Source organism: Euleptes europaea, chromosome 21 (assembly GCF_029931775.1).
Source record: "Euleptes europaea isolate rEulEur1 chromosome 21, rEulEur1.hap1, whole genome shotgun sequence".
Lineage (NCBI taxonomy): Eukaryota > Metazoa > Chordata > Lepidosauria > Squamata > Sphaerodactylidae > Euleptes > Euleptes europaea.
Window position 1 is genome coordinate 1,561,939 of NC_079332.1, and position 277,398 is coordinate 1,839,336.

Consider the following 277,398-nt stretch of genomic DNA (forward strand, 5'->3'; position numbering starts at 1 on the left):
AATAAATCTTACTTCACAAACCAGTGTGTGTAATACACTTTGCTGAGCACAGCCCTTCCGGTGTGTAGTTTCTGCGAGGGGAAAGCAGAGACACCAAGGATTTTCTACCTGTCTTGGACAAGAGGCAGATCTTTTCCTACTCTTCCATTTACGAACTTTAGTGTTTCTTTGAGCCATGTGCTTGTGGCTGGGAGTTTGAGGAATAGGGTTTTTTGCTCTCTCTCACTCTTTTCTTTTTTCTCACTATTACAAGGAATCTTTTCGAGCGGTATGCAAACGTTGGTGTTTCATAAGCCATATCTTCCAGGCCCTTGAGTTTCCTTGAGGCTTTTCGGATAGCAATCTCCTCTGTTAACCCAAAGATGCTTGCTCCTCCTTTGAGAAATCACAGCAGCCCTTTCATGGGGAGGTTTTGAGCGTCTCGACTCTCAAGGAGGATAATGACGTGGTAGCCTTCCAACCAAGGGGGCTCTCGCTTGCTTGCTGCGCTCTCTTTTCTCTCCTTCTCCCCCCCCCCCAGCACTTCGTGCTTTCATCTGTAGTGGGGGAGCTGTGCCTTATGGAGAACTTCTTTGCCATCTCTGTTGTGGTCTGGGCCCCCTTTGCAGCTGAGCCGATTCTTAAGTTTGGGGCCTCTGCTGTCTGTGCCCAGCGTTCTCTGCATACAGCCTTCACCGGGCACTGTCCCAAATATCTATGGGGCCTCAGCGGTAGGCACCCCCTTTTGCTTCTCCCTTCTCTTCTTGTTCTCAATTGGGAGATGCAAGGGGCAGTTTGAAGGAGGGGGTGGGCAAACCTGGGCTGGGGTTGGCTTGTGTTGTGGCATTGAGGGCTCGGCTTTGGATGGCATGTTCTTCATACCATCTTGTGGGGGTCGCTGGTGCTGTCAAATCTTTTAACAACCTTCTTGAGAGCGTGAAATTGCAGTGAGCATTGGAGCAGAATGCCGGGTGCTCTTTTCAAGGCAAAACTCTAGACCGCTGCCACAGCTCTGGGGGTGCTTTGTCTTGCCGAAGGGGTGATTTTGCACAGGAGGCGGGCCTTGCTTTGTTCTGAACTTTTCTCTCGGGGGTTCCTTCTGGGCTCACCCAGTCCAGCTGAGCAAGTGGGTATCCATGACACCCCGGTCCTCAGCCTGTTTACGCAGAAGGCGACACTTGTCCATCGTTGACGGAAGGTCCAAAGGGAGGCGTATGGGGACAGGAAGAACGTGCAGTGCTAGAGGCCCATGGGGCGCGTTCACTGAGCTTGAAGGAGTGGCTGAAGGCCGTGGCGTTCTGAGCCTGGTCTTGGTTGGCCTTCATGGGGATGTGAGCCGGGGGTGCCAGCCACACCCGGCTGGCTAATCCAGGGGAGAGGCCCTGGGCTTGGACACTGGTCTTTCTGTTCCTTGTCAGGCTGAGCCTGGGATGGTCTTTCCACCGGGCTGTGTTGTGTCAGTCACCCCAAATCCTTGCAATGGCTTTAACGTCTGTGCAGCCCGGTGTGCTGCTGCTTCTGCCATGGTTTGGTCTGAGTATTTGAGTAGGAGAAGTAAATCAGATGGTCTTGCCCAGTGATTGACGTTAGCATCGACGGGATAGCTGGTGACCGCTTTTCTCCTTTGGCAGTTCTTCCACCCAGGCTCTTTTCGAGGAAAGTTTCTCCTGTGCTCTGCTTTCTGGAGCGGAAAAAAGCTCCCTCTTTCTTCAGTATCCTGGAAAAGGGCAGGGGGAGCAGACCCCATTCAAATAATGTGGATCTAAACACTGGGAGTGTTGGAGGGGGGGATATGTGCTTCTCTTTCCCCCCCCCCCTCCCCGGCAGACTCTGTTCTCCCATTTACCAGTGCTTGTGCGAACAGAATGTTGACCCCCTCCAGGCAATGAAGTGAATCCTGAAGGCCTGTGCTCATGTTTCTGAGTCCTTCGTTGCAGTGGCTGTTTCTGGAGCAGACCTTCCTAGGGACGCAGGTTCCTCTCCAGGAAGCAGAGCCGAGGCATCTGGGTTGGCCGTGCACACTTTGGCTCCCTGCTGTCCTCTAGCAGCAGCCCGTGAGCAATGCGTGAGCGTAGCGGAGGCCGTTTTGCCCACCCTCCTCTCTGGATGCAGCCGCACCAGCTCCGCAGGTGAGGGAGCAAGATAAGTTCTGAGCACTGCCGCGTGAACAGGTCCAAAGAGGTGCTCGTAGCTGCCACTGCCTGGAGCTGCTGTGGGGGCTGGAAGGCCGCCTGTTTGAGGCAGGGGCTTGCCTGCCGTGGGGTGCAGATTCAGGAGTGGCGAGAGTGGTGTCGGCTTCCCTTTGGCGGAGGGGCTCAGGGCTGCCTGTGTTTGTGCTTGGGGGGCCCCCAGCATCTAGGACTGGGGGCAGGATTTCTAGGGGCCCACGGCTCTTTTTCCACTTTGGAACCAGTGGCACCTTTTGCGTCCCTGGTCTTCATCGAGGCACAACAATGCTTCACAAGTTCCACAGCACTGCCCCCTAATTTCTAAGAGTCCAGGGGTTTTTCAGCTTGCCAAATAGAAAGATCTGTGGCAACATCTCAACTAGAGAGAAATGTAGTGGGCCTTAAGGTGAGCCAGCCCTTGAACAAGCAAAGTAAAAGGACAAATGAGTGCCTTTGAGCTTGTGTAGGGTGCAATTCCTGTTGCCTAGCAAGTGTTCACACAGCTGGACCAGGGGCTTGTAGGGCAAGAGGTCAAGGTGGGGAAGGGACGGCGTCTTTCATCCTGGCCTAAAGCAACTTTTGCAGCGTGTCTCAAGGCCAACTGGGAACGAGGGGTGGATTAGCAATGATTTTTTTTCTTGGCGGCTGAGAACAGTCTTCAAAGTTGTTCCTGCCCCAGTTTTCGGGGTGCTTGGTTCTGAGGAACTGGGGCCCCGGTGCTCTTGGTAAGACCCGCAGGGTGTCACAGAAGCCGGGTTTCCGCCTGCAGAGCCACGCTCCGGTTGCCTGTGGCTGGGTGGATCTTGGACACCGGGGCCCCTGGGGGCCATTCCACTCAGTCTGTGGAGCAGAGTCTCCCAGACTGGCGGCGGCTCTTTGGGGGTGATCTGCGGGGGCCATGAGTGGCCTCTGGGGCTATAAACTCTCCCCACTGACTGGAAGGGAGTTGTCTTTCGGTGTAAGGCCGGGACCACAGAAGGAGGTTCTGTGGGCACAGGGCAACTTCTAGGCTCTGAAGCCTCTCACACATCTGCATCTTTTTTATCTTTTCCCCCTATCTCGGTCTGGCCAATCTTGTATCCTGATGGCAGGACCCTCAATCTCTGTAGCGTTCCAGGTGCTAATATCCGCTGGCCTTGTGGATCCTACGGACTGCAGGGATCCCAGCAGAATTAGCCCTTTAGGCTAACTTTCCCCGCCTGGCCGGCTGCTCAGACAACACCGTTTTGCCTCTGTTCATTCCTAACGGAAATAGATCTTCGTGATCCTCTCTCTAGCCTGTATGCATCCTATTTAAATATTATGTGCAGTATTTTTTCCCCTAAAGAGGAAATACATATTGGGGGGGGGGGGCTGATCCCTAGACTGAGGAGATGGTTTGAGGGTGCCGAGCGGATGGGAAATGTACGGCCAAGCAGCCAGGTTGTGTGCACCTGTGTGTTTCATACCCCAACCTGCCTGTTGAACGCCAGCCTCGGAGGCTGCTGGTGGAAGCAAAGGCCACCCCCTCAGCTTTTACCTGCAGCCGCCAAGGCGGATGTTTGCTTTTTAAAACAAACCCAAACTTGCCAGAGGAGGAATGCCCAGCTGTGCACCCTGCTGCTGAGTGGATCCTGGCCCCCTTCCGGGTGAAAGCATCTTGGTGCCTGGCATGAGGGAAACTGCCCTGAAGCCAGTGCCCAGGAGCTGGGGTGGCGTGCCCGGCTCCAACCTGCTGGTTGGAGCAGCCCTTTTCCTTCCTGGTGTACGCGGGCCAAGGGTCTAGGGTTCCTTTCGCAATAACCTCTCTTCCTCAAAGGTGCCATATTTCACTCGGGTTTCCTGATTCTCAGGCTCGGGCCCTACCCCCACCCTGTGTACACCTTCTGGGGTGTCACAACTTCACCTGGTCAGGCTGCCCCCCCCCCTTTATTCCACCCATCCCCAATATTGGAGGCCCAAGCTGCCTGGTTTCTCAAGCGATAGCTGAGCTCAGCTGTGGCCGCCTGGCCTCTTCCCTTCACCACCAGTTTGCCGAGGAAGCGGCTTGTCCGGTAGTGAGGTACTGGCAGCTCCTGGAAGCAGCCATGGCGGCGGGGGGGGGGGGGGAGCTGGCTGGTGGCTTCCCCCCCCCCCCCAGTAAGACTTAGGTTGCTGGGATTTTGGCATTCAATCTTTCCCTTCTGGCCAGTCCCAGGGCCTGTTCCCAAGGATGCTGTTTTTGACCTAGGTCTGTTGCTGTCCTCTGGGCAACATGGCTCTCTTGAGTGGCTGGGTGTGTGTGTGCCAGGGGGTGTCTCTGCAATGCTTCTGGTATTAATGCTACTTCCTCTGCAGGACAACAGTTCTTACACCGCCTGTGAAAGCCGTGGGGGGGCTAGTGGGGGGGGGGAGAGATGCCAGGGGAAAACCATCTAATCTTGGACTTGTACTGCTGGGGTGTTTTTAAGTGTAACCTTGTCCGGTTATTTTCCTCCTTGTTCTGTTCTGTAAGATCAATCAGTCTTGTCAATTAAACTTTGATAATGAAGTGCTTTACATGTTGAGTGGTGGTCTGTTTCTGCTTCCTGGGTGGGGTGGACTTAGCGACTTGTTTTGATAGTTTGTTTCAAAGAGTTGGAGGGGATGCACGGGGCGGGGGACCCTGTGTCATTTCCCCTACTCCCACCAGAATCTGCCAGACCCCTGAACATGACTGTTGGGACCCCAGAAGTGTCCCCCAGGTGCTTAGAGCATGGAGATGCTTTGGACTTCCCCCGCAGGGTGGTCCGGGCGTGCCTGCCTGCCTCGACCGAAGCTACCCGGAGAGCGCCCGGCATCTGGCAGCAGCTCAGGGGCTCCCTGGTCCCTTCCGATGACGCACTTTGTGCCCCCCAATTCCCTGCTCTGTCTGAAATGGATTCAAAGGGGATGCCCCCCCCCAAAGCTGGGTATGTGGTGAAGAAAGCAGGGGGGCTTTACCTGGTGCCACGAAATTGCTGGCCACACAGAGAGGGAGCAGGCAGAGGGTGGCGTGCTCCCCTCTCTCCTGGGGAGTCAGAAGAGGAGCTCTCCCTTGGGAAAACCAGCCCCCTCCCAGGGCCGTTCTAGGGCTGTCCCTTTGGAGTACGGAAGTGGGGGGGGAGTGGAGGGGTTTCCTTGTGCTACGCAACCAGCTGGGGCAAGTGCTGAAATGGGGTTCGGGTTGCCAGGTCCCTCTTCGCCACCGGCGGGAGGTTTTTAGGGCAGAGCCTGAGGGCGGGGTTTGGGGAGGGGAGGGACCTCGATGCCATGGAGTCCAGTTGCCAAAGAGGCCATTTCCTCCTGGTGAACTGATCTCTTATCGGCTGGAGATCAGTTGTAATAGCAGGAGATCGCCAGCAACTACCTGGAGGTTGGCAGCCCTATCTGGGGTACATGAGTGCCCACCCTTCAGGGCTGGGGGCATCCCTGTGCTCTGGAGGGGGCAGATCCCATGGGTGCCTGGGCAGGGAAGCAGGGGGGGGGAGGCAGGCTGGGGTTTCAGGCCTGGCCTCCGAACTGGTCCGACTGGTTCCTGTGCCTGCAGAAAGGCATGCCAGTGGGTGAGTCCTGGGGCTGGAGGTCCAGTAACTGAGCAGCAGCCTCCTCCAAGCTGCTGTTTGGACTCTTGGGCGGGGCGGGTAGCTTGAATGCCTGGGAGTTGCAGGCGGGCGAGGTCCGGATGAGCTCTGGCCTGCTTTGCAGGGGCCGCGGGGGTCTGGGCCAGTCGCCCACCTCGCAGGGCTGTTGTGAGGTTCAGTTGCGGGAGCGCCAGCCCCCCGGGCCAGCCTGAACTCCTGCCGGCAGAGGTCTCGGGAAGCCCGACGGCCAGGCGGGGCCCTGGGGAGGGGCGGGCCCGCCCCACTGGCCAGCAGGCCCTGGGGCGGGGCGGCCCGGGGCCAGATCCGGCTGCGAGCGGCGCCATGCGGGGCTCCGGAGGGGTCCAGCGGCCCTGACGGGCATGGAGGGGCGCAAGGCCACCCATGGGCGGGCTCGACGGGCCCCGACGGGGGGTCCCCCAGGCGCTGCTGCCGGCGCTGCTGCTACACCTGGCGCAGGTGAGGCGGGAGGGGACCCGGGCACGGCCGAGCCCTGCTCGCAGCCGCCGGGAAGCGCGCCTCGCCCGCCGACAGACCGACGGGGCGGGCGGGACACGTCCCGCTCGCCGCCCCCGGCCGATCCTGCGCCCTGGGGCCCCGCAGCGCTGGAGCTGGGGGCCGCCCTGGGGCCGGCGTGCCAAGGAAGCCCCCCTCCCCACCCCCGGCTCTGTTTGCGCAGGGCGGGACAGGTGAGCTGGCACCCGGATGCGCCAGTCCCGCGGGCGGCATCCTGCCAAGGGCACCTGCCGCTTCTCTGCGTGGATCGGACTGCACCTGCCCAGGCCCCCGCCTCTCTGTGCCCCCCCACACCCCGTTTCTGAAGCCGGGGGTGGGAGCGGTGCCCTGCCAATGCCCAGCCTGCCCCATAGCACCTGGGGAACAGCCTCTCCCCCCTTTGCCCTGGCCTTGCCTGCCAAGGTGGGGCGGAGGGGCAGGGAGAGCGGGGTTTCCCTTCCCCCCTTGCAGGGGGCCGGCTGGTTCCCCCCCCCTCCAGCCTCAGCCTTGCCTCTTCTCGCCCCCCCCCCGGCCCCCGTGTAGTGTCTCTCTGGCTGTAGAGGCTCTGCCCCGGAAGGGCTGCTTTTCGTCTCCACCCTGGACGGCAACCTCCACGCCGTGAGTAAGAGGACCGGGGCCGTCAAGTGGACGCTGGAGGATGGTGAGCTCCCTGCAGGGGTGGGGGCGGGGGGTGGGGGTGGCAGGGCCCCCCCTCCTCCTCCTCGAGCAACCAAAGCCCCCAGGGCTGCCTCTCGCCCGTCCCGTCCCCCAGTACCCGGAGGGCACCTCCTTTTGGGGGATTGGCTTGATCTGTGCTATAAGCCTGGCTGGTGTCAGACTTCAGTACTTCGTTCCGGGGCTCGACTGGATGCCCTCGCTGACAGCTGGTGACCGACAGCGCTGGGCAAGAGCTCTCCCGATTTTGCCCTTGGACATTGTGGCGGCGGTGTCTCTTCCTCACCTGACCTGGGCCTCCCCCTTCTCTCCTTTAGCGCCAACCCTGCAGGTGCCAGTGGACATGGCTGAGTGAGTGCCTCCTCTGGGGTTTGGCCCAGTGGTTAGGGGGGAGGGGCCGGATCCGTGCCAGGGGGGGGGGGCGCAGGATTCCTGGGGTGGTCCCGGCTGCTTTCTGACCCCTCCTGCAGGGCAGAGGTGGTTGTGTCGCCATGGGCCTCCAAGATGCCGGCGTGGCACGTGGCATGGGTCCCTGGTTCTTCCTTCTTCCAGAGGGAAGCTTCCCAGCACGGGGGTCTTTGGAGAGGGGCAGGGGTGAACAGGAAGAGAAGGAGAAGATGCCAGAGTTGCAGCTGGGAGGGACCCCTCAGCCCTGGCCATGTTCGGAGGCAGGAGAGCCCTGCTGCCTAGGGTTGTCAGATTTTGGGGGTGGAGCCTGAAGTGGGTGGGGCTTGGGGAGGGGAGGGATTTCAATGCCATAGAGTCCAATTGCCAAAGCAGCCATTTTCTCCAGAGTAACTGATCTCTATTGGCTGGAGATCAGCTGTAATAGCAGGAGATCTCCAGCTAGTACCTGGAGGTTAGATAAGAAAGCAGCACGTGGCTCAATACTCAATTCAAAACAAAACCAAGGGTTAATTTATTCAAAATAAAATCATTCAAAAATCAACCAACAAACCAAACCAAAAGGCTATAACATGTAACGAAAAGATAAAATTTCAAAGCAGCCCAAAGGCTTAGGAACATATAATCACGAAGAAAGCAACCAAAATCCTTTTGGCTACATTGAAGTATATAGCCCTTTGTGTGTTCAAAGGTGCTGCCTTAAGCCCTGCGAGGCTGCTGTTTTAAGCCCTGCAAGGCGAATTGTGTGATGTCAACACTCTTACCTTTTACTTTGGTTTGTTGGTTGATTTTTGAATGATTTTATTTTGAATAAATTAACCCTTGGTTTTGTTTTGAATTGAGTATTGAGCCACGTGCTGCTTTCTTATCTAGCTTTCACTATTTTCAGCATAGGTTCTTTCATTCCCTAGTACCTGGAGGTTGGCAACCCTACCGCCGCCACAGTGGCAGAGGGCAGAGAACGAGCGTGGAAGGGAGCCTTCCCGCCTCAGGGCAATTGTGGGGGGCCTAGCTCCGAGCCTCTTTGGCGGCTTCTCCATTTCTCTTCTGGCTGTCGTGTGGGACACACCCCAAGAGCACCACTCTGTCTGCTTCTCCCCTTCCCAGGCCAGCCTTTCTTCCGGACCCCAACGACGGCAGCCTGTACATCCTGGGGGGCAAAAACAAAGAGGGCCTGATGGTGAGTGGTAGATGGAGGGCAGCCCCCTTTCCCCTGGGACCCCTGGCAGGAACCCTGGCTCTGTTGGCTGGCTGGCTTCCTCCATCAGGGGGAGGGCAGGTTTCCAGATCCCTCCCCCATGGGAAAATTTGCCTCTTTGTGGGGCCCCCAATGGGATGCAGCTTGGGGCAGGGGTCTGACAGTGGGAGATTGTCCTGGGGAGAGGCTCACTTGGGGGTCAGCACTTTGAAGCATAGAATCATAGAGTCGAAGGGACCACCAGGGTCATCTAGTCCAACCCCTCACAATGCAGTCAGGGTTCTCTACTGCAGCACTGCAGAACCACCATGAAAGACCTTTCCTTGCCAGGAGCAGATAATTGGGGGGGGGAGGGGAGGGCTTTACTTAGGCCCTCGAGCCCTCCCCTCCCCAGAAGCAGGAAGTTTGCAAGCCCTGGCGGATCGCTGCCTTCTCTTGCTGTTGCAGAAACTGCCATTCACCATCCCGCAGCTGGTGCAGTCTTCCCCCTGCCGGAGCTCTGACGGAGTTCTCTACACAGGTAAGACCTGGGGAGGGGGTCAGCAGCTGGGGAGGGGGGGCGCCTCCGGTGCCAGTTGTCGGAAGGCCCAGAGAGTCTGCCAAACCAGGGTTCTTGTGGCTCCCAGGATGCCTGTTTTCGGCATCTTGGAAGTCAGAGGAAGGGACCCTTTCCCTCTGGGTTTCAGAACGGCAGAAGACCCCAGCCTAGCAGAATTCCAATGAAATCCCAGGTTTTCTTGCTGTTTTTGCATGCATTATTTCTTTTTCTTCTTTTTTTCAATAAAAGGTAGTGACTCTTTGAAGGTTTTCTGCTGGGTTTGCTGGCAAGAGTTCGAAGAACAGAACTCACAGCTAATTTAAGTCATTTGTACTGTCAAAATTGAGGGCTGCAAAGGACTTTTGTTTGATAGATCTTGGAGGTATCTGGAGCTAAACAGTTTCAAAGATTAGCTCTTAGACAAGGAATGAGTCTAGATTCTCTAATTGGATACGGGAGCATATTATCTTGTGATCCCCCACCCCTCTCCCTGTAATGAGTTTGCAGAGGAAAGAGCCTGCAGAGTGGCCCCCTTGGATGGGGGAAGGGACCCCTCTCCCTTTTATGTGTGTGTGTGTGGGGGGAGTTGGGAGGGTGCTCTGGAACACACTGTGAGGGGAGGGGCTGCGGCTCAGTGACAGAGCACCTGCTTGGCATGCAGAAGGTCCCAGGTTCAATCCCCAGCATCTCCAGTTAAAGGGACTAGGCAGGTAGGTAATGTGAAAGATCTCTGCCTGAGACCCCGGAGAGCCACTGCCAGTCTGAGTAGACAATACTGACTTTGATGGACCCAGGAGGGTCTGATCCAGTATAAGGCAGCTTCATGTGTTCATGTGAGACCCTCTGTTTTCCCAGGCAAGAAGGAGGACACATGGTTCGTGGTGGACCCGGCATCGGGCCAGAAGCAGACCACCCTCTCCACAGAGGCCTGGGACGGGCTATGCCCCTCGGCCCCTTTGCTCTTCATTGGACGCACCCGTAAGACCCCCTGTCCCCTCCCCTTGGGCTCGCCCAGCTCCAAGCCTGGCTATGAGCAGGGCCTTCTCCTCCTCAGCCCCAAGGTCTGCCGACAGGATGCCTGATTTGGTCTCAGTGCTAAGTTCTGTGATCTGAATCCCATAGAAAACTCAGGCATGTGACTGTAGCTGTGGGGGGGGGTCGCTTGTGCACGCTCATGCATGCTTATTTTGGCATTAATAACAAGGAGCCTTTCTGGTTTCTGCCCTTCCACCCACAACGATGGCATGTCAAACCCAATCCATGACAGTGCCCACCCCTTTCTTTGGCCACTGCAACCCCCCCCCCCAAAGACACCCACGCTTCCTGTCCACAGAGTACATCATCACCATGTACGACACCAAGACCCGCGAACTGCGGTGGAATGGCACTTACCTGGACTACTCTGCTCCGCTTCATGATCCAAACGATGAATATGGTGAGTTGCGGGTGAGTCTGGGCAGCAGAGGCCACCCCATCCCAGTAGGGAGATTTATTCACCCTCCTTCCTAGGAAAGCTGCGTGCAAAGGCCCCGGGTTTGTCGGGAATTCGATTGCTGGAGGAGTGTCTGAGGGTAACTCAGGTCCCGCCTCCCCCCATGTTGAAAATCTACAAGGGAGAGGAGGCTTCACTTTTTAAATTAAAGCCAAGAGTGCCACGCTAGACACATGAACACACACGAAGCTGTCTTCTGCTGAATCAGACCCTCGGTCCATCAAAGTCAGTATAGTCTACTCAGACCGGCAGCGGCTCTCCAGGGTCTCAGGCAAGGAGTCTTTCATGTCATCTATCTGCCTAGTCCCTTTAACTGGAGATGCCAGGGATTGAACCTGGGACCTTCTGCATGCCAAGCAGAGGCTCTGCCACTGAGCCACAGCCCCCTCCCCACTAAGAAATATGAAAATTTCTTGCCAAGCATTCTGTGGTTCCTATGAGTGCTCTGGTGACCGTGTTCAGCATCAGTGGCTAACCCTCCAGGCAGCCAGACCTCCGGTCTCTGCTGACCCATGCCACCGATTCCCGGCATGGGAGAGCCGGTGGAGCAGCCATGCCGTGTTCTGAGGGGATGGAAGGTGAGAGCTGGGCTCGTGGCCTTGGGCTGGCTTGGGTTTAGGACAGTGTTCTCGGCCTGGCCGCCCAGCCGAGCTCTCGCCTGCCTACCTGCCTGTCTTCCCAGGAATGGCTCATTTTGCTTCGAGCGGAGAGGGGCTGCTGGTGACCCTGGCCCAGGCCAGCGGGGAGCTGCTGTGGATGCAGGACTATGGGTCTCCAGTGGTGGGGGTCTACACCTGGCGCCAGGACAGCTTGCGGCGCCTGCCCCACCTCAACGTCGGCACAGAGAGCCTGCGCTACCTGGCCTTGCGCTCCCAGGGCCTCCACCTCCTCAACTGGAACTCTCGCTCTGCCAAGGAATTTGCCGCCAAGACACAGCTGCTGTGGGTATCGGTGTGGGGTGGGTCAGGCTGCCAGCCTTGGGTTCAGGGGGCTTGGATGAGGGGGGAGAGATCCAGCTCGGTCTTTCACGGCAGCTACTTAAAGGCAAGTGGAATTGGGGTGGGGGAGAGCAGTGGGGACCTGGAGGAGGATGGGGGTCCCTTTCCACAACTGTCCCTGAATGACAGGTGTAGCCAAGCGGGTAATTCTTTCCAGTGTGAGAGCCAGTGTGGTGTAGTGGTTAAGAGCGATGGTTTGGAGCAGTGGAGTCTGATCTGGAGAACCGGGTGGGTTTCCCCACTCCTCCACACGAAGCCAGATGGGTGACCTTGTGCTAGTCACAGTTCTCTTAGAGCTCTCTCAGCCCCACCTACCTCACAGGGTGTCTGTTGTGGGGAGGGGAAGGTGATTGTAAGCTGGGTTGAGTCTCCCTTAAGTGGTAGAGAAAGTCAGCATATAAAAACCAACTCTTCTTCTTCTCCTTCTCCTCCAAGGTAAGCAGTTCCTGCCTGGAATTGGTATCAAGGGCACCTCCCCCCTTGACACCTGCTCCTCTTTGGAGCTTGCTGGGAATCCAGTGGCAGTGAGTTCTAGAGGCTTTTACTCCACGCCAGGCAGAAGGCCCTGGTTTTGCAGGAAGCTCTCCAGTTGTATTGAGATGTTTCTGGTTAGCGCTGCTGCCCTCTCTGACCCCCTCCACCTTTGCCCTTCCCCAGGCCAACGCTCTACGTGGGCAAAGATGCCACATGCCTCTACGCCTTGACGTCCCTGGTGCACGAGGGAGTGGCGCTGGTGGTGAGAGCCTCCTCTCTTTCTGCCTTTGGGGGCCCTAGGGGGAGACGTGGTGGAGCCTGAGGGAGCCTACTGAGCTGCCTCTGCCTCCCACAGCCTCGGGGGGTGACCCTGGCGCGGGTCAGCGGCCCCACTACTGCAGAGGTCACGCTCCAAAAGTCCGGCGAGTGTGAAATCACGCCCAGCACAGACGTCAGGTACCCGCAGGGCAGCGTCACCCTTCCTCCCAGCCGGTGGCTGCTCATAGGTGAGTGTCCTGCCGTTCCTTTCTTCACCAGGGGAGCAATGGTTGCTCTGAGTGCCGCCCTGCAAAAGAGGGCAGGGACTCGTTCTGAGTTGTGCCAGAGGACCTCAGGGGAGATCTTGGCTGGGCTTGTGGAGAAATGTCCTAGCGGTTCAACTCTGGAGCTGGCGACCCACTCGGCGCAGGGGTCCGTGCCATGCGATGGAGGCAAAATGGTTGATCTTTCCCCACAGGGCACCACGAGCTGCCCCCCGTGGTCCACACGACCATGCTCAGGGCCTTTCCCGAGACCCTGAGGAGGACCCCCGAGGCCTTGATGACCCCCACGTCCCCTCCCAGGACACTCTTCGATGAAGTATGTGGCAGGACGGTCCTGAGATAACAGGGACGGTGTATCTCTAAGCTCTGAGTGTCTTCCCTCCTCCTCCCCCCTCCCCAAAGAGCCCCAGCCCACCATGGGTAGGGTTGCCAACCTCCAGGTACTAGCTGGAGTTCTCCTGCTATTACAACTGATCTTCAGCCAACAAAGATCAGTTCACCTGGAGAAAACGGCCGCTTTGCCAATTGGACTCTATGGCATTGATGTCCCTCCCCAAACCCCACCCTCCTCAGGTTCTGACCCCCAAACCTCCCGCCAGTGGCGAAGAGGGACCCGGCAACCCTGACTGTGGGGATGAGGAAGGGCTTTGGGGGCCGAGCTCGGGAGCTGCAGCCCCACTCCCACCCCACCCCCTTCCCGCCTGCTTCTGTGCTCCAGCTTCTGACAGAAGGCGGCCCTGAGGATGGAGCTGATGAGGGGCGATATTCAGCGGAGCCCCCCCTGGAGCCAATGGAGTCTGACCCAGCGTTTGGCCCCTGGGAACTCGTGGCGCCCGGAGTCGTGGCTGTGTTTTTTGGCGGGGGGGTCCTTTTCCTCATGCTCTGGGTAAGCGAGCTTTGCTCCATCCCCCCTCCCATGAATCTTTTGCCCCTGCTCTGCCACCCCAGAGCATAGCTTTCCAAGCAGAGAGGCGCCGTGGCTCAGTGGTAGAGCATCTGCTTGGCATGCAGAAGGTCCCAGGTTCAATCCCCGGCATCTCCAGTTAAAGGGACTAGGCAGGTAGGTGATGTGAAAGACCCTGAGGCCCTGGAGAGCCACTGCCCATCTGAGTAGACAATATTGGCTTTGATGGACCCAGGGTCTGATGCAGTAGAAGGCAGCTTCATGTGTTCATGTGTGTTCAAGGGGAGGGGGGGGACTTGCCTTTCTAAGGTCCGGGAACTTGCTTTACTCTGAGAGCAAAGATGGAGGGAATGTGGGATGTAACCCCCCCCCCGTATGCTCGTGCCCCTCCCCCAGCAAATGCAGCGGCAGAACCGAGATCAGCAGCGGCACCTGGAACGGCGGCTGGAGGAGCTCTTGCAGCACCCAGGGGCCCTGGGGGGTCTGCCTCCCAGGCGCACCCCAGTGGAGCAACTCCCGGCGGCCCCCAGCACTGTGCCAGATATAGCCCCAAGGGGGTCCCTGCAGCAGCAGGAGCTCAGCAGTGGCCTCCCTTCCGCCGAGGGGAAGTCCGACTGCAGCGCCACCCCAGGTGGGTGCAGACCTGTGGGGGAGGGTCCCTTTGGCCTGGCGGCGAGGGGGTATAGGGAATGGAGGGGCCAGCTCAGGTGTGGTTCTGCTCCCCCTCCCTGCAGCGGCAGCAGCAGCGACTAACTCTGAAATCCTCATTGTGGGGAAGATCTCCTTCAACCCCAAGGACGTGGTGGGCCGTGGGGCGGGGGGCACCTGTGTCTTCAGGTAAGACGTGGTCCCGAACATACAGCTCTGAGGTTTGTGCTGGAGGGTTTGGTTTGGGGAGGGGGGTGCAGGTCAAGTCCACGCTCCTGCTGTCGGGGTGGGCCGGAGGGATTTGTGGAGGCGCCCCCGTCCCACCTTGGGCAAAGCGCAGAAGGCCAGGAGCTCAGCAGTGTTGCTGGCAGAGAGTTGTGGGGGGTGGAGGGGAGGTCATGCCCTCCGGGAACCAGTTGCAGGTCCTGCTTGGGCCATCCGCACTCACCGGGGGGGGGGGGCTTCCCTTTGCCAGGGGCCACTTCGACGGGCGCAGGGTGGCGGTGAAGCGCCTCTTGCCGGAGAGCACCCACCTGGTGGACCGGGAGGTCCAGCTGCTCCGCGAATCGGACGAGCACCCCAACGTTGTGCGCTACTTCTGCACGGAGAAGGACCGGCAGTTCCACTACCTGGCCCTGGAGCTGTGTGCTGGGACGCTGCAGGAAGTGAGGCCATGCTCCCTTCGCAGGACCCCCCCCCCGCCCATAGCTCTTTGGGGCAGGCCTTGGGATAGGGTAGTCCCGCTGTGCCGAACCTCTTTGACGTCCGGCCTGGGCAGCGGGATGGGAGAATGGGGAGGGCCGTGACTCCGTGGCAGAGCCTTTGCTTGGCATGCAGAAGGCCCCAGGTTCAATCCCGAGTAGCATCTCCAGTTACAGGAACCAGACATTATAAATCAATTACATGTGCTTCTTAGATTTTAAAATTCCAGCTGTAGCAGTTCCCTTCCCAGAATTAGCCTGGCACTGGTGGGAAGGGAAGGCTTCCCACTTTTGGCTTCCATCAGGTGATTCCCTGTCTTTCTGCTCCCCACCCCACCCCAGTATGTGGAGAGCCCCACCCTCGGCAGCCGGGTCCTGGACCCTGTCTCGTTGCTACAACAAACTATGTCTGGTTTGGCGCATTTGCATTCCCTTGGCATAGGTAAGGGCAAGCCCCACACCTCAGGGAGGGTGGTGGTAGTTTCTCAGAAGGTATTCACTCCCCCTGCCCATGCACAATTAACACTGTGCACTGTGTTGGGGGGGGATCTTGCAGCCCACCGCGACTTGAAGCCCTGCAACATCCTGATCTCGGCCCCCGACTGCCACGGGAAAATCCGCGCCGTCATCTCTGACTTTGGCCTCTGCAAGAAGCTGGAGGCCGGCCGTGAGAGCTTCAGCCTGCGCTCGGGCATCCCGGGCACCGAGGGCTGGATTGCTCCCGAGGTGCTGCGAGAGGCCCCACAGGGGAACCCGGTGAGTGGGGCGCAAGCAGCCTTGTGGGGCACGAGATGCTGAGTCCTGGCCTGCCTTGACTCCCTCCTCCTCCTGGTCTCTTGCAGACATGCGCCGTGGACATCTTCTCAGCCGGCTGCGTCTTTTACTACGTCGTATCTGGAGGGCGGCATCCCTTCGGAGACCGTTTGCATCGCCAGGCCAATATCCTGGCTGGGGCCTACCGGCTGGAGCACCTGCAGCCGGAGACGCACGGTGAGGAAAAGGGGGGAAGGACATGGCCGTGGCTGCGCTCCCAGCTTCAGGGGCCTGAGAGGAATTTGCAGCCAGGCCCCTGCTGGCGAGCGAGAGAGAGGCTGAGCTGTGAGCCAGGAGGGATGTGGGACCTGGCCACAGGTAAACCACGGTTCTCAACCGTTGCCACTACCCCCCCCCCAATCTGCAGTGTGGAGACCATCTGTGTCGCCTACACTGCAGGCATATGGACACAATGAATGTGAAGCGCTCAAGGGGTCTGAGAAAGCGGCATCCCTGAACCTGTTCTTTGCATTGGCTGTCCCCACCCCAGACAACGTTGTTGGCCGGGAGTTGATAGAAGCCATGATCAGCAGCGACCCCCGCGGGCGCCCCTCTGCTGCCTGGGTCCTGGCAAGCCCCTTCTTCTGGAGCCGAGAGAAGCAGCTGCAGTTTTTCCAGGTGAGCTCGTGGGAGAGAAGAAGAGTTGGTTTTTGTGTGCCAACTTTCTCTCCCACTTAAGAAAGAATCAAACCGGCTTACAATCACCTTCCCTTCCCCTCCCCACAACAGACACCCTGTGAGGTAGGTGGGGCTGAGAGGGTGTGACTTGCCCAAGGTCACCCAGCTGGCTTCGTGTGTAGGAGCAGGGAAACAAATCCAGTTCACCACATTAGCCTTCCCTGCTCATGTGGAGGAGTGGGGAATCGAACCCGGTTCTCCAGATCAGACTCCACCGCTGCAAACCACCGCTCTTAACCACTACAAGGGAGCTTTGCACTTTGGAAAGTGAGCTTCTGCTGCGTAGCCCCCCACCACCACTCACAAGCCGGGCCAGAACACAAATGGGCACTGTTGTGCCTGAGTTGAGTGCGAATCCCTCTCTTCTCCATCCAGGACGTCAGTGACAGGCTAGAAAAGGAGCCGGTGGGCGGGCCCCTTCTCAGCGTGCTGGAGGCCGGAGGAGAGGTGGTCGTGAGGGGCAACTGGCGGGCCCAGATCTCCATCCCATTGCAGACAGGTGAGGGCACGCAGAGGGCCTTGGCGCTGTGCATTGGACTGGCAGCACCCCTGGCGACTCGCACCACACAACAGCTGGGGGCTACACTGTGGCAGGGAGCCAGCCAAATTAGACAGATGTGGCGAAAACAGACAGGAGTCTCATGTCTCCTTGCGGGCAGAACAGATTCCCAGCGAGTTTATTCTTCACCACGATGATGTCTTTTTACCGAGGGATGGCAGCTGCCCCATCAACCTGTTGCTTTTCTCCCCAGACCTCAGGAAGTTCCGGGCGTACAAAGGCCAGTCGGTGCGGGACCTCTTGAGGGCCATGAGGAATAAGGTAGCCCCCGACCCGGACTCCGGAGGTTGTGCCATGATAATCTCCCCTGCCCCTGTCTGCACTGTTTCAAGCAAACGTCCAGGGCTTGTGGGCGCCGAGACGTTAGAAATGGAGTTGCTTGGCCTGTGCAGTCTTGCAAATGTACCTGTGCAGGTGCCGGGCTGGTGTGTCAGTAGGGGGTATTGTTCCGTGTCCCTCTTCTAGCCCTGACAGTCTAGCTGGCCCTGGTTCTCCACCCTCCCCTGTGCCAATCAGGTTTCTGAAACCTGGATGTATAAAGAGCAGGCCAAACCCTGCACAACACCCCTGCCTTGGCGGCCTCCTTCTGAGCGGCAGGTGTGGATTTCTCTCGCGCACCCCCACGCCCCCCTGTGCCCCGCCTTCTTCTTCCTCGCTGTGGTGGTTCAGGGACCGATGCATGGAGAGCAGCTCTCTCTCTTTCCCTCCCCAGAAGCATCATTACCGCGAGCTGCCCGCGGAGGTCCAGGAGACCCTCGGCGCCGTCCCTCACGAGTTTGTACAGTACTTTACATCCCGCTTCCCCCGCCTCCTCCTGCACACCCACCAGGCCATGCGGGCCTGTGCCGGCGAGAGGCTGCTGCGGCCGTATTACCACCCTGAACCGTGAATTGACCGAGGCCACGGGGTCTGCAAGAGGCCGGCACCCTGAAGGACCGCTGTCTGAAGGGGGGGGGCAGAGCTGGCTGCCGATTTGCCCCCCCCCCCCCCCGCCCCACTGCTGTGGGCAGCATGTGGGTGTTTGTGCACCCAGGCTATGCCGGTATCCAAAACGCCCGTCTGAGGAAACGGATGGGCCCGAGGCTGTGATTCTCTGTGGGGCGTGTTTCCCTCGCCAAGAGAGGTGGCTGTAGCACTTCTGGTCTGTTTCCCCTTTTTGAAGAGCAAAATCCTGGTGTTCCTTGGGGCCCCTCGCTGACGGCAGGAGACCCAAGACCCAGAAACACCGCTGAGCGGAACCCGTGGCTGTAGGTTGGGGGAGCAGCGATCTTTTGTAACTCAATTTTGTAAATAAAAAAACCCAAACACAACGCTTCCATTGTGGCTGTGATCCAGGAGGAAGAGGAAAGCTGTCTTTGAACTTCCCCTCCTTTGCGGTGGCAGGAGACATCCGTCCCCCCCCCCTCCATGCCTGTGTCTCGTCTTAGGTGCGCCTCCCCGTGAGAAGGGGTGGGAGGCAGGCCCCCCTCTTCTCTGGGGAAAAGAGGCAGGACTTTGAGCCACAAGAAGGGTACACTGGCAGGGGTCGAGATGTGGTGCCCCCACCCCACCCCCAGGCCTCCATTTCTATACAAGAGTAAAGCATCTTTCCCAAGGCTTCTGCCGTGGGAGGCCGCTGTAGCCCCGGCCTCTTTTCCCTGTAGCAACATGAGGAAGAACGGGGAAGCGTGCATGTGCTAAGTGCTGCCACGCCACTTCTGACTTACAGCAACCGTTTGCATTCATGTCCCCTCCACCCCCCAGAATGGTCCTCTCATTAACAGGTCATCCAGCAAAATTCTGCCTGAAGAATGAGGTGTTTCTTCGCGACTCGGCCTGTTGCCGGCCTCAACTTTCCTGACTGTTAGACCCCTGGCTTTCCTTTGAGGTGAAGGGCAGGGTAAAAACACTGCAATCGGATAAGCTAATGGGATGGGATGAGCGGCTTCCTCGGGGACCACATGTCTTGAGATGCTCACCGACCTCCCCCCAAAAAAAAGATTGGTCTGAAGTCAAACGGAAGTTTCAAATCAGCATCACGACAAACAGCAAAGCAGCGTGCAAAATAACTTTATTCAATTTCGGTGTTTAAAATAGAAGCGGGGTGGGGGAGAGACTGTTTTCGGTGCCGGCCGGCCTTTAGGCAGAGGGCTCGGAGCCCAGCAGTCTGTCCACCATGGCTCTGGCAAAGCGCAGGGAGCTGGACAGCTCCTTGATTTCTTTTGCACTGTTTTGTTTCCTTGCACCAAAGTATTCCTGTAAATACATCCACGTTTTTGTTACATTGTGCAACAAATAAATCGGCACGATGATTTTTTACAGTATAGATGATATTCATCATGTGCACAAATGCAGTATAGTTTATGTAGGAAAACGTATGGAATTAATGCACACACGTCTACAAAGCTAAGAGTGAAAAATGGAACCCAATTCCGGGAGAGATATCCGAAGAAACAAAATGGGGAACACACATACATCCCTAATGAGACATATGAGTGTGTGTGTGTATCCTACACATGCACATCTCATGTCTCTAGACCTCATCCCAGCTCTTATGACAGTCCTCTGGGACTTGCCATGTCCATGCTGGCCAGGTGAAGTACTCATGGTACATAAGGGGAGGTGGCCAGATGAGGTCAGGGATTAAGCCCTTTCTCTGGGTCAGATTGTAATTGTTCCTTTGGGCTTGCTTTAGGTCTTTTAGGTGAAACCAAGGCTGTTGCCAGGGTGGGCCCCCTCCCACATACACAGAGCTGGGATTTGCCCCACTGAAGAATTCCCTTGCCCCCAAATCCCTTAAGAACATAAGGACATAAGAAAAGCCACACTGGATCAGACCAAGGCCCATGAAGTCCAGCAGTCTGTTCACACAGTGGCCAACCAGGTGCCTCAAAACCAAGACGACTGCAGCAGCACCATCCTGCCTGTGTTCCACAACACCTAATATAATAGGCATGTGTGCTTCGGCGCTTCAAAGCCCACTGCTTAAACAGTAGGCATTTTTAGGGCTTGTAGAACTTCGAAGTCACCACGGGATGGCGCTAAAGGGCCGGGGAAATCGATTTCACACGAGTGGAGAATGAGCCCTGATCCGGAGAATGTCCGCCGCATCCTCCCCAGGTTGCCTTAGGCGAGGCAAGCTCTCGGATCGAGTCCACCATCTCTGTTCTCCTTGGTCAAAATTAACCAGGGGATCTCTTGACACAGTGCTTTGGCTCTTCTGAAGGGCCAGATCATTGTTGAGAGAGAAATGGAGACGATCTCTTGCACGGCTTCTGACAACTTTGGTGATCGTTCTAAACAGAAACTTCCCAAAAGCATTCTTTAAAAATAAAATAAAAGTCCCAGCACATTTATAGTTGGGAACGTCATTTAAAATATATTGTAATAGAAACAGCAAAACTGAACCTATTTTGCAAAGAGCTAGGCTGAGATTCTACTCGCACACACCACCCCATAATTTAATTTCAACCATCGGATGTAATCTCTATGTATGATACCCCCTTACTGTTCAAACTCTGAAGAGAACAACCGAAAGGAACCCTGCCTGTATAACTTGGCATTGGCTCATGTGTGCGCTCATTTCCCACACCCCCTCTCTTTGCTTGGGATGTGCAAAACAAAGGCGCGTGGAGCTGTGGGAGGTGAAATTGTGTGTCACATGTATTTCCTGACCTGGATGCTCCAGGCCAGCCTGATCTTATCAGATCTTGGAAGCCAAGCAGGGTCAGCCTGGGTCAGTATTTGGATGGGAGACCACCACAGAATTGAGGGCTGCTACGCAGAGGCAGGCAATGGCAAACCACCACTGAATGTCTCTTGCCTTGAAAAATTCCCAGTCTCCCTATAAATCAGCTGCAACTGGGGTGGGGGGTTGTAAGTGTCATCTGGTTCTCCCGGCATTGTTTTCTCATTTCAGCCATCCAATTTTTGCATTGCTCATGATGCGTCACATCTGAATGCTGTTTATATCGCATTGCTTTCTAATGTTGCAATCCAGTCTTGCTGTGTCATGTTGTTGTATGATTTATCCTGTTTCCGCCACAAGGCTTTTAACATTTTTGCCACCTGCATTGAGTTGTCTCGGGGAAAGAGATGGACGGTGAACGAAACACATTAGATAAAATAATTTAATCACTGCTTGGCCTCTATGTCTGCGGAACGTGTGTCAGACCCTCCCTTGAAAAGCACTTTGTGTAGTTCTGGGAGGGGCTGTGGCTCAGTGGTAGAGCATCTGCTTGGCATGCAGAAGGCCCCAGGTTCAGTCCCCAGCATCTCCAGTTAAAGGAACCAGACAAGTAGGTGACGTGAAAGACCTCTGTGCCTGAGACCCTGGAGAGCCTCTTGCTGGTCTGAGTAGAGAATACTGACTTTGATGAACCAGGGGTCTCATTCAGTATGAGGCAGCTTCATGTGTTCATGTGTGGCACTCCATTCACATACGCCAGCAAAGAGGATTGTCGGCTGCCTGTAGCAGAGAGCAAGCCACTCTGGTTTATGCGCCTGCTTTGGAGTCGTAGGACCAAACAACATGGGATGTTGAGAATTTGTGATGGACAGGACAATCCTAGGCGGTTATTCTGGACTAAGCCCATCGAAGTGGATGGGTTTTTACTAGAATAAGGGTACATAGGATCCCACGGTGGCTCTCGTGACGTGTGCTCAGTGCAGTAAGAAGCAGCTAGAACATAAGAAGAACATAAGAAAAGCCCTGCTGGATCAGATCCAGGCCCATCAAGTCCAGCAGTCTGTTCACACAGTGGCCAACCAGGTGCCTCTAGGAAGCCTGATTTGGATCAGGGGTCTGGCATCAAGCAGAAGTAGCTGAACTCCCCACCCCAATTTCATAGCAAATTCTACTCCATCTACTTTTGGTCCTCTCCAATGGCTGCTTTTTGAAGGAGGAGGAGGAGGAAGAGGGCTTTCTCTACCACTTAAGGGAGACTCAAACCGGCTTACAAGCACCTTCCCTTCCCCTCCCCACAACACACACTCTGTGAGGTAGGTGGGGCTGAGAGAGCTGTGACTAGCCCAAGGTCACCCAGCTGGCTTCAGGTGGAGGAGTGGGGAAACAAATCCAGTTCACCAGATCAGACTCCACCGCTCCAAACCACCACTCTTAACCACTACACCACGCTGCTTTTTAAAACACATGTCCGATCTGATCAGGTATTCTCAACGTTTATTTGAGCCCTTTTCTGGGAACGTCTCTCTGCCTAAAGTGTGTGTCTCTCTGTGTGTATTGTAATGGTATCAAGAGCCATACTTAGCAGCCAATGTTCCCCCTATGCGGAATATAAATCACTTGAAACAGGAAAATAAGGAGCCGCAGGCAGACGAGAGAGGGAGAACCCAGATCTCCCCCCCTCTCTCTACAGCATCATGTTAATTTGTGTCCAGCATAACTTTAATAGTGCAAAAGTTTCTCATCCAAATACATTCACTTTTAGATCCAGGATCTCTCACGCACGGCATCGCTCTCATCTCCAAAAAAAGATTTTCCCTATGGCCCCCAATGTGCAAGTGAGCTGGGCGGGTGGGGGGGAGAGATAGGAAGAACAGCCAGAGACCTCTGGGCATGTGCAGAAGGCTTCCCGGCTGCATTCAGAGTTTGGGCAGGATCATAGGCTGGGTGCAAGAATGGAGGCGGGCTGGATCTGGGCAGGCTGCAGGGAGGAACTGAAAGGGGAGTCTGGAGGGCAAAGCCCAAAGAAGGAATTGCGGGGCGGGGGGCAGCAGGGGGGGTAGCGACCAGCCTCCAAGTGGGGCCTGCAGTTGTGTGGGAATCCCAAATGGTCTCCAGTCTGTGGAGATCAGTTCCCCTGGAGTGCGGGCTGTGGGCCATTATATACCCCACCGAGCTCTCTCCCCAAACTCTCCAGGCAGTGCCTCCAATTCTCCAGGGGTTTCCCAAACCGGAGTTGGCAACCTTAGCAGGGCGGGGAAGGTACAGCAGAGGAGCCGCCGGGGCAAATGGCGGGCCCTCTGAGTGGCACCCTCTTGAGTGGCACCCACTTCCTAAGAGCTGAGTTTGAGAGGCCAGGGCACAGCAGCCGAGCGGCGGGCAAAGCAAAGTGGAGGGCGACTCCTCGCAGGCCTTCAGATTGGGATGTACGGATCCGTCGAGGCAAGGGGATTTCATATATGCACACCCCTCTGGGCAGGAGACGCCACTTCCCTCCGAGCCGACCTCCAGCGGCCAAAGAGCTCTATAGCCTCTTGTAGCGGTAGATGTGGTACCGGCAGCAGGGGCAGTAGTGGTCCACGTCCTTGCAGCATTTGGAGGCAAAGGGGATCAGGCAGCACCCCAGGCAGCAGCTGGAAGAGAGGTGGGGTGGGTGGGAGGAGACGGTGTTAAGATCTCAGACTAATTCACATGGTAGAGAACAAAGGAAATGGTCTTAAACCGAGGGCGCTTTCGCACAGGCTGAATAATGCACTTTCAATCCATTTCCAATGCACGAAAGAGGCCATTTATGCATGGGAGGTTTTGCCTTGGATTTGCTGCCTTCTTGATGCACATTTTCCCCATCTGAATTCTCAAAACTCTGCATGGGGGTTTATTGTTGAGTTTTGAGGATTTGGATCCAACCCAGGAAGGCACAGGTATTATTTTTAACAGCTCTTACCCAACCATGCACATGCAAGTGCAGAGTGCGTATGTCAGAGATCCCACGCGGAAGACGACCTCCGTGGTAATGATCTGGCGGCAGCAGGGGCAGATGGTCGAGGCGGGTGAGCTCGAGAAGATCCCAGCGACAACGACTGGCGGCTGGCTAGCCCCTGAGCAGCAGCCTGATGGTAAGAGGGGCAAATGGTTTTTGTTCTTCTTGCAGACGGTTAGACCTCACCTCGGGTGCTGTGTTCAGTTTTGGGCACCGCAGTTTTAAAAGGATGTAGACAAGCTGGCATGTGTCCAGAGGAGGGCAACAAAGATGGTGAGGGGTCTGGAGACCAAGTCCTATAGGGAAAGGTTGAAGGAGCTGGGTATGTTTAGACTGAGAGGGGATATGATAACCATCTTCAAGGACTTGAAGGGCTGTCATATGGAGGAGGGGGCCGGGTCGTTTTCTGTTGCCCCAGGAGGTTGGACCAGAACCAATGGGTTGAAATTAAATCAAAAGAGTTTCCGTCTATACATTAGAAAGAATTTTCTAACAGTTACAGCGGTTCCTCAGTGGAACAGGCTTCCTCGGGAGGTGGCGGGCTCTCCTTCCCTGGAGGTTTTGAAGCAGAGACTAGATGGCCATCTGTCAGCAATGCTGATTCTATGACCTCAGGCGATTATGAGAGGGAGGGCATCTTGGCCATCTTCTGGGCATGGAGTAGGGGGTCACTGGGTGTGTGTGTGGGGGGGGAGGTAGTTGTGAATGTCCTGCATTGTGCAGGGGGCTGGACTAGATGACCCTGGTGGTCTCTTCCAATTCTATGATTCTATGAGTCCCATTTAACATTCCATTACAGATCTGCCCCACTATTTCAGCACAGCAGGGTTTATCATTCAAATCATCTGCCTGTTAAAGGGTCTTCAACTGATCATCTGCCTTTTCATGAATTAAAAGCATCAGTTAAAAAAAAAACTGTCATGAAAGTTAAGAGATGTGCTTCGTTTTAGATGCCAAGCCTGAAGGAGGCATGAGGACTAATAGAAGTTTCTATTTGCCATTGGAAGGAAAGGTAGTTAAATTTAAGCCTGGCGTACAGAGCAGGTGAGCTGGGAGGTGGTGGGTCTCAGCCCCACGTCACACTCTGTCAGCCTACCCTACCTCACAGGGTTGCTGTGAGGATAAGACAGAGGAAAGGAGAATGATGTAAGCTGCTTTGGGCTCCCATCGGGGAGAAAGGCGGCATATAAACAAACTAAATAAATAAAGACATAATTTCCCCCATCCAAGAGAAAGGTTTCTGGCACCTACCTGATTGTCCTTTGTCACAATGGACCTCTTCCAATGAATAGGGTGGGGGAGACGGACATTCGTCATCAATAATTTCCATGGTGTAGGAATAGTTGTCTAGAGCGGGAGAGAAGGAAGGCAGGCAAAATGGGCACTTTGCACAGAGACGGCTCAGCTAAGAACGGAAATGACCCCCATGTTGATCTGCTTTTGGGTCCTTCTGAAAGGAAATGGGGGCCAGGCTGGCTGCCACCCCCCAAACCTTGCTTGCGAATAACTTGCAGGTCGGGTTGATCCATCGGTGGAGGAAGGCTGGGCAGAAAGGTGGCCAGAAGCCCGGGACCAAGCAACACGTTCAGCTGCATCTCAGTGCGCGGCTGGTGCAGGCGTGCACATGGCAAGGATGCTTTCTTTCTCTTCCCGCGCTTAGAATCTGGAATCCTTCTCCTAGCATCTTATTTCTCTATGTGCAGGGGGGATGGTTTAAGAAACCACCCAACCTCTGCTCACAAACAACCCCCCTCCACCCTCCCACATCAGAAGGAGGATTCCAGAGCAGTCTTCCTTCCGACACGCTTTCTATGGGGGTATTTTTAATTTGAGGTTTGGTTTCCCCCCCTCAGCGCAGCGAAATATGCGTCCAGTCCAGGAAGACCTACGCCCCAAAGATTCTGATGCAACTTGGATGCATCTTAAAATCTGGCATTCGGGCAATTGTGATTCTGGCCGACTACGTACCTGAGGTTTCGTAATGTTCTGGTGCGCAAGGATCTACTGCAAATGGATCCGAGCTATATGACGGCGCGTACGGATCCGAGCTATATGACTTTGGCGCGTACAGATCCGAGCTATATGACTTTGGCGCGTATGGATCTGAGCTGTAGGATTTTGCAGTGTATGGATCCGAGCTGTATGATTTTGGGGCGTGCGGATCGGGGGTGTATGATTTTGGTGCATCTGGGGGAGCATAGGATTTTGAGGGCTGCGGTTCTGGAACATACTGCTTTGAGGCCTGCGGCGCTGCGGTGTATGATTTCTTGGCCTGTGGTGCCGGGTACAATTCTGGTGTGTATGATGATGAATATCCTGGAGCGTAGGGGGCTGGAGGACGTTTCAGGTCGGCCATTGGAAAGGAGACATTCTCCTTCTTCTGCTCCATCCTTTTGGTTTGTCTGTGAAAGATACAACAGAGTGAAGATGAGGCTTTTGAGCCAACCTTTGGCCAGACTAGGGGGAGAGACCTGAGGCTTTACAGCGGGGTGGGGGTGGGGGTTGGGGTTCGGCTTGATTCTCTCATTCTGCGAATGTCTGCCTGACATTTCGCACTCTCTTCCATCGAAACAAGGGCCTAAAATGCTTTCCTGGGAAAACTCTATTAGCCAGGCAAAGTCACAAAAGAGTTCCTTCATCCACCAATTCCCAAGGGGAAGAGATAGCGAACATCCTGGCTACTGTATTTTGGACCAGCTGGAGTTTTTGAGCCCTTTTCAAAGTCAGACTTGTATTCAAAGCCATGTGGTACAATCATAGAGTTGGAAGGAACCACCAGGGTCATCTAGTCCAACCCCCTGCACAATGCAGGAAATTCACAACTACCTCCCCCACACACACCCAGTGACCCCTACTCCATGCCCAGAAGATGGCCAAGGTGCCCTCACTCTCATGAACAACCTAAGGTCATAGAATCAGCATGGCTGACAGATAGCCATTAGCCTCTGCTTAAAAACCTCCAAGGAAGGAGAGCTCACCACCTCCAAAGGAAGCCTGTTCCACTGAGGAACCACTCTAACTGTTAGAAAATTCTTCCTAATGTCTAGATGGAAACTCTTTTGATTTAATTTCAACCCGTTGGTTCTGGTCCGACCTTCTGGGGCAACAGAAAACGACCCGGCCCCCTCCTCCATATGACAGCCCTTCAAGTCCTTGAAGATGGTTATCATATCCCCTCTCAGTCCTCTCCTCTCCAGGCTAAACATACCCAGCTCCTTCAACCTTTCCTTGTAGGATTTGGTCTCCAGACTCCTCACCGTCTTTGTTGCCCTCCTCTGGACACATACCAGCTTGTCTACCTCTTTCCTAAATTGCAGTGCCCAGAACTGAACACAGTACTCTTGGTGAGGTCTGCTTGGTGAGAGCAGAGTAAAGAGATACCATCACTTCCTCCTTATCTAGGAGAGAATCGCAGCTGGGGTAATGGCCAGCTGAAGTTCTCCTGCAGCATCAACACAGGCCCAATTTTCCCAGCCAAGGTCCTCCCTCCCTCAGGGCAGCCGAGGCAGTTTGGGTTTCAAAACAAGGGTGGAAACCAGATGGAAATGGGAGCTTACAGGACGGTTATCAAGGATAAGACGGCAAAGAGGAGAACATTATTTGCTGGAGGTAAAAATACAAGGAAATAGTTTAAGAGATAAAGTGGAGCCTCTGCCGAGCCAAACTCCCTTGAGCACCGCCTCGCGTTGGATCGTGTCCCTCTGTTCCTTGAACAGCTGACCTTTCATTCAGCACAGGGAACCTTCCTCAGTACTAACCAGGCCAACCCTGCTTAAGCTTCTGAGATAGAGCAAGGTTGGACGAGCCTGAGCCATCCAGGTCAGGGCAGACAAACAGAGGTAGTTTGCCATTGCTTGCCTCGACGTAGCGTCTCCTGACTTCCTTGGTGGTCTCCCGTCCAAGTCCTAACCAGGGCTGCCGGTCTAAGTAGACAATACTGACTTTGCTGGACCGAGGGTCTGATTCAGTAGAAGGCAGCTTCATGTGTGTTCATGTGAGCATGCAGCGACCGGCTGTGTTTCCCCATGGCTGTTGTCAACACCTTCTGGCTGTGGTGGTTCGGTGCAACAGGAAAAGGACAAGATGATTCTGAAGGGGCCAAGCGCTGGAGAGGATCCAAAGCCCTTCAGCGTGCTAGGGGAAGGCAGGGCGACTGTGCGGAAGAGTGGGAATTCCCCGGGTTTTCATCTTGCCATGCTGTGACCTCAGTGCAGCTTGACTCGATTCGAGGCGGACTTGCTGAATTGCAGCAAGAAGGAAGGTGTCAAGCTTCACCCCCGCCTGCTTGTAAAAACGATAAGAATTTTCCCCTAATTATTTATATTAATTGACCGTGTAATCATGCATGACAACACCTCTTCTGATTTCCATTCTGGCGTGGAGATCCCTTCGCACCTGCTGATTTGTATCGTTCCTCTGGCCTTATCTGTAATCTAACACTTTGGGTTGGAGGAAGGGGAGGGTGAATCAAAAGCATCATGTCTAATTTAGTAACCTCCACCACCACCCTGTCTATTTTTCTCCATTCCAGTCCCAATATAAACACTGTAGGATTTGTTAGGCGGTGTGAAGAGGTAATTCCGTAATTATTACCTTTAAACTGAAATTAACCGTTGCCGATTTCTCTTAACATGTTGTTGAATTCATAGGTATTAAGAATAATATTGCATTGTAAAGTTTGGAGTCCCTATTTTTCTGAGCTTGGGCGGGTGGGAAAGCTGGACATCTCTGAAATGAAAGAGTGACCAAGAACATCCACAAGTTGTCATTCAAAAACGTTGCTTGGTTTCTGACATAGACGCAGCTCCCTTTTAGCTCCAAATGTCAGACAAGCTGCTTTTGTGGGAAGGTGTTCAAAGCTCATCATTGGCACCTTGGTACTTTAGCAAGCAGCAGTGGTATTTATGTGAGACAATTGTCAAATAATTTGTTTCCAGACATCGGCCTTTTTTACAATGGGACGGATTTAAGCCAAGCAGGTGTTTGTTTCCTACAGGTGAGCTAATCAAGGGTAGGGTTGCCAAGTCCCTCTTCGCCACCAGCGGGAGGTTTTTGGGGTGGAGTCTGATGAGGGCAGGGTTTGGGGAGGGGAGAGACTTCAATGCCATAGAGTCCAATGGCCAAAGGGGCCATTTTCTCCAGGTGAACTGATCTCTGTTGGCTGGAGATCAGTTGTAATAGCAGGAGATCTCCAGCTAGTACCTGGAGGATGGCAACCCTAGTCATGGGTCATATCCAGATTAATGCAAGTGGGAATCAGAACGTTGATTCCTTGCGGCCCTGTCCGTAGCAGACAGCGTTGGCCATGTAATGCCAGTGAGCCTACATGCTTACTTAGGGATGGAGGCAAGAGGAAACAGAAGCGGTTACAGAGACCGAGTTAGCAATCTGCACAGATGCCAGAAATATAACACCTGCTATTTTTGAGCACCCCCTCCAATATGTCACAGAGGAGAACCAGGAAACTACACAATACAAAAATCCTTCCTTTTTTGTGGCCAGGATTGCTCCCCAGCTATGCCCTCGCTTCCTCAATTACAACACATAGGGGAGAGGAGAGATCTCAGTGGGGTACAATCAATGCCCTAGAGTCCACCCTCCAAAGCAGCCATTTTCTCCCAGGGAATTGATCACTATTGCTTGGAGATTAGTTGTAATAGCAGGAGATCTCCAGGCCCCATCTGTGTGTGTGTGTGTGGGGGGGGGGGTTGGCAATCCAACTCTCCAACAGACAATTCCCCTTTCATATAGACCTTCTCAACTCTCTTCTTCTACACCATGCTCAAGCATCATCCAGACTCTTATTAAAAAGTTGTTTTTAATTTAAGGTGACTTTACAAAGTCATGTTTTTTGCCTATTTAGGAAGTCCCCTGAGTATGAAGCCAGCTGGGTGACCTTGGGGCAGTCACAGGTCTCTCAGAACTCTCTCAGCCCCACCTCCCTCCCAAGGTGCCTGTTGTGGGGAGAGGAAGGGAAGGTGAGTGTAAGCCAGTTTGATTCTCCTTAAAAGGTAGAGAAAGTCAGCATATAAAAACCAACCTTTCTTCTGTGTAGAAGACCTGACCATGTCTGTGGGTGGTTCGGGGGCCAGATGCTTTACTATTGGATATAGGTGGTTATTTGTGGGTCCCCGATTGTGTGCCCGGTTGGCGTTGCTAACCCTCATGACAACCCTGGGATTTCTGTCGGCCAAATTCTCCCCATCAATGCAATTCTACAGTTGTCATAATCCAAAAAATACACACACACCCAAACAGAACGTAAGTCCCAGATTGTTATCCCATGGGCAGTCTTTGTTCTTTTTTTAATGCCTACTCTTTGAGGCATTTTAATAAGGTGCTGTTATCATATTTATGACTAGGCATATGGTACAGGAGAGGGTGTGTTTGCCTGACCCTGAAGCTTAACTTCCCCCAAAGGGATTATTCAAGAGGAGGTACCCCATTTCTGCTCTGTTGACACCCGTTTGTCAAGATACCCTGCTTTTTCTTCATAGAAAGGTTGCCTCTAGGGAAGCCGGATGAGGGTTTCCTAGAATTATTTTCTGCCTCGGCTTTCTATGAAATAAATAGTCCTCTGAGGAGGAGGGGGGTATAAAAGTGGTCTGCGGTTGGTGGGCCAGAGGTTCCCTGCCAAGCGTTGGGGCAGCCACCATTCCCCTGTGCTGAGAAGATGCAAGAGGGATCCGTGATGACCAAGGATTGGGCCAACTCTTTCTATGAGGGAAAACCATTGGTTCAAGATCTGAGAGCTCTTGGTGTAGCGGTTAAGAGTGGTGGTTTGGAGTGGTGGACTCTGATCCAGAGAACTGGGTTTGATTCCCTACTCCTCCACATGAGCGGCGGAGGCTAATCCGGTGAACTGGATTTGTTTCCCCGCTTCTACACATGAAGCCACCTGGGTGACCTTGGGCTAGTCACAGCTCTCTTAGAGCGCTTTCAGCCCCACCTACCTCACGGGGTGTCTGTTGTGGGGAGGGGAAGGGAAGGGGATTGTAAGCCAGTTTGATTCTTCCTTAAGTGGTAGAGAAAGTCAGCAGATAAAAACCAACTCTTCTTCTTCTAAAAGTCCTGTGTGTGAACCTACCAGTGGGTAGGACCTAACCCTGGTCTCCTTTCCTCTCTCTCCCAGGAACACACACAGGTTATCTGGCTGTGGCCCACCACTCGAATTATGTCTTCTCCCAGACAGGCTTTGGTTCAGGAAGCCCAAGAAAACGATGAAAGGAACGGGCAAGAACAAGGTAAGGAGGTACGCGAGGGGACAGGAATGAGCTCCTCTTGACTATATGTTCCATTTTTGTGAAACACAGCAGAACCCACCTCCCCAAACCTCACTCGAGGATCCCAGGAAAGGATTATTCCACATGTCTGACCATTCTGGCTCGGCCAAGCAAGAGTTTTAATTGCTGATAGAAGCAGGGATCACCCAGCAAGTTTCCGTGGCAGAGGGGGGGATTCGAACCTGAGTTTCCCAGATCCTAGCCCATCACCTTAACCACTATACCACGCTGGCTCTCTGATGACATGGAGGCAGGCAATGACAAACCACCTCTGATTATCTGAGCTGTTCCTCAGTGGAACAGGCTTCCTCAGGAGGTGGTAAGCTCTCCTTCCCTGGAGGTTTTTAAGCAGAGGTTAGATGGCCATCTGTCAGCAATGCTGATTCCGTGACCTTAGGTAGATGATGAGAGGGAGGGCATCTTGGCCATTTCTGGTCACTGGAGGTGTGTGTGTGTGTGGGGGGAGGTAGTTGTGAATTTCCTGCATTGTGCTGGGGGTTGGACTAGATGACCCTAGTGGTCCCTTCCAACTCTATGATTCTGTGATTCTTGCTTTGAAAACCCTATGGCGGGGGTGTCAAACGTAAGGCCCGGGGCCCAAATCTGGCCCCTTGAGAGCACTTATCCAGCCTGCGAGGCAGCCACACACACCCCACCACTGCCGAGGTGTCACTGATCAAAGACTGTTAAATAAAAGAACATACTGGAAGAATGTTATTATTTTAATCATGCTTGTATTTTAAGTTAAAAAAATCATTAAGTGGCTTTGCCTGTGTCTTCTATAAAGTCCGTATACCTGGGCATTAAAAGTTATGGTGCACCTGGCCAGCCCAATCAAATGACATTTATATCACATCCGGCCCTCGTAACAAATTCAACACCCCAGCCGTAGGGTTTTCAAGATAAGAGAGGGTCGGAGGGGGTTTTGCCATTGCCTGCCTCCGCATTATGCCCCTGGTATTCCTTGGAGGTCTCCCAACTATTTGCCAGGGTCGAGGCTGAAAGTGTGCGAAAGGGTCACCCAACAAGTTTCCGTGGCAGAGGGGGGATTTGAACCTGGGTTTCCCAGATCCTAGTCCGACACCTTAACCACTACACCATGATGGCTCTCTAACGACATGGACGTAGGGATTGGCAAACCACCTCTGACCATCTCTTGCCTTGAAAACCCGACGGTGTCACCTAAGTCAGCTGTGACTTGACAGCACAAAAAAAATTATAGAAACAGATTCAAATGTTTAACATTTCAAGGGACCAGGAGACAGAAGTCTTCAACTCACTCCAACGAGAGGCATGAATACTGGCACCTCCACAAACTGCAGTTTGCTCTGTTCCCAGAAACTAGGGTTGCCAGGTCCTTCTTTGCCACCGGCGGGAGGTTTTTGGGTCAGAGCCTGAGGAAGGCGGGGTTTGGGGAGGGACTTCAATGCCATAGAGTCCAATTGCCAAAGCGGCCATTTTCTCCAGGTGAACTGATCGCTATCAGCTAGAGATCAGTTGTAATAGCAGGAGATCTCCAGCTAGTACCTGGAGGCTGGCAACCATACCAGAAACTGGGATGCTGAACCAGGTGAAGATTCTCAGTGTCTGAGTAGGAACCGAACCCTGGTTTGTGGATGCCTCCTATCTGTTTGGCCTCTTACAAATACTTTGTTCAGAGTTTTCAAAGGTCACCCCCCCCTAAAAAAAGTTTATATATATTTAAAAGTTTTCATCTCTTATCACTTCAGGAAACAAAATGTGGTCCATTATAACTGTTCCAAAGGAACCTTATCCCAAGAGAGAGTTTTCTGTTTCCCCCCATCTTTGCCTATTGAAATTTGGCTTCTCTTTGTGGAAGGCTTCTTTTCGAAGGCGAGAATTAGGATCCTGATACCCAAATAGCACAAATGGTGTGGGTTCAGAGGTGTAGTGCTGGATCCCACAGACTCATGACGCTAATAGGAGGCTCTTTCCATGGCAGGAGCACTGTTCTTAGGAGAATGATTCTGCGGATCCAGCCTACAAAATACTCACTTATTTTCTTGATATGAGCCCCAATATCTTTGCATTTGTGACGGATAGCATGAACCCACTTTGACAGGTATTCCCTCCCCGAAATCTGTAGATCCGGTGCTCTGATTTCTGGGTTGTAGAGAAAAATATTTGGAGCTGACTTCCCCAGATAAAACAGTGCCGGGGGGCTTATAGCAATAAAAAATGAGACAGAGTAAAAGGAAAAGGAATAGCATCGAAATGGCCGGGGAAATGCCACAGCTGTCTCAGCTGAACCAAGGGGGGAAAACAGATTTTGCACATCTACAGCACCACAGATTGCTGACATACTAATAAAATCAGGATTGTTGGCAATGTTATGTATTCATTCCTTCCTATAATTAAGCTGAACGCTATCAAAATGTTCACTGAATGTCATCATTCCAATGCCTCTCTTTCAACGTTACGTATTTTCAACTTCTGCTGTCGAATTCAGGTCCTTAAGGGGTTTGCCAAATGAAGCAGGACTCCAGCGGCACCTAAAATACAAGCCCAACCCTTTGTGAGCCAGTGCTCACTTCATCGCATGCATTGGAGTGAGCTCTGATTTGGGGACACGTAGGTAGGAATAAAGCTTTGCTGCTCTTCAAGGTGCCGTTGAACTCCTGCTTGTGATTCCGCCGACAATCCCCCCCATCCATCTTTGCTATCTCCTTCCCTTCTAGCTCACCGATCTCTTCCACATGCAGCTCTACCTGTCAGCCAAAAGGTAAAGGGAATCCGTACCACTGTCTGATGAGCTAGCAGTTCTCCCCTCAAACTCCAGATATCTTCATCCACAGCTCGATGGCTCGGTTGTGTCGGGAGAGAGAAGAGGGCATATTATTGTCCCAGGGATTTGTCCACGCAGAGCGCAGGATCTGAGGAACGGCTGGCCCCGGCGAGGATAACAGGAAGGGAATGGTGATGTCAAGTAGGTAGCATTTAGTTCACTCCTCCAGGTACGTCGGGTTCTCCAGCTTCCTCCAACCACGCGGCGCGGTACAAAGCATCCTTCCAGGAATGCAGGGAAACTGGTTGGCCGAGAGGGCCCAGGACATGGCTAATTCTTTCCCGACTGACTGGGCAGTTTTGCGATGTACATGGAAGTTAATTGAGGACGATCCAGGTGTAGCAAAGGAATGTGGCCCTCTCCATGTGGAAGGGCAGTTGTTGACTGATGGAGGCAGAGGGCTAGTGGATTTTGAGCAAGGGCACTTGTTGACTGATGGCGAGCCAACGTGGTGTGGAGAGCCAGCGTGGTGTAGTGGATAAGAGCAGTGGTTTGGAGTGGTGGTCTGATCTGGAGAACCGGGTTTGATTCCCCACTCCTCCACATGAGTGGTGGAGGCCAATCTGGGGGACTGGATTTGTTTCCCTGCTCCTACACAGGAAGCCAGCTGGGTGACCTTGGCCTAGTCACAGCTCTCTCAGCCCCACCTACCTCACAGGGTGTCTGTTGTGGGGAGGGGAAGGGAAGGTGATTGTAAGCCAGTTTGATTCTCCCTTAAGTGGCAGAGAAAGTCGGCATATAAAAACCAACTCTTCTTCTTCTTCTTTCTCCTGCCCATCTCGGAACGGGGAGCCGCACACGTGGGGCTCCCAGGAAGTTCGGGTGCTGGTCTGGCCATTGTGTCGTGCTCCTCCCACCCACATGTGCAGCCAACAAGGGGAAATCCCCAGTCTTGGAGAGGGGGGCTGGTCCGTCCATTCTGTGCATTCATAACCCGCCCTTTCCTCCCCAAGAGTTCAGAGCAGCACCAATGCTTCTTTTTTAACATTTTATCCTTCCAACAACCCTGTGAGGTAGGTAAGACTGAAAGAAAGTGATTGGGCCAAGCTTTGCAACCCAGCAGAGATCTGTGCAAGTGATCCAGGCATTAAGTGCAAGAAAGAGGGTAGTTCTTTGAGGGAGAACAGGAGCAGAGGTGTGTTGGGGGAGGAGAGCAGAGAGGGAACCAAGCCCTGGAGGACTTTAAAGGCAGAGGGGGAAATTTGTGTTTATCTAGCAGTTGACATCTTGTAGGTCATCTTGCAGGTCATCAATCCATAGGGTCATCATAAGTGGGAAGCAATTTGACATAAGTGGGAAGCGATTTGATGCATGCCTATTCTCTCCAGGATAAGAAAAGCATGCCTATTATATTAGGTGCTGTGGAAGACAGGCTGGATGCTGCTGCTGCAGTCGTCTTGTTTGTGGGCTTCCTAGAGGCACCTGGTTGGCCACTGTGTGAACAGACTGCTGGACTTGATGGGCCTTGGTCTTGTCCAGCAGGGCTTTTCTTATGACAGCACATCACACACACACGAAGTAACCACGGGGAGAGAGTCCTGAGATGGATTGCTGGTGGCTGCAGGTCCTGCCCTGTCATTTTCCTAGCCACCCTGGAGGATACACAGCCCATTTAGGTTCCCCCCCCACATGTTCCCTCCTACCACCACGGAGAGTCCCGGTGACTCAGTTCACATCAGAGGCGCGAGAAAGGATATTGCGAAGCACACCCTGCTCAGACAAATGTCTCCGGACAGGTTTGGTGAGGCTCTCTGGTAGAATAGCTCTGTCCTTGGTGGAAGTGATTCCCTTTCTCCCAGTTGGCCCAATGAAGGTGCCCCATGACATGAGAAGGTTACTTCTCACCTGAGGATCACCTGCCTGTCCAGTCATTGGATCCTGGGAGAGGTCGTTTCTGTTAGCAAAGCTTGAGTGTGTGTGTTGGAACTGCAGGATTGCCTTGCTGCTTAGGAATGACGTCTGACACGCAGCCGGTGGCTTCCAAAAGAAAAAAAAGCAATCCTTATTTATAAGTAATGACATACTAGTTGGGGAAGACTAGAGACGGCCTCCTAAACTACCTGCCAATTCTAGGATGGATAGAGAGAAAGGGAGGGGTGCATCTTGTGTGGTGTAGTGGTTAAGAGCAGTGGTTAGGAGCGGTGGAGTCTGATCTGGAGAACCGGGTTTGATTCCCCACTCCTCCACATGAGCGGCCGAGGCTAATCTAGTGAACTGGGTTTGTTTCCCCCACTCCTCCACATGAAGCCAGCTGGGTGACCTTGGCCTAGTCACAGCTCTCTCAGCCCCACCGACCTCACAGGGTGTCTGTTGTGGGGAGGGGAAGGGAAGGTGATTGCACGCTGGTTTGATTCTGCCTTAAGTGGTAGAGAAAGTTGGCATATAAAAACCAATTCTTCTTCTTCGAGTTAGAGAAGAGGGCGGAGGGGAGGGTCAGCCGGAAGTAAGTTTCCCTGAGAATAGCAGTCAAAGGTCAAAGAGAGAGGAGCAGGGTGGATCCAAGCCAAAGGGTGGGGAGAGTCCTGACCCTTCTGTCTTTTGAGCTCTGTGGCCCCTCCAAAGCCTGAGACTACCAGAGGAAAGTTGTGTCGATCTGCCGTAGAACAGTTGGATTCCAATCTAATAGCCCCTTAGAGATCCACAACATTTTTGGGGTATAAGCTTTCGAGAGCCAATGCTCCCTTCGTCAGGTATCTGACCAAGAGCAAGAGCCAGGGCCTTCTCCACTCTGGCTCCTGCTCTTCAGGATTATCTGCCTGAAGAGATGCGGAAAGCTCAGTCACTGTTCAGCCTCCATGGAGGACGTTGGCCTTGGGGACATGAGCAATGTGTGAACTGGCCCACGGCCTCAGCTCCAAGTCAAGGGAAGCAGGACACAATAACCTTATTGTGTGTTTCACCCAACGTGACTCACCATTCCAGAGCTGCAAGCTCCTTATGAATGTATTAAGGGAAACCGAGCTGTACCAATTGTCTCCGTCGTGGTGTGTTGTGTTGACGTTTGACATGGGCTTGAGGACTTCGAATGGCAGTGGGGCTCTTCAGCCCAGGCGCTGCCCCCAACCCCCCCGAAATCACCCTTGTACAAACCTGCATTTCCTTGCCTTTTGTTGTAGTTCATGTTTGTGCTCTGTGGCAGGTGATAATGCTTTGTCACCTCTTAGTGACTGAAGGCAGGGCTGGGGCTTAGGGCTAGAAGAGCTCTTGTGTGAGGTGCCAAAGGTCCTGGGTTCAATCCACGGCATCTTCATTTAAAAGTTCTCAAGTGCTGGGAAAGGCCTTTCCCTGCCTGAGAGTCTGGAGTGCCATTTGCATGCACGCACATCTGGGTCTTTTTATTTAACAGGGAACTTTCAGTGGATGGGCACGTGTCTTGCCAACCAAAAATGGTCCCCATTTCAGTCCAGGGCATCTCCAGGTCTCAGGTACATGGTTCTGGGGAAGACCTCTCTTCTACCTATGTTCCTGGAGAGCCACAGAGCTTGATGTACCAGTGGCGCGACTTATTTTTGTGTATCTTGGGTCTCCTCGGGCCCCAGTCAAAGATTCCCTCTGCCCCACGGGCTGTGCCTTCCAACTCAATTGCAGCGCCACCCCCAAAGTTGTTATTAATGTGATAAAATCTTTTGGATTTCCACTTCTTTGGTGTTGGTTTTCAAGACGGCGCGGCGGCGTTGATCCTTTGGGCTCTTGTAGATGGTTTCTAGGTTGAATTAAGGGGTGATGTTTCTCCAGGTGGTCTGGTACATGTTGTACCAGCTGTTGTTATGATGGTAATCCTACACTGTTTTTATGGGTAGCTGCGAGGCGAGACAATTAAAAACATCTTTTTGAGAAACCTTTCATGTTCATAAGCGAGACTAAGAGATATCGAGAAATGAAGCAAGAATCCCGGTCTGTTTTGGGAACGACAGGCTTCCTTGGTTTGGCCCCATGGATCCAAACAGCGTTCAAGGGTTGTGTTCAAGATTGATGATTGACGCACAATCATGAACACATGAAGCGGCCTTCTACTGAATCAGACCCCTCGGTCCATCAAAGTCAGTCTTGTCTACTCAGACCAGCAGCAGCTCTCCAGGGTCTCAGGCAGGGGTCTTTCACATCACCTACTTATCTACTACTTATCTACTTCCCTTTAACTGGAGATGGCTTGGATTGAACCTGGGACCTTCTGCATGCCAAGCAGATGCTCTACCATTGAGCCACAGCCTCTCTCCTTAGTCTGACATCATCTGGTCTCCGGCTGTCAGGCGCTTTGCAGGATCCCAGGTGGAGAGGGGTCTCCCCCAACACCTGCTAGCTGTGAACGTTTTCAAAAGCTGAGACCCGTGAATGCCACGCTGGTCCCCTACTGCAGAGCCCTGTTGTGGGGGCACCTTCCTAGTGCTCAGAAAATCCCAGGTTCAGACCCCGACATCTCCAAGGTTTTTTAAACTGTTGAGCTATTGCACTCAGGACTTGTCCCTCTGGTTTTGCATCATCTGGAGGTGCCACCAGGCATTTCTTCACCCGTGTAGCCTGATGATTAATTGACAACCATCTTGTTTCACTATACTTTTTTGGGTAAGCGCTTGCGTGAGAAGCATGCAAAGATCCTTTGGAATGAGTGCAGCTCTCTTTGCCGTGCCGAATGGGACACTTTGGCGTAACAGTAGCACCCTGGGTTGCCCAACCAAACCGCAGAGTGGCTCAACTTGAAGTTTCATTGGCATTGCTCGAGAAGTATGGGCCACGCGCAGTCAACACAAAACCAGCCCTCAAGAATTCGAGATAATACAGCCTTATTGGTCCAGAGAGGGTTGTTTGCTGCAATGAGCGGGGGGGCGGGGGGGACGGACGGGACAAAAATCCAAATCGTTCTCCAGTTAGAAACAGGAGGTTGAAGGAGCTGGGTATGTTTAGCCTGGAGAGGAGAAGAGTGAGAGGGGATACGATAACCATCTTCAAGTACTTGAAGGACTGTCATATAGAGGAGGGTGCCCAGTTGTTTTCTGTTGCCCCAGAAGGTCGGACCAAAACCAACGGGTTGAAATTAAATCAAAAGAGTTTCCGGCTAAACATTAGGAAGAACTTTCTAACAGTTTAGAGCGGTGGAACAGGCTTCCTCAGGAGGTGGTGAGCTCTCCTTCCCTGGAGGTCTTTAAGCAGAGGCTTGATGGCCATCCGTCAGCAATGCTGGTTCTGTGACCTTGGGCAGATCATGAGAGGGAGGGCACCTTGGCCATCTTCTGAGCATGGAGGAGGGGTCACTGGGGGTGTGGGGGGAGGTAGTTGTGAATTTCCTGCATTGTGCAGGGGGTTGGACTAGATGACCCTGGTGGTTCCTTCCAACTCTGATTCTAAGTGCTACACAGAAGTTATGTCGTCCCTGCCCAGAGCTGGGGAGGAGAACATTTCCCCCCTGGCTTGGTCCCTATCACACTTGTTTTCTTCTTTCAGGGGCTTTTTTAAAAAAAATTGGGAAGCATTGAGAGCCCTACAGCCCCGTATGCAGTACAAAAGCTTGTGAGATGCAGCCCCCGCCCCGATTAAGCATGCTTTGCCATTCTATGTTTTAAAAATGCTAGGAGAACAAGGAAAGAGTGTTGGCTAGGGTTGCCAACCTCCAGGAAGGGGCTGGAGCTCTCCTAGAATAACAACTGACCTGCAGGCTACAGAGAACAGTTCCCCTGGAGGAAACAGCTGTTTTGGAGGGTGGGCTATATACCCTTCTGAGGCCTCCCCTCCCCAAACCCAGCCTTTCCAAGCAACACCCCCAAATCTCCAGGAATTTCCCAACCCATTGTTGGCAGCCCTAGTACTCAGCTCCTGAGGGGAGTCTCAAAGGACAGGCAGAGGTTTCTCAGGTCTAGTGAGGGACTAAAATGGGAAGGTCAGGAGGCTGGGCTTCTGTATTTCATTAAAGGCACCCTTCTCTTCTCCCCCCACCCCAACTCCTTGAGCAGTGGTTTGCAGCTTCCAAGAGTAAAAACCCCCGTAAGCCTGCAGCGAAACTGAAGGAATGCCGAGTTCCCTGGATGGTGGAGGAGGCTTAAGTATTTAGGGCAGTTTAAATATTTGGAGAGCCCAGTGAGAAGCAAGCGCTTGTGAGCGGATTTAAAGGTGCTTACATCCTTAAGTCCGCCTTGTGTTTAGTGGCAGTGGCTTGGAAAGCAAGTCTGTAATAGACTTCAGGTGAGCTGGCCTCTTGCCAAGGGAAGCGGCACGGGCTTTCATCCAAAACGGATAAAAGGAAGTATTTCATCACATAACGCATAGTTAAATTGTGGAACTCCCTGCCCCAGGATGTGGTGATGGCTGCCAACTTGGAAGGCTTGAAGAGGGGAGTGGACATGTTCATGGAGGAAAGGGGTATTCATGGCTACTAGTAAAAATGGATACTAGTATGCATACCTATTATACCTAAAATGCATACCTATTATCTGCAGGATCAGAGGAGCAGGCCTATTGTATTAAATGCTGTGGAATACAGGCAGGATGGTGCTGCTGCAGGCGTCTTGCTTGTGGGCTTCCTGGAGGCCCCTGGTTGGCCCCTGTGTGAACAGACTGCTGGACTTGATGGGCCTGGGTCTGATCCAGCAAGGCTTTTCTTATGTTCTTATGTTGTGACGAACATTTGCACACATCTAGCTGATGGGACTGTTGTAAACTGTTGCCTGTTGACCAACACAGAGTTGTTGTTTGTGAGGAGAGATCAGCCCTAATGGTGTGCGAAAGAACCAGTTGGAAGCCCTGATGACGAAGCTTTCCATGCGCCGTAGGATGAGTCAGCCCTAGAGAACAGCGCCGCAGAAGAAGGGACGCATTCTCTGGAGAATACGCGTGTGGCAAGTTCAGAATGGCACATCGTCCTGACATACATAAGTGCCGTCATAAGTGACTTGTGGCAACCTCAGCAAGGGGCTTGGAGGTGAGCAGAGGTGGTTAGCCGTTGCCTTCCCTGGTGGTCTTCCATCCAAGTACCGATCTTGCTTAGCTTCTGAGATATGACAAGATCAGGCTATACCGGGGGTCCCCAACAGCAAGGCGGGATAAAAATGGAACTGGAGAGTACATGGACACATGATTGCTGTTTGTGTTACAACATTCGAGGGCACCCCCAGCTCTTCCTCGCCAGGTGGAGCTCCTGTATTCAAAGAGGGGCCAGGAATATGTGTGATTTGCTCTCTAAGCGGAAGCAACCTCTAAAGCCCCGTGAGCACGCCCAAAGGTGCCTATTAAACGCACGGTTCCAAATTACAGAGCCACCAACTTTGGGGAGAGAAGGGCGTGAGAGGGGATCCGTGGGGTGAAGCGGTACCCCATATGGGGAGATGCACTGAGTTCCCCCCCCCCTGCTGTCCAGTAGACTGTGTGTTCGGCTGTGGGGCAGAGTGAGTTGTGGGGGGGGGGCTTTTTCAAACACTTTATATCCCTTAATTATTGCAAAGGGATGTGAGATGGCCAGGAATTTCCTTCCTTGTGTTTGTGTGTGTGTGTGTATGTGGGGGGGGGGGAGGCTTGGTAGTCAAAAGCCCAGTCAAATTGTAGTGTGAACAGCCCAGAAGCAAAGCTCTTTAATTCATATTGTAAACACCTTACAGCAACGTACGAAAGAGGTTTGTTTGTTTTTTCAGAGGGGATATGTAAAGCACAATATACATTCATCCGGAAAGAAAAAATCTGGCAGCTTTCCCAAGATAGGTGACCGACCGAGCCGATTGAAGCAATAAATTATCTTGTTTATTTTGCCTCATTTATATCCAGCTGTTCTCCACAAAGCAGTTTGCTTGGTTCTGCTCTCCTCCATTTTATCCTCACAACAACCCTGTGAGGTAGATTAGGCTAAGTGTGTATGAATGGCCCAAGGTCAACCAGCAAGCTTTGGCAGCAGAGCGGGGATTCAAACTTGGAATCACAGATCCTCTAAGCACTCCACCAGTCTGGTTCTCAAGTTTGTAGCGACCCATGGGTAAGCACACAGCACATGCTCAGAAAACACCTTCCGATTCCAGAGCTAAAACATTGCTGCCACCTAGAGGTTTGGCGAATTATAGCACTTTAATTCTTCCTTTTCAGACAGCCAGAGTGGTGTAGTGGTTAAGAGTGGTGGATTCATACCTGGAGAACCGGGCTTGATTCCCAGCTCCTCCACATGAGTGGCGGAGGCTAATCTGGAGAACTAGGTTTGCTTCCCCACTCCTCCACGTGAAGCCAGCTGGGTGACCTGGGGCTAGTCACAGCTTTCAGCCCCACCTACCTCACAGGGGATCTGTTGTGGGGAGGGGAAGGTGATTGTAAGCTGGTTTGAGCCTTCCTTTAGTGGTAGAGAAAGTCAGCATATAAAAACCAATTTTTCTTCTTCCTCCTCTTTTTCTTCTTCCTCCTCTTTTTCTTCTTCCTCTTCTTGGTGCGGGCAGAGGTCTGGTCGGTGCAGTCTGTGTGGGAAGACTACCTGGGGGGGGACCCCTTCCACCTGATGCAAAAGCAGGAAGCTAGTGGGAAAATCCATGTATTCAGTGATCAGGCCCACGTTGTTAGGGTTGGGGACGCCGTCAGCAAAATTTGTGTGTGCTCAGTAGTGGAAACAACAGGAGGGAAAGGACCAGACATCCCCCGTTCATCCGAATGCAAGCTGAGCAGTTTGCAAATCCCTTCAGGGAAGGCTTCCTCCTCCCAGCTCTCCCGCACAGCCCCGGGGTTCTTTGTGCGGCTTTCCTGGAGGCATGAGGAAGGGGGTTTGTAAATATGGGATGTTCTGTGGCCAATTTGACAAGCCTCAACATTGACCCTGCATAAATGGCCCTAGTGAATTTAAACGGCTCTCAAGGCAAGAGCCCAGAGTGGAGCGGAGAAGAGATAAAACCCCAGGTTTTAATCTCATCTCTGCTGTGTGCTTACTTGGTGGCTTGAGGTCAGGTACCCTTGGGCCAAAAACCACATAACCCAGATGATGTGATCCTCCACCCAAAATAGCATTGGTTGGAAGTTCTCCCGGCGGCGCACTGTTTTCCCCCAGACCTGTTTGAAAGGCCTTGGGGACGGGGTCGTTCTCGAGGCTTGAGAAACCCAGTGACCCTGCAAGGAATTGGCTGTTCTGATAAAGCGCCTCACCCAGGCATTTGGAAGGGCAGTCTGGCGATCCCTTCTAGAAACCCTGGGGAGGTATTTGAATCCTGAGGATAGGTGACGTGAAAGACTCCTTGCCTGAGACCCTGGAGAGCTGCTGCTGGTCTGAAAAGACAATACTGACTTGGATGGACCCTCAAGGGTCTGGTTCAGTAGAAGGCAGCTTCATGTGTTCATCGTGGCAACTCACAAAGAATCCTCGCAAGGCATTCGCGGAGCAGTGATTTACCAGGGATGGGAGAAGGAGTTAATAGAAACTCTTGGAGGGGTGTGGTGATTTGTGTGTGAAATCCCTGTAATCCTCCCGTCTTCCTAGGAGCTCAGATTAGCCTCAGGTGACTTGGTGGGGTAGGCCAGACCAGGAGGGCTGACCTAGATGCGGGAAGTAATCCGGGTGGGGGTTTTGTGGGGGGCGCCAGACGGTTGCGCCCAGGTGGGCTCAGTGCTTCGTCTTGGGCAATTTTGCAATTAATATTGGTGGTGTGCAGGGGCGGCGTGAGCGCAGAGAGACCTCTTGGCATCCTTAGGCACCTGGGCAGTGGTGGCAAAATGTCCCGGTCCAGAGATGGTGAGCTGTCCAAAGCTGCCGAGCCAGCGAGCAGCGTGACTTCGGTTCTGGATCTCCAATGTCGTCCCCCTTCACAAACAGATTTTTAAATTTATTTTATTTGATTCGATTTATATCCTGCCCTTTCCTGACTTCAGTCAGGCTCAGGGCCGTGAACAACCAGCAATGAACAATCAAGTCAAAAATACATGCTATAAAAATCTAAAAAGCATTGTACCTTCTAAAATCAGAGTTGGGGCCTTAACAATCATACCAAGCATTGACGCGAAGAGCCAAAGAAGAAGGGGTGGAGAAACAAGGAAGGGTGGAGAAAAAGGACAAAACTGAAAAATGAAAGTAAAAGTAAAAAAGAAATGGAAAGGTATGGTCGGGTTGAAGTGCTGGGCTCACTTTACCTTAGGCAGGTGATGAGAGGGAGGGCATCTTGGCCGCCGTCTGGGCATGGGGAAGGGTTCACTGGGAGTGTGTGTGGAGGAGGTAGTTGTGAATTTCTTGCATTGTGCAGGGGGGATGGACTAGATGACCCTGGTGGTCCCTTCCAATTCTATGATTCTATGATCCAGTCCAGAAATCTGGAACGGTGGAAATTAGGATTATCAGGTCCCTCTTCGCTACCGGCGGGAGGTTTTTGGGGCGGAGCCTGAGGAGGGTGGGGTTCAGAGAAGGACTTCAATGGCATAGAGTCCAATTGCCAAAGTGGCCATTTTCTCCAGGTGAACTGGTCCCTTAACGGCTACACTTTGAAGAGTATCCTACGTGGAACTGAATACTGTATGTGATATATAATTGATTATTTCATAACTGAAAATGGAACTTTAAATGGGGCTGAAGAAAAGAATCTGAAACCGCCGTCCCCCATCTTTTCCCCAAGAAAAAAGGCATCTTTTGGGGAATATTGTACCATTCATGGACTTGTTGAAGATCAATTAAGAGATATATACCCAGAAGATTTCAACACCTATTTGAATTGCATAGAGACTGCATCAAACGTACACGTGTATATATTGTATATATTCTCTAAGATTTGTGTTTATGTATCCCACTGTGTTCTGTGGATGTGATATGTTTAAACACCGATAAGCATTTTGATACTTTTGTACTTGGAGACTCCTGGGCAATTTTCCCTAACCTAGGGTACTAGCCCGGAGGTGCCTTCTTTTTGGATTAGTACCTGGAGGTTGGCAGCCCTAGTGGAAACCCTAGATGTGGAGCGAGGCACATTGCACATGCTCAGGGACACTCATATATATTTTTTGAAAGCAAAGAGTAGGCTGTGCAAGTTTAAATGCGGATGGTTCCAAGTCTTCATCCAAGGGTGTGTTGTTTTTGTACTGGTATCTTTGTTTTATAGTTAAGCCTCTTTTTTTGGGGTGGGGTGGGGAATTCAGATGGAAACCTTTTAAAAACCTTTGAAGCTGGCTCCCCCCCCTCCCCAACACACACACCCCTCCGCTTCCTCCCCCCTCCGGCCCTTCTCTGGGGGGTGGGGCTCTCCTGGCAGCCCTGCCCGTGGTAGGTGGGGCGAGCTCAGATTCTCCCCGCTGCTACTCGGAGGAGACCTTCTGCAGGCGAGCGCGGAGATCCCCAACCGAAGTCACCCCCCCAGGTAAGCTGCACTGGATTCTTTGCTGCCCAGTTTGGGGCTCCAGTTTAATAAGAGTGTGTGTGGGGGGGAATGGGTCGCTTTCCCACGCATTTACTCGGGATGGTGTCCTATGTGGCTGCGTAGGGAGCTTTACTCCCGAGTAAGCTGCGGGCAGGCTTCCCAGCAGCCGGGAGGGAGCGGTGCAATTTGACAGGGGCGCAGAGCAAAGTTTGCAAAAGAAGTTTTTTTTTGTCCCGCGGAAGCGGGGGGGGGAAGATAAAAAAAAGTTTGCAAACAGGCAAAAGAGGGGAGAGGAGGTATTTCACAAAGGAAAAATAAAGCCGGGGGGGGAGATAAAAGGGAGCTTGGAAGGAGAAAAAGACCGCGCCCCTAGTTTCTTGGGGGCTGGCAGGGGGCTTTTGGCGAGGGGGGTGCAAACAAAGGAAGGGGGGATCTAGATGGCTGTTGCGCTTTGTGTGCAGAGGGGGGGACTTTGCAATTGAGAAGTATTGTTGCAAATCGAAAACATTTATTTTTTTAAAGGGGGGGGGTTAAGAAAGGGCGAGGCCCTTTGGAACTGGGGCGGGGGGAGATCCGGAGCCCCGCTGGGTTGAATCAGGGCTTTGCCAGTTTGCTAAGATTGCAGAGGATGGTTGGTGCTTGGAGTGATGGGGGAAGATCTTTGCATCAGGCTGGCAAGACCCTTCTCTTTGCAACCAGACAGGTTTTTTGTCCCTGTGGTCTTTTTGGGGAGTGGAGGGGGGGATGCTGAACGGCCAGGGAGAAAGCCCCACATCTTGGCCCCAAAAGCAGCCCCACCAGCATCCGGGCTGGGCTGGGCACCAAATTTGTCAGGCTGGCGGGAAGGGGAGGGCCAGCCTGCCATTTCCTCTGAGACACACGCCAGAGAGTGACAGCGCAGCGCCTCCCTCCTCCCCCACACCATGTTCTCTGAGAGGCAGACATCCAACAGGTTGAGCTGCCCCCAGTACCGAAGAGGTGTCAGCAGGGCTGTTCCTGTCTTAGCCACGCAGCAGCCCTGCGGGGTAGGTCAGGTGCAGAGAGAGCAACTGGTTGTTTGCTGGATGTTGTAACTTCGCTGGAGGTTTGACCCCCGGGACGTCTGGGTCAGCAATTTACCCCGTATCTCCTCCTTCATCGTCCTAGGTTTCCATTGAGGAACAATATCTATATAGCTAATTTCCAAGTCATTTGTATACCCCCCCCCCCCCAATTTGGCTGTTATCTAGGGCTCTGCTGAAAGTATTTGGGTTATTCTGGTAGTCTTTTTTTAGGCTTTGGATGATACTTACAGTTGTATTAGGTTGTTGGCTGTGGTCTAGGGAGCCACTGGGGAGGGCAGGAGACACAAATATCTATCCTATTTATCCTATCTGTCCTTCCAATCTATCCAATCTATCCATCCATCCATCCATCCATCCATCCATCCATCTATCTAGTGTGGTAGCTTGCCGGTCACACACCTTGGCCAGTCTCACGATCTCTGCCTAACCTACCTCACAGGGTCGTTGTCTCCTTGAACAGAACAAAAAATATTGTTTCCTGCTCTGGGTTTTTAAGAATGGAAAATATATATATATTAAAAAAACATTCTCCTAACAATGGCTTCTTGTGATTCACCTTCAATTGATCAAGTCAGGTGTCATGAGATATTTGTTCGTGACATTTGAAGACGCAGAAGCTGCCAGTGTCAAACGCCCACCCTAACCAAGGTAGGCTTTGTCATTATTGGGAGGGGGATCATATCTTCTCTCTCCCCACACGCAGGTATCCAGATTTCAACTCTATCACGTTTTTACTTTTCTGGTCTAATGCTTAAAGTGTTAGAATAGGCCCATGGAGACCCAATCTCAGATCCCTGCTCACCTGTGAAATTCGATCGGTAACCTAGGTCCAGTCACCCATTATCAGCCCAGATTACCCCACAGGGTTGTTGTGAGGATAAAATCATAGAATCATAGAGTTGGAAGGGACCACCAGGGTCATCTAGTCCACCCCCCTGCACAATGCAGGAAATTCACAACTACCTCCCCCTCACACACACCCAGCGACCCCCTACTCCATGCCCAGAAGATGGCCAAGTTGCTCTCCCTCTCATGAACTGCCAAAGGTCATAGAATCAGCATTGCTGACAGATGGCCATCTAGCCTCTGCTTAAAAACCTGCAGGGAAGGAGCACAGGTCTGTTGACGGACGGCCCGCACTGCCAAGGTGTGTGAACAGGCCTGCATTTCATGGAGAAGTTTTCTATATATAGTTTTCAATATAGACAGGGTTTTTCACTCGGTTGCTGTCTCAAGAAATGAAGAAGGGTCCGTGCGTGTGTGAAAGGGGCTGAAATGGAGGTTTTGCAAACATCCATGTTTTTCCTGTATCTGGGGATTAGCCTTTGTGCCAGAACAAAGCCTCAGAGGGTGAGATCTTATCCAGCACTTCCATAGAATTCCCTTTAGATTTTGTGGAGTGAAGGCTTTTAAACCTCCTTGGGTGTGATCGTGGTAATACTACATTTTGAAATCATCACCCCAGATGGGCCTCAGCCGCCAACTCATTTTCGCGGCCTGTGCAATCATCTCTGGAAAAAGAGAAACAAAAACACCACCCTACCTTACAGGGGTGTTGTGTAAAGATTATTTATTTACTGCCTTGATGTACATACTGCTGTAGGGCTTTGCAGGAATCTGATTTCAGCAAATGGACCATTTCTGTGCGGGGCATCTTGTGCGGCGTTCGTCGGCTAACGCTGGTTGCCCGATCAGATGCTTCGTAGGGAGATTGCTTCACTTATAATATTGGGTTATGTGGCGCCACTACCAGACTTGCGAGTTTTTTCTGTTGCCTCCCATAAATCTGGGAAAGCGGCCCTTGATGGTTGCTGGCAGCACTGGGTGATCCAAACAAGGAAGTCGCCCGGGTATTTGAGCAGGGACCTGCAAAGTGACATTCCTTTTCTGGTCCCCAAAGGGAAATTAAGGATGCGGTTCTAGTCTGAGTTGCGGCATCCTTGCGTTTTCTGTCTCATAATGCATAGGATTGCTGACTTGCATTATGATTCCTTGCCCTAGATGATGAGAGGGAGGGCACCTCGGCCATCTTCTGGGCATGGAGTAGTGGGTCACTGGGGGTGTGGGGGGGGAGGTAGTTGTGAATTTCCTGCATTGTGCACTGGGGATGGACTAGATGACCCTAGAGGTCCCTATGAAAGCCCCCACGGGCCCTGGGCTGCCTGTATCCCTCTCCCTAATCCTAAATATCCATTGTTTGCCCCCATCCTTTAGCCTGCTCTGTGTTCTGGCTGCTGTTTCTCCAGTGTGGCAATCGGCTGCTGTGCCAGGGAGCCTCTCACCGCCCGGCCCTCGAACAATCTCTTCCTGTAACAGGCTTGGGATGGCGGAAAGAAAGCAATGCTTTTATTTCTGGCTTGGGTGGTGGGGGGGTCGGGCCAGGGACTGCAACAACAGCTTTTGTCGGCTGCTTGTGCCGAGTTTCACGTGAGCAGGGCAGAGGGCGAGGCATTGGGATAAGCTGGGAGTCATGTGAGTCAGCGCCATGCGCGGGCAGGTTGCCAAAGCGGCCTTGGTGCGTAAACAGCTCTGCGGGTGGTGGTGGGGAGAAGCATGTTAAGGAGGTGGAAAAGCAAATGTGTGTGCGTGTCTTTGCCGTGAGCTTTGCAGAAGATAACACTGCATCAATCTGATGGGTGGGAACACGTGCCGCGTTCTGCAAACAGTTGCCGCTTGTTCTGCGCACTGTTTTTTAGTCTGCGTGAGCCATGAGAACAGGTTGCCAGACGCCAGTTGGAAGTCATATCTTTTCCTACAGCATTATCTCTAGTTTTGACAAATGCTGGTTTGGACTGGGAAACCCTTCCAAATGTTTGAATGTGCACGGACAGTTTTTTTTTTTTTTTTTTGCACAATGCCAGCAGGGCATCCCTGAAGCCAGACGCCTTTCAGTTTGCGTGCGAGCATCTCCTGAGCAGGAAAAGTGACATCTTCACACAATGCGTAGTGAAACTGTGGAACTCCCTGCCCCAGGATGGGGTGATGGCTGCCAACTGGGAAGGCTTTAAGAGGAGAGTGGACATGTTCATGGAGGAGAGGGCTATCCATGGCTACTAGTTACAATGGATACTAGTCATGATGCATACCTATTCTTTCCAGGATCAAAGGAGCATGCCTATTACATTAGGTGCTGTGGAACATGGGCAGGATAAATGCTGCTGCAGTCGTCTTGTTTGGGGGCTTCCTAGAGGCACCTGGTTGGCCACTGTGTGAACAGACTGCTGGACCTGATGGGCCTTGGTCTGATCCAGCAGGGCTTTTCTTATGTTCTTATGTTCACCTGTCGTCTGTATGTATTGATGCAAATTAAACAATCTGTGTAATTTTTCAATCTTAATTTGTGGTTTTTTGTTTAGCAGCTGTACTTGAAGAAGATCCACACTCATCTGTCTAGACCTTTGGAACTGAAGGGCGGTTTTAATTTCAGGGATTGCCTCGGTAAGTACTCTGCTTAAAGAAGAATAAGAATTGGCTTTGATGTATGCCGAGTTTCTCTACCACTTAAGGAAGAATCAAACCGGCTTACAATCCCCTTCCCTCCCCTTCCCACAACAGACACCCTGTGAGATAGGTGAGGCTGAGAGAGTGTGACTAGCCCAGGGTCACCCAGCTGGCTTCATGTGGAGGAGTGGGGAATCAAACCCAGTTCACCAGATTAGCTTCTGCCACTGATGTGGAGGACTGGGTAAACCAAGCCGGTTCACCAGATCAGAGTCCACCGCTCCAAACCACCACTCTTAACCACTACACCAGGTCCTCTCTACTACTAGCAATGTTTTTCTTAGCAACTAGCGGCCTGTTAAGAAAGGGACTAGTGACTATCTTTTTTTTTTTTTTGCAAGAAGCGGGAGAATCCCTATTGTGAAGGAGAAATTTATCTTCCTTGTCAGGGTTCTGGTGGCAGAGTAGCCCATTCTTTCTTAAGGGAGGTTGGCAAGCTCTCTCTTAATTTTTCAGCCCTCACATGATCCGCCAAAGCGTGGTGTAGTGGTTAAGAGCAGTGGTTTGGAGCGGTGGAGTCTGATCTGGAGAACTGGGTTCGATTCCCCACTCCTACACACCAAGTCAGCTGGGTGACCTTGGGCTAGTCACAGCTCTCTTAGAGCTCTCTCAACCCCACCCCCACAGGGTGTCTGTTGCCGGGAGAGGAAGGGAAGGTGATTGTAAGCCGGTTTGAGTCTCCCTTAAATGGTAGAGAAAGTTGGCATATAAAAAACCAACTCTTCTTCTCTCTTCTCTTCAAAGCTTGGAGGGGAAGGGGATGATTCAACCGTCATCCTTCTAAAGAGCCTGCTTAAATTTTGCACTCTACTTACTACTGCAAGGAGGGGGAAATTGCTTTGCTGACAGGTGGCAGGTCATTATTTGTCGAGAGGCTGTGGAGAAATCTGCTGCCTAATTCATGAGCTGCTCGGTGTGGGAGTTGGTCGGGAGGGGTTGTTTTTGTGTCTTACTTTGAGATCTCCTTGAATTGGGCTGCGTACTTCTGGAGGCATCTTCCATAACAACGTTAGAGAGTTGCTAATATGTTTAATGTGGGTTGACCGTTTGTACACAGGAGGGGTGCTGACGGTCATGGCCATGGATGTCAAAAAACTACGAAAATCAATGAACCCATCAGCCAAAGCCGCTCGTGACAAATTGGTGAAAGCCCTTTTTAACCAGGGAGGGCATCTTCTGATGGGCTAATCTGACTTGACAGGGAAGCATCCCTGGCAAAGATAATAATATTCCTTGCGCACAGATTTTAAATTCCTGCGAGTTTGGAAGCTGTGGCTAACAATGACAGTGGCTGGCATCCTACGTCGATGACTGTGGAGGAATGGACACCATTTTAGTGTGATGTAGTGGTTAAGAGCAGTGGTTTGGAGCAGTGGACTCTAATCTGGAGAACTGGGTTTGATTCCTCACTCCTTCTCATGAACGGCGGAGGCTAATGTGATGAACTGGTTTCCCCTCTCCTCCACATGAAGCCAGCTGGGTGACCTTGGGCCAGTCACAGTTCTCTCAGCCACACCTACCTCACAGGGTTTCTGTTGTAAGGGGAGGCGATTGTAAGCTGGTTTGAGTCTCCCTTAAGTGGTAGAGAAAGTCTGCATATAAAAACCCACACGTCTTTCAACAGAAGCGTAATTTTATGATCAGTAAAAACCTTTCCCCTTGTAAATTGGTTTGTTGGGATGCTTCAAGTGTGGCAGAAGGAAGTGGGACTGGTGGAGGCTGGAGAAGAGGAGATTGAGGGGAGAGAGGAGCACCCTCCTGAAGCTCCTTGAAGGGCTGTCTTTCAGGAGGAGGGGAAAGATTATTTTCTTGCTGCTCTGGGGCACAAGGCTAGCTCTCATGGGCTAACGTCCCAGGAGGGGAGATTTTGGTTGAACATTTGGAGAAACTAACAGCAAGAGGAGTTTTGAGAATAGAGCCAAACTGAGGAAGTGGTGGGCTGTCCCCACACGAGAGGCGATCTTCATGCAGAGGCCGGACAGCTGTCCTTTGGGGATGCTCTAGCTTTGGATAGCCTTGAGCAGGTAGGTAGGTAGACAGACAGAGGTTGAGCAGGGGTTGGTCTAGATGGCTTCTAAGGAGCTCCTTCAGACTTAAGGATTCTACTTTTATTAAAGTTCCCTGGTCTTCTCTCCTTAGGTTTTCTTTGGGACCCAGAATGTCTTCCGAGTCGGCTTCCCCTTGCAAGCGCTCTCCGTCCCCGGGGGCCCTCAGGCTCCCAGAAGGCCGCCGGGGGAGGGACCGTTCTCCTTCTCCGATGCGAGGCCACCTCATCCCTAGCCCGCTTCCGACCCGGAGGACTCGGACGTATTCTGCGTGAGTACAGCAGGGGCGTCGGTGGAAGCGCATGCCCTTTTGTTTTGTAGGTCCCCTAGCCCGATCTCGTCGGATATTAGAAGCTAAGCAGGGTCAGCCTCAGATAGTATTTGGGTGGGAGACCACCATGGAAAACCAGGAGTCGGACCAATGCCACATAGTGGGGTCAATGCTCCTCACACCATCCCAACAGTGGACATCCATTATCCTGGCGCTAAACTCAACCAGTGACCTAATTGGGAATTGGTTCTTGTAGGTTATCCGGGCTGTGTGACCGTGGTCTTGGTATTTTCTTTCCTGACGTTTCGCCAGCAGCTGTGGCAGGCATCTTCAGAGAGGAGTAACACTGAAGGACAGTGTCTCTCAGTGTCAAGTGTGTAGGAAGAGTAATATATAGTCAAAAGGGGGTTGGGTTTGAGTTGAGTCATTGTCCTGCAAAGTATTAAAGGTAATGTGCTAATCATTGTCCTGTAAGTATCAAGATAATGTGCTAATGAGGGTGTGGTATGTTAATGTGGAACCATTGTATCCTGAAGTGATCTGCTAACATGTGGAATCCAAAGCTAATCCGCGTGGCTATTGTAAACTGTAGTCTTTATTAGTCTGGAGGTTTTCAGGTCAGGAAGCCAAGCCTTATTCATTCTTATTCATTCCTCTGAAGATGCCTGCCACAGCTGCTGGCGAAACGTCAGGAAAGAAAATACCAAGACCACGGTCACACAGTCCGGATAACCTACAAGAACCAATGAACTCAGACCGTGAAAGCCTTCGACAATATTCTAATTGGGAATCTTCTTTGGTGTGGGGAGTGGGGCAGGGGCTCAGTGGCAGAGCCTCTGCTTGGCGTGCAGAAGGTCCCAGGTTCAATCCCCGGCATCTCCAGTTAAAGGGACTAGGCAGGTAGGTGACGTAAAAGACCCTTTTCTGCCTGAGACCCTGGAGAGCTGCTGCCGGTCTGAGTAGACAAGACTGACTTTGATGGACCGAGGGGGGTCTGGTTCAGTAGAAGGCAGCTTCATGTGTTCATGTGTGTGTGTGTGTGTCTGGGAGGTGTGCAGCTCTGTTTGTGGGACTCTGACCCCGTGAGAAAGGAGGCATCAGAAGCTGGTGATGTCACAATAGCATCCAGGCCAGACAGTCAAAAGTGTTATCGGTGAGAAGGAGGGAAGGGGTAGGCGCGTAGACAGATGGGGAGGTGAAAAGACATGGAAGAGACCCGGCAATCGCCCCGGTGTGGCACGTAGCGAGGCGCGCTTCCTTGTCTCCCACGTTGGGCTGGCTCCTTCATGGCATCAGCAGCTCCTTCGGCCAGGACCTCAAGGTGAGGAACAGCGCCATGCTGGTTTCAGAGGCATGGTCAGAGAATCTCTTAAAGCTGCATGGGAGAGAATGCTGTGATCCCGTTGAAATTTCTACAAGGGCAGTATAGAATCACAGAATCATAGAGTTGGAAGGGACCACCAGGGTCATCTAGTCCAACCCCCTGCACAATGCAGGAAATTCGAAACTACCTCCCCCTTACACCCCCAGTGACCCCTACTCCATGCCCAGAAGATGGCCAAGGTGCCCTCCCTCTCATGAACTGCCTAAGATCATAGAATCAGCATTGCTGACAGGTGGCCATCTAGCCTCTGCTTAAAAACCTCCAGGGAAGGAGAGCTCACCACCTCCCGAGGAAGCCTGTTCCACTGAGGAACCGCTCTCACTATATGACAGCAGCAGTTTTATTCCCTATTCCTCGTCTAATTATGGCCAGCATGGAATTTGCCTTTTTCACAGCAGCCGCACACGGGGTTGACATCTTCAACAAGGGCTAGTACTAGTAGCTCCTTCAAGGGCTAGTAGTCACTGGAACTAAACGAAGCCATGTCCAGAGGCAGTAACTCTGAATACTAGTGGGGCGGGGGCAAAACAAAGAAAGGCTTGGACTTCTCTGCTGGGCTTGTAGGCCTTCTGGGGGCATCTATTTAGTCACGGTCTAGAGCCAGATGCTGAATCAGAGGGACCGCTGGTCTGATCCAGTACGGCTGCTCTCTTCTGAACGGATTCCTAGGTCCTTGGCCACCCGACCCCTGAAGAAATGCGCTGCCAAGCGCCTGAAAAGCCGCCAACTCTGGCTGATGGGGGGCATGTGGTTGCCAAAGAAGTTACGACAACGTGGTTTAGAGTTTTTAAATAACCAGTCTGGAAAGACTCCTAGTTGCCAGAGACTCCCTTCAGACCACTTTCTGGACGGTTGGGCCCCGCCTGGGTGACAGGCAACATCTGGCTGCCTGCCCAATCCCCCTCTGCGGACCTTCTTGAACCTTTCCCCCTTCCTTTCAGGACAGCGAGAGCTTCCGAAGGGCCCACCTACAAGGGCACGTGCAAATGCTTCTGCCGCTCCAAGGGCCACGGCTTCATCACCCCTCAGGATGGCGGTCCGGATATTTTCGTGCACATCTCTGAGTGAGTCTTCCCGACGGGGGAGAATCGAGTTCAGAGCCTCCACAGATTTTGCTGAATCCCAAACGTCGGGGATGTTCCCGACTTCAGTGGCCAATGTGACTTCCACTTTGGGAAATGCTACAGTAGATAGTGGCACAGCTTTTCCTTTCTCGAGTCGAAAGGGTAGTTGTTGGGTTTCCCAGCCATGCCAATGAAACCTGGTAGAATTCTTCCTGTCAAAACGGGCGTCGGGTTTTACACATGAGGGCTGCCGGTTTTAACTAGTAGACTTATTAATTGGCAGGGATAAATTCTCGTTGATGGGCTGAACTCTCTCTGCTTCCCCCCCCTCAATATACTGTTTATCTATAGGGAGGAGTATGTTCCAATTTTAGTGTATGTGCTGCTAAAGGGAGCTCAGGGATGGGTGTGTGTGTCTTAATGGGAGAGCTTTCAACATTAATCCCCCGCCCAATGCAACTTGAAGTGAATCCAATCCAAGACACGCCGTATCACTGGATTCTGCTTTGGACCCCAGGCCTACTTCATCTTTGACGTCTTGTGGGATCCACTTTCTAGCTCCGCAGATGGCACAGCTAGGGTTGCCAGCTCCTGCCTGGGAAAGGACTGGAGGTTTCGGGGGTGGAGCCCAGGGAGGGCAGGACTTCAGGAGGGTATAATGCCATACAGTCCATCTTCCCAAACAGCCATCTTCTCTGTGGAAAGTGATCTCTGTCATCTGGAGATCAATTGTCGTCCTGGGAGATCTCCAGCCACTACTTGGAGGTTGGCAACCAGAGGCCCAGCCGACAGATCGCCAAGAACTGCAGCTTTCAGCGTTTTAAAATGACAGATCATGTTTCTAGCCTGAGAGAGGGGACCCTAGACTGGAGAGATGATAGCAACATTTTCAGTGTCTCGGCCTCTCATTAATCCCATTTTGAAATGCATGGATGCTTCGGGAAAGCGTGCTTGGCAGTTAGTGATTTGCAGCTTAAGTGGAACTTATTTCAAAAACCTTATGTGGTTTTTCCTCCCAACAGCATCGAAGGGGAATATGTCCTGGTGGCTGGAGACGAAGTCACTTACAAGGTGTGCCCCATCCCGCCCAAGAACGAGAAGCTGCAGGCCGTGGAGGTGGTCATCACTCACCTGGCTCCAGGGACAAAACACGAGACGTGGTCTGGGCACGTGATCAGCTCCTAGAGGGTCCCCCCCCTCGGGGCGAAGTTGACTGAGGATGCTGGACGACGCTCTTGGTCAACCACAGAGATGGACTTGCGTCTGACAGATGAGCTTTCTGTTTATTGAGTGAGGTGAAACATTTATGACAAGAGGTCAGAGGTGGCCAGATAAACCCCAGGGTTTTTGTGCCGTGTTTTTACAAATTCAAACAGTGGTATTGGAAAGCGAAGGCACTAAGAAAAGGTTGTGAGGGTGGAGGAAACGTCTTGTGTGTGGTGCCTCTGTGTTTTTCAGCCAGATAATGGGGCAGAGAACTGCTTTAATCCATCCAACTATAAAGGTTTTTTTTTGTTTTATGTGAGCCGGTGCTGGGGAATGGGCATATTAATTTGTGGACAATTTGTTGAGTTCGCTCCTGAAAGCATTCACTGCGGCTGAGTTTGCAGAAGTTTCGGTCCCAGGATTGATCTGGCAGAAGGAAGAAGGGATTCTTCCTCCGAAGGCTCTTTTGCCTTCTTGAAACCAGAAATTGTTCTGTAGAATTACTTTTCTTGGTGCCTTACAAGTTTCTGGGCCCTGGCAGCATTTGTGGTGATGATGCCAAGGAAACCCCTGAGCCGTGGGAATGTTTCACTTCTCTGGTTTGTGCCTGAAAGTGTTTTGTTTTGTTTTTTGCAAAAGCTCAAAAATCCCTGTCTTGACTTACCATATATAAATGTTTTGTAAAAGAGCTGAATGTCTGAAATGGTTGGTTGGTGTTATGAGCTGATGAAACAGTGTTTTGGGTTGCTTTCCAGGAATCAAACTTCAGATCTGTATATAACACAACCAGGATTCTCCAACTGGACTGGGCCTAGAATCCATTTTTTTTTTTTTTGAGATGGGAAAATATACTTCTACCGCAAGCATTCTCGTGTGTGTTTCTGTTTAACCTAGACGGAAAGTCCGACTTCCAGAAAACATAGTAGAGAAAGCTGAAACACTTTTATTTCAGCTCTGACTGCGCATACCATGAGTTTCCATGGCAGCGGCGCGTGGGCTTTCCCCTGCCACTCTGTGGCAGAGACATGAAGTCGAGGTTGCGGCCACTTTCCTTGGCTAGGAGCCTTCATGAACAGCTGAGCCTCCCAAGCCGGAGGAGGTTGGGCCAAGCCTGGCCTATGGGGGTCACGTGGTCTCTCCGTTGCAGTGCATTAATTTGACCACGGGATGGCAGCACCCCCCCTCTCCGTGGTACTGCGCAACCGCATTAGGTGCCTGGAAGCATCGCAGCCAGCCAGGTCCCCCCTGGCGACATTGACCGGAAGTGTTACTGGAATAGCTGCCCTCCCCACCCCAGCAATCGGATAAGCTAATGGGATGGGGAGAGTGGCTTCCTCGGGGACCACATGTCTTGAGATGCTCACCGACACCCCCCCCCCAAAAAAATGGTCAAGTCTCAAGTCAAACGGACGTTTCAAATCAGCGTCTCGACAAACAGCAAAGCAGTGTACAAAATAACCTTTATTGAATTAATTTCAGTGTTTAAAAGGATAGGTTTTTTTCACCTAAGGTTCCAAACCCCCACAGGCAGGGGTGCAACAGGAAGGAAACCCCCCCCCTTGCAGGGCAGAGGAGACACACGTATAAATAACTCACATGATGCACCCACAAGTTCCCCACTCCAATCCCCTCTTCTCCCCCAGAATTTTTTTTCGGGGTGGGGGGGGGGAAGAGAAGAGAGCCCCTTCCAGGCTGCTTCTGTTGGGTGTCCTTCGGCAGGAACCTGGAGGAACGGGGTGGCCCAAGCCGTCAACCGGCCTTGGGCTCAGCGGCCGGGCGCGTTAACTCCCTGGGAAGCAGGGGACTGTCCTCGGTGCCCGGCCGGCCTCTAGGCAGAAGGTTTGGCGCCAGCCGCGACCACCTTGGAGCCCAGTAGTTTCTCCACCATGGTGCGAGCAAAGCGCAGGCGGCTCGACAGCTCTTTGCAACAGCCAAATTCCTCGATCAGGCTGAACTTGTAGGTGTGGAACTCCCGCTTCTCATTGATGTAGCTGACGGCGGCCATCAAGGGACACAGGATGACCTTGGTGTGGTCCTGGGGGCAGAAGAGAGTGGCACACGCCAGAGGGTCACAGAGAAGAAGAGCTGGTTTTTATATGCCAACTTTCTCTACCTCTTAAGGGAGAATCAAACCCAGAAGGTCGGACCAGAACCAACAGGTTGAAATTTAATCAAAAGAGTTTCCGTCTAGACATTAGGGAGAATTTTCTAACACTCAGAGCGGTTCCTCGGTGGAACAGGCTTCCTCGGGAGGTGGTGAGCTCTCCTTCCCTGGAGGTTTTGAAGCAGAGGCTAGATGGCCACCTGTCAGCAATGCTGATTCTATGAACTTGGGCAGTTCATGGGAGAGAGGCCATCTTCTGGGCACGGGTGGGTGGGGAGGTAGTTGTGAATTTCCTGCATTGTGCAGGGGGTTGGACTAGATAACCCTGGCGGTCCCTTCCAACTCTATGATTCTAAATGAACCCACATGTCCCTAAAGATTTCCTGATTTCCTGCTGGAAGAGGTCTTCAGTCCCGACTCCCAAGGATTGCACACCCTCCAACTGCAGGTGGCCCCAGTCCGTCACCCTAACCATCACACCTCGCTGCGCTCGGGCTCTGCCTGCTCACCTCGAAGAAGTTGATCTGCACGGTGCCGTTGCTCAGGTGCAAGATGATGGCGCTACGTGTGCGAAACCAGGTGCGCAGGTAAGGAAGGCGGGCCAGCTCATCTCCTTCCCGGGGGGTGATGTTGCCGCCGGCTTTCAGCAGGTGCTCGCTCATGTAGTTGCGGAAGTATTTCAGCAGCGTAATCTGTGGAGATAACCAGGTTCTTTATCAGCTAGCGGCACAGCCAGCAGGAAAGGAATTTGTGGGCAGGCCTGGAAAGACCAGGCCAGATTTCTTGAGCAAAGAGCTGGAAGCTCAGCCTCTTCCCGGGTGCATCCTGACCCTCTTTTTCCTCCTCCCGATTCCTCTGCTGTGCCCCCTCTCTGCCCGCGGTCTCAGCTCACCCCCAGCGAGCTGCCGGGCTTCTTGGTGCCCCTTCAGGGCCTGCCGCCACCCTGCATGTCCATGTCCCACCCACCGACCCCGGCAACAATGACCTTCTTGTTGAAGCTGTCCGGGTAAGAGCGCACGTTGAAGTAGGACTCGGAGCCGTTCTGCTCAATGTACTGCAGACTGTCCCTGTCGTTGTACATGATGAGGCGCGTCAGATCGTTGAAGAGGACGCCCACGCTGTTGTCACACAGCTGGTAGCCTGCGTGGGAAAGAACAAGAAGCACGTGCCTGCCTACCGCTCTCTCCAGAGGTCGACCCCGGGGGCCCTAATGGGTGCGGAGCCAGAGGGCAAACCCAGGATCTCACCAAGCCGAGAGGAACCCGGGGAGGGAGCTTCAAGGGAGGCGTCTGGATCTGCTGAGGAACCCCCAGCAACGTCAGCCCCCAACACCCTCTGTGTGCCCTGAGCGCCCTGGAAGAGCGGCTTCTCACAATACACTCCTTCCAACACAATTTTGCCCAAGCGCTTCTTGCCTTTTTGAGCAGGGAAGCCGGCCAGCTGTACTTAAGCCGAGCAAGTTGGCTTCTTAAGTTTGCTACTTAAGCCGAGGGGAGAGGCTATGGCTCAGTGGTAGAGCATCTGCTTGGCATGCAGAATGTCCCAGGTTCAATCCCCGGCATCTCCAGTTATAGGGACTAGGCGAGTAGGTGATGGGAAAGACCTCTGCCTGAGACCCTGGAGAGCCGCTGCCGGTCTGAGTAGACAAGACTGACTTTGACGGAGCAAGGGTCTGGTTCAGTATAAGGCAGCTTCATGTGTTCGTGTGCCTGCCTCAGCCCTCCCAGGGGCAAAGTAATTTGGGGCGAGTTCTCTGCCCGACCGGGGTGGTGGGAGGCCTGCCCAGGCCCTGCCAACGGACACCTACCTAGGCCGTACTTGTCCGAATAATCCACCCATTTACTGACCCAGAAGATGGGGATGCAGGCCGGGTCTTCGGCCTCCTCTGGAAGAGAGAAGGAACCGGTGTTAAGAAGCGCAATGTAGCCAGCTTCTCTCCCACCCCCCTCGTGCACATGTACCTCCCCCTCACCTTGTCTCACAGGGACTCTCTCCGAAGGCCTGCAGGCGTTCACCACAGTCAGCTGCTGCAAGAGGTCCACCAGGAGGCTGTCCACGGACTCGTCCGGCTCCTGCAGGGCTCCCCCCTCCTCCTCCTTCTGGGGCACCTTGTCTAGCATGGGGCTCTCTGGGCCTGAGGCGGGGGGAAAGCAGCCAAAATTAGGAGCTGCCAGGCCTCCAGAGAGAGACGGCCGTTTCACACGTGGCTTTGTGGCAGACTTTTTTTGGGGGGCGGGGGAGTGAGACAGGAAAACATAAAGAGCATCCCTGCCTCTCCCACTGGTGGTTGGTTGCTTGCAGACTTCCCGGAGGTGCCTTTCATTCTAGTGATTTCCAGCCAAAATCCAGTTGTTCAGTCCTTCACTTTATGAGTGGGGAAATTTGGGGAAAGGAACCTCTTCTTTTGGACACTGCAAGAACACCACCCCTCACCAGCACCAGGGCCCAGGCCGGAGGCGGCTATTTTGCTTTCCAAGCAGGGGCTTTGGGATCTTTGACCTGAACCCCTTCCCACATACATCCCAGAGCCCACTCACCTTTGTTAACGACAGTCAGGGGCTTCCTCCCGCCAGCGTCAGGCCCGTTGGGGGCCAGAGAGAACCTGGGTGGGACGGTCAGGCAGCTGGGGGGCAGGCGGGAAGGGATGTAACCTGCTGAGAAGAAGTCGTCGCCCAGCAGCTCCTCTGTGGTGGGGCGGGTGGCTGGATCCGAGCGCAGCATCTTCCGGATCAGGTTGGCCGCTACGGGGTTGACGATCTGGAAAGGGGAGCAAAAAAGGAGACCGTCAGAGGAGGGCGGCCGTTTTGGAAAGGCGCTGGCCCCGCCCACCCCGACCCAACAGCGGCCTACCGACGGGATGGTGTACTCGTTGCTCTTAATCCTCTTATAGGTTTCCTTCAGACATGAGGTCTCAAACGGGGGCTTTCCAACCAGGAGAGTATACCTGTGTGGAGAGACCACCCACGGAAGCTCAGGAGACAAAGCCCCCTCCCAAGAGGGCCTGCCGCTTGCCAGTGGTGGGCGAAGGGGAGCATCTGGGAAACTGCCCCCCCCCAGTAGCTCACCCCCAAGCAACAGACTCCCCCCCTGCACTTCTGTTCAAACCCAACATGACTTCTGAGGGGGGTCTCGCAACGGCAAATTCTGTTGCTGGGATGGGGGGAGGACTCTTCATTTGGCTCACAGCCCCTCCCACAACGTACATGATGCAGCCGATGGACCAGACGTCCACCTCGAAGCTGTGCCCCTTCTTTCCCAGCACCTCGGGGGCGATGTAGTTGGGGGTCCCGCACAGCGTCTTCTTCCGTTCCCCCTCGTACTCCACCTTGGTTGCCAAGCCAAAGTCACCTGGATGAAGAAGAAGTTGGCTTTTATATGCCGACTTTCTCTACCACTTAAGGGAGAATCAAACCAGCTTACAATCACCTTCCCTTCCCCACAACAGACACCCTGCGAGGTAGGCGGCGCTGAGAGAGCTCAAAGAGAACTGTGACTAGCCCAAGGTCACCCAGCTGGCTTCATGCGTAGGAGTGGGGAAACAAACCCGGTTCTCCAGATCAGACTCCACCGCTCCAAACCACTGCTCTTAACCATGTCAAGAAGACGGTGGTCAAAACCCCAGGGCAAAGCATCAGCCAAGGCGACCCCAATCTTGGGGATAGGTGACACCCCCGAATGAAATATAGGGCATCTGAACTGGGGAAAGAGAAAAAGGTATAAGTGCACCGCTCTTCCTCTAGCTAGGTCTAAAACTTGCTTCTGGGAATGCTAAAGAGAAAGACGACGGTATCTTCATGGTTCCAGGATTGCCGTATCTCCGTCCAGCTCTTTCTCGCCCCCCCCCCCATGCCCCCTGGAGTCTCTGGGGCATGGCTGCCTCTCTTTCCAGGAAACATACTTTCTTACCACCAACGCTCAAAACCCCTCTCATAGCAAATTCACCAGGGATGGAAATCAAGAGAACTATTTGGTGGCTCAGAGTGAACACAAAAGGAAGCAGCCCATTTTTACACAAATATCTGCTTGACTTCCAAAAGACCCCCGGGGGGCAGGCCAGGGAACGGTATGCCAGAAGCACAGAGGTGACCCTCAAATACCATGCTGGCGTCCGACGTAACTGCTGAGAGTCGCAATCTGCAACCCAGGGCAGGGGCGAGATACCAAATCTGTTTCTTCTGGCAAGACGGAAGTTGCACAACAGATTGCCAAGACACCTGCTCCACCCCCTTCCAAGGAATTTCCACCTGGAAACAGGTGCCAGGTTTTCCAAGGGTGAAAGGAACAATCAGGCAGGCGAGTCGCCTTTCCCACGCTGAGCCCCCTTACCTATCTTCACCTCCATGTCGTCATTCAGGAAGAGGTTGCCCAGCTTGAGATCGCGGTGGATGATCTGGTTACTGTGCAGGTACTGGCAGCCCATGATGATCTGCTGCAGGTAGTAGCGGGCCTCCGGCTCCGTCAGCGCCTTCCGGCGTTTGTGCAGCTCCAGGAGCGACTGTGGGCGAGAAACGGAGACCGTCAAGAGCCTGCAAAGAGAGGGACTGAATCCTACCGGGAAGGACAGGTGGCCATCTAGCCCCTGCTTGAAAACCTCCAGGGAAGGAGAGCTCATCACCTCCCGAGGAAGCCTGTTCCACTGAGGAACCGCTCTAAACTGTTGGAAAGTTCTTCCTAGCAGAGCAGGTCAGAGGTTTCTGGCGCTTCCTCTGGGGAGGGAAGGCCACTCAGGCCTGGGAGTCAGGGGAAGCTGCCCAGTCAGACGCCGACCCTCCATGCCAGTCGGGGCCACTCGGATGGGCCAGGGCTCTCCATCACCCGCTACCAGAGATACTCTGGGCATGCGCAAAGCGCCTGTAGTGGCCAGCCCTTCCTGCTGCGAACGCAGACGGCAGGGAAGTGCCCCAGCGGGGGAAGGCACTCTGCACGGGCTCAGAGGCAGCCTGCTGGTGTTTCGGTCCCTCCTGTCAGAGCCATGGCGACGGCTTGGCGTCGGCCAGGCTCCGCAGCGTCTCGCCCCACCCCCCACGCCCGGGAGGGGCAGTGGCTCAGTGGTGGAGCCTCTGCACGACATGCAGAAGATCCCAGGTTCAATCCCCAGTGGCCTCTCCAGTTAAAGGGACCTGGCAGGTAGGCAATGTGAAAGATCTCAGCCTGAGACCCTGGAGAGCCATGGGGAGGGGGCTGTGAGCTCAGTGGCAGAGCCTCTGCTGGGCATGCATGAGGTCCCAGGTTCAATCCCCAGCGGCCTCTCCAGTTCAAGGGACCTGGCAGGCAGGTGATGCAAAAGGCCCATTTCTGCCTGAGAGCCATGGAGAGGGGCCATGGCTCAGTGGTAGAGCCCCTGCTCAGCATGCAGAAGGTCCCAGGTTCAATCCCCAGCGGCCTCTCCAGTTCAAGGGACCAGGCAGGCAGGTGATGGGAAAGGCCCCCGTCTGCCGGAGAGCCCGGAGAGCCGCTGCGGGTGTGAGCCGCCCCCACCGCCTCGGGTCTGGTGTGGTCGGCGGGCCTCACCCTCCGGCGGCAGAGCTCGAGGAGCACGAAGACGAAGCGGGCGTCCTCGAAGAAGCCGTGGAAGGCCACCACGTGGCGGTGCTGGAGGCTGCGGTGGATGCCCACCTCCGTGGCCATCTTCTCCCGCTGCGGCGCCTTCAGCAGCAGCGCCTTGGGCACCACCTTGCAGGCGAAGACCTCGCCGCTCTCGGCGTCCGTCACCTCGTAGCACTTGGCGAAGCCCCCCTTGCCCAGGAAGCGCCCCAGCGCGTAGCGCCGACGGCTCCGCGGGTCCAGCAGCACCGAAGGCAGCTCCGCGCTCTCCTTGGCCGCCGCCGGCCGGGCAGCCGCCGCCACCGCCGCGCTCATCCTCCTCTTCCTCCTCCTCCGGGCTCTGGGCGGCTGCTGCTGCTGCTGCTGCTGCTGCTGCTGCTGCTGCTGCTGCTGCTGCTGCTGCTGCTGCTGCTGCTGCTGCCGCCGCCGCCGCCGCCGCCGCCGCCGAGTTGCAACAATTCCGCCCTGCAACAATTTCAAACTTGGAGCCTGGGACGTTACGGGCGCCGCTGCGCGCTCCGATTGGCCGGCGGGATTTAAAACGCGGCCCGCCCCCTTTCCTCGCCGCTCGGCAGCACGGGAGCGCTCGTTGCTCGCCCCGGGCCAGCCAGGAGGGGGCGCGCGAGGCGGGGCGGCGGCGGCGGCGCGCCCAGCTCGCCCCTCCCACGCACCCAGGGGCTGTATGCCGCCGGTGGGTTGCCAACCTCCCGGAATCGCCTGGAGTTCTCCTGCTATTGCAGCTGCTCTGCAGCCGGTACAGATCCGTTCCCCTGGAGGAGAAAAAAGGCTGCTTTGGCAATTGGGACTTGAGACAGCAAGGTAGACTTCCCCTGGCTAGGGAAGATCCACCGGTTTTGCAATTTGTAATAATCTCTTTTCCTTCCCTGTAAAATGTATTAAAATGGAAAGCGGCTGCAGCCTCGACGTCCGGTCTCAGGCGAAGGCAGCGCTGCCTCGAAAGACGGCGCCCTGGGGGAATTATGGGCCCAAGAGGCTCTGGTTTAGTTGCCACCCTGATTCCGTGCCCGTTCCCCACCCAATTATGTTTGCAATTCTGCTCATCTGAAAACTGCCGACTTTTTGAGACAGCAGGGTAGACTTCCCCTGACTAGGGAAGATCCACTGATTTAGCAATTTGCAATAATCTCTTTTCCTTTCTGTAAAATGTATTGAAATGTATTAGGACAGCCAGGGAATAGCTTGTTGCTGGGCAGGATATCTCTGTGTGTCTTGTGTGCTAAGGAATTGGGGCAAGAGTCACGGAGGGTTACTGTGAACCATAACAAGAACTGGGTGAAACTGTTACTATACTGCTGCCTCTCTGTCTTGTATTACAATCAGATATGCCCTGAATGTTGATGGCTGTCATGTCTTGAATTTGGATAAATATCCCTTCCTCAGCATGATCGGGACTCAGAGATTTCTACCCATTAGGGCCTCTGGGTCGCAGCTGCCAGAATTAACTGTTTTCTTGAAATAACGGTTCAGGTCTCTATTTCCCCCACGAACCCGTTTACCGCTACAGACTCTATGGTGTTGAAGTCCCTCCTCTCCATAAAAGGTGCCCTCCTCAGGCTCCACCCCAAAAACCTCCCACTGGTGGCTAAGAGGGACTCGGCAACCCTAGTTGTGCCTGGCAGTGTGGCAGAGTGGTTTATAAGGTTGCCAGCCTCCAGGTACTAGCTGCAGATCTCTTGCCATTACAACTGATCTCCAGCCAATAGAAATCAGTTGCCCTGGAGAAAATGAACGCTTTGGCAATTGGACCCTGTGGCATTGAAATCCCTCCCCAAACCCCGCCCTCCTCAGGCTCCGTCCCAAAAACCTTCTACCCGTGGCGAAGAGGGACCTGGCAACCGTACTAATGCAGTGTGCTCCCAATAGACCAAGCCTGCAAGTGAGGTGGGCTGAGTGTGTGCCTTACCCTGACTTCCCCATGCAGCATCCCATTACATGGGAAAGGGGCGGAGAGCAGGGTGCATGACAACCCTGCCAGGTAGTCCACTCTTCACAGCCACAGACCTTTCCACGCCAGGACCGCAGCGCCTCTAGTCCATTCCTCTTTCCCTTCCACAGTGATCCCTCTGGGTCGCTACAATCTTACCTTAACCCTGCAAGCCCCTTCCCAGCAAAAGCAGCCCTGCCACACCCTGCACCAAGAGATGCCGCAGCCCATGGGAGAGGTGTGACCCACGGAAGGAGGCCAGCCCCATGGCACAGAAGGCCAGAAGAGCCCGCCCCTGCCAACCCCCCTCCCGTCTCCCAGCAGCTCTGGCAAAAAAGGAACCACAGGCACATGAGTTGAGACACTTCTTTATTTTAATATGTACAAGAAAAGATAAATAGGCAATTAACAGTGGGGAGAGCCCTCTGGATGCCTCCAAGCTGGTTAATGAGTGGCAGAGGCCTCCATGCCCGGGCGCAGGCAGAGAGTAAGCCAAACCAGGTGACAGCTGGGGAGAAGAAGTGGAACAGTGCCCACAGGGTTAGAGGCCACCGGGATGGGCTATGTCCGGGCGGGGGACTGCAGCAGCCCCTCCCCTGCTCTGTGCTCCTGACTAGGGACCGGGAGGCTTTATTTCTGCTGGTTTGAACCCCCCCCTCCCCCAAATCAAGTGTGTTGCTGGGGCTCGGCCAATACTCCAGGAGATGCTCTCCCAGGCCTTTGCAGCGGGCCGGCGCTCAACAAGGCCAGAAACCGTAACAACCCTCCGACCCTGAAGTGCAGCATGAGGGAAAGGGTACACAAAAGGAGAACAAAATGTGAGGAGGCTTGCCAAGACCCCCAGGGGCCAGCCGCCGCCTGCAGCCCTCCTGCCTGAGCCGAGCTATGGGGTGAGGCCTACACCTGGGTGAGGGGCAGGAACTTCTGGTAGTAGCTCTTGGTGACGTCGATCATCAGCTCCTGCGTGCATTCGGGGAGTTCTCCAGAGAAGAGCCCTGGGGGGCAAAACAGAGCGTGAGTGGCGGATCTGGGCCCCAAAGCGCCACCTCTTTCTCCTCCTGTCCACGCCGCTCACCTGGGCAGCCTGAGAAGACCGTAAAAGGTGGGACTACCGTTTCCGGGGGCAAGACCGTGTTGTCGAGGATTCGGCAACAATCTTTCAGGACGCAGCGGCGGCCCTAGGAGAACAGCCCAGAGTCAGCTCGCGGGGGAATGGCTCCCCCTCCCCTCGGCATGCTGGGCTTCCAGCACAGACCTGCGTGGGCCGTTCTGCTCCTCTTCCCCTTGGCCTGCCTCTCCCGCTCTCTGCCTCACCTGTCCTCAAAGGGGTGTTGTGAGGATAAACATGGAGGAGAAAAGAATGATGGGAGCCACGTTGGATCCCCACTGGGGAGAAAGGTGGGGCATAAATGAACTGGGCGCTGGCATTTCCCCCGGGGTGTGACCTCTGGGACAAAGTATTCACTCACAAGGGTCACGCTAGATCAAGTATTCACTCACAAGGGTCACGCTAGGTCAAGCTCAGATGCCCTCCCCCCAAAAATGATGGTTATCAGCCCTTGGAATCCTTAAAAGCAGGCCCAGCAGAGGGGCGGCTCCGGCGGGCACTTACAATGACGCAGTTCTTGCCGATGTGGACGTAGGAGCCAATCTGAGCTGCGTTGACCACACAGTCCTCCTCGATGAAGACGTGGTCCCCAATGTGTAGCGGGAAGAAAGCGACTCTGCAAGAGAAAGGGACAGTATTGATACTCTGCCATGGCTGAGCGGAAGAGCCTCTGCTCGACACGCAGAAGGTCCCCGGTTCAATCCCCAGCAGCAGCATCTCCAGTTAAAGGGACCAGGCAAGATGATGTGAAAGACCACTGCCTGAGACCCTGGGGAGCCACTGACAAGACTGATGGACGGAAGGTCGGATTCAGTGTAAGGTAGCTTGACGGGTGTTTGTGTGTGACTCTATGATAGGATATGTCGGGGAGCGAGGGGCTGGTAGCAGCAGAGCACCTAAACGGGCCACACAAAGCCCCGCAGAAGACCCCTCCCCCGGGGGGCCCTGTGCCTTCCGAGCAAGCAGCTCCTACCCCTTGCTGAATTTCTTGAAGGGGGGCCGGATGACGCTGCGGCTCTTGACCACGCAGTGGCGCCCCACCCGCACATTGGCCAGGTCCCCGCGGATGATGCAGTCGTTCATGACGATGGTCTTCGGGAGAGAATAAGCATAAGAACATAAGGAAGGCCCTGTTGGATCAGACCAAGGCCCATCAAGTCCAGCAGTTTGTTCACACAGTGGCCAACCAGGTGCCTCCAGGAAGCCCCCAAACAAGACGGCTGCAGCACCATCCTGCCTGTGTTCCACAGCACCTGATGTAATAGGCATGCTCCTCTGATCCTGGAGAGAATAGGGATGCATCATGACTAGTATCCATTTTTACTAGTAGCCGTGAATACCCCTTTCCTCCATAAGAACATAAGGAAGGCCCTGTTGGATCAGACCCAGGCCCATCAAGTCCAGCAGTCTGTTTACACAGTGGCCAACCAGGTGGGGAGGGGCTGTGGCTGAGTGGTAGAGCTTCTGCTTGGAATGCAGAAGGGTCCCCAGGCAGCTTCATGTGTTCACGTGCCTGTCGGAAGCCCCCAAACAAGACGGCTGCAGCAGCACCATCCTGCCTTTGTCCCACAGCACCTAATATATTCGGCATGCTCCTCTGATCCTGGAGAGAATAGGCATGCATCAAGACTAGTATCCATTTGGACTAGTGGCCATGGATAGCCCCCTCCTCCATAGGCATGCCCACTCCCCTCTTAAAGCAGAGTGAGGTTCTCCAGCGCTGCCAACCCCTCTGGCCCAAGGAGGGGCGCGGGGGGGGGGCTGGCCTGACCTTGCCGTTGAGGACGATGTTCTGGCTGCCGCAGAGCACCGACTGCCTGCTGACCTTGTTCCCGGAGGCCTGCGGGAGGGGGGGCAGAGGAGAGGGGGTGTCAGTGGGGGGGAGGGGGTGTCATGGGGGGGAGGGGGAGCCACAGCCCCTCCCGGCCCTCCCCCACCCCCACCCCCACCCCCTACGGGCCCCGCGCACCGTCTCGATGTACTCGGACTTGTGGTAGAGCAACTCGCCCAGCTCCATCGCGCCCCGCCCGAAGATGCCGCCCCGTGGGAGGACCCACGTTCTCGCTTCCGGTTGCCGGGGACGCTCTAGCCCCCGCTCTATGGTGACTTTGTCCCACCCGCTCCAGCCAGCGACTGGAAGCGGCTCGGCTTTTTCCCACGCGTGCGCAGAAGGCCCAACCCCGCTCCAGTCTTGTTCCAGCCGCTTCCCAAGGGCGCGCAGGCGCGGTTGGGGCGAGGGGGCGTGGCCCCACGCGTGCGCAGAAGGCCCATCCCCGTCCCGTTCTGGCCCTTCCCAAGGGCGCGCAGGCGCGGTTGGGGCGAGGGGGCGTGGCCCCAGCGGCCGCGGGAGTTCGAACGCCGATGGCCGCCCCGGCGAAGGCGCTGAGCGCGCGCGACAAGGAGGAGGTGGGCTGTTCACACGTGCAGGGGTGGGAAAAGGATGCGAGTCAGGGCCGGCTCTCTCTCTCTCTCGGCTCATAAGCGCTCCGTCTCTCTCAACTGAGCCTACCTTGCGGGGTTGTTGCGAGGCCCAAAAGGAGAAAGGGGGAGCAGCTTAGGCCAGCCTGGGCTTAAAAATGTGACAGGAAGAGGGAGGCGACGGAGAGGGCTGTGCCTCTTCAGCGGGAGGCTCCCTGCCCTGAGTGTATGAGTTAGAGTCATAGAGTTGGAAGGGACCACCAGGGTCATCTAGTCCAACCCCCTGCACAAAGCAGGGAACTCACAACTACCTCCCCCCCACACACCCCCGTGACCCCTACTCCATGCCCCAAAAATGGCCAAGGTGCCATCTTTAATTGCTGCCTCCCATTTCCATCAGAATGCCGTACAGGCAGTAGCATATAAACAATCTAACAGAAATCTTTCATCAGTGGTTACTCTCTGCCACACAGGCCCGGGATTTAACATCCGTTCCGCTTAGAATAATGGAATCATAGAGTTGGAAGGGGTCACCAGGGTCATCTAGTCCAATCCCCTGCACAATGCAGGAAATTCACTACTCCCCCCCCCAGTGACCCCTACTCCAAGACCAGAAGATGGCCAAGATGCCCTCACTCCCATGAACTGCCCAAGGTCACAGAGTCAGCATTGCTGACAGATGGCCATCTAGCCTCTGCTTCAAAACCTCCAGGGAAGGAGAGCTCACCACCTCCCGAGGAAGCCTGTTCCACTGAGGAACCGCTCTAACTGTTAGAAAGTCCTTCCTAATGTCTAGACGCAAACTCTCTTGATTTTGTTTCAACCCGTTGGTTCTGGTCCGACCTTCTGGGGCAACAGAAAACAACTCAGCACCATTGCCATTGAGAATCCTCCCTGCATCCCTGCTTGATTCACGAGAGCATCCCGGCAGCCCAGTCGGCCACTTCTGGCTCCCTGCTGTCCCAACCAGAGGAGTTTCAGGTTGACATCTGAGTGTGACCTGCGGATAAGCCTTAAGAGCTGGTTTGTGGCCCCCGTCCCTCTAGCAAGGTTGGATGGGTTGTAATCTGGGGGAGAAGACCTCCCCTCCAAGCCAGTGTTTTAAACGATGGCATTGCAGTAATTTGCAGGCATGATCCCCTCACGACAGCCCTGCGATGTCTGTGTCTTGCAGCTGAAGGAGAAGCTGGCCTTACTGCAGAGAGAATACAGGAAGACGGTCAGCAGGCTGCAGGTGAGTTGGCAAAGGCCCCTCCCACTCCAGGGCCGCTCTGGCAGGCCTCTCCAGCTGGGGGAGAGGTAAACGCTTATGGAAGTTCTGTGCTTCACAAACCAAACGGTGCAACAAATGTCCAAAACTGTGTGAAGGGCTAATTCTCCGCCTTGTTCTCTGCAGCGAGCTGAAAGAACCGAGAAGGTCAAGAGTTATGTCAAGAAAACAGTTGCAGAGCAAAATCACTTGCTTCTGCAGGCAGCGGCTAAGGAGGACCCTGCAGGTAACCAATAAGACATACCAGTTGGGAGGCCGTGAGTTTCTCTGCTTAGCCCCCCATTCTGGTACACCTGCACAGCCTGGCCCTGTGTACCTTCAGACGTGGAAGGGAGGGAAAGGCCGGGAAATTCGGCTGGTTTTTATTCTCTTCCGAGGGAGAGGGCTGGCTCTGGGCCCATTATGTCTCTGTGAAATACACGGTGCAGTCCTGAGTAGAGGTGTGTCCTTCTGACTCCACGTTGACAGAAAGAACCACTCTGCTTTGGCAGTAAAGGTAAAAAGGTAAAGGTCCCCTGTGCAAGCACTGGGTCATTCCTGACCCATGGGATGACGTCACATCCTGACGTTTACTAGGCAGACTTTGCTTACGGAGTGGTTTGCATTGCCTTCCCCAGTCGCCTTCCCTGTACCCCCAGCAACCTGGGGGCTCGTTTAACCGACCTTGGAAGGATGGAAGTCCCAGTCAAGCCGGCTACCTGAAACCGACTTCCGTCGGGATCGAACTCAGGTCGTGAGCAGAGTGCCACAGGGCTCCTTTGTTAAAAGGGCGTCTGGGAAATCTTTAGGCAATGGAACTCTTCTTTCCCTTTTCTGTTTACTTGCTGCAGTTGTTCTCCTAGACAGTTGTAGTTTTCAACTGCTTGGTAAAAAACGTGCCTAATTTTGCCCTCTCGATGGGGAGAGAGGGAGGAAGCTACTCAGGAATTGCCTTTCATCTCACAGGATCCGCCAGTCAGGTGGCTCTCGAGGCCTCCGCCAGCAACCCGCCTGGTTCTTCCGAGACGAACGCCACGAAAACTCCGTCAGTGACCTTCAACCTTGAGCCGGAGGTGTTCTGCCAAGAAGGCCACTTGCCCAAGAACACGGGCCTGGCATGTACCGATGGGGAGCGCGAACAGATTCTCGGTGGTCCCCTGCAGCCTGTTCCTGGGGAAAAACGGAACCGCCTGTCTCGAAGCAGGAGGAAGGGGCGGCCAACAGTGGCTTCGAAGGAGATGAGAGAAGATGCACGCGATGGAGACCAGCCAGGGAATGAAGGGGCCAGCCTGGAGAGTTCTCAGTCTCCGGTCTTCATGGGACAAGGCAGCAGTTTCGAGATGGATCGGAGCGTCCCGAGGATGCCCCCAGCGATGGCAGTGATGAGAGGAAGCGGCACTGCCGGCCCCGTGACACCCCAGCAAGAAGGCTTACAGGGAGCTCGTGGGGGAAACATCCCTCCCAGGGTCCTCGGTCCACCGCATGGCCACCTGTCGGAGGAGAGTCAGGGTCTCTCCTCGGAGGGCATCTTTGCCACCTCTGAAGATTCAGCAGTCAAGGACACGGCTTTGCCTGCCAATGTCGAGAATGTCTTAAAAGAAAAAGACGGAGGCAGGGAGGGCGAAGGAGACCCGGGCGAAACTGCCCCTCGTGAGGGAGGAAGTGAAACATGCCAAGAAAGAAGCCCATTCGGGAAGCTGCAGCGCTCCGGCCGTGGTGCCAGGGAGTCTCCCGCCCTTGAGCCAGGGAGGACGGGTTCTGGTGGGGAGGCTGAGGCTGGGCCTCCCCTCCTGGAGGCAGTCTCTCCTGCCACCCCCACCAACAGCCTCCTGGACTCCTGCACAGTTGTGGAAGGGCTCCTGTTTCCAGTGGAGTATTACGTGAGGACCACCCGGCGCATGTCCCGTTGCCAGCGGGAGCCGAACCTGGCAGCTGTCATTCAGAGCCAGCTGGGCAAGAGAAGGAGGAGCCCGAGAGCCTCCCCGAAGGACAGAGTGGCGAGTCCCACCCCCGCCACCCAAGGGCTGCCGGCAAGTGGGTCCCTTTTCCCCCCTCCTGACGCGGGCCAGGAAAAGGGGAGTGGGTCTCCTCTGGCGTCAAAAGAGAGCCCCGGTCCTGGCGAAGGGCTGCCTCAGAGCGGGGCTGTTACGCAGCGGAGCAGAAGGGCAAGGTGGAAGGGGAGAAGGCGGCCCAGGCGTGGGGCTCTCGGAGGGAACCACTCTCTTGCGTTGAGTGAGGTGTGTCGACCTGAGCCTCAAGAGCAGGCTGGGAATCTGGGCCTTGCCGGGGTAGAGCCGGATCAGAGCGGTTCGGTGTCTTCGCATCAAAGTCTGCCCTCAGGCGCTGCCGTGAAACGCAGGGCAAGAAGAGCATCCTCAGGTTGGTGGTTCCCCAAGTCACAGCTTAGAAGAGGCGTTTCTGGGGGGAGGGGGTTGTGCCTTGGTGGTCCCGGAGGGCCCTCCAGCGCGATGGGCCGGTCTTCTGGCAGCTCTTTGGGGAAAGGACGGCTGGCCTGGCAGGGGCCTTCTGAAAGCAGAGACTTTGCCTGGCTGGTTCCCTTTGGCTCTCTGCTTCCAGAGGCTTCCGGTGTGACTCACGGAGCCCTCCAGCCCACGAGGCTCACTCCGATTCGGAGCACCCTTCAGGACTGAGCACGGTAGCGGACGGGCCGATCTGAGACCTGGGCTGTGATCCCTGGGAAGTTCTCCTGTGCAAGAGCCTAGCGCAGGCCTTGGGCCGCTCTGTTCCTTTCGGTGGGCCTCATGGAGGAGAATGTCCCTGGGGATGGGACCGCGTGTTCTTTGGGAGGTGAGGGGTGGATTTCCTTCTGCAAATCCCAAAATGTCTCAGGCCGGCCCTGGCTGTGGAAGGGTGTCTTTTCCTGGGTCCTTGCCAAGACCTGTGAATTTATTGTTGCCGCTCTGGGACTGGACAGAGTTCTGGGGTGGCATTCAGAAACACACCCAGAAGTGTGCCCAGGTACTCTGCATCTGCCCACTGAGGGGAGGGGCCGTGGCTCAGCGGTAGAGCATCTGTTTGGCATGCCAGGTTCAATCCCCGGCATCTCCAGTTAAAGGGACTAGGCGAGTAGGTGCTGTAAAAGACCTCAGCCTGAGACCCTGGAGAGCCGCTGCCGGTCTGAGTAGACCATACTGACTTTGGAAGCAGCTGTGGCTCAGTGGTAGAGCATCTGCACGCCATGAGTAAACAATACTGAGTAGACAGTACTGTATTGTCTACAGTATTGTCTGAGTAGACAATGCAGACTTTGCTGGACCAAGGGGGATCTGGTTCAGTATAAGGCAGCTTCATGCGATCCGGAAACAAGTTTCTCTTCTGTGTTTGCAGGTAGACGTGGGAGCCAGTCATGTGCGGGAGCTCCAGATCCGGCTTTGCTCGGCTGCCTCAGGCTTCCCGGCACTCTCAAGTGGCTGCCCTCCGACTTGGCCCTCCAAGAATTCCACTTGCCTGCGGAGGAGTTCGGCCTCCTTCAGTCGGAAAAAGTCAAAGCTTCCGCCGTAAAAGCAGCGGAGGTGGTGGGCGCTGGTGAGTCAGTCGAGTGCCTCCAGGGTCCTGATCTGGCTGAGCTGCAGGCAGCAGAAGAGAGTCCGGGAGACGTTCTCCTTTCTCCAGAGGATGAGCCCCCCGAGCTCTCCCCCCCTCTACAGGGCTTGCACACAAGCAAGCTGCTCCTCTCTCCAACCAATGTTGTCCCGGAGGGGGGAAGCAGTCAGCTGGAAACCCAGCTGCCCACCCCTCTTTTCCCTGTGGTGGGGGCAACCCCGGCCACTCAGGACTGTTGTGACGCGCCTGGGCAAGCGCGAGCCGATTCCCCTCAGGAGCCAAGTGCTGGAGCGGTGGGCACGCCGACGTGTGGCACGGAGGAAGAGCGATACCCTGTGGGGATGTCGTGCCCAGAGGGCGGAGGGGGAGCCAGCTGGGAGCCTGGCGAAGCAACCGTGAGCGTGGATGCAAGGCAGAAGCTACCGTCTGAGTCTAGAGAGCACTGTGGGGCCTCAGCCAGCCAGGTAAAAGGCAGAGGAGCCTCACTGGAGGTATAGCCTGGCCTGGCTTCCTGGCGTCTCCTCACTGTAAGTTGATGTCTTCTTATAGCAGGAAATAGCAGAAGACTTGGCACAGGGGCTGAAGCGCTGCCAGGAAGAAGGGAATTTGCAGATGACCTCCAAGCTAAAGGTGGGCAGGAGAGAACTGCAAATGGGAGGGGGTTTAGTGGCCAGTGTCCGGGCTATGGGGAGGATGCCTTGTGCAGACCCTTACCTGCACATGCGTCTTGTGGAGGATGAGGCCCCAGAGAGACTTTCCCATTCAGGCTTCCTTGGCACATCCAAGGGGCAACATTTGCCACTCGCAGCTTCCAGGCAGACTGGAGGTCTGGGGCTTCTCCCCACACCCCCAATAACGGCTGGACTGTGGGGGCACCCCGTGGCCCCCTCTCGTGCGTTGGAGTCCCAATGTGGAGCCCTGCCTTGCTGCTGATGCCCCAGAGTGGCAGCCGCTGTCTGGGGTCGATAAATGCCTGTGCTGGCATACTTCCCTTCCTCCTCCTGCTTGGTCCAGAATTCTGCGGGTTCCTGCTGCGTGGACATGAGTGCCGTGTGGTGGGAAGGGGCGGACTTCACTGCGTTGTGCATCGTGACCGCCTGTGAGACTTCCGTCGCCCTCTGGAGGCCCCTGGACTCCGGCTGCTGGGAGACCATCCACACCTGGCGCTTTGCAGAGGTAGAGGAGGACGCCTCGGCTGCTGCGGGATGAACAGCGCCGTGGGTCTGCCCCCTGTCTGGCTGTTGGGGCCTGCTGCTGGCTGTGGTTCCCACGGGCCCCTTCTTCGGATGTGCGGGCGCTCCAGCGTGGGCAGCGGGGGGCTCTGAGGACCACCTCGAGAGGCTCTGCAGATACTGCCCTACCAGGTGGCCGCTGTTTGCACATCTTAGCCACACTGGATCTCAAATCCCTTCCTCCCCACCATGAGTCTGACTCTTTGGGTGGCTGCCGTGTGTTTCCCCACCCCCATAGTCCAGGCCGGCAAAGAGCAAAGAGTGCTTGTCGCTGGCTCTGAGCTTAGTTTCTTGAGCCCTGCCCAATTTGCAGCTGCTGAGAGAACTGTTCAGCCCCATGAACTTGGGGCATGTTGAGCAGGCAGCCTGGCTGAGGCTGCCTGTTAAAAGCCTGCCCGGGGAGGGGGGTGTTTGCAAGGAGCAGTGGAGGGCAGCTTTGGCCCGGCATGGCTTGGGGTGAAGGGGGCTTGACCTCTGTGGCTTTCCTCCCCCAGGTGCCGGTCTTCCAAATCGTCCCTCTGCCTGGGGCCCACAGCCTTGTGTGCACGGCCTTGGGGGGCCTGGAGATAGCCGAGATCAGGTGAGCAGCCATGAAGGCCGCCGGTGGCAAAGGGCCTCCACTGCAACCCCTAGGCGGCCACGAGGGGTTTTTCTCAGCAAGGCCGCCACAGGGGTCGGGGTGGTGGTGAGACCCTTCAGAATATAACTGCTCTGCATCAAGGCCATGCTTCCTCCCCTGTGGGCTGGGAATGAAGACAGCAGAGCCGCCTCGTAGGGGGGGTATCTCAACCCAAAAGGAAGGGGCAGGAGGGGTGTGTCCAGTACAGCTTTCATCTGTATTTGGGGTTTGATTGTCCTGCTTTTTGGTCTGGGTGGGCCCCTAGGCTCTTCCTCCCTGGCCTCCACATCAAATCCCAGTCACAAAAGTCCAGCGCAAAATATTCACAGTTGTGTGCTGGGGGACGGGGAGCCAGTTTGCTTCCCTCTTTGGCAGGTTTGTGCAGGAGCCAGGCTGGCGGTGTTTTCCCTGGGCCAGGTGGAGAGTGCGCTTTGACATTCTGCGCTCCCCAGGTGCACGCAGGCCCCGATTCAGATCGGGCCACAGCACCAGGAGAGGAGCGGGCTTTCCCTCTCCCACAAATGGCCCTGGGGTTTGGTATTTACCCCTTGGGGGATGCAGATGTACCTTTCTTCCTTTCTTGGCAGGCTGCTCTTTCATTCTCTCGGCGATGGCTGCCTTAAACAGCCGCTGGTCAAGGCCGGAAATATCAAGGCTGTCCTGGGCCTGAGTGGCAGGAGGCTGGTCAGCAGCTGTGGCCCAGCCGTGGAAGTCCTTTCCTTCCCTGACGCAGGAGGGTGAGAAAGATGGGGGGTGGGGTGGGGGTGCCGGCACCCTCGGGGCCTTCTGCAAGCCCCACCTGCTGCTTCCGCAAGACTCCCCGACCTTGCTGGTGTCTTCTCTTCCTAGGGGCTGTGTGAGGCAGGCCTTGTCTCCTCCCGAGGAGACCACTTTGGCTTTTGCTGCAGTGGATGGGATGGCTGAGGCTTTGGTCGGCTTGAACGCCGCCAACTGCGTGGTGCTCTGGTAAGCTGGAGCTCACATGAACACAAATGAAGCTGCCTGATACTGAATCGGACCCTTGGGCCATCAAAGTCAGTATTGTCTACTCAGACCGGCAGCAGCTCTCCAGGGTCTCACGCACGGGTCTTTCACATCACTTACTTGCCTAGTCCCTTTAAGTGGAGATGCCATTGGGGATTGAACCTGGGACCTTCTGCATGCCAAGCAGATGCTCTACAAACTGAGCCACAGCCCTTCACTCTCAGCTTCACCCTGAGGGGGCTGAGAGCCGGAAGTGCAACAAGAGAGCTTCCCGCGTGAGGAGGCGATGGAGACCCACGGGGGCCCCGGGACACGGATGGTCTCTTGAGCCCCATATTCCCTCTTGCCAGGAGAGTGCGGTCTTCCCTCCAGCCCCCCACCTCCTTTCCACTGCAAAGCGCTCTTGCTGACAGGGGCTGGGATAGGAACGTGGTTTGCTGAGCCGGCATCTGAATCACCTTGACTGCTGCCTTCCTTCTCCTCGCAGGAACCTGAGGACTGGGCAGCTGCTGTGCCAGATGCCACTGGGCTATGCCTACCCTGCGTCAGTGTGCCACCAGGCGTACTCCGACTCGGTAAGTCTGTTGTGTGAAGTAGAGAAAGCTGCAGTTGGGGACTCAGGGGCGGGAGGCGCTTTCTCCACCCCGCCCTGTCCGTTCTTTGCCCTGGCTCATTGCCATCTGGTGCCAGTCAAGGTTTGGACCCCGAAGGTCCTCTCTGTCAGAGTGTCCCATTTCTGCCCCCTCTCTCTCCTGACGCAGGGCCTCCTGTTTGTGGTTTTAAGTCACCCGCGTGCCAAGGAAAGCCAGTCGTGCGGCAGCCCTGCTTTCCAGGTGGTGGCATTCAATCCCAAGACAGCCAGGAGCGCCCAGGTGATGATCGTATCCCTCCCTCCAGGGCTCCAAGGAAGGCAAGTTCAATCTCCGGCAAAGAACCATCGGGACAGACGGCCACCATACCAGTTTGTGGCCTGAGCATGCGGGAGTTTGTCGGTCCCTCTTGCCCCAGAAACTGGGACCTAAACAAGTAAATATTATTATGGGTCCTCTTACTGTAAGTGTATAGGACATTTTGGATAGCTCATTGAAGCTTTTCTTTTCATCGTGCCCAGTAACTGTGGCTTGAGGGCAGGGGCTGTGGCTCAGTTTATGGAGCATCTGCTTGGCATGCAGAAGGTCCCAGGTTCAATCCCTGGCATCTCCAGTTAAAGGGACTAGGCAAGTAGGTGATGTGAGAGACCTCTCTCTGCCTGAGACCCTGGAGAGCTGCTGCCAGTCTGAGTAGACAATACTGACTTTGATGGACCAAGGGTCTGATTCAGTATAAGGCAGCTTCAGGTGTTCAAATGTTTAAACTCTTTGCTACAGGTGCCAAAAGGTGACATTCGTCCCGATATAGCAGGGACATTCTGCTGCAGAAGCCCCAACAAAATACGCAGGGACCGTGCCAGCAATTGAGCACGCTTTTCAAAAGTGGGAGACCTTCCTGCCAGGCCAGGAGTGGCAGCCATGGTGGTGAAAGAGAGCCTCCACATCCCAAGGCAGTCAACCTCTGAAGCCCAGTGCCGGGTGGCAACATTGGGGGGAAGGCCTCAACCTCACTGCCATTTGTTGGCCCTCCAGGGCAATTGTTTGGCCACTGCGTGAAACACGACGCTGGACTCGGCGGCCCCTCACTGGCCTCATCCAAGTTGGCTCTTCTGAGATAGTTGCACTCTCAGCAGAAGTAGTCTCAAGCCTGATCCGGCATACTTTTGCCAGGCTGTTCAGTTTTTCCCAGACTCCTGATCCCATTCCCAAGGCACCCTCTTCCCCCCTTAGGCCACTGTGGAGATGAGCTTGCTCACATGAACACAGATGAAGCTGCCTTATACTGAATCAGGCCCTTGGTCCATCAAAGTCAGTATTGTCTAGTCAGACCGGCAGCGGCTCTCCAGGGTCTCAGGCAGGGGTCTTTCATATCACCTACTTGCCTGGTCCCTCCAACTGGAGATGCCGGGGACCGAACCTGGGACCTTCTGCATGCCAAGCAGATGCTCTACCACTGAGCCACGGCCCCACCCCAACAGCTCAATAAAAGCTGTTCCCTTTGTGTGTGTGTTTTGGTGCCAGGTACCTGGAAGGGGACGTGCGGGACACATCCGCAGCAGCCGTGCTGACCTCCGGAGCCGTTGCCGTTTGGGATTTGCTGGGGGGAGAGTGCACAGCTCTGCTGCCCCCCAGCGCCGAGGGGAGCTGGTCTCTCGTCAGGTGGTCGGTCACAGAGAAGTGTCTGCTGGCTGGCCAGGCGGACGGCAGCGTCTGCATCTACAGCTATGCGGCCAGGCCGTGCTCTGCCCCAGAGACGGTCCAGCGGGATGGCCAGCATTTGTGGGCCTCAGGGGTTCCTGAGAAGGGGGAACTGTCGCACAGAGATTTCTCCGGCTCCCTGCCGTTTTGGCCGAGAACGGGCTGAATCCAGGGCCCAGTCCCCCAGCTGGCCTCTCCTAGGCAAGGCCTGTTGGCCTCAGCGCTGGGCAGGCAGAAACTTCTGTTTGGGACCTCTGTGCTGTCCAAATGTATTCTCTGGAGTGCCTTGAGTTTCAGATACTATTAAACTTGGTTTTAAAAGGAAGACTTGTTTTTTGTTTGGAGATGAAGCTGGTTTTGTACCACAGACAAAAGGAGAGTTGGAACTTTGCTTGCCTTGGGTGAAATGTGGCTGTTCCTCCTCCTCTCCCTTCCGGTGGGGCCTGGAGCTCTGCAGGAATGACGAACGGATCTCCAGGATATAGAGATCAGTTCTGCTGGAGAAAAGAGCAGTTTCAGAGGGCAAACTGTATGGTTTGGTGTAGTGGTTAAGGGCGGTGGTTTGGAGGGGTGGACTCTGATCTGGAGAGCCGGGTTCGATTCCCCACTCCTCCACATGAGCGGCGGCTAATCTGGTGAACTGGATTTGTTTCCCCACTCCTACACCCGCCTAGCCAGCCAGATCAGCCAAATCAACCCTGGTGATCAATGAGGTGACAGATGTTGCAGCCAGCTCGCCCTCACATCCGACTCCTACACACGAAGCCAGCTGGGTGACCTTGGGCTAGTCACAGCTCTCTCAGCCCCACATACCTCACGGTGTCCGTCGGCATATAAAAACCAACTGTTCTTCATACACCGCAGGCTGTAGGTGAAAAATCCCTCTCCTGTCCCCACCCCCTCCACAGGCACTGCTCCCAAATCTCCAGGAATTTGTTAAGCTGGAGTTAGCAACCCCCTTAATTGGGTCACATGAACACCTGAAGCTGCCTTCTACTGAATCAGACCCTTGGTCCATCAAGGTCAGTATTGTCTACTCAGACCAGCAAGTGGCTCTCCAGGGTCTCAGGCACAGAGGTTTTTCTCATCACCTCCTTGCCTAGCCCCTTTAACTGGAGATGCCTGGGACTGAACCTGGGACCTTCTGCATGCCAAGCAGAGGCTCTACCACTGAGCCACAGCCTCACTCCATGGCTCTCCAGAGTCTCAGGCGGAGGTCTTTCACATCGCCTCCTTGCCTAGCCCCTTTAACTGGAGATGCCTGGGACTGAACCTGGGACCTTCATGACAAGCAGATGCTCTACCACTGAGCCACAGCCCCCCTCCCCTAATGAACACATGAAGCTGCCTTATACTGAGTCAGACTCCCAGTCCATCAAAGTCAGTCTTGTCTACTCAGACCAGCAAGTGGCTCCCCAGGGTCTCAGGCACAGAGGTTTTTCTCATCACCTGCTTGCCTAGTCCCTTTTTAACTGGAGATGCCAGGAATTGAACCTGGGACCTTCGGCAATGCAAGCAGATGCTCTACCGCTGAACCACAGTCCCTGGATCCCTTTCCCCGCCAGGCTGCTGCTCGGCTGCAGTTGCGGCGGGCGTCTGAGCACGTGCAGAGGACGAGCCGCCTGGGCTGGGCTGAGCTGGGGGCGTGGCGCGCAGGGGCCTCCGGGGGCGGGGCGTAGCATGCAAATGTCCCCCTGCGCCGCGCTCCTGGAAGGCGCGGGGCCTTGTGGGTAGCGGCCGGCCGCGGCGCATGCGCGGGGTCACCATGGCGGCCCGTGTCCTCCTCGCGGCCTGCGTCCGCCGCTGCGCCCCACGGCCGGCCCTCGCCCGGCCCGCCCTCGCCGCCGCCCTCCTCCTCCGGCCGCCCCCCGAGGCCGCCGCCCTCCCCGCACCCAGGCCCCTGCCGCAGGTGAGTGGCAGGCAGGCAGGCATCGCACCGGGGCAGCTCGGCGGGGAAGTCGCCCGCCCTGCTCTGCACGCTTTTCAGGGGCGAGGAGGAGCAGGCCGAGGGTCCCTCCCACGACCCCCGAGCGCCGGCGTCTCTTTCCCCGGGAGGGCCGAGCCCGACTCTGCTCCCTGGGTGACCTTGGGCCAAGCGGCTGCGCCTACCTCGCAGGGTTGTTGTGAGCGCCTGCTGCCCTGAGCGGGGGGGGGGAGGAGGAGGAGCGCAAATGCTGGAGGCAGAAAGCGTTGCGTGCCCCCGCCCCAAAAGGAGCAGGTCGCCCATGCTGGGCAAGGGGGGGCGGGGTGGACTGCAGGTGGCTGCCCCCCCCCCCCACTGGACAGCAAGCACTAGGGAAGCTTCCCCCTTGACCTGTGGCAGTAGTCATTTCCCTGGAGGTTTCCAAGCAGAGGCAAGATGGCCATCTGTCAGCAATGCTGATTCTGTGACCTTAGGCAGATAATGAGAGGGAGGGCATCTTGGCCATCTTCTGGGGATGGAGTAGGGGTCACTGGGGTGTGTGTGTGGGGGAGGGTAGCTGTGAACGTCCTGCGTTGTGCAGGGGGTTAGACTAGATGGCCCTGGTGTTCCCTTCCAACTCTATGATTCTATGTGTCATTTTAAACCAGTGCAAGGACCTTTTGGCGCCTGGGGGTCCTGCCGCCTCTTCCTTCCGCAGGTGAGACCCTGGGCCTGTCTGCTGCAGTTTCAGCCTGGAGGCCTCTGAACCTACCCCAGTGAGCCCCTCCTCTTGCTGCTCCCCCCCAGGTCCTCCAGCCGTGCCGCCGTTTCTCTGACGTGCCGCCGCTCACTTTGGACAGCATCAAGGACCGTGTCCTGTACGTGCTGAAGTTGTATGACAAAATAGATCCCGAAAAGGTGAGTCCCTGGGCCTTCCCCTCGGCCTTCCTCGGACCCACACGGGCAGCGTGCGACTGCTGTGGATGAAAGCCTGCTCCGCAGGGCTGGCGGCCAGAGGCGGTGAAGGAACTTCAACATTTGGCTCCTGCGTGGTCATGGAGGTGAAGGACACAGCTGGCTGTCACTGGGTCCCCACAGCCTCTGCTGTGCCATGCCGGACCCACACAGATGTGACTGGAAGGGTTGACCCTTCACCCTCGTGTGGACCACCCCCCCAAGTCTCCCTGCCCCTCTCGTTTGCTTGCTGAGCTGCTCCCTTCCTCCCCGCTTGTGTCAGACGGTGAACGTGTTCTTCACTGCATGGGACCCACAGGGAGGCGTTTCTTTTCTTCCCAGCTGAACGCTGATTCCCACTTCATGAAAGACCTGGGCCTGGACAGCCTGGACCAAGTGGAGATCATCATGGCTATGGAGGACGAGTTCGGTAAGGCCGCGAGGCTGCCGTGCCTCTTTCAGGGGGGTGGGTGGGGCGGGACCAAGATGCGTCACATCTCTGCTAAGAGCACATAGGCCCCAAAGGGGGTGAGTTCTGAAGGATGCCATTGGGGCGAGGGCTCTCAGTGGGGGTCGGCTGCTACTCACTGACGCCAACTTCAGCAGCAGAGCACAGGGCACCTTCCCCACGCACCCCCAATGCCCTGGGCACAGCATCAGAGACGTGCCCCAGCAGCTGGAAGATTTGTGGCAGCCCTGCAGCTGCTTCCTAGTTGATGCTGCACAGTTTTTCGCTGCCCTCGTCTTGGGACCCCTGGATCTCCCCTGGGAGCTCCTTCGCTTGAGTGCAGGGAGGTCAAGTTGTCCAAATTGCACAGCCTGCCCTTATGTCGCTTTGTGCCAGGATGGGGAGCCGGTCTGGAAGCAGAACCTTCCTTTTGTTCCGTCTCTTCGTTGCTGGCATTCTCAGCTGGCCTATTATTTTGGGCTGCTGCTTTCCGGCAAGTGGTGCCAGAGCTTGTGGGCAAAGATGCTGCTTGGCTCCCTTCCCCGACCCAAGCACCAGGGCACGGCACCCGATCCACAAGCTTGCACCTGTGTTTGTAAGCAACCCTTCTTCAGATGTTATGTTGTGCCTCCTGAAGATTGCAGAAGGCAGGTTTATAGTGCCCTCCCTGAGATTAAGCACCCTGCCCGCCCGCCCCATGGGTCACTGCCAAGTCAGAGCCACCTTCCCAGTCTGTCTCTCTTGTCTGGAGGCCCCAGCCTTGCTTCCGGCTGGCTGAGGGGGCTTCACCTGCAGACTAAAGAGGCCCGATCTCTCCCAGGCTTTGAAATCCCTGATGTGGAAGCAGAGAAGCTGATGTGTCCGCAAGAGATTGTCGATTACATTGCCGATAAGAAAGACGTGTACGAATGAGTGTTTCTCGAGCTGAGCAGGTAGGACGGAGCTGGGGGTGGGGTGCAAACCCAAACAAAGGATATGCTGCTGCCAGATCAGGAGAGGGAGGGTGTGTCTCTGTGTGCCTCTTCCTCCCGGGAGGGATCATACAGAGATGCAAAAGGTGGATCGGTTGAAACTGGGCGATAAGATCTGGCTCCTGCTTGAGGCATGGCGGCCCCTCTTGGGATACAGCTTGGCTCACTTGCTCGAGCTGGCTTTGCAGCACTGCAGGGAACCATTTCACCCCCTCAGCGCTGTGTCTGGTGCTGAGGAGGGGCTTTGAAGGGCATTGGGGGGGTCTTGTATCCTTGCTTGGTAGGATTTGGTAGCCAGAGCTTTCAGTGGGGGACTTCTCTTTGTCAGCGGTTGTTTTGTTTTTTTAAACTGTTTCTGACTTCTACAAATCTTGTGTCTCCTTCTCTCCTGCAGGCAATTCTGTTCCTTCCTGAGGGCTTGGAGGTTGTCCGCAGGACGGGGGCACTGGTGAGCAAAGCGCCCCCCACCAATCCCTGTTGCTGTCAGATGACTAGTCGTCAGTGGTTGTATTTAAAGCTGTATAAATATCTTTGTTGGCCTTCAGAATAAATCTTCTGGTGGTTCCAAACACTCCTGCCTTCCATTCTCAGCTTCCTTCTGCACCAGTGGCAGGGAATAAAAGTGCTCCTTCTCCACCTGCTTGTATGGCTGTTCAAGGTGTGTGTGTGGGGGTGGAGGCTCCTTCAGGTAGAGGGGGCAACAATACCCCCCCACTTCTGCCTACCCGGATCGTGGTCCAACAAGGTGCTGGCTTTGGATGCTGTGTGATGTTTCTGTAAAGGGGCTCCTACCTTTCCTGGTGGGACGGGGTTGCTTTTGACAATTTGAAGACAGACTATGGTTCACAACTCTGAGTTGGAAAATAGTTGGAGGACTGGGGTGGAATTTGGGGAGGGAGTGGGCTTCAGATTGGTACGATGCTGAAGCAGCTGCTTCCTCCAGGGGAGATGACCCCTGCGGGCTGGAGCTCAGTTTGAATTCTGGGAGCTCTCCTGGCCCCACCTGGAGGTGGGCCACCTGAAGAGAGACCTGGCGGTGAGGTTTGTGTGTGTGGGTTTGTAGAGTCTTGAGTTATCTGCCCCCAGAGCTCCCTTGTGCCCACCTCTGCTGTGGACCCCTGCCCGGTACTGGCCCCCTAGGCAGAAGGGCCTGTTCTGCACCAGGGGCAAGACGAAAAGGCCAGGGCCAGGACGCACCTCTTTTTCTGTGGGCTGCTCAGCCGCCAGGAGAAACCTCAGCAAGTGGGGTGGAGGAGTCATGGAAAGGGGTGTACTAAAGGAATGACAATATTGCCCACTGGAAACAACAGGGGTGGCTGGAAGTCCCATGGGAGCCAGGAATGCCTCTTTACTTGCACGGGCTCCATTGAAATACATTATAGAGCAAAAAAAGTTGCAAAGAAAACGCAGAATGTATTTTCCATTAAGGGCTCTGGGTGCAGATAGGTGACTCTGGGATGGGGACGATGGTCCCTGGGAAGAGGCTCTGGAATGGGAACGGCAGCCCCCAAAGTGGAATGAGGGTCCCTTGGAAGAGAATCTGGCCGTCAGATTGAGCCAGGGAGGTTCTTCCACCAGCAAAGCAGCCAGGGCCCTGCCGGAAACGGTGCCCTTCGACTCTGCTTTGTGGTACACACGAAGCCGCCTTCTACTGAATCAGACCCTCGGTCCATCAAAGTCAGTATTGTCTGATCAGACCAGCAGCAGCTCTCTGGGGTTTCAGGCGGAGGTCTTTCATATCACCTACTCGCCTAGTCCTTTAACTGGAGATGCCAGGGATTGAACCTTTGACCCTTGCATGCCGAGCAGATGCTCTACCACTGAGCCACAGCAGGCAGCTCTCTGGGGTTTCAGGCAGAGGTTTTTCACATCACCTTGTCTAGTCCCTTCAACTGAAGATGCCGGGGATTGAACCTGGGACCCTTCTGCAGGCCGAGCAGATGCTCTACCACATAGGCACACACCCCCCCCATGGTGACTCCTGCGGGATGGCGACTCCGCAGGGCTGTTGTGAGTGAAGACAGACTGCACTGCAGGTGGGTGGGCGGCAGCACCCTGCCTGCCACTATGTGTAATGCCTGAAATCATTATATGCTATTGGAAATGTATTCTTTGATTTGAAATATAGTCTTTGTATTCAATAAAGTATATCTGCACTCAGGAACATGCCACACTCAGCATATTAGAGGTGGCTTGTATAGTTACACCAACCACTTGCATATGTTACAGGCCTCAAGTATAAGAGGCCCACTGTTGCTCCTTAGTTAGAAGCTAATTAAAGAAGCCATAGATGGCCTATGCTTGCATAAGCTGGTTTTCCAGATATAAGAACCAGCTAGGAAACCTTTTAGTTAAGCCTTGGCAGCTGCCAGGGTCCAAGATAAGATGAACTGCAGTAACTTAGGATCAAACAGAGCAGCACCTGACACTGTAGGGTCTTCTTGCTCATTAGTGAGCATGAGATCATCACTTTCTCTGTAACCACCTTCAATTCTGTAATAGGTTATGCTAATTTCGGCGTCCCGAGTATTGGGCATTTGGGTCTTTATATTTCGTATAGAGGTTTTAATTTAATTTAAATTTGTAATCGATTTTAATTGATAAAGTTTGTAGTTTATCTGGCTATCGCCGCAATAATAAAATTAACGTGTGTATTACGGCTATGTAACCACCCATTATCGAAGTCTATATCCGTGCTTGCACTCCTTTGATGTGTGTGTGAATTGTCCTGCGCATTTGGGCAGTTTTCATCCGGTGTGTATATTGGGCCTAATAAACCAACTGCTTTGAACCATCAACCTCCTACTGTGTTATTGTCATTGGGAATTGCTACAATAACACAGGCACTTCATCTGGAGCTCGGGAGGAAGCTGCAGAGAAGGAAACGCCCAGCCGCTTCCAGTGGCCTGGAGTCCCCCAGGCCGGGATAAGCGCCTCCCCCCCCCCTCCCCGGGCTTGCTGCAGAGTCCTTTGCACACGGCGATGGGGCCGAGCGTTCCATCCCCGCGCCCGGGCCGGGGTTGCCATGGCGCCGTCCCGGAAGCGCTCGCTGGCCGGGGGGAGCGCTTCCGGTCGGGGCGGGGCGGCTGCCTGGCTGAGCGTCTCCTCCGTGCGGGAGGCTGGAAATGGCGGCCGGGAGGGGGCAGCGCAGGACGGCGGCGCCCGAGACCACCCTGCTGCCGGGGGGGCCCAGCCCCGACGCCCCGGGCCCCGCGCCACGACACTAGGCCGCCGCCGCCCGCCCGCGGAGGGGGGGAGCCCGACAGGTAAGGGGCGGCGCCGGGAACCCCCTCCCCGGCCGGGCCTCTGCGGGGGAGGGCGCAGGGCGCGCGCCTGGACGGCCCGTGGAACTCCCCGCCACGGGAGCAGTGCGCCGACTCCCGTCGGGGGCCTCCACCCAATTGCAATGCGTCGGCTGTGTTTCTAATCCGATATTTGCCCCAGGCTGGCGCGCGCGGCTCTCCCGCCCCGTCTTCCCAACAGCCCTGCGAGGTAGGCGAGGCCTTGCGGCGGGGGCGGCGAATTCCCAGGGTGTCGCTGTCCGCCTCGGGGCGGCCCTGGCGGGGGCCTCCCCCCGTCTGCCAACAGCCTCCGCAGCGCGCCTTGGACGGGGGGGGGTCTCCCTACCCCCCCACCCCGGCTTCTGCCCCTTAGCCTGGCTCTGTCGGTGGCCGCTGGGCCCCAGACCCCTGCAGAGAGTGAACACACGAAGCTGTCTTATACTGAATCAGACCCCTCCCTTGGTCCATCAAAGTCAGTATTGTCTGCTCAGACCGGCAGCGGCTCTCGCAGAGAAAGGTCTTCCACATCACCTCCTTGCCTGGTCCCTTTAACTGGAGATGGCACTGGGGATTGAACCTGGGACCCTTCTGCATGCAAAGCAGAGGCTCTACCACTCAGCCACAGCCGTTCCCTATGGCTCTCCAGGGTCTCAGGCAGAAAAGGGTCTTTCACATCACCTACTTTCCCGGTCCCTTTAACGGGAGACGCCCCTGGGGATTGAACCGGGGACCTTCGGCATGTCGAGCAGGGCTCTACCACTGAGCTAAGGCCCCTCTCTGTAGCTGGCTGCGTGTACCTGGCGCCCATCCTGGGGGGCATCGAGGCAGTCGTGGGACAGGGGCATTTAAAGGCGCTCTCTATGTCCGCTGGTGCCAAGGCTTGAGCGCTGAGCCTCACCAGGTCAGTGGCTTCGGGGCTGTCCTCTGGCTCCCCTGAGGGCTTGGCTTGTGGCAAGATCCTCCTGCCCTGCACTTGGCCTCTGACCTCTGGGGCATTGGGTCCCCTCCCGATGGTGCACAACTGACCTGGCAGGCTTTTGCTCTGACAAGACAACCCCCGAAGGTCTTCAGGTATCCTTTTGTGTTGCTGCCACGGTCTAACGGGTCCACCCTTTCCAAAGGCCTGCAAAGGGTGTGTGTGGAAGAGGAGGTAGCTGCTTTGTTTTTGTTTGGAACCAGGAGCTTCAGAGCACGTTCCGCTCTTGGATGGTTTCTGGTGGTGCTACTCCGTGCAATAGTTCACATGCTGACGTGGGCTTTTGTGTTGCCACTTTCCCCCTCCTCCCTTCTGGTTGCGTAAAGCACCCCCTAGCAAAAGCCCTTACGTTTTTCCTGATTCTGCAGTTGGCAGGGGAGGTGTGTGGCCACGATCCTGCAACCCCCTCCTGTCACGTAGCTGCTCATGTTCTGGGTTGACGGACCTGCGCCTCATTTTTTTCTGTTTCAGAGTGTTGGAAGCTAAAGCTACCAAAGAAGCTGAAAGAACACTTAAGCAGGTAAGAGAGAAACCAGGCTGGCAACGGAGGCGGGAGAGCATGCTCCAGAGCTCTGGGGATCGCCTTCTGGTTTTTCTCCTTCCAAAGGTTGAGCTGGAGAGCTGGGAAAAGTGGCGTTTCGCATGCCCGACGTGGCTGTCGTTTCATTCTATAGAAATACGTCGGAATACATAAACATTGTCGTTGATTTTTTTGTACAAGGTGAAGTTGAGCAAAGAGACTCTTTATGAAGTCCTCTTGCCCTCCTGTAAATAACTTGCCAAACATACTTTCCTTGGCGGCAGGCGGGGGCCAAAATGAATGCCGTTCTTGTTTGTTTTTTCATCCTTCTCCAGCCAAGTGGATTTTTATTGGCCGGGAGTCACCGCTGGCCTTGAACTCGACACAAGCAGCATTATGTGAAAAAAGCATTTGTTCCTTTTGTGGGTCGTATTAAGTAGCAAACACCAGGGCCTGTTAATAGCCAGGGAGTTTTGCAACCTCTTATTATTGCATGGCTAATAAAACTTCAGCGTTTGCTATAGATTTTAAAGGGATTATTTTGCTATAGATTTTAAAGATTTTAAACCTGTCAAATTATTTCTTGTTAGAACTGTAACATTAATTGTGAGATATATAAATAGTTCAGTGCTTTTCAGTTGTAGAGTCATTGTCCATACTGACAAAAATCTTGTCAGGTAGATAGGCTTCTGTTCTCATTTTTGCACCCGGGAATTGAGGTTGTGTCGTGGCTAAGCAATGGTGTGAAACCAGCCATTCCCTCCCAGATCACAGCACCACCCCAATATCCACGCTTTTCTGCCTCTTTCTGATATCTTTGCTTTGTATTCACAAGTTCCCCGGATACTCATGACACAAATGGACACAACGTATGAATTACCCAGTGCTTCAGAATTTGTTCAGTCAGTTTTGCCGATTGTCATTGTTCACATCCCAGAAAATGTCTCTCAGAGGCCGCTGGTTTGTACCTGTAAGTTGTTGACTTCAGCTAAGAGTGGGCCTCCAGGTAGCTTTGCTAGCAAGAGCAGACCGCGCAATCCCACAGGGTAACTGGATGATGGAGCGTGTCTGAGACGCTTTCAGATTGTCCCTTCACCTCCTTGAATGAGTTTACAGATCTGCTTTCTCCACTGCTGCCATTTTGAAATCAAACTAAAAAAAACCGCTCACGTTGGTCTGGTTTTTGCTGTGAAGCGAGGGCAGGTTTTAACCTCGTTGTGAGTTGTGGTGGCATAGCTGTTCTCGTGAGTTCACTTAGCGCCGTCGTTTCGTTCTTACAGTTTGTGGCTGGTTTTCAAGTTTCAACCTTGGCTTTTATATTGTGTGCGTGTGGGATGTGTGGAGCAATAGAGGGAGCTGAAGAGCTTCCTGTGCCTTCAGATAAGCCCTGGCCTAAGCTGCTGCTTTATCGTTGGTTCTTTTAAAGAACCCTTAAAATGCCTTCACTTTGTTTTAATTTCCAGTTTTGCCACACACAAAAAAAAACACCCAGAAAATTATCAAAACAATTAAGTCAGAGGAAATGCAGGGCCAACAGCATACCATAGAAATGGACTAGAATGGCTTCTGGGCCCCCAGCCAGAGGCCTGTTTTGAGAGAGAGAGAGAGAGAGAGCAGGAATGTCGCTTTCCCTTCAAGGGAGGAGTTTATCTGCCTGCTTTCTCGGCTGCCTTGGGGGAACAGGCTCTTCTGAAAGCCTAATCTGGGACTGCCCCTGGCCCCGCTTCCCAACACTCTTCCTTGAAACAAATCCCTCTAGCTGCACCAGACCCGGTCCTCCTTGCGAGGAACCTTCCGATCATTTAAAGAGTGTGGAGAGGGTGAAAGCAGTGTGCGCACCCGCCTGGAGTGCCCGTTGCTGTCTCTGCTAGTGGGATCCAGGGATGAGCGGACCGTTGCAGATGAGATTAGGACCAAGTTAGCGGAGGAGGCAGAGGTCTGTTTCATAGCGGGAGCAATTTCACCCGAGGGCATGTGGCTCTTCTTATCAAGTTAATTGTCAGTTCTCTTAATTTCTCACAGGAAGGACAAGCGGTTTAATTGCAATTAAAATGTTTACCTTAACGTAATTAGTATGCCAAGAACAAACTGGCGTGATGACACTAGTGGTGGTGCCGAAATCAGCTGACATATAAATGATTGCCTGGGAGGACATGCTGCTTAAGTGCTGGAGCTGAGTGTTGCCATAGGGCAGGGGGCCACAGCCAATCTCGCTTGTGGTGGGATGGAAACAGGGAGGGGCAGAAACTCCCTTTCAGAAAGGACAGGCTGGCTCGCTTTGTTCAGCAGGATGGGGAGAGGCGACTCTGTCATGAGCTTGCAAAGTGAAACGTTTAAATAATTGTCTAGAGTCTTGTAATTTGGCAGACCCCTGGCTTCCTCGTGCCCTGGCTGCTCGCGAGCACCTGTTGAGGTGTCTTCTCCCGAGTCATTGACCCAGACGGCCCAGGCCAGTTTGATCTCGTCAGATCTCAGAAGCGAAGCTGTGGGGGGAAGAATGTATAAATGATTTAAATACATTTATACTCCGCCTTTCTTCCCAGTGAGGGCCCAAAACAGCTACGCTGTGTTCCTTTCCCCAGTGTTATCCTCACAAAAACCCAGCCCTGGGAGTAAGCGCCAGCAGCCTCTGCACGCTCCATCTCTTGCGGTGTTGGTTGATTGTGCCAGCAGCGGAGGGCAGTGCCAGGCCATGCGTGTTTTGCCCCCTTCGAGGGCTGCTTGTCCTGCAGGCTGTTCTTTTCTGAGACTTTGTGATGTGGGCATGCTTTAGAGGGGCTTCCTGGGCCAGAGATGGATAACGCTTTCCGAAGGTGAGCTACTGCCCTTCTCACCTGGCTGGCACATTCACTTGTGGGCCACTGCGACATGCCAGGCCAGCCGCTAATCTTGCCACGGGGCCCTCGATAGTGGGGGTCCCGTTACAAAGTGCAGGTAAATAAAGGACTGGAGGCTGCCGCCAGGGGGGCCAGCCTTAAAGCTGGGGAGCTGCCAGCCCCAGGAGGACTTGGGCCTCTTGGCTGACCTCTTCTTCCTTGCCAGAGCTCAGGTTCCAGGCAGCCCGGGGAGAGATGGGAGGGGGGATAACGAGGAGACAGATCCAAAGGCTGGGGAAAACGGGGAGAGGAACAGTTCATTTCCCTTTTTCCAGCAGAAAAATGGGAACTGTCTCTTAGGCACTCTCTTCCTTTCTGTAAAGGCTTGAGAAGGCAAGGTTTTAAAAAACAGTTTCCGCTGCCCTGCATTCCCTCCAAGCGCTTTCTTGTTAGTAGCCCTGGGAGAGAGCCGTTCTGTGATTCTGTCAAGTGAGAGTGGGGGGTGGGTGTGCTGTGGCAAAAGCCCCTTCAGTCTTCAGGGGCAAGTGGGGAGAGATGCCCTTCTGCTTCTAGGGCCTGGGGATCACTGTGTCACCCGAGGGGGTTTCTGGAGCTCTGAAGAGCTGCCCCATAGCTGTTTCTATGTAAAGTCCTCCTTTGGTTTGGCAGTTCCAGCTTCCAACTCTGTTGTTTCCTGTTTGCCAACCTGGGGAAAAGCCAGGCGTGCTCGTGAGGCTGCGGCAGTGGTCTGTTCCAGATGTCTGTTTCAGCAAGTTGGGTCTTTCACACAACCGCTGGCCATCCAGCGTTGATGAAAAGCAGCCTTTGCTCTTGCTGGGCCCCTTGAGCTCTTTCTGACCAGGCCTGGCAGTGATAGAAAGGGAGAAATTGACACGCAAGTCAGTTTCTTAAGGAAGAAGAGATGGCTCCTGCCACTGAGGGGCTGGTGCGGTTTCTTCACGCTTCCCCAGAGGGGGGAGCGTCACAGTGGCTGGCAGCGGATGGCCTTGGTGGGGATCCACTGAGACCAACTAGGTTTGGGGTTCTGCGTCAAACGGGAAACGTGCTCGCCTACTCTGAGATGTGTCTGGAGTGGCACTTCAAGATCTAACCACGACCCTTTTCTGCCGCAGGGAATCAGTGCAAGAGGGGGAAGAACGGTTGATGGAAGAAAAGAAAAAGAGGAAAGAGGACAAGAAGAAGAGAGAAGCTGCTCAGAAGAAGGTGAGCCGTTTGTTTCTCAGAGAGGTTTACTCACTCCAGGCGGCTGGCAGTAAATCCCATGCACCATAACCGACGCGGCCTGAAAGCCGTTAACAAGGCAACTCCCCGTCAAGAGTGAGCATGGTGAAGGAAGCCGGGAAGCAGAACGGGATCAGGACCAAACAGGGACTGAAGCAAGGGGCTGAGTCCAAAACCCACTCGAAGCACGTGGCAGGTTCTTTCTGCCCCGGGCCGGTGGCTGTTGGGTGGGCCAGAACCCAGTTGGAGACTCCAGAGCTTCTAGAAGGAATCTGATTTCCATTGAAGCTGTGAAAAGCGGGTCTGCATGCCTCTCCAGGTCCTCTGAATGGCGGTGGTTCCCTGGCCCTCAGGGGAGCCTGCGCTGAAGGAGAGCCGCCAAAGGCTCAGTCCGGCAGCCGGGAAAGGACCCGGCATCCACCATGGCAACTGGGGGAGCAGGGCCTTTGTCACGGTGGCACCACGACTGTGGAACACTCTTCCCTGTGTCCTCTCTCCTGTTGTTTAGATGCACCACACAGATACTTTTCATATTATTTGGTCCCATTGCTGATACTGTTTTGTTTCTGCTTTTGCCTTGTTGACCTTTTCTAACAAAAAAAAATATTGCATTTAAACATTAAATCATATGAGGAAAGGTTGAAGGAGCTGTCATATAGAGGAGGGTGCCAAGTTTTCTGTTGCCCCAGAAGGTCGGACCAGAACCAACAGGTTGAAATTAAATCAGAAGAGTTTGCGTCTAGACGTTAGGAAGAATTTCCTAACAATCAGAGCTGTTCCTCAGTGGAACATGCATTCCTCGGGAGGTGGTGAGCTCTCCTTCCCTGGAGGATTTTAAGCAGAGGCTAGATGGCCATCTGTCAGCAAGGCTGATTCTATGACCTTAGGCAGATGATGAGAGGGAGGGCACCTTGGCCATCTTCTGGGCATGGAGTGGGGGGGTCACTGGGGTGTGGGGAGGGGAGGCAATTGTGAATTCCCTGCATTGTGCAGGGGGTTGGACTAGATGACCCTGGTGGTCCCTTCCAACTCTATGATTCTATGATTTGTACTGAGTCTGATGTACTGTTATGGGGGGATCTTAAATGATCTTGTCATGATATTTATACTCTGCACTTTTTGTTTCTATTTATATTCTGTAAAGTACATTACCTGCTGTTGCTGTTTTATATCTTTATTGAATTGTATTATTCTGTTTACCATCTTCAGGGTGGGTATTTTTTTTGGGGGGGGGAAGGCAGGATGTAAATATTTTCCATAAACAGTCAGTTTAAGAAGTATCACACGTTATTTATGTAGAAGAATTGGCTGTTTATAGGGTGAGAACATACCCAGAAGTCATTAACTGGTTGATTTCGCTTTTTGTTTCAGGCCACTGAACAGAAAAACAAAGGTATGTTACCTTACAGCTATTGACATCAGTTTGTTGTGTTGGGGGCGAAGGAATGTGGAGGAGGAGCTCCAGCTAGTTTCTCAGAGTTGAGGCCTTTCTAACTTCAGGCTTTAGCCAAGGTGGGAGGGCAAAGATGGGGTGATGAAGGTGGCAGGCCCCCCTCCCTCCGAGGAGCCCCCCCCCAAGTGTTCTCACCTTCACGCTTTGGCCTGTTTGCCATGCTGAGGCATTCCCAGTTTGGCAAAGTGGTAGAGAAAGTCGGCATATAAAATCCAAATCTTCTTCTTGTTCTTGTTCTAAGTAAGTAAACGAATAAGGCTCTCTCCTCCTCTCCTGCCCCCAGTGCCAGAACCACCCAAGCCTGGTGTAAGCCCATCTCTGCCCGTTGCCTCCATTCCTACCGGTACTTCCACAGCAGCCGGCAGCAGCAGTAATAACACCAACAATAATGCCAGACGGCCTGCAGGTGCCCACCCACCGCCAGCTCCACAGCAGCAGCAGCCTTCTCCTCGCTACCCGCCCCGCGAAGTGCCGCCCCGGTTTCGGCACCAGGAGCAGAAGCAGCTTCTGAAGCGTGGGCAGCAGCTGCCGGGGCTTGCGCTAAACCTGGGGGCAGCCTCTAAACCGCCAAACGGCCCGTCTGGAGGCAGCCCGGCCACAAGTGAGCAGCCCGTCGCAGTCAGAGAAGAGCAGAGCAGCAGCCAAAAACAGCCAGGTGAGAGAGAAGGGGCAGGGAGGTTGTCTGTCGTGTAAGGCACCTGGGATAGCAGCTCCTCCTCCCGTGAAGGCCCATTGGGAACGCTGGCAGTGTGCTTCTGAGCAGACTCTGCTTGGCTGCTCTGGGTGAGCTCGAAGATCCCTGCTGTCCCCACTGGCTTCCGAGCATGCCAGGCATTGGCTTTTCCGAAGCGTGACCGTCTCCTTCTTGGTTGTGCGCAGTTCCCTGCGACCCAGCCGAGGACAGGTTCTTCCACAGCAGGAGGCATGCTTTCTCTCCCCAGCGTGGTATAGTGGTTAAGAGCAGTGGTTTGGAGCGGTGGACTCTGATCTGGAGAACCGGGTTTGATTCCCTGCTTCTCGACATGAGGGGCTGAGGCTAATCTGGCGAACTGGATTTGTTTCCCCACTCCTATACATGAAGCCAGCTGGGTGACCTTGGGCCAGTCACAGCTCTCTCAGCCCCACTTCCCTCACAGGATGTCTGTTGTGGGGAGGGGAAGGGAAGGTGATTGCAAGCTGGTTTGATTCTTCCTTAAGTGGTAGAGAAAGTCGGCATATAAAAACCAGCTCTTCTTCTCTCTGCCTGGTTTGCCTGCCTTTCCTCCCCTTGGGAGAGCCTGCCTCGCCTCCCGAGTTTTTTCTCTGCCGCCATGGGGAGAAGCCGGCAAGTGAGTTTCTCTGGGCACTGCAGAATGCGTTTGTGCTTCGAAAGCACTCGTTTTCCAGCGGCCGAGGGGAAGATCCTCCTCCCAGCTGCTCCGCTGGCTGAGTGCTGGGAGATGCCTTCCATCACACCCCTTTGGGTCTTTGTAGCCCCTGCACAGAGGTCGTTTCTGGGGTTGCAGGACCCACAAGGAGGAACAGCTGCCAATGTTTGGGCAGGGCAGGAAAGCCAAAGGAGTGTTTTCGCAGGGCTCTCAGGGCCCCAGGAATGATCTTTCTGGGGGTGGGGAGAGTGGGGATTATGGCCGGCCCCAGTAACCTCCTCTGATTTCTTGCTTTGTCCCTAGGCATGCCTCCCATTCGGGACTTGGTCAGCCACTCCCCTAACCAGTCAGGTGATGCAAAATATTTCCCTTTCCTGTGTGTTTCCCGTGGCTTGCCAATTCTGCCCACTCCTTGCACCATCTCTCTTGGTCACCCAGTCTGTAGGATGGGGGTTTACCGCTGGAACTGATGGCCTGACCTTCTCCGGAGGTCGGGAGGCAGCGCTTTGGCAACTATTGGTGCTGTGTGTGGCCTTCTCCTAAATCTCTTCCGTCCTTAACTGTTGGCTAGAATCCAGAGAGCTGCTGAAGCTTGTGCCGGTCTTTGAGCATCTGGCTTCTGTCCCGCACCACAGAACTGCTTTTGAAACTCCCCTGCATTTCAGAAGCAGTTTCCTGGACGGCCTCTCGGATAAGAAGGCTCTGTTCAGCTGTAAGAGGCATACCTCCGCCGGTTCAGGAAAGGGGGGGCGGCTCTGGTGGATTGCCAGGCTCATGGGCTTCCCTCTCACTTAGTGCTGCCTGGGTGCGGGCATCTCCCGGCCACGGGTGGTTTCTCTCCACAGCTCTGTGATCTGCCTGCAAGGGGAGGAGAGAGCCGGCAGCTGACTGCAGTCTTTCCTGCCCTGAGCCAACCCAGATTGCTTTGCTTTATTTATTTATTTGAATTTCTAGCCCACCCTCCCCGGCCAAGACCAGCCTCAGGGCGGGTAACAGCAATAAAATCACAATTATATATATATAATAATAAAAGCATCTAAAACCATAAAATACTGATTCCTAAAATTATTGCAATAGATGACGCACCAATTAAGACAGGACCCGCTGCAGCATAACAGAAGCCATAGCCAAGCAGACAAACCACCCCCTATAAATGTCACAGTTGTAAAAAGATAACAGGGGGAGGAGTAGGGGGGAGCTGCCCTCAGTTACAGGCCTGGTGGAAAAGCTGTGTCTTACACGGGCCCTGCAGAACTCCTTCAGGTCCCGCAGGGCCTTGATGTTATCAGGCAGAGCCTTCCACCAGGCCGGAGCCAGGGCCAAAAAATCCCTGGCCCTTGTCGGGGAGAGTCGCACGCTCTTAAAACCGGGGACCACCAACAAGTTGTTATCGCTAGAGAAACAAGTTGTTATCACTAGAGAAAATGAGCCCCCCAAAAGGCAAAATAATGGGGTGTTTTCTTCAGGCAAAGAGGGGTGGGGGCGCGTTTCACGCTGTGAGCTGGCTCCCCCAGAAGGATGCGGGCACAGGTTGGCTTCTGGGTGTGGACGACTGCCAGGGTGAGACGCAAGGAAGTCGGCCGCTCTCCCAGGACTTTTCTGCTTCGTACCTTGACTATTGACGCCCGGGCAGAGGGAGCGCTGTGTCTGCTGTGGCCCTGCATTTGCACAGAACAAGCCTGGGTTTGGCTTTTTAGCGTGAGCAAAAGCGCCTAGCCCTTTTCCAGCCGTTTGCAAGTCATGGGTGGGCTGCTTGCCGCAAGCGACAGGCTTTTGCAGACTTCTGGCAGGGAGTTTTGTTTTGTTTCTTGAAGAGAAAAGCAACCACTTTTTTTGGGGGGGGGTCCGCTCTTCCGCCTGAATCTGCCGCTGTTCTGGCCATCCCCTTGTTTTCCATGTGCTGCCCAGATGCCATGCACCTGGAATGCCGAGCGCCCTCCCCATAAACTCTAAAGGGCTAACTGGACACAGAGCCCGCGGGCTCCTCTCCGGTGCACCTTTATTATGAGTGTGAGGAAATGTGCAGGGTGCGGGTGTGCACAGCATGGTGCGGCCCTCCTTCTCCAGGCTGGGGTTCTTGCTTTGTCGCTGTTCTCATAGAATCGTAGAGTTGGAAGGTACCACCAGAGTCATCTAGTCCAACCCCCCTGCACAATGCAGGAAATTCACAACTACCTTTCCCACACACACACAATGACCCCTACTCCATGCCCAGAAGATGCCCAAGATGCCCAACCTCTCATCATCTGCCAAAGGTCACAGAATCAGCATTGCTGACAGATGGCCATCTAGCCTCTGTTTAAAAACCTCCAGGGAAGGAGAGCCCACCACCTCCTGAGGAAGCCTGTTCCACCGAGGAACCGCTCTGACCGTTAGAAAGTTCTTCCTAATGTCTAGACGGAAGCTCTTTTGATTTTTCCTTGCCAGCCTGTCCAAGTGACACTGTGTCTTCCCTTTTTCCTCCTAGATCTGAACCACAGCACACTGGGACCCCATTATGAGAGCGCTCACTGGGGAGCCGTCTCTTCCAGTAGCGACTCCGGCACAAGTTGGGAGAAGGTCCTCCTCGTAGACTGTTCGGACAAGGAGGGGTGGCCCTCGGCTGCCGGCAGCAACCCGGAGCTGGCTTCAGAATGTATGGAGACTGACTCTTCCTCAAGCTCCGGGTCGGAGAAGAGCCTGGCGCTCATGGCTTCGAGAGGCCCGGGCACAGACAGCGGCTTGCCAAATGGCATCGGGCACGGCCCTCCAGCTGTGTTCGGCGGGGGCAGCAACAGCAATAACGGGAGCGGGGGCAGCGCAAGCAGGCCATGGGGGGTGTGCCTCAGCGCCGCAATGAGCACAGGCCAGGCTTCTGCAGACGCTTCGAAGGGCACGCCAGAAGGTAGCAATGGTAGAATGAACACTTGGGGGCCCCTCAATCCGTCACCCGGTGGAGGGTTAAATCCCAGCACTTTGAATGCCAGCGGCAGCCGCGGTGCCTGGCCCGTGTTGGAGAGCAACGGGCACCCCCTGAAAGGGCCTAGCGGAGGCGCCGGCAGCCAGGTGGCGAACAATCTGAGCGGGAGCACCAGCCTCGGCTCCTGGGGGAGCCTCCCGGAGAGCAACTGTGATCCCCAAGCCAATGGTACCAGGAAGGTTTCGCAGAGCGGGCAACCTCAGAACCTTAACCCCGAAGTGAACGGACCAAATAATAACACTACTAACTTGATGACCTCTAGCTTACCAAACTCCGCTGGCTCTGTGCAGATGAACGAGCCGGCTGGCGGCGATGCAGGGCCCTGGGGCCGGAGCGGCAGGAGCTCTCTGCTTCAGAACTCGCCGGTGATCAGCAGCCCTCCCCATCCTCACGTGAGCAACGGCGAAGTGAAAATCGGCAGCCCGGCTTGGGCGGGCGCCTACGGCTCCACCTGCTCCGGGGACCGAAGTTCCGACTCCAGCGACTGGGCCGGCGGCGACACTGTGAATGCAACTCTAATGCCGCCAGGTCTCGGCGGGGCCAGCAGCACAAACTTTGAAATCAACGGGGATAAAGGAGCGGGGGGGTGGGAGGGAGCAGGGACAGACAGTGGCCCGCACCTGCCATGGGGGGGCGGGACGGGCTCCGGGGGCGGCCGGAGAAGCTGGGGCGGCCCAGCCCAAAGCACTGACTTCGCAGATGGAGAGTGGAACCAGCTGCCGAACAATCAACACCCCTCCGAGAACGGCAGCGGGAGCGCCAAGAGGTTTCCCAGCGCATGGCAGCCTGCCGAGGAGGAGAACACGAGCATGGAGGTAGAGAGCTCTGCTCCCTCTCCCATCCCGGAACAGCATAGCAGGTGGGCGAAAGCCAGCCCCGGGGGGAGTGAAGCGGCCCCCGGCGGCCCCGAGGAAAGAGCGGCAGCGCTGGCAGAAGGGGCTGGTCTCGAGAGAAGAAAAGCCGACCAGTACACACTACTCCAAAGCATTGTGAACAGGACGGGCCTGGACCCGCGGGTCCTTTCCAACTCCGGCTGGGGCCAGACGCCCATCAAGCAGAACACGTCCTGGGACATGGCGGCGTCCCCACAGGGGGAGAGGAAGGCGGACAATGGCACCGAGGCCTGGGGAGGCTGCAGCTCAGGGGGCGGCACGGAGAGGCCCAGCCTGAACGGCCCTGCCGGCTCTTCAGGGTCTGGTCGGGGCGAGCCAAAGTCTGCTACGAGGCGGGGAGACCCCAAGGCCTCCAGCAGCCAGGGGAGCTGGGAGCGACTGGCTGCTTCCGCACAGGCCAAAGGCAATCAGTCGTGGGCGGCAGGGGGCCAAGATGACAAGCCCTCGCCGTCCCTTTGGAGCGACGCGGAGAAGTTCAGGCCGGGAGACAGACAGAAGGCGAGCCCTGGGCGGACGGGCCCTGCCGTCGATGGCTGGGGGGAGAACCTGAGGAGCAGCAGCCATTGGGGCGAGGCGAAGAAGTCCAGCTCCGGCAGCAGCGACAGCGACAGGTCGACCTCCGGCTGGAAGGAAGCAGGCAAGGTGGGCGCTACCCACTGGGGGGGCGGCCGAGCCAACCCAAAGAGCCCCTCTTCCGGGTGGGAGGAACCCGCCAAGCCGAGCCAGAGGCAGGTCTGGGGGGAGCCCGCCAAGGCCAGCCGCTCCCAGAGCTGGGAGGTGGCCAAGCCGCCCGCCTCGCCAGACTGGACCAAGCAGCAAGACCTCAGCGGGGGCTGGGGGGCACAGCCCGCCCCGAGCAGGGCACCAGGCGTGGGGTGGATGGGTGGGCCGATGCCGGCGCCAGCCAAGGAAGAAGAGCCCACCGGTTGGGAGGAGCCTTCCCCCGAATCGATTCGCCGCAAGATGGAGATCGACGATGGGACTTCCGCTTGGGGGGACCCGGGCAGGTACAGCTACAAGAATGTGAACATGTGGGACAGGAACACCTCGAGGGGGAGCGACTCTTCGGACCAGCAAGCACACGGACCTCCACAGCGCCTTCCATCCCATTCCGCACCTGGCGCTGGCCCGGAGAATGGTGGCGGCTCGGGTAAGCTCTGTGTGGCGGAGTGGTTTGGAGCGGTGGACTCTGATCTGGAGAACCGGGTCTGATTCCCCACTCCTCCACATGAGCGGCGGAGGCTAATCTGGTGAATGGGATCTGTTTCCCCACTCCTCCACACGAAGCCAGCTGGGTGACCTTGGGCCAGTCACAGCTCTCTCAGCCCCACCTACCTCCCAGGGTGTCTGTTGTGGGGAGGGGAAGGGAAGGCGATTGTAAGCCAGTTTGAGTCTCACATAAGTGGTGGAGAAAGTCGGCATATAAAAACCAACTCCTACTTTGGGGCACGGCCCCTCTGCATCTCACTGTGCCCTGAGGGTGGGGGCTGGAAAGGCTCAGGTTGCACGCGCACCCCCCCCCCCATTCACTGCTCTCAGCGCTCAGCATTTGTGCGAGGGGAGAAGGGAAAAAGAGCCGCCAAAGAGAAAACTTTGGCATATCCACGATCTGCAACGAGACACACATCCCCTGTGGTTTTACCTGCCCCTTTCCAATCACTTCCTACCCGTGCTTTATTTTAAATAAACGAAGGGGGAAAGGAGGCAGCAGCTCCCAAAATTTATTGAATGGGTGCTGCGACCAGCATGGGAGCCCCTCTTGTAGTTGTGGAACGAGCCAGCTCCCAGCCGGGCTGTTTTTGCCAATGACCTTTGGCCTCTTGCCCACTGGGAGGCGTGGCCTGGCCTCGGCTGCGGCATCTCCTCACTCCCATGGCTGGTGGGAGAAGAAATCCGGCTTCCTGACTGGTCAGAGACTGGACCTTCACTCTAGCCCCTTTTTCTGCTGCTCTTGAGCCGGCAAAACGGACTCCAGCCGTAGGCCTTCCTGCCGACTTCTTCTGTCTCTTCCGAAAGGTTGGGGAGAGCCCCCGCCGGCGACTGTAGACAACGGCACATCAGCGTGGGGCAAGCCTGTCGACACGGGTACAAGTTGGGGAGAGTTTGTCAGTGAGGCAGGGAACTGGGGGAGTGTCTCCCTTAGCCAGCCGGCTCCTCGCAAAGCAGGTAGGTGGTGAATTTTGTCGTTGGGGGGTGGAGGAGGGTCTGGTGGGAAAGCATAAAAACATAAGGCCGTGCTGGGTCAGACCCAGGCAAATCCAGTCCAGCAGTCTGTTCACGCAGTGGCCAACCAGGTGCCTCCAGGAAGCCCACAAACAAGACTGCAGCAGCACCATCCTGCCCATGTTCCACAGCACCTAAGATAATAGGCATGCTCCTCTGATCCTGGAGAGAATAAGTATGCATCATGACTAGTATCCATTTTGACTAGTAGCCATGGATACCCCTCTCCTCCATGAACATGTCCCCTCCCCTCTTCAAACCATCCAAGTTGGCAGCCATCACCACATCCTGGGGCAGGGAGTTCCACAATTAACTGCGTTGTGTGAAGAAATACTTCCTTTTATCTGTTTTGGATCTCTCACCCTCCAGCTTCAGCAGATGACCCCGCGTTCTAGTATTATGGGAGAGGGAGAAAAACTTCTCCCTGTCCACTCTCTCCAAACCATGCATAGTTTTATAGACTTCTACCATGTCTCCCCTTAACCGCCTTCTTTCCAGCGTTGTGTGGTGGTTAAGAGCAGTGGTTTGGAGTGGTGGACTCTCATCTGGAGAACTGGGTTTGATTCCCTGTTCCTCCCCATGAGTGGCGGAGGCTAATCTGGTGAACTGGATTTGTTTCTCCACTCCTACACATTAAGCCAGCTGGGTGACCTTGGGCTAGTCACAGCTCTCTCAGCCCCACCTACCTCACAGGGTGTCTGTGGTGGGGAGGGGGAGGAAAGGAGATTGTCAGCCGGTTTGAGTCTCCCTTAAGTGGTAGAGAAAGTCGGCATATAAAAACCAACTCTTTTTCTTCTAAACAGCCCTAAGTGTTTTAACCACTCCTCATAGGGCAGGATGTATTTTGTGAGAAGGGGGGCGGAGAAGAGGGGCCATGGGGCTCGGCTCAAGGAGGTTCCCCTTCCATCTGGGCTGAGTGGATTTGCCCTCTGCGAAGTGGGAACAGCAGGGCCCGCCTGGCAGGTGACCCAGGCGCAGGCACCCGTCTCCCTTGACGAGTGAGTGTGTTTGTTGATCGCGTCAGGGCCCAAGTCTATGCAAGCGGCAGACAACTGGTGCGGCGGCGACATGCCCTTCGCGGGGGGTCACCAGGCCAGCTGGGAGGAAGCGGAGGACGTGGAGATCGGCATGTGGAACGGCAGCTCGGCCCAAGACGACAATGCCTCTCTGAACTGGCCGTCGTATGGGAAGAGGCTGCCCTCCAAGGTGAGTTCCAGCATCAGTCAAACAATAGTCGGGGGTGGGGGAGGCTAGCCACTGTGTAAGCCCCTTTCCATGTCCGTTAATAGTATTGGGTGTTCTTAAACAGGCAGGGGTAGGGGTGGGTGGGATGGGGCCCCCCTGGGCCCTGCCCCCTGTCACCAATTGCCATCGCAGTGGAAGGCAGAGATTCTTTTCCTACCTGCTTTTCTGTCTGGTTTTTCTTTCCCATCATCAATACCTTGGGCGGGGGGGGCTTGGCCGTACTGGCCCCTCCGGGTGACAGCTTCAGGGGATTCAGCTGCGTTTGTTCTTAATTCTGTGCATTTTTAAAAACAGTGTTAATTGGGCCTTTGCATCCTGGCCTAGCCTTGTTTATCCGAGCTTTCATTTCTTTCTTGATTTAGGGAACAATGAAAAATGGAAACAAGCAAGATGAAACATGGATAAATCCATTTGTTAAGCAATTAGCCAATCTCAACTTCTCTGTAAGTGCCTCGCGGGTCTTTGCGCCCCAGATCGCCATTGAGACTCTTGTCAGCCACCTCCTTCCCTGCCCCTCTTCTTCTTCACATGCTTAGAATTCCCGGGAATGTGCCGTAGTTTTAAAAGTCCCCCCCCCCCAATCACATTCATAGAATCATAGGAAGGGACCACCAGGATCATCTAGTCCAATCCCCTGCACAATGCAGGAAATTCACAACTACCTCCCCCCTCCACACCCCCAGTGACCCCTACTCCATGCCCAGAAGAAGGCCAAGGTGCCCTCCCTCTCATCATCTGCCGAAGGTCATAGAATCAGCATTGCTGACAGATGGCCATCTAGCCTCTTCTTAAAAACCTCCAGGGAAGGAGAGCCCACCACCTCCCGAGGAAGCCTGTTCCACTGAGGAACCGCTCTAATGGTTAGAAAATTCTTCCTGATGTCTAGACGGAAACTCTTTTGATTTAATTTCAACCCGTTGGTTTTGGTCCGACCTTCTTGGGCAACAGAAAACAACTTGGCACCATCCTCTATATGACAGCCCCTCAAGTACTTGAAGATGGTTATCATATCCCCTCTCAGTCTTCTCCTCTCCAGGCTAAACATACCCAGCTCCTTCAACCTTTCCTCATAGGACTCGGTCTCCAGACTTCTCACTATCTTTGCTGCCCTCCTCTGGACACGGTCCACCTTGTCAACATCCTTCTTAAATTGCGGTGCCCAAAACTGAACACAATTCTTAGGGCAGAGGCAGAAAACATGGGGGGGGGGGTGTCTGTTGAATATGCTCTCAGCTCGGGTTGGATTCTTCCTCCTCTCCTCCTGCAGAGGGAATCACCTGAAGAAATCCTGCACAGCAATAAGATGGACCTACCTGGAGGTGAGCGTGGGTGCGGGGGAGCCGGCAGAGATCAGGCCCCGGATTTGTCCTGCAGGTTCTTTAAAAACAAAAAGCCCACCTGCCCCAGTGGCTCCAGGGAATCCTCGGTGGCTGGTGGCCAAGGTGAGCAGGATTCGGCAGGTCGTGGCCTGGAGCGGCCATGGTTCACTCTACAGTCATCCCCTCCCCCTCCTCTGGAAGGGCCACGGCTGGGTGCCGCATTCCCTCTCGGTGGGCTCAGGGCCTGAGTGCCCTGCACTGTACGCTGTAGGCCGGAGGACCTGGTGTGCCCTGCAGCGCGGACCTCGCAGGAGACTCCGGTCACAGCAGGGACTGGTGGGGGCGGCCCCTTCTGCAGCCACATGGATCGGCGTGTGGGGGGGGGGAGGGCGAGGCTGCCTCAGAGCGGCGGCCTGAGGATGCTCTCTCTGCCTCCCTAGGGGTCTTGCCGGACAAGCGGATGGAGATGGAGAAGCACAGCCTGACCGCTGGCGATTACAGCCGGGTGGTGGGGAAAGGCCCGGGCTGCCGTCCTCAGATTTCCAAAGAGTCTTCCATGGATCGAAGTCCTTACTTTGATAAGGTGAGAGAGAAGGGCGGGGAGACCCTTGACTCCTGGAGAGGAGCCCAAAGCGGCTTCCGGCTCTGGGTTTGCTCACAGTTAGTGCTGTCGGTCAGAGCCAGGCTGGGTCCTGGCTGAGAGAAGAGGCAAAGGGAGCGGCCGTCCACGATCTTCCCCACGATCTTTGCTCTGCCGAAGGGTGGCCGACTGCCAAGCGCCCATGTCTCTAGGAGAGCGTTCCAAGAGGGGTTTTTACTGAATGTGAGGGAGGAGTGGGGAGAGCATGCTTCTGGACATGAACGCCTTCCTAAGTAACTCCACCAGGGGTATCTAGTTGCGTTTGCCATCAGGAATCCTGGCCTCTCGCCTCTCCCAGTAGTTCCACTATGCCTGCATTATATTTTGCAGAGCGCCGAATCAGTGCAATTAGGCAAGGCCTTTGCCGTGGTCACAGAACCGTTTTGCTTAGAGCTTGTTTGCCTCTGGGTGCGAGGGTCAACTAATGCATCTCTCCTGTTCTCTGCCTCTCCCCTTCCGCTGCCCTCATGCTCCTCGGCTCGCGCTCCTCCGCCTTTCCGCCCGGCCAGGATGCCCTTCTTGTAGCAGACGATCCCCCAAACGTGCAGTTTCTGTCCAGTCAGAATGCGAAGCCTCCCCTTCCTAGCAGCGCACTACCTAATCAGGCCCTCGGCTCCCTGGCCGGGCTGGGCATGCAAAACTTGAATTCTATTAGACAGGTAAGGCTGGGGGGGGGGTCTTCTGTGGTGTTCCCATGCATTCCTTCGCTTTACTGAGCCCTGAAGCAGGCGAGAGGCTGGCTGTGAGCACAACCAGGTTCACCGGGGGGGGGGGGGGAGGTTGTCCCTGGCATGGCATCTTCTGGGAACCAGGCTGCTACCTGTACAGAGTTCGCATGAGGCCCCAGGAAAGTGCCGGAACCCCCCCCCCTCAGGCAAGCCCTTCACCAGGCTTCAGTGGCTTAAGCCTCTGGGCTCTTTTCCAGTGGTGAGAAGTCCCCCTGGCAAAATTACAGCAGTCCTTTGATACACTTGAAGAACCCTTTCAACGGAGGGCATTTATGCTCTCCAGGCTTAATGCCCTTCCTTCAGATGTACTAAATGGTAGATTTAAAAATATTCCCTTCAAGAAAAGAATTATGTGCATGTGGCTTGAGTCAACACGACACACTACAGCATATAATCATAAATTGTCATCTGTACCACGGTCCTCGTAAAAAAACCGATTCTACCCTTGATTGATAAAATGAAATCTAGCCAAGAATCCTCTGTATGCCAGTTTTTATCGAATGATTCTATTCCTGAAGTCACTTTAAAGGTGGCAGAATCTCTGATGGAAGTTGTCAAAACTGGGACCAAAGTTTAAACTGAAAATGAACGGGCGGAGAATTTTGTGCACTGCTAATGTTATGTTTCTGGATTGATTGGATTGAATTGAAGTCCCCCTGGCCACACATCCTGGCAGGTGGTCTCTCTGCCTCCTGGGCAGCCTGCCAAGCAGACCCGCTCCACAAGAGGCAAACCTGAGGCCCACCCTGCCTGTCTGCTTGGTGCGGTGCCGGCAGCCAGATTTCTCCCCGCTGAGGCTGGCCTTGTTTCAGCCCCTTGTCCTTCTGGGCCGTTGTGCTGAGCTGTTCCTCTCCTTTCGCTTCCTTCACTAACTTCCCAACTCCTCCGGTGCCCCCTCTGGTGCCAGCCCCACCACACACCCCACGGTTGCAGACGTGTCTAGATTTTTCTGGAAATTGTGAAACCATGGGGTGGGGGTTGGACTGAAACTTTGGGACAAACTGAAACATACGCAGTACTTAACTTTCCTCTCGAGCCATTCGCAGTGGCGCAGTCTCGAGAGATGAGTTCAATGCGTGAGAGGCTCGGGATCAAATCCCTGCTGAGTCGCAGCCACCCAGCAGCTTGCCGCGTGGCCGAGTGGTGGGGGACCTCTTTGGGCGCCTGCTCAGACTGCGCACTGCTCAGCCGCTCACCCTTCTCTCAGCAGAATGGCAACCCCAGCGTGTTTGGGACCCCGACTGCGCAGTCCCGGAGCCTGCCCCCGCCAGCACAGCCTCTGAACTCCTCTCAGCCTAACCCGCGAGCTCAAGTGCCTCCGCCGCCGTTGCTCTCCCCTCAGGTGTGTGTGTGTGTGTGGGAGAGAGAGCTCTTTCTCGTGGGACTTGAAAAACTGCCCTTCAGCGGCCCGAGTGTGTGGAGCTGAGTATCTCCTGAGGGCTGGCCTGGCCTCTGGGCTCTCTCGAGGCTCCTGCCTCTCTCAGCCCAGCTGCTGACCCTCAAAAGTCCCTGCTGAGAACCGGAGGGCCGGCTAGGCAGGTGCCTCGGCCCCACACTGCTTTTCCTCAGGCCGTGGGAGGTGGAGGGATGGTAACCCTGAACGGTGTGGCCTGTGACTCGCTTGCTTACTGGAGCCTATGATAGCTGCCTCTGGGACGCCCCACCTCTTCCCCCTTCCACTGCCTGGTCTGTTCTTCTGCCCGACAAACTGCCACCTACTGTGGGGGGGGGGGTGTCGCCGGAAGGCAGAGTCCCTGGGGCGTCCTTCCTGCTCCCAAAGGGCAGAGCAGAGTGTCTGACCGGGCGGGGTGGCCCCTTCTCTCCTGCTCTCTCCTCTCCGCAGGTCCCCGTCTCTCTGCTCAAGTACGCACCAAACAACGGGGGGCTGAGCCCGCTCTTCAGCCCACAGCAGGTAGCCATGTTGAACCAACTCTCCCAATTGAACCAGCTTTCCCAGATCTCCCAGTTGCAAGTAAGCAGAGTGACTGCTTTGTTGTTGTCTCCCCCCGTCCCGCTGCCATGCTCTGGTCCTTCTTGCTCTGATGGCCTCTCTGTCTCTCAGCGACTGCTGGCCCAGCAGAGGAAGGTCCAGACTCCGAGAAACGCATCTGCCGGGGGCCGCCAGCCGGAGCCGCAGGTACCTGCTTTTCCATTAAGTCTGCCTTTTGCTTCCAGTCACATCCTCTGGAAGAAAGGAGAGGGTGGGACTCAGAAGCACGCATGGAAGTGAGCGTGTGCCTGTGCGTGTGTGGTGTGCGTTGGCCTGCCTCTGTTGCAGCATGACACACCTTATTGTCTTTTCTGTCTGCCATGTTCGTGCCAGTGCCTGGCCGGGGTGGGTGGGGGGTGGGGGATGTGAGCAAGACGATGGTAACGAGGAATGGGGATTTTTTCCTCAAGGCCAAGCTCCTAAGCTTGCAGCCAAATGTTGTTCAGCCCAATGTGGGTCCAGCTGCAGGAGGGCCCAGCAGCTGTGGGGCAACCTCTCTCTGGCCGTGGCTCTCACTCCCGCCTCTGCCAGTGTGGTGTAGTGGTTAAGAGCGGTGGTTAAGAGCTGTGGTTTGGAGCGGTGGACTCTGATCTGGAGAACCGGGTTTGATTCCCCCACTCCTCCACGTGAGTGGCAGAGGCTAATCTGGTGAACTGGGTTGGTTTCCCCTCCTACACAAGAAGCCAGCTGGGTGACCCTGGGTCAGTCACAGCTCTCTTAGAGCTCTCTCAGCCCCACCTCCCTCACAGGGTGTCTGTTGTGGGGAGGGGAAGGGAAGGTGATTGTAAGCCGGTTTGATTCTTCCTTAAGTGGGAGAGAAAGTCAGCATATAAAAACCAACTCTTCTTCTTCTGCCTGCCTGCCTTGCAGGGTCGCTCCCTGGGCCTACCGCAGCCCTGCCAGCTGGATCCCAGCCTCCTTCTGAAGCAGCAGCAGCAGCAGCTCCAGACGCCCACCTTGAAGTCCTTCCTGGAGAGCGAGCTGCAGAAAGGGCCGGCCCAGAGCAATCCCTTCAGCAACTTCCCTCTTGGTGAGTGTGGGCTCCGTGACAGCCACCGAGGCCCCGGCAAAGCGGCTCTGCTTTGCTGGGCAGCCTGGAGTGGGCAGGCTGGTCCCGAAGGCCCCTGCCAGCTGGCCCTGGCTGCCGTCACCCCTGGCCTGCTTCCTTTTCCTGCGCTGGTGATGCTCCGTGGCCCTTGTGCCGGCCCAGATCTCAATGGGACCTGCCGGGCCACGGTTTGGACTCCAAGAGAGACGGGCGCGTGGCCCAGGGGATCGGGGTGTCGGATGGGATTCAGGCGCCTGATGCACACAGAATTGCTCCCATGGGTTCCACGGTGTGTCTGCCAGGGGAAGATGTCCCGCTCAGGTCAGAGGCCTGTTCCCAGGACCCATCTGGATCGTGCTTTCCGCTGCTCTCCTGAGCTGGCGGGCAGAAGGGAGCCGCCTCAGAAAGCCATGGCTCCTGATGGTCCTGGCACTCCACCAGCCTCTGTGCCCAAGAGTCCTTGGGTGGCCTCCCTGCTACAGGAAAGATGGCAGCCGTGCTTGGCTCCACTGCCCGAGCCAGTGAACGGGGGAGGGCCAGGCCTTAGTGCTTTCCCTGGCAGGGGGGCTGCCTCCTAGGGAGAAGAGCTGAAAACCAGAGACTTCTCTCAGGAAGGGGGAGTCTTCCCACCTCTGTTGCGATGTGGGGAACAGTTGAGCCCGAACGCCACCGGCCTGCCCAGCCCTTTTTCTCAGGGTGACTTTGGCCAGCAGCCCCCAAAGGCAGCGTCCCGCACTGGGGAATCGCACTCTCTGCTGAAATCCAGCCAGTGGGAGCCCGTCTCCTTGGGAGGGCTGGGGCCTCCTTCGGGAGAATCGGGAGTGGAGAAAAGTCAGCCCTCTTTTGAGAGCCAGCACGATGTAGTGGTTAAGAGCAGTGGTTTGGAGTGGTGGACTCTGATCTGGAGAACCGGGTCTGATTCCCCACTCTTCCACATGAGCGGCGGAGGCTAATATGGTGAACTGGATTGGTTTCCCCGCTCCTCCACATGAAGCCAGCTGGGTGACCTTGGGCTAGTCACAGCTCTCTCAGAGCTCTCTCAGCCTCACCTTCCTCACAGGGTGTCTATTGTGGGGAGAGGAAGGGAAGGTGACTGTAAGCTGGTTTGAGTCTCCCTTAAGTGGTAGAGAAAGTCGGCATATAAAAACCAACTCTTCTCCTCCTCCTCCATTGCAGGACTGAACTCCAACTTGAATGGAAACGTGGACATGGGCAGTATTAAAGAGCCGCAGTCTCGGCTGAGGAAATGGACGACGGTGGAGAGCGTGGGAGCGAACACCTCGCTGGATCAAAACGTCAGCAAAAATGGTAAGAGCAAGGTGCCCCTCCCTCCAAAAAAACCCTCTCGGAGCCACCTTGTACAGCTCTGCACTCAGAGTACCGCAAACAGCGGGCAACCTCACGGCTGTTCCAAAAAACAGACAGGTGGCAAAGACATGTAAATCATGGAGGTTTGGGAATAAGCCGCGCAGGTGTCCAAGAAGATGGGGGTCTAAACCATGGAAGACTGAAACGTGGCTGGTTTTGAATGTTTTTCCTCTGAAATGGAGGCTTCTTATAGAACTCTGCCATCCTTGTTGAAGAAGCGTTTGTGTTTCTTGCAAAGAGCAAGAAGGCGTGTGGATGCATTGTAGGGAGCGGCCGCACACGGCTGGATGGGGGGCGCGACCGAAGAGCACAAGGGGATGAAATGCCAAAGTTCAGGCCTCTCGCGGACCCCACCTGCCATAAGGGCTGGGGAAAGTCATTGTTTTAAATGGAGGCTTGGAGTTTTGGTTGTGGGGGTGTTCCAGATGCCAGATTCTGCCTGTGTGGGTACACATGCGGAACTTCTTTAGAGTGCCGTGGAAGGGGGAGGGCTCAAGGAGGGAGGGATTGGACACAGCTGGGCACAGAAAATTCAAGCGGTCCTTCCTGCCTCTCCTCCCCAGGTTCTATTTCAAGCGGCTTCAGGCTGGAGGAAGCCCCCTTTGTCCCCTACGACTTCATGAATAGCAGTAATTCGCCAGCCAGTCCTCCAGGCTCCATTGGGGATGGCTGGCCCCGTGCCAAATCGCCGCCTAATGGGTCTAGCAGTGTCAATTGGCCCCCAGGTGAGCTTCTGCTGGGGCACCTCCAAGGGAAAGGGTGTGTGTGGGCGCCGGAGGCTGTGCTACCAGAGGGAGCAGAGGGGGGGCTGGAGCTTTCTTGCAGGGGGCGAGGCTTTAGGGGCACAGCCGACAGCCTGTGGAGGTCAGATGAGGTCACTGCTGCTTGGCCAGCTCTCATACCAAGAGGGGGAGCCCCTGTGGGGGGTGTCTCGGCTGGCTGGAACCCACTTGGGCTGCCCGGAAGTGGTGACTCGCCTCCTTCTGCCTGCCCCTGACACCCATACAGTCCAGATGGATGTCCGAGACTGGAAGCCCCTGAGCGGTCCGGGAGAACATCCAGGATTCGTCTGTCGCTGAATCGGCCAGATCTAACTCATGCGGCTCCAGAACTGGGGCTCTCCATGCCTCTGGAGCTGGCCTGCCGTCTCCAGGGGACTGGGCGTGGTTATCCATCATGCCATCGAGTCCTGAGTCTTTTGTGAGGAGAGGGAGAGCCATACCAGGCCAAATAATTCTTGTTCTTCTGACTGTTCTGGTGATTCTAGAGTTCCGCCCTGGTGAGCCCTGGAAAGGTTATCCAAACATCGACCCTGAAACCGACCCCTACATCACTCCCGGCAGCGTCACAAACAATCTGTCCATTAACACTGTGCGGGAGGCTGACCACCTCAGGGACAGGAGCACTGGTATGTCGGGAGGGCGCGGCCGGCAGAAGCTCCGCACGCCCCTTCTGATCCGGAAGCCACAGGCCTGGTGGGTGGAGGGGGGCAGGTCGGCATGTCTCCTCAGCAGGGGCTTCATTCTGACTGGAGGGAGGGGGTCTCGGGCAGAGCCCCGTGCTGAGGCGCGATCCGCCGCCTGAGCCCCCGTGGCGGTGGCGCCCCCCCCCTCACAGGGTTGGCTTTTTCCCCAGCAGGGTCATCCTCATCTCTGAACACCGCGCTGCCTTCGACTAGTGCCTGGTCCTCCGTTCGTGCCTCCAACTATAATGTTTCCCTCAGCAGTACAGCACAAAGCACTTCAGGTGGGTGTGGGCCCTGTCTGGGGGCTCCCCCTCCCCCCAGCCGAACGCGCCGCTCCAGCTGCTTCCATTTTCCCGCCCGTGTTCACCCCACGGTCCGTGTCTTGCCTTCTCTCCCTCCCACCTCCGCCCCCCCAGCCAGAAACAGTGACTCCAAATCCTCGTGGTCTCCTGCTTCCATGACCAACACCTCTCTGGCTCATGAGCTGTGGAAGGTGCCTCTGCCCGCCAAGAGCATCCCGGCTCCTCCGTCGCGCCCCCCGCCGGGGCTGACGGGCCAGAAGCTGCCCCTGTCCGCCTGGGACAGCCCCCTGCGGATGGGGGGTGGCTGGAGCAATTCCGAGGCCAGGTACACCCCCGGTAAGAGCTTTCACTTTGGCTGCATCCCGCCTGCTGCTTGGTGGGGGCGGGTGTGGTGGTTTTTTTTTGGGGGGGGTGATATTGTGGCTGTGTTGGCCCTGAATCTTCTAGGCGTCACCAGTTCACAAAGCATCTGGGTCCTCACCCCAGACTCTGCAAGACTCAAAAGAGTTTCCGTCTAGACATTAGGAAGAGTTTTCTAACAGTCATAGCGGTTCCTCAGTGGAACAGGCTTCCTCAGGAGGTGGTGGGCTCTCCCTCCCTGGAGGTTTTTAAGAAGAGGTTAGATGGTCACCTGTCAGCAATGCTGATTCTCTGACCTTAGGCGGACCATGAGAGGGAGGGCACCTTGGCCATCTGGGCATGGAGTAGGGGTAACTGGGGGTGTTGGGGGGGAGGTAGTTGTGAATTTCCTGCATTGTGCTGAGGGTTGGACTAGATGACCCTGGTGGTCCCTTCCAACTCTAGGATTCTATGACTGGGCTGTTCTGCATTGAGGTGGGAAGGATATGGCCCCTGAAGCCTTGCTACTGGCCTCCGTGGAGGGGAGCCTGCCACCGTCTCTCTCGGTCTCTCGTAGGTTCCCACTGGACCGAGAGCGGCTCCGGGCGCCTGACCAGCTGTTGTCTCATCCTGAAGAACCTCACGCCGCAGGTGAGTGGGGCGCTGCCCTCCCCGGGGCTTCTCGGGCCTCCTTCCTCGACCACCCCCGAGTCAGCATGTGTGTCACGCTCCATGTGGCTCCCTCCCTCCCCAGATTGATGGCTCCACCCTGCGGACGCTCTGCATGCAGCACGGGCCTCTGACCACCTTCCACCTGAACCTGCCCCATGGCAACGCCTTGGTCCGCTACAGTTCAAAAGAAGAGGTGGTGAAGGCACAGAAATCTCTTCACATGTAAGCGTGCAGTGGGGGGGGGGATGCGTTCCACTTCCCTGGAGCAGAGGGCCTGGCCGCGAAAGGTCCAGTCGGCCCTTCTCTCCCTGACTAGGGGGGAGGAGGAGGGAGAGGGCGTAGAGCCACGGTTGAAAAACCTCAGAGGGCCTCCTTGGAAATACAGGCGGGATTCATCCCCTCCCCCTGTCCCCAGCTGGGCCTCCCAGTTGAACCTGCTCGCTGGTGGTGTGAGCAGGCCTCCATCTCTGGCCAAGGGAGACCCTGGGAATCTGGAGACCAGAGCGGTTCCTCAGTGGAAAAGGCTTCCTCGAGAGGTGGTGGGCTCTCCTTCCCTAGAGGTTTTTAAGCAGAGGCTAGATGGCCATCTGTCAGCAATGCTGATTCTGTGACCTTAGGGAGCTCATGAGGGGGAGGGCATCTTGGCCATCTTCTGGGCATGGAGTAGGGGGTCACTGGGGGTGTGGGAAGGGGAGGTAGTTGTGAATTTCCTGCATTGTGCAGGGGGTTGGACTAGATGACCCCTGGAGGTACCATCCAAACTATGATTCTAAGCATCTGGGGGGCTTGCAGGTCCTCACCATTGCTGCCCTGGGGGCCATGGCAAGACTCGGCTGAGGACCCAGAGGGGAGATGGTGGAGCCCCCCCCTCCTTCAGGTGGCTGGGCTTGGTGGGCCTCCTGACCCTTTTTCTCTCCTTCTCTCCGCACAGGTGTGTCTTGGGGAACACTACAATCCTCGCCGACTTTGCCAGTGAAGAGGAGATCAGCCGCTTCTTTGCACAAGGCCAGTCCCTGACCCCCTCCCCCACCTGGCAGTCCCTGGGCACCGGCCACGGCCGGCTGGGGTCCGTGGATGGCCCCCACCCCTTCCCCAACCGCAATGACCTAAGTAATCACTGGAATGGTGCTGGGCTGCCGGGAGCCGGGGGTGGGGAGCTGCCTGGCGCGTCCCTCTGGGGGAGCCCCAACTATTCCACCAGCCTGTGGGGCACGCTGGGCAGCAGCGACGGCCGGGGGCTCGGCAGCCCCTCCCCGCTCAACGCATTCCTCTCCGTTGACCACCTGGGAGTGGGCGGGGGCAGCCCCTGCAACCCCCTCTCCTCCTTCAGCGAGTGAAACTGACCTCAGAAGCTGTAAGGAAGCAGCACTAAATTTGGACTCCCCCTCCCCCAACCCGCATCCTGGAGAGGGGGGGTCACCTGTGGAAGCAGTTACTTTTGTGCACATTTCCCCCTCCCCCTTTGTGTTACCCCCCCCCCCCACGTGCCAGTTTGAATACTTGAATCATACAGGCCAAGTCTATAATGTGAAAGAAGCGACGGGCGGGAACCTCCAGCGAGCGCTTTTGGTCCTTTGACAAAAGCCTCCCCAGAGCCCGCTTGCTTTGCGCGCACACGTGTGTGTGTCTTGTTGTTGTGTGGTTTTCCTTTGAATCGGTTCTTTTTTGTGCTGTGTGCCGATGTGGGCATTGTAGCCTCTGTCACCCCTGCGCGGGCCCGGCCGGCCTGCTCCCTGCCTGGTGGGGACAGCCGTTGACGTGCAGCGTTCCCTGGCCGGCGGGGGGCAGGGGGTGCTCCGCGGTGCCTTGATGCCCTCCACCCCCAGCCAATATTGAGCACCAAACCGAGGAGCAGGAGGGAGGGCGAAGCCTGGCACCGGGCAGGTCGGGCGGAGAGGCACAGGAACCGAACGAAACAGCTTGCGGCTGAGAGTTGCCGGTCCGGCCTGGAGCCCCGGGCGGGTTCTGCACTTCCCATAGGCTTCTGGGTATTTTTCATTTTATATTTTTTGTGGGGGGGGGAGGGAAAAGGGCCCCTGTGTTGGGGGGCGCTTGCCTTGTTTACAGAAATTGTGTGTTGTCATTTTTTTTGAGAAACAATGTTTACTCTTCCATCCTTTTTAAAAAAATATATTTTTAAAAAAACACCACCGACAGAAGCAGGGGTGATCCAGATGCTTCTCTCTCTCTCTCTCTCTCTCTGTCTCTCTGGGAATCCCGAGCAGTTTTTGGCCGCCACGTCGCGTGCGTGCATGCATCTTCCGAACGCGCAGAGCGTGGCTCTCAGGAAAACCAAGGTCCTCAGTCCAGCTCCTGTAGTTCCTTATAGGAAAATAACGTTTAGCACTGATCTTACGACTCGCTCGGTGAAACTGTCTTCTGCCAAAAATTGCTGGACTCGACCTGCTTTCCAGTGGGGTGGGGTGGGGTGGGGTGTGGGCTTAGCCTCTGAATTTCTTCGTTCCTCCCTCCCTCCCCCCCCTTATGAGTTTGTTCAGTGTTTAACCTTAAAAGCCGAACTGAGTAAACTATGCAGACTGTAACCGAGGTCCTGGGCTTACAGAAAAATTTCCTTGTATAAAATTTTAAATGTTTTAAGGAGTCCTTGTGACGACTGTTCTTGTGAAAGTGTTAAAATCATCCTCCTCCTCCCCAAATCCTTTTTTTTTTTTTTTTTTTGCCACAAATGGTATTATATTGTTGCTTGTTTAGCTGGGAAGACGAAAGAAAGACTAAACAAGGATAAAAAAATTTTTTTTAACTGTGCTGACAAGACTCATTTCATTGCCTTGATTCTTAGCTGTTGTTGTCTGAAGATGCTAAAGAGGTCAGTGGCTTTTTAACTGTTTACAAGCAAGGGTGATTGTAAAATGTACAGTCGGGTTTGTGTTTGGAATTATGAAGTTTCTCCAGCTATTAATAAATCATGACTCTCTGGGCTGCTTACCATAGAACCGCCGGGTGCTCCTGTGTGATTTGCTTTCGCTGCACAAGTTTCCCCGCACAAAAAAGCCTCGCGGTCCCACCCCTGCTGGTTTTGCTTTTCCCCCTTTGGGGGGTAACTCAGGTTGCAGAAGAACACCAGAGAGGAGCCAGTGGAAGAGACAGGGGTGCTTTTACTGGCGGCCACTTACATAAGTTCCCCCCCCCCGCCCCCTTGGCCTCTCTGGTAGCTGCCCGCGCACCCAGCGGGCTTCAGCTTCTCCCTGTTGGAGGGGGGTGCTGAGCTCTGCTGAGGCTCAGCTGCCCTTGGGGAGTCCTGCATGGACAGGGAGCCCGCGGTCCTCGGGGCTTTGCATTTGCATCCCCTCCCCGCCACCTCATGTCTGGGGGGGGGGGTGTTCAGGCCGTCCAGCTTCTCTCCAGGTTGATCAGCTCCATCCCCTCACAGTAGGAGTGGGGCCGCCGGCCGTTGTGCTACACAAGAGAGAAGGGGGGAGTTAGAAGGGATTGTGGGGGGGGGGGGAGAGATGGACTCGGGCTAAGACTGAGCTCTGTTGGCACACACCCCCACCCGCTGGAGTCCAGTTCTTAGCAGGGCTCTCTAGGAGAGGCTCAGAGAGGGTAGAGAAGAACCCAACAGGTCGGGAACAGCAAAAAACAGCAGTTTTGCCTGACGCTCCCTTCCCCCCATTGTTTTATTTATTTATTTATATCCTGCCTTTCGCCTCAACAGGGGCTCAAAAGTGTCATTTTAAACCTCACAACAACCCTGTGAGGTAGGTTAGGCTGAGAGTGTGTGAAATGCCCAAGGCCACCCAGCGAAGCTCGAGTGAGGATTTGAACCTGGGCCTCCCAGATCCTCATCAGGCGCTTCAGCCACGTCACCCACGCCTCCCCTGCGGGGTTGCCTCACCATGGGCTGGTGGGGGCGATCATGACGTGTGGGGGGCGAAGAAGGGCTCCAGTGGATGGGCTCCAGGGGCCAGCTGGAGACGGAGACTTCGCTGGCCTTCCCCGAGTCGATCATGTGTTCATTGCCGCTGCCAGAACTGCGCTCCCAGCTGGAGAGAGACCTGGCAACCACAGGCAGCCGCTCAGCCCCACCTGGGCACACAATGGCCGGAAGCGGAGCAGGGCCCCTCCTGGCTGCTTCCAAGACAAGCTTCCTTGCGGGGGTGGGGAGGGCAGAGATTGTTTCCCCTCCCACCAACATCATGCCTGGACTCGGGGTCAGCCGGCTGACCTTCCTCTAATGATGAGGAAGGGAGCCCCCTTCCCAGCACCTTGGAGGAAGGGCGGGAGGTAACCGGCCAGCAGCAGGCAGGGTCTATCTTCACTCTCCAGCGCTGGACTTGTGCCGGCTGTCCCCCCCCCCCCCCAGCACTCAGGACACATGAAGCTGCCTTATACTGAATCACACCCTTGGTCCATCAGTATTGTCTACTCAGACCGGCAGCGGCTCTCCAGGGTCGCAGGCAAAGGTCTTTCACATCACCTATTTGCCTGGTCCCTTTAACTGGAGATGCTGGGGATTGAACCTGGGACCTTCTGCCTGCCAAGCAGAGGCTCTACCACTGAGCCACACCCCCTCCCCTAAAACATTGCAAAGCCTCCGCCCCCTCTACCAGTGCCCTGGTTACCTGGGCCTGCCTGCAGCTGCCCTGGAGGGGGCCCCCTGCAGCGGCTTGCGGTAGCCCTCTGTGGCCAGGCAGGGGTCTTGGCATCCGCAGCGGCCGGGCTCCAGGATCTGCAGTTGCAAAAGCTCCTCCGAGTTGCTGAAGGCCGGGTTGTCCAAGGAGTTGACCGAGGCCAGCCAGGGCTCCGACCAGTAGTGGGCTGACACATCGTCCAGCCGGCAGAAGCGGCGGTAGCTGCGAGAGAGGAGGTGGAGGGCTACAGAGAGGTACGTCTTACCCCAGGGGCTGCGTAAGCCAAGAAGTGCCCCCCCTTCCTAGGGGTTCTGGGGCTGAACTCGGGGAAGCTGAATGGGATTGGCTGTCCTCAGGCTCTCTCCCCTCAAAAGCAGCCCCATCAAATCTCATGGCATTTGGTCTAAAAGCAGGATGCAAACAGAGCCAGCCAGTTGCAATTCAGCTTCCCACCCCCCAGCAGGGCACTCCACCCCTTTCCGGATTTCCCGTGGCACTCGGCCAAGGGTTGCTGCCGGCTTTTCCCTTGAATGCAAACCTCTGGGGAGGAAATGCCTCCAACGCAAGGATGGGCAAGGAAGCATCTCTCCAGGGGAGAGGGAGGGCCCCAGCCTGGGATGCGGAAGAGGGGAGGGGACACGTGGGGCTCCAGCGCACGCTTTTGCACTCAAGCCAGGCAAAGGCCTCACCTGCTTTTGGTCTGGTCCGCTCTGGCCTCCAGCAGCAGCATCCGGACCCTGCGGACCACCAGGCCGAAGATGGCAGCCCCGATCGCCAGCAAGCTGAGCAGCAGGCCGCAGGCCACCCCCAGCAGGCCCTGCTGGGTCACTTTGTAATCGCAGCGCACCCCCAGGAACCAGAAATCGCTGCCCACCGGGCACCTGGGGATCCAAGGGGTGAAGGGGTCAGATGGGTGCTGGGGTGCGTGTGTGGCAGAAACTCCTCCCCCCCCACCACCGACACATATGAGCTCAGCACTCACTGGCAGACGGGCGTCTGGTTGACCAGGTGCGTGCAGATGCCCTGGTTTTTGCAGTACGGCCGGTGGCACATGGAGGCACAGGTGGGGTTCCCATCCTCGCCGACAATGCAGTCATAGCCAGCAGGGCACGAGAAGAGCTCAGCGCACAGGTCTGGCGGCCTCTCTGCGGGGGACAGAGCCCAGAACAAAACCCCCCCACCTTAGGGAGCCTGTAGAAATCCCCCCCCCCCGCCACAAGAGCCCCTTGAACAGGAGACGCCCTGTACAAAGCAGAAGCCCAGCAGGGGACAGCCAAGTCTCCCTGCAGTCTGGCTTCAATGAAGCAGGGTCTGGGGGGGGGCAGGGGAGGGAGGTCCCAGAGCCCTAGCAGGGGAGGGAGGTCCCACGTGGGCACCTTTTGCTAGTATGGGGGTTGGGGCAGTTCTGGCACCAAGCCACTCCCAGACACAAGGGAAGGGGGCTGATATTTTAAGCAAGGATGGGGTGTGTGTGTGTGTACATTTTCTCCTCTCCCCGTGACCAAACAACTTGTCCCATTAGGTTTAAAGCCCACCCACTCCCTATCCAAGCCTGCCAGAGCACAGGGGCCATGGCTCAGTGGGTAGACCATCTGCTTGGCAGGCAGAAGAGTCCCGGGTTCAATGCCTGGCATCTCCAGTTGAAAAGGGACTTGGCAAGAAGGTGATGAGAAAAGACCTCTGCCTGAGACCCTGGAGAACCGCTGCCAGACTGAGTAGACAATACTGACTTTGATGGACCCTCAAGGGTCTGGTTCTGTATAAGGCAGCTTCATGTTTTCACACCCTTCACCCCGGCTTCCCGGCTGTCGTAAACACCCTGAAAATGGGACTGCCCAGGCGAGGCCTTCCAAAGAAGGGCCAGATCCTGCCGGGCAGGTTTACTCACCCAGCGCCATGCTCCACACCACACTGGCGTTGGCCACCCACAGCCCGGGAGGCAGCTCCTTCCATGGGCCGGGCCGATTCAGAGCTGCCCACAAGCCCGGGGCCTCCGCCAGGAAGATGGCGTCCGCCAGCACCACCACGCCGCCCGGCCTGCGGAGAGAAGGGCTGCAGGGGAGTCAGCAAGCTTTGCACAGAGCCCCTTCTGCGGCCATGCCCAGGGCCCTGATCCCCACTCTGAGCCACTGGGCAGTTGGCACCCGCCCTCGCTAGCAAACCGCGATCAAAGGGACACAAAAGGCCAGTTTTGCTCGGTTTCCTTGAGTGGGCTTTGGAAGGGTGGATTAGCTCCGTTCCAAAACGTACCCTGCTCCTAATTGGGACTTCTGGATGACTCTCCCCGTGCACCAACTCTACATTAGCTCCCCCCCCACCAGCCCCACCAAGGCACCTTCCTCTCGGGTGCTGCCCCACCCACGGAGAGTCCCCAAAGCCTCTTGGCTCTTGCAGGGGCCCAGGACCCCAAGGGGCAGACTTCCGTTGGTGCCGTTTCTGCTGCCGTGACGCCGGCAGGTGCTGCCGACACGCTCAAAGCCCCAGGGAGACAGTGGGTGAGAAAACCCATGATGTGGTTTATAAAAGAGATACCGGATGCGTCGCACTTCCAGGCGCTGGAACCCGGGCAAGGGAGCAAAGAGGGGCGCAACCTAGAGAGGAAGGGATTTGTGGAGGTGAGATGCGCAGTAACCCCTCCAAGGGGCGGCCCGGGCACCTGGCCAGCACCCACCGCCCCAGAGACGGCCCCACCCTGCTCACCGTTGCGTTTATGTTGAGCACGAGGCCTTGGTACTCGGGCGAGTGGGGGCTCCCAAAGCCCCTGGGAAACTCCATGGCCAGGAAGAGCTCCCACGGGAGGTGCAGGAAAGCGGCTGGAGGGAGAAAGAGAAACCACCATCCCACCCCCCACGGGCCCGGCTCAGCCCAGTGGGGAGAATGACCTTCATGGCACCAGGCCCAGTGTGCTTAGCCCCACCCCACCCCCCACCCCCCAGGTGGCAATGGCTCAGGCCCACCTGTGCCCCACTCACCTTTAAGGGCCGGGGGCTGGTTCTCCGCCACAAAGACGTGTTGGGCCCGCGGGCGGACCTCCCTGGGCGCGGCAGGCGCCAGCCATGTCACGGCCTCCGGCACCACAGCCAAGAGCCAGGTGCTGGCGATGGGTGGGTCGCCCCTCGCAGGGGGCCACGTATGCCAGCTGTTTCCGGCTGTTGTCAAAGGCCCCCCCATGCCCCGTGGTGAATGGGGGGGCTCCCTCGCCGGGCTTTCCGTTGGGCGGCTTGCCACGCTCCACCCCCACGTCCTGGCTGGAGGAGACCACGACCGGTGCGTCACTGACACATGACTGAGGGCCAACGTTTTGCCTGCCTGGTTGGGGGGCGCAGCCGCAGCAGAGGCGGAGCTGGAGAAAAGCGCTGTCTGGAAGTGGGGGCCCGGCCCCCGCGAGTGAGCAGAGTCCTCCCTCGTGGCTGAAGCAGAACTTGTCTGGGACTCAGTCGGGCCGGCGGGCCCCCAGGTGGCGGACGCCCCCTCCCCTAGGATCCTGCTGGCAGAGGGCTCAGCTGCGTCGGTGGTTTCTCCCGCTGGCTGGCCAGCCTGGCGAGGGGCTGCCTCCCGAGGGAAGGCCTCCCCTGGCGTAGCTGTTTGGGGTCTCTTCCCAGAGCCCGCAGACCAGCCCGCTCCACCTGTGGCCCTGGCAGAGGTCTCTCTCGAGCTAGAACCCGGGCTGGAAGAGGTGCCCCTTTCTGCAACCCGTCGAGAAGGAGTCTGCATCAGTGTGGGGGTGGACGGTGCCAGATCGGACTGGGTGCTGAAAGGCTCAGTAAATTGGCGAGCGACAGGGGTGTGAGGGGAACCCGGGGTGTGGAGGGGTTTGCTGCTTGGCACCGGCAGAGGGCCGGTGGAAGTCGGAAGCACAGCCATCTTCCACCTGCCATCCTGAGCTGTGGCCAAAGCTCCTGTCTCTCTACTCAGCCCTGCAGGGAGCCCCCCAGGCCCCAAGGGAGGACTGGGACTGGGTGCCAATAGGCTGGCAGTGGGGGCATGCCCAGTGTGGTAGAGGAGAGAGTCTGGGCTCAAGGCCAGGGTTGCTGATTGGTAGGAAGAAGAGGTGGGGTGGAGGCTGGCCCCTGACCCACTGACCACCGCACTGGGGACCCCTGCAGAAGGCGGTGGAGTGGAGCTCGGCCACTCTCCCGCAGAGCTCCTCTGCCCCGGAGCCTTGTTGTGGGGGGCTGCTGGGCCCACACTCCCCGCAGGGTCACCTGGCGTTGTGCCCTCCACTGCAGTGAGATCCAGCCCCACGCTTGGCCTTGGGGGAGCCAAGGGCTGTGGCAGGGTTGGGCCAGGCAGCAGAAGCACCTCAGGGTGTCTGGTGGCTGCTGAGGGCCGGACTGGGTTCCTCTCTGACTCCCCATAGGCCTCACTGCCCTCTGATGGCCACGGAAGCTCCTCCGGTCCCGCTGTCTGTGGGGCAGCGCTCCCGCCGCCTGCCAGCTCTGCCAGGGCAGCAACGTCCCGCTCTGGGATCTCAGCAGAGTCTGCCGACCAACCGGGAGCTGCCTGAGTAGACCCTCTGACCGGCTGCCCCACTGCAGCCAGAGAAGGGCTCGGGAGCTCCATGTGGGGCAGCGTGGCCCCCTCCTCCTGAATCCCTGGGCTGCGCAACGGGGGTACAGCCGTCGTCCCGGAAGCCTCATTGCCGGCAGCTGCAGGTGCCCACGTGGCCTCGCTTGTGGGCTCGCCCAGAGGGGGGCGCATGGCCAGTTGCCCCCCGGTGCCCGGCCCTTGCGAGGAACCCATGGCCTGCCAGCCCTCAGGGACACCCTCCGTGGGGACCCTTCCTGCAAGAGGCAAAGGGCTGGGTTCGTGCACCGTGGCATCCGCTGGAGAGGTGGAGAGAGAGAGCCAGGCCTGCACCATCGAGGGCAGCAGGAATGTGGGGGCAGCCGTGGGTGCTGGGTGGGGTTGCCCACTGCTCTCCGAAGGGCTGGGAGACTCTCCTCGTTCCCTGCGGCCCGCCGCAGACGTCCTCTCAGCAGCTGCAGAACCAGTCTGCATTTCCGCAGTACGTGAGGCTGCCGGGCTCAGGTGCCACGTGGCGGCCTTGGGGGTGGGGCCGGGGTGCCCGAAGCCATGGGGGTGCTCAGCCTGGCTGGAGGAGAGGCTGCTCGGGGGTCTCGGAGGGGGCGACTCTGTCAGCTCAGCAGACTCCGGCCCTAGAGGGAAAAGCAGTGAGTGAGCGCACTTAGGAAAACGCTCCACCCCTCACTAATGCCACCAGGAAACCTGCTGCAAACTCTAGAGGGGGGATTAAACTGCCACTCCTCCCTGGGGGTGGGGGCTGTTTCTACGCCAAGCTGAGATTCCCAAAGACGAATCCACCTGCAGGGTCCCCACCCCCACCCCGAGCGTGGCCCTGGAGGGGCAGAGAGCACCTATGGGGCAGAGTGGCTTCTCGGAGGGCTCTCCGCTCCTGGGCATTTTTGGCTTTTCGTCCTCTGGGGCGAGGGGAACCAAACGCTGGAGGAAGGAAGGGTCCCCAGCCCCACCCCGCATAATGCTCACTCAGGGTTGCCAATTTCCCAAGTGCACAACGTTGCAGCCCAGCCTGCCTTCTCTCTTCAGAATCCCTAGTCCTGGAGACTGCGGGGTGGACACGCGTATCTGCTTTCGATGTGGGCTCACCCCTTTTTCAGCCAGGCGAGCTGAACAGAACCCCATGGCCCAGAAGGGGGGGGATGCGAATGACAGCAGCCAGCAGAGACCAGGCGACTCAGCCCCCAGGCCTCCTTCCCCTCCACCCTGGCAAGAGACTCTCTCGTGGGGAGCACGCTGCTGGCCACGCCCATACCTGTCTGGCACCTCTCGCCCCTCCATCTTCTGGGACAGCGGCAGACCCAGGCGGAGCCCAGCAGGAAGCAGCTGCCTCCGTTCAGGCAAGGATTCAGCCGGGCGCACCAGTCGAAGGCCACTGGGGAGAAAGGGCACGGGACGGGAGGTGGGGGTGCAGTGAGTTCCAGGGGTGTTGTCCTTCTGAAGCCTGGGCACAGAGAGGCAGAAGGGGCACCAGGGCCCACTGCAATGGAAGGGGCACCCATTCAGGCCTTTGCCTGTCCCGAAGGGGAGAGCGAAGGGGGTGGGAGCCCAGACTGCTGGACCCTCCTAACCGAAACGGGCTTTTCAGGAGCATCTCTCTCTCCCTCCCACCCCTCATCCGAAATGTGATCTCCAGGATCCCCCTTGGTTGCCCAACTGGCAAGTCAGGGAACCAGCATGGCGTAGTGGCTAAGAGCGGTGGTTTGGATCGGTGGACTCTGATGTGGGGAACCAGGTTGGTTTCCCCACTCCTACACACAAAACCAGCTGGGTGACTTTGGGCTAGTCACACTCTCTCAGCCTCACCTGCCTCACAGGGTGTCTTTTGTGGGGAGGGGAAGGAGAGGTGATTGTAAGCCGGTTTGATTCTCCCTTAAATGGTAGAGAAAGTCGGCATACAAAAACCAGCTCTTCTTCTTCCTCCTCCTCCTCTGGGCTGGGCTTACGACAGGGCTGGTGCTTCCCCACAGGCTCTGCCCTCCCAAAAGCCCTCCGAGGGCATCGGAGCTCCTTGCCAGACCTCGGAGCCTTGCCCAAGGACTTCACACTGTGCCAACCCTGACCAGCCGCAATCCGCCCCCAAGGAGGGCAACCCGGAGCGGACCTGTTCTTTTGCACCCAGGCGTGCCGCCCCGTTCGTGCCCCAGTTGATGCCTATGTGATGGAGGGGGGCACTTCCTGACCCGGGAAACTGGGTCGCTCGGCTGGCAGTGCCGGCTGATCACCCTAAGCTGCCACTATCGTTAAAAACCACCCACCCAGAGAGAGAGACGGCATGGCTGTCGCCACATTGCCATGGCAACAGGCTTTCTCAGGGTTCGGGCGCGCGAGGCTCTTGTGGCACCAGCAGATCTAAGGGGAGGGGGGCCGGCATCATTGCTGCTCAGGAGCAGCGGGAGCCCAGCAGAGCCCCCTGGGGTGGGTGAGACCACAGGGCCTCAGGTGCTGACCATGCCAAGCGCAGGCGGATGCGGACGGGAGGAGATTGAGCCCGCTGTGCCTGGCACAAGCCCCACACGTCATGGGGGGTGGGGGGGTTGACTTTCAAAGCCCAGGGCAGGATTCGGAACCCCACACTCATGGCCCAGAATCCGTCACTCCCACGGCTGCTGGGCCAACAAAAAGTGTGCTACGTGGGATTGACACGGGCACCACAAACGCCCCCTCCGCACACAAAAGACACGTGCCGGGGCAGGCTCAGCCCCAGGGATGCCAAGGGAGGGGCAGTGAAGGGCCACGTGCAGAGTGCCTTTCCCTCACCTCTGGCAGCCACGAGCGGAGGCCACACAATCTGGACGCGGGTCCTGCCGGGGGCACGTCCCAGCCTGGAAAGCAGGACCCCGAGGACCCCGGCCCAGCCTCCCCCAGGGTCCCTCCTTGGCTGGAACGGAGGGCTGCCTGCCTGCCCTGGGGAGGAAGAGCGTCCCAGGATCCCAGTCCTCCCGGGGTTCCCAGCGTCTCCTCAGGCTTGACCCAAACGTGGGGTGCAAAACCGATTCCCAGTGGCACCCACGGGCCTCTCCCCTTGGAAGCCCTGGAGCAGCTGAAGCGTCCCAGTCTGGAAACCCCAGCCTCGCCCTATGGGCCAGCGCGCAGCCCTCTGCCACGCCACGAGTCTACCTTGCAGGGCTGTTGTCGGCCAGAGAAGGCAGGCACATCATGGGTTGGGGGCGGCCTTTACAAGGCAGCGGGAGCCTGTGCCCCTCCCTGGTACCAGTGTGCTGCCAGGCAGAGGCTTTCTAGCAAAGGGGGAAGCAAGGAGGAAGGCGGGGGAGGGCAAGGGCCAGCAGGTAGGGTCGCCAGGTCCCTCTTCGCCACCGGCGGGAAGAGGAAGGCGGGGTTTGGAGAGGGGAGGGGCTTCAGTGCCATAGAGTCCAATGGCCAAGGCGGCCCTTTCCTCCAGGCGAACTGATCTCCATCGGCTGGAGACCAGTCGCAATAGCAGGAGATCCCCGGAGGTTAGGGAAAACGGTGCAATTGTTCCTCACCGACGGTGCTATAGCACGGAGGTGCCTGCTTTTGGATTGCAACCGCCTGCAGGTTTGCAGCCACCTGGATTGCAACCGCCTGGAGGATTGCAACCGCCTACAGAGAGCCCTTGCTCGAGGGGGCGGGCCGGAGCCCGTCCCCCTCCCGCCCCCCCCCCGGCCCCCGAGCCGACGGGGCGTCCGCCGGGCCTTACCTGCCGCGCCCAGCAGGGCCAGCAGCGGCAAGAGGCGGCCGCCCATGCTGCGCGCCCCGCCGCCAGCCGCACCGCCGCCGCCGCGCGCGCGCCCCCCTTGCGCACGTGCCAGCCCGACGGCGGCGCGCCCCCCGCCCCCTCCCGCCGCGCGCCCCCGCCCCACTGGGCGCTGCTGCAGGGGCGGCGGGGGCTGCAGCCCAGCTGCAGAGGAGGCGAGAGCCCTTGCGAGGGAAGGGGGGGGGTCCTAAAAGGCAGGCAGGGCTGCGCAGGCCACACCCCTCTTTGCTACCCGCGGGAGGTTTTGGGGGCGGAGCCTGAGGAGGGTTCGGGGTGGGGCTTCAGTGCCATAGAGTCCAATGGCCCGGTGTTCTCCAGGGGAGCTGCCTCTAAGTACAAAAGAAGTCTATTATGGGCAATCTGTATTGACCTACCTGACTTACAGGATACCCATTTTTTCTATTGAACTTAGCATTATGCTGGATTCCTATTGGCATTTTGTATGTGTATCTTATTGCATTCCCAGTGGGTAGCCGTGTTAGTCTGTTTGCAGTAGTCAAAAAGGGCAAGAGTCCAGTAGCACCTTAAAGACTCACAAATATATTTTTGTTAGTCTTTAAGGTGCTACTGGACTCTTGCCCTTTTTGATTATTGCATTCCGCTTGTATATACGTTCACTTTTTGCACAAATTCCCACCGTTATAAATTATTACCTTATTTCTAGTACCTTGTGTGTGCTGTTTGGATCTTTGCCATTACCTGGCGGTTGGCAACCCTAGGCAGGATTCCCCCCCGCCGTTGGAAGCCGTGGGGGAGGCTGGAAGGTCCTTTGGAGATCAGGGAGCCCGCCATGCCCACGGACTTGCCCGGGCTCCATTGAAAAGGCAAAGGAAATGCAACAATGAAAGTTGCAAAGAAAACGCAACAATGACTTACTTTTCTGTTATAACTGTTAACAATTTTCAAAACTGTTTAGACACTTCTGCGGAAGTCAGGTGAAGGGTCACTTTTTAAGGTGGGTGGAGGGTCAAAAGGGTATTTTTGCTTTGTTGAATTTTATAATCTTGTATAATTATAATTGATACTTTTATAATGGATACTCTTTTGTATTTCCTTTTTATCTTTTTTGTTATTATTGTATTTGTTTATTTTGTTTTATATTATAAAATAAATAAAAAAACATTTTAAAAAAGAAAGAAAATGCAACAGCGGATTTGCAATGAAGTTCTCCGGGCCCAGGGCTGGGGTGGCGGGTCTCACAATGCACCGACAGCCCCTGGGAGGAGCAGAAGTGTTCTGGGACTCTTCCCTGTCCACACGGCCGCTTGGACGGAGAGTGGACGCCGCAAGCCCGGGCCCAGGCCGCTCAGACCGCCGCCTTCAGATGAGACCGGACGTCGAGGCTGCAACCACGTCCCTTGCCTCTTTGGCCGAGGAATTCCCCAGGGCGCCTTCTGGGGCGGCTCAGTCTCCGAGGCCGGGCGAGGCCGGGCCAAGCCTGGCCTATGGGGGTCACGTGGCCTCCCGGTTGCAATTCATTAATTCGGCCACGGGATGGCAGCACCCCCTCTCCACGGCTCGGCCGCTTGGGCAGCGGGTTCATGGGCGCCCCGGACGGCCGCGCAGTTCCCGGGTTGGGCCACAAGGCGGCAGCATCTCCTGCCCGGGTTTCTGAGCCGGAGCAGCCCAGGGCTGTTCCTCTGCGCATGTGCGTTCTTCCCCCCACCACCACTCTGTGGCGGAGGCCTGAAGTCGAGGTTGCGGCCACTCATCCGGGCCTCTTCGGCCAGGCGTCTTTCCCCAGGGCGCCTTCTGGGGCGGCTCAGCCTCCGAGGCGGGGCGAGGTCGGGCCAAGCCTGGCCTATGGGCGTCACGTGGCCTCCGGGTTGCAATTCATTAATTCGGCCACGGGATGGCAGCATCCCCTCTCCACGGCTCGGCCGCTTCGGCAGCGGGTTCATCGCAGCCCCGGACGGCCGCGCAGTTCCCAGGTTGGGCCACAAGGCGGCAGCATCTCCTGCCCGGGTTTCTGAGCAGGTGGAGGGTCAAAAGGGTATTTTTGGTTTGTTGAATTTTATAGTCTTGTATAATTATAATTGATACTTTTATAATGGATACTCTTTTGTATTTCCTTTTTATCTTGTTTTGTTATTATTGTTTGTTTATTTTGTTTTATATTATAAAAATAAAATTATAAAAAAAAGAAAGAAAATGCAAAAACTGATTTGCAATGAAGGTCTCCGGGCCCAGGTGGACACGACTCTGGGGCTGGGGTGGCGGGTCTCACAATGGACCGACAGCCCCTGAGAGGAGCAGAAGGGCCCAGGCCGCTCAGACCGCCGCCTTCAGATGAGTCCAGACGTCGAGGCTGCAACCAATTCCCTTGCCTCTTTGGCCGAGGATTTCCCCAGGGCGCCTTCTGGGGCGGCTCAGCCTCCGAGGCGGGGCGAGGTCGGGCCAAGCCTGGCCTATGGGGGTCACGTGGCCTCCCGGTTGCAATTCATTAATTCGGCCGCGGGATGGCAGCACCCCCTCTCCACGGCTCGGCCGCTTGGGCAGCGGGTTCATCGCAGCCCCGGACGGCCGCGCCTCCCGCCTGTTCCCATGGCAACGGTGCCCATGGCAACGGTGTCACAGCCAAATCGGTCCCCATTGTCCCGTGGACCGGAAGCGTCCCACCGAAAAGCCATAATAAAATAACGTAAAGTCACTGTTGACCAACAACTGTTTTTGCGGACCGCGTAAAACAGCTGTTACTCAACATTGAACTTCCCGTATTTTATTAACTGGCTGTTTGGTTGTTGCTAGGGTGCTTCTTTGAATGTTTGAACGTTTTAAATTTTATAATAGGTGTTTTAAATTGATTGTTTATTCCTATAGGTACACATCCAAGGTACTATTACAGTATTTCGGGAAGAAGAAAGCTCTCCGAAACAGGGGGAGACGGTTCTAGTAACGCTTCCGATATTTGTTGCGCGGGGGACTTGAGTGGCTGTGACGCTTCCGGGCGCCGAAAGCGGCGAAGGACTACAGAACGGGGGCAGCTAGTCCGGTAACACTTCCGGTCACTGTCGCCGGGGGGATTTGGCTGGCTGTGACGCTTCCGAACACCGGAAGCTGTTGCGGACTACAGAACGGGGGCAGCTAGTCCGGTAACACTTCCGGTCAATGTCGCCGGAGGGGACCTTGCTGACTGTAACGCTTCCGGGCACCGAAAGCGGCGGGGAACTACAGAACGGGGACGGCTAGTTTAGTAACACTTCCGTTCAACGCAGAGGGCGGGGCTTGGCTGGCTGCGACGCTTCCGGGCACCTAATGCGGTTGCGCGCTACCACGGAGAGGGGGGGTGCTGCCATCCCGTGGTCAAATTAATGTACTGCAACGGAGAGACCACGTGACCCCCATAGGCCAGGCTTGGCCCGACCTCCTCCGGCCTGGGAGGCTCAGCCGTTCATGAAGGCTCCTAGGGGAAAGGATGGGCCAAAGAGGCAAGGAAAGTGGCCGCAACCTCGACTTCAGGTCTCTGCCACAGAATGGCAGGGGAAAAGCCCGCGCGCCGCTGCCATGGAAACTCATAGTATGCGCAGAGGAACAGCCTCGGCGGCTCTGGCTCAGAAACCCGGGCAGGAGATGCTGCCGCCTTGTGGCGCAATTCGGGAACTGCGCGGCCAAGCCGGGCACAGGAGACTCCCGGGAACCCGCTGCGCAAGCGCACGAGCCACGTCTCGGGGATGCTGCCATCCCGTGGTCAGATTAATGCACTGCAACTCAGAGACCACGTGACCCCCATAGGCCAGGCTGGGCTTCACCTCCTCGAGCCTCGGAGGCTCAGCCGCCCCGGAAGACGCCCTGGGGAGGGGGGGACGGAATCCTGGGCCCAAGAGGCTCTGGTTTAGTTGCCACCCTCATTCCGTGCCCGTTCCCCACCCCCACCCAATTATGTTTGCAATTCTGCTCATCTGAAAACTGCCAACTTTTCCATTTGAAAGTGCAGTAGGGATGCCAACCCCCAGGTGGTGGCTGGAGATCTCCTGGGGGCCAGCAGGGTGTAGTGGTTAAGAGCGGCGGTTTGGAGCAGTGGAGTCCTGATCTCCACTTGGTCAACCCCCCACATGAAGCTGCCTTCTACTGAACCAGACCCTCGGTCCATCAAAGCCAGTATTGTCTACTCAGACCGGCAGCGGCTCTCCAGGGTCTCAGGCACAGAGGGTCTTGCACATCCCCTACTTGCCCACTCCCTTTAACTGCAGATGCCGGGGATTGAACCTGGGACCTTCTGCATGCCAAGCAGATGCCAAGCCACAGCCCCACCCCAAATGGTTAGGTAACAGAGCCTAACAGGTTTGGGTATGTGTGTGTGTGTGTGTGTGGTGGTGGGGGGTTGTGATGGAATTCTGATGTGTTGGAGGATTTTTTTTTTAAGCAGAGCTTGGAAGTCTTTTCAAACCTTGCAGCTCAACATGCCTACTCGATTCACCCGGGTCCCGGGCAGGGAGCTCGAAGCAAAAAAAAAAAGGGGGGGGGGGAAGGGTGTTATCTTCCAGGCAGGCATTAATAGAATCCAGCCTTCTTTTCGGTCCTGGGGCAAAACCCTGTTCCCTTTCAAATGCCTATGCATGTTGCACTGCGACTCTCCGGAGATAACAGACACTCTCCTTGGACAAGAAAAAGAAGATGGGCGCGCACATCCTTCCAAATCTCACAAAATCCAGAACCCAATCCTCTTTGGCCATCGATCCCAGAGCAGGACGGCATGTTCCCCCCCCCTAACAGGTGATTGTAAAAGAAACCAGAGCAGCTGCCTGGATCTTTATTTGGAAACAGAAGGATTAAAACACACACAAACACACACCACACGTTGCCAGAGAAATACTTAATGCCAATATACCTTGCTGGAATCACTTTACATCTCAGAAATTACTACAAAAGGAAATCCCGATCATGGCAAGAGCGTTGTGGCTCACAGGACTGGGGATACTTCCGAGCTAAAAAATTTTTTTAAGTCGTTTCTTTTCTTTTAAGTTTACTAACGAAACACGCTGCTTCTCCTAAGTTTGGGAAGGGACAAAGCCTGTCCTGATTTCTTCCTCTCCCCAGTCTTTGGAGGTTCCACCGAACTCCTCTGTGCTTTCAGGGCAACTTCACAGCTCAAGGACTAGGAACGTTATGTATGGAAGCAGAAACTCTTGGAATGCTTCCCATTCAGCCCCCTCCCTTCCCTACACACTTCTATTTAGCATAAGTTTCGATGGTAAGTTGAAAGAGGGCATTACAGGGTAGCCCCCGATTCCACCAAGACCCTTCCCGGCTCCATCCGGAGGGCGGACAGCTGGCTCTTCCTGGAATCAGCAAAGGTTTCATGGGGACAGGGAGACCGCTAGCCCTGGCTTCCAGAGAGTGAGCATGCTCTCTGTGTGATGTGCGCATGTACAAAAACGGTCTGAGACTGCTTTGTTAGAATGCTTTAAAGAAAGGGAAAAGGGGGAGGGGGGGAAGAGCCAGAAATAATCCAGAGAACCTAAGCAAGGGTCCCAATCCACTGGAAAGCCACGTTACAGGGAAGTAGGAGGGACACCTATTCAATCTCTAAAGGCCGGATTATCTGATCCGCAGAAATCAGGCAGAAAACCTTGCCCTGAACTAATGGGGCTTGTTGCCGCACAGGCTCAAGCTTTCCTCAAGACAGAAATCTAACCTCTCAGGGAAGTTAAGATGGACGCCTCTCCCCTGAACTGCTGCTTCTTAAAGCAGGCCGAGGAAGTCGCAAAAATCTTTTCACGCTGTATTTTACTCAAGACACACTAGCAGAAATCATACGCTCACGATGACGTCTTGTGTGGCTGGGCCAGCCTTACAAGCAGACTTCTGGACCAAGCATTGCTATCAGACATAGAGTGACTCATTTTTCGTAATTTCCCAAACAATATCAGTTTCATTCTGTGCATTATATTATCAACACAGACCTCTCCTGGGAAGCTGCTTTCTGTCCTGTGGATCAGATGATCTACGCATTTGGATGTTCATCTATAAAACGCACAAGATTTCGTTTCCCCGTTCCCGCCCTGATCAAACCTCAAAACTGAATATTGCCCCCCACCTCAAAATCTCACAAAAACATTGTTTTATCAAAAAAAAAATCTTGGCGAGTCCTTAACGTGTGTTTGAAAAAGGAGAGCAGAGACCTTCTTCGACGTCCGAGGCCACCACGCACCAAAAGAAAATTTTATAGAAAATTTTTATTCAACATACAACATTTTTTCCAGCAAAAAGGCAATATACAGGAAGATTCATTGCACACGGCAGCTACAGAAACAAAATGAAATGCTGGGCTGGGAGGGGAAAAAAAAGAATGCAAAATTTAAAAAGTGGGGGGGAGAAATTGCTGATTCTATTTTTTTTTTCCCTGAACTGCACTAAAAAAAACAAAACCCAACCTTAAGGAACACGCAAATGGCTGTCTGTTTGCTCCAAACTAAAATGGAAAAGCAATCTTGGGGGAGGGGGGGAGGAGGAGGAGAAGAGAGGAAATAAAGTAGAAACTACACACCATGAATATTGACATCTGTGAAATTCATTTGCAGACTCGGCCCTTGCCCACCCACCCCCTCCCGCCCCCAAAATCGTGTTAAATTGTACATGTTCCTCCGTTAAATATACAATTTCCTTTCCCTCCCAATCCCACCCTCCCTCCCAGTTTTTTTTTTTACAAAGTCAACAGCTTACTAAACGCTAATGAACATGCCCTTGGTGCTAAAAGGCTATTTTCTTTGCCTTCCCCCACCCCTTCCATCCCAGATTAACTAAATTTTCTTTTTATATATATATATATTTATATATATAAAAGTAAACGCCTTTCGCCTTCTGCAAATGCTTCCAAGGTTGTTGGTTCTTCGCCTGCCTTTTAAAGACCAAAAATCACGAGAGTCTACCCTCAACGGCTCGGGTTTTGAATCGACACAACGCACATCCCGCCTCCCAAACACGGGACCCCCGACATAAGCCCTCGGAGGCTCCCCAGCTTCCGCCTTAACAAAACGCAATGTCCCAAGAAAAAAAAAAGAAAAAAAGGAAAGAAAAAAAGGAAATATGACTCAAAATCCATTTATTTAAAATAATAATAAAAAGAGAAACCCTAGACTGATTGAAGAGACCAATTTCATTTCCCCCAATAAGTGCCGACAGTGTACACAACAAAGTAGAGATTTGCTATTTATTGATGACGTGAGCTTTTTTTTTCCGTTTGCATTTACAAATGCACAAAAAGAATCATATTTTTTTTTAAAAGGATATAACTGAAGGAAATAAATTGGACGTGAGCCTAACCACAGCGCCAACTAGATGCGGTGACGGCAGGTACCATGTATATTTCGAACGGGGCTTTAGGGAGGGGGCTGCCAGCAAAGGTCCTCCGGCTTGCCGCGGCACAAAGACAGGATATTTTTTGCCAACGTCAACCTCTTCTACTCTCAACCCTTTCCCCCCCTCGTCACGCTGACAATCGCATTTTTAACATTTTTTATCCCCATAAAAACTCTCATTGGCACCTGAAAGCTTTTATAAAACACCTTCATTTTTTTTTTGCTCAAAAAAAAGGGCAGTCAATAATAATAATAATAGATTACAGAGAAGCCAAACTGAACAGCCTCAAAATAAAATTAATACATCAGCAGCAAATCCTCTTTGCTGGAGACTTTCCGACCGAGTGCACGTGTACCAAAAGTCCTACGGTTGTTAAAAAGGTGCGCACACACACACACGCACACACACACACACTTATTTGCCTGCCCACCCCTCCTCCTCCTCCTTTTTTCTCTTTTTTTTTTGCCTCGAACAAACGGGAGAGGGTCAGTCAGTTATGGATTTTAATAGCTTTTTCAAGGTACGTGTAGCGACTTCTCTTTGGGGCTTTGTTGAAATGGTCAAGCCCTAGCCACGGCCGGGGGTGAGACATGTTGCCTGGTGGGGTGAGGAGAGAGAGAGAGAGAGAGAGAGAGAAAGACATGGAGGTCAGTGGTTTCAGACAAAATAACGCACAACGCACAGACAACAAAGAAACTGCTGCGAGCAAACCGAGCTACAAGTTGTACAAAACCTGTATGAAGTGACTTGCTTGGTATGTTTGGGAGTTACGTCACAAATAAAATCAGAACTTGTGCCGCACAAGTAAAGTTATACACAATTCACAGCCGCTATGGCCAAAATGTCTTATGCAATCTTAATGTTCAATATAACTACAATAATGAACATAATAATAAACATAACATCAACACACTCCAAGTTGTGAATCTATTATATATGGTAGTGCGTTCACATCCTATACAAAAAACTAAATATCACAATATAACAATCCCACAATCAAATTGGAGAGTTCAACTCTCACCATTAATCCTTATCATGCTATGAGTCCTCAATAGTCCTTATTGTTGAAAATATCGTAGTTGCAATATGGCAAAAAAGATTATGGGCAAAATATAGCACAATAAGGATTAGTGGTGAGAGTTGACCATAGTGGCTATGTATGGGGGGGTTACGGCGGGGGCTCAGCAACCCTCCAATGATTTCCATCGCAGCAACGACAAAATCCGATTTAATCGTGGCCGTGTCTGGCAGGTGGGGCTGTTCCCCAAGCGGGGAGTCTCTAAGGTTAAGCAGGCCCAAAGAGCGTGGCGAGACAGCCTTCGAGCTGCTCCAAAGAGTTAACCCCCCTCCCCCTTTTCCATCCATGCCCAGCGTCTGCAGCACCCCCCGGAACTGCCCTGCACCAAGCGCCACTCAAAGAAGATCATTCAGAACGGCTGGAAGCAAAGCGCAGGGACACTCACCGGGTTGGGGCTCAAAATCTTTCAAGTTCACTTCATATTCATCTTCATTTAGATACTGGTGCCGACCCATCATTACGATAGCAAACTTAAACTTTAGGAAGAGCAAATAGGGAAGGGGGGGAGAGAGAGACAGTGGGGGCTCAAAAATGGATTTGGAAAGGGAGCAGCAGCAGCATCTTCTGCGTTTGCGCTTCCCCTCCTTGTCTTTCAGACGACAAGACTGCATTTAGTGACTTGCCCTCCCCGGACAACCAAGGATATCTTGTCTTGATCCTGCCATTCCTCCAAGATGACATGATTCCAGCCTCTGCTCTCCTTTCCGCCCACCCTATTTTATCCTCTCAACAGCCTTGCGAGGTAGGCTAGGCTGAGAGGCCAAAGCCGAGCGGGCCTCTGAACCCAGGTCTCCCATATCACAGTCTGGCCATCTCGCCTCTGCATCACCTTGGCACAGTTCAGGTCTCTGCTGTGCAACCCAAAGATGGGTCAGAGTCACTCTTCTCAGTTAAGGCAGGAGCTGAATCTCTTTGTGCGGCATCAATCAAAGCACAAGCCCCCCCCTTTTGCATGAAAGACAGCTGTGGGAGGGGGGGGGGCTGGCCAGTCCTGACATGCCGTAGACCACAGCAAGCATCAGTTGAGGAGGCGGGTCAGCACCCGGAAAGGCCTTTCCAGTGATGGTCCCCAAGGGTATGGAATTATCTTCCTCCAAGGTGCAGAGTTGTACCTCCTTATTGGTTTTAGAAAGGTGTACCGTTTTCAACCTGCTTTTAGTTTAGGGTGGCTGAGAATTCCCTCCCACCCAAGGGAATTCTCAAGTCTGAGAAGCCCCTCTCTTTAATTTTCCTGTAAGGTTTGGGTATTGTTGTTTGTCAGCCACTCTGAACTCGCCACAAAGCACCATGAAAACGTTTCAAACAGAGTCACGCTCATCTGTCAAGAGGCGCAACGCTGAACCGCCCTGTGCCTGCCCCCGGCACAGCCGTACCTTTTCAAATTCCTTCTCCTGGATGTCCAACACGGCCTGGATCCTCTTCATCACTTCCCGAAAGTGTTCACCCTAGGGAAAGCAGACGCCCAGAAAAAAATCAACGGCTACTCGGTTCCAGAAGGACTCTGCTAAAGAGGGGAAGAGATAGATGAATTGGGGTGCCTAGAGGCTCAGACCAGGATCAGGCAGACCCGGATTCAAATCCTCATGTCGCCGTGACGCTTGTGAGGTGACCTTGGGCCAGTTTTGCCATCTCAGCATCACTTGCCTCAGGGGCTGCTACGCAGATAAGATGTGGAACCGTCAACGCCACCCTGAGGTCCCAAATCAGAGCCCCAAACGCTGGTCCCGATATATCCCACTGCCTCTCACTGGCAGATTCTGTTTGCTTCTAAGGGGTCACTTTCTTATGGCCAAAAGACCACTTTTCTTTGGGGGTGGGGGGGACAGAAAACCTTCTTGCCTAGATGTTCCAGTCCAATATAAGTTACACACTGGCAAAGATCTTGGTGTTAAACTAAATTTGAATCCGGTCACACCTTAAAAGACCAACAACATTTCCCGGGGTATAAGCTTTTGGGAGTCACAGGTCCCTTTGTCCAATACTCGTCTTAAACTAGGACTCAACATACATGAATGAGGCCCAGTCTGATTCATCGGGAGCAGAAAAGGCTACAGATTTGAAGGGGCAAAGAAGAAAGATGAATACTGATAGCCCGTCTGCTGCCGAATCAAAAGGCCTGTCTCTCTTGCCAGTGGATCATGAGGACAGGGAGACTCAGTAACAAATCTGGGTCCAAAACGGACATGAAATGCAGCCTGTTGCTCAGTAATGAATACTCACAAAATTTTAAAAAATTAACTGTTCAGTGTTAGCAGATGTAAGATTCTTGAGTTGGGGAAGCAAAGTGCAAGCAGACTCATTGTCTGAACAGCAAACTTGTTTCAGAGGGTATTTGGGGGTGGGGGAAAGAACCACTACAATACCACACATCGCTCTGCTCAACCTAATGCAACCATGGCCTTATGTTTCAACCAGCACACCGTGAAGAACCATCGGGCCTCACCTGGTGTATCCTTAGCAAGAAAGGCGTTCCAAATGTCCCGAAAACCTCTTTCTGGAAATGAGCAACCGTGATGAGCATCTCATTCTCCTTATCTAGGTCTACCTGGTCCAGGGGGATTTCCTGCATTCAACGAGAATGACAACAGAAACATCAGTCAGGCTCACCAAGGACGACGGCAGCCAGAGGAACAGGCGGGAGCGCCGGCAATGAATCCGAAGGCTTTCTTTCTAAGCCGGACAATGACACTGCTGGAGCTCCATGAGGACCAGGCAACACGGCCACGCGGCCATCGTCCGGACAAGGGCTGGTTTCCCCCTTTTTCAGCCAGCAAACTACCAGCCCTTCTACGGCCCTGAAGCCTTGGGGACGACTTGCCATCAGCCCGACTTCATCCAGGCAGCACAATCTCTCCTCCGTTCCACCTTCAACCCGACTGCAATCTTCAGACGGGGGGGGGGGGAGGGTCTTTTTCACCACATGCACACCAACACCCGATTCCCCCACTCCTGTTCTGCTTGAAGTTGAGCCTCATGAAGAGTTTTTAAAGCCTGCTCACAACTGTGATTTTTTTGGGGGGTTGGTCTGAATAAAAGGAATTATGTTACTGCTTTGGGATTTTTTTCCCTTCCCCAAGGGGCCAGATGACCACCTAAGGTTAAAAATATATATATATATATAAAAAGCACGAGAAGAAAAAAGTTGCTTTGTGGAGTATTCCAGTTGAGGATGCATTTGGGGAAAGTCCCATGGCATTTTGAAGTCACAGGTAGGAAACCCCAGCGGCTAAACAGACTAATTAAGACTGGGCACGACACACTGCAAAGTCCTCCCGGGCGCACGTTGTCGAAATGACGCACCTGCATCCGATCTGATTTCTGCAGCAGGCATGGCGTGCCCTGCAAATGCAAAGGACACCTCAGTGGCCTCCCCCACCCCTGAAACTTTATGCCTGGGCCAATGGACCCCCTTGCTGGAAAGTGGAAGCTCTCAGAAAAAAAGCATGCAATACAGAGTTTGCGCCACACGGCGCTTACCTCTATTCGAAACGTCCGACTGGTTGCTGGTGATAAACACTCTAACAATTCATCTTCCTGATGGACACCGATTATTTTGTAACTTACAATTTCTAGCAGCCTGAATAGGGAAGAAGGAGGGGGGGATTGTCAACACATTTGCAATATACGGGGCATCGCTCAGACGCAACCAGCGGGAGCCCTTGAAACCAATGCGACTGGCGCTCTTGTCCTTTGACAGGACTTCTGGAGGGAAAATATCCCAGGAAGCAGCATCCAACTTTTCACAAAAGATATGCATCTGGGGAACATTTTCAGCAAAGCTCACCACAACATGGACACCAGACCGTGGTCTGTGGCCTTGAATGGGCCTGAAAAGAACCTTGGATTTGCTCTACCCCCTCCCTCCTTAAAAGCTAACTGTTTTCATTCTGGCCTCAAGTGAGCCTGAGTCAGAGGCAAATCTATAGTCATTTGCAACTTTGGAGAAGGCAAGGAGATACGTTCAAGACAACAGAAAACACTCGCCTTAACTTCCCCGACCCCCTCTCCGAGAGCTCTACAGCTTTTTTACATTCCTCTAATAAGTCTCGTACGCAGCCGTGCTTGTCTGGATACAGTGTTATCTCCTAAATAAGGGGGGGGGAGGGAGAAAACAGACCCGTGAAATGCAAAGAGAAACGCACAAATACATAGACGGGGCAGGCAGGAGCCTGTTGATATCGCAAATCTTCATTTTGCTGGCTTAATATGTGCCAAAGGTAAAACCTGCCAGTCACAAGTTGTCAGTGTTGATAGTACCTTAGAGGCCGACAAGACTTTTGGGGGTATGAGTTTTGATTCTTTAAAGCTCATGCCCCCCAAAATCCTGTTGGTGGACTCCAATCCTTGAGAGACGCTACCCCTATGAAAAGAAGGGCGATTTCTTTTTAATTCTGCTGTGTCATAAATTTAAAAAAACCCAGCCCTGCCACACCTAAAAGACACAGTCAAAGGCTATTATGCAATTACTTGGGAGAGGTGTAAGCAGAAAACTGTCATTTTGTAATATCGGGTAATAATATGAAAAATCCATTTGTCTCGAAAACAAAGCTGTCCAGTTTCGTCCTGAGGGAGAGAAGTCAGAATTTGGATTCTGAAGTTGGCAAATATTTCACAAAGGCTGCCTCAGCAACCCACTGTGGGCCGAGCTTTAGTCTGCAATTCAACTTTCCACCCTTAACCCCTTGACCGAAGAGAACCTGCGTTTTGCTGGGTGTCTCCCTCACTTCACTCTCTGATCACGGCTTTCAAAAAACAAAAAAAACAACAACAACAAAAGAGAGACTTACCTCTTCCCTAAAGAGGCTGTTTAGCCATATGCACTTAAAACTTCGCCTGTTTTCAAAGTCTGTGATTTTCATTTTGAGCTAGAGGGGTGACGAGACGCAAACACACAGGAAAACACTGCTTAGTCCTTCTGCTGACAAACTAAAACACCCTCCTAACCTTATGCCAATATGCAAAAAATCCTACCTGCTGATAGTAGAGTTTCTTAGGTTGCCTAGGCTTGAAGAATTGCAGAAGATCTCTTAAAGTTCCATCATAATTATGTCTAAGAGGGTTACCTGGCCCATCTCTATAACTGAACAAGGAAAAAACAGGACAGAAAGCTCACTCTAGGCGACATCTCTACTCCCGCCTTCTTTTCCTTTTCAACGAACGTTGAGGGTCAGGGACCTCATCTGTCAATGCTGGTAACCGGAGCTACGCCCCCACCCCCCACGAACCGAACCGGACTCCTCATTCCAGGCATAAGCAAGCCATCCCCACGGCCACGGCTGTGTTTGTGCTCAGATCAGGCTAAACCCACTCGGGAATCTAAAAGGAGGTTTAGGGGTTTAGGTGATCCTCTCTTACCCTTGAGACTTGAAGAACTGCAGCAGCATTGGGTCTGTGTTAAGCCTCTGGGCGACTGTCTTCGCAACCTGGGAAACATTTTGGGGAAAAAAGAAATAAAAGAACTCTGAACAAAAATGCAAGTTTCGGGGAACGACAAGCGGTTCTGCTCTTGTGATTCAGCACGGTGCCCTCACTCTGGAAGGAGCCCAATCCACACCACTCCTTCCTTAAAAAGTACACATGGAGTTCCTTGGAAAGGTGCCAGGCAATATTTGGGAAACGGGGGCTGACCAGCCCAGCTGGGAGACAAGACATCTCTTCTAAATCCCGTCCTAGAACCGGAACTTCCAAAGGCATTTGCCAATCCGACGGCAAGTGTTGCTCTCGTCCCCAGTTTCCTTGGCAGGAACGCCAGGGGAGAAGGTACCTGAAAATAATTCATTCTGTTGGACAACGTCACGACGAAGCCCGGGTCGTTGGGGATGGTTTTGTCACAGAAGATGACGTCGACTCGGTGGTACAAGTCTCGGAAGTACTCTTTTGCGGTGGGAAGTTCGCTGTTATCATTCTCGGGGTCATCCCTGTGAAGGCGAGACAAGAACACAGCCATCTTACGCCCAAGAAGGAAGATGAGATGGGCTGTGGGGACAATAAAGCCACCCTGTTGACGCCTTTTGGAAAACCTTTCAGAAATAATCCAAGGCAGCTGAGCAGGCCCTGTTAAGATGCTCACAAGAGACACTCCCCTATACAAGGACAAAGGCTTCTGGGTGCTGGAAGCTTTTAGAAGCCCAGAACAGCTCACGTCAACCCTGCTCTACATGGCTGAAGGTGAAACCCTCAACTAGCTTATTTGATAGCTGAGTCAACGTCGACGTCAGAAAGGGCACAAAGCAGAGACTTCTGAGCCAGACCTTCAACGTTTCCCAGGGCTTAAGCGACAACCGCTGTCACAGGGCCTCTGTGGATACCTACTTCTGAAACACAATGATGTCGCCATCCATGAGTTCATCAAGAGCTTTGTCGAGCGACACGTCATAGTCCTGGATTCTCTCCGTTAAATTCGGTTTAACTTCCTGAGGCAAAAGAGGAGAGATGGCAGATCAGAGCCTCTTTTCGTTAAAGCACAGATCACCACCTTCCCAGTCTGAAATGTGTTTTATCCCCTTTCCGCTCATGTGATCTGCAGTCCCTGTGAAGGCTATAGCAGCAGTAGCCATACTATAACCTCCCCACACACAACCAACCCAGTCTACAAAAAAAAAAAAAAAAAAATAGATGGGAAAGTGTCCTGGGGTATCATAAAGACGAACAGATGGCTTAGTCTGGGCCAGGAATCTGAATTCAAAGGGATCCGAATCAGAGGGTCTCCTCTGTAAACCTAAGAGTAACGGGGTTTTGGAACTCCCTTTCTTTAGCAGACACTGCACTTAACATCCCTCAACCCCACCTGCCATCAGGAAAACTTTCTGGTTTTTTGTTTAAGAAAGAGATGATCCAAACCTCATAGAGGATAAGATTAGATTCTTGGGGAAATCCTGCTCTCTCACACATAACCGGCAGCAAGTCACCTTGGGAAAGAAAAGAGGCGCATTAATGCTTTCGCTGGCTTTCCAAGTGCATCCCCATTTCACCCGCCAGCATCAGGCCTTCCAGGTTTCGGAAGCCATTCTCCACCCTAATTTTTGATGGAAGACGAAATGAAACAAAGCAACTGTAGGCGACCATCTGAGTTCAAAGAGGATCAGACCCTCGCCCGTGGTGAGAGGTCATGTTAAAGTAAACTAGGATTTAGGAAACTGAAGTAAGAGGCTGAAGTAGGTACATTTCCACCCCTCGAGCCTCTTGCAAGCAAATTCTTCCTACCTACATTGGTGAAGGTGCAGCACGCTGCCCAACCATTGCTAGCCAGTGCTAAAATAAACCTTGGGATGATCCTAAGCTTTGTCAGACAGCTGCACCACAATGTGCATTATTTGTATCTGCATTATATACCAGGCATAGTAGTGCCATTCAATTACTTACGTATTTTACAGGATATCGGTGTGTAGATATGTCCACAGTAATTCAAACTCCGTGTCTTTGGGTCATACATCTTCAGGAACAACATGACATCGTCTACAAGTTAGGAAGCAAAAAGGGGGGGAAATTAAGTTTGATTACATCAGAAGGATGGCTCCTTTTGCGCTCGAGAAAGACTGCATCCATGGCAGCTAAAACAGAAAATGTCCTGGAGCGTGCGTGGTATGGCCAACAAGTTCAGGGACAGGATTTTGGATTTTCTGCGCTGAGCACAGTGCTGGCCTAGATGGCGTCTCAAAGACCGTTCTGGCTCTAGGATTCTCCGAGGACACTTACGGTCTTTGTCAAACTTGGGTAACGTTGCTCCCGTTGCGGCCATTTCTGGGTCTACCGTTTCCAGGAATATAGTCCACGGATTTTCATTGTCGCTAAGCTCAATCATCTGCATGGTTAAGGGAGAGAGAGAGAGAGAAGACACCAATGTTAACAACAACAATGTTGAGACCACTCAGAATAGGTTGGCTTTATGTGGTGCTGGTCCACCCGTTTCACTGACTTGAAAATAAAAATCACAATGATGCATTTGGGACTCTTTTACTCTTCATGCAGTTCTAAGTTAGTAGCAAGCAGCAGCACGCAAAAGTGATTGAGCAACACTAACCCAAACCCCACCTTACTTCTAGTTACTTTTATTTGGGCTCCTAAAAATAAAACTTAAAGCCTGTTTGACATTTTAACACAACCAGGACTTCCAGGAAAACAGCCGCTGGCTACTAGGAATCACAACCACTGCCTCCAATCCGTCCAACCCTGCTGTCACGGTTGAACATTCCATGACAAACTGCTTCGGTAGGCCCAAGATTGGGGGCACTCATCCAAGCTGCTACAGTGGACTCTCACATTCCACAGGCACATCTTCGCCGTGGAATGCAGAAGCTTTACGTTACAACTTAAAATGTGTGACCCCGCCTTCCATGCTTACAGTTTTATTGCCATCCGCTTCGTTATCCAACATCGCTGGCCGTTTCGTTCCATTACTTCGGGCCTGCATCGGCCACAACCGAATCTGATCTTGAGGAAACCCCTGCGGAGAAAAATCATATCGGAGAAAACAGGTGGCCATTACAACTCTACTCAACAACACACAAACACACCCCTCTCCCCGATCTGAAGAATGCCAAGCCTCTGCGTCAGGAACAAACGGACCTTCCCGGGGGGCTTCCTTACCATGGTCTGAGAAAGGTTTTGAACAAACTCTGCCAGCGTCGAGTTCTTCAACACCTTGAACACCGTGTATTTCACTTTCTCTTCATCATACATGTCGTTTCCTTGGTGGCCACAAAACTGGTCCTCTGTGACTATCTGAAAAACCACAGGGGAGCCGTTCTATGAAGCCGTTCTGCCCACTTTCACAAGCTTCCGCGATGCTGGCACTGGCAGTCCCCCCAATCCTTTTCCTTTCCTTTATCCCTTAGAAGCTCCTTGATCCATTGATCTTGAGCAGCATATAGCTAATGTTTGAGGGATATAAGGGCTGGAACAAATCTTGCCACTGACAATGTAGCCTTGGGATCCCTGTCACTTAGTAAAAAGGGCATTATGTCAGACACAGAGGCACTGGATTTATATGTTAAAAGGGGAGAGATATAATGTGCTCGAAGTTCCTCATAAAAGCGGCATTCCAAGAGCTAATGAATCAATAGAGCCGGAAGAGCAAGGACAGGTCCTGTCTGGGTATGGCCAATCCTTGGAAACCCAGGGGCAGCACAGTCGCCCGTTCTGCTGCTCTTAATAGCCAGCTAGCTGCTGAAGCAAATTTTGGGGAGCAGCAGCTCACGTGGGCTGATGTTGTGGTCAGGCCTTTGGAAACCAACTGGTAATACAAGGACCCCTCGCTGTTTGTTTTCCTGTTTATAGTTTTACCTGCCAAGCTGGAAGCCCCCGCCTGCCCCTGAAGGGAACTGCCATGAAACTTTAGCAAAAAAATACGGGCGAGGCTCCACACAACAGACGCAGAACCCAAAGCTCTCTGTCACAGCTGACCTGCACTTGCATGTAGAGGTGGGCTTCCTGCCTCTCCTTTCTCTTCTGAGCCTCTATTCTCTTCTCTTCTTGCAACCTTTCCACTAGCTGCTGAGGGATATCATGGTCCGTGACCGGCTGCAGGACTTCACCTGGGAAGCGGGAGGAAAGGACAGGCAGAGGCATTTGTGACACTCTTGAAAAAGAAACAGTGTCTGTCAAAAAGAGAAAGAGCCAAAGAACACCCCTTATGTTATTGATATAGTAGCAGCAAGCAGTTACTCCTGGGAACCTCCCCCCCCCCCCCACACAAAGTTTGGCAATATTCTCAACATCCAGACAAGATTTTCATATTTAAATGGATTCCCTTTCTAGGCCTCTGCTGCTGCCCAAAAGCACTGGGTGGGAGACTACAAACCCCCTTCTGCTAAACCAGGTCCTACAGCTGATGGAGAAACACTTGGGAGGAAAGGATGCCAGACGATCCGGAACGGGCCATCAATTCTGAAGACCACGCTGTCCTTTGGGCATACAAGAATGTTTATGTCCTCCAGCGGAGCTTTTGGAATTCATCCTTTCTAAATGGCATTTTTAAATGCTGCTGGAATTGTGGCAGGGGTGGCAAACCGCTTTTATACCTTCTGGTACTACAGGTTTTTTGTGTGTTTCTGCTCTTTAAAACCCAGGCCTGTGTTTGCCCCCAACTTCACATTTCACTTCAACACACAAAACAGCCATTAGACAGAACTGCTAAGCCATTTCTTGATCAGCTTGGGAGCCTGTGGTGATGGTCTGCTTTAGGTCTTACAAGATGAGCCCCTAGAGCTGCCAGGGACTTACGCCAGCACGTACTTAGTTTGGTCTCCCTGATGTAAACCAACATGTAGGCATTCGTACAATGCCGTACAGACAGGTCATCATCGTGGCCGCCGTAGTTATGTTCAATAGCTTCTTCTTTTGTACATCTAGACACAACGTCGTCGTCAAATTTACACCACTGCGAAGGAAAGAACACGCCAACATCTTTGACGGAGATCGAGCCAGAACCAAAATAGGTTTTACAGACAGACTGAAACGACACGAAAATTGTCGCAAACAAGTTCCACGCTGCATCAGATGTAGGGATCTTTTCCCCCAGAACACCAAGATGAGACTTCCCCCTGTCCTTGGCAGCCACGAGGACTAGAAGATTCATTTAGAGGGGAGATTTTAAATACTACCACTTATGCACAAATGTTTCCTAAAGAGCCAAAATTATAGAGGCAAACGTCTAAGTAGGTACAAATTCAGCCACTGCCAATGAAGTAATGAACGCAGAGTTAACAGAAAATAACGAAGGCGGGAGAAGTGTTAGATCAAAGGCCAGGATCCAAACATTTAGAGCGGTTCCTCAGTGGAACAGGCTTTCTCGGGAGGCGGTAAGCGCTCCTTCCCTGGAGGTTTTTAAGAAGAGGTTAGATGGCCATCTGTCAGCAATGCTGATTCTATGACCTTAGGCAGTTCATGAGAGGGAGGGCAACTTGGTCATCTTCTGGGCACGGAGTAGGGGTCACTTGGGGTGTGTGTGGGGGAGGCAGTTGTGAATTTCTTGCATTGTACAGGGGGTTGGACTAGATGACCCTGGTGGCCCCTTCCAACTCTATGATTCTAGGTTGCAAGTAGAATTCCACATACACACACGACACTATTTGGTTTCTCTCCTGGGGGGGCACCTCCCCTGGAACAGCAGCCAAAGAGGCAGAAAGGGCTGTCGCTGGAAGCAAACCCCCTCCCCCACACATCAGGGATCTTGGCTGAAGAGTTCTTTTTAGAAGAACTAATTCCAACAGATTCTCCGCTTGGGAAGCCTGGGTGCTGTACTAGTGAGTCTAGCCTGGTGCAGTTAACCCCGAGCCTGGCTTCAGCACGGTTTGATTCGGATGGCAAGCTTTAAAAAAAAGGAGATGGCAGCCCAGCTCTGTGAACACGCAGCGGGAAGGGGGGGCTGGGCTCTCCGGCATTACTCACTTTCCCATCGCCTTTTGGATTCAAGTAAACAACATAATGTCCGCCGTGGTTGTCTCCGCTGTGTACAAGCACTGCATGAAGAATGTAGTTGGCTGCATCTTTAGGGTCAGTTTTTTGTAAAAATTCGTCGAGAGGCAACTGATCCGGAAACTCAAACCTGGTTTTGAAGGGAGGAAGAGTCGCGTGCGGTTACTGCTTACTGAACGCAAAACCGGTTAGTCATGAACAAACACAGGGGGGACGAGCCACTCGCCAGAGGAAGAGCAGGCCCGAGAGACCCAACCATGCGACAAAATTCAACTGAACTTCTCGTGTTTCTTTAGAACTGTCACACACACCCCAAAAGAAATTAATGCGTCAGAAGCTACAATTCTATGTCAATTCATCACATGGCCCCGTATTTTCGTCTAGCCTTTCGACACGACGTCAGCCTTACCTGTCGTTGATCTTGATGTTCTGGTCAGTTTGGGGGTCGTACATGAACCGCATGAGTTGCAGGTGCAGCACGGGGGGCAGCGTGAGGAACTTGACCCCCTTCTCCGCTTCCTGCGTTACCAGGGAAGAAAAACAGAATCAGCAGAGCCCACCTAAGCGGATCTTTTCCATCGACAAAGCGGGGACACAAGCGAAGCGTCCTCAGCATCAGGGGTCACCCCCAGAAGCTTCCGCCAGGTGGCCAGGTGAGAGAGCCCGGCGTACCTGCAAGCCGTGCTCCCCAGCATCGTACTTGTTGTCCCCGTCCAGCTGTTCCACTGCAACGTAGTCAATGAACGACTCAAATACTGGAAAAGAGGGAGACGAGGAACAGAGGTTTACACCAGTTTGACTCAGCGGCAGTCAGCGCAAAAAAAAAAAAAGTCATCTTTAGGCATCTGCCACCACCCCAGTTATCTTCTGTGCTTTATACCGCAGTCCTGTTTAAAAGGCAAACAAAATAATTTCAGAAGAAATGCAGACGAACAAAACTAAGCTTTGGGCCACCTGCTTGCCTTCCACCTTATGTGTTAGAAGAAGAAGAGTTGGTTTTTAAACCCCGCTTTTATCTACTTTTAAGGAGTCTCAAAGCGACTTACAATCCCCTCCACTTCCCCTCTCCAAAACAGACACCTTGTGAGGTAGGTGGGGCTGAGAGAGTTCGGAAAGAACTGTGACTAGCCCAAGGTCAGCCAGCAGGCTTCATGCGGACGAGTGAGGAATTCAACCCAGCTCCCCAGATTAGAGTCTGCTGCTCATGTGGAGGAGTGGGGAATCGAACCAAGTACTCCAGATTAGAGTCTGCCGCTCTTAACCACCGTCACAGAATCTGTTCACACTCTAACTAGGGAAAAATCGCAACGATAAGAATTCTGTGCGAATGCCTGTCATTGTGGGGGGAAAGTTAATAACTGGTCCAGGAAGTACACCATATTTATTTGAACGTGATCGTGCCCCTTATAGTGTAATGAAAATTCCTATTCCAGGGGACAGATAAATGGATGGGGGAACGGCGAATTCAAAAACGTGAAATACAGCTCAGATTAGACACAGACTTTGTCTTTACAGAAAGGGGCATGTCTGTGTCATGCACAGTTATCAGGCTGAAAAGGGCTACAGAATCACACGTCTGGAAGGGCCACTGTCAAATCTCTCCCCTCAAAGCAGAGACCAAGCACACCACAAAAACCAACCACATTTTTATCCCACCCGCCCTCCAAGGAGTTCAGGACAATGTACGCAGCTCTCTGCTCCTCCATTTTAACCTCACAACAACCCTGTGAGGTCAGGCTGGGCTGACAGAAAGGGACTGGCCCAGGGTCACCCCACCTCTGCCTCCCTGGGCCATGGACCGACCCGCTAACCACGGCACCACACTGTTGATTACAAGCCAATAGCTGCGGGAGGATGGATTCCACCAAGCCAAATCCCGGACCGAGGAGAAAGATTTTCCCAAGATCTCTGGCCAACATGAACCTGGCTAGTGCGTGTTTTGTGTTTGGGGTGGACAATAAATGATCTGTTGCTTGAGAACACAGAGAAGCATTACTTTCAGTTACAACTGGTATCACGGGCCCTGGACTTCTTGGAAAAGCCAAGGGTCTCAGTGAAACACAAGAATTTCTGCACAGAGAACGGACAACTTACTGTTTTTCTTTCCCTTTATACTTAGTTGGATATCATAATAATCCTCTATTCGTTCAGACCGATAGTCTACGTGTTTGCATTGGATATAAGACTGCCAAAACAAAAAGGTTTATGGGGACAGTGAGATGCACACCGACAAAGACGCAACCCCACCCCCCCAAAAAAACGCTTCCAAGCCCAAATACCTACCACCATCTTGCCTCGGAATAATTTAGGAATCGTGCCCTCTACACATGTTCCTTTCATTTTATTTTCCACATTATCAAGCAACTGAAAGGAAACAGAAGAGACGTCTTGGGGGAAAGCACGTGCAATTATAAGGTCTATAATCTAATAATCTAAGCGGCCCCCAACCCAATCCAGGCACAAGTGATTTTATTGTTGGTACCCACACTGAGCCTGGGTTTTGGCCAGGGAGTGCGGGCTAGAAATAAAATAAATAATTAGTTGAGGCCAGCTGCAGCATTGGAGGCTCCCAGATCACACTGAATGACTTGTTTGCTTTCTCGATTCAACAGAAAGTTATTTTCCCCCGCCCCCCCCGCATTCTGGTTTAAGGTTTCAAACGCTGTGTGCTGGCATCTTCCCACCCACCATATCTGAAGAATCAATACTGACAGGAAAAACGAAGAAGAGTTGGTTTTTATACGCCGACTTTCTCTACCACTTAAGGGAGACTCAAACCGTCTTACAAGCACCTTCCCTTCCCCACAACAGACACCCTGTGAGGTAGGTAGGGCTGAGAGAGTGTCACTAGCCCAAGGTCACCCAGCTGGCTTCGTGTGGAGGAGTGGGGAAACAAATCCAGTTCACTAGAATAGCCTCCGCCGCTCATTTGGAGGAGTGGGGAATCAAACCCGGTTCTCCAGATCAGACCCCACCGCTCCAAACCACCGCTCTTAACCACTACACCACACTGGCTACTAACACTCTGATTTTCCACACTGGCTACCAACACTCTGATTTTTCACTTGCTAAATGCGGTCTCCCTGCTGTGAGCAATTTCCTACACGGCTCATCCCATTATTTCAACGGTGCCCACTTTCTAGAGGAGAGTTGGCAGCGCTCCGTTGTCTTGAGCGCCACTTCTCTAGAAATGAAGCCCGGTCCGGCAACGGCCAACGAGGGAGAGATGGCTGTTTTTCAGCGCGGGCGCAAGGGAACTCTTCACCTGCACAGAAGCACGCTTGTGATGGTGCAAATTCCAGGCCTCGGCATTAACAACCGAGACAGGTTCCGAAGCCAAGGTCTGGTATAAACTGGACCCAGAGTGTACAATCCCACAGGAACCTCTCTTGCTTCCGACGAGGCTTGCGCAGGACAGCTCCCTGCTGGATCGAGCCCTTAGGGAAATGCAGTACGGAACTACCATCTACTCGCAACCACACATCAAGCAAAGAGAGCAACGGGCAATGATACATACCACCCGACACAGCTCCTGAACGTCATGTTGCATGAAGCTGTCTAAAGTCTCCCATCTTTAAGCAAAACAAGACAAACAAAAATTGCCACTTCCACAACAAAAACATTTGAAACAGCGGAGAGTCATTAGAGCTATTTGTTCCGGTGCAAAAAAACAGGCCAGGGACGAATGAAGGTGGGTGTACCTCCAAATGAAAGCACAGAATGAGAAGCTCTACAGATTCCCGCTGTCTAGACACCCCCAGGAGGCAGGAAATCCAGGATTTGCATTGATTTGTTCAGTTCCCGAGTTGTTCACCAGGTTCAAAGTAGCATCGGGGGAAAGTGGCACCCTTCCACACATGCATGGCTAAACTGCACAATACACAACCCTTCACATATCCCACAGGGGGCAAGAGAGCGTATGACTCTGAAACACGCTACGTCCTTCAAGCGTGACAGTTTACGAGAAGCCGTTTTCAAAGAGCCTGAGTTGGAAGGAGCACTTAAGAGGCCACCTCAGTCGTCTGGAAACCCAAAGCCAGAGCATCCCTGACTTTGCTCGAAAACCTCCAGTGAGGGGGAGCACACGCAGACGACTCAAGTCGGCACCACTGCCGGACTGGTCTTAGGAAGTTCCTTCTCAAGTTCAACCAGAACCAACCCCCTTGTAACTTAACGCCCATTAAGTTCCTGTCTGGCACAGCAGGGAACAAGTCCCTGGACCTCTTCTGCCAGACAACGCTTCAGCCATCTGAAGAGCACGACCATGAGAAATCACAGAAACTGGCATGAGGAAAGCAGGTTTTTTTTAAAGGGGGAGGGGGACGGGGAGGCTCGGGTACCTAGCCAGCACTTACCCAAACGATTTGGTTAGCTTCTTAGTTCCTACAGGTTTGTCGCTATGCTGAAGCTCATAGAACACCCTCTGCAATGCTAAAGGAACACTTTTCGATGAGTCATCTCCTTCTGTGGGCATCATGTACACAGCCTACAAAAGCATCCAGTTTAATTAGGACTGTGGGAAAGGGTTTTCTGGCGCCGCGTCATCATTCACAGTTTGTCAGTTTCATCCCGACCATTTAGGATTGACATCGACTGAGCACCTTTTGGGGATTTCAGTACTACCTCGACCGCTAAGGAAAGGGCATGAATTTGTTGGCCCGAGACACAGTTCGGTTGAACTCCCTCACCCATTTACAACGAGGAACTGTAAGCCATGTGACTAACATGGATACAAGGAGGGCAGGAACTGGCACCGTGCCAACGAGGGAAGCGCGAGGGAAAGGGGTTAGGCGGGGTTTACTGATCCGTTAATCACCCTGGAAGAGGGAGGAAACATACACTAATGCAATTCACAGATTATATTCAACTGGGAAGGATTGAGAACAGCGGCGAATTTAGATGAGGGGGGCCTTAAAGGGATTAAAATGTGAAATGGCAAAAGGCCGGACTCGCCACAGTGAGTTGCTCTAGGAGGGGGAAGACGCCCGGCTTGTGAAGGCGCGGAGAAGAGGAATGAGAAGGGCAGCTTGCAAAAAGGAAGGGCCATGGCGAGGCTGTGTAGAAAGGGGGGAAGCAAGTTTCCATTTCTCGGTTCAGATGAAAGCAGCCAGAGCACGAGGCAGTTAGAGGCTGATCCACATTGCTCAGAAGTCTCCACCCCCCCTCCATCAAAGCCCTGATTGGGATGGCTACAAATCACTCTGCAAAGGACACACAGCAGGCGCACCCTTCAAAGCACTCAAGGACTTTGGCATGTTATTTGAGAGGTGGACTTTTTGGGGGGCAGTGGAGCAGTTGCGACGAGAAGGAATATTGCCTTGATTCTATCATGCCTATTATATGAGGTGCAGTGGAACACAGACAGGACAATACTGCTGCAGTCGTCTTGTTTGTGGACTTCCTAGAGGCACCTGGTTGGCCACTGTGCGAACAGACTGCTGGACTTGATGGGCCTGGGTCTGATCCAGCAGGGCTTTCCTTATGTTCTTATGCTCATGCCTATTCTCTCCAGGATCAGAGGAGCATGCCTATTACATTAGGTGCTGTGGAACACGGGCAGGATAATGCTACTGCAGTCGTCTTGCTTGTGGGCTTCCTAGAGGCACCTGGTTGGCCACTGTGTGAACAGACTGCTGGACTTGATGGGCCTTGGTCTGATCCAGCAGGACCTTTCAATACCACCGCCGGCAGTTCATGAAAAGACCTGGTGTCCCTGCATATAATGGAACGGACGGAAGGGAAACAGGACTGAAAAGCAGCTTCCCCGATATTCTAGAAGTAAATCCTCCTACCTGTCCTCAAGAAACCGAAGACAGCCTAAAAAAAGGTGGGGGAGAAGACTGCAAAAACAGTGTAGAACCTCTCTTTTGGGCACAACGAAGGGAGCAGATGTAACAGAACCGGAAGGTCAGACCGAAGCCAAGGACTGTGCTCTCTGATCGTCGTCTCCTTAGGGGACTGCCCCCCACCCCCATGTGCGGCCACACCTCTCAGCTACGCAGCGGGTTGCTCCTCACCCCCATTTTCTAGCCATATCAGCAGTGTACCGACAAGGAAGGCACAAAGCTCTGAGCTTACCTTTCGCAGCTGGTTTGTGAAAAATAGTGTCTGTAATAAACTGTTCATATAACAGGTTGCTCCCTGGTTCTTCAGCCCCACGTAGCCTGTATGCTTCTTGGAATCCCACCTAGAAAAAGCCAGGGGTTGGGTTTAAAACATGCGCGCGTGGCCATCAGGGTGCATTTCCGGTTTACAAATGTGAAACTATCTGAATACATGGGCACTGTTTTCAGCATCAGACTTCCGTCAGCTGGTCAAATGCGTTCAACTGTGCAAGAGCACATTCCCCATGTACTGTTCTCCCACAAATGCCACGTTGACTAAAATCATGAGGAGTGGTCCCCACAGAGTTCTTTCCTTTGCTTTCTAGTGAAGAAGCAGTCCTCTCCTCTCTCAGCTGGACAAAGCCGCCCCGAGAGGTGGGTGGTGATGCGCAATCTGGCAACATTCACATGAACAAATGGTTCAGGAGCACGGGGTGCCCTTGACGGGCTTCTACGGTTCTTCCATTTTTATCCTCCCGACAACCCTATGAGTTAGGCTAGCCCAAGAAAGAATGACTGGCTCAAAGGTCACCCGGTGAACTTCATGGCAAAGGAGCGGGGCGGGGGCTTTGAACCCAGGCCTCCCTCACTGGTCCTAGCCCAACACTCTAACTAGCCTGGTTCTGTCCTATTCTGCTCCTGGATTAGGCACTTTATGGTTTGAGAGCTTGTGCCCTATTAAAGTTGCCATGAGAGAAGGAACCTGGTCACTCTGAGAGAAGGAACCTGATCAGCAGTACAATTCTAAGGAGAGTTACTCCAGTCTATGCCCACTGGAACGAATGGGCTTAGACTGGAGCAACTCTCTTTTAGGACTACCCTTTAAATTTCAAAGACCTGATCACGCCTTTTCCTCCTTTCTATCTTTGCTCTTCTGAGAGGGTTCAAGGGTCCCAGCCAGTTACAACTTTTACACACTTTCACAGCGAGACGAGGCGGCCTTTCAACTAATTCTGAGAAAAGGGAGGATCTGTTTTTTGGAGAGTCCACTGAACGTTGCTTTGTGTGTGGCAGACGGAGTTTTTTTTTTAGAAAAAAAGCTACTCACGCCACGCCGTGTGGGGCATCGGCTTGAACGCAGACTTCAAAAGTGACTTTGTCGTCTTCTATGTAGCCTTTATCTGGATCAGTAACTTCCTGTTAAAAAAAATCAACACGAAGTACATTAAAAATCAGATGCCGGACAACCTTTCGGACTGTTTGTGGCTCTCCCCGCCCCCCACATTTGGAAATTTAGGCCAATCTAGAAAACTCCTTTTAAAAGGGGAGTGGGGAGAAACTCCAGCTAAAATCTATAACGTTTGCCGAAGTTTGACGTTGATGTTGAATGCTATCAGAACATCTCATGCTGTCTACAGATGATCTCTTTTTGAAAATCAATGCCAGCTACTTTCTTCCTCCCCTCCGCCCTCTGCTACAGCGGCACGAGCCCTGAGCCAGCACCGGGAGCCGGGTGGCTGTGCAAATGAATCCAGGAAAGGAAAGGAAGGGGTGGGGAGGAGAAGCGCATCACGTCCCGCAGTGTTTCAGCCGCTCTCCTTGGCCTCATTCACATTGGTACAACAGTGCTGTTGACAGTCAGGGGGTGGAGGGGGGAGATGAAGCGACTGGGAAACATCCCCCAACAGGGCGAGGCTGCCATGTTCGGGGCGGGGGGGCTGAATGAGTAGCTTCCTGCTCACTAAAGCCCAGTACCTCATGAGTCAGGAGCACCAGCATCAACTAGCCCAACCGTTGCCGACTGCGGACGCCGGTAGCGAGGCGAACGGAAAGTGCAATCAATCCAGCCTCGAACCCGAGCCATTATAAATGCAGGGGGAGGATTTGTACCTTCCCAACCCCGGTGACACACAGAGATTTGGAAGCGATGGCTCCACTGGGACTTCCTGACGTACGCGCCCGATACCTGTACGCGCACCCCCTCAGACATGTTCCATGTGCGCCCGCCGAAGCGCAGCTTTACTTACACTCCATGACATGAAGTTGGAAAAGCCCCAGTCGTTTTCTTTATGGAAGAACAAGTGGCTAATCCGGCGGCTGAAAGATTTCTCGTCGTCCTTGTAATTTATTATCTTGAGGACAGCTTGAGCGTGACAGGACCACGACCTGCAGTGATTAAAGGGAGAACGCTCCGCGCTTGAGTTGCAGGGAACTGCGGGGCTTTCCCCATCTTTCTCACCCCTGGATTCAAAACTTTGGCTTCGGCGCTCCGGAGCCATCAGCGATAATCAACAGAACAGAAGCAACAGGAGAAGAGGTGCCGTTTCGGCCATTTTAAACACGGCTCCCCGTTTCCCGCTTTTGCGGGTTACTGTTTAAGGACCGCCTCAGGAAATGCCACAGCTCAAAAGAGGCAAGGAAAACACTTTGAGGGAAAGAGCTCACAGCCAGCTGAAGGAGCTCGTGTGGGAAATCTATGCACAGTTTACAGAGCGCAACTACTTATTTTCATCTTGTGGGGAAAAGAGATGGCATAAAAACCACTCGAGGAGCTATTTTCATTGCAAGATCCCGAGAGCAGACTGGCAGGTAGATCGGGAAAACATTTTGCACCACTAAGAACAGATGTGGGGTGCAGAAAACATGGAGATTTACTGGGGTTCTGGTGCCGGTTTACAAGAGAGGCTCGGAGGGTCTCTCCAATAAGATCCATCTCCACTGGGCCCGTGGATTTAGCGACCAGACTACCAGCATGAATCAACACTTTTTACTACCAACCCGAAGCAATTTACCATCAGGTTTGGTCTATACAGGGCTCAGGGTCAGCAATCTTTCCAAAGACAATTTCTACAAAAGTGAGAGCACTGCACATTCCTATATGGAAGGCTGGACCAGTCGAAGAAAAACACCCCTTCCGCTCTTCATGTTTTGCTCTCTGGAAACGCTAAACCACCAGCGGTCTATGCCCCGTTTTGCATGCGGCACGAAATGGGCCTTCCACAACGTTGCCCCCTTTCTGCATGAGTACACGCAACATATAGTCGCTTCCTGGCTCGCTAATGCTGCCTACGTTGAGCGCAAGCACATCTTAAGAACAGGGCAGGTAGGATAAGATGCTTGCAGCCATGAGCAACAGCAGCTTGGAACAAAAAGCAGGCTAGAATACGCTCCAGAATTTGAGTAACACACATCAATAAAGGATTTGTTTTTTGTTTTTTTAAAGTGACTGACTGGCTTTTCTCATTTTAATCCACTGCCCCTAGAGTCCGAGTCTCTGGGTGCATGTCAGCTACAGGGACACGCGGGTGGATGTACTGCGGGAAGGTAGATTAAAGATCTGAAAGGTCTTACGTGGAATCAGACTCAGCATTGCATTGAAGAAAGAATCCTACACTTTTTTGGTGCGGCCTGTCCGGGTAAAGTCGCGGCATCACCATAATCTTCCACGGCAGGTTCCGCACGAAGCAGGGGGGGCTCAGGACCGATTCGCTCAGCCGATTGAAACGTTCAACTGTGAACTGGAACGTTGCTTCTGAGCGCCAGCTCGTGTCTGGAAGGAACCAAAAGAGCAATTACGGACGGACTGGGCACAGCAAGAGTCCCATCGGCAGGATTGAGAGTCCTGAGACCACTTTTTATTGCTATGCTGCTAAAGGCGTGTGCGCAGGAAGCAACGGTGTCGGACCCTCCCCAGCCTCTCTTTGCATGCAAGCTGAGCCGCTCAGTGGGAGAGAAGACCCCTTTCCGCCAGGGAGCGGGCCTCCTCTCTTCCTGTCATGCGGCTCTGATGTCACGCTACTTCCTGTCACATGCTGCCACCTAGGGTCAGGTCGGCTCCAGTGTCTGCAAAGGCTGAAGGTGCCACTGGCCAAACGGCCTGATCAACAGGCCCACCCATGCAAGGTAAAAGCGTGGATGGGATCAGCAGCACAGACCTTTGGCACAGGTGCCAGGCTGAAAGATGGGCATTGCACCTATACGGCAAAACACACCAGGATTTTGCATGGGTCACGTGCAGTGGCCAGCACACAGGAACAAGGAATTACCAACACCCCAACCTATATCCAAAGGGCCAAGGGGCACCCTTTTTCTTCTTCTCTCCTACCTCAGCTTCCACCGTGGCAACAGTAACCTCAAAACAAGCTCCTCGGGATCGAGCCGACCACAAGTCCGCACCCAGCTCGCAGCGACCCACAGAATTGGCCTGCAAGAGGGCGCGTCGCCTCTCTCGACAAACAGATTACACCGGTACAATTGAAACCATGCAGATGACTGGGCACAAAATGTGCAGACCTGTCGCAGCCTCAGAATCGGGGGATTATCGCGGCGGATAATAAAGCCGAGTGAGTTACAAAAAAAGGCAGCTAAGCTCCACCGCTGGAAAACACAACATTCTGGGCTACCAAAAAGGCCCTGCCTGCCAATTTAGAGCAAGTAAAATGATAAACTGTGTCACAACTAGGGGATGCTCCTTCAACCTATGAGGAAAGGTTGAAGGAGCTGGGTATGTTTCGCCTGAAGAGGAGAAAACTGAGAGGGGATATGATAGCCATCTTCATGTACTTGAAGGGCTGCCATATAGAGAAGGGTGCTGAGTTGTTTTCTGTTGCCCCAGAAGGTTGGACCAGAACCGATGGGTTGAAATTAAATCAAAAGAATTTCCGTCTAGACATTAGGAAGAATCTTCTAACAGTTCGAGCGGTTCCTCAGTAGAACAGGCTTCCTCGGGAGGCGGTAAGAGCTCCTTCCCTGGAGGTTTTTAAGCAGAGGCAAGATGGCCATCTGTCAGCAATGCTGATTCTATGACCTTAGGCAGATGATGAGAGGGAGGGCATCTTGGCCATCTTCTGGTCACGGGGGGTGTGAGGTGGGGTAGGTAGTTGTGAATTTCTTGCACTGTGCAGTGGGTTGGACTAGATGACCCTGGTGGTTCCTTCCAAATCTATGATTTTACAATCTTGTACAAAGGAGTCCTCCCCCACCCGGGGGGGGGGGGGAGAAACAACTAGGAACTTGTGATGCTGTACAACCGCCACTAGTGCTAGTAGATCTCTGGCCTTCAAGGGCAGCTGAGAGTGCAGAAGTGGCACATGCGCAGTGATCCGCAGCTGTGCAGCGCTTAGTCTTTTCACAACAGGCTAGCGAGAGGAACTTCAAATCCACTTCACATCCAAAGCACCAGGCACGTCAGCCAGGAACCCTCGGCAACAGACTAAACAGAGCTTTGTGAAAAGGTTGACCATTCCTGACGAAATAAGAGCTTGGAAGTGAGTGTCATGGCATCAGACATAAAGCTATTGTTCCCCCCCCCAAAAAAACACACTTATTTCAGAGAAGCGCCCACTGAAAGATATAATGCGCTTCTTTGCAATTTCAACAGCTAATTCATGCATTTTGTAACTCTGTGTGTGTGTGTGTGTGTGTGTGTGTGTGTGTGTGTGTGTGTGTGTGTGTGTGAGCAGTCAAATGGAAGGAGATTCAAATGTCCTGTTTCTGATTATGGAGCATTCTGCCTTCCACTGCCTCCCAAATGAATTTCAATTAGGAAGCATGCAGCTGTTTTCCCGAGCCAGGTTACCATTCGTTAAGCTGTCAGGGTAGCGATACGCAGCACAGGTAACCTGCAGTGTTTCCTGTTAAGAGTCCCTCCCAAAGGGCAGGAAGAATGCCCAGAGATTCCACGAGGAGAACCAGGAGGAACCACAATGAGAGCCAGCGAGTCCAAAACCGACGGCATGCCCTCCTCACCAGCGGACGCGCTCAAGCCAAGTGAGAAGGGCCAGCACTTCTGATCCTTCTAGTCGAGCTGCACGAGCCACTGCCCACAGGGAGAGGAATGCAGTCCTCATTCAGGGTCAATGGGACGGCCTTTCTTTGGTACTACCCAACCTCGCCAGTTCAGAGTCAACCCCGGCTCTGCCCTCCAGTCCTGCCTACCTGCAGAGAGGCAGGCAGGCAGGCAGACGACTAGAGATGGGGGCTCCCTTGTGAAGAGTCAGGTTGGAAGCAGAGAGGTTTAGGACTGGCCTGTTAGCATCCAAGAACTTTTCCACCAGTGAGGGCTGTTAAATTACAGGGCGATTACAGGAATTCACATTGTCATGTTGTGCTTCGCCAGAGTCACCTTTAGGTTCCAACATAAGCACCATACCACATGAAGCTGCCTTATACTGAATCAGACCCCTGGTCCATCAAAGTCAGTATTGTCTACTCAGACCGGCAGCGGTTCTCCAGGGTCTCAGGCAGAGGTCTTCCACATCACCTACTTGCCTAGTCCCCTTAACTGGAGGTGCCGGGGACTGAACCTGAGATCTTCTGAATGCCAAGCAGATGCTCTACCACTGAGCCACGGCCCCTTCCCAAGTAGTAAGTAATACCGTATTAAGACTTCATCTGGCAAAACGGGGGGGGGGGGGAATCCCCTTTTAACGAGACTGAGTCTTTCAAGATGTAATAAAGATCTGATGTTGGACCATGTTTTTTTTGGGGGGGGGAAACACCCCAAAATAGTACAGTTTTTTGGGGGGAGGGTGTCTGGGGTTATCAGCAAAAGCTCCGCAACCTGGATGGCTTCATATTTGGTTCCGTACAGCATGACCAGGCTTCTGCTGCTAATCCACCTGAACAGGCACTTTATCCCGCTGTGGTGCGTGAAACGCAGCAAAAGTCACGATCGAGAACAGACAAGGGGCCACCTCAGAGGCTCAGTGGTAGAACATCTGCTTGGCATGCAGAAGGTCTCAGGTTCAATCCCTGGCACCTCCAGTCAAAGGGACCAGGCAAGTAGGTGATGCGAAAGACCTCAGCCTGAGACCCTGGAGAGCCGCTGCCGGTCTGAGTAGACAAGACTGACTTTGATGGACCCTCAAGGGTCTGTTCAGTATAAGGCAGCTTCATGTGTTCAGTGTTAAATTTCACAGCTCTTGGCGGGACAGCAGCCGCAGTGGAAGGGGATGCCATGACAGTCTCGGCCCTGTGCCTCCCCCCAAGTCCTCCTCCTGTTCCAAACTGTTCCATAAAAGCTTGTAAGCTGCCCGAGTGTCAACATATCTAGGGAACAAATGCCCTGAATCAGCAGTCTCCAAGCTTTCCAGACCCAGCAGGCCCTGGGCATAAGGTCACAACCAGCGGCAGGCACATGAAGTCATGACCAGGGACTCGGGCAGCGGACCAAGAGAACCGGGGACAAGAAACCCTAGCCCAGGATCACCAGGAGGCTTGTGGAACGGAGGAGCAAGACCAAAGCCAGGGAGGTATCCCCCCTCCAACCAATGAGTGAACTCGCTTCAACTTACTGCTGCCCCTCTCAGGTACATGCAACAAGAGGCAGGAGGGCACAGATCCATCTCTATTTTTTATTTATATACTAGATTTTTTATTTTAGTCACCACTCATCCAAGGGGGTCTCGCAGCAACTTACAACAGTTAAACAATATATGCCAGCACACAAGGCAGGGGGAAAGAATCAGGATTCTATAGATCACAATGGGTAGCCGTGTTAGTCTGTCTGTTGCAGCAGAAAAGAGCAAGAGTCCAGGAGCACCTTAAAGACTAACGAAATTTCTGGCAGGGTAGGAGCTTTCATGAGTCACAGCTCACTTCTTCTGAAGAAGTGACCTGTGACTCACGAAAGCTCACACCCTACCAGAAATTTTGTTAGTCCATAAGGTGCTCCTGGACTCTTGCTCTTTTCCAATGGTTCTATAGGGCATGCACCCTACATGGGGGCCCTGACCAGTGAGTTCACAGCTACTGTTCTAGACAGAAATAGTACAAAATAGTGTGAAATAGTTTGCAAGAAATGCTTCCTGAACCAAGTAGACTTCCAGATGGCCTGGTTCTGTTGCATTCCAGCAGCCCCCCCCCCCATGGTACTATCCAATGATTAAAATTGGGACATGACTGAGAACTGCTACAAGGATCCTTAGAACGGCAGGAGAAGACCCCCAGGGGCCTTCCAAACGTAAAAAAAGATGGCTACACAGAGAACCAATGCCTACTAAAATATGCTACGCTAAATTGTGTCTGCATGTTTTTTTTTTAAGTGAGCCATATTTCCTGCAGCATGAAGCTTTTTAGGGCTACCTTTTCTGTGTCAGTCCCAGTCACTTTGGAAGATATTCCTCTCCGAGAAGGACAACCATGCTGCTCCGTGCAGAAGAAGAAGCCACCCACAGTTAAGCAGGATGGCAACTTACCATCCTCCATGTCTTCTTCCGTGTTGTTGTGGCCATCAGCCATCGCTACATTCCCATTGATGACTGGATTTTGAGTGATTCTTGGTGGGTCGTCGGCATCTCCAGCTTGCAAAGGATGGAGAGAAAGGGGAGAGGAGAGGGAAAACAGATCAGTAACTTGGATCTTATTAGCTGATAGGAAGAATAAGCTGCAAATAGCGTTGAACGCACCACTAAAGACAAGCGTGGTTTGTTCAGATCAATACTCGCTATTCGCTTATCTTTCCTTTTCACACAGTAGAAGATGAATAAGCAAGCTACAAGATTACTAATCCCAGCCCCTTGTCTTAAAAAAAAGAACACTAAATGTATCCCATTGACATAAATTAATACCTTATTTCAGGCTCTCCTCTCTTCCTGTCCCTAAAACAGTCATAACTAGACACCAGAACTCTACAGAGGTTTTACATTCAGGCAAGAAATGTCCAAAACAAACCCTTCCATAGTGAAATTTAAACCACATCTAGTCACATATCTGTGCTCCCCTTCCTCCCCGCCACGCGATATGCCAAGAGAGATAACAGGCGTTTTTGACAGCGGTCGGTTTCCCCGTTCCCATTCCGCACGCAGATTTCATAGTGAATTCAGCACCCAGGACAGAGCCTCGGCCAAGAGCCGCTTTGGTGGTTCCCACTGGGCACCAACAGCAGCGAGAAAGAAAAGCTTATCTGGGTGGCCCTTGTGCAAATAAAACAAACCATTCCCTCCAGGAGGCACATTAGTCTTTGCTGCAACCGGCTGGGCACCCAAATCCACCTGCCGCCGCCCCTGTCTGGGGGAGAGTCTGGCTGCCGCGCTTTCTGCTCCAGGCATGTTCACCCTTGAAGGAGCCGCTCTCACACACAAAACCATTTCTCTCACCGAGTCCCACTTGTGATAGAACATTTATTATTAGGCACTCATTAAGGGGATTACTTGACCTCTCCGCTCCCTCCTTCCAGTCCATGCCCGGCAGGGGCTTACAAGGGCCTTCCTTTCGAGGCAATTTCTTCTCTCATATCCCACCGCCCCACCACCACCAAAGGCCCAGACGCTGGAGTTCCTACTCTCATTTTAGACCTGACCTCTGCTACTGGCTCACACTCATTTCCACTCCAGAGTTTAAGCGGAAGGCAGACAATACATTTATCTCCACCAGGCTCAAACGAACAACAACAAAATAATTTGAAAGGGTCTTTGTGCAAATTATAAAGAAAGGCATCGCCACAACCACCCTGACACACCCAGAAGCCCCGATAAACACCTGGTGAAGATGGGGAATAATTCAGCTGATAAATCCCAGGAGCATTTCATACACCTAGAACAGTCACCCCCTGAAACAGGTTGACACAGACTCACCTGTCTTCAATGATGCATACAAGTCCTCCTGTACTATGGGGAGGAGCTGTGCTCCCCAATGGTTATGTCAATGCCACGTGCATCGTTTTACGTCTTGCTATTCTACGAAGGTATCCTTTCTCAGGAGTCCTCCACAGACACCAACCAGACACCAGCAAATCACTTAACAAAACCGAAACTACACGTTCGTCGCCCACAATTCACACTCTTTTCTAGCAGAACCCTGCCTGACACCTTCAGGGGGAAATCCCCAGACAGAATAAAGCAGCAGACAGCGGTTGTAGGTGTAGCTTCCAGCGCAACCAGATCGACCCTCTGGTCAGAAGCAGCCGTTACCTGGCCAGTGCGTTTGTCTTGGCATACAAGAAAGGCGTGAACGACAGCCCCGAGAAGCTTAAGACTGTAAGATCTCACCTGAGTTGAAGACATAGAGGTCGCGCAGGCTCATGATGAGCACAGGTGGAGACGGTTCCTACCAGTTCAGAAATGTAGTGGCAAAGGAATGGCCTACCATCTATCTACTGTGTCCAACCAGCTCGACAGTCAGCCACATCGCCTAGGGAGTTGCAAGAGAAGCGATTAACCCACCCAGGTAATGGCCACGGCCCACAAGGTGTGCCTCCCTAACGCAGGAGGACTTCTATCGGGGCTTCCCTTCCTCTCCTTGAAACCGCTGAATCTTAAGCTACAAGGGCGAAGGGGCCAGAAACATTATTATAAGCAACAAATGCCGCTGCCACAGGGCAGTAATGAGCATGGGGCCTATGACCTGCTCTCTTATTCGTCAGCTTAAGGAGCCAGGATGAAGGAGAAGGGAACCACGTGCAGCCTCCATAAGCGCGGTTTTCGCACTAGCAGGTGCACTGGTCTCTAATTCTATAATCCAGTCTTGTTGCATTGCTTATTATATGCCTTATTATATGCCTGTTTTAAAAGTTTGTGATCCACCTTAAAGTCTCACAGCAGGAAAGGCGGATAATACATTTTTTTAAAAACTATACTGCCATAGCGGCGGAACCAGAATTCAAGGCAGAATGTGTAAGAATTTGCTGGTTTTCAGGACTGGCCCGAGCAAATAAACATGTGGCGCTTGTTAACCAACAGGACTCAATGCTACTTTGATTAATATAGTTAAGTCTCTCTCTCCTAGTGGTCTTTAAAAAAAAAAATCAAATGATATGCAGCAGTGGTTACTTAATGATTCCCTCAGAGGCTAGATCTGATATTTACACACGATCATACACCAACTGTGCTTTAAGAAACAACCAGAGCCTATGTTGTAGCTCAGGCTTGTCCAAACTGCAGCCCCCGGACCGCATGCAGCCCAGTACAGCTATGAATGCAGCCAACACAAAATCGTAAACTTACTTAAAACATTATGAATCAGCTATCGTTAGTGTTAATGTATTTTATGAGCGGCCCAAGTTAGTATTAGCCAATTCTTCTTCTTTCAATGTGGCCCAGAGAAGCCAAAAGATTGGATGCCCCTGCTGTAGATCCAGGTGAAATAGACAATGTGGGTTGACTTGCAAACAGACTATTTGGAAACTGACCCCGGCGACTGGCTTTGTTCAGAGTTGTAGAAAACCTAACAACTCGCTCGATGCGAGTTTTAAACACACACACCCCACATACCAGCACCGAAACGCCTACTGTACCCACCTCTATCAAGCCAGGGAACCTTGGGAGAGGAGGGTGGAGGTAAGGGGGCAAAAACCGGACATGCTGCTGTATTTAGTTACGATTTTGAACGGTCCGGCGAGTGGCGAACGGTCCGGCGAGGGCGGCGTCTGCTGTTGGAATGCCGCCAGGGCCGCACGTTCCGTGGCAGTTGCTGGACCTCCGGAGCAGGCGAGCTCTCAGCTGCGCCCGAGCAAACGGGTCTCTGAGTCGGCTCAGGAGGGCCGCAGAAACGAAATTTGCGAGTAAAATAAATAAATGCACCAAAGTCAAAGCAACAAGACACACAGAAGGGGGAAAGTAATCTGAGTTACCCCTCCATCTTCAAGCCCTTGAAGGGCTGTCATATGGAGGAGGGTGCCGAGTTGTTTTCTGTTGCCCCAGAAGGTCGGACCAGAACCAACAGGTTGAAATTAAATCAAAAGAATTTCCGTCTAGACCAGCGGTTCCCAAACCTTTCGGGCCACCACCCCCTCGGTTCCACAAACTCAACCCCAGCGCCCCCTTCCCTATCCTATAAAAAGCATTATTCAAAATAGGGGTTTGCATGACTCACTAAAGAAGATAATAACAATCAAAAATTTAAAAAAGTAAAAATGTTAACAGTAACCATTAATTGCACATCTATTCCAAATCAAATTAAAACTTTTTAGTTGACATTTATTCAACAAAACTGATAAACTTGATCCAGCGATACCAGCTCTTCAAAATCTGGGGGGAAATTCTGATAATTTCCACCAGATTTGCCAGCATGGTGCCATAGCTTGATCTATTGTAAATTAGTGAACAACACAGTTGAAGGGGGCCACCTCTAGCGCCCCCCTGCTGCCCTCTTGCCTCTTAGTGCCACCCTAGGTAATCTCACTGCCCCCCAGGGGGTGATATCGCCCACTTTGGGAACCACTGGTCTAGACATTAGGAAGAATTTTCTAGCAGTTAGAGCGGTTCCTCAGTGGAACAGGCTTCCTCGGGAGGTGGTGAGCTCTCCTTCCATGGAGGTTTTTAAGAAGAGGCTAGATGGCCATCTGTCAGCAATGCTGATTCTATGACCTTAGGCAGATGATGAGAGGGAGGGCATCTTCTGGGCATGGAGTAGGAGTCACTGGGGGTGTGGGGGGGGAGATAGTTTGGATTTCCTGAATTGTGCAGGGGGTTTTACTAGATGACCCTGGTAGTCCCTTCCAACTCTGTGATTCTATGTCCTTTCAGAGAGTCAGCACTGAATACTTCCCAAAAACTGCACGAGAGGAAAAGCAAGCTTTATTTTCCAAGGCAAAGGATAACAGAGTTTTGTTTGTTTTTTAATCCTGCCTGGAGGACAGAGCAATAATAAGCTGCAGCAGCTAGTCAACGACAAGGATGTTGAAGAAGGGAAGGAATACAGGCTTGCTGTACAAAGATTTCCCCCTGCAAACCTCTCAGAATTGAACAGAGTTTGAACAGCCAAGCCCACAAAAGGACCTAAAGGAACACTAACCAAGAAAGCGCTTATGCATCAAGCATAAGGTGACTGAGGAGCTACTGAAATTCAGCTGGCGTTCTGGGGAGAAGCGAGAGGGGCTTGGTGGCAACAAATGAAAGGACCTGCCGCTAACGGAATCCCCCTGCGGAAGAAGGGGCAGAGGAAGCACCGCAGTGTTCGCTCAGCAGCCAATTTTCAACTCGCACACCACATAATTGCTCAGAGGTTGCCTTATTAAAAGATGAAATAAACATGGTCTAGATACCACGCACGGGAGGTGGGGAGCCCGTGACCTACATCGTGGCCGTCACACCTACACGCATTCCTTTGAAACACATCCAGGAGGAGGAGCCCAGCCGCTCCGGCCAGTTCTGCATCCTGCCGGCGAGGATTCGTCAGGCCTAATTCTTGCACAAGGCAACACGCCAGGGTGGCGTTCTGCAGGACGGAGACCCAGATATGCACCATCGCTTCCCTCTGGTTGCTGCTTTACTAGTTGTCCTTCCCTTGCCACACAGGGCTTGGTGCGCAACCAAGCAGCTTATGTGGAATCCTTGCTGTACAGATGCTACCCCCGGGTAGCTCCCCCCCCCCTCGCCCGGTCATTATAACCCAGAAAGAGGCCTTCACCTTCCGAGCCCTCTCCTCAATCACTAACCTAGGTCATGAATGGGGCGGGGCAAGGGGAGAGAGGAAAGAGAATAAACCCTGGCTACCTTTAAGAGCCAGGCCTGAAAACGGTGCCCCATTCCTGCTTCACACTGAACCGATGCCAGCTGCATGCTGGACGCTGAACTGCCGATATTTAACATTTATATGCCTGTGGGCGTCCCGTATCTCTCTGTTACATGCACAGTGCCATGAAGCACGAGCGAATGACATTCATGAAGATCCGCTGGTTTTGTAAGCGCTTGTCCTGCGAGTTCTTCATTCTTCTCTGGTTTTAACGTGCAGTTTATATCCTGTGAACTCACGAGATTCCTTCTCAACTGACTTGATCGAGTTGGGAAAGGCACAATTGTGTGTGTGTGAGAGAGGCACAATTGTGTGTGTGTGTGTGTGTGTGTGTGTGTGTAAAGTGCCCTCAAGTCGCAGCCGACTTATGGCGATCCCGTAGGGTTTTCAAGGTAAGAGACGGTCAGAGGGGGGTTTGCCATTGCCTACCTCTGCGCCACGCCCCCTGGTATTCCTTGGCGGTCTCCCATCCAAATACTTGCCAGGGTTGAGGCTGAGAGTGTGCGAATGGCCCAAGATCTCCCAGCAGGTTTCCATGGCAGAGGGGGGATTCAAACCTGGGTTTCCCAGATCCTAGTACAAAACACCTTAACCACTAAAACATGCTGGCTCTCACAACAGTGCACATAGCAAGAGAGGTGGCTTCACATGCCTTCTATTTATTTTCTCCCCCATAGAAAACTGCTGTTATGGGACCGGAACGTCTAGAGTCCCCCAACGTTCTAAAAACAGGAGAAGTTGCAACCCACATCAAGTCACAGCAGCTGCCATTTGAAGATCAAAACAGTGTGCTCGAATGATAGAATTGCAGTGGCACTCCCGCGTTTGAAGTTTTTCCCTTTGTGCCCCCCTCCCCAGTGCAAGGTGCCTTTTTTTGGGAGTCAGCATGAAGTCCAGGCATCAAAACATAATCTCATTAGGGATTAAGGCAGTAATCGATTAATTAGTGCAGTTAACCAGTTAAAACGTCTTGATTGCAGTCTAAAATTAGGAAAGAGGAATTGGAGCCAGACCTCCGGAGGTTTCTCCCTTGTTCGTTGGCTGCCTGCTTCTATGGGTTCTGACCTCCCCCGCGCCACTCGCCTATTCTGCTCCCTGCTGGTCTAGGTGTCCTTGGGGTGAAGGGAAATAAGGCCTCCACGAAACAGGCACAAAGGCGGAGAGAGTAGCAAGTGAGAGCCAGCAGAGGAGTGGAAATAATTTGGCAGAATTGTTTTCCCGTCTGCTGGAACTCTCTATGTTGCAAAAAAAAGGGGGGGTTGTTATCCATGTTCTTGGGGAGGGGGATGACATCATGGAAGCCATGGGTATGCGAAGGAGCCTATTAGTGTATTGCAAACTAGTTGTTTGTTGCAGGTTTAAAATGGCATTGAATGCATTCCCCTGCCCCAGGGAGTCCTGGGAACTGTAGCTGGTTATGTGTGGTGATGGCTGCCACCTAATTCTCAGTTCTCAACTACAGCACAATCCTTAGGGGAAATCCACGGCAATTATGCCGGTACCAACACATTAGAGCTTATACTGGAGGCCGGCCCTACAAGTCTCTCCAGTCATAATGTAGTTGAGAACAGCACGATCAGTGCATTATACAGCAACCCTGTCGCAGCTTCGGGACGCTGGGGAGAGGGGCAAGCGCCCGCGGCCTTCCTTAAGGGATCTGAGGTTTGGGCATTTAAAGCCTCTGCCCAAAAGGGACTGGGCAACACCTGCTCTCTCCGATTCCTGGCTCTGGATAGTCTGGAGAACTCCCACTGGCAGCCATCTCCAGCCTTTGCCCTCCACGTACCCGAATGGGCGGCCTGGGTCGCTTTGCCTTTTCACAGAGAGTGGCCTGAAAAATGGTGCCTTTCTGTGACCTGCAGGATTTTGACTAAGAATGTAAGACCTTCCCGCATCCTTTATTATTTTTTTAAACAATTTAAGTTTTATTTCAGTACACAAACATATACACATTAACATATTACAATTTATGTGGAGTTTAAATTCACGTTTTAGTAATTCACCTCTTTTAAGCTGCATTACCCTATTTTCTCAAAGAATCTTCATATCTAATAACACGGCTGTTGTAAAACACGTATTACCTAAATCTTTCTTCTTCTGTTTTGATTTAACTTTATTCTTAATTTTCTACTGTATGATTGAAAAAAACATTCCATTCTTTCCTGAAATTCTGAAACTGGTCTATTATGTATAAAGGATATTGATTTTGCGAGAGTCGCATATTCGGTTAACGTATTCATCTACTCATTCATCTCTGGGTATTTCTCCGCTTTCCACATGAACACATGAAGCTGCCTTATACTGAATCAGACCCTGGGTCCATCACAGTCTTTCACATTACCAACTTGCCTAGTCCCTTTAACTAGAGATGCCGGGGATTGAACCTGGGACCTTCTGCACGCCAAGCTCTACCAACTGAGCCACAGCCCTTCTCCTTCCTTAGACATGGTAGTATGACAGTGATTTTTATCACCAAGCGCCAACTCAGATGATCTGGGAAGAACACACTCTTGGAGTTTACCAATTCAGAATGCAGGGGACGGGGGTTGGCAAGCTGGAAGGATCCACCACGCCAGCAACGTCACGCACGTTAAAAACTAATGTGGCAAAGAAAAGGTGGAGCTACAACCACAGTCACCAACTGGCGAGATGTCCACATGCTGGGAGTCTTCAAGCCTGTCTTCTGAAGTAGCCCCCTCTCGCAAACCTGTAGTTTGTAGTAGGGAGCCAGGATGGTGTAGTGGTTAAGAGCGGTGGTTTGGAGCGGTGGACTCTGATCTGGAGAACCGGGTTTGATTCCCCACTCCTCCACATGAGAGGTGGAGGCTAATCTGGTGAACGGGATTTGTTTCCCCACTCCTCCACACGAAGCCAGCTGGGTGACCTTGGGCTAGTCACAGTTCTCTCAGCCCCACCTACCTCACAGGGTGTCTGTTGTGGGGAGGAGAAGGTGATTGTAAGCCGGTTTGAGTCTCCCTTAAGTGGTAGAGACAGTCGGCATATAAAAACCAATTCTTCTTTTCTGAATATCTGCATTAGAACCCAAGCATTAGGAAGCATAATAAAGAAGCACGCTCAGGTCCCACACATTTTCCACCTCTTACTGGTTTCTGAGCTTTCCTCGAAATTATTCACAGATAACTTAAGCTGTGGCACACCTTAGCAGTTTTGTGGGGCCGAGGGGGGATCCAAACAACACGGTTTAAACGTGTTTGTCGCTGCTCATTAAACACCATATAAATCACATTAATTAAAACCACAGTGAATCCAATTCATTAACACCTACCTAGCTGAAAATTTACTGCAGCCTCCTGACCAATTGTGGCATCTGTGAGACGAAACGTGCCGACAGCTCCGGTCTTCAAAGGAAATGTGCATATTTTGTCACATCAAGAGGTTAGTGGCAGCTGCTTCTAAGCGTAGGCACTCAGCCACACAGGCTGAAGGTTTACTTACACCGCTGGAATCCAATCTCTATAAACCCACACCTGAACGAAGTAGCCAGGTCCGGCAAAAGTACCAGGTAGCCTGGCCCAGTACCCTGTGCCTCCTGGCACTGGGCAAGAATAGATAGTAGTACTGGGGGTGTTTTGATCCTGAACCAATCATTAGGGGGAAATATGCCACCCTAATTGCATAAACAGGTTTGTATTGGTCTTTTGTGGTATACAAACAGACCTAGTTTATAGAAGATTCTCTGCCTGGTGGCTTGGGAGAGCCACGATTCTTTGCAGGTCAAAGGTCCCAGGTTAAGACCTCATGGAGCTGAAGGTGGGAAAAAGTGATGTCCCCTAGAAAACCACTGCCAGACTAGCCCCTTGCCTAGAAGGACCACAGTGGCTTGACTGGATAAAGAACCTCACGTGATTTTCTACCCAGAAGCCTGATGTAGGGGGTGGGGGCTTCACCTTTACCCCCCATCTTCTGCGAAGAGAGCCTCCTGCCTTCCGGACTTGTGGCCCCCCCCAAATGACTGACTCAACCATGCCCCCTGCAATATGCTGCATTTCTACAGTGCAGTGTGGTATGAACACTCACAGCCATAGCCAAGGGCATCCCACTAACACTGGAAATTCCTAAAAACCCAACAAATGGGCCAGGGAAACACAGGCTGAATTGTGGAAAGGACAAGATTAAATAGAGGAGGAAGAAGACACAACAGACACCCTGTGAAGTAGGTGAGGCTGAGAGAGCTCTAAGAGCTGTGACTTGCCCATGGTCACCCAGCTGCTTCATGTGTAGGAGCGGGGAATCAAATCTGGTTCTCCAGATCAGAGTCCACCACTCCAAACCACCGCTCTTAACCATGATACCACGCTGGCTCTCACTGGGTATGTCATGGGTACCTAAGCGCTTTAGAATTAACACCTAGTTAGTTTGAACAAACTATAAATATCACTTATACAGACAGACAGACATAATTATGCTTTGGGAAAGTAGTGCTTAAGTATGTTCCAGAAAGCTTATCTTAAAAAAACAAACCTTCCTCTGTAAATCTAACCTATTTGTAGAGCAATTTCCTTCTAAACCCGCAGAAACCCAGCTCACACTGAACAGCTTCTACGTATTGCTGTGTGTTGCCTAAGAATAAAGCGGGTAAAATAAAAGTCGCTTCTTGTCTGATAGGACACTGACGATCATTTTAAGAATATTGGCACACACAAAAAGTCTTTCGAAGAGGCAGAATTGCTCCAGTTGTGACCCGTGGGCACCACTGAAAAGAAATCCACATTTCAGACAAAGTCACGTGCTTTCCCCCCCTGCAGTCAGGTAGACTCGCCCCTTTAACACCATGCGGATAAGAGGGGGTGGGAATGCAACATGCACAGGTAGCCATTTTGGCTCGCTAGTAGAAAAATTCCCGAGTAGCAACATTTATATTCATTTAAGAGAGCTATATTCCTGCACTGTCCAAAGCAGGTAAATACTTTTTATGAGGGCAAATCCAACGAAGTACCAAGGAAGCTTTCAGCCTCTACAGAACTCTTCTTGCTAGATGATCACTACTACTACTACTACCAATAATAATAATTTGATTATATGGTGATGGGTGCAAAACAGATTTCCAAATTGCACCGAGGGCTACTGGGAGAGAAGAAATAGCTGTTCTCCCTTTGGAAACATAAAAACTAGCAGAGATCTGGATCTGCGTCCAGGACTAATTCCAGCACACAGGTCCATCCTAAGGCAGTGAGCAAAGTTTTTTTAAAAGATATTCTACTGAAAACAGAGATTAATTTAACATGGTGCATTCGGTGATACTTTAAGAGAAACAAAACTGGGTAGCTTGCAGAGCGCACATAAACGGCCCTCCCAAGAGCAAGTCCCCTGAACAGGTGGTAACGATCTTTTTGTGGAACTCTCCACCACAGGATGCATGGCTGGTCACCACCGTGGGAAAATTTATAGAAGACAGAGATCCAGCCACCACTATTAGCCACAACTGGAGGAGGATGCTCTTATGCCAGTGCAGAAGGTGGCTTTCACTTACATGCTACTGTTTGTGGGCATTCCTAGGCACCTGGCTGACCACTCTGGGAAGCAGGATGCTGGAGTCGACAGACCAACAGGGCTGATCCAACAGGGCTCTTGACACATCCACCCTATTCTCCGCCAACTAAATCCAGTAAAAAAACAGCAACGACAGTGATTTCCCATAGAAAATCGGCGGGGGTCTTCAAGGCGCATAAGAACCCATGAAATAGCTCTATATTCCTCCCCGAGGGTGGGCCTGGATTGCGAGAGAATAAACCCGCCACCTCAATCGGTCTAATCCACTTAATTGACTTGCTGCCGATTCAGTCAACAGGCAGCCCCGCACAATGCCCTGCGCTCTTCAGTGTGGAGATTATCTGGCTCAGGGGCAAAGAGGAAGGCAGGGAGGGAAAGAAAGCGAGGCAGGAACCTCCTGCTCAGGTTAGGCCCGCCACGAGCTACTTAAGTGCCCCGATGATCTGAGTTGTGCGGCACTGAGGCACGGACTGGCGGGTCCTAACGGCGCAACAGCATCCAGCGTGCGGCTAGGAGAGAAAGCCAACTTTCCCATGTGCCATTCAAGCTAAATCGTTTTCATATTTCAGATGCACAAGGAGGGGATGCACCAGGATAGTTGGCTCAGTACAGCCGGCCAACACCCAGCATCTGTCATATGCTTGGATGGCTTCTACTCCCACATTTCACCACTGCGAGACACTTATATGCACCAGCAGCACAGCACTGCAGAGGAGACATATGACCACAACTGATGCACCAATGTGGAACTCCACAGTCCGGGCTACCCGATCCGACGTGCTTCTTCGACGGTGAAACAGGCGACGGGCCCGGCCTTCGTCCAGTGAAAAGTCTCTTCTCCCCAAGCATGAATCGTCCTCGCCGCTCGAGCCTTGCCCCACATTTATATATTGTGGCAGATAACCACTACCGTTCTCGTCTCTGCAGAGACTTGTGGATGACCACAACAGCTGACGCTGGCTTTCCAGCGCGTGCGCAAAAATGCACAGTGTTAAACACAATGTATCTGAGAGCAGCAACACAACAGATGCAAATTGTCTGCCCCCAAGCATTTCCCCTCTGCCCTAGTCAAGCTGATTACAATATGAATTGTGCCTCTGCCTCCTTCACAAGCATTCTTTACAACAACCCTTCCTGCCTTCTGACTGTGACAAAAAGACTCCGATCTCCCCATTCGTGTCTGAGGAAGGGAGCTTTGACTCTTGAAAGCTTATACTTTGGCCTCCACGGTGCTACTGGACTCAAATCTAACAGTTCTACTGCAGACCAGCGTGAAACAAAAACACAACAGAAGCTTTGAAGGGTCACATCCTGAAATATTTTGAGCGCTCTATAACTTTTTATTTTATTTTAAGGAAGCAGAACTCCATTGGGAAAACATTATTTCCCCCCAGAGCCTGGAGAAAGAAGAGCAGAGATGAGAAACATGACACAGCCAATCTTGCCGTTTCGACAAGGCCTGTTCTAAGCTGGACACTTCCCCCCCTTTCCATGTGATCCCCTCCCAAGCAAGCAGGAGAGGATATCAAGGCTAGGACAGCCACAGTGAAAGCAAAAAAAAAGAAGAACAGCTGGGGGAACACTTTATTGCACAGAACGGAAGAAGGATCTTTGAGTGGCAACAGCCCATATCTCGGCCTGAGATTGCTTTTGCCATTTCCGGACCTCCTAAGCTGCTGCAATGGAGGGAGGGGTGTGTGCTTCCTGTGGTTTAAAAGGACGTCAGCAGTGCAAACCACTGAGGGCCCCCTTGTCAGAAAGGAGGGATCCCGAATGGAGACACGACCAGTGCAGGTCTGCATCACAGGCTTTCACATTCCAGCCGCTGTGGGAGAGGGCTTAAACTAGCCGGCCACTGTCTGGAAAATGGCAGCCAGCCCCAGAACCTGATGAAAACTGCTCTTGCCCGTTGCAAGCAGGCAGCAGGTCCATCTCCTTGCACACGAAGGGAGGCCAACTCCAAGACGTGGAGGCCAAACTGGGTGCGGCCAAATGAAGCCAAGGGTAGGCGTAGGCGAGTCTGTGGGGCAAAGCAGCTCTGTGAGGATTCCTGCTAGCGTTCAGAAAGCCAGCATGACCTGGAAGCTTTTTTTGCTTCCGGGTCCAAGGTGTCGCATGACCCGCTGTCTACCAGTGATGCTCAGGAAACTTCCTGCAGGCCCGGATGTCCTTTCTGGAGCATTTCCCCAGCTCCTTTGGATGAAGATCGGAGCTGGCACCCAGGCTAAAATGCCCATGTGTTTTGCGCTCAAGTCCTCACAGAGGGCCATAGCTCCCCAAATGCTCCCTCCCGCTTGGCGTGATATGTCTGAGCACAGGAAGCACTTCCGCTCCAGGTTGGCAGCCAGCTAAACGCAGGCCGCAGATCCGAATCCAAGCCCTGCTCTCCCTGTGCCCATCCCTGCGGTAAACCTATTCAAATCAAGGCACTTGGCGAATATCCTGCACTAACCTTGCAAGCAAGAAGAGAAGAAAGAATCAACCTTTGCCCTGGCGGCACGCTTACAACTAACTGGGCACAAAAATCCCATTGTCTGGGTTCCTTAATGATCCTTTGTTTAAAAAAAAAGGTGTGTGTGTGTGGGGGGGCTTATCTGAAACCATCAAGATCCAAATTGTAAACATAAAATGGAGGGAGGGAATAGAACTAACTACAGATGATGCCACACGGACCTCCGTGGAGGAAAGGCAAGAGACAGATGTTATTTAGTCATGTTAAGAAATACCAGGAGAGACTGGACTACAGTTGCAATTTTTGGGAACAGGTGTAAACAATGGGGAACTGTTCTATATAATTGGTTTTTAAAGTTGTTTAGCTTTAGTAGCCCATCAGTTCCCCAACACAGCGTGTTAAAGAGGGGCAGTGGCTCAGTGGTAGAGCATCTGCCTGGCATGCAGAAGGCCCCAGGTTCAAACCCTGGCAACACCAGTTAAAGGGACTAGGCAGGTAGGTGATGTGAAAGACCTCTGCCTTCCTGGAGAGCCGCTGCTGGTCTGAGTAGACAATACTGACTTTGATGGACGGAGGGTCTGGTTCAGTATCAGGCAGCTTCATGTGTTCATGTAAAGAGGGAAATCTCAGACCTTAAGCAGTTCACCTTACGTTGGCCTTAAGTCATCCAGTGGAACTGAGACAGTTCGCTAGGACTCTTTCACCGAGCTACAAAAGGGTTTTTTCTTTTTTAATTCATGTGCAAATTATAAAATCTTCAGGGTAGGAAAAAAATTCAAGCTGCCAAATAACCACAGTGCTGAGAAACTGGGTGGCACTCAGGCAATTTGAGAGATCTTAAAATCTGGAGGCTGAAAATTGCCATCCTCGGTTTGGTTGATTAGAGATGTCCAATTATCTGGAAATTCTAAAGCTGTAAAAAGCAGCTATCCAGAGGTTCTGTTTAAAATAAAGCTGAAATAGTCGTGAAACCTAACCTTTGTTTTTAAAAAACATGAGATGTACTGTGTGTAATCTGGCAGTGAGCACATCCAAATAGTATTGTTTGGTGTGTTTATTAAGCCCCTGAGCTGCAAACATTCGTTACCTTCTTATTTCTACCATCGTTGCAAACATATCCAGTGCTACGGACAGAGTGGTATCGCACTCCCATTCAAGTATCGGAAGGAGAAACTCTCCGGCTCAAGTCACTAATTGGTGTGCAAAAATCCTTAGGAAAAAATAAAATCTTGGGGAACTTTTGAAGATTAATGAATTGACCATACCATAAATTTTTCAGAGCCTGTCTCATGAAAGCGTTGCCACAATAATTTCGCTAGCTTGTACAACACCACAAGAAATGTTGTTCCTTTCACCCCACCGACCAGCATGGCTACAACCTCTGAAACAGTTCAGAGATTTCTCTGAGAATTCTGAAATTCAGCACATGAATAATCCCAAATACTCGGGATTGGTAAATTGGTCTGGAAGGGAGAGATCTATAAGCCCTACCCTTGAAACAGGGAAGCAACTATAAAATGAAACGTTAATACGCTCATGCCATATGAAAGAGGAGTTCTGAAATTATGACCGAGAAACGCTGCAAGATGCCAAGAAGGCATAGGAGTTCCACCCCCGCCCCTTCACCTAGGCTTTCGTTGTGCCACGATATAGACAGACAGGCTAGCCAAACTTGGCGGGCAAGTAAATTCTGCAGTTTATTCACCCAGGCATGTTGGCACACACTTGGGTTAGCACGACAGAAGGAATTGTTTAGTTATGAACTCGTTTCAGGACTTTGGCCTTTGAATTAATCTGGTGTTTCCGACATGGGAAGAAAAAGAAGAAGAGTTGGTTTTTATATGCCAGCTTTCTCTACCACTTAAGGGAGAATCAAACCGGCTTACAATCACCTTCCCCTCCCCACAACGGACACCCTTTGAGGTAGGTGGGGCTGAGAGAGCTGTGACTAGCCCAAGGTCACCCACCTGGCTTCATGTGGAGTGGGAAAACAAATCCGTTCACCAGATTAACCTCCGCCGCTCATGTGGAGGAGGGGGGAATCGAACCCGGTTCTCCAGATCAGAGTCCACTGCTCCAAACCACCACTCTTACCACACCACGCTGGCTCCCTGGGTGGGGTCTGACTCAAGCAACGGGCAAATGCTGATTTCCCTAGATGCTCCAATCCCTTGAAACTATTCATACCAGGGCCCCCCAACTTTTTTGAATCTGTGGGCACCTTTGGAATTTCGAAGTGGCACGATGGGCCAGCCACTCAATGGTGGTGTGGTTAAGAGCGGTGGTTTGGAGCGGTGGACTCTGATCTGGAGAACTGGGTTTGATTCCCCACTCTTCCGCATGAGTGGCGGAGGCTAATCTGGTGAACTGGATTTGTTTCCCCACTCCTCCACACGAAGCCAGCTGGGTGACCTTGGGCTACTCACAGCTCTCTTAGAGCTCTCTCAGCCCCACCTACCTCACAGGGTGTCAGTTGTGGGGAGGGGAAGGGAAAGGTGGTTGTAAGCCCGTTTGAGTCTCCCTTAAGTGGTAGAGAAAGTCGGCATATAAAAACCAACTCTTCTTCTGCTACCTTCAGTCACACAATGAAGATCCTCATGCTGTGGTGGTAGCTGCCTGCCAAAGCAACATTTTAAAACCTGCACCGCCAATCAGATCTCCACTGGCTAATCAGAAGCTTTGCTGGGCAAAAGACCCACTTGATCGACCCCAGAAAAGATGCCGGCGGGTGCAGTGGTGCCCATGGGCACCATGTTGGGAGATCCCTGACTTACACCATCCTCCTCTGCACTTACACACAAACAGAAAGACTTCTAACCCTTACATCATCCCAGTTTTCCTAGGCACCCGCCACAATTCATGATTACATCTCTGGGAGAGTCAGGACAAGTTTCGGCCCATCGCCAGCTCACTCCTGCCTCCGCACCTTCTGCTGCCACACAGGAACGTCCCGTCATGTCATTTACAGAGCACCGCCTGAACTGGTTAAACGTGCTGCAATTTAGACCAAGCACAACTTTACTTGCATATATTTACACACACTCAGCTGAGTTCAGCCAGCCTCGATTAAAAAAAAAAAACTTGCATGTGTCCATTCAATTGGTAAAACCAAAAACCTATGGGGCTTCTGTGTTAAAAAAACTTTTCACATAATAGTAGCCCATTGCTAGCCTAGGTGTGGAAAGCTACTGTCATATTATCTGGAAAAAAGTGACCGGGGGGGGGGGGACTTGATAAAAGTTGTGGCTGTCCCTTTGCAGCAAATCTAAGAACGTGGAGGACTTGTGCCTATGGGGAAGGAGGTCATGAACAAACGTACCCAGCAGAGGGGGAAAAGCTGTGCGGTGCTCTGAAATTGTCCACAGGGGGGTGTCTTTTTTTGGGGGGGGGGGAGAAGAATAGGAGACTTCCAAGAGTAGCTCCATATCAATCTACTGCCAGCAGCAAAACCCCAGGAGCAGGGATACATTCAACAACAGAGTCTGCCGGTCTGATGAAGGCAAAGACAGTCCCGGTCAATAGGGTGAAATCTACAAATTCTGAAGCTTTATTAGAAGCCCTCAGCCGATACTGCAGCTCGAGATAAGTTGTTCTGTGCGCTCATCAGGAAATACGGGTAATGTTTTGTGGCGGTTATTTGTTTGGCTGTTTTGTGCGGCAGCAAACTGCCAGATCAACAATAAATAAATTGATTCCGCTTCCTAAACCTGAACTTTTACTGAGCCGGGAGCAAGGAGTTAAGAACAACAGAAGCCATCAAGGAATTGACTGATAAATGAAATTTTTATAAGAGCCCTGGGTGGACTGATTAAGCACTGATAGAGGGCGGCGTTGGAGTCTGTGAACCCAAGAATGTTAATATATTAGAGGAGGAAGAATCTATTCGATGCAAAGAAAAACATTAGTGGAATTGATCCTCATCAGCTCTGGAATACCCTCTACGGGGAAATGGCGAGATCGTTTTCCCTTATTGCAAACAGAGACTCAGAATACCAGGATGTTCTGTTCCTGTTGCATGCATTTTCTTTTGTCCCGCGCTCCTACAAGATATCGTCCGCACTGATTCTCCGCTGGGGCATGCTACACAACCTAAGCTGTGTGAGGAACTGGGAAGCCGCCCACTATTTTCACAGCAGGCACCTTTCAAAAGGCAATGTGCTCGGCACCGAAATATGTTTTGCTTCCAAAGTATAATTACGCATTAAAAAGGTACGCTGCACTAAAATGGAGCAACAAAAGGCTTCCCCCACAGGTGCGAGGAGAAAGTGTGCAGTGTCTGCTGTTTGGCCCAGCATGAAACGGCTTTCCGTCACGTTACAGCTGTGGTTCTCAAAAGTGGTCTTGAGGTACAGCCGCAGAATATGAAGAGCGCTGGCCACAGGCCTGGACCGGTCCATAAAACCCTGCACCTCTCACTGTACAACTTCATAGTTTAAACAGCACTCCTCGGCACTGTATGACAATACGGGAATATTGTGGAAATCAATACATGGAAGGTCCCGAGCCTTCATGTTGATTCAGCAGAAACCCATTCCCACCGCAAACAATTCTTACTTAAAATCTAATTCTCCATGAGGAGTGGACCGGAAAAGGTTTACAGACAGGCACAGGCAATAAATAATCCATTCAAATGAATTACACTTTAAGACCCTCTTACACTAGCAAACCCAATCACATTCCTTGGGACAAAAGTTTTGGCCAAAGTTCTTCAGAACAGAACAGCCCTGCGAGCTTGCCTAAAACCCGGCAGGGAGAGGATGCTTCCTCACCTCTGCGGGCGGCCTCTTCCAGAGTATCAGAGGGACCACTGCAAAAAAAACAAAAAAAAACAAAACCAATGAAGGAAAAGACCACCAACATCCACACCTCCATGCGGGAAGGCAAGGCAAAGGAGAGCTTGAGATGATCAGCGCAACCAGTGCATGGATATACTGCAGCTTCTTCCCAAACTCAGCTTTCTGTCAGCAAGAGCTTTTATGACAGCAACTGCGCTGTGGCACGTGGAGTTTGTACTCAGGATTTATCCTGTGGCACTCCAGAAACTTATCAAGGGTCCTTCAGGGAGATCGGTAACAGGGGAGAAACAATGGCGACCACATTTCACACACAAGATATATGTGGTCAAACTTGGCAGTAACTACCTAAGGAAGAAGATGGATATGGTGGGAAGCTCACTGGAAAGCATGAACTCTGTGCTGGAGCACTGGCGGGGGGGTGTTCATATAGTAATTACAATATCTAGAGGCTGCTTTTTAGTCAAGAAACGCTCTGAAAGCAACTTATTGGGATTGTAACTTTATGATAAATCCTAAGGTACCCTAAACACCAGGGCCTGCTTCCTTAGGCTTACTCAGTCAGGCCATCAAGTGAGGAAAAGCTAAAGAAGTGGCACCTTTTTGGCAAGATAAATTAACAAAAGAACACAACACAAGAAAGGCCATGCTGGATCAGACCAAGTTCCATCAAGGCCAGCAGTCTGTTCACACAGTGGCCAACCAGGCACCTCTAGGAAGCCCACAAATAAGACAACTGCAGCAGCATTGTCCTGCCTCTGTTCCACAGCACCTAATATAATAAATAGGCAGGCTCCTCTGATACTGGAGCGAATAGGTATGCATCATGGCTAGTAAAAGGGAAGCACGGTCAACATTTCTCAATTATGAGCATGAGGAGATATAAGCGGTTTCCTACAATACTAGAACTCACTGTCTACCAATAAAACAGACTGGCAGCAAGCAGACCAATGGAAGCACTTCTGTGTGTGGGACGCAGAATTATCTCAGAGGATTCATTCGAACAAGAACAGGCCCACCAGGCTGAGAGGGTGTGTTAAGTGCTGTCAAGTCGCTTCCGACTCACAGCGACCCTATGAACTAGCGACCTCCAAAACGTCCTATCCTTAACAGCCTTGCTCTGATCTTGCAAACTGAGGGCTGTTGCTTCCTTAAGTCAATCCATCTCATACCGGGTCTTCCTCTTTTCCTGCTGCCTTCCGCTTTTCCTAGCCTTATTGTCTTTTCCAGCGGCTCCTGTCTTCTCATAACATGACCAAAGTACGGGTTAGGCTTCAAAGCTCCCAGGTTAGGCAACTTTAAAAATAAAAGATTAGACAAATTCATGGCAGGTAAGCTTATGCCTGTCTGTCAGTCATCACTGCTACATACTGAAGCCTCCATGTACAAATATAGTCTACCTGTGAACACCAGGTGCTGGGGGGAAATACCAGAAGGTGTTTCTCAGCTTCCAAACCTGCTTAAAAGTGCCAGAGGATGCAGGATGCAGGACTTCAGAGACCCGGGTCTCTCGCACACAATCTTGCTCTGCAGCAAACCAGATTACAAGTATTATTTTGCTTCCAGACAAACGTAATTTGCTTTTTCAGCCTCTCAAAGACCACACACAAAAATATCTGAATCACTTCTAGTTTATTTCACTGCAAGGATCCTATGATACGCTCCTTTGTGACCACAAGATTCACTATTCATTTACTTCGTTTATACCCCCACAAGTTCCCCCAACGGGGACCCAAAGTTGCATACATCGTTCTCCTCTCCTCCATTTTATCCACAACAGCAGCCACCCTGCAAAGGAGGTCAGGCTGAGAGGGTGTGACTGGCCCAAGGACACCCAGCAAGCTTCTGTGATGCTACTGGGGAACCGGATCTGAGTCTCCCAGAACTTGGTCTGACACAAAAAAAGGGGGAAAGATGTCCCACTAAAAAGTTAGGATATTTCTTATGCTACCATTCTGCATCTAGATACAAAATATCTGTGTGTCATGTGTGTGTTTACCAACTTGCCACAAAAAAGTGTAAAGTAACTGTAGCCTAAATTCTCACAGAAGTGGCCAATTCGGGCCTGGGTCGTACCACTTCCCATACAGCTGATGGGTCTCCTGTATAAAAAGAAAACCACCCACACAGAAGAGAAAACAAGACAGTGAAGGGTTTCAGTCTGTCTTTCTATGTGTAGGAATGTATTTGTGTGTGTGTGGGGGGGGAAGACACCATTCATAGAATCATACAGTTGGAAGGGGCCATAGAGGCCATCTAGTCCAACCTCCTGCTCAATGCAGGATTCGGTCGCATCACTCCCCATTCGTGGTACATCTTAGGCACAGATTTAAGAAGAGCTTAACAGAAATTAAACGTGGAATTAAAGAACAAGTGCAGAGTGCCCCCCCCAAACATAAAAGCCCTGCATTCACAAAGCATGCTAAGTCCACTCATTGATCAGCAATAAACCCAGATCTAGCAATACAGATTTCTTTAATTGGCCCCTCGTGCGTTTTACAGCTCAGATTCCCTCCAGCTAAACCAACCTGGGTTTCTAGGTGCCAAATAAACCCTTTATTGCCCATGACCCTGAGGCGGAGAGATACGTCTGGTTTTTCCGATTCCAAAGTCTTGTTTTGGGACAACATATACAGAAGCCGGGTTTAAGGACCAGCGGCCCAGGGAACACGAAACCTTTATGGTGTTGCAAACTCTCGCCTTTTGCAAAACAGGAAAAAGGGCACCCAGATCTGGAACACGTTCCTGGGGAGGGTTTACTTCCTCTCTCCCCCCGCCTTCCACAGACACCGCAGCATGATTGAGCATGGTCAGCCGGCTCCATGCCTATTTAAGAGCATTACAGGGCCCGGGATTCAGCCCCAATAGCCTGGAGAGGGCTGCTCCCCCGCCCCCAGGGCCAGTGCATTTTCTGTAAATAAGCCCCCCCTCCCCATAGGAGCAAAGAGCGGTGCCCCAATTAAAAATGGCGAGCATCTCGCGTGGCTGGCTGCGTGCAAGATGCAGGAGGGGGGGGAGAAAACGCACACACAGCAGAAGCACTCCTGGAGCAAGACCCGGGCCAGCCTCGCTTCCCCCCCCCCCGCAAAGAAATACCCCCTCCCCCAGCTCTCAGTCCCGTGCAAAGAAGGGCCCGGGGCTTTCTTTCCGGGTGGGGGAGGTCTCTGCAGGTTGGCCCGGCCCCTCCACGTGCAGACATGCTTCCCCTCCCGCTCCTCCCCCCGAAAAAGCTGCGGGGAAAGAGAAGCCGACGCCCCCTGCCCCCTTTTTTCCCAATGGGAGACACGCCCCTCCCCCCGGCCGGGCAGTCGCCTCGAAACGCGCCAAAGTCGCCCCCCCCGCCCCCAGCAGTTTTGCAAAACAAACCCCAAACTTTTTATTTTTGTTGTTATTTTTTTAACTTCTGCCACAAGGCAAGGAGAGAGCCGGATCGAGGCGGTCTCCTCGGGGGAAAAGCAGGTTTTGAGGAGCTTCCACACGACCTGCCCGTCCATGGCTGCCAACCCCCCCTTAATCTGGTTTTTTTTTGGGGGGGGGCATTAGGATCCGGAAAGAGGAAGAGAGCAGTCGAGTTGCCCTGGCTTCAAAGACAGGAGAGAGGCCCCAGAGATACGGGCCCAGATGTGTGTGTGTGTGGGGGGGGGGAGATCAGGATTCACGGCAGGAGGCCTGGTTTGCTGATGACTGGGGGGGGGGTTTCCCCACAGACCTGGAAGAAAGCAGGAGAGGGAAGGCCCAGAGGTTGGCTACAAGGGGGTGTATGGAAAAGGGTACTGTAAATGTTGCAAAGTTAGAAGTGTGGAAGTGCTTGGGGGGGCTTTAAAGGTTTCTTGGGGCCCCAGCCAAGTGAAAAGGCCTAAGGGTAAAAGATACACTGGGGGGGGGTGACCCGGAAGATGCATTTGCATCCATGTACTTGGGGGAGGGGGGAGAGAAATGCAAGGATGCAACAGCCCTAAGGAGATGGACAGGGCAGCGTCCCTGCTGGGAGGAAGGGGGGTAAGCAGAAAAACAACCCCCCCCAGGTTAGAGGATGCAAAGACCACCATCCCGTGCATGTTTTAAATCAGAAACCAGTTCAGGTTATTCAATGGGACTCAATCCTAAATAGTGGAAGGGTGCGGGAGATAAGAAAATGGGAGATGGCGAAGTTGGGGGCTTTGGGAATGTAGGGGTGGGGGCGAAAAGGGGTTCAAATCCGAGAGCCCCCCAGCTCTGCTGAGAACCGCCTGAAGTTGAGGGGTGGGGGGAAGGACAGAGCCAGGAGTGTAGCGAAGAAGCTGCCCGCACACTGCAGAGTTTGTGGGGTGGGCAGAGATGCAGGAATGGGGCCGGGAGGATGGGTACCAGGGGCGGGCCAGAACAGGCGGCATTAAGGAAGATGGGAAAAGGAGGGAAGAATTGTGGATGGAGTGGGGGGGGGGGAGAGAACAGAGTAAGAAAGGGGGGGACCAAAAAGAAGGGAGAATCATGGGGGGATGTGTCCAAGAAACTGGGGTGATAAGATGGGGGGTGGGCAGGAAATGGTGCTGATGAAGATTATGGGGGGGCACGACTGGGAGAAATGATGCTTAGGAGGTAAGAATTGGGGGTGTGGGGGGGACCGAAAAGAAGGGAGAATCGGGGGTGTCCAAGAAACTGGGCCAAGAGCAAAACTGGGGTGATGAAATGGGGGGGAGGCAGGAAATGGTGCTGCTGATGATTATGGGGGGGGGGGGGCACAATCAGAAGAAATAAGGATGCTTAGGAGGGGGGAGGAGGCCAAAGCAATGGGGAGGGGGGGCAGAATGGCCAGAGATCTGGTTCAAATGGAAGGGGGAGCAGCTTGCTGGGGGGAGGGGGGGCAGAATGGCCAAGAGATCTGACTCAAATGGGAGAAGCTTGCTGGGGGGGGGAGAAGCTTGTTGGGGGGGGCAGAATGGCCAGAGATCTGGCTCAAATGGGAGAAGCTTGCTGGGGGGGGAGAAGCTTGTTGGGGGGGGCAGAATGGCCAGAGATCTGGCTCAAATGGGAGAAGCTTGCTGGGGGGGGAGAAGCTTGTTGGGGGGGGGGCAGAATGGCCAGAGATCTGGCTCAAATGGGAGAAGCTTGCTGGGGGGGGAGAAGCTTGTTGGGGGGGGCAGAATGGCCAGAGATCTGGCTCAAATGGGAGAAGCTTGCTGGGGGGGGAGAAGCTTGTTGGGGGGGGCAGAATGGCCAGAGATCTGGCTCAAATGGGAGAAGCTTGCTGGGGGGGGAGAAGCTTGTTGGGGGGGGCAGAATGGCCAGAGATCTGGCTCAAATGGGAGAAGCTTGCTGGGGGGGGAGAAGCTTGTTGGGGGGGGCAGAATGGCCAGAGATCTGGCTCAAATGGGAGAAGCTTGCTGGGGGGGGGGAGAAGCTTGTTGGGGGGGGCAGAATGGCCAGAGATCTGGCTCAAATGGGAGAAGCTTGCTGGGGGGGGAGAAGCTTGCTGGGGGGGGCAGAATGGCCAAGAGATCTGGCTCAAATGGAAGGGGAGGGGGTGCTTCCTTGGCCCCAGAGAGAAAAATGGACGCGAGACCCCCCCCCCCCAAAAAGCCCCCCAACCCTTCCTCCCCTCACCTTCCATCTCCATGTCTTCGGGCTCGCTCAGCTGCTGCTCGCCGGGCTTCTGCTGCTGCTGCGGCGGCGGCGGCTGGGGCTGCTGCTGGTGGTGGTTCATGTCTGGCCGGGGCTGCTGGGCCGGGGCGAGGGCGGCGGGCGGCGGTGGCGGCGGCGGCGAGGCCGAGGCGGGTGGCCGGGCCGGGGGCTGCTGGCGGAGCAGGGGAGGCCCAGGCGGCGGCGGCGGCGAGGCCTGCTCGCGGGGCGGCTCCGGCGGCGGCGGCGGCGTCTGCGGCTGGGCTCCGGCGGCGGGCAGGGAGCGGGCGGCCGCCGGGGGAGGCAGCGAGACGCGCACGTATTTGCTGGCTATGCGCCCAATGGCGGCGGGAGGCGGCCGGGGCGGAGGCGGAGGAGGGGCCCGGCTGGCCTCGGCGCGGCCTCCCCTCGGGCCCGAAGCCGGGGGCCGGGCCGCCGCCGCCTTCCCTCAGCAGGCTGCGAGCGCGGCCTTCGCTTCCCTCCCGCGCTCAAAATGGCGGCCGCCGAATGTCACATCCGCATGGAGGGGCGGGCGAAGGAGACCCGCCGCCGCCGCTGAGGGGAATCTACTCGAGGCGGGCTCCGGTGCGGCCTAGCTCCCCGCGCTGGCTGCTGTGGCTGCTCTCCGCCGCCGCCTCCGCTCGGCCCCGGCCTGGAGGAGGAGGAGGAGGGAAGCGAGGGGAGGGGAGGGAAGGGAGGAAGGAAGGACGGACGGACGGACGGGCCGCCCCGCCGCCGCGGAAGGAGGAGCCAGCCGGGCCCGGGGAGGGGGAAGGAAGGCGCGGGGCTGAGGGGGGGGGGATAAGGCCCGGGGGTCTTGTGGGGGGCTGAGGAACAAGGGGAGGGGACAGGGGGCGGCCTGTATGGGTGGGTGGGGTGGGGGTGCTGCCGGTTCATTTCGTTCAGGGGTTACCTAGGGGGGCACTAAGAGGGGAGGGGGCAGCGGGGAGGGTGCTAAAATGGGCACCCCCCCTGGGGCGGTGGGATTCTCTAGGGGGGCACTAAGAGGCAAGGGGGCAGCAGGGGGGGGCGCTAGAGGTGGGCCCCTTCAACTGTTTGGTTGGATAGGGTAGGTAGGAGGTGCTGGGGTTGAGTTTGTGGAACCGAGGGGGCTGTGGCCCGAAAAGTTTGGGAACCCACTGATATAGTTTGATCTATTGTTTTATTGGAAGTTGCCAACCTCCAGGAGGGGCCTGGCGTGACCACGGATCCCCCAGGAAGGGCTGAGCGACATCCAGGTGGGGGGACAAACTCCGCTGCCCCCTTCCAAATCTCCAGGAATGCCCCAAGGCAGAATTGGCAACCCTGTGGAGAGGGCTTGGAGGGAGCTGGGCAGGGGCTGAAGTGGGGAGATGTGGGGGGAGGATAGCAGATCTGTACGCACCAAGGGTATGGGGGGGCTGAGGGTGAGATGGAGTGGGTCTGAGAGCGGGGGGCAGAGTGAGAAGTGGTGCATGGTACGCTAAAGCGTAAATGGGGAAGACCCCACTATTTAGAGCAGGGGTTGCCCACCTTTTTTTTCACTTGCATACCACTTGGCAACCCATTTCCATAAATTGTACCCCTCATATTACCAAAATGAATTAAATAAATAAACATTCTGTAAGGGGGTGATGGTTCTAGATAAGATAAGAAGTGCAATGCACTTTAACATGAAAACAGTTCTCCCACCAAACCTTTCCTGCAAAGTGTGCACGCTTTTGAGCATGTTGTGCATCAACAGATACAAGTTACACAAACAAACGCCAAACTATTCATACAAATTGTTCTTTAAAGCCAAAGAACATGCATTTATAATCCTAACAACTCTCCAAAATCCAACAGAGAAAGTCAGAGAGCCAAACTTGTTGACATAAATATAAACTAAAGCAAACTAGGGAACATCTGCCCATTTTTATTTTAAACCTATTAACCAACAGATTAAACGGGGGGGGGATCAGCACATGCCCTATTTACAGAAATAAACCAGAAATAGAGCTATAATAAAATGTTGATTTTTTTTTTCATATTTCAATGGGCACTGTAAAGCCACTGAACTATAAAAGCATATGCACACTGCTGACTTATTAAATGACATTCATACCCACACACACTATGGGAGGAACCCTGAAAGCTGGAGTTCTGTTTCAGAGACAAATGATGTCTTCTGGATAGCTTAGCACCCTCACTGAACTACAGTTCCCAGTATTCTTTGGGAGAAGCCATGGCAGTTGAACCTGGTGGTTTGCAATGTCCCTTCCCATCAGTTGCCTTGCATGCCTGAAGTTATTTTACCAGATTTAAAACACTTACTGGAGAGTAGCTTCTTAAGATCCCAGTCATCTGAAGAGAGGGCAGAGTGGATTAATTTCCCAAACATGTATATCTACCGGCTTGTCTTCCAGGAACAAACCCTCCTGCAGGGTAATAATAATAATAATGACCACAATAACAACAACAATAACAGTAATAATAAGAATACAGAGCATATAGTACATTTGTGCTGAAATTAAACATTCTTCCTCTCCCTCCTGTTCCTCCCCATTCTAGATAACTGTGATTTCTGACTATGATGTGTTTTGAATCGTCTCAGATTCTTGTTCTGACAGTGGGGTTTTTGCAGCAGGGCGCACCACAAAGAGACAGCGACCGCTGTCGTTGGCCAGTCTGCCGTTCCCACATCAAGGTCTCAGGAGCAGCTGAGCCCGAAAAAGACCGGCTACAATGGCAGGTTTTGTAAGTTTCTTTGATTTCCCCCCCACCCCGGATCTGCCAGATAGTTTTATAAAACAAATAGTTCCGAGTTAGAAATGCCCAGTTCCTGGGAAGATCTGGTGCTGTTGGCCTCACAATACAAAAATTATTCTAGCGCCTCCATGTCTTTTGGACAATCACAAGCACACACCAAAAAAGATCCCAAAGTAACTCGCAATAAATATTGCCATGCGTTGGTGGAATGTTTCACATTTGAGAAAACTTGCCTGTAGGAACAAATAGAATTTGATATTTTATTCCAATCTGGATCTGATAGCTTATGAATCTGGGAGAGGGGGTAGCAGAGTGGCCCAGAGAATAAGCGGAGATTTTTTGGGAGAAAGGGGCTATGCGCTCCATATATGTGTGAGGGAAGAAGAAAGTACACATGAAGCTGCCTTCTACTGAATCAGACTGTTGGTCCATCAAAGTCAGTATTGTCAACTCAGACTGGCAGTGGCTCTCCAGGGTCTCAGGCAGAGGTCTTTCACATCACCTACTTGCCTAGTCCCTTTAACTGGAGATGCCGGAGATTGAACCTGGGACCTCCTGCATACCAAGCAGATGCTCTACCACTGAGCCATGGCCCCTTTCCTCCTTGTGCAGCTCTCTGCCCCAGGATGCAGTGGTGGCTACTAATGTATGATGTTAAAAAAAAAATTTATACTCATTCAGAAATGATAGGTCCACTAATGGCTTTTAGCCCGCAGAAGACCTACAAGAAGGGCGTGGAGACCACAGCCTTCCCCTCTGTTTCCATAACTGAGATACAACATCTCCGCAGGTGGAGGGTCAGTTTTGCCCTCTTGGCTGTCTGGTTGGTCGCTGTTCCTCGACAAGGGCATGGCCCTGTTCCCCCGCAGGTGTCTGCCTGAGGAAGTTAGGTGGGCATCCTCTCTGGGGGGCGTGTTTGGTGGTGGTGGGGGACAAGAGAACATTTAATACGTAGATTTCACTATTGAGGATTTCAAACATGAAACTGCCCATCTAATTGTTCACTGTTTATCTGATATTGCGGATTGTTAGTAATTATATTATTGATGTCACCACTGTATTTGTGACATCTTTGGTGGGGGGAAGCTGGGAGAAGAATATTCCCCCCCACCCACCCACGCAAAGAATACACTTTGAAACCCTCTGGTTTAATCCTGGAGGTTTCATTCTGCTTTCACCCTGTGTACCTGGAACTTGAAATGCTGGAAGGGTCTTGGAAAAGGCTCCCTTTGTTCCCCACAACTGCGATGCCGGAGCTGCCCAAGAGGGAAAGATGTGGGGGTGGGGGGGGAAGTGTGCCTCAGTGTTCTGCAGGGCAAACGCGGTGGAATGTTCAGCACAAAGTCTTGCGTTCCCATTGGTTCTGGTTTGGCTCAGAAAGAGAAAGCGCCGTAAACAGAACATCACTCGCGGCAACAGACCACGGGCGTTGCAAGAACTGAATGTCTTGCTGACCCCGGCGCATTCTCGGGATCAGAGCCGAAACAAAATACCTCTTAAAAAAAAAAAAAAGAAATCACACACACAGCATTCTCCCCCGTAAATTTTGATGTTCACCGTAGATGTTCTCCATATCGGTCAAAACATTTCGCCAAAACATCTGATGTTTCTCTGACGCTCAAATCAAACTACTTTTTTGCTGTTTCACAAGATTTGATGTGACGTTTAGGATTTAACTAAGATTGATAGCTTGGTGGGCAGATGTACCACCCACGCCATCTGATCAGTGTGAAACACACCTCGCCGTCCGGAAATTCTTCCTCAAATTTAGATTAAATCTTCTTTGCTGTCAGTTATATCAATTAGTCCGAGTCCTGTCATCCAACATGACTGAAAACATGCCTGTTCCATCCTCCGTGTGGCAGCCCTTTTGGTATCGGGAGATGGTAATCATATCACCTCGCAAGTGTCTCTTCTCTAGCATAGATTCCCAGCTCCTTCGGCCTCTCCTCACGGACATCATCCCCAAATAGGGTTACCATCTAGAGATCTCCAGGAGACAGAGATCAGTTCCCTTGGAGAAAATGGCCGCTTTGGCAATTGGGCTCTGTGGCATTGAAGTCCCTCCCCTCTCCAAACCACGCCCTCCTCAGGCCCCACCCCCAAAATCTTCAGGTATTTCCCAACCTGGAGCTGGCAACCCTATCTCCAACCCCTTCGCCAGCTTCATTGCCCTATTCTGGACTCGTTCCTGTTTATCTACATGCTCCTAAACTATGGTGCCCAAAACCGAACACAAACGGATGATTTATGAGATCTTTGGTGTAAACCATGAGATCTCGCATTTGACTCCTGGGGTGCCAGCTGGTTTGGGAGTCAAATGTAGACACGGTGGTGAGGAGAATCCTCCTGCTTTTTAAACTCAAAGACCAGCCAGGGCCCTGTGACAGCACACAGAATCCAAACCCCACCAGTGTGGGGTATCGCCTAGCCCCTAGAAGAGAGCAGGGTTGGCCACAGAGACGCAGTCTGTTTCTTACCGTTTTGTAAGGTAGATCGGGTCAAAAAAACAGTGTGCTGCTTCCCAGGGCTACCCGCCAGAGGCCTCTAAGATGCTCACCATGAGGACATGAAGAGAAGAGCCCTCTCCTGTCTCCAGCACCAGGTATTTAGTGGTATACTGCTCATAAACAGGGAGGTTCCCTTTAGCTGTTGTGGCTGGCTGCTGTTGATGCATTCGTCCTCCATTCATCCAGCCCTTTTATCTCTAGCCATCTGGACTGGTGACCATCCATGACCTCCCCCTGTGGCTGTGAATTCTGCACATGCTTTTGTCTCTTTGAGCCTGTTGACCAGGATGACCCCCTCGCAGATCTGAATGGGGGTGGGGAGGAAAATGTCTGTTTATCGTCATACCTTCTCTCCAAACCATTCATAATTTTGTACCCTCCATCCCCAAAGTATATCCAGCTTTGAAATGCAAACCTTTATGAATGCTTACGGAATGTTTGGTAATGCACATCTCAGGCCTTCGTTTAATAAGTTAATTGCATCCTTTTCTTTAGAGAATTTATCTCCCTTCTTTTAAAGTCCTGGTTTTCTCCCCCTCCCGGCCCAAACCATTTGTCATGTTTTCTTGCCTCTCCTTTTGCATATAAGGACTATCAGGCTGCCCTCTAGTGACAGATACGTGACAATCAAGTATTTGTCCCTTTTCCTTCTGTTCCCATCACTACTCTGCGTTTGGCCCCCTTTGGTTACTGTGGTCACGGGCCCGTTTCACCGTGTGGAAATGCCGGCCATTTGCTGTACCAGCTTCTTACCAATGAGGGTATAACCCCAACCCTATTGTGATGGCTACACCATCCTCCGATTCAGACCTTAGGAGTCCTCTGTCAGTATCTTCCATATGCATGAAAATCAACACCAAACGCAAGCCTAGCTTCTCCTCCATCCCTTATCTGCCTAGCCAAACAGGAAATGAATTGAAACCAATAAATCTGATTGATTTTCTTAATCTCTAGTCCTGCGTTCTCATTGAGACTCAAGGCGGGTTACAGTTTAAAAACAGTTTTAATACCCGCAAGGCACTGTGAGATTAAAATCCCATCCGTTGTGTAGAGACAAAACTCCATTAAAGACAACAACACGCGTTTTCATAAAACAAAGACACATTTCCAGCATAATACGACAGTGCAGAGTTAGCTAAGCAATGCCAGGAGAAGAAATGGTGGCGGGGGAGAAGTAGAAGGAAATGCTCAGGTCATGATGGTGGAAAATAATAGATATAACAAATATACCAGTAGAGAACCAGCATGGTGTAGTGGTTAAGAGTGGCTGACTCTAATCTGGAGAGCCGGGTTCGATTCCCCACTCCTCCACACGAAGCCAGCTGGGTGACCATGGGGCAGTCCCAGTTCTCTCAGGACTCTCAGCCCCACCTACCTCACAAAGTGTCTGTTGTGGGGAGGGGGAGGGAAGGCGATTGTAAGCCGCTTTGAGACTCCTTAAAGGTAGAGAAAACGTGGGGTATAAAAACCAACTCTTCTTCTTCTAGGTGTCTTCAACTGGCAAGGGAGAGGAAGTGGGGAAGATACTGCTAGCTGGCAGCCACTGAGTGAAGTCTCCTCTTGGTGCACAGGTATATAAAACCTGGATGTTCTCAGAGTCATGAGAGCCACAGGGCTCTTGTCCTTCAGCTCTTAGTCTGAAGATCAGGCTGAAAACTGGGCAGAAGATCAGTCAGCGGAGAGAGAAAGACCTGCCTGGCACTCCCCCTCCATTTCTTATTTCGTTTGTTTCCCCCCTGTGTATTGTTAGCTACTTTGGGTACCCCTTCCTTCCCTGGGGAGAACAGCAGAATATAAATATGCTAAATAAATTAACCATTCTGCAACTAAGCTGCTAGACCTCTTGCTTAATTGTCAGAGCTAAGCAGGCTTAACTTGGGCTCTTTTGGGTCTGCATGAAGGTCGTTTTCTTGATGCCAGACTTGAACTTCAGCCATTATAGTAACACCCCCTTAACAACACCCAATCTCGGGCCTTTGCTACCCTTAGGCATGGCCTCCTGAAACAAAAGTCCGGGCGGCACCTTAAAGACTAACAACATTTGTTTCTATCTCAGCTCACTTCTTCAGAGCATGACTCACAAAAGCTCCTGTAGAAATAGATCCTGCTAATCTTTAAGGTGCCACTGGACTTTTGTTTTATTTTGTGGCAAAAGATTCATATGGCTAAGCGCATAAAAGGAGGAGTATTTTCCCAGGTACAAACCTGTGCACCAGCGTCATTCCTCCTGGCAGCATCTCAAATGTTCACCCACGATGACTGGACTCATGGGTTGTTGCCCCAATTCTCCAGAACAGGCTCCCAGAGGAAGTAAGGGGACCATTCTCCCTATTGATTTTTAGAAGATGCTACGTGAACATTCTGAGAAAAAAGTCCTATCTTTCTGGCGCTCAGACATAGCAAGACTGCAATTCTAAGAACTCTCATGCCCTCCCTTAATTTTCTAAACATACATGTATAATATCAGACTGCCTAACTTTGCTAAATGTGGTGGGATTTCTTTTCTAACAATATAATTGACATCACACTTTTTCTTGTAACATCCTAGTGTTGGTGATTAGATTGGCAGCCGCACACTGCAGAGTGGCAAATGCCGTGTGATATATTTACTTACTTACTCCATTTATCCCCCACCTTTCTTCCAGGTAGGGACCCAGTGCAGCTTACATCATTCACCTCTCCTCCATTTCATCCTCACAACAACCCTGTAAGGTCGGTTAGGCCGAGCTTGTGTGACTGACCCACAGTCACTTGGACGGCGCAGTGGGCATTTGATCCAGTATCTCCCAGATCCGAGCCCGACGCTCTAACCACTATACTGCACTAGGTGAAGAGCAATCCCCCAGATCCAAGTAACAATGACTGCAATCCTTAGGCCATTTACTTGGGAGCAAGCCCTACAAACATCACTGAATCTCAATCAATGTGTCCATGACTAGGCTGCTGAGGTCCCCCTGAAGTCAGACTGCTGAGCCAGCATGGTGTAGTGGTCAAGAACTGTGGTTTGGAGCAGTGGAGTCTGATCTGGAGAATCGGGTTTGATTCCCCACTCCTCCACATGAGTGGTGGAGGCTAATCTGGTGAACCGGATGTGTTTCCCCACTCCTACACATGAAGCCAGCTCGGTGATCTTGGGCCAGTCACAGCTCTCTCAGCCCCACCTACCTCCCAGGGTGTCTGTCGTGGGGAGAGGAAGGTGATTGAAAGCCGGTTTGAGTCTCCCTTAAGTGGTAGAGAAAGTCGGTATATAAAAACCAACTCTTCTTTTTCTTCTACCTGTCCAGATGGGAGTCACCTGCTGCCTAAGGCCTGGCAGTGGGTTAGTGTATGTGTTAAGTGCTGCCAAAATGCTTCCGACTCATGCCGACCCTACAAATCATTCAGGCGATTCCTGAGGCTTAGGGCCGAATCGCCTTAGCGGGCAGCGTGAACTCTACACCGGCGTCCGTGCCATTTGCACCGTGCAAACTGGCACAGACACCAGCGTGGGCCACTTATACTGGCCCCTGTGGACCATGGCAGCAGTGCAGCTCTCAGATGCCGGCGCAGTCCTCCTGGCGTTTTCCCAGCGTAAGTCCCCATGCCGGTGTCCCGGGAGGCGTTCCTGGGGTGTTCTGAAGGACGGAGCTTCCAAACCCCTTTTGCCCCAGGAATGCCTCCCGGTACGTCGGCAGTCTTGCAACACCTTTTTTGGTAATGCAGGCCCATTTTCGCCTAAGGAGGGGGAAGCCTTTTTTCCTATTTTTATATCAGAAAAAAGGCTTTTCTCCCCTGTGCTGCGGTTTGCTCCCCTCCCCAAGAATGGGCTGTTAGTCCTCCAAAATGCCCTGTCAACATCCTTGCTCAGGTCTTGCAAATTTAGGGCCGTGGCTTCTTTGATGGAGTCAATCCATCTACTGTTGGAGCTCCCTTTTCCTGCAGCCTTCAACTTTTCCTAACATTATTGTTTTTCACAGTGAGTCTTGTCTTTTCTTGTGACCAAAGTACGATAGTTTGAGTTTGGTTATTCTAGGGTCAACTCAGGCTGGAATTTATCTACAACCCACATATTTTTTTGGCGGTCCATGGGATCCACAAAACTCCTTCCCAAAACCACATTCCAGAGGAATCTACTTCCTTCCTTCCGGCTCTCTTCATTGTCCAACTTTCACTCCCATAAATAGTAATCGTGAATACCACAGCAAGTAATATGTCAGGAATTAACCGTAGCTCAGGGAGCCCTTCAGTAGGACTGGGGAAAGAAGCCATTATTTATTTAGGTATGGCCTGCGTCTGGCCTGTGGTAGTGGGGCTGAAATGATCCACTTTTCAGACCTTTATTTGATTGCATCTACAGCACCCCTGAAAACAAATCACGAATGTGCAATTAAACAGTAGTAGAAAAGGGCAAGAGTCCAGTAGCACCTTAAAGACTAACAAAAATATTTTCTGGTAGGGTATGAGCTTTCTGAAGAAGCGAGCTGTGGCTCACGAAAGCTCATACCCTACCAGAAAATATTTTTGTTAGTCTTTAAGGTGCTACTGGACTCTTGCCCTTTTCTACTACTGCAGACAAACACGGCTACCCACTGTGCAATTAAACAGTTATTACTCTGCAAAGGCCAAGGCACGGTCCGCACCGGGTGGCTTGCAATGTACATTTCTTTTCCTCCCCACACCCTGACCTTTTCCTCTCTGAGTATTAATGGGGGGGGGGGGGGACAACTCCGGTCCTCAACCCTAAGCGGACTCGACTCTATGCAAGGGCAACTGCGCCTGCGCGCGGTCCATCTCTGTTAGTTCTCCGCCCGTCCCCCGCGCTTGCGCAGAGCGTCCGCCTCCCATTTCCCCTCTTGCCGGCGTAATCAACCTTGGTGGTTGTTTGGGGGGGGGAAAAGAGAGAGGGGGGGGCATCGCCTCCATTATGACATTGACGGACGCGCCGGGCGGCCAATAGGCGGGCGCGGGTTTCCCCGGCGGCGGCGCCCAGTGGCTGCGTCCCGTGCGGAGGGAGGCGGGTTCCCCTCGGCGCCCGGCCAGCAAGTTCGGTGGAGGCCATTTGGTGCGCTCGGGGCGGCGTCTCGGGCTCAGTGCGGTGGGAGGCGGCGGACGGGCCGGACGGTGCTGCTGCGGCCGGCGCGGCGGGTGGCGGCGGCGGCGATGAGGCCCGGGCCGCCCATGGCGCCGGGGGCTGCCTTGCGGAGGTAGCCGGCGGGCGAGCGAGCGGGCGGTCGGGCGGGCCATGGAGGAGAAGGCGGCCAAGGAGGAGGGCGAGGCCGAGATCCAGGAGCTGCACGGGCCCGAGCACTGGTTCAGCAAGTGGGAGCGGCAGTGCCTGGAGGAGGCCGAGCAGGACGACGGCGCGCTGCCGCCCGAGCTGCGCGACGACGACGAGGCCGCCGCCGCCGCCGCCGCCTCGCCGCCGCAGCCCGAGCACAAGCAGCAGAAGCTCTGGCACCTCTTCCAGAACTCCGCCACCGCCGTGGCCCAGCTCTACAAGGGTGCGTGCGCCCAGTGGCGGGGGGTTCCGCGGGCCGGGCGGGGCAGAGGCCCGCGCGCGCGGGCGGGGCGGGCGGCGTCTTCGTCCACGCGGGATCCGCGCGAAACGTACGCGCGCGGCCCCCCCTCCCCGCTTTTGCGGTCCTTCTCGCGTCCCCTGTGCGCGACGCGTGTCGTGCGTCCGCACGTACAGGTGTTTTCGGGCCCGAGGTTTTTAACGCACGAGGCGGTGCCGCGTTGGCGCGCGCGAGAGCTTTGCGGCCCTCCTGCCCGTTAGGCGGGCTGCGGCGTCCACGCGTGCCCGCCCGCACGTCTGAACGGTGTGTAATCTGCGGGCACGCCTTCTCCGGGGACCTTACATGCGGGTCGCTGATGAAAGGGGCGTGCACGTGTGCGGGGTCCGCCACGGGGCGTGCGGCGCCCTCCGAAGCGTGTCTTTTGTGTGTGTGTGTGTGTGTGTGTGAAGGCCGACGCGTGTCAGGGCGCGGGCGGCGTGCACACGTGCCGGGCCCCGACGCGTCCTGGCCCGAGGGGGTCGCCCGAGCCTGCTTTGTGTGTGTGTTTGGGGGGGTCCGGGATCGGGGCCTCTCTCCGGCCTCCCCCCCCCCCGTCGAGGCCTAGTCGGGCGGGCGGGCGAGGCACAAAATGGCGTGAGGCGGAACCCGCTTCCGTTTCCCCCCCCCGCTTTCTTTCTCGCCCCCCCCCCCACGCCGCCCGTGGGTAGGGGTCGAGGCCGGAGGGGGCGCTCGTGGGAAGCCCCCGTGTCGGGGAGGAGGGGGGGTCGGTCGGCCCAGCCCCTCCCTTCCCGTCGGGCCCTTCCCACCGACAAAATGGCGAGGGGGGAAAAAGGCAGGCGGGCGGAGACGCAAAACACAGAATTAATTTTCGCCTTCTTTTAAAGGGCTTCTTTCTCTTCCTCTCTTTCTCTTTGGGGCCGGCTTTTAAAAAAAAAACCCATTTCCAAATCAGGGCAGATGCCTTTCTCCCCCACCCCAGTGCCCCACTCTGCAGTGGCCCCCCCAAAGCGTGGATTTGGAGAGGGGGGGTGTCTCTTGCTGTATCCTGCCCCCCCCCAAATATCAAAACCTCCTATTTCCTCCTCTCCAAATCAGGGCAGGTGCCTCTTTCTCCCCCGCCCCAGTGCCCCACTCTGCAGTGCCCCCCCCCAAGCGTGGATTTGGGAAGGGGGGTGTCTCTTGCTGTCTCCTGCTCTCTGCCCCCCACCCCCCAACCCAAATATCAAAACCTCCCATTTCCTCCTCTTCCCGTCCGGGGCGGCAGAACAAAATGGCGAAGCCCATCATGGCCGAGGGAGGGAGGAAGGCGGCTGCCTGAGTGACACAGCCAGAGGCCCAGAGAGGTGTGCGCGCGTGTGTGTGTGTATATATATATATATATATATATATATATATATATATATATATATATACATGTGTGTGTGTGCATGTAGGGTTTGTGCCTGGGCTTATTTGTGTCCTCTTTTTTTATTGCTTCCCTCCCCCTGTTCCACCACCACCACCACACAGACCGAGTCTGCCAGCAGCCGGGCCTCTCTCTCTGGGTCCCCTTCCAGAACGCAGCCACGGCCGTCACCAACCTCTACAAAGGTGAGCAGGATGGAGGCGGGGGGGGGGTTGGGATGGGGTGGAAGAGCCTTCCTTGCCAGGGGTTGCGGGAGGGGCGGGTTGCTTCCTTGTTTTGCACCCCCCTCAATATCATATGAGAGCCAGCGTGGTGTAGTGGTTAAGAGCAGTGGTTTGGAGCGGTGGACTCTGATCTGGGGAACCGGGTTTGATTCACCACTCCTACACATGAAGCTAGCTGGGTGACACTGGGCTACTCACAGCTCTCTCCGAGCTCTCAGCCCCACCTACCTCACAGGATGTCTGTTGTGGGGAGGGGAAGGGAATGTGATTCTAAGCCGGTTTGATTCTCCCTTAAATAGTAGAGAAAGTCGGCATATAAAAACCAACTCTTCTTCTAAAACATGGTAACAAATACTAGCATGCCTTTTCTTGGTCAGTATTATTTTAACTGGAATAGGACGAAGGATGTCTTTGCACTGGGTTTTTCCAAGCAGTATTCAACAAAGACGGTGAGGGGTCTGGAGACCACGTCCTATGAGGAAAGGTTGAAGGAGCTGGCTATGTTTAGCCTGAAGAGAAGACAGAGAGGGGATGTAATAACCATCTTCAAGTACTTGAAGGGCTGTCATAGAGAGGAGGGTGCCGAGTTGTTTTCTGGACCAGAAAAGGTTGGACCAGAACCGATGGGTTGAAATTAAATCCAAAGAGTTTCTGTATGCTTAGGGAGAATTTTCTAACAGAGTGGTTCCTCAGTGGAACAGGCTTCCTCGGGATGTTGTGAGCTCTCCTTCCCTGGAGTTTTTTAAGCAGAGGCTAGATGGCCACCTGTCAGCAATGCTGATTCTGTGACATTAGGCAGATGATGAGAGAGAGGGCAACTGGACCATCGTCTGGGCATGGAGTAGGGGTCACTGGGGGTGTGGGGGAGAGGTGAATTTCCTGCATTGTACAGGGGGTTGGACTAGATGACCTTGGTGGTCCTTTCCAACTCTATGATTCTGTTTCTGCCTTCCTCTGCTCTGGCTCACAAAAGGTGCTGTGAGAGTGTTACACAGTGGAATGGCGTTGCATTTGACGTCCGTTTCCCCCCCCCCCCCCCGTGCACTTCAGTGCCCATTTTGCAACAGCTTCGTAGTTGAACGGTTGAGGAAGCGTTGTATCCCTTCCCATCCTGGGGGCTCCTGGACAGTCCTATGTGACTGTTGAAGCGGCTTCTGACAGTTCGGGGGGGCTTGGATGGAAGCGGGGTGGGTATGTAGGTGCAGGCTGCCCCTGGAAGGTGGGATGAAAATGTACGACAGTGAGAATTTAATGCAAAATAAAAAAGGGAGTTCTGGGGCCTGGTAAAGTTGAAGAGCACTGGGGGGTAAGGCTCCTTCTGTGCCATTCTCTCTCGTACGTTTCCCTACCCTAGAGACGACTTACGTCCACTTGAGAAATAGGCACAGTTCAGGAATTTGGCGTGGTGCTTCTGCTGAAGGAGGTGATTTGGTTTCATGGGAGAGAGCATGTTTCTTTACCATAAGTAGCTTGGTGCAGAGTGATAAAGCTCTTCTCCCACCACACACCCCACCTGTGACTTCTCTTCCTGTCTTGTGGAAGAGGCCAACAGCTTTAACAGGCCTCCTTGCAGTGGACATTGGAATTTGGAGGGATGTGACAGGTGGGTTTACTTCTGTGCCCTCAGGACTGAGTTTTAAGCGCATCGAGCTGATGTTTAGGTCAGAGTGTCCCGCTTGATGTAGCTTGCCTGGCTTTGGATGAGAACAGGCTCCCAGCCTGAAGAAGAGAGCAGTGTGGTGTAGTGGTTAAGAGCGGTGGTTCGGTGAACTCTAATCTGGAGAACCGGGTTTGATTCCCCACTCTTCCACATGATTGGAGGACGCTAATCTGGTAAACCGGGATGGTTTCCCCACTCTTCCACATGAAGCCAGCTGGGTGACCTTGGGCTAGTCACAGCTCTCTTAGAGCTATCTCAGCCTCACCTAGCTCACAGGGTGTCTATTGTGGGAGGGGAGGGGAAGGTGATTGTAAGCCGGTTTGAGTCTCGCTTAAGTGGTAGAGAAAGTCGGCATATAAAAACGAACTCTTCTTCTTTGGTTTCCTAGAGAGTGTATTCCTGCCTGGGGGGGGGTTGCGCTGGGTGGCAGACTGGTGCTATTTGTATTGGCTTCCAAATACACGGAGGTTTCGCAGAAGCGCCCAGCGAATCACAGACCGTTTGGTGCCCAGAATGCAGATGACAAAGCCTCTGGTTATTTCTAGCAGTGGGGCAGTGACGTGGAGCGTTCTCAGTGCTGGGAAATAAGTCCGGCCGCTTTTATTGTTGAATCGGTGGTGCGGTGGTTGCGTCATTCGTCTGTAGTGGACGAGTTGGCTTGGAGTGAGCAGGCTACTCTTGGTTTCTGTGATCGGGGCGGGGGGGGAGAAGGAGAGTTTTTCTTCAACACGACTTGTTCTGTCAGCCACCAGAATGACGGTTTCACAAGACAAATTGCTAAATTGTGCTCGATAAAGTAGCTTATGGAGTTGAAGAGTCGGTCCATCGGTGACTCCTTGCCAAGTCTCCCTTTCCAGGACCTCCGGGTGGTAGTGCCGGGTGGCGTTGGCTGTCATTCCCTGGCAGAGCACCTCTGAAGTTTTATTCCGCCTTATCGAGAGCCGGGCCACCGTTTTACCCAGCCTCAGTCCAGGATTCTGTGACAGGGAGCAGCTCTCCGGTCTCCTTCCTGTCACCTGCTATCTGCCCCTTTTATAACAGGCGACGCGGGGGATTGAATTTGGGATTCTCTGCGTGCGAAGCAGGCGATCTACTATTGAGCCCCCGCCCCCAGAGCATCTCTTGCCTCTGCGTTTGGGGTCGAAAACTCGAGAATGACATGACTGTTGTTTACTTGGCACTGAGTGTTCTGGGGCTGCCCCCTTTCCCCAAAAGAAAGCCCTGGGAAGGCTTAGAAGAAGAAGAAGAGTTGGTTTTTATATGCCGACTTTCTCTACCACTTAAGGGAGACTCAGACTGGCTTACAATCACCTTCCCTTCCCCTCCTCATGACAGACACCCTGTGAGGTAGGTGGGGCTGAGAGAACTGTGACTAGCCCAAGGTCACCCAGCTGGCTTCATGGGTAGGAGTGGGGAAACAAATCCAGTTCACCAGATTAGCCTCCGCCGCTCATGTGGAGGGGTGGGGAATCGAACCTGGTTCTCCAGATCCGAATCCACTGCTCGAAACCACTGCTCTTAACCACTATACCATGCTGGCTGTTTTAGCTGACAATAGTCGCGCGTCCTCCCAAACGGCGGGTTGGTTAAGCCCCAGATTGCTGCGGCGGTGCCATATGTGGCAGCCCAGGCTGAGCGATAAACTTTTGGGGGCTTACCTTTCCTGTTGTCATGTGAGTAATGCATTGTGGAGTAATAAGGGTAATTAGGCGAGGAGGCTTCCAGTGTGTGGTGGCTGGAATGGAATGCAGAAGAGAAGGAAGACGGTGATTAGTCACCGAGGCAGGGCTTTTGCCAGCTCAGCCAGCAGTGTCGGTCAGGGATGTTTTCCCTGGTTCGGGCAGCTGCCATCTTGCTGACCTGCCACTTGGCGAGTTGTGGACTGGCCGCAGCGGCTCATCTGGGTGTGTCTACGGAATATAACCGAGGGGCTCAGCTCACATGGCGTGACCCGTGGGCTAGCTTTAGGCCCTGACCTCGCAGGGGCCTTGCAGCTTCTCTCCCTGGTTAGAAGCGAAGGATAGTCGGCATGCTAGGGTCCTGCCGAATATGGCACTGTGCCCAAGACTGCAGGCACCTGTCTAGGCTGGGTAGAATGGGGGCAGGAGGTGTCCGGATGGCTGAGGTGACACCAGCACAATTCTAGGCAGAGCGGCAGCCCCATTAAGCATCTGTAAGGACAGGCAGATGGACAGTCTCCAGGGATCCACGATCAGATCTTGCTGGCTTGGCCAGTGTGGTCTTGTGAAGGAAAAGGAACTAAGGTTGCAGAGTGTCCAAGACTGACTGTGCCTTGGTTTAATTCTAACTTTGGCCACGGACTAACTTGGTGTGACGTTCATACCCATCTGCCTTCGGGTGCTTCTGTGAGGATTACCAGCCAATGCTGAAATACTGAAGTGGCATTAAGACCACCCTGGTAAAAATATGCTTACGGCAGAGATGAGCTTGGTTTGGGCTGTAGAGTACAGTTGTCCTGCGGGCGTTGTGGATTGGGATGGAGGTTTATGCTTAGAATCGGGGCCATGCCTGCTTTATTCTGGCAGACTCTTCAAAACAAGTGTGACTGCTTGAATAAAAGGCCAGGTGAGGTATATGCTGACGTTACGCAACTGTGTGACTGTGGTTGTCCAAAAGCTACACGAGTTGAGCTGAATAACAGGTTGAAAAGGGGCGGCCGTGTGGGCTAGTTTGCTCTAGAACCCACAAGCCCCGGGGTGACTCCAGGAACCTCAGCACTTCCAACAAGGCTGGTCCGGTGAGCCCGTAGTGGAACGCGTGGCTTAATAGTGAGCAGAAGTGTGTGGCCAGGCAGTGTCTGCAGAAAAGGAAGAGGAGGGGAAATGCGTGTGTCTTCTCTCTTTGGTCTCGTCCTCCATCAGTTAGGTTGTAATTTAACAGATCCCTCTCAGGAGGCAAATGAGCCAGGTGAGTCCAAAGCCAGTCAGAGTCTGAAAGGCGAGGTACGGCGAACTAGAGCTTTTCGAAATCTGGCCACCTGTTAAGAAACGCTGCCGGGGAGGTGGTCTGTCTGCTAGGATTTCCGTCCAAGTCGGTGCTGCCCCGGTAGGGCTCGTTGAACCTCCAAGGAGGACGGTGTTTTCTTGGTGGTGCAAAGAGACGGCCAGGTTTAGAAAGCACCCGGCAAGAACTGGATCGGCGCTGAAGGCTGGTATTGAGGCCTCTCAACTTTTGCCAAGGGCATGTGACTCGTTGGCTGGGGTGAAGAACACAAGTTTTCCTTGGCGCTTGGCCTTCCTCTGGAATGCGGCGTCACACACCTCTTGAGTGCGCCTGTTCTGGAAGCGGGCTTTCTGTCACATCAGACAGCTGAGGTATCAGCTTAGTCAAGTGCCGGCGGCTGCCGGAGGCCTATCCCAGTCAGCCTTTTGCATGTGGATCTCAGAAGCGCGTCAGGGACCCTCCTCCGAGTGTGGCATCACATTCCACAGGATTTCAGTTTCCACCTCTTTTGACACATCTGTTTTTTTGGGGGGGGGCTGGCACAGCTTGCGTTTGTGCCGAACCTCCGCCCTGAGATAACCTGGGAGCCCGTTCACTGTTTCGCAAACGTTTGCGTGCCCGTGAACTCCTCGAAATCAAGCTAGTACTGCGCTTGTGGCCGAACGTCATCTCGTAGGAATCACAGAAAGGAAGCTGTCTTGGCTTGCTGTGGTCACGTGACAGGAAGGCGGGGAACCAGAGCTCTGACCTCACCAGTGTCGAGGCAGGTGTTACGAGCGGCTGGCGAAGGAAGCCGGGCACAGGAAAAGCAGGCTTGCGTGAGGAGGCGTGGCAAAGAATGAGTCAAGGGGCAGAGCGGTGGCGGAGGACTCCTCTCCCCCACTGAGCAGCTTGGCCTGGATGTCCTGCTTGTCTTCTGAGCGTGTGCGCAATTGGGGATCGCTTGGGGTGGGTGGTTGCCCTCCTAACAAGCAGCTGGCCCCATATATGGTCAGCACCCCCCCCCCTCCATAAACTGGTTAGCTTCCAACACGGGCTTGTGCTAAGACCATGCTTGCTTTGAAGCATCTCTGAAGTGCAGAGAACCCTTGTAAACATAATACATCGCCAAACATTTGTGCATTGCAACACACCCTGTAGCAGTTTTAGCAATAAAGCGGCTGCCTGCCCTTGTAGCCGTGTTTCTGAATCTGGACTCAGGTGAGTTCCCATGGAAGGACTCCTGTCGTGACGAAATCCTCCAGCTGCTGGAACTTGCGGCTGATGCACCTTCTTCCCCATGCCACAGAGGCACGGAGGCAAGCGAGGTGTCGTTTTGTCGAAATGCAGCCGAGATGTATTGTCGGCTTGTCCTGTTCTGCGTTATGCAGCCGAGTACGGAACATTGCATTCCTGTGCCCTGGGTAAATAACCGCCGGTCTTGGAAACAGTCTGGTGATGTCTCGCGTTGCTGGCTCCGGCTGCCTTTTCCAGGGGTACCCTTTGTTAGAAAGAGGAATTACGTTGTCGTGTCAGCCTCTGTGGCGGCCTGCAGAAGCTGAACCACCAAACCTATTCCAAGGCTGTTCTAGAACATCTCTCTTTTTCTTAATGGTTTAGGTGTCCAGTATGGGGCTGTGAGGCAGCTTTTGCGCCATATGCTTAATAGTTGAAATGTTACGTAAGTACGGGAGTCTACGTGACTTCTTCTTATAATACATTTTATTAAGACACTTGTAAATAACACAGCGTTAACACTCCCATTTTTCAAGTTCTCCAGAACACTTTATCAGACCAGGTGTTAAAAAAAAATACCAAACATTGGGAGGGGAGAAAAATAGAATAGCTCCAGGGCCATGATTTTAAGGTTTCTTAAAAGCTTGCAGGCCTGTGCTGTGGATTTGGTGGGTCTGAATAAAAAGGCTCTTCTTACGTTAACCAGTTCAGTATCGAAAACGGTGTGTATTTTTGTTAAAGTAAGTCCTGCAGAGTCTTAGTACTGAGATTCATGGATGGCAATCTCTATTCCATGTGTTTCTCTTGCGCCAGGGGAGGGGGAAGGAAGTGATCGCTAAAATTACATCGAAGGCACATGCATGTCGCTGGAAGTCTTGTGGAAGCGGGTGGTCAGCTTATTCTGATCGTGCTTTGAATTTTTGTGGTGAATTAAAATAGCCACAGATGCTTAGCAACTTAAAACGGCAATGCCAAAGGACCCTTGATACTGAGAGCTTTATTTTGATTCCTTGACCCCCCCTTTCCCCCAGCTTGGAGATCAGGATGAGTGATACATTAGGTGTTTGAGGCCTCATGGTGGGAAACATTTTCTGCTTTGGAGCAGGAGGATTAGAGACTTGGGAGGTCCTTCTGTGAATGCTCAGATGCTCTCTTGTCCCTGTAGGTAGATACTGCAGTTATCCCGTGGCCTTGCTCCTGGGAAGCGCCAGGCAGCAGAGCAGGATTGGGGCTGTCATAAGAACTGCCCTGCTGGATCAGACCAAGGCCCATCAAGTCCAGCAGTCTGTTCACACAGTGGCCAACCAGGTGCCTCTAGGAAGCTCCCAAACAAGATGACTGCAGCAGCACCATCCTGCCTGTGTTCCACAGCAATATAATAGGCATGCTCCTCTGATCCTGGAGTTAATAAGGATGCATCACGACTAGTATTCAGTTTGTCTAGCAGCCATGGATAGCCCCCTCCTCTGTGAACATGTCCACTCCCCTCTTAAAGCCTTCCAAGTTGGTGGCCATCACCACATCCTGGAGTTTATTTAACAATGCGTTGTGTGAAGAAATGCTGTTGGTCAGATTTGGCTTGAATTGAGGCAATCCACGTCAGCTAGGCAAGTCACGTACGTACCTGCTGTGTCCAAAGACAGTTTCATATAAGGAGGTGGTAACATTGAGCAATGAGCGGAGGGTCCAAAAACAGGCCTCATATAGGATTCTTCTGTTCTCAGGTGATGCACCAAAATGATCGTAAACCTTCCTTCCTGGGGGTGGCCATCAGCAGATCTCAAAAGTGGCGCAAGTGAATTTGGAACATTTGTCGTGTGTGTTCGTTTTCCAGAGCACATGTGGTGGAAGCCGCCTTTGCCGTTGGAAGCAGGTCGGCCCGTGTCCTGGTTGTGCTGATCGCCCTGCCCTAAAACGCTCCCTTTCTCCTCTTCTTGCAGAAAGCGTGGATGCCCACCAGCGGAGTTTCGATGTAGGGATCCATATTGGCTACCAGCGCCGTAATAAGGACGTGTTGGCTTGGGTTAAAAAACGCAGAAGAACTATTCGCCGAGAAGACTTAATCAGCTTCCTGTGTGGGAAAGCTCCTCCGCCACGAAACTCTCGAGCTCCCCCACGACTGACTGTAGTATCCCCCAACCGAGCGACTTCGGCAGAAACGAGCTCTTCCGTCGAGGCGGACTTGCAGCCCTTCCGGGAAGCCATCGCTCTCCATGGTAACGCTCCCGTCTTGTTGCAGGGGGGTGGGTGGGTGCATGCCTTTGTGCGGTCTCTGCCGCACCCCTTGAGCAGTGAAGCCATCAGAGTGGTTCTCTGGACACTAGTACCCCCTCGCTGTCTGGGCAACAGCGTATTCCTTCCTTGCGTGTGTTTCTGTGCTTCAAGACGGTAAACCTCTGATTTCGAGTGCGGGAGGCAACATTGGCCCAAGGCCTCAGCCTCCGTGCCCTGTTGTTGGCCCTCCAGTGGAACTGGTTGGCCCCTGTGTGTGACACAGGATGCTGGACTAGATGGACAGCTGGTCTGATCCAGCAAGGCTCTTCTTACGAATGTGTTCAGCACTGGAGATTAAGAGGGGGGTTTCTCATGGGTCAGACGCTCTCTCATTCCTCTGCAGACTGAAATGCGTACTTAGATAAATGCCTGCTCGTTACGAACGTGACCTCGCAAGAATTGAAAAAATGGGGAGAGGGCAGTGGTTGGTCTTAAGAATTCCTCCCCCTTGGGGCCAAATGGGACTTCTTTCAGCACGCAGAGTTTGAAGTTTGGGTTGCTAGAGGGGAGGGGCTTTGCTTGGAGCGAGGCATTTTAGCCTTCTGCTGTCTCCTCACGAGAGGAGATTGTGATTTCGGGGACGTCACACGAAGAGCGAACGGCTCCCGCTTCCAGGAACCGCTTGTTGGCTTGCAGCGGCTGGCATTTTGCTCTGGGGCCTGAGATGAGGCTCTTATGCATGCTCTATTTGTCAGTGCGATGCCTGATTCTTCTTAGCTAAGCTTGCGTGAATTTGGAATCTGCAGCTGGCCGGCGGTCAAGTAAATTTAGGCTGAGGCCTTGGATGCCTTTGTGGCGAATGCGAGGATTGACGCCTTGTGCTAATTTCTTCCAGCATCTGAAGTTTTACTCTCAAGACAAAACAAAGCTATTTCCTCCATTAAAATGCCATGTTTTGCAAAACTCCAAAACGCTGTTTGCAGTAATGCGCCCAAGCGAGCTACAAGCTTTATTAATTTTATTTATCCAAGATATGTGTGCTTGCCTCTCTAGAACGGTTCAGGGTGGCTCGCAGCTAAAACAGTCAACCAAAACCAAGCAAACAGCAATAAAAAGCAATTAATGCTGATAAAAGCATGAACACGTGAAGCTGCCGTCTACTGAATCAGACCCCTGGGTCCATCAAAGTCATTATTGTCTACTCAGACTGGCAGCGGCTCTCCAGGGTCTCAGGCAGAGGGTCTTTCACATCAATCCCCTACTTGCCTGGTCCCTTTAACTGGAGATGCCGGGGATTGAACCTGGGACCTTCTGCATGCCAAGAGGGAAGGGGGCCTGCTCAGATGGGTTGTGGTGTTAGTGGAGAGCAGGTTGAGTTCAATAGGCTGGCTTGCAGAAGTGTGTAGAAAAGGTTTTGGGTGTGAGCCTTCCTGAATGATTACAGGGCCCTTCTGGAAAAGCCCTCGCCACGTTGAGTTTCCGCCACCATCTTTTAGGACGTTCAGAGCAAGTTGTACCCAACCTTTCCTTTACAAAGCTTGGGATGGCTTAAATGGGAGGTGGGGTTCCTGCCTGGTACTGATCAGATCCACACACACACCAATGCCTTAGCTACACCGCTACTGTTGGATTAATGGTTGGGTCACTTGCTTTAGAAACAGTTGTTCAGGCTTAAATGGCTTCTGGCTCTTCACTCTGAAAGATCGTGAGCATCGTCTTGACTCATGGAAAGCCGTTCCGAAAGACGTCTGGGCTCGGGCGGACAGGGCGGGTTTATCCGAGCATTTGGTGTAGTCCTTAAATACAAAATGTGCCCAGTCTCTTCTTACCTGGACAGAGTGACGCAGTTTATCTCATGCCCTTTTCAAGCTCCGCCTCTCTGTTTCTGTCCCACATTGGTGGGCTCGCCTCCTCCTGCTCCCCTCCCTGCAAGCATCCTGTCAGTGGAGCTGGCCCACCCTCCAAAGGCACTGCTCCGCAGTGGCGGTGCACCTCTCCCGTGGCCGTTTCCTCCCCCCCCCCCCCCGGTCAACGCCAATGATTGGTTTCCAGCCAGAGATAAACAGTGAAGTGGGAGTGCAGTTGTAAGGCTGACTCCGCCGCCGGCTCCTGGGACTGGGATGACGGCAGCACACTGAGTGCAAAAGCCCCTCCTCGGCTGTCGGTTTCCCACGCTGGTTCCTCCCTCCTGCCCCCATGGTGACGAGAGCCCGAAGTGCTTCTGCTGAGGCCCCGCTTTTCTTCTGACCCACTCCCTAGCCAGAGCACAGTTGCTGGAAACATCTGTCAATGACAGTAGGAAGGGGCCGTGGCTCGGTGGTAGAGCATCTGCTTGGCATGCAGAAGGTCCCAGGTTCAATCCCCGGCATCTCCAGGTAAAGGGACTAGGCAGATAGGTGATGTGAATGACCTCCGCCTGAGACCCTGGAGAGCTGCTGCCTGTCAGAGTAGACTATACTGACTGATGGACCAAGGGCCTGATTCAGTAGAAGGCAGCTTCATGTGTTCCACCCAGCAGTCAAACTTGGGGTCGTCTCAGCTCTTTTGCTTGGGGAACACTTGTGAGTTCAGGGCATCTCTGGCTCTCCTTGACCTGACAGCCTCTTATGTTCTGCATGCTTTCGTACTTAGCAGTGGAGCACGCAGTCATAAGCAGAAGAAAAGTTGATTTTTATATGCCGACTTTCTCTACCACTTAAGGGAGAATCAAACCGGCTTACCAACACCTTCCCTTCCCCACAACAGACACCCTGTGAGGTAGGTGGGACTGAGAGAGTGTGAGTAGCCCAAGGTCACCCAGCAGGCTTCACGTGGAGGAGTGGGAAATCAAACCCGGTTCACCAGATTAGAGCCCACCGCTCCAAACTAACTCTCTTAACCACTACACCATGCTGGCATCTTTACCGAATGGCAAGGCGTTACTGCTAAGTTCCTGAAGAGCAGAGCTCCATAACTTTGCCTGCAAAACTTGGGCTCCTTAACACTGATTAAGTGTAAAAGTACAAGCCGGGGGACCTGCAGGGACTCCGCGGGGAGGGGAGCATCTCATTCTCCCCTCCTGCGGTGGTCCTGCAGTGGGCAGAAGGACGCAGACCTCCTTTGCCCCCCCCCCCCCCAGACAGGGACAGTGGCTGGGTGTTGTGTAGGACACACCTTCATCTGGTGGGTTTGGGGGAAGTCTTGGAGCAGGGAGCTCACCGGGTTGTGGAACAACTTCCCGCAGTTGTGTTTGCTGTTTTCTGTTTGGCCTGTGATGCGTGGCCTTACAAAGACAATGCCTTCTCTGTCTGTTTTTTTTTTTAAACCCCCCCTTTTTTTTAGTCCAGGGATTCCCTTAGTTCTTTGTGTGCATATCTGATAAACACCTTTGTTTTTGTTCATTTAAGGTGACAGGCAAGGGCCCAGCGAGAGAGAGAGTTGCAAACTTATTTCACCATATGTCACCCAAGTCTGCAGACCTGAGGTTTTTTGCCCTCTGAGAAGCGGGGGGGGGGGGATTCAAGTGGGAAACGGAAACAGTAAATTGTTGTAGTAAATAAAAAGTTTGCAGCGTGGGCCTTGAAACTTTCTCCCTACAGTCTTAGTATGAAGGACTGTTCACAGATGTGATTATTGAGTTAAACGTCAGTAAATGTAACAACATGGATCTCCTCCGCTGTGTTGTGACATCCTACCGGGTGCCATATTAGCCAGGGACATGTTAGTGATCTCTAAACCTGCAGGATATTTTCAAGGATTGGTCTGCAAAATGGCCAGAATTCTCATTATTCAGTGCCGTGGACTCTGCCTTAATCTTCATACTGCAGTGATCTTTAAAAAAAAAAAAACACATGGGGAGAATAAAACTTCTTTGTTAGAAGTGTCTTGCTCTTTTCAAAAGACGCTGTTTCACAAGAGGTTTTAGTCTTCCCAGAATTCCTGCCTTTTCCCACGCCCTGACGTTTCTATGTGGCTTCCCTTTAACCACTGCCCTTCCCTCTTCAGCAGTGTTTTGCGCGGCTGGGATGCTCGGGTTCCCTTCGGTTTTCTCTACCTCTACCAGCAGCGAAAGAACCTGCTCCTCGGAAGCCACCGCAGGTCATGGGGTGTCCCTGGGTGGGGTCCCAGATGAGACCTTGGCCTTAGACTGGGGTTGGGTGGAGGTCACCAGCTAGCTGGCTGGGTTACGGGGTCAGGTTGCTTCCCCTCTGTGAGGGGCATCCCTTTCCAGCCATCGTGTGCCTGCTTGTGCCAAGGGCTTGGACACCCGGGTCACATTGGTACCGATCAGTTCCTTCTCAGATGCTGGTCAGGCTATGGGATGCAGAGTCAGCTTCTTTCCCCCCTTCCCCCAAGTAACTGGCACCCCCTAGAAATGACTGGCACCCCAAAGTTTTAACCATCGTGCTCGCAAAAATTCTGGCTTTGTTTGTGCGTCTCCCGAGAGACATCCTGTGGTGTATTGCGGGTGAACGTTCGGCATTCACACATAGATGCTGTCACTGCATTAACGTTGCACGGTTTTGCCACAGTATTGCACAGCGGTTAAGCTCTCTGTGATACTGGGGGGGGGGGTTGTCCAAAAGAAGAGAGGCTGCTCACCTTTTATCTGCAGAAATTTCTCTGTGCGCCTTTACCCATTTTGGGGTGCGTGTTGGATGCTGCTTCTGCCGTTGCTGTGAGTGCTGCAACGTGCGGTCTGTGTTCTGCAATGGTCGACATGACGGGAGCTCACCCGTCCTTCCTGCGCAGGCATCGCAGAGCTCCTGGGCCCCTACCCCACGCTCCGATTGGCCCGGACTCCCAGTTCCCAGGCAGGCCGCTTCTAGTGTCACGGGGCCCACTCACGCAGCCCTGGAGGCTTCAGCGAGGAAGCCAGAGGCAGAGTTGGAGAGACGCTTCGAACTCCTCGTCCCTTGCTTAACTCCCTGAGTTGCCACAGCGAACTGAATGTGACTTTTCTCAAGGGGATTGCTCAGATGGCACTCTTAAAGATGAAGAGGAGTTGGTTTTTATATGCTGACTTTCTCTACCACTTAAGGGAGACTCAAACCGGCTTACAATCGCCTTCCCTTCCCCTCCCCACAACAGACACCCTGTGAGGTAGGTGGGGCTGAGAGAAGTGTGACTTGCCCAAGGTCACCCAGCTGGCTTCGTGTGTAAGAGCGGGGAGACAAATCCAGTTCACCAGGTTAGCCTCCGCCGCTCATGTGGAGGAGTGGGGGAATCGAACCCGGTTCTCCAGATCAGACTCCACCACTCCAAACCACTGCTCTTAACCACTACTTCATGCTGGCCCAGCAATGAATTCCATCAGAAGCTGGTTGACCACAAAGCGTCTGCGGGGTCTCCAGGAGAATGGGGTGCTGTGGTGTGGGAAAGCTAAGCCATTGATGAGGGATGGGTGGGCAGGCCCTGACATTGTGGTGAGGGGGACCCTGCTTGAGCCATGGGACGCCAGAGCCCTCCACTGACTTCTCCTGCTCTGCCCTGAAATCGTGTTGCGTAAGGAGGACCCGTCGTCCTTTCCCTGATGAGCATGCAGCAGAGTGACGCAAAGCCCTCAAGCTCCACCAGGGCCTGAGCTGGCGAGAGGCAGCCCGTGTCACTGGCCATGTGGTTTCCTGCCCTGCCTCTGTCTCTCGGGTGCAGAACCACCCTCGCCGCCCTGTGCCAGGTTGCTTTTTTGGAGGAGTAACAGGTGCTTTTCTCTTCCTCCCCCAGGTCTGAGCGGAGCGATGGCCAGCATCAGCGTCCGTTCGAGCACCCCGGGGTCGCCCACCCACGTGAGCAGCGGCTCCACTGGTAGCCGGCGGAGAAACGGACTCCATGACGTTGACTTGAACACTTTCATATCCGAAGAAATGGCGCTCCACTTGGACAATGGTGGAACTAGAAAGCGTACCTCAGCCCAGTGCGGAGACGGCATTACGGACTCCCCAACCCATAAACGCAATCGTATGATCTAAACGGCAGAGCCCCCTTGGCCCTTCCCCACCCCACCCCCCTCGCCGTGCTGCTTGAAAGCCACTCCATGCTCAGCATCTCGCTGGGACCGAGAAACGCGAGAGCTCCTTCCTCCGGAGCCACACAAATTTTGAATAATTGCCATAAAAAAAGGAAAGCTGGTATACTGACAGTAGATCTTTCGTGTAAGCACAGCTTTCTTCAAATTTAGATTCTTTAGCAGAGGACTTCCGATGTTGTAGTGGCTAGCAAGCTCGTCACAGGCAGAACATGCATCCGTTCCAAGGCTAAAAGTGACCTTACTTGTACTCTTAAAGGGAAAAAAGGAAATATCAGACGTTTATATGGTTATAGAAATGCTTTTTTTGTCCTTTATTTCTTGCCGTGTTTAAATATTTGCTTAAACGGTATTGCCATCTTGACGACAGTGTCAAACGAGAAATAACACGACGTGGCATGTAAGACCTGCTGGCTTCCTTTTTGAATATATATATATATCTATTTTCCTTTTAAAGCTCTACTGGGCACATAATTTCTATATAGTAAGTGTGCAAGTTTATAATAAGTATTGGCCTGTACCATGATTTTAAGTTTCCGGAGCAGTTTGGTTGGCTGTGTGGTCAAGTGAAGAGGCAAGGGGAGGGTGTGTGCGGCGCGGGGGGGGGGGAATCAGAACAGGAAGGGACTTTCATTGGGTTTGCTTGGGCCGTGGTAGAACTCCGGGACCAGCCGCTCCAATCCCTTCTTCCCCAGAGACCACCTTAAATTGGGCTGTGTACCTGGAGCGTTCCCTTTGCAAAGCAAGCAGCAAAACCCTGCCTTCACTGGCCGTAAGGGAGCCGTGTTCTGTTTTGGTACTTGCAGGTGTGTCTGTTGTTTCAAGGAGTCTCTCGTTGTACACTTCCTGTGGAGAAATTATCTGTGCGGAAAGAGTGGAGGGAAATCGGTCGGGTGGGAGCAGGTTTTTTGTTTTTTTTGTTTTAAAAAGGTGTGTTGGATGTGTTTGTCCACTATGTCGAGTGTGGTTTCTGGGCTACCGACCCCCCCCCTCCGGTGCAGACTTTCCCACCAGGCCAGAGCGTGCTGCGGACCCCTGAAGTGACACTTGAGAAACTTCCCTGGGAGATCTCTCGTCAGGTGCCGGAGAGGTGAAACCGCTTCGCTGCAGAAGTTACAGGCTCAGGATGGCCTGGGGCGGAAGGTGAAGGAACGGCGAAGGCCTCCCAGCGGGCGCCCTCCGTGCTATGAACTCGAAAACACATTTCTGAATGTACCAAACGATCTTAAATGTCAAATAACTTGGTGCACCTATAGGCTAAATAAATCTTGACTTGCTACCGTCGGGTGGACAAGGTTTGTTGAGGCCGGCTCGGACGGAGGAGACCAGGACGCCAGGGTTTGTGCTTCTCCGCCGGCCGTAGAAGAACCTGGCTGCAGAACGGCTCGGCTGCACCCAGGATGCAAGATCTGTGCCCAATTTCCCCGCTGATGCCAAGGCTCAGTCTGTGTCATCTCTCTACGTGCTTGGGCTGTGTTTTTCAGGTCATCTTGGATTGAATGCCAGTTGCCCTAGCTGGCTAGGGTGGGGGTGGAGTGGGGGGCTAGCCAAGCCCCTGTTCGTGCACTTCAGGGCAGGCACGGATCTCCCTTGCTAAGTGTGGCTTTCCTTGTTCTGTTTGCGTTGGGCAGGACGCGGGGGGTGGGGTGTCTGTTGGGACGGAAAGCTCTCTGAGTCTGCGGAAGAAAAGGGTCGGGAGTCAGAAAGATGTTCGGAGATGTCAGGTGGCAAAAAAACCACCCTTGGATTTTGGGCCGTGCAGCGTCCCAGGACTTGGGGTCCTTCCCCCCCCCCCCCCCACCATCGGAGGGGTCTGGGTTGAAAGGCCAGGGACTTGCCAGTTCCTGTAATCAGGAATGTGCGTCTTGCATTTTTTGCTCCATAGAGCTTTTAAGCATCTGCACAAGCGGCTTCCGGAGTTCCTAAAACAGCTGTGTGGTGCTGTGGCTGCAGGTTTTAACATTTCATTAAGCCATGTCGGTATGTTCTTTCTTTTTTCTTTTTTTTAAGCCCAGTCTCGACGGCTGGTCAGGGGCGGCCTCAGACTAACCCTGAGGGTTGCCAATGCGCATACGGCCTGTGGCCTCGAGGGACCGTTGGGCTTCTGTGTGAGATGTAGTTTCCTTTGCGTACAGCCTAGAACTATCATCCGTCTTCTGAGATTTTGCACTTAATAGCCGGTGCCCGGCAGGGCCTTAAAATCACAGCAACAAATAGGCAGATATTTGAAGAAGGAAAAATCAACAACCTCTTCTCCTGTTGTACTTTGGAGGGTAGCATAAGAGGATTCTTAGCCCAGAAATGCAAGGCGTGGCCAGAGACGGCTCTGTGCCCGGCCTGGAATGGACAAATGGCCGCGTAACGATGAAACTTTCTGCCGCTACTGTGCCCCCCCCCCCGTCCCACCCCTACTTTTAAACTGAATTAGTTCCTAGGTGTACAGAATTAGTTGGGTTTGTTTTTATGCAACTCTACCAAGCTGGGATAAGTCCCCGGCGGGGTTACGCTTCCTGCTCCAAGGTTAACAGAAATGGGCTTGGTGGGAGAGGGCCAGGTTGTTTGGTCCATGGCCGATGGTCCACGGCTGAATAAACTCCCGAAAGAGGAAACACAGTGCTCGGTGCAGAGTTTCCCCTTCCCAAGTAGGATATACTAAAGTTCTTCACTAATGCTTTTGAAGCTTTGCTTTTGGACTAGCTCCTTTGAACAAAAGTTGTCCGGTGTTTTATTTTTTATTTTTTATTTTTTCCCAGGTGCCATTTTTTTTCCTTCTGGTCAAGAGAAGAGCGGGCTTTTGATCCTCTAGCTGCACTAACGGGGATGTGTGCGTGAGTGCGTGTGTGTTAGAAGTCTTGGATAAATTTTATTTTGGTTGCTTTTTTGTGTGTCAACCCCTGCAAAAACGACTTGGAACGCACAGGAGCCTCCTCCAGTCACTGAATGGGTCGCAGGCAACTTTCATGTTTCACGGGTGGCAAATTTCCGCCGGTCACCCTCCAGCTGTGACTTCTGGAAGGCTGCTGTTAAAACACATGCATTGAGCTTGTTGGGGAGGGGATGGGGGGGCGTTCTGTTTTCATTTGAGTCAGATGAATGCCCACTGGTTGACCTTCCTCTTCTCTCTTTCCCCCCCCCTTGTGTAAACCAAACTTAACATGAATGTGGGGAAGATATTACATATAATATATCCTGCATTGAAGCTGAGCTTGGCTTGCATATTATTAAAATTCAATTTAAATATAAAAACACTTGAGCTATAGTGAAGTAATGCAAAGCTGATTCCCCTCCCTCCTCCCTTTGTCTGAAATTGAACTCCTACAATCCTCAAATGTGACTTACCTGCTGGAGAAATAGATACCTTTTTAAAACCCTAATAAAATGAAATTTAAAAAAAAATGTCGAGTGAGCTTGCTTGTTCCTTTCATCCTAAACGAGGCTTCCCGGATCGTCGGCTTCAATCCGGTGAAAGGTTCCCAGGGCTGTGTTCCCAAGATCTAGATGCGGAATTATTCTTATTGGGGAGAGCCGAAACAGTGGAAAAGCTTTGCATCTTTGATGACTCACGGTTTTGTCATAAGGACCAGCAATTTTGTTGGAAGAGGGGGGAAGTAAATGAAAGCGGAGGAGTTTCGGAACCTGTGCTGTTAAGGTGTATTGTAGTTCCTTGGGAAATGATTGTATACTTTGATGGGTTATAGGCCAAAGTACGGTGCTTCTGAAAGAATCGGCTTTGCACCACCAGGCAAGAGACCTGCTCTCATCTTAACCCTGGTAGGAGAAGACTGAGAGGGGATATGATAACCATCTTCAAGGACCTGAAGAGCTGTCATATAGAGGAGGGCGCCGAGTTGTTTTCTGTTCCCCCAGAAGGTCGGACCAGAACCAACGGGTTGAAATTCAATCAAAAGAGTTTCCGTGTAGACATTCGGAAGAATTTTCTAACAGCGGTTCCTCAGTGGAACAGGCTTCCTTGGGAGATGGTGAGCTCTCCTTCCCTGGAGGTTTTTAAGCAGAGGCTAGATGGCCATCTGTCAGCAATGCTGATTCTATGACCTTAAGCAGATCAGGAGAGGGAGGGCATCTTGACCATCTTGGCATGGAGTAGGGGGTCACGGGGTGTGGGGGCGGGAGGTAGTTGTGAATTTCCTGCATTGTGCAGGGGGTTGGACTGGATGACCCTGCTGGTCCCTTCCAACTCTATGATTCTAGGCATGATGACTCAGTCATGGGGCTGGTGGTTCATGCATATTCTTCAGCGGTTGCTGTGGCTGCTCTGGCAGTGAGTCAGCCTGCGTGTGACTGGAGACCAGCTTGTCCGGTTTTTCATGTTGCAGAGGCTGGGTTCGAGCTGCCTTCCATCCCAGTCATCGTCCAGCTGGCGCTGGATCTTGGGCAGAGAAAGATCCTCCCCAACTCTTCCTACTTGACCCAGCGGTGCCGGGATTTGGCCCGGGCGCCTGCAGCGTGCCACCAAGATGCTCTGCCGTGGAAGGAGCTTGGATCTCTTCCAGCCCATGACAATAAATTTGGGTAGCTCAAAAGATTAAAAAATGAAGACTCCCCCTGTGTGCGTGCCACTGTGTGTCACTTGGCAGCAGAACATAATTTGGAGATGCTGAGTCTGGTGTTGCCATGACTGCCACCAATCTGGTGTCTTGAAGACAAGACTACTGGCTTCTCCATGGAGCTGTCCTGGGAGACTGCTCCAAAGGGCACTGTGTGGGAAATTCAAGCAAGACCCAGGCCTCTGTGCCTGCTGAAGGTTTCAGGAAGCCGTGCAGGGCAATAACTGATAGTTTCAGCCTTGCTTGGTGTCCCTGGGGTAGTCACAAAGTGTGTCGCAAAGTGGTCGGGCCCTGTTTCTAGGGCAGGGAATAGGGCCCCCAATTTTTAGGCCTGTCTCTGGTGATGAGAAAGACCTGGAACTTTTGAGTCTTGGGAAAGGGCAGGCTGGCGTGGGTGGGGAGCCTGAGCATGTCTGAGAGGATCCCACCCAGAGCCTGTTTTGAGTCTGAGAGCATTAAAAGAAAATACAGGCTTACTCTCCAAAGCAGCGGTTCCCAAACTCTGCTCCAAGGAGCACTTGGTGCTCCGCGAAACACCTCCCAGCGCTCTGTGGAAAGACTGGAAAGAAAAATACTACTGTCATTCAGTTTAGTGTATCGGTGCTAGGTGAAAATTAGTGCTCCGTGATGAATTTCTCTCCTGAAAAGTGCTCTGTGACTCAAAAAGTGTGGGAAACTCTGCTCTAAAGCTATAACTGGTCTAATTCTAAGCGCCCCAGCCAGGTTACTCCTTTGTCATCCGGGAGACCTGTGCCGCAGTTCTGTCCCTTAAAAATCTCTTGTAAAATAAATACATCCTTGTTTGTTCAAAGCCTGCTTCAGGCTTTGAACATACGTATGCAGGGTTGCCCTGACCTGGATGGGCCAGGCTAGCCTGATCTCGTCAGATCTCAGAAGCTAAGCAGAGTCGGCCCTGGTTAGTATTTGGATGGGAGACCACCAAGGAAGTCCAGGGCGAGCGCAAAGAGGGGGGAAACCCTTTCGTTTCGGCCGTCACCACGCTGACACCGTCTTGAACGTTTTGAGTTCCCTGTCATGCTTTTTCTTGATGGAGGGGTTCATTTTAATACGCTCCACGTAGGGTTGCCAACCTCCAGGCGGTGGCTGGAGATCTCCCGCTATTACAACCGATCTCCCGGCAACAGAGATCAGTTCCCCTGGAGAAAAGGGCCGCCTTGGCGACTGGACTCTATGGCATTGAAGCCCCTCCCCTCTCCAAACCCCACCCTCCTCAGGCGCCACCCTCCCCAAAAATCTCCAGGTATTTCCCAACCCAGAGCTGGCAACCCTATCTTCACAGCTAGGGCGCATTGTGACTTGGTTGTTTTTTGTGCCAGAAAACCCTGGAACATCCCTCCTCTCCTTTCCTCCCCACTTTGGCCCGGGACAGTTCCCCCTCTTTGCTAGGGTTGCCAACCTCCAGGTACTCCCACTATTCCAACTGATCTCCAGCCAATAGAGGTCAGTTCCCCTGGAGAAAATAGCCGCGCAGGCCATTGGACTTTATGGCATTGAAGCCCCTCCCCTCCCTCCTCAGACCCCGCCCCCAATCCTCCCGCCGGTTGCAAAGAGGGACCTACTTTGCAACCCTCCTCTTTGCAAGCCCATCGCCTCCACGAGCCCGTGCCCCTGAACACATTTCCCAGGCGCCTCATTGGCCGCCTGCGTCACCAGGGGCAACCGGAGAACACAAAAGCCGCAGCGACGGTTTGGATTTCAATCCAAACCGCCGCTGCCTGCTCATTGGCTGGGGGTGTCTCCCGTAGCAACGGGGACGCCGAGAAGAGCCAGGTGTTGGTGCAGGCCAGCATCCTCTGGGCCCCGGGCGAGCCGGGGGCTTTCCTGGAACGGTAGGCCGAACCCTCCTGCGTGGCTCGTCTCCAGGTGAGCCATGGCCCAGACAGGTGTGCTGCTGACCAAGGAGCCCGCCCCGCAGACGGTGCCGGTCTCCGAGCTCCCCATGAAGGTCTACGAGGCGGCCCTCAACACGGGCCCCGACTCCTCCTGCGGCCTGGCCACGGCCGGCTTCCGCACCGCCAAGTACCTGCCCGAGGAATGGCACCAGAACAACTACGCCCGCTACCATGAGGCCTTCGCCGACCGCGACCACTCCGAGCGGTGCCGCCAGGAGTCCCAGAGCCTGGCGGCCTACACCGCCGCCCTGGCGCAGCGCACCCAGGAGGACTCGACCGCCAAAGTGGGGGAGCGCCTGCAGGACATCCACTTCTGGAAGTCGGAGCTGCAGAAGGAGATCGAGGACCTGACGGCCGAGACGGACCTGCTGGCGGCTCAGAAGGTACGCCTGGAGCGGGCCCTCGACACCACCGAGATCCCCTACTCCATCGCCACCGACAACCTGCAGTGCCGTGAGCGCCGGCAGCCCCCGGATCTGGTGAGGGACCAGGTGGAGGCGGAGCTGCTCAAGGTAGGCCGTGTCGTGCATCACCGATTGCGCCCCCAAACTTTCCGGGGCCTCTCTCTGTTCTCCCGTCCTAATTTGATCCTCACAACAACAACTTGAGGGAAGGTAGGCTGAGAGCAAAGGACGGGCCCAGCCCACCCCCCTAGTAAGTCTGTGCCAGAGAAGAGATTGGAACTACCGCCGTCCTGATTATCCCTCTTCTTAGCTGTAGATCCCGGCTTAATATCTTTTTATTTTAAAAAATATTTTATTTTAAAATCTTGGGATTTTGTTGATTTTAATTGGGATGTTACTGTTTTTACCGGGGAGGGTGGGCTAGAAATTGCAAAACAAACAAAGAAAAGCATGGGTGGTAATTTTACTATCAGTCCTGAGTTTCGGTTTGAGCAAAATATGTCACATTTTCCAGTGCCATTTTGGTAGATCTGATTGTTTTTAGCTTTAGGCAGGCAACCAGACTGAACGGTGAGAAAAATCTCTTGTACAACTTCTCTTTTTTTATTCATTCATTCCCCACCTTGTTTGGGGGCTTCCTAGAGGCACCCGGTTGGCCACTGTGCGAACACACTGCTGGATTTCATGGGCCTGGGTCTGATCCAGCAGGGCTTTTCTTATGAACTTACGTTCACCTTTCTCCCCAGTGGAGACCAAAGGGGTTTACACGGCTCTCCTCTCCTCCGTTTTATCCTCACAACAACCCTGCGAGGTAGGCAAAACCGGGTGAACGGCTGAAGGGCACCCAGGACAGCAGGGTGGGAATGTGAACCCGGGGTCTCCCAGGTTCGCCACGCCGGCTTCCTCTGCCCTGCTGCATCCCTTGTGCATTCAACCATCCCTCTGCAGGCAAAAGGGCTAGGAACAGAGGCGAATTCCACAGCAAAGACCACTTTCCGCGTCTTTTCACTGCTCCCACAAAGCCGCAGCCTTGCGGATGAATGGCCTGTCGCAAAGAGGGGTGCTGACTGCTGTGGAGATATCCCCCACCCCACAGTTCCTGGCTGCTACCAATATCTGGTCCGTTTTCCTCTAGGAAGCCGAGCTGATCCGCAACATCCAAGAACTCCTGAAGAGGACGATGAAGCAAGCCGTGAACCAGATGCAGTAAGGCCCGTTCCCCTCGGTGGGCAGGAGGCCTGTGGGCCCGTTACCCTGGAAAGAAGTGGAATTTGGTCACAGGGTGGAGGGGAGGCAGACTGGGGCAGAGATTTCAGGGGCCAAGGGGAAGCTGCTGTGTGGAAGGCGTCACCCACTGGGCATCACTGCCTCCTCCCTGGGGCCATTCATGCATGGGAGGTTTTGCCTTGGATTTGCTGCTCAGTTTTTCTCATCCTAATTCTCAAGATTCAACAATAAGCCCCATGCAGGGTTTTGGGGATTCGGATGGGGAAAATATGCATCTCGAGAGTGGCAAACCCAAAGCAAAACTTCCCATGCATAAATGGCCACTGTCTCAGTGGCTACTCCATTCCATTGGATGTGCATATGTGTGTGTCTCTCATCGGATGGGGGGTAATTTCCCCTTCCAGAATCCCACCTCTCACAAAGCAGACTCAGAAGACAGCAGGGGAACATTCAAACTAATTTTCTTTCCCTTGATGGACTGGAGAGAAGGATTTGTACAGCATCCCAAGGGACCCAGAGCTGTGGGTGTGGCTTGTGAGGGCCAGTGGGAGGGGCAAAACAGGTGGGGATTTTGAGTACCCCATGGGACCCCCTGCTCCCCCCCCCATTATTTGAGCCCTGATGCAAATTAACATCTGCCTGTTTGAAAAGGTCTCCGTTGAGCTCCCGGTTCCTTTCCAGGCCAAGCTCCAAGTGCTGGGGTTCACAGAAGCAGTGTGGTGTAGTGATTAGAGTTGCTGGGCTAAGAGCTGAGCTAAGTTCGAATCCCCCGCTCTGCCATGGAAGCTCGCCGGGTGACCTTGGGCCAATCACACACTCTCGGCCTAATCTACCTCACAGGGTTGTCAGTATAAAATGGAGGAGAGGAGACAGATGTAAGCCTCGTTGGGTCCCTGTTGGGAATTAAGGCAGCGGGGTGGGGTGGGGTGGGGGGATGAAGTAAATAAATAAATGGAAATCCCAAAGTGGACTGGGGATCTCTGGGGTCCAGCTCTGGGGGGTGAAATACCTGGAGATTTGGGGGGGGGGTGCAGTCTGGGGAGGGTTTTGGGGGGGAGGGGGGCACAAAGCCATAGTGCCCACCCCAGGGAACTGATCTCTGTTGTCTGGCCTACCTTAGAGGGCTGCTTTGAGGTCTGCAACAAAGTAAAGCACGTGAAGCCGTGTGGATCATGCCGAGCGCTTGAAAAATTAACAATAAGCCTTTTTTGAAGAGCCTGTGTGTCCCAGTCATGACCACCGGGTGGCAGCATTGGTGAGGAAGGTGTACTGTCAATAATGTACATTAAATAACTAAAATAAATAAATATAATGTACGTTAAATAAATATAAGTAGACTGAGGTCTCCCCTCTGTGGCTGGCTGCCGGCACTGGTGGTCAGAGGTAGACTGCCTCTGACCCTGGAAGTTCCATTTAGTCACCGAGGGTTTCGCCTGCTGTTTTCTTAGCCTATGCTGCTGTCTTGTGGCCGTGGCTGGGAAATGTGTCCCGTACCTTGAGCTCTATGATGCCCCTCTTTGTGTGTGTGTGTGTGTGTGAGCACGTACATTAGCTTTTCAAATAAGTCTGGTGAAAAACATTTTTGGAAGCCCCTCCCCAAGTTCCAAGGGCTGGGGCTCACGGAGACAATGTGGTGTAGTGGTTAAAAGCTGCTTGACTGACGCTAGGAGACCCGGGCTCGAATCCTCGCTCTGCCATGGAAGCTCCTAGGGTGAACTTACTTGGGCCAATCAACACGTTCTCAGCCTAACCTACCTCGCAGGGTTGTTGTGCGGATAAAATGGAGGCGAGGAGACCGACGTAAAGCCTCTTTGGGTCTCTGCTGGGAAATAAGGAAGGGAGGGGAACGAAGTGAATAAATAAATGGAAAGCCCAAAGTGGGCTGGGGATTGGGTGTCCAGCTCTGGGGGGAGAAATATGGTGAGAAGAGGGTGCGGGGGGGAGAAGGGGCCTTATTAGGGCACAAAGCCATATAGAGTCCACCGTTTTCTCCAGGGGAACTGACCTCTGCTGTCTGGGGGTCAAACATGATAGCAAGAGACCTCCAGGCCCCACCTGGAGGTTGGCAAACATAAAAGGGGACCTGGCCTACCTTGCAGGGTTCCTTTGAGGTCTGCAACAAGGCAAGGCAGGTGAAGCCGTTTGGATAATGCCAAGCGCTCTAAAAGTAAAAAATAAGCAGTTTTAAAAAAGAGCCTGCGTTTCCCAGTCAGGGCCACAAGGTGGCAGCGTTGGCTGAGAAATCAGAAAGGTATTTTGGCTTTGTTGAACTTTATAACTTTGTATATGGTAATTATAATTGATACTCTTTTGTATTTTTCTTGTATTTTTTTTGTTATTATTGTATTTGTTTTGTTTTATATTATATATATATATATATATATATATATATATATATATATATATATATATATATATATATATATATATATATATATATATATATATATAAAAAATCAGAAAGGTTCAGAGCAGTAGGACAGAGCCGCTTTTTTCTGTGCGTCTTTGCAGAATCCGGGACAGAACTTGCATCTCCCCCCTTCTCCCCACCCCCGGGAAATTCCCCAGCCAGCTCCTGAAGTCCAGCTGGAGCCCCTCCTGGCTACTCCCTGGTGGATAGGGCCCTGGCCTGTGTCAGCAGGAGCTCCAAAAGGCTGCGGTATGATATATTGCATTGAGAACAGCCGGGCAGGATTAACCTCTCTGGTGGCCCGAGATCCTGTACCCTGTTGGGGCCATTCAGACGTTCACATTCCTGCGGTCCTAATCCCCACGCTGTTGCTAATTAGAGGTGCCACGCTGTTGGGTGCATCGACTAACCTTTAGAGCGGTTCCTCGGTGGAACAGGCTTCCTCGGGAGGTGGTGCGCGCTCCTTCCTTGGAGGTTTTTAAGCAGAGGCTAGATGGCCATCTGTCAGCAATGCTGATTCTATGACCGTAGGCAGATCATGAGAGGGAGGGCACCTTGGTCATCTTCTGGGCATGGAGTAGGGGTCACTGGGGGTGTGGGAGGGGGAGGTAGTTGTGAATTTCCTGTATTGTGCAGGGGGTTGGACTAGATGACCCTGGTGATCCCTTCCAACTTTAGGATTCTATTCTGTTCTATGACTCTTTCTGCATAATCCACCTGGAGTCTTGGTGGGAAAGGTGACCTATCAACAATGTACATACGATAAATATAAGCAGGGCACAGAGGCTGAGGCCTCCCGTCTGTTGCTACCCACTGGCACTGGTGGTCAGAGGTAGACTGCCTCTGACCCTAGGGGTTCCATTTAGCCACCGAGGGCTTCCTCTTGCTTCCTCTTTCTTAGTCAATGCCTCCATCTTGTGGCTGGGAAATATGCCAAACAAAATCTGTCATTGTATTATACTTCTGTGATGGATATTAATTGCTCAAAGCAGAGCCCGGCTTTGCTGGGAAGGGCGGGATATAAGATTAATAAAATGAGATAATAAATTTTGGGAGGCAGGCTTGGAAGAAAAATGAGGCGTCTGTATTCATACGTTAAATCGATGAGGTCCAACCACACGTGCTTCATCCTTACCTTGAGTTCTGTAATGCCCCCCCTTTTGCGTGTGTGTATGTGTGCATTAGCTTTGCAAATAAGTCTCCTGAATAACATTTTTGCAATCCTCCCCCCCATGCTTGCATATACTTACTTTAATCACTTCTGGCACATTCAGGGGTGGGGTGGGGGGAGGAAGAGAAGAGAAGAGACAAGACAGCTTGCTTGTTTGTTCACTCCAATTGCTTGTCTCCCCCTTTTTACGAAATTAATTGCCCGCAGTAGCTCTTAACCAATTAAAACATGAGATACAGTCAACAGTGCTATTCAAACTAACCCAACAAGAGAAGAAGGAGAAAAACAGGGGGGGGGGAGAAACAAGCAGAACCATCAGGAGAGCGAGAGGCGGCAAAAACAAGGGCAGATCAATTGCTCTGTAACGCTGCCCAAGAGCTGGACGATCCAGCAGGAAGAAAGGTCTCCCTTCCCCTCTTGGCTTGAGCTGCTGACTTTCTAGCTGCGAGGAATTTTTCACAGGGGATCATTCCAAAGCTATGATTCTCCCACCACCACCACCACTTTGAAGTGGTGCAGACCATTTCCCCCCCTTCAGCCTACCCCTCATTTCCTCGCATGTGTGAGTCGGGCCTAACACGGCTACCCCTTGGGAATCCGAAGCACCCAGGCTGTTTAGAAACTCCCACACCTGATTGGATGCTCGACTTGTCGGCGTTTGCAAAATCCTTGGCAAGGGCCGCTATATATAAATCTTTGCACAAAGTGGAATCTTGACATACCTGGTGCTGCATTGCTCAGATTACTTTTTAATTATTTTTAATCACCTTCATTAAAGCAAGTGTCAAGTGCGAATTCCACCCCTGGGGATTGATTTGGTTCGGAGATGCTCTCAGTGCCGCATTATTTCATGGCTTCCTTGCGCCTTCCTTTACATTGCCCGTAGGTGACCATGTGAAAAGAGAGAGAGAAGAAGAGGAAACGTGTGCATTTCTATCCTGCGAGGCTGGGAATTGGGGGAACCCGCTTATGGCTACAACCTTTGCCCTGGAAATCTCCCCAGGCTGGGTTTGGCCCAAAAAATCAGTCCTAAGGAGGCAACTGTGAAGCATTCAAAAAATCTGACTCCCTGGAAAAGCAATAAATTCCCTGATTTAAATAATTGGCTTGATAAGGTTAAAGAAACCTATACTTTAATTAAGTTGGCGTATTATAACAGTGGCAGAAATATGGAAGAACTGGACGATCGCTGGAATTTAACAATTTCAAGGATGGAAAAAACACCACAATGTGTAAATCGCAGAGAGGGAGTGATGTAATAATCATGTGGATTTTAGATAAATAAGAGTATTGCTTGGGTCACTGTTACAGGTATTTTAGTTATATTAGCAGCACGGTTTTCGTTTCTTTTCAAGAATTTCTATTATGAGTATTTTAGTAATGTTATATTTCTATTTTCTTGTTATGTTCTCATTTTGTCTTAATAGTTTTTTTTTTAAATCAAAAATCTGACTCCCTGCCATGGGTTTTGGTGGGACAAAATTCCACTCTCTCTGATTTTCCCACAAGAATCATGCCTGGTAGATAGTTTCAGGTGGGTAGCCCTGTTGGTCTGCAGTAGAAGAGAAAAGGTTTGAGTCCAGTCGCAGCTAAGAGACCGACAAGGTATTTGGGATGTGAGGTTTCGAGAGGCAAAGCTCTAACAAAGAGAGCGTTGCCTCTCAAAAGCTTAGACCCTGGAAATCTTGTAGGTCTTCACGGTCTACTGGACCCATACCTTGTGGGGTTTACTTAGGTGGACTAAAACAGTGTTTGCTGAACGCCGATACGATTTTGTCCCGGTCGTGGACAGCGCCAATGTGGCCCCTTGAAGGAGACCTCCCGATGGGGCCGTGATATTTGCCGCCTTTCCTTCCTTCGCCCAGGTTAAACCGAGATCACAAGCAGATCTGCGAGATGGATTGGTCGGACAAGCTCGAGACGTACAACATCGACGAGAAGTGCGGCCGCTACAATAACCAGAGCACCAACATCCGGTTCCATCCCAGCTCCTCGAAATTAGAGGACAGGTAGGGAGGGGAACGTGTCAAGGGACCCTCGCCGAGCAGTCTCCCTCTCTAAAGAAAACCAGGGAACAGTGAGGAGTCCGTCCTCCGTCCAGAGGCGCCAGGGCCGGAAAGTCTTCCTTTTGCCCACAAACTCCCTCACTGAATTTCTTGGGAACGTGTCCAGAGGAGGGCAACAAAGATGGTGAGGGGTCTGGAGACCACGTCCTGTGAGGAAAGGTTGAAGGAGTTGGGTATGTTCAGCCCGAGGAGGAGGAGACTGAGAGGGGATATGATAACCATCTTCAAGTACTTGAAGGGCTGTTATATGGAGGAGGGTACCGAGTTGTTTTCTGTTGCCCCAGAAGGTCGGACCAGAACCAACGGGTTGAAATTAAATCAAAAGAGTTTCCGTCTAGACATTAGGAAGAACTTTCTAACAGTTAGAGCAGTTCCTCAGTGGAACAGGCTTCCTCGGGAGGTGGTAAACTTTCCAGAGGTTAGATGGCCATCTGTCAGCAATGCTGATTCTGTGACCTTAGGCAGATCATGAGAGGAAGGGCACCTTGGCCATCTTCTGGGCATGGAGTAGGGGGTCACTGGGGTGTGGGGAGGTAGTTTGGAATTGGCCATCTTCTGGGTGTGGAGTAGGGGTCGGTGTTGGGGGGAAGGTAGTTATGCATTTCCTTCATTGTGCAGGGGGTTCGACTAGATGACCCTGGTTGTCCCTTCCAACTCTATGATTGGGATGAGCCTTGATGCCCTCGGGGCATGGTCATTGATCTTTATCCAGCCTTAAAAAGTAAGAGCTGCTTCGCTTCTCCTCCCCCTCCTCTCCCCACCCCGCAGCGCTTCCTCGCCGGAGACCTGGGCCACGTACAGCCACGACAACATCTACCGGGCCGAGCGTGAGAGGCTGGCCTCCATCAACCTCCGGGCCCTGATCGACAACATCCTCCACGACACGGCCGAGGACCTACGCATGCAGAACGACAGGGTGAACGAGGCCTTCACCACACATTGCGAGGAGCTGGACGATGCCAAGCACAAGCTGGAACATCACCTGAGGAAAGTATGTGCTGCTGTTCCCTCCCTGGTTGCGAGAGAGAGGCTGGTGGGGGCTAAAGAGAGCCTCTGGGCATGGAGGCAGTGTATCTGTAAATACCTCTGCCAGGGACTCGGCCAGAGAAGGAGGCTTTGGGCCCTGGGCCCTGCTTGTAGTCCTTCTGGGGCGTCTGGTCCTTACGTAGGTGATCTTAGCTGAGCACTGCCAGTTGCCGAAACAGCCCCAAAGAAAAGGAGACGAGGGATACGTTGCCCTTGTTCACTGAGCGATCAAAGAGCCGATGGGCTGCCTCTGGTCAATAATATTTTACTTATTTGCTTCATTTATACCCCACCTTTCTCCCCAGTGGGGACACAAAGGGGCTTATATCGGTGGTCTCCATTTTATTTGTGGCAGAGCTGTGATTCGAACCAGGGTCTCCCAGATCTTAAGCAACATTCGGTAACCGTTGCGCTGTACCAGCTCAAAGTCCCCCCAAAGGAAATTTATGTGATAAACAGTAATGCTTGCAAACCAGCTGAACTATATACACACAGAAAAGATGACCCAGGAAATATTAAGAGTTCCACAGTTCGTCAGCACAAAATGTACCTCAACAAGTTCCTTAATAGGAAACGGGTTTTGCCATCATAGCTACACGCGGTGTCCTTCACACCCGCAAGTTGAGTTTCGCTCGGATGTTTGCGGTGTTGTCGTCTTTTCGGGGCAACTTCCATAAACCCACAAACAAGCTTTTTTTTTTTTTTAAAGCCTCTTCTATCGCTTGCAAATCAATGTCACATTTTTATGGGGAAGAGGATGTATTTTATGGGGGGAAAGTGATTTGCGCAAGAGGCTGGATGGCCATCTGTCGGGAGCACTTTGATTGTGGGATCCTGCATGGCAGGGGGTTGGACTGGATGGCCCCTGTGGTCTCTTCCAACCTTGTGTGATGTTGTGATTTTTGTGATTTGTGAAATGTGATGTTAATGGGGTTCCCGGGAGCTGCCGAGTCTCAGGAGAGCTGCTGCCAGTCCGAGCGGACGGCGCTGAGCGACGTGGAGTGAGGTTCTGACTCACAAGGAGGTGGCTTCATCCCTCTGCCCGACCCAAGGGGTGTACCGCATGTCTCCCTCTGTACTTTTCTTCCGTAGATCCTAAAGGAGATTGGCGACCAGGAGTACAACATCGCCGCGCTCAAACAAGCCATCAAAGACAAAGAGACCCCCCTCAAGGTGGCTCAGACCAGGCTCTACGACCGCTCCTTCCGGCCGAATGTTGAGCTCTGCAGAGACGCCGCCCAGTTCAGGTCAGGTTCCGTGCGGGGTGGCGTTGCCTAAAGGGCGGATCTGCATAACCTTTGGCTGGGGTGGATGAGGTGGAGATGCAATTTCAGTCCAGGGCCGGTTGTGGTTGCCTTTATCTCCAAAAGGATATTGCGGTGGCGGGGGAAGGGCAAGCGAAGCGATCGATGGTTTCGGAGGGTGGCCATATTGGTCTGCAGCAGAAGAGCTGGGTTCGAGTCCAGTAGCACCTCAGAGACCAACAAGATTTTTTGGGGGGGGGGGTGAACTTCTGAGAGGCAACGCTCCCTTCATCAGATAGCAAAGGGATCATTGCGTCAGAACGCATTTCTGACGCCAGTGGAAGCGGCTCTGCCCTAGACCCATGAACACCTGAGTTTGTGAACGAGCAACTGGGAAACACCACACTTCCTTAGCTTCTTTACTTTGTGCAAGCACTAGATTTCAAGCACGTACAAACGTCCCCGTCTCCAACAGCCAAACGCAAATCCCCTCTCCGGAGTCGGCTGGACATCCAAAGATTTCAAAGGGCGCCATCGGTTTCTATCGATGGACAAACGTTTCATTAGAGAATCGTTGCTGTGTGTGGTCCCTCGATGTGGGAGAAGATACTGACCGTTTTCTTTCTGTTGACCCTTTATAATGGCCCCCAGAGGGAAATTCCTCTGGGGTTGGTCTGTTCACGCTGGCATCTGCGCCTGACTGATGTGGATACGCATTCAGCTGGCATTATTCGAGGTAGCAGCCAGGGACGGATTTGTAGTAAACATCTCCAGACCCCATAGCTAGAAAGCTGGCTTGCAAGCAATTACTTCAGTAATGCAGCGGGAACCCTCCGCTCCCTTGGGAAGGCCATTTCATAAAGGAATTTTCTGCCTTTTTAAACGCAAGACGCTCTGGTTTGTTCAGTGGTGTCAGGGTGACCCACGGGAAGAGCGAGGAAGGAGAAGAAGAGTTGGTTTTTATATGCAGACTTTCTCTACCACTTAAGGAAGAATTAAACCGGCTTACAATCCCTTCCCACAACAGACACCCTGTGAGGTGGATGAGGCTGAGAGAGCTGTGACTAGCCCAAGGTCACCCAGATGGCTTCATGTGGAGGAGTGGGGAAACTAACCCAGTTCACCAGATTAGCATCCGCCGCTCCTGTGGAGGAGTGGGGGAATCAAACCCACTTCTCCAGATCAGAGTCTGCCACTCCAAACCAGCGCTCTTAACCACTACACCACACTGTACACCACGTTGTACGTGAATGTTGTACGTGGACCTCGGAGACATGGTTGGCGGGAGACGCGTCCGCAGGGCCGATCCTCATGGCTCTGTTTACCAATTCTACCCAGGCTGGTCAGTGAAGTTGAAGAACTGACAGCGTCCATTGAGGCCCTGAAGAAGAAGCTTCTGGACTCTGAGCAGTCCCTGAGGAATCTGGAGGACACCCGCATGAGTCTGGAGAAGGAGATTGCAGTCAAAACCAACAGCCTGTTCATCGACCGGCAGAAGTGCATGTCCCACCGAACCCGGTACCCCACCGTCCTGAGGCTAGCAGGTTACCAGTAACTGCTAGCGGGGTAGATGTTAGCAACCCAAGGAAATGTAACTGGTTGGCGTTGATGTGGAACACAGCCCCATAAGTATCCCATAAGTATTTATGCTCCCGCCTCCCTCCCCCCGGTTCTTTGGTTGAAATAAATTTCAGAAATGTTGCAAGAAATCACTGGCTGCTTCTGTTGCATGGCCTACCTGGGTGGAGCCTGGTCCGCGGATCCCCAGTAGGGCTTCCTGACCTCTGGTGTCTCATGGCGTCTCAGAGCCTCTGCTTGGCATGCAGAAGGTCCCAGGATCAATCCCCAGTTGCATCTCCAGTTAAAGGGACCAGGCAAGTAGGTGATGTGAAAGACCTCTGCCTGAGACCCTGGAGAACCGCTGCCGGTCTGAGTAGACAATACTGACTTTGATGGACCGAGGGTCTGATTCAGTAGAAGGCAGCTTCATGTGTTCATGGATATAGCTGGTCTGGTTTTAATGTTCAGGGCAGTAGTGACATGGGCAATATATGTCATTATGTGTGCCATATCTGTACAATGTATATCGCTAACTTACGGACTTTCATTGGAAACTGTATATGTTTCCTAGGGAAAAATCCAGATCAAAAAGAAAGAAAGAAAATGGCATGAAGCGGGGAGAGACAAAAATCAAAGGTTTTATTCAAAACTGATAAAAGGAAGTATTTCTTCACACAACGCACAGTTCAGTTGTGGAACTCCCTGCCCCAGGATGTGGTGATGGCTGCCAACTTGGAAGGCTTTAAGAGGGGAGTGGACATGTTCATGGAGGAAAGAGGTATTCATGGCTACTAGTTAAAATGGATACTAGTCATGATGCATACCTATTCTCTCCAGGATCAGAGGAGCATGCCTATTATCTTAGGTGATGTGGAACACAGGCAGGATGGTGCTGCTGCAGTCGTCTGGCTTGGGGGCTTCCTAGAGGCACCTAGTTGGCCCCTGTGTGAGCAGACTGCCGGACTTGATGGACCTTGGTCTGATCCAGCTTTTCTTTTCTTATGTTCTTATGCATAAGGGATTTGGGGTGGGGTCTAACAGCGGGGCAGAGAAAGTCAAACTCTTCCCCAGGTGAGAATTTTCCCCTCTTTGAAAGGAGGTTCCCTTCCGTCTGACCTAGACTCCAGAGTTTGCTAGGCCCTGAAACTTGAGTTCTAAGTAGGGTTGCCAGCTCCAGGTTGGGAAATAGCTGGAGATTTTTGGGGAGGAGCCTCAGGAGGGCAGGGTTTGGGGAAGGGGACTTCAATGTCATAGAGTCCAATTGCCAAAGCAGCCCTTTTCTCCAGGTGAACTGATCTCTGCTGGAGATCATTTGGAATAGCAGGAGATCTCCAGCTAGTACCTGGAGGCTGGCAACCCTAGTGCTAAGCTCTGTCTTTCCCCAAGTCCCCGGGAGTTTTCCTGCTGGCGTCTTCACCCTGGGTGAATGAAATGGCATTGCTCTGCTCCGCTCCCCCCTTTCATCTCTTGCTAGAGGCTGAGCTGAGCTGAAGGCAAGTCCGAGGCAAGGTAAGTGCTGGTAAACATGTCATTACCAAGTTGCAGACTGTGCTGTTTGCGAGACAGGAGCCCCCCCCCTCTGCCCCCCCGCCCCCACTCACAGGATGCTACTAGATCTGAACATTGTTAATAGCATAATCATGAGACCACCGACAGCTGGCTATTTTTATCCAGATGTCGGGCTCCGAAAGAGCTCTCTCTGTCTCTCTGGACCCCCGGGTGAGTTTGCAGCCGCTTCCCCGGAACCGCCCCCCCCGTCCTTTTCCGCCCGTCCCACGGGCCCCTCCAATTCAGATGTGGCCGGAAAACCCAAAGTCAGTTCGATTTCGAAACGGGCCCGGCGACTGGTCTAATTGTCATGAAAGCATCCAGGAGATTAAATCATTTATGCAGGTATTTAAAAAAAAAATACAGAGTAATTGCAGACTAAATTCTTGGTTCTGGTGACCCTTGATAGCTAAAGTGGCATTTGAAAATATCCGTCTGGGAAATAATATGAATCATCACCCACCCCCCTCAAAGGAGAGCAATTAATGCTCTTCTAAAATGCCTGGCAGTTCCCAGTTTCCCACACAAAACTCCTTGATTGCTTCAGTCGCCCTTGGGGGTCCTGCTGTGCCTTCGACACTTTCCCCCAAAGCATGCTGCCAGCTGCCGTTGCCCCCCTCAGTCATGCAACCTTTTTCAAAGACCTTGATGGTGACCTGGGTTGAGTATTTAAACACTGCTCAGGGCTTGTATCTCTTTATCTCACTGCTGTCTGTATTATCCGTCTAATGCGTTTTTATCTCCCCCCACCAGGAGCGCTATTCTCTCTGAGAGCCAGCGTGGTGTGGTGGTTAAGAGCGGTGGTTTGGAGCAGAGGACTCTGATCTGGAGAACCAGGTTTGATTCCCCACTCCTACACATGAGCGGCGGAGGCTAATCTGGTGAACTGGATTGTTTTCCGCACTCCTACACATGAAACCAGCTGGGTGACCTTGGGCTAGTCACAGCTCTCTTAGAGCTCTCTCAGCCCCACCTATCTCACAGGGTGTCTGTTGTGGAGAGGGGAAGGGAAGGTGATTGTAAGCCGGTTTGATTCTTCCTGAAGTGGTAGAGAAAGTCGGCACATAAAAGCCAACTCTTCTTCTATTTCTCTTTTTAAAAACAACTAAAAATCTTCACCCCCTACTGTCAGCAGAGAGCAGCTTCCAACAGCTTGGCCAAACAAGAATGTTTCCTTTTGCAAGCAAGAGGGAAACGAGAGAAAGGGATTTCCCAGAAGAGCACAGTTCATAATTTTGGGGCTCCCACCAAAAAGACCCTGTTCCAGGTAGAGGGCGTTAGACCATAAGAACATAAGCGTTCCGGATCAAACCAGGAGCCCAACGTTATTAGGCCTGTCGTATTTTTTTTCCTTCGTCGTCACCCTGTAGGGTAGGCTAGATTACAGGGAAGGGCCCTGGCTCGGTGGTAGAGCCTCTGCTTGGCATGCGGAAGGTCCCAGGTTCAATCCCCAGTGGCATCTCCAGTTAAAGGGACTTTTGGCAAGTAGGTGATGTGAAAGACCTCTGTGCCTGAGACCCTGGAGAGCTGCTGCCGTTCTGAGTAGACAATACTGACTTTGATGGACCGAGGGTCTGGTTCAGTATAAGGCAGCTTCATATGTTCATCACAGGAGAGAGCACAATCAAGGTAGCGTTATCTAGTGAACTTCCTGGCTGTGCCAGGATTTGAACCTGGGTCTCGCTTTGAAAGTGGTAAGAGTAATAAGGGCAAGGTGTCTGGCGGCCAATTTGCCAGCGACCGAGCATGACGTAGGGTGGCAGTCCTATCGATAAACGGGTCGTAAGGATTTAAGTCGGAAAATGAAAACAGTGAATATTCCAGGGGCCGATGAACGCGAGAAGCAATTTTTTTGCGAGCTGATGAGCTTCATGCGGCCCCGGCTGCATCGGAGCAATCAGGCCCAGCGCCGGCTGGGTCGCCGAGTGAAGAGGCATTGATTTCCATTTCCTCCATAAATTCCATTTGATAGCACGGAGGCAGACGTATGCGGCGGTTTCTATAGTAACCCGCAAAAAAAGCATCTCTCTTAACAAGATTCTTCAGCGGTCCGCCAACGTTTGGCCTGGCCTGCGATTCTCTCTCTCAGCCGTCGGCCTGGCTGACTGTTTTGGCTGGGAAGGCACTGGAAAACAGTAGCTCGGAAACATGGGGCGTGTAGTTCCGCGGGAGAGGCACTGTGGGGCATTGCCTGCTGAGAAGAGGTGGCTTTGACGGAGGGTTGCCAACCTCCAGGTGGAACCTGGAAATCTCCTAGTATTACAGCGCATCTCCAAACTACAGAGATCAGTCCCCCTGAAGAAAATGGCTGCTTTGAAGGGTGCTTTCTATGGCATTATACCCCACTGAGGTCCCTGTCCTCTAGGGTTGCCAGGTCCCTCTTTGCCACCGGCGGGAGGCTTTTGGGGTGAAGCCTGAGGAGGGTGGGGTTTGGGGAGGGGCGGGAATTCAATGCCATAGAGTCCAATTGCCAAAGCGGCCCTTTTCTCCAGGTGAACTGATCTCTATCGGCTGGAGATCAGTCGTGGTAGCAGAAGATCTCCAGCTACTACCTGGAGGTTGGCAACCCTACTGTCCTTCTAACCCCTCCCAACAGGCTCCGCCTCCAAATCGCCAGGAATTACCCAATATAGAGTTGGAAATTCTAGTGCCACCACACCATTAGGTCAACACCCAATGGCCAAAGCATAAAATACAAGCCATCTGGGTAGCTGAAATCAACATGAATTCATGCTAAGAAAAAACATTCCAACTGGAATTTCCCAACCCATAGTTGGAAACGCTCTGAGGACTGGGCAGGATTTGGATGCAGAGTATGGAGAGGAGAAATACGAGGGCACCCCCCCATGGTTGCCAACCTCCAGGTAATGTTATACCAAAAAATCAGCACGAGGGCTCTGCTTTTAAACATAAGATTATATTCACCAATTACCAGTTGCAAGTTTCCCTTATTTGCAACTGGTAACTGGTGAATATAATCTTATGTTTAAAAGCAGAGCCCTCGTGCTGATTTTTTGGTATAACTGTGGTTAATACAGCATAGATCCATTGTTTACATCAACCTCCAGGTAATAGCAGGAGATCTCCTGCTATTACAACCAATCTCCAGCCAATAGAGATCAGTTCACCTGGAGAAAATGGCCGCTTTGGCAATTGGACTCTATGGCATTGAAGTCCCTCCCCTCCCCAAACCCCGCCCTCTTCAGGCTCCCCCCCACAAACTACCCTACCCACCCCACACACACACCGGTTTCCCTCTTGGTGAGTGTGGGGGAATCCATTGCTCTCTGCCTCATCTTCTCGCTAGGGAGCAATCAAACCACCATTAAAACAAAGACCCACAACCAAATTTTCTTCCATGAGTTGGGCCTCCGTCTCTCTCTCTCTCTCTCCAGTGCATGTGGGGCAGCCCTTTTCCAGCGGGGCATTTGAGTCCTCATCTCTGGGGCTGACTCTTTCGTTTCCTGGCATGCGCAAGTTCCTAATCTGACCTGGTTTCTTTGTGTTCCTTTCCCCTCTTTTTCAAAACAGGGCTTGTTCAGAGAGCTATTATCCTTAATGATATAATTGGTTCTTTTAGTGAAGGTTTCTGGGGGGGGGGGGTGTTTGGTTTTTTAGGAAGCTGGATGTTGCTGCTAATTAATATGCCCCCAATTCTGCAAGTTACTGAGAATTGTGGTAAAACCGGAAACCATTTAGCATTAGACCTCATAATGGAGGGAGCCGACTTTGCGTAGGAAGCTGGCTAGATCAAACCCCAAATGCTGTAATTATCCGGGTGCGGAACCGGCTCTCAAAGGGAGTTACTCCAAGAACAGGGAAAACATCAACAGTTGAAACGGAGGGTGATTCCTGAGAGAATTCAGCCGCCTTGCCTGAATTGCCCCAGAATGTGAAAAATGCCGTTGGCAAAATTACAAAATAGGTACATCCCCTGGACACACCGGTACCTCTATTTTTTTTTCTATTTTCTTCAATCACCTTTCCCCCCCACAGGGGATCCAAAGCAGCCAGGATCGTTCTCCTCTCCTCCAATTTATCTTCACAACAACCCCTGTGAGGGTGGTTAGGCTTACAGTGTTTCACCCACCCAGCAAGCTTCTGGGTGGAGTATGGATTTGAACCTGGGTCTCCCAGGTCCCACTCCGACACTTTCACCCCTACACCACACCGGCTCTGTTCACGTTCAAGAGAAGGTTGAGGGGTGACATGATAGCCATGTTTAAATATTTGAAGGGATGCCATGTTGATGAGGGAACTAGCTCGTTCTCGGTTGCTTCAGAGACTAGGACACGGAGTAATAGATTTAAACTAAGAGAAAAGCGATTCCACCTAAACGTTAGGAAGAACTTTCTGACGGTGAGGTCTGTTTGACGGTGGAATGCGCTGCCTCGGGGTGGTGGAGTCCCCGTCTTTGGAGGCCTTTAAGCAGAGGTTGGATGGCCATCTGTCGGGAGCGCTTTGATTGTGGGATCCTGCATGGCAGGGGGTTGGGCTGGATGGCCCTTGTCGTCTCTTCCAACCTTGTGGGATTTTGTGGGATTTTTTTGTATGTGTTCCAATAATCCCAGCGCACTGAGGTCACAAATGCCGCCAGTGTATGTGCCCACGGGAATCTCACCCCACTGGGCACTACAAAAACAAAAAAGGACTTCCATCCGAGAGGAACGATCTGATGCCATTCTGGCCTCCGCTTGAATGCGGTGTGATCAGATGACTGGAATCCAGGGACGGCGCAGATCCGCCTGATAAGAATTCTAATAAAGCATTACACGCGGACACGTTAATTGCTGGATCAGAACGCAAAACTACAATGTCCTTCAGCTAGGTGAAGGTTAGGCGTGCTCCGAGGGAGACGCCAGAGGAGCCGCGCTGCCCAGCGCATGCCCGTACTCTGTGCCATGGAAAGATTATGCAGAACGGCCCAAGGAACAGGCAGGGGAAAAGTCTCTTGCACGGCGAGAGCTTTGGTTACGAGGGAGACGCCGGTGGGCGAAGGAACAAAGATCAGCGGCGTGGAGAAATGAATGGAGAGTCACGCCTGTTTGCCTGCTTTCGCGGGCTCCGTCCACAGTCTGAGGACAATCGGATTGCCGGGCCGGAATGCAAATAAGGGGGCCGCTTAGAAGCGGGGCTGGGGGGGCCTCACCCAGAGCAACTGATCCTCCCCACTTTAAAATATTCTTAAAAAACAAAACAAGCTTCTTAATTTGTTGCATTTGAATTTGAAGAAACAAAAAGGAAAATGTCTGATTTAAAACCAGTGGCCGCTGAGGCTCTCCTCCCCACCCCTAAAAGAAGACGCACCAACCAGTTCTGCCAACTTTGGGGGATTTTTCCAGGATCCCCACCATTAGACTTTCAATCTGTAGTCTTCAACCCATGGATTTGGGACCCTCAGGTGGATCGCGGTGCGCCCACAGAGCCACTGTTTCTTCTTCTGCCTTTTGGAAGGGCCTCCTCCTAGTGCGCATGCGCAATCAAGAGCGCCATGGCTCTTGTCTCCCTCTGCATCAACATGGAGAACAGTGTAGCAGCATGGCGGTGTGGGGAGATCACTCAGCAGAAAAGAGGACTCCTCCATAGTTCTGACCGCCGACTTCTCCCTCACTACTGCAGTGTGCCTCGTGGTGCACGGCTTGTGTTTCTGGCCCCCGGCTCTTTTGGTCTGCCTCCCACAACCCTGGCCTTGAGCCCAGAGAGGTTACAGGACTGGGTCCTCCTCTTCCTCTTCCATGACTCTGATGTCACCCGACTTCCTATCTATCACCTTCTCCCATCTCAGTTGGCCCCGTGCTCAGCGGATCCCAAGATTGAAGATTGTTGCTTGAATGGATCCTGATTGTACCACTCGGAGAACCGTGGCCCATGAACACACGAAGCTGCCATCTACTGAATCAGACCCTCGGTCCATCAAAGTCAGTATTGTCTACTCTGACCGGCAGCGGCTCTCCAGGGTCTCAGGCAGAGGCCTTTCACATCACCTACCTGCCTAGTCCCTTTAACTGGAGATGCCGGGGATTGAACCTGGGACCTTCTGCATGCCAAGCAGATGCTCTACCACTGAGCCACGGGCCCTCCTTTAAGCAGCGGGAAGCTTAAAAGGGCCACTAAGAGGAGTGATGGTTTATGTTAAGAGAAATGCTTGTCATAAGTGGCTGAGATCTTGAACGCACCTCTTCGTGTTCAAGCCATGGGTTGCAGAAGCTAACAATTAAGAGGTACTAAAAGGCTCCTACTTGAGAGGGAAGAGCCAAGTCCAGAGCCTTGCCAGGACTGGGGCCCCATTGATGCAGCCGATAGAATGGGGCAACCAGGTGCGGCGGACTTTTGAAGTGCAGAAGTCTGAGTTTTGCTAGTGCTCCAGCCTCCAGGAGATCATCTCTAACCCAATCTTTGTCTGGAGAACTCTTTGCTGAACCCGCTACAAACAGGACAGTGAAGCCCCCCCAGGGGTGTCCACCTGCTGGCATTGGTCTCCAAATACGCAATGTTGTTGATAAACGCGGGCTGACCAGCGGAGTTGGCCATCGATGTGGTTTCCAAAGCATGTGGTTTCCAAAGCAGTGCGCACCCGTGTGTCGAAGCCAAGCTGTGCATAGCAGGAGGTCCCAGGTAGGAAGCCGTCGGGATGTTCTCCGGTCCAGAGGTTACTCCGTCAAGTGTATAATTAATTACAACCCAGCAGTGACTCATTTATCCTGCTAGCCCGAGCCATGAATCTCGGGATTTTAATTCTGTACTAAAAGATCTCAGCTTTATATTCTATTGCCTGGATTCCCTTTCTGTTGCAAGAAGAAGAAGAGTTGGTTTTTATATGCCAACTTTCTCTACCACTTAGGGAGACTCAAATTGGCTTACAACCACCTTCTCTTCCCCTCCCCACAACAGACACCCTGTGAGGTAGGTGGAACTGAGAGGGTGTGACTAGCCCAAGGTCACCCAGCTGACTTTATGTGTAGGAGCGGGAAAACCAATCCAGTTCACCAGATTAGTTTCCGCTGCTCACGTGGAGGAGTGGGGAATCAAACCCGGTTCTCCAGATCAGAGTCCACTGCTCCAAACCACCGCTCTTAACCACTACACCACGCTTGCTCACCACAATTAAATGCAAGCGGGCTTGGGTATTGTTGGTGATGCAGGCGGCAGTAGCGGAGGATGAGTTGGCTTGCAGTGTCTGTCCCTACACAAGGGACACACACTGCAAGGCCCCAAGGCTCTGGAATGATTTTTTTAATATATTGCAAGCCTCTGGCCCCAGGGAACTTGCAATATAGATTTCAACAGCCAAGAGTGACGATACAGAGAGAGCTTTTTCTGCATGCGAAACGGGACGCCATATTTCCAGTTCATCTTGAGCTGTGCCGGGGCGTAGCTCCTATTGCGGGCTGACAGCTCACCCCGTGAGCATTTCAACTTGTCTCGGGGTTGGCATCCCCCCCCCCCCACTTCCCAGATGGTTTAGGCAGCTGATTGGGAAGCCTGGGCCACGGCCTCATTTCCTTGGCCAGAGTTGGAAACTTCCACCCAGACAGTGAGGATGTTCTTAGAGCAGTGTTCCCCCACACCAAAATGAATGGATACCCTCCCCCCGTGGTGGAATGCATGAAAAACATGCCTTCCTTTGGCAGAAAAATCTCCCGACCTTTTGCTAGCTAGTGGCCTACATAGGAGTTAAGAAGAAGAAGGAGAGTTGGTTTTTATATGCCGACTTTCTCTACCACTTAAGGGAGAATCAAACCGACTTACAATCACCTTCCCTTCCCCTCCCCACAACAGGCACCCTGTGAGGTAGGTGGGGCTGAGAGAGCTCTAAGAGAGCTGTGACTAGCCCAAGGACACCCAGCTGGCTTCATGTGGAGGAGAGGGGAAACCAATCCAGTTCACCAGATTAGCCTCCGCCGCTCATGTGGAGGAGTGGGGCATCAAACCCGGTTCTCCAGATCAGAGTCCACCGCTCCAAACCACCGCTCTTAACCACTACACCACGCTGGCTCTAACCTGTCTGACTCTCTCTCTCTCTCTTTCTGTCTGTCTGTCTTGCTTGCTTTCAGAAAGCAAACTCTCTTTGTGCAAACAGGCTTTTTTTGGAATTTGCTGGGGAACAGCATGCCCCAAACTGGGATTTTGTTCCACAACACACATACCCAACCCCTCCCTGGCCCCAGCAGGTCCTCCCAGCCACACAGTACCAGTCCACTGTGCCGTCTCAAGCAGTTCCCTTCCTTGAACACAGGGCTTATTCACAGAGCGCAGCTTTCTCGGCAAGGCCGCCAGCGTTGCTGTTTAATTTGGAGGGCGTGTGGCACAGCAAGGGGCTGGTGCCTCACGAGGAGGACAGAGTCGGCGTGCGCCGAATTGCAACGGCTACCGACCGCCTAAACCCTCTTGGTTCTCTCCTTCCGGAATTGTGAAGCTCGCCAAGTTTTCTCCGAAGGGTGCCTGCTCGCAATGCGGCCTGCTCGCCCTTCGTCTCGAAACCGTTGGAGCCGTCCGCTCCAAACCGTCTGCTCTGAAACCTGGTAAATAGAACCCCAGCAGAGTGGGCCCAGAGATAAGGAGGCCAAAGATATAGGCATGGCCGTGGTTGTCCACACGGCAACTGTTTTCAGTTCAGCTCCATTCTTCTCTCTTTCCCCCTAAAGCGTGTTGTTTTCTGTTGCCCCAGAAGGTCGGACCAGAACCAACGAGTTGAAATTAACTCAAAAGAGTTTCCATCTAGACATTAGGAAGAACTTTCTAACAATCAGAGCGGTTCCTCGGTGGAAAAGGCGTCCTCAGGAGGTGGTGAGCTCTCCTTCCCTGGAGGTTTTTAACTAGAGGTTAGATGGCCATCTGTCAGCAATGCTGATTCTATGACCTTTGGCATCTTGGCCATCTTCTGGGCATGGAGTAGGGGTCACTGGGTGTGTGTGGGGTGGGGAGGTAGTTGGGAATTTCCTGCATTGTGACAGGGGTTGGACTGGATGACCCTGGTGGTCCCTTCCAGCTCTATGATTCTGTGTTATTCAGGCTACCCTACAGACTATGAAGCCTATGGCGCGTGCCAAGCAAGCACTGAGACTACCTGGATATTTTGGGGGGCGGAGCCTGAGGAGAGCAGGGTTTGGGGAGGGGAGGGACTTCAATGTCATAGAGTCCAATAGCCAAAGCGGCCATTTTCTCCACGTGAACCGATCTCTATCGGCTGGAGATCAGTTGTAAATAGCAGGAGATCTCCAGCCACCGCCCGGAGGTTGGTAACCTGAGACACTGAGCCCCTCTCCCCAAAGCAATAATGTGAACGTACCCCACTGTCCCCCAACTCCAGTACCACCCTCAAGGCAAAGGCCCTCTGAGAAGTCTTCTCCCAAATCCTGTAACTGGAGATGCTGGGGATTGAAACTGGGACCATCTAAGCCCTTGGGCATGTCCTCTTTCCATGCTGATCTGAACAGTGGCGTACAGTCAGAAAGCTAATGTCCTCGCAAAAGGCTCAGATATCTGTAGATCACATTATTCAGCTTTTTTGGAAGCTTTCGCTCCAGACAACATTGAGGAGCAGGCAGGGATGACTTTTGCCCTCAGATGATCCCGACTCTCCCCAAGGAAAATCAACGCCGCGTGTTTCCCATTTTCCACCATCTGCCTGGACTCAGGGAGAGATAGTTTGACGAAAATCTCGCTTCCACCGCCGCCTTTAAGTTAGCCTAAGCCGATGCCAAGGAGGCCAAATTTGGGGTGTGAGCAGATGTCCCAGGGAGGTCTCCCGCAAGCAGCCTGCCCTGTCCGACCGCCGAGTTTCATAAGCGGTTGGGCTGAAGTTTCCTTTGGATGCCAGGAAGGCAGCTGCTTCAGCAAAAATAAAAAACACCAACCCTGCCAGACCTAACCTATCCCTGAACGAACAAGAGGCTTCTCAGACCATGAGGCACGGACGCTGAGAAACCCCGGCACGGACGCTGAGAAGAACGAGGGTTTTTTTTGAAGGCGGAGGTAAGTCAAAAGTGAGCCATGTTAGCTTCGGAAGAGCCAGATGCAGGCAGACCCTGCCCCACCCTGAAACGTAAGCCCGGGCCAGGAAATTGGTATATGGAGAGAAAACAACCCTAGTTTTGCTAGGGACGTTTTCAGGGCAGGGCGGCCCTTTTGAGAGAGGAAAACGCTCCAGGCACCCATCCCTTATTTGAGTGTTTAATCTGTCAGCCCTCAAGGCAGTAGGGCAGGGATCGGTGAAATATATAACTCGAGGGCCAAATGTGACTTGTGAGGGAAACGAATAGGAGGTCTTTAAAAAAGGAAAGGAAAGATTGCGGTTGAGTGGGGTGCTGGAATTGCCAGGATGTGAAAGGGGTGGCAGGCAAAGATGTTGGGCTGCGTCACTTCCACTATGCAAACGGGCTTTCTGATTCTGGTTCTTTGTGGATTTCTTGCTTTGAATTTTGACATTGTTTGCTTCTTTCTCTCTAAAAGGTTGCTGACTCTGGAGGGTAATGATTGTGGGGTGGCGGGGAGCACCTACCCTGAGCGCAGTCATCCTCCGGCTCTCAAGTTGGCAGGTGTGAGAGAGGAAGGCAATTGGGTCGGTGTCTTCTCTTCCCATCTCCTCAAGGGTCAAGAGGATGCCCTTGTTTGGCATAGGCCCCCTTCTGCTCAGCACCGGCGCCCTGGCTAGATACCCCTTTTTCTGATGGGTTGCCCTTCCTGCTGCCAGGCAGACACAAATCTCTTGCTCTTAGCATCGCTGAGCCATTGGGTGTTGGGTTCATACCTCCCTCTGCTTGTCTTGGCCATATTCCCAGGTGCCAGGGTGGTTTGACAGGGTTTAAGGATCAGTGCCAGGCCGCTCATCTAACAGCAGGAAAATCCCAGCCTCTGTCAGGCGGGGAAGCAGTCCTCTCAGCTGCTCCGGGAAAGGATCTGCTTCCGTCTCTCCCTGGAGGGATGCCTGGAGCTATTGACGGATGCTATGGAATCTGCTAGTGAGAAGTTCACAAGTTTCCTAGGCTGAGATGGATTATGGGGGTGGGTGGGTTGGGGGGCTGGGTGGAAGCTCATCTAGTGAGACAGCTTGCCAGTTCCTTTTTATGCTACATTTCTACTTGCAGGGAGCTCCTTTTTTATACATCTTCATGAATGCGATCCTGCCCAGCCCATTCTGCTGCCCCTGGGGAGATGTAACCCTCCTCCTCTCTGCTGGAGAGAGAGAGAGGAGAAAATTCTTTGCAGCCCTGAAAGCGACATGAAAGCTAGTGGGTTTCCCGTGCCAGGAACATCCGTGCAATGGAAAGAGCTCTGCTGGTCTCATTCAACTTGTCCAGATGATGACTCATCTCTTCTCTGCAGCCCGGCAGGGTTGTTACGAATTCTTCCGGCGTTTCTGTAACTTCTCTTGTTTGGCTTTTGCACGTAATGTCTGAGCACAGCTGAATCACAACCGTGGCTGCCATACACAGCCTGGTCATTTGGGAGGAGGGTCGCCAACCTCTTTGTTAACCTCTGCTCCTGTGCCTTCGGCCACAGCTGTCTTACAGGTGTTAAGTCAGCAATAATGCTTCTCTTCCTGCTGTGAAAAGGGTCGCCGGTTTCTGCAGACGCAAGAGCATGCCAAGGCACCTTTTCACGGTCAGTTGGCGACCACGTTTGGAAAGAGGTCAGTTTGCGTTAGGGCTGCCAAACTCCAGGTGGGGCCTGGAGATCTCCCGGAATTACCACTGATCTCCAGATTAGAGATCAGATCAGTTCCCCTGAGGAAACTGAAGGGTGGAGACTCTATGGCACTGTACCCCACATAGGGCTCCCCTTCCCCATATTCTCTCCAGGTTCCACCCCTAAATCTGTAAGAATTTCCTAATCTGGAACTGGCAACCCTGGTTTGTGTAGCACTCTCATCCATGTGGGCTGCCTTCTGGGGAGAATATATTTCCTTCCCCCGCAAGAATGTAAAAGCCTTCTCAGTAGGGTTGCCAACCTCCAGGTCCTAGCTGGAGATATCCCGCTATTACAACTGATCTCCAGCCGATAGAGATCAGTTCACCTGGAGAAAATGGCCGCTTTGGCCATTGGACTCTATGGCATTGAAGTCCCTCCGCCCCCCCAAAACCTTCCACTGGTGGCAAAGAGGGGACCTGGCAACTCTACTTCTCAGAGGCCTTTTCCCGAACCCCATACAGCCGGCAGGGAAATTCAGGACACTGCATGAGTTCATGAACTCAGCAGCTCCCACCCTGAGCAGATGTTTTCTCTGCCCGGACGGCCTCTCGTGAATGTGTAAGAGAAACCACGCTTCCTAATTCTGAGTATCGTCGCCACTGTGGCGACAGGGGGGGAAAAAGCCAAGGTCCCTACAGCGAAGGAGTTCATAGCGGGTGAGAAGGCAGGATGCTTCATATGTAAAGGATTTGGGTTTGCATATAATGGGGGCCCAGAGAAGCCCTGCAGGTCTCTGAGTTATTTGTATTAATGATGTTTGTTCAGCTGGCCTTTTAAGGCAGGCTAATGTCTTTGGGCGGCACAGGCCAGGCAAAGGAAGTTGGCTTCTCAGACCAGCCTGATGCCCTTATCAAGCATCGTGCGTGGAAGGAGAAAGCGACAACCCTTTGAGGCTCCTTTTAGGCAGCAGGAGAAAGGCACTGTGGCATAGCGGTCACAGACTAGGACCTTGGAGAGCCAGGTTCGAATCCCTGCTCTGACATGGACGCTGACTGGGGGGACTTTGAGCCAGACGTACATTCTTAGCCTGATCTACCTCACAGGGTTGTTGTGAGGATAAAAATGGAGGATAGGAGAATGACGTACGCCACTTTGGGGGAAAAGGCAGGGTATAAATGAAGTAAATAAATAAGGTTGGGTAACATTTAAATCTCGAACGGACCTTTTATACGAGCTCCGTAACTAAGAACAAAGTCAATGCACATTTTAAAAAATCAGAAATCCTGGCTTGCTTTCAGAGCACATCAGTTAGGGTTGCCAACCTCCAGGTACTAGCTGGAGATCTCCTGCTATTACAACTGAATCTCCAGCCAACAGAGATCAGTTCACCTGGAGAAAACGGCTGCTTTGGCAATCGGACTCTATGGCATTGAAGTCCTTCCCCTCCCCAAACCCTGCCCTTCTCAGGCTCCCCCCAAAAAACCTCCCGCCAGTGGCGAAGAGGGACCTGGCAACATCACGGAGTTTGGGGAAAAGGAATTGAAAGGGTCCGGACTCTAAACGCAGGCGAGGGGACCCAGGAATTTCTCATAATGGTTTTGAACTAACCGCCTCTGGAGCCATGCAAGTTGGCTAATGAGCCAGGAAGGCGGAGAGCGGGCTTTTTCATTTCTTTGCTGCCCACAGATCAATAAATCCCAACCAGAGACCTTCAGGGAGACTTCCTCCCCCCCCCCCCAAGCAGGAGATGTTCTTTCTTCTCCAGTGCAGCCTGGCAGGCCAAAAGAAAAGCGATTCTCCACATTTCTGGCTTCTCTTATACCCTGACTTTCTCTAGTAGTAAAAAAGGGCAAGAGTCCAGTAGCACCTTAAAGACTAACAAAAATATTAGTCTTTAAAGACTTTGTTAGTCTTTAAGGTGCTACTGGACTCTTGCCCTTTTCTACTACCGCAGACAGACGAACACGGCTACCCACTGTGAATTATCTTCATGGAAAACCCAACTTTCTCTGCGTCTCTCCATTGACACACTGTGACAGGTGAGCCAATAAGAATTTGATCAGCTTTGGCGGTTTTCAGGCGCCCTGGCCTTGCGGTGTGCGCGCAGTGCTCTCATACCAGTGGCCGCAACAGATAAATAAATATCCGGCATGAGGATGTGCTCCTCTATCAAGAGCCTTTGACAAGCATCGTATCCGTGGCTGTGACCCGAATGGCAGAGCTGAGAGGTGCTTGTTAAAGTCTTCAGCGGACTAGGAGTCTGTTGCGACTGTGGAGAAAATGAGTTTTGTCTGGATTTGGGCTTTTTTTTGGGGGGGGGGGAAAGAGCTTAGGACATTCTGTTAAGGACACGTAGCGCTGAACTCAGTTCAAGCTAATGTGATTTAAGCCAGTCAAAATCCATTTATCTGCAGATGTTTACAAAAAATTTCCACCCTGGAGCTCTGGGAGGCATACAGGGTCCCTCCCCTCATACATGTTACCCTCACAACAACCCTGTGAGGTACGTTAGGCTGAGGCACGTGACTGGCCCAGGGTCACCCACAAATCTTCCATGGCGGAGGAGGGATTTGAACCTGTGTCTCCTAGATACCCGTCTTGGACTCTATCCACCATACCACCCTGGCTCCCGGATGTATGCACTTTTAAAGGGGAGGGGCCATGGCTCAGTTTGTAGAGCATCTGCTCAGCATGTAGAAGATCCCAGGTTCAATCCCCAGCATCTCCAGTTAAAAAGGGACGAGGCAAATAGGTGATGTGAAAGACCCCTGCCTGAGACCCTGGAGAGCCGCTGCTGGTCTCAGTAGACAATACTGACTTTGATGGACTGAGGGTCTCATTCAGTAGAAGGCAGCTTCATGTGCTCATGTGTTCAAAGCTTTGGCCTTTTTCTTTTTTGCTGTTATTGGATTTGGGTCTTGTTTTTCTGAAATGTAAAGAGATCTAGCCATACCTCCGTAGAGTATTATCTACAACTCAACCCACACTGCAGACAAATATTGCAGATCGATGTACGGGTCCATAGGAGAATCCCCAGAACAAAAAAAACTACGTAATGCTAGGACCAATCAAAATGTTCCCAAACTGTGCCAGCTTTTGAGTTCCTCAGAACTCTTCATCAGTGGAGTGTGAATGTTCAGTGCTGACCCCCACCCTCCAAAGTAGATGTTTCAGAGCATAATGGGCGAACCCCAGCCAACAGCTTGTAGAGTCTTAAAAAGGAATATAGCACATGTCCCCAACCTTTTTCTGAGCCTCTGGGCGCCTTTGGAATTCCGACACAGGGTGGCAGCGCGATCTTTAGCAGTGTCTTCTGTCCTTGTCTCTCTTGTCCCGCCAGGCCAAGATGCGTGCCATCCTTCTGGCGTTCTTCTTGATCTCTTCTCTGCAAGCCAGCCTCCTGCCGGGAGGAAAGGCCTCACCATGGAGGGAGACTCGGAAGGGTTCTTGCGTACAATGCTGTGACTCCACAGGGCAGCCAGCCTCAACCACTTCTTCCCGATACATCCGGATGACCAGCGACTCTGCCTATTCGCTGCCCAAAGTCCGGCCCACGATCGACATCACGATCTTGAAAGGTGAGCGGGCGGCCCGTCCCCCATCTAGGAACTGGTTCCCCCCTCCTCCAAATTGGGCCCACTTCACCCATGCATGTTCCCACTGAAATGTGCATGTACAAATGTAAGGGAGACCACAGGGAAGACTTTCATATGGCCCACAATCACCCCAAGCACGAGGCTTTTCCGTGGAGTGTATTGGATCCAGCTAGAAGTGTCAAGGTTGGAGGAAGCAGGGACTCACAAGGGATGTGTGAACTGGGATCAAATTTGTGCCCTGATGAATTGATAGAAGAGGAAGAGTTGGTTTTTATATGCCGACTTTCTCTACCACTTAAGGCAGAATCAAACCGGCTTACAATCGCCCTCCCTTCCCCTCCCCACAACAGACACCCTGTGAGGTAGGTGGGGCTGAGAGAGCTCAAAGAGAGCTGTGACTAGCCCAAGGTCACCCAGCTGGCTTCGTGTGGAGGAGTGGGGGAAACAAATCCAGTTCACCAGATTAGCCTCCACCGCTCATGTGGAGGGGTGGGGAATCAAACCCGATTCTCCAGATCAGAGTCCGCCACTCCAAACCACTGCTCTTAACCACTACACCACACTGGCTGGTTGTGTTTTCTCAGTAGAGTCAAAAGGGCAGTCTGCACATGCCCAGTGGCACTCCCCTCTTCATTACTATTCCCCGAGTCCCGCAGCGGCGTCCTAGCACTGAAAACCCGATCCAAGGCTATGGCGTGCTGCGAGTGGAACTTCGGTCCCAGCCAGACACCCATAGCGATCGTCAAAGATAAGTCCCCCCCCCCCGCACTTCTCTTTGCATCCCCAGGTGAAAAAGGTGAAACGGGGTCCACGGGGCTATCAGGGCCCGAGGGCAAAGCTGGACAGCCGGGCCTGCGGGGTTTAAACGGCTGGAAAGGGCAGAAGGGTCAGCTCGGCCCGCCGGGCCACTCCTGCAAGCAATACTACGTGGCCTTTTCGGTGGGCCGCCGCAAGCCCCTCCACAGCTCCGACTACTACCAGCACGTCACCTTCGACACTGAGTTCGTCAACCTCTACAAGCACTTCAACATGTTCACAGGGAAGTTCTTCTGCTACGTGGCCGGGGTCTACTTCTTCAGCCTCAACGTCCACACCTGGAACTATAAGGAGACGTACCTCCACATCATGAGGAACGACACCCAGGCCGCCATCTTGTACTCGCAGCCCAGCGAACGGAGCATCATGCAGAGCCAGAGCCTTATGCTGGACCTCCGGGAAGGGGACGAGGTGTGGGTGCGCATGTTCAAGAGGGAGAGGGAGAACGCCATCTACAGCGAAGAATCGGACATCTACATCATCTTCAACGGGCATTTAATTAAGCCGGCCGTAGAATGAACGGCCTTCGGATCGAAGCCGCGGTCGCCGAGGGATGTTCTTCAGATGTTGCAGGTCTGCGGCAGCAGATGCAAAGCTGCTTGCCTACACGGCATCCAAGAGACACTTGGTAGGGCTACCGTAGAGCAAATGGCCTTATGCTTGCACCCTTAACTGGTACTGGGGTGAACGTCCCCGAGTCCTGATTTCTAGTACCGAAAGCCTCCTAGTTAAGAAACCTGCCTCTGAATGTGGAGTTGCCATTCAGCCACTGGTGGAGCTACCCTCCACGAATTCATCCAAGTCCCTTTCCAAAGCCGTCAGAACTAGTGGCCATTGGGAGATCTTGTCACAGTGGCCATTTATGCAGGGTTGATTTTGATGCTCGCTCAAACCTCTTTTTTTAAATGCGACCTTTAAAATGCCTGTTTACAGTCCCGACGCAAGAGGAGAAATTCCACCACCACCGCCCCACTCGCGTAATCCTTCGTTTCCATAGCTGTTAGCAATCACCCTTTGCCTAGCTATCGCGAGGCTGTGATATTGCATGCTTCCTTGAGGGGATTCTTCGAGGCAGGGGCGGAGCAAACACAAAAGGTCGCGTTAAAGGTCGCTTAAGAAATGCGAAGCAGGTATGTGCCGTCCTAAATGACGGCTCAGTGTGAAAAACTCGGGGGGGGGGGAAACCTGCGGGGCACTTAAGCCTGGAACGCGCTGCTAATTACCAAGCATAAATGGTCACTGAGTTCCACAAACCAGTTGTGCATTGACTGAAGAACCTTTTATTTTTGGTCTGTCCTGCCGCCTGTTAGCTTCAATAGGCCCACTTCAATAGGCAGGGAGGAAGAACTTCTCTCCCTCCCCTTTCAGCATGATCTTTGCAACCTCTGTCATGACCCACGGCTGGTCACCTTTTCTCCAAAGGCCCCGACCCCTTTAGGCAAGACGCTGCAGACCTTTGATCATTTGGGTGGCCCCTTTCAAGCTCTGCAATATCCTTTTAGGTGATGGGACTACCAGAACCGAGTGCGGTACCTGCTCACAGAGTGAGTCTTTGGCTTTTAGAGAGCTGAAGGTCTTCCTTCCGTGAGCAGAATATGGTGTTTTGGCATCCAACCCAGAGGGCTGAATCCAGCCCAGTGCTTGTCATTTTGGGGGGGGGGGGTTCCTTTGCTTTTGACTGCTCATAATAGCCTGTCTGACCTGAACTAAGCACCCATCTATGTGATATTCCACCTCTGAGCTTAATAGCATTAAAGAAATACTTTAATCAATCAGCGTGTTTTGTATATGCTCCTTCCCTGGTTTGTCACTGAAAAATTTAGAGGGGGAGGGAAAAACTTGCTATCTGAGATTCTTTAACTGAGCTCATGTTGTTGTTTTTTAAATCTGAATTTCCACTCTTCCCCAAACCAGGACAGTACGTTTCCAAATGTCCCATCCCCTGCCACCACGGATGCTCTCTCCCTTTGCCCAATTTCTGCTCCTGAACCCTGGTCTTTCTTTAATGATTAAGACAGCTCTCGCTGCAGGAGAAGCCGGGCCCCCGAACTGCAGCAGATAAGGAAGCCGAGCAACAGATAACCTTAATGGAAGGCAATCTCCCTGCGGGCTTAATGGCAACGGCTGGGTCCCATTTATCCCCAGAGATTTAAAGCCCATCAAAATAGCTCTCCAGCAAAGCAAACAGAGCCGGGCATGTGAGACGGGTCCAAAAACAACACAGTGGACTTTGGACAGGGAAGCAGAGAAATCAGTTTCCATTCTCTCCTCTTCTGATTTGGACAGGATCGGTGGGGAAAGTATATACGAATAGGGCTCCAACCCTTTTGCTTCCCAGGAGACCTGCAACAGCTCTATGGTTCCTTTCCTGTTTGGTAATGGGCCATTGCAACAGCCTGGGCGACTTCCCCACCTGCATAAAATCCCCCCCCCTTCTCTTTTTCTTTTATAGAAGAAGAGTTGGTTTTTATATGCCGACTTTCTCTACCACTTAAGGGAGACTCAAACCGGCTTACAATCACCTTCCCTTCCCCTCCCCACAACAGACACCCTGTGAGGTAGGTGGGGCTGAGAGAGCTCGAAGAGAGCTGTGACTAGCCCAAGGTCACCCAGCTGGCTTCTTGGGCAGGAGTGGGGAAACAAATCCAGTTCACCAGATTCCCCACTCCTCCACATGAGCAGCGGAGGCTAATCTGGTGAACTGGATTTGTTTCCCCACTCCTACACACGAAGCCAGCTGGGTGACCTTGGGCTTGTCACAGCTCTCTTAGAGCTGTCTCAGCCCCACCTACCTCACAGGGTGTCTGTTGGGGGGAGGGGAAGGGAAAGGTGATTGTAAGCCGGTTTGAGTCTCCCTTAAGTGGTAGAGAAAGTCGGCATATAAAATCCAACTCTTCTTCTTTTCTTGGCAACCTCTGCGATTTCATGCAGGGATCCAAAGGGTGTTTAGCCAAGTGTCTCAACCACTGGTATAATGGACAACTCCAGAGCAGCAAGGCGGCATCTGACCACCGTCTGGTGAAATATCGCCGGCTGTGTCTGCATTCAGAGAGCAGGACAAGCTGTGACTGGCATGTTCCCTTCGTTCCTCCTGGGGACCCTAGGTAGGTGTGATGGCTTAGTAGGAGAGCACATGCTTTGCCTGCAGAAGGTCCCAGTTTCGATCCCCGGCACCTCCAGTTAAAAGGACCAGGAAGCGGGTGAGGAGTAGCAGCAATGGAGAGTCGCTGCCTGCCAGAATACTGAGTCTGATTTACGATAAGGCCGCTTCATTGCCAGTGTCTTGATATAGGAAGCCTTGAATCAAATTCCAATTTGCTGTGATGCCCGGACACAGGCAGCCGGTCAAATGGGAGCTTGTTTTCTGACTGCAAACCGAGATGCGAAACCTCAGTTTAATCCCAGTTATTCGTGATAAGGGAAGTGATTATTAGAGCGCTGCTTATACAGCTTATGTCCGAGATCGCTCTTTTATTAAAACAGCGAGGGTTGCTTATCTCGAAATGCCAACAGTGCCGCTGTCTCGGTGCCGGGGATTCATTCACAAATTCTCTCTGTTTTCATTTACGGAGTGGAAGGGCCAGGGTTGTGTTTTCCCCTCCCTAAAACACACACTAAAACTAGCTGCCTGCCAGGATTTGTATGGTAACTTTCCTAAGCAGATGGGCAGAGTGCCAAGGGAGTAATGAACAAGAGAAACGTGAGAAATGTTCATAAGGCACACTTAATCTTAGATGGTATCATCAACTTATTCCTCGTGTGATGGCATTCTCTCCTGAGATGTTTCTATTGCTCTACAACGTTTGCAGAATGAGCTACAATAAAGGGTTGTTTCGGGGTTTTTTTGCTTGCCTCGGAGAGTCCAGAGGCTGGACAAAATCAATGCAGCATTTCTTAAATGAGTTTTCCTCTTGATTCAGTGGGGATGAGAGACCTCGCTAACCAGGGTAAGGATCCAGAGTTGGAAGTGGAGTCGGGTTTTGTCAATACAGGACAGGGGATGGGATTCAAGAGGGTGCAAACGGAGCAGTAATATAGCAGAGGGTGAAAAATCTGGAAGAGACCGGAAGCACCACTCAAAGAGTCAAGGGGGTTGAGAATCAGGTAGTATTTCCAAGAAAGGAGTAGGGGTAAGGCTTGGAAAAGGGGAAGAAAGTCCGCAGGGCAGGTGAAAAGGAAAAGAGTTGGTTTTTATACCCTGCTTTTTCTCTACCTTTAAGGAGTCTCAAAGCGGCTTACAATCACCTTCCCTTGCTTTCCCCACCACAGACACCTTGTGAGTTAGGTGGGGCTGAGAGAGTGTGACTAGCCCAAGGTTACCCAGCAGGCTTCATGTGGGGGAACAGGGAATCAAACCCAGTTTTCCAGATTAGAGTCCAACGCTCTTAACCACTACACCATGCAGGTCTCAGTTCAGTGTTTGTTTCAAACGTAAGTAACATAAATAAAATAAAATTAAGCACCAGAGGATCAGAGGCATATGGCATCAGTTTGTACATTGCCTGAAATCTTGGCACTGGGTTACCCAAAACACAATAACTCAGAGCTGAATGTGTGAATTGCGTCAACTCATCAGCCTCCGAGATGACAGGAAGTGTGAAAGTTGCATTGGTGAAGACTGATCATAAGCAATCATATTGGACAGGATGCTAATGTTATAATAAACAGGGCAGTTATGCATTGAAATTTGCTTCTCTCTACTGATAGCTTCGCTCGGGTAAGTCCAGGGCACGGTTCCAGGAAACTTTTGGAATCTCCCGGGAAATTTATTAATTAGAGCAGGGAAGTATTGTGCCAAAAATTGGACCAGTACAACAGCAGCCTCATTGAGACATGACTAATTAAACCATTGCTGCTCGCAGGAATTAGTAAACTTTTGCCTATAAAAAAAGAGGCAGAGCAATTCACCTTCGCAATCCCTTTTGGGAAAGTGTGGAAATGTTTTTTGAATAACGGGTCCCCGATTGAAAAGAGGTATCCTGATTTGTCTTCTAAGGAAATAAGATCCACATAAAAACTTCTTAATGCATCTCAGTAATTTTTTGGGTTCAATGTTAGAGTTGAGTTCAATAAATCCATTGATTGATTGAGTTCAAATTTCTCAGTACTGCTGTTTTGACCCGAAAATCTCCATTTCTCCTTTGTGGAAAATCAACACACACGCACATACACATAGTACTTATCAATACTGTGTAAATTGTTTATTAAAACATGTTACGCTAAGACTGTACACAACCAACAGTGAACAAAAGCAACATTGGGCCAGCGAATGTCCATGAGAGCCAGTGTAGTTTAGTAGTTAACATGTTAGACTAGGATCTGGGAGACCCAGGTTCAGATCCCCACTCGCTCCATGGAAGCTTGCTGGGTGACCTTGGGCCAGTCACACATTCTCAGCCCAGCCTACCTCACAGGGTTGTTGTGAGCATAAAATGGAGACCTATGTAAGCCAGATTGGGGAGAAAGGCAGGATAGAAAAAACGTAAATAATTGTTCACAATGTTTGACAATGTTTTGAGCCATATAGAGCGCTAATAAGCTTGCATCAGTTGCTTAGGAGAGGATCTTGGCATGGAATCTGTTCTTGTAGGTGCCGAAATCTCTTTCATGGGAAAGCAGTGAAACGAAGGTGCCAAGGTGGAGCCAGGCCAATTTTCACCCTGCCAAGTCTTCTCCAACGTTCAAGAAAGCAAAGTGAAAGGAAGAAAACACAATGATGGGGGGGGGGGGGGAAACCGTCCCCCAGTTCCACACCTTGGCCTGGAGTTATGAAGGCAGCAGCAGGAGGTGATAGATGGAACGGGGTCTGTGCTTTTAAAAACAATGAAATTCATAAAGCCAAGCTATAGTAGGGGTGCGGGGAGGAATGTAGCCTTGACGAACAGTTGCGGGGACAGAGGGCACGGGTTTGAATCCCAGTTGTTATTAATCCTTATAGGGGGGAAAAAGGATGGGGCCAGAAAGGGAGACCTTTTTCTCCTATTGGGATCAAAAACAGCAGTACCTGGAGGTTGGCGACCCTACTAGCTGGAGATCTCCTGCTATCACAACTGATCTCCAGCTGATAGAGATAGTTCACCTGGAGAAAACGGCCGCTTTGGCAATTGGACTCTATGGCATTGAAGCCCCTCCCTTCCCCAAACCCCGCCCTCTTCAGGCTCTGCCCCCAAAACCTCCCGCCGGTGGCAAAGAGGGACCTGGCAACCCTAGGGTGGGGATTTGGGGAGGGGAGAGGCTTCAATGCCATAGAGTCCAATTGCCAAAGCAGCCATTTCCTCCAGGTGCCCTGATCTCTATCGGCTGGAGTTCAGTTGTAATAGCGGGAGATCTCCTGCCACCACCTGGAGGTTGGCAACCCTAGCTCCCAACCGATCCTGGCGATGATAGCCTCAGGCCAGCCTGAGTGACTGCCAGCCCAGCCAATCAGAGCCCATGGAACTCCACTGGATTGGGGGGGGGTTTGAGATCAAAAGGAGGCGGGGGGGGAAAATCTTCCCTCAGGGATTTGATAAGAGGGTCAGTTTAGGTGGGATTTTTATTGGGGTTTTTTTTTTTGGGTAGGGTAGGTAAGCTTTGGGGGGGGGAGCTCATTTTGAGGCTACAAATAAGCACCCTGGTAAAATCCCCAAATCCACCTGGGCAGGTTGTGAGAACCTGAGGCTGTAAGGTGAAGGGCGGGGGGGAAACCTCCCCCTCTGAGGGAACCTCCATTTTGGTAACCACCTGAGGCGAATTTTCCGAGGAAGGGAAGCAAGAAGCCTCAGGGCTTATTGACTCCAGCTGGACCCAGTTAAAAATGGGAGAAAGGCTGCAACTGCTGGGTCTCAGCAGAGAGTCCCTCTCCTAAGCTGAAACGTCCTACAATTCTCCGTCGAATTGAACAAAATGGATTGTTTGAGGCCTTCCCCTGTGTTTTCTCTGTCCAGTCGCATGCATTGCGACAAGGAGGACCAGATTCCCCCCATAAACGTATCCAGTGTTGTTATAACAGCCGGTGCCAAAGAGACTCGTGGGGACACCGTCGGCGTGGTCCCCGCACTTCAAGATAAACTCGTTCTCGCAACTGTGAGCAGACGGGGATGCAAAGATAAGGAGAGGCTAGTGCGAGGGTGTTTTTCCACAGCATTGCTTTCCTCCTGTTGGAACCGGTCTTCAAGAGCTCTTCGAAAAAGACCCCCGCCAAGCCCCTGAGCCTGCCATCTTCGTTGCATTAAGATGGGGTGGTCCCTTTGCTCCGTGGTTGGCGTGGAGACGGCCGGCATTTGGAAACGGCATTTGCTGGGTCACGAGACGGCCTTGAGGACTGGCTGGCGTGAAGGGTTCTCTTTCTGCCTCAGAAAAGTTCACACAACTGTGTGTTGCTTAAGCATGGGTAGCTGTTCGTAGATCAGCTGAGGGCGCAGCCGCTCACTTTGGATCTCAGAACGATACAGGACTGAAAGAATGAAGGATGCCGCCATGTTCGTGTTGCATGCATCAGTCTCACCAGTGGATGATTCCTTCCAGACAGAGTCAGTGGTTGCCTATCTAGAATATCAGGTTTGCCAGAATTTCAGAATTGCAGAGAAGGGTGCAGTGGTTAAGACTGGTGGACTCTACTCTGAAGAAGCGGGTTCGATTCCCCGCTGTTACACATGAAACCTGCTGGGTGAACACATGAAGCTGCCTTATACTGAACCAGACCTTTGGTCCATCAAAGTCTATTGTCTACTCAGACCGGCAGCGGCTCTCTAGGGTCTCAGGCAGAGGTCTTTCACTTCACCTACCTGCCTAGTCCCTTTAACTGGAGATGCCAGGGATTGAACCTGGGACCTTCTGCATGCCAAGCAGAGGCTCTACCACCGAGCTACAGCCCCTTCCCCAAGGGTGACCTTGGGCTGGTCACAGTTCTCTCAGGTCTCTCTCAGCCCAGGCAATGGCAAACCACCTCTGAACTTCTCTTGCCCTGAAAACACCATGGGGTCAGCATAAGTTAGCTGTGACTTGACGGCACTATCCACATTTCCACTTCCAGAGAAGGGAAGGCCCGGAGGACTCCATGGGCGACTGTATTCACTACACCACTGCCTCTGAAGTCCGTCCTCTCCTGAGTATATGCTAGCTGGCTAGAAGAAGTCGTGAGATTTCTTTCTGAAACCTCACCTCCACAAGATACCAGCAACAAGACTGTTCCTCTGACCACTCTGGAAGAACGTTAAGCCCGAGGATCCAAGCCAGGAGCTGTCCTTCGCCCTCCACGGAGTCCTGAAGCGAGCGAGCCGAGAAAGGTTTGGTTTTGCATCATACTGTAAGTCTCTTCTTCTCTCCTTCTTTGCTCCTATGACCCATAGGTCCTGAGCAGTTATTTCTTAGAGGAAATATGATGGAGAGATATTTGGTCACCGCCAATGTTATATTTGGATCTTTATCCATCAGCAAAAAAAAGGAACTATTTTGTCTCTTGATATGGGGGCAGGAATTCTCGCCAATATCATATTCTGTTTTTTCTTCACATCGTATAAATCTTTCGCCTTTTACTAAAGAGTAAAGGTACTGTAAATTAAGGGGTTCTTGGGGGGGGAATCTTAAAGTGTCCTTACCTGAAAAATAACCATTTATCTGAGCTCTTTGGTAGGCCCTGGCATAATCAGTACAGTATCACAGAGTGCCCATTAAGGAGCGGTGTAAATTTTGGGATTAATTGGATTAATTAATTGGATTAATTAATTTTGGCCAGTGTGAATTTTGGGATTAATTGGATCCCTGCAGGCAAGGGGCTCAGGTCCCATTGCCAAGGAGCCAGCCTCCACACCTCTGCAGGGTGGGGAGAGAACAGAGAACAGACAGGGATGGACGAGGGCCTCCCTCCCTCTGTACCGCAACATCAGAGGAAAGGGATGAGTCACAGGATCTAATTTTAATGGGGGAACCAGACATACACGGCTTGGTGGTATTTCTGAATGTGAGGGGGAAGGATGCTTTGCAGGGGTGGAGGGGAAAAGAGGCACCGGAGTGAAATGCCAGGGATTGCTTGCGACGAGAGAGGAACAAAGCTACCTGTACCCTGTGAGTTCTACACCCATAGATCATTGGGCTGTGCCAGAGCTCCCCTTGTTCTGTTGACCAGGAAAGCAGCTGCCCCTGTGACCCATCGCCTCTTGAAGAATCTCCAACAGAGTCTCAGGTTCAAGCCCTGAACTTTGCAGCTAAAGGATCTTAGTGCATTGGTGTTGGCAAAGGCCTTGAGCAGTGACCCTTGCTGCTGCCGGCCAAAGCAGACCGTATGCAGCAGCTCCCACTGTTTACCTAGCAATTGGCAAAGGCAAAGCGCTTAACCCTACTTTGAATGTCGGCAACACTGGCAAATAAACGCAAAATAGCCTTTGCAAAATCTGGGCAATGGACCCGTCGAGAGGAATTTAAGGGCTGTGGCCAGATTAGAAGCCTAGCCTGGAGGCTGAAGGCTTGTAAAAAAAAATGGGGGGGAAGGTTGTGGGTTTTTTTTTTTTTTGGCTATCTTTGGGGAATTAAAACAACCCACTAAGGAGAGAGCGCAAGGACGGTAGAGAGGAGGGAAGAGCCGGGTAGCCTGAGACAGCCCCCATCTCGTAGCAACAGAGCTGATTTTGGATGCAAATGTGCCCAGGATACGGTGCACAGATAACATGACACGTGGAGCCAAAGGGGGAAAACATATCCATAATGCAGATGTCAAGCAGTGATACTTGAGGAGATGCAAGCTTGTGGCAGGGCACCCCCACCCTCCACCCCTTAGCATCGCCTGTTAAAACTGATCTCTCTTTCTGAGCTGGAGCTACCAAGCCTGCTCTAAACACAGCAGAATGAGGTGGTAGAGTCCCAAGGTGGAAGGGTAGGACTATACTATTCCAATCACTGATGGAGTGATGATTTTTAAATTGGGTGTGTGTGTGAGTTTCTTGAACACCAGCCTTTGCATCTTTCCGGGGTGTTACAGAAATCAGATTGTGATATGATTTGGGGGGGGGGGGTGTTCAAAGGGGGGAGAAGACCAGCAAAGCAATGGAGACATTTTTGTATCTTGGCCCCAGTTCTTGATGGGGAATCATCTCAGGTCCAAGAGGAAGAGTGTCTTCTCTTCCATCAGATGCTAACTCAGTGTGCCCCCCCCCCGGGTTAAAAAACAAAATATCTGCCTCTTTCCCCTCCCTCTCTGTTAGCAACAGATAGTTAGACATCAGCGTCAGAGAGTGGCGATCTCGAAAGGTCGCTTGCTTTGTCTCTTGGCAGTAAGTGATGCATTAAAAGCTTCTCTAAAATTGCTAATTAAATTTGATGCATTACAATAATTGCAGCGGCACTGTGAAGACGCAAGGCTGGGGAGGTGGGGGCGGACCCTTTAGCATGCTCGACAGAAAAAGGTATTGCTTTAGCAGGCCTGGAACATATGGGCGAGACATCAGGTCCACCTGGAGCTCTGCCTGCTTGGAATGGCTTTGGCACAGACGTAGTTTCTGGATGGACTGGGGAAGAAAACACTACTTTCTTCGTCATTAGATGACGCACACCCTGAACACTTGTGGAGTCATGAATCCCCCCGCAGAGTAGTGTTTGTAGGCTGAAGGAAAGGTTTTATGGGGAAGGGAATGTCATTCACAAGAAAGTTCTCAGCATTGCGGTGTGGAAATAAACACCGCCTCGGGCCGCTCCATGCTTAACCAGGAGCTATTTTTTTGTCACAACTTCCTGGGCAAAACCCCAGAGATGGGCCAATCAAGTAGCGAAACACTTATCTTATCCCTGCTTGTTTCTTGATCCTGCCTCTACCTGGGTGCCCTTTAGATGGAAAGCCAAAGCTGTGACTGGCTGGTGCCTTTTGCTGAGACAGTAAAGCTGACTTCCAAGAAGTGTTGTAAAGGCACCCCGTTCGGGAAAGAACAAGCCGCTCACAGGCTGGGTTGGCCCATTTCAAGACAAAACACTGACTGGCCACGGCCATGCTCCTGCTGCAACGCATTCCCCTTCCCTTCTCCCATGGGAGACCAGCACTGTAGACAGAGAGATGCTTCCAACTGAAAACTGAGCATTTGTGCTTAGTCGCTCCCTATTCTTTGGCATTTGGATCAGGAAAAGTTTGTTTTGATGAAGATACCTCCCAAATGCTGTGCAGTTTTAGTGGCCACGATATCCACTGAATCTCTTCTCAGTCCAGTGCAGAATCAAAAAGGGAAATATCTCTGGTGTGTAGACTGGGAGTCTGAGGAGAGAGACCTGTTTCCAAGCAACACTGGGATGGAGAATGGCAAAGTTATCCTTAATGCATCTATCAATGATCATAGGTGTTTGTTCTGGAGCAGTGGGCATGTTAGTCTGCCTCTGTCAAAACAAGCAGGAATGTAGCAGCACCTTTTAAAGAATAAAATTTTGTTAGTCTTTAAGGTTTCTCTAGACTTCAATGGCTAGGGTTGCCAGGTCCCTCTTCGCTACCAGCGGGAGGGTTTTGGGGCAGAGCCTGAGAAGGGCGGGGTTTGGGGAGGGGCAGGACTTTCAATGCCATGGAGTCCAATGGTCAAAGCGGGCATTTTCTCCAGGGGAGCTGATCTCTATCAGCTGGAGATTAGTTGTAATAGCAGGGGTTCTCCAGCTAGCACCTGGAGGCTAAGCAAAATTACAGCACAGGTACCAAAGGCGAACTGTTGGAGAACAAAGGTATCAAGCACCTGGAGGCTGGCAACCCTATCAATGGCTGATAGACAGCCAGTACAACTAAATGGAGCTTCCACGTTCAGGAGCAATATATCTGTGAATACTAGACACTGCAGACCATCAGCGAGGCTGGGCTGGTGCCTTTCTGTCTGGCTTGTGGGCTTTTCAAAAGCCAGCGCTGGATGCAGAGGCAGCTGGTGGAGGTGAAGTGAGATCCCTGTCGCTCTGCAATTGCCGTAATCACTTCCGGAACACGCTGTGCAAGAGACAGAGGGACTCCTGCCAAAGAGGTAGAAATCAGAAAGGGCCATATTTCCTTCCCCCCCCTTCCAAGGCCAATCAATGTCAGTGGCAAGGTTCTCATCGGCAGTCAGGTGTTAAAGCCTAATATTGACAAAGGACTGTCGTATGTTAAGTGCATTCGTCCCAGGCGTTCGGTCTAGGCCAGACTTTATTGCAGTGTAAAGACCTCTCCACAAATGCACAACGCACAGCGCACAGGAATTGTTAGGCCAAAGATTTGCCTCCCCACCCACCCACCCCCAGTGGAGCCACTGTTATCAGCGCTCTTGTGTGGTTTGTATTTCTGCAATCACAAAGTACAAGCACGGCATTAGCTTTCCCTCTTTTGGACTTCCAAGTTTCCATTCCCTCCGGTCATGGAGATAAGGAAGACTGCCCCCTCGAGAAGCTTTCCGGACAGGCGGCGTATAGGTAGCGTCGAAACAAAAGCAAAGGGAAATTGTTGATCAGACCCCACCCCGCAAATTCCCCCACTGCGGATCCTATTGAATCGAAGTGTGTAACTTTGATGCAATTTTCTTCACCCTCCAATGGTACTTGATGACCCTCCACTGATACCTGAGAGCTACTCTAGACTTTGGGGAGTCACACACTCTCAGCCTAGCCTACCTCACAGGGTTGTTGTGGGGATAAAATGGAGAAGAGGAGGTAGGGTTGCCAGGTCCCTCTTCACTACCGGTGGGAGTTTTTTGGGGTGGAGCCTGAGGAGGGCGGAGTTGGGGGAGGGGAGGGACTTCAATGCCATAGAGTCCAATTGCCAAAGCGGCCATTTTCTCCAGGTGATCTGATCTCTATGTTTGCATAGTTAGCTTGTGTATTATTTGATTTGAGCTAAGTACTATAATACCTGGAGGTTGGCAACCCTAAGAGGAGAGCTGTGAAAGTCACTTTGGGTTCCCATTGGGGAGAAAGGTGGGGTATAAATTCAACCAAATACATAAATAAAATAAATAATGAATAAAGGGCATGAAGCAGGCAGTAGAACCAAGCAAGGTTAAAGGATGAAACAATTAAAGGTCAGGCAGACCTTAGCGGTTTCTTGAAGTCCTGAGGTGAGCGGGTGTTACAAACATCTTGAGGCAGGGAGTTCCATAAGCTGGGGCCCACCACTGACAATGCCCTGCTCTGCATGCCAACCATCCTGGCCTCCCTCCCTGAGAGGATACAGAGGACAGCGCTGGATGATCCACATCATAGGTAGGTTGGTACAGGAGGAGGCAGCCTATTAGATTCTCTGATCCTGAGCTGCTGATCACATTTTCATCCCAGGAGCTCAAGGCAGCATCCAGTGAGCTTCATCATGGGTCAGAGAGGATTTGAACCCGGTACTCACTGATCCTAGTTTAACCCTTGGGCCCTGATTCACAATCTAAGAACAACTGTTGGTAAAGAAATGTGGACCCCTGCTTATGAATTAATTGTTTGGCTGGGTGATTTATTTCTGTCTCTGCAGGCCTAATTTTAACACGCTGGGAATCTCGCAGCTGGGATTGTTGAATTTTCCCTCCCTTTGCGTTTCCCAAAAGTCATTTATTAGCTGATTGTTCGCAGGCCACAACCAATCAAATTGTCCCCGGGTGCAGAGATAAGGAAGCATCCTCAGAAAAGCGGGGCTGTTGTTCCAGACCTTGCAACCTGGCTCCAAGCGAGCCATCCAGATAACTGCTCCAAATGTTCTTTGTATAACCCCCCCACCCACCACCATCTCTGTTATCCCCCCACCCCCAACGGAGGGAGTTGTTTTTCCAGAGAGTTATCTCTGGTCTCCAGATTGGGGGGACAGTAAAGTGCAAAAGGGAAAAGGATCGCCTTGCTAGCAGACCTCATTTTTCTAAATTGAAAAAATTATCACAGATGCTGGAAAGTTTATGTTCCTGTTTTGGGTTTTAGAGCAAGATGAATTTCTCTGCCTGTTTTCAAAGAGATAAGTGTGTGGAGCAGGGTTACCAGTCTCCGGGTGGGGCCTGGAGACCTCCCAGAATTACAACTGATCTCCAGGCCACAGGGATCAGTGGCCCTGGAGAAAATGGCTGGTTTGGAAGGTGGGGCTCTTGGGCATTATACTCCACTGAAGTCCCTCTCCAAACCCCCCTCCAAAAGGCTCTACCCGCAAAATCTCCAGAAATTTCCCAACCCATAGCTGGCAACCCTGCAGCTGTTGCGGTGGCCACGCACTGGGAAAAATGGAAGAATCGCTGTTGAGGTGGAAATAGAGACTTTCCACCCTTCCAAAGCCATGATTCACAGTGATTTTATCCTCACAAACGACCCTGTGAGTCAGTCGAGTATCACGGCTGGGTCGCTAACCAAAATACTATACTGCCATCGGCGAATACTAGATAGAGATGGACCTTTGACCCGTGGACTAGTATCGTGTGGAGGCTGAGTTTGGCCTGTCAGTTAGATTTAGGAAGTCTTTTCTGCCAGCTCCCTTTCACTTGACTTCAGTCCCCCACATGCATTAACTGTCACTAATAGAGCTGACCAACCTTGCAGGGTTGTTGTATGCGCAAGACAATGTCTTTGCAGAATTTTGAGCATGCTTCATGCTATGGTTGAAAGACTCCCGCAGGGGGTGGACGTGGGTGTGCCGGGGGGGGGGGGGAATGACACTGAGAGGATCCGTGGCACCCTACACTAAACAGGCTGTTCTTCCTGCCCTCACATTTAAGATTGTTTGTTTCCCCAGCTTTAACCAACACAGTTTTGCAGGGCTGGGAATGTTCATCTTGCACACGGCTGCAATGCGTTTCACAAACGTCGGCTAACCCCACGTTGTTCTTTTTTGCTGGGCAATTAATTATTTGGATTGCTTGTTGCAAGCTGATGCACAGACTGAAATTGCCTTTTTAATTAAGCGTTTGGTGTGTGTGTGTGTGTGGCAGGCAACAGATATAAAAATCCACGGACTAATTGGGTTTTGTATCAAAACGAGGAGAGGATGGAGATGCAGATCCTCCAGAATAATTCAGGAAATGTTTCCCCCCTGTGAATAAATCAGTGGCTCGTTTCCAGCGGGAGCAGAGATGTTCCTGTGCATGTTTTTCTGGTCAAAGTCAGTGCTCTGCATTCAATGGGCTTGCAATTTAGGCCTCAATAGTTTTGAAGCAACCCACCTCCAGGAGTTTAATCATGTCCCTTGATTGGATCTTTCCAGCCTTGCTTGCTCTAGTGTAAAGTCTCAACCCCTACTTGCTTGTGGACCAGCTACATCCTGATTGCTGGGATCCCTGACATACCTGCCAGCATCTCACCAATGAAAACAGTGGTAAAGGTAAAGGTCCCCTGTGCAAGCACCAGGTCATACCCATGGGGTGACGTCACATCCCGATATTTACTAGGCAGACTTTGTTTACAGGGTGGTTTGCCAGTGCCTTCCCCTGTCATCTTCCCTTTACCCCCAGCAAGCTGGGTATTCATTTTACCGACCTTGGAAGGATGGAAGGCTGAGTCAACCTTAAGCCGGCTACCTGAAACCAACGTCCGTAGGGATCGAACTCAGGTCGTGAGCAGAGCTTGCAGTGCTGCAGCTTACATAGGGTTGCCAACTACCAGGTAGTAGCAGGAGATCTCCTGCTAATTCAACTGATCTCCAGCTGATAGCGATCAGTTCACCTGGAGAAAATGGCCGCTTTGGCAATTGGACTCTATGGCCCTCCCCTCCCCAATCCCCGCCCTCCTCAGGCTCCGCCCCAAAAATCTCCCGCCAGTGGCGAAGAGGGGCCTGGCAACCCTAAGCTTACCCCTCTGCGCCATGGAGCTCAGTAATGTGACATTGTTTTAATTTGCATTTATTTAATTTCATTGGCAGAACTAGCCACATGAGGCGGTCGAACGGGAGCTTCCAATGTGCTCTGAGAGGTCTATGGTCATGTTTTAATTGAACAGAGCCCAGGTAGCAGATTGCCAACCCCCTCACAACGAGAGGTCGCGTAGGGTAACAGTATTCTGGAACACGCAGTCTTTCTCCAAAGAACAGATCATACCTCCGCTCAGCTACTTGACGCTAACCACACTTACTTGAAAATAAAGTCCCCTGAGCTCAGTAGGGTTTCTTCCTCTGTGAGCATGCTGGGGATCAGGGTGTCGGCAATAGATTTCAGAGCAGTTAGACCCCTTTGGCACATATATTTGGACGTTGCTTCAATTCTCCACTTTTCACTGCTAGCTTTGTTGATCCACTTGTTCCGGGTGCACATACCATATGGTTTTTTATTTGCAGCTGATATCATATAATATATGTACACTGTACATATAAAAGGCACAGCCCTCAGTTTGCAAGATCTGTGCAAGGGTGTTAAACGTAGGACGTTTCGGAGGCAATCAATGTATAGAATTGCCGTAAGTGACTTGGCAGCATTGAACACATACACATGCACACTATAGGGCATAGGTATAACACTGCTGTACAGATTTATTTGTTTACTTGCTTCATCTATACCCCACTTTTCTCCCCACTGGAGATCCAAAGTGGCTTACAACAGTCTCCCCTTCTCCATTTAATCCTCACAACAATCCCGCGAGGTAGGCAAGGCTGAGACTGTGTGACGGGCCCAAGGGTTCCCGGTGGTGATCCTCCATGGTAGAGTGGGGATTTGAACCTGGGTCTCCCAGATCTCTAACCACTACACCTCACTATGTGCACACACACAAAAAAACATTTGAAAGGGTGCATGTTTTATGGGGAAAGTTCAATGCAAGGGAAAAGAATTGGTGTGAAAATGAAGGCTCACAGATTTGATTCACACAGGGGAGTAGCAAAATCATAATGGTGATTTTGTGGTCGAAACAGCAGGGATGAAGAAGAAGAGTTGGTTTTTATATGCCGACTTTCTCTACCACTTAAAGGAGACTCAACCTTCCCTTCCCCTCCCCCACAACAGACACCCTGTGAGGCAGGTGGGGCTGAGAGAGCTGTGACTAGTCCAAGGTCACCCAGCTGGCTTCATGTGGAGGAGTGGGGAAACCAACCCGGTTCACCAGATTAGCATCTGCCATTCATGTGGAGGAGGGGGGAATCAAACCTGGTTCTCCAGATCAGACTCCACCGCTCCAAACCACCACTACACCATGCTGGCTCCCCAGTCAGTTCCACTCCTTTCTACTCAGCTCCCACACCATATCAGGATTTTTTTACTGGTAGCATCCTCCTAAGCACCAGCTTGCACACTGCCCAGTTACGCTAGCTTAAGTTGCTATCCTAAGGAGTTTGCAAGCTGGTTTTAGGAGCATAAGAAAAAAACAATCCTTTTCTACCCTTCTCCTCAACTGTTGTGGTGAAGAAAATCTGTAGATCTATTTCCGAGCTTTCTGTAGCTAGAATTTCTGTGAAACCACATAGGTCTTTTCTGTATTTTCCTTGGGGAAAGTAACTTAAGCCTTCCTCCAACAAATAAATGTCAGGCTAGTATTTGTACAGGCAGTGGAGCAGACTGTTCAAATACAGGTAAATACTGTCTCCGGTAGTCATCTGGCTTGTTGTTCAGACTGATATGAAGGGCTACACAGAGAAGTGGAAAGAGTAAATTGGCACACGCCCTGTGCCCTGTGGTAATAAAGAAATCAACTGTAGGTTTCTATCCAACAGGCATTTTTCTGGTCCGGCACATTAAAAAAACTATGCCATGAAATCAGGTTTGCAATCAATCTGCCACGGTTTTAGCCCCCTCTTTCTTCAGAGAACTCAACATGGCATCCCCAGTTATGCACTTTATCCATCATAACAACCCTGTGAGGTAGGCTACATTGAGAGAGACCGCCTGTCTCAGTCTTCAGGGCTGAGCCGTGATTCTCAGTTCTTTCATTTTCTCCTCGCAACAACCCTATGAAGTAGGTTAGGTCAAGAGAGAGTAAGTGGGTGTTGTGTTCCACCCATCTTGAAATCCAAGATGTCACCCCTAATTCACTGAGGCACAACATAAGACACAACTAGGGTTGCCAGGTCCTTCTTTGCCACCGGCGGGATGTTTTTGGGGCGGAGCCTGAGGAGGGTGGGGTTCGTGGAGGGACTTCAGTACCGTAGAGTCCAATTGCCAAAGCGGCCATCTTCTCCAGGTGAACTGATCTCTATCGGCTGGAGATCAGGTGTAATATCAGGAGATCTCCAGCTAGTACCTGGAGGTTGGCAATCCTAGACACAACCTCCCCCCCCCCATTTGGGATAACAAATCCAGCTGTTCCAGCTTGAATCTCCGGTGCAGTTTTCCTGTTTTTCTGATATCCTCTTTTCTCTAATTTCTCGGATTAGCGTTCCCTGATTTTAAACAAAGATAAGATCTGTGAGAGAGTTCCAAAAATGGAATCCAATTCAGTTTTTAATTTCTGAAAATATAATTTAAATTCCGATCCACATTTGGAATGAGTAGGGTATACACACACCATCTTGTCAAGGTTACACAATCGTGGTTCAAATACAGAAGAGATGTCGTAGTTTCCAAACAACTCCACATGGAATGCAAAAATACGTCGTAAAGGAAAAGTCCAGCTCTTTTCTCACATTCCTCTCTTTCTTCAGCCCGGCCTTGGGAAGGTCAATTCAGAGGCTGAGCTGTCCACAACCCCTCCGAAACATTTGCACACAATAATTCACTACAACGCCCCATCGAGTCAATGAAGCTTGCACAAGTGACATTCCTGGCGGATTGGGACCTGCTGAGACACACCCTCCCCAGTTATTTTGCTTACCTTATTTAAGCTCTTTTAGCTTTCTTCAAAATCTCATAGATATTGCACCTGAGGAAAAAGTCCCAAGTACAAATATGCCTCCACCCCCAAATACCGCCGTTGCAAGCAGTTGAGCTTCGTCCATTTTCATGCTTATGTTCTCTCAAGAGCAAGGCAGAGAACAGGGAAGGCCTCTTGAAGGGTGGTGCTTGCTGCTTGCAGTTTTAATACATTCTTGCAATAAAATAATCGTTTTTAAAGTGTTTTGAAGGACATTGAAATGCTACATCCTCACCCTAAATTGCAGAAAGTCTGCTTCCTGACATTTCCAAATCACTGCCGAAGCCAAGAAAATGTAATTACGTGACCTTTTAAAAAAAAAATCACACTTCAAAAGAATATGTTTTATGTATGTGCATTTTTAAAAATATCTTTTAGCTGAGTATTGGGATTACAGTGGGCTGCCTCTAGCTGTGAACTCCAGGCAAGACTTGGTCCAGTGAAGCATTTCAGGTACCATTGATTTATGTGCCGGGATATTGCCTGCTCTTTGAATTCTTTTTCCATAACATCCAATGTAAATATCTGCCTAGTGACGACCTGCTGCTTGTGTCTCATGAAGCGGAGTCTAATGCACAAAAGCTCATGCTTACCGCAGAGTGCCAAGAGACTCCCTGTTTATTCGGGAGAACAGCACACAGCAGACACATTAGCAAGAATTTTCTAACAGACTTTCGAACAGGCTTCCTCGGGTGGTGGTGAGCTCTCCTTCCCTGGAGGTTTTTAAGCAGAGGCTCGATGGCCATCTGTCAGCAATGCTGATTCTGTGACCTTAGATGATGAGAGGGAGGGCATCTTGGCCATCTTCTGGGCATGGAGTAGGGGTCACTGGGTGTGTGTGTGTGGGGGGGAGGTAGTTGTGAATTTCCTGCCTTGTGCAGGGGGGTGGACTAGATGACCCTAGTCGTCCCTTCCAACTCTAAGATTCTATAACACAGAATTACCTGCCAACAAAGAAACGTTCTGCATCACCTGACCTCTTCCCCCCCCCCCGTCTACTTTTTCACGCATGACAACTATCCCGATTTCCCATTTTCTGGTCCCCTTCCTGATGGTACTGAAGGAACTTTATAAAATGGGAGTGTTCATGGCTCAAGGGTAGAGCATCCGCTTGGCATGCAGATGGCACCAGCTTCAATCCCTGGTATCTCTAGTTAAAGGGATCAGGCAGGAGGTGATATGAAAGACCTCATCCTGAGACCCTGGAGAGCCGCCAGTCAGAATAGACAAGACTGACTTTGATATTATTTATATTTATTTATTAGCTTCAGTAGCTTTAAAAGGGGATTTGACAAATTCATAGAGGACGGTTCCCTCAGTGACTGTTTACCAATATGGCTAAATAGAACAGGACTTTTCAGAGGCAGTAAGCCTCTGAATAACTGTGCCAGGGGCAACGTGAAGAGAAGGCCTTGGCATCTGTGCCCTGCTTGTGAAGGCCTTGTGGGGGTGTCTGGTTGGCACTGTATGAAGAAGAAGAAAAAGAAGAGTTGGTTTTTATATGTAGATTTTTCCACCTTCTAAGGAGAATCAATCTCCTTCCCTTCCTGTCCCCACCACAGATACCTTATGAGATAGGTGAGGCTGAGAGAGTTCGAAGAGAATTGTGACTAGCCCAAGGTCACCCAGCTGGCTTCATTTGGAAGAGTGGGGAAACCAACCTGGTTCACCAGATTAGAGTCTGCCGCTCATGTGGAGGAGTGGGGAATCAAACCCAGTCCCCCAGATTAGTCCACCGCTCTTAACCACTACACCAACAGGATGTTGGAGCAGATGAGCCTTTGACTTCATTCTGCATGCCTGCTTTTATTTATTGAACGTTCCCCTTGAACTTAATGGGATTGAGAAGGGTTTGACTGGGGCTGGGTAGTGCTTACTGTAGGGAATCGGAGCCTGTATCATATAACCCCCACCCCCAAATATAATTGTCTTCAAGCAGTTATTTTAAGGCAAACCGCTTTGCATTCTGTGCATCAGGGTGGCAGTGCCTGACATAATTGAAATTCATTTGCTTCTCTCCCAAAATCTCAAGCAAATCCTCCTCATTGGAATTGGCTTACAAAATAGGAATTTATATTCCCTAATTAGGATGCATTTCTAATGTTGACAGTCATGGATGGTGCTAGAATTTAGCAGCCCGTTTAGCACACAGAGAGGGGCTTTAAATAGACTCTGTTGTAATCTCTCTCTCTCTCTCTCTCTCTCTCTCTCTCTCTCTCTCTCTCTCTCTCTCTCTCTCTCTCTCTCACTCACTCTCATATATACACCCACACACATGCTGGCCTTGCTCCAGTGGTACCCCTGCTCTGTGGGATGTCACGTCTGTACCTGCTTCCCAGAGGCCTGGGGAACAGCAGGCCACTGGAAGCATATGAGTGTGATATGGAAATGTTTAAGCTTACCGGACCTGGTAGAAGAAGGAGAGTTGGTTTTTATATGCCGACTTTCTCTACCACTTAAGAGAGACGCAAACCGGCTTACAATCACCTTCCCTTCCCCTCAACAGACACCCTGTGAGGCAGGTGGGGCTGAGAGAGCTGTGACTAGCCCAAGGTCACCCAGCTGGCTTTGTGTGTAGCAGTGGGGAAACAAATCCAGTTCACCAGATTAGCCTCCGCTGCTCACATGGAGTGGGGAATCAAACCCGGTTCTCCAGATCAGAGTCCACCGCCCCAAACCACCACTCTTAACCACTACACCACGCTGGTATGCTCAGAAGAAGTGATAGCATACCCAGAAAGAGCCTACCATGGGGCAAAGGTAAAACATTCCATACGGCGCCCCTCTGTCCTACAGGTAAACGGCTTCCTACTCAAGGTGCTCCCAGCCACTGAGAACAGACTACTCCAGTCTTCATGGACTCTGGCCATTTTCATAGCCCTACTTTGAGTTCTGGTTCATGGATACACAGAGTAAAACGGATTATTCAATTGTACAATTATCTCTCTTTTTTTTGCCATTAGCTTTTCCAAGCTTTACGTAGCACTAAGGATGATTGTGTTACCCCACCCTAAATCTATATACACTGAGACTGTGGATTTCGTGGTCCCCCTTTCATCAACTGTCCATCATAACCAACAAAGTGTTACGGTCCATTCAGAGTCCTCTTGAACACCCCGGGCTCTCTACACCTTGCTGGTCTGCATGTGCCCGTTGGAGTCGATACTCCCCTGGAGCAGCATCACTTCCTGCAGGCGGCTGCTCTTCTCCGGCCGGTGCTCCGTCGGGTCGCCATCTTCCACGCCGTTCCCTTTGTGAAGGCACAAGACTTTTTGGAAGCTCTGCTTGAAGTTGTCTGAAAGGAACCCGTACAGGATGGGGTTGGCACAGCTGTTGGCGTACGAGAGAATCACCACGAAGCAGAAAACGCCCACCAAGGCCGGTTCCTCGGGCAAAATAAATATCAAGTTGACAATGTTCACAATGTAGAAGGGGAGCCAGCAGAAGACGAAGACGACGACGATGATGACCACCATCCTGGTCACTTTCTTCTCCGACCGTCGGCGCCTCGTGGAGCCGACTCGGATGCCGGACGACTTGACTTTGATGACAATCAGCAAGTAGCAGAGGCAGATGACCAGCAAGGGGCCAAAAAAGCCCAACACGGATGTGTAAATGATGAACACCGCAGACCAGATATTAATCGGCTCCGGCCAGCTCATGTTGCAGGTATGCAGATCTTCCTGGACATCAGTAAAAATGATTATCGGGAGCACCACCAGAAAGGACAGCGTCCAGACCGCCACGCTGATCAACTTGGCAACCCGCGGCCGGCGCCACTTGGTAGACTTGATGGGGTGGACGATGGCGACGTAGCGGTCAAGGCTCATGACGGTCAGGCAGAAAATGCTGGTGAATTGGTTGATGCCGTCAAAAGCCGTAACCAGGCGGCACAAGAAGGACCCGAAGGGCCAGTAGGAGATGGCGTTGTGGGTTGCCAGGAATGGCAAACCGAGCATGAACAGCACGTCAGCAATCGCTAAATTTAAGATGTAAATGTTGGTGACCGTTTTCATCTTGGCGTAACGCAAGACCACGTAGATGACCAGGGTGTTTCCACTCAGTCCAATGGCACAAACAAGGAGGTAAATGATAGGAATGAGGACAGACTGAATTTCAGGGGAAATGGGGAGCCTCTGAAGGGTACCGTTAGTCGTGTTTGCCCTCATGGAGGCGTTGGCATCTAGAGAACTAGACTCCACGCTCAGAGTGGAGGGGAAATGCAACGGATCCATCTTCCCTGTCCCAATCTGAGAAATGTCTGGAGAGCTAAGGGCTAATGTCCTTCAACATCTTCTTCCTGGAGGAAAGAGAAGCAGTAAATTGAAATAGGATGATTATTTTTTTTTTAAAGAATGTTATTGGAGGACCATATCCAGAACTTTTTTTAAAAATACACAAAGCTTTACCTGGTAATCCTCAGGCTTATTAGCACAGCAGCCCTGACTGGAAATTATTCAGGGGTTAAGCAGGTATTTTTCATTTCCCTCCTTCTCTGAGAACTAAAAATTAAAACTGTGGGGGAATTTTTCCTAGCCAGAAAGATTTCTGCAGAGGTAATTATGGGAGGCTAACCCCCCACCCAAAGAAAGATGCGAGATGCAGATGTTCATAATCTTAGGCTTCCTGAGTGTTTGGAATCAGGGACTGGTTTAGACCCATCCGGGCATCTGTAGGACCGAGGGCCGGTTTGTGTGGTACAGCAGGTCCGCACATTGGGACAGACCCCAGGACTCCAGCCTTGAATGGCTTTAGAAGCTCACAAGGGGCTCAGTTTCCTTTGGAAATATGCGAATCTAGCTGATAATGAGGGCAAGACTTCATCTGACACACAGGAGGATGCTGCGTTTATGGTATTTCCCACCACCACATTGCCCAATGTGGCTCCTGCTGGTTCTTGGCCCAGTGGGTCATCTAAAATCAACCTCCAGTTCGGTTAATATAATGACTGCCCTGATTTTTTGCACCTCTCTTGGCCTTCTAAGGGGCCAGTGTGTAACACTGGGTGTTAGAGAGACACTCTGCTAATGCCTGCATTTCATGTTTTCCATTGGAGGCGGCTATTTTTCCTTCTTCCCAGAAAGCCAAACATGCACTCTGAATATCAGCTCCACTGCATCCCTTCTAACCTGCCTGGCATTTGTAAAATCAGAGAATCCTGGAGGAGGAGGCCTTTCTTATGCGGAAGATGAACACAGCATTGGCTCTCAAAGGCATCTGGATGTAGACTGGCATGCGTCAATATTTTTATTATTGCTTCACAGATATGGGCAGGGTACATAAGCCCTTGGAATAATCTCCCTTCCAAGCCCAGACTTGTTCAGCTTCAGCACAGCGGCTGTTCCCTGTGCCCCACAGCCAAAGGCCGGATTCACAGTCCAGCTGCCAAGGTTGTAGAGCAAATGGCTGCAAAATGCTTTGTACACTTTTTAAAAATGCTAAGGGACACGGTTGTTGTTACAAAAAGGTCTGCCACGCTGGACAGGTAGAGATGAGAAAGTGCCAGGCTTCTTCCCATAACCCACTCCTACCTCTTATCCTTGAAGCTGTTTTCAGGCAGAGCAAGAGATGATCTTAGCGTCTGGAGAAAAAACTGCCCTTCCCCAGCCAGTGTGCCACATTGCAACACCCTTAATTTGCCCCCCACTAACTATTTTGTATTTCTTGGTCTCCAGAGGTCAATCCTGATTTTGACAACCAGTATGGTAGGGATGGTGGGAATCAGTACCTCACCCCTGTGGCTTGTGGGCCTTGTTTGTTTTGTGTGAGCGTCTGGGTGTCCAGAGCAAAGGGGTGATAGTCATTTTGCATTAATTAATATAATATAGGAAGAAAGTAGATTCCTTTGAAATGTGGTGTTGGAGGAGAGTCTTAAGGATACCGTGGACTGCCAAAACAACAACAACAAATCAGTGGGTTAGATCAAATCAAGCCCGAACTGACCCTAGAAGCTAAAATGACTCAACTGCGGCTATGGTATTTTGGTCACATTATGAGAAGAAAAGAGTCACTAGAAAAGTCATGCTAGGAAAAGTTGAGGGCAGCAGGAAAAGAGGAAGACCCAACAAGAGATGTATGGACTCAATAAAGGAAGCCACAGCCCTCAGTTTGCAAGATCTGAGCAAGGATGTCAAAGACAGGACATTTTGGAGGACACTGATTCATAGGGTCGCTATGAGTCGGAAGCGACTTGACGGCACTTAACACACACACACACACACACAATATTCTCCTCTGGTCCACCCCATGCACAAACTAGGCTTTCACATGTAGAAAGGAGGCCCGTGCATATTTTACAAAAATATATACCACATGTTTACAGTTTGATGGCAAGACCACCAAATGGTTGACATGCGTGTTTGAATGGACTGCCACAGATCAAACATGACATGCATGACTAGAGTCCACCGGAGTCAGTCCGCACATTCACTCACCAGCCCACCAGCATGGAGGAATTATGACATTCACACATGCCTGCGTACGCCTGAAGTTCAAACATGTGTTTTACCCAGAATGTTGGTTCACACATGCAAGTTTGCCATTTCAAGGCGGCAGCTTCGTGCGTGGGTGAACATGCCCCAGCCCGTCACAGATCCAGCACCACAGATGGGATCTCAACACAGCATATGATGGGCAATAAGCCACCAGACCACACATTCAGATGTCGGTCATCTGGTGTAGTGAACACAAGTTTGCTGTTTTTTTTCCCTACCCCAAAATAGTTTCTGGGTTTTAAAAAAAACTCTTCCATGTGTGACCCAAAAAAGAAAAAAAAAGACCCACATTAGGTTAGAATCAAAGAATCATAGAGTTGGAAGGGACCGCCAGGGTCATCTAGTCCGATCCCCTGCACAATGCAGGGAACCCGCAACCACCTCCCCCCTACACCCCCAGTGACCCCCACTCCATGTCCAGAAGATGGCCAAGATGCCCTCCCTCTCATCATCTGCCTTATTTAAATAAGGAGATGCCCCCCCCCCCATATATATACAGGAGGGATGGGAAGCCAAGACGGATCTGGGCTTTTCCGGCTGCAGATCCAGTAAAAAGCATACCTGCGTTTTTGGCCACGTGTGAATCCATACAGGAAGAATCCCGCAAAAAGTCTAGGCTGACTTCTGTGCCAGAGATGCCCCCTTGCTTTAAGCAGCCCCCCCTTCCCACTGGGGGCGAAAACGCATGGGAGGTTTTCCCTTGAATTTGCGGCTCTCTAGATGCACATTTCCCCATTCGCAAAACTCTGCATGGGGGCTTATTTTTTAGTTTTGAGAATTTGGCTGGGGGGAAATCCAAGGGAAAACCTTCCGTGCGTTTTCGCCCCCCAACCCCTTGTCGTTCGCCACCTTCCTTTCTTTACATGTCAAAGAACCAAAGGCCATGTATGCACGGGAGGCTTTGCCTTGAATTTGCGGCTCTCTAGATGCACATTTCCCCCATCTGAATTCTCAGAAATATGCATGGGGGCTTATTGTTGAGTTTTGAGAATTTGGATGGGGGGGGGGGATGTGCAACAAAAGAGCTGCAAATCCAAGGCAAAACCTCCCGTGCATAAATGTCCAAGAAGCATAAACGGCCAAAGAGAAAAGAAAAACACAGCCTGTTTGTTACCTGGCCAGCCGCGGCTTCTCTGTCTCTGCAGCGGGGCAGAGGCGCTGGAAAAGTAGACACCTTCCAAATCCTCTAAGTTGGACGCCCCCAGGGTGGGGGGGTCTCTGCTCTCCAAGCCAACCCGCCGTCGGTGGCCAAGACCGGAGACCCAGCCTCCCCTCGCGCCTTCCGGGGTGGGGTGGGGGGTACTTCTGCTTCAGTTCTCCAAGGCGGCAATTCGGTTCTGGTGTCAACCCCCCCCCCTTCCCGTGGTCCGCAAGAGGACCGCTCTCCCTCCGAATCCGGCTCCGGAATAAATATCCGGCGGGGGGGAGACGCCTGTTGCGTTTGCGAGGCTGCGGTACCACCTCCCGCCCCAACACCTGCCTGGCAGGAGGGGAGGGAGAAGGGGGAGGGCTGCCCCCGGCACCCAAGTAGGAGGGCCCCCCTGAAACTTCGGGGGACGTGCGGGAAAAGCCGCCGCCCCCCTTGTGAATTCAGCAGCGCTCCCGATCCTGTTTCGCTGCTACCTGCGAGAAAGCGACGCTTCTCTTAGGACTCCTTCCTGGCTCCATCCCCGCCCGCGGCCGGAGGCGCCCTGCCTAAGAGACGCTTCTCCGGGGCCAGTTCTTAGAAAGAGCGAAACCGAGAGTTGGAAGGGTCCGCCAAGGTCATCTAGTCCCACCCCCTGCACAACGCAGGGAAATCACAACTCCCTCCCTCCCCCCGGCGGCTCCTGCTCCTCTACGCCAAAGGAAGGCAAAACGCCTCCAGGATCGCTGGCCCATCTGGCCTGGAGGGACATTCCTTCCTGACCCCAAAGGGGCGAGGGCATCGCCCTGGGGCATGTCCGGGCACGGACTCACCCCTCCCTGCCCTCCCTCTCGCCATCTGCCTGAGTGCCCAGAATCAGCCTTGCCTCCCGAGGAGGAACTGCGGAGCCAATGGGACAGTTCTGCCTAGGGTGGCAGGGGAAGGACCCCCAAGGCGGCAAGAGGCTCCGGTGCCAGCCCCAAGATCCCCCGAGGGGCGGCGGGGGTCCCTCTGCTGGCGCGGCCGCCCTTACCTGCTCCGGCTCCCGTCTGGGCTGGCCGTTCAGTCCGGTCTCTGGGTTCCGACACCGGAGTGGTGGGAGGAAGGGAAGGGGGACCGGTTCGCCCTGGCCCCGCCGCCGCGCGCTTGGCAAAAGCTCCTTCCGGGAGACGCGTGTGTCGCCCGATTCGGACGTTCGCTTTCGTGCGGAAAAGTTCCCGCTGCCGCCCAGCAAAGGGTTCACACTTGCATTCCCCCCAGCGCCGCAAAAACCTTGCTTGGCAGGTCGGTGTCACCATGAACACATGAAGCTGCTTTATACTGAATCAGACCCCTGGTCCATCAAAGTCAGTATCGTCTACTCAGACCGGCAGCGGCTCTCCAGGGTCTCAGGCGGAGGTCTTTCCCATCACCTACTTGCCTGGTCCCTTTAAGTGGAGATGCCAGGGATTGAGCCTGGGACCTTCTGCATGCCAAGCAGAGGCTCTGCCACTGAGCCATGGTCCCTTCACCAGCCCCCCTTCTTCTCTGACTGGGGGTGCACACAAGGAATGCTTGGGGACGCGCTTTTCCTAATGCGCCTCTGCTCTTTGGCGTCGCGGCCAGCGGGGGGTGGGGGGTGGGGGGTGGGGGGTGGGGGGTGGAGTTGAATCGACAGATCGGATCGTGAAATTGCAGCCGCGGAAGGTGGGGGCGTCGCGGCGGCTCCCCTCCAGAGAGACGCGGGCGGATGAAAGGTTGATGCGGCTTTTAAAAAAAGGACTTGTGGGGGGGACGGGGGGACGGGACCGAAATCTGGTTTTCCTGGGTGTGTGTGTGTGTCGTGTGCGTATAAGTGCGCCTGCCTTTCCTTCCCTGGCTATTTAAGAACTCCATGAAATCCATACCCCCCCCCCCCACACCAGTTTAAAAACGACCGGTAGGAATGCATTCTTTCAATAGTTCATCAAAACTGTGCAAGCTTAATCTGTCACACAGAACCCTTCATCAGGCTGCCCCCTCTTGAATGGCTGAAGTTACCAACTAATTGGGCTTTTCTGGTGGATTTTGGGGGAGGGGAGGTGGTTTAAGTAAGGGATCCAGGTCAGAAACACTAATCTTGCCCTAATGTTTATCTGTATGAAAGCTACTGGCAGAGTCTTCAATCAATCATGTATATTTTTTAAAAATCTCACCCTTTCTTCCAGAAACTCAGAGCAATTTGAATTCCCCCCCTCCACCTCTTGATTCTCACAGCAATCTTGTGAGGTAGGTCAGGCTGAAGTAAGGCAGGTTACCCAGTGATCTTAACAGCTGAGCAAGGCTTTGACTCTTGGTCTCCTGAGGTTTAACCCCAAACTTTTCACTGTAGACATAGACACAGCAACACATCTTGGCATTCATAAGGACTAGATACTTGCATTTATTCAAATGCCAAGATTCCCACGAAGCTGAATTCCAGGTTCCCAGTCTTAGTTTCTATGCTTTGCCACACAAACAGGCCAGGTTTTTTTTATAAGATTAGTGAAATTCCTTAGCAGGAGTCTACTGAGTCAGATGAAAAAGAAAAATTAAGCTGGTTTGGAGTGGGGAGGAGAGAGAAATGCAGTGCGCAGATAAATTTCGGAGCTGTACGTCTGTTGTGTCATTACTGCTGGAAAACAGCAAATTAGTGCCATAATGTGAATGATGATCAAGACACTTCCCTGGGGGAAGTTTGACGGATGGCACTTAGAACAATAGTCACACTTAGCATGAAATAGGGTTGGGATTGGAAGGGGGGGGGGAGAACCTTCAGGCAAGGAATGGCCAGCACAGACTGAGGCTTCTTTTATCCTTCCAAAATGGATTTGTGGGGGAAACGAAACCCCTTAAGTATATAACAAACTCACCTAGATCATTTTAGGAGTGCCATCCACTGGAAACTTCCACCTTTGCTTGGGGGGGGGGGCTGTGGCTCAGTGGTAGAGCATCTGCTTGGCATGCAGAAGGTCCCAGGTTCAATCCCCGGTATCTCCAGTTAAAGGGGCTTGGCAAGTAGGTGATGTGAAAGACCTTTCTCTGCCTGAGACCCTGGAGAGCCGCTGCCAGTCTGTGTAGACAATACTGACTTTGATGGACCAAGGGTCTGATTCAGTAGAAGGCAGCTTCATGAGTTCATGTGTTTGCACTGTGACATTTGGGGTGAGAAGCCATTTTAATTATCTGTTGGGAGAAATGGGGGCTTATTTACTTACAGGGTTTGATTTGCCAGTGTGGTGTCATGGTTCAAGTGTCAGGGACTCTATGGGGACCCTGGGTTCAAATTCCTTCTATTCCAAGAAGCTCACTGGATGATCTTGGGCCAGTCACTCTTCTCTCAGCCTCACTGACCTCACAGGGTTGTTGTGAGGATTGCATAGGGAATGACAGAACCATGTACCATACCTTCAACTCCTTGGATATGCCTTCCCTTGTCCCAAATACTTGGGATGGAGAGCAAAACACAGCTCCACGCGCACTCCAAAGTAAGATCCCATCCAACTGAGCAGACTTTGGTGACTTAACCTTGGCCTGCTCAAACTGACATGCCAGATTTACACATCTCCTGCTGCTGCTTCATGTGTAAAGTTGGCTGGGTCTGTTTTTTTTATTATTATTATTTACAAGAAGGGAGCTAAAACCTGCTCACCCTAGAAAGAGCAAAATGACCCCTAACTCTGAACAACCCTGAGAGAAGGAGCTGGGGGGGGGGGAGGGACCATAATGGATCAGGGCCATGGTGCTGGGGGGCTAGACTTTCCCTTCCTGCACCTTTGTTCCAGTTGAAAATACCCCCCAGTTGCCCACTTGCCACACAAATGGGCAAATTTGTTCCTCAAACCACAGGGATGTCCATATATAACCTTTGGTCTTTGCAGCGGTTCCAGGAAATGCTCTGGCTTGGAGTCTGGGAAGCCGGCAGGTCTTTCCATCAGAAAGAAGCCTCCTCCCCGCAAGTGCCCTCTGTTATTTGCTGCAGTGTTTATATATATATATATATAATCATTCATATCTTTCGAGCAGACCTGTCATCTTGCAAGTTGGCTTGCAACCTCCTGCCCAAAGGCAATTAACAACTCAAAGCACACCCACAACTCGATGATGATCTAGAACTCAAATACAGTCCTCGCCATAGATCACAGCCACTGAGAGGCCTTAAATCAAGCCTGGCTTTCCATAACAGACACAGATAAACTGCTTAGAAACAGAATCGCCTTAACGTTCATTTGGAGCCTTGGCATAGCTGGAGAGCTCTTGGCCTGGCCTCTTCCTGCGGGCCTCTCCATAAGGTGGGGATGACCTCAGTTGCAGGGTGGCCATGCAGGCAGGCCCCCCTTGACAACAGGAAGAACATCGAGTTTGAGGTGTGCAGTCAGCACGCAGGTTTATCCTGGGACGCACATGAACACACAGGAAGCTGCCTGGTACTGAATCCAGTGGTCCGTCAAGTATGTTGGTCCCAGGCCATACAGGGCTTTAAAGGTCAATACCAGCACCTTGACTAAAACTGCTGATATCATACTGCCCTTGTACAAATCTATGGTGAGACCACACTTGGAATACTGTGTACAGTTCTCAGTGGGTAGCCGTGTTAGTCTGTCTGCAGTAGTAGAAAAGGGCAAGAGTCCAGTAGCACCTTAAAGACTAACAAAAAAGCTCAGCTGTGGCTCACGAAAGCTCACACCCTACCAGAAAATAATTTTGTTAGTCTTTAAGGTGCTACTGGACTCTTGCCCTTTTCTAGTACTGTGTACAGTTCTGGTCACCAAAAAGGATATTACAGAGCTTGAGAAGGTGCAGAAAAGAGCAACCAAAATGATTAGGGGACTAGAGCAACTGCCCTGTGAGGAGCGGTTTAGGGCTGTTTAGCTTGGAAAGAAGGCGGGTGAGGGGAGACATGAGAGAGGTCTATAAAATGATGCATGGTTTGGAGAGAGGGGACAGGGAGAAGCTTTTCTCCCTCTCCCATAATACTAGAACGCGGGGTCATCTGCTGAAGCTGGAGGGTGACAGATTCAAAACAGATAAAAGGAAGTATTTTTTCACACAACGCATAGTTAAATTGTGGAACTCCCTGCCCCAGGATGTGGTGATGGCTGCCAACTTGGAAGGCTTTAAGAGGGGAGTGGACATATTCATGGAGGAAAGGGGTATTCATGGCTATTAGTTAAAATGGATACTAGTCATGCTGCATACCTATTCTCTCTAGTATCAGAGGAGCAGGCCTATTATATTAGGTGCTGTGGAACACAGGCAGGATGCTGCTGCTGCAGCCGTCTTGTTTGGGGGCTTCCTGGTGGGTCACTGTGTGGGTCACTGTGTGAGCAGACTGTCAGACTTGATGGGCCTTGGTCTGATCCAGCAGGGCCTTTCTTATGTTCTTATGTTGAATTGATCCCAGAAGCAAATCAGAAGCTAGGGTAGGCACTGCAGTAATCTAATCTAGGTGTTACCAGGGCATGAACCACAGTGGCAAGATCTTTTCTGTGCAGGGAGGGCTCGCCAGCTACAGCTGCTGAAAGGCAGCAACGGGCACCCCTGGTTTTGCCAAACAGGCATTTTTGCCAGCAATCCAAAAAGTCTCCATTTCTCCTTTTCCAACCTGGCGTTCTCTACATGTCCATGCAAATGTATGACTGTATTGTACGCCATATCTATCTGCACGCCAAAGTATATTTCTGTTTCGCACATAGTGCATCCATCTATGTGCCTCTCCCAATCCTTCACATTTCTGTGTAATTGCCGTGGGAGCAAATTAAGAAGTGGCAGGAACTTGGGCTGATTTGATTGATTTGTTTACAGATTCCCATCAAAGGATGAACTCCTCTGTTAAAATGCTGCCTTTCTTTTCTAAGGTGGAAACACAAGTCTTAATGATAACCACTTATGGAGATGATAATTGTGATTAATCCAGTTTCCTTCAAAGATTCCATCAATTGTCAGTTGTGGGTGGATTTTGGTTTTTTTTTTCCAAATTTTGCTATGGACTAATGCAGCTATCTGCAATTCCTGCCTAAACTGAGGGCTTATGGACCTTAATATATGTAAGTGAACACACATGATCACATGAAGCTGCCTTATACTGAATCAGACCCTTGGTCCATCAAAGTCAGTATTGTCGACTCAGGCAGGAAGCGGCTCTCCAGGGACTCAGGTAGAGGTCTTTCACATCACCTTCCTAGTCCCTTTAATTGGAGATGCCAGGGATTGAACCTGGGACCTTCTGCTTGCTGAACAGATGCTCTACCACTGAGCCGCAGCTGTCTAGTCACAACAGGTGACCCCTGGAAGGGGCTTTCAAGGCAAGTGAGAAGCAGAGGTGGTTTGCTATTGCCCTGTTCTGCAGAGTCTTCTTTGGTTGTCTCCCTTCCAAGTACCAACCCTACGTGGCTTCTGAGATCTGACGAGATCAGGGTTTTCCATGCCACCTTCCCTCTATGGCCCCTTAAGGCTTTTTAAAATGCCAGAATTAAAAAAAGACAGCCTTTAAAATGAAAAAAATGGGTCAGATTTTGAAGGTGGAGAAGCTAAAAGGAGCCGCTGAAATAGTACAAGCATAAAATAATTGCAGTTCTTAAAAAAAAGCACTTCTTTACACATTCTGACAAGACCCACCCCTCCAGCCAAAATTACGTGCGGTCTAGTTGTCTTTAAAATGGGGTGTGATGAACCCAGTGGTCTGAATTCCCTTTTGCACTAGCAAAGCACCAGAGAGGTAGGATGCAGCTGCATCAGGCATGTACTCAGAGCTTGCAATGAAATGTTGGATCGCATTCTGTGGCTACCACATTTCATGCTAATGGCTGTTGGGGTTCCTTGCTTTTTGTGTGTGCTACCTATTGGCTCTGGACCCTGTAATAACAATTCAAGCAAACCCATCAGGAGATTTCAAGAAAATGACATGTAATTAGTAAGAACTGAAGCAGGCACTTTTCACATCTGACAAAGCACTTGTATATGGTTTCAATTTAGAGCTACCGGCAAAAGAAAAGGTGTGTGTGTATGTGTGTGTGTGTGTGAGAGAGATATTTTCCTCCCAAGCCAAAGCAGGCGCTTGCAACCTAACCGAACTATTTTATACATGCTGCAGAACCCAGTGGTAAAGAGTATTCTGGATAGTACCACTTCAAGCCTTAGAGAGAGGGGTGATGAACCGATCAATGTTTCATGCACCTCCAAAAGGAAACGTTGGGGGAGACAATGCCAGTAGGGCCTTTTCTTTGGTGGTGCTAGTTTTCTAGCTGTGGGGAAGAGGAGTAACCAGGGAAAACTTTAATATTTGATTCTGTAGGTTCTATTTCTGAGGTGGGGTTGGTGTTAGTACAGTGCCAAATGAGTAAGAAGGCTGGGAAGACTGGGTACCATGGGGAGGGGCCGTGGCTCAGTGGTAGAGCATCTGCTTGGCATGC

The 277,398-nt window shown here is 52.7% G+C and overlaps 13 protein-coding genes across 14 annotated transcripts; 8 read left to right on the forward strand and 5 right to left on the reverse strand.

The window, feature by feature from the left end:
- Positions 1–6,109: 6,109 nt before the first annotated feature.
- Positions 6,110–17,734, forward strand: ERN2 (endoplasmic reticulum to nucleus signaling 2). Its single transcript, XM_056866553.1, has 22 exons — positions 6,110–6,414; positions 6,781–6,881; positions 7,213–7,246; positions 8,408–8,480; positions 8,946–9,018; positions 9,892–10,014; positions 10,370–10,486; positions 11,211–11,469; positions 12,184–12,262; positions 12,356–12,506; positions 12,737–12,858; positions 13,261–13,428; positions 13,843–14,077; positions 14,181–14,283; positions 14,570–14,759; positions 15,138–15,237; positions 15,352–15,551; positions 15,638–15,785; positions 16,099–16,226; positions 16,662–16,785; positions 17,039–17,106; positions 17,558–17,734. Exons 1-22 carry the CDS (start codon positions 6,110–6,112, stop codon positions 17,732–17,734), a joined length of 3,078 nt encoding a protein of 1,025 aa, XP_056722531.1.
- A 5,299-nt stretch (positions 17,735–23,033) lies between these two features.
- Positions 23,034–25,878, reverse strand: LOC130492845 (lipopolysaccharide-induced tumor necrosis factor-alpha factor-like). Its single transcript, XM_056866632.1, has 4 exons — positions 25,458–25,878; positions 24,741–24,836; positions 23,454–23,619; positions 23,034–23,142 (listed from the first exon to the last, which is right to left on the reverse strand). Exons 1-4 carry the CDS (start codon positions 25,876–25,878, stop codon positions 23,034–23,036), a joined length of 792 nt encoding a protein of 263 aa, XP_056722610.1.
- Positions 25,879–30,709: 4,831 nt separating this feature from the next.
- Positions 30,710–55,374, forward strand: CARHSP1 (calcium regulated heat stable protein 1). Its single transcript, XM_056866554.1, has 5 exons — positions 30,710–30,733; positions 33,472–33,515; positions 51,565–51,741; positions 54,067–54,189; positions 55,212–55,374. The coding sequence occupies exons 1-5, from the start codon at positions 30,710–30,712 to the stop codon at positions 55,372–55,374; spliced, it is 531 nt and encodes a 176-aa protein (XP_056722532.1).
- Positions 55,375–57,223: 1,849 nt separating this feature from the next.
- PLK1 (polo like kinase 1) lies at positions 57,224–63,199 on the reverse strand. The gene is made up of 10 exons (XM_056866247.1): positions 63,011–63,199; positions 61,826–61,994; positions 60,703–60,847; positions 60,350–60,443; positions 60,037–60,256; positions 59,472–59,633; positions 59,307–59,384; positions 58,485–58,639; positions 58,009–58,191; positions 57,224–57,430 (listed from the first exon to the last, which is right to left on the reverse strand). Exons 1-10 carry the CDS (start codon positions 63,125–63,127, stop codon positions 57,224–57,226), a joined length of 1,530 nt encoding a protein of 509 aa, XP_056722225.1. The 5' UTR covers positions 63,128–63,199.
- Positions 63,200–65,859: 2,660 nt separating this feature from the next.
- On the reverse strand, positions 65,860–68,127 carry DCTN5 (dynactin subunit 5). Of its 2 annotated transcripts, XM_056866309.1 has the most exons (6): positions 68,066–68,127; positions 67,868–67,936; positions 67,070–67,188; positions 66,601–66,712; positions 66,064–66,166; positions 65,860–65,983 (listed from the first exon to the last, which is right to left on the reverse strand). In XM_056866309.1, exons 1-6 carry the CDS (start codon positions 68,111–68,113, stop codon positions 65,886–65,888), a joined length of 549 nt encoding a protein of 182 aa, XP_056722287.1. In that variant the 5' UTR covers positions 68,114–68,127; the 3' UTR covers positions 65,860–65,885. The 2 variants fall into 2 exon arrangements, with proteins under 2 accessions (XP_056722287.1, XP_056722288.1); XM_056866310.1 differs by lacking the exon at positions 67,868–67,936.
- Positions 68,128–68,457: 330 nt separating this feature from the next.
- PALB2 (partner and localizer of BRCA2) lies at positions 68,458–78,616 on the forward strand. The gene is made up of 13 exons (XM_056866337.1): positions 68,458–68,502; positions 69,689–69,748; positions 69,911–70,010; positions 70,730–72,091; positions 73,112–73,791; positions 73,877–73,957; positions 74,342–74,503; positions 75,054–75,139; positions 75,766–75,915; positions 76,028–76,144; positions 76,650–76,737; positions 76,924–77,072; positions 78,274–78,616. The coding sequence occupies exons 1-13, from the start codon at positions 68,458–68,460 to the stop codon at positions 78,614–78,616; spliced, it is 3,423 nt and encodes a 1,140-aa protein (XP_056722315.1).
- Positions 78,617–80,215: 1,599 nt separating this feature from the next.
- On the forward strand, positions 80,216–83,187 carry NDUFAB1 (NADH:ubiquinone oxidoreductase subunit AB1). The gene is made up of 5 exons (XM_056866404.1): positions 80,216–80,359; positions 81,161–81,271; positions 81,650–81,737; positions 82,576–82,687; positions 83,121–83,187. Exons 1-4 carry the CDS (start codon positions 80,216–80,218, stop codon positions 82,665–82,667), a joined length of 435 nt encoding a protein of 144 aa, XP_056722382.1. The 3' UTR covers positions 82,668–82,687; positions 83,121–83,187.
- Positions 83,188–85,751: 2,564 nt separating this feature from the next.
- Positions 85,752–112,909, forward strand: TNRC6A (trinucleotide repeat containing adaptor 6A). The gene is made up of 25 exons (XM_056866555.1): positions 85,752–85,992; positions 86,964–87,078; positions 87,455–87,503; positions 89,263–89,420; positions 91,453–91,543; positions 92,933–92,954; positions 93,298–93,669; positions 96,849–99,383; positions 100,250–100,399; positions 101,481–101,689; positions 102,064–102,144; positions 102,969–103,020; positions 103,461–103,603; positions 105,599–105,730; positions 106,232–106,360; positions 106,451–106,525; positions 107,249–107,408; positions 108,603–108,734; positions 109,358–109,519; positions 110,062–110,202; positions 110,433–110,540; positions 110,676–110,897; positions 111,478–111,551; positions 111,655–111,794; positions 112,504–112,909. Exons 1-25 carry the CDS (start codon positions 85,752–85,754, stop codon positions 112,907–112,909), a joined length of 6,099 nt encoding a protein of 2,032 aa, XP_056722533.1.
- A 19,263-nt stretch (positions 112,910–132,172) lies between these two features.
- On the reverse strand, positions 132,173–182,169 carry USP7 (ubiquitin specific peptidase 7). Its single transcript, XM_056866300.1, has 31 exons — positions 182,070–182,169; positions 158,477–158,581; positions 153,630–153,828; positions 152,306–152,444; positions 151,387–151,475; positions 150,313–150,421; positions 148,590–148,720; positions 147,752–147,806; positions 146,518–146,598; positions 146,329–146,419; positions 144,907–144,989; positions 144,644–144,753; positions 144,208–144,364; positions 143,053–143,197; positions 142,222–142,352; positions 141,406–141,540; positions 141,161–141,262; positions 140,515–140,620; positions 140,182–140,274; positions 139,660–139,727; positions 139,132–139,232; positions 138,584–138,737; positions 138,175–138,242; positions 137,791–137,899; positions 137,607–137,684; positions 136,804–136,904; positions 136,297–136,396; positions 135,263–135,382; positions 134,193–134,264; positions 133,205–133,295; positions 132,173–132,338 (listed from the first exon to the last, which is right to left on the reverse strand). Exons 1-31 carry the CDS (start codon positions 182,167–182,169, stop codon positions 132,232–132,234), a joined length of 3,330 nt encoding a protein of 1,109 aa, XP_056722278.1. The 3' UTR covers positions 132,173–132,231.
- Positions 182,170–192,542: 10,373 nt separating this feature from the next.
- LOC130492543 (HUWE1-associated protein modifying stress responses 1) lies at positions 192,543–208,479 on the forward strand. The gene is made up of 4 exons (XM_056866299.1): positions 192,543–192,801; positions 194,326–194,406; positions 202,225–202,500; positions 208,202–208,479. Exons 1-4 carry the CDS (start codon positions 192,543–192,545, stop codon positions 208,444–208,446), a joined length of 861 nt encoding a protein of 286 aa, XP_056722277.1. The 3' UTR covers positions 208,447–208,479.
- A 6,479-nt stretch (positions 208,480–214,958) lies between these two features.
- On the forward strand, positions 214,959–226,083 carry TEKT4 (tektin 4). The gene is made up of 6 exons (XM_056866303.1): positions 214,959–215,492; positions 216,520–216,590; positions 222,058–222,201; positions 223,027–223,249; positions 224,377–224,531; positions 225,867–226,083. Exons 1-6 carry the CDS (start codon positions 214,959–214,961, stop codon positions 226,081–226,083), a joined length of 1,344 nt encoding a protein of 447 aa, XP_056722281.1.
- A 3,355-nt stretch (positions 226,084–229,438) lies between these two features.
- Positions 229,439–244,198, forward strand: C1QTNF8 (C1q and TNF related 8). Its single transcript, XM_056866556.1, has 3 exons — positions 229,439–229,561; positions 242,608–242,845; positions 243,651–244,198. Exons 1-3 carry the CDS (start codon positions 229,439–229,441, stop codon positions 244,196–244,198), a joined length of 909 nt encoding a protein of 302 aa, XP_056722534.1.
- Positions 244,199–265,494: 21,296 nt separating this feature from the next.
- Positions 265,495–266,604, reverse strand: SSTR5 (somatostatin receptor 5). The gene has a single exon (XM_056866297.1). The coding sequence runs from the start codon at positions 266,602–266,604 to the stop codon at positions 265,495–265,497; it is 1,110 nt and encodes a 369-aa protein (XP_056722275.1).
- Between the last annotated feature and the right edge of the window lie 10,794 nt (positions 266,605–277,398).

Coding starts and splice junctions, on each gene's coding strand:
- ERN2 (XM_056866553.1), top strand. CDS start 6,110: ATGGGCGGGCTCGACGGGCCCCGACGGGGGGTCCCCCAGGCGCTGCTG. Junction 8,481..8,945: donor AAAACAAAGAGGGCCTGATG/GTGAGTGGTAGA, acceptor TTGCTGTTGCAG/AAACTGCCATTCACCATCCC. Junction 13,429..13,842: donor TCCTTTTCCTCATGCTCTGG/GTAAGCGAGCTT, acceptor CCCCTCCCCCAG/CAAATGCAGCGGCAGAACCG.
- LOC130492543 (XM_056866299.1), top strand. CDS start 192,543: ATGGAGGAGAAGGCGGCCAAGGAGGAGGGCGAGGCCGAGATCCAGGAG. Junction 192,802..194,325: donor CGTGGCCCAGCTCTACAAGG/GTGCGTGCGCCC, acceptor ACCACCACACAG/ACCGAGTCTGCCAGCAGCCG. Junction 202,501..208,201: donor GGAAGCCATCGCTCTCCATG/GTAACGCTCCCG, acceptor TTCCTCCCCCAG/GTCTGAGCGGAGCGATGGCC.
- DCTN5 (XM_056866309.1), bottom strand. CDS start 68,113: ATGGAGCTGGGCGAGTTGCTCTACCACAAGTCCGAGTACATCGAGACG. Junction 67,189..67,867: donor ACATCGTCCTCAACGGCAAG/GTCAGGCCAGCC, acceptor TCTCTCCCGAAG/ACCATCGTCATGAACGACTG. Junction 65,984..66,063: donor GGTCTTCTCAGGCTGCCCAG/GTGAGCGGCGTG, acceptor TTTGCCCCCCAG/GGCTCTTCTCTGGAGAACTC.
- PLK1 (XM_056866247.1), bottom strand. CDS start 63,127: ATGGCCACGGAGGTGGGCATCCACCGCAGCCTCCAGCACCGCCACGTG. Junction 60,848..61,825: donor CGACATGGAGGTGAAGATAG/GTAAGGGGGCTC, acceptor TTCTTCATCCAG/GTGACTTTGGCTTGGCAACC. Junction 60,444..60,702: donor TGGTCCATCGGCTGCATCAT/GTACGTTGTGGG, acceptor CTCTCCACACAG/GTATACTCTCCTGGTTGGAA.
- NDUFAB1 (XM_056866404.1), top strand. CDS start 80,216: ATGGCGGCCCGTGTCCTCCTCGCGGCCTGCGTCCGCCGCTGCGCCCCA. Junction 80,360..81,160: donor CACCCAGGCCCCTGCCGCAG/GTGAGTGGCAGG, acceptor GCTCCCCCCCAG/GTCCTCCAGCCGTGCCGCCG. Junction 81,738..82,575: donor GGCTATGGAGGACGAGTTCG/GTAAGGCCGCGA, acceptor GATCTCTCCCAG/GCTTTGAAATCCCTGATGTG.
- C1QTNF8 (XM_056866556.1), top strand. CDS start 229,439: ATGAAAACAGTGAATATTCCAGGGGCCGATGAACGCGAGAAGCAATTT. Junction 229,562..242,607: donor AGCGCCGGCTGGGTCGCCGA/GTGAAGAGGCAT, acceptor TTGTCCCGCCAG/GCCAAGATGCGTGCCATCCT. Junction 242,846..243,650: donor CGACATCACGATCTTGAAAG/GTGAGCGGGCGG, acceptor TTGCATCCCCAG/GTGAAAAAGGTGAAACGGGG.
- USP7 (XM_056866300.1), bottom strand. CDS start 182,169: ATGAACCACCACCAGCAGCAGCCCCAGCCGCCGCCGCCGCAGCAGCAG. Junction 144,365..144,643: donor AACATCAAGATCAACGACAG/GTAAGGCTGACG, acceptor CTTCAAAACCAG/GTTTGAGTTTCCGGATCAGT. Junction 141,541..142,221: donor ACCTCTACATGCAAGTGCAG/GTCAGCTGTGAC, acceptor GTGGTTTTTCAG/ATAGTCACAGAGGACCAGTT.
- PALB2 (XM_056866337.1), top strand. CDS start 68,458: ATGGCCGCCCCGGCGAAGGCGCTGAGCGCGCGCGACAAGGAGGAG. Junction 69,749..69,910: donor AGACGGTCAGCAGGCTGCAG/GTGAGTTGGCAA, acceptor TGTTCTCTGCAG/CGAGCTGAAAGAACCGAGAA. Junction 76,145..76,649: donor GCCAACTGCGTGGTGCTCTG/GTAAGCTGGAGC, acceptor TTCTCCTCGCAG/GAACCTGAGGACTGGGCAGC.
- LOC130492845 (XM_056866632.1), bottom strand. CDS start 25,878: ATGGAGCAGAAGAAGGAGAATGTCTCCTTTCCAATGGCCGACCTGAAA. Junction 24,837..25,457: donor AGAACATTACGAAACCTCAG/GTACGTAGTCGG, acceptor CTCCCGCTCTAG/ACAACTATTCCTACACCATG. Junction 23,143..23,453: donor ACTTGCATGTGCATGGTTGG/GTAAGAGCTGTT, acceptor CCTCTCTTCCAG/CTGCTGCCTGGGGTGCTGCC.
- TNRC6A (XM_056866555.1), top strand. CDS start 85,752: ATGGCGCCGTCCCGGAAGCGCTCGCTGGCCGGGGGGAGCGCTTCCGGT. Junction 85,993..86,963: donor GGAGGGGGGGAGCCCGACAG/GTAAGGGGCGGC, acceptor GCTTGTGGCAAG/ATCCTCCTGCCCTGCACTTG. Junction 103,604..105,598: donor GAAGTCCTTACTTTGATAAG/GTGAGAGAGAAG, acceptor TTCTCTCAGCAG/AATGGCAACCCCAGCGTGTT.
- SSTR5 (XM_056866297.1), bottom strand. CDS start 266,604: ATGGATCCGTTGCATTTCCCCTCCACTCTGAGCGTGGAGTCTAGTTCT.
- CARHSP1 (XM_056866554.1), top strand. CDS start 30,710: ATGAAAGGAACGGGCAAGAACAAG. Junction 30,734..33,471: donor AAGGAACGGGCAAGAACAAG/GTAAGGAGGTAC, acceptor CTTCCCTTCTAG/CTCACCGATCTCTTCCACAT. Junction 33,516..51,564: donor CTCTACCTGTCAGCCAAAAG/GTAAAGGGAATC, acceptor TTCTCTCCTTAG/GTTTTCTTTGGGACCCAGAA.
- TEKT4 (XM_056866303.1), top strand. CDS start 214,959: ATGGCCCAGACAGGTGTGCTGCTGACCAAGGAGCCCGCCCCGCAGACG. Junction 215,493..216,519: donor TGGAGGCGGAGCTGCTCAAG/GTAGGCCGTGTC, acceptor GTTTTCCTCTAG/GAAGCCGAGCTGATCCGCAA. Junction 222,202..223,026: donor TCCTCGAAATTAGAGGACAG/GTAGGGAGGGGA, acceptor CCCACCCCGCAG/CGCTTCCTCGCCGGAGACCT.